Here is a 288,358-nt window from a genome sequence, read left to right on the forward strand (position 1 = left end):
TCAACATAATAAAAGCTATATATGACAAACCCACAGCAAGCATCACCCTCAATGGTGAAAAATTGAAAGCATTTCCCCTGAAATCAGGAACAAGACAAGGGTGCCCACTCTCACCACTACTGTTCAACATAGTGTTGGAAGTTCTGGCCACAGCAATCAGAGCAGAAAAAGAAGTAAAAGGAATCCAGATAGGAAAAGAAGAAGTAAAACTCTCACTGTTTGCAGATGACATGATCCTCTATATAGAAAACCCTAAAGACTCTACCAGAAAATTACTAGAGCTAATCAGTGAATATAGTAAAGTTGCAGGATATAAAATTAACACACAGAAATCCCTTGCATTCCTATATACTAACAATGAAAAAACAGAAAGAGAAATTAAGGAAACAATACCATTCACCATTGCAACAAAAAGAATAAAATACTTAGGAGTATATCTACCTAAAGAAACAAAGGACCTATACATAGAAAACTATAAAACACTGATGAAAGAAATCAAAGAGGACACAAACAGATGGAGAAACATACCGTGTTCCTGGATTGGAAGAATCAATATTGTCAAAATGGCTATTCTACCCAAAGCAGTCTATAGATTCAATGCAATTCCTATCAAGCTACCAACGGTATTTTTCACAGAACTAGAACAAATAATTTCACAATTTGTATGGAAATACAAAAAACCTCGAATAGCCAAAGTAATCTTGAGAAAGAAGAATGGAACTGGAGGAATCAACCTGCCTGACTTCAGACTCTACTACAAAGCCACAGTCATCAAGACAGTATGGTACTGGCACAAAGACAGAAATATAGATCAATGGAACAGAATAGAAAGCCCAGAGATAAATCCACGAACCTATGGACACCTTATCTTTGACAAAGGAGGCAAGGATATACAATGGAAAAAAGACAACCTCTTTAACAAGTGGTGCTGGGAAAACTGGTCAACCACTTGTAAAAGAATGAAACTAGAACACTTTCTAACACCATACACAAAAATAAACTCAAAATGGATTAAAGATCTAAATGTAAGACCAGAAACTATAAAACTCCTAGAGGAGAACATAGGCAAAACACTCTCCGACATAAATCACAGCAAGATCCTCTATGACCCACCCTCCCAGAATATTGGAAATAAAAGCAAAACTAAACAAATGGGACCTAATGAAACTTAAAAGCTTTTGCACTACAAAGGAAACTATAAGCAAGGTGAAAAGACAGCCCTCAGATTGGGAGAAAATAATAGCAAATGAAGAAACAGACAAAGGATTAATCTCAAAAATATACAAGCAACTCCTGCAGCTCAATTCCAGAAAAATAAATGACCCAATCAAAAAATGGGCCAAAGAACTAAACAGACATTTCTCCAAAGAAGACATACAGATGGCTAACAAACACATGAAAAGATGCTCAACATCACTCATTATTAGAGAAATGCAAATCAAAACCACAGTGAGGTACCATTACACGCCAGTCAGGATGGCTGCTATCCAAAAGATTCTTACCTTTAATTGATTCTTCTGTGAAGTAAGGGTTGAATTTTTATCTTTTTTCATAAAGCTAATAATTTTTATCAGTTGTTGAGATTATGAATTTTAGGTTACTGAGTACAGGGTTTTGTTATATTCCTTTAAACATTGTTAGACCAGGTGCACATTTTAGAACTTTGATCCTTCAAGGTTTTTTTTAAAGTCATTTTAGGGTAAGTCTAGAATAAATTTTCTCTACACTGGTTAAAGGGAGCTCAACTCTCTGCTCTGTGTGAGTTTTGGAAATTGTTCATCTTACAACTCCAATATGCTTTTTCTTTTCCCTGGAAGATGTTCCTAATCTGGACTCATGAGGCTTAATATTATTACTGTGTATTTAATACTCAACCAAAGACTCATAGAGATTCCTAGTCAAATTGTTAACAGTTGTTTTTCTGTGCGGTTCCTTTATCTTGGACACTTTGTCCTGTATATTCTAACTGCTGTAGCCTTCTCAAATTGAGATATCAATAATGTGACTCAATGAGATTTCTGGGCTCATTTTGGTTTCCCCATACCTGCACAGTAGCCCAGAAATTAGCTCCAAGCAAGATCAACTCATTTGTTTCTTTTCTCAGGGACCATTAGCTACACTGCCTATGGTCCAGTTTCTGAAAATAAATGTGCTCTATATTTTGCCCAGTTTTCTAGTTGTTAATGGATGAAAGATAATACTTTCACATGAGGGGCACTGTGACTCCCTCACAGCCAGAAGCAGAAATATCTTACTTTTCAATCATGACTTCCTTCCAGGCTTGTGATTTTACTTAATTTGCTTTTTAACACACACGGCTGTCTCTCACCACTGTATTTATATATGTACAAAATAAAATGGTCTCTGCATAAGTGATTATTTTATGCTGTTTCTGTTCTCTCAGGAGAGTCTAAAATATTTTTTGATTTAGATTTTTGACTGAATACGTGATACCTCTTTAGGAATGAGAGACACTTGTATTCTAGGTGAAGAAACAGGTGGAGATGTATGAGAAGATAGAATTGGGTCCTGTTTCCTCTAAGTTCTAATTACCATTGGTGGTACCTGGAGTTGCAAGTTACCATAAGAATAAATTTCAAACATCAGTGAAAAATAAAAATCACATAGATTTTTTACCAAAATTAATCAATTATAAATAACTGAGAGAAGAAATGTTTTCTTCATGGTTGACTTTTGTTTCCTATTCTAGATGTTATTTGCCCCTTTAGGTTTTCAGTGAAACTTAAGATGATGTGACAGAAAGTTCCTGTATGCAAATTTTTTAAACTAGTTTTCAATGCAACTATGAAGTTAGGCAATTAATTTTCATTACAAATCTGGAAAAGGAAGTAGCTGCAGATCAAGTTGGGCAGAAATTGTCATTTTTTTCTAAACTTAGAGGGTGAGAAATATAGAACTATTACCAAATTGTTCTTAATATTATCATCATAATGAAGCATTAGTGAACATATAATTTAATAACTTTGTTCTACTTGAATAAAAAAGTCACAGTTTTTACAGGATACAAATGGTGCAAACATTATATTGTATTAGTGTTTTTGTATTGTTATTCATACCTCTACACTACAATTCACATTATAATACACTGAAAAATATGATTTTTACATGCATAATTAAGATGTACTATGAGCCCTAGAGGGAGAATAATAATCAATTGATTCTTTTTTTGTTATTTACATAAACCTTATTCAAGGACATTCATAGTTTAATAATAATGTTGGGTAGTATAAATCTTTTAAGCATATAGAATCATATTTTTTTAAATATTTATTTATGCATAAAAGTCATCCTAAGTAAAATTACTAATTTATTCAGATAAATAGCAAAGACCATCATTATGCAACATATTTAAGTACAATAGCCCTGTCATTTAAACTTCATAGACCTATCATTAAAAAATTTTTAAAAATTTTTTAAACTTCAAATGTTCAGCAGCATAAACAATAGTATGTTTGCCTTAGACAATTTGGAAAATTGACTATAAAGAGTCAGAGTAATGCAAATTATTTAATTCACATGAAATCTATAAATTGCAGAACTGTGAAGCACTGTACACAGTTATTTCAAGTTATTTTCATCTCCCTTGTAGTTATAGGACTTCTTTGTAACAATATCCTTTTCAAATATAGCTATTGTAATGAATGGTAGTTCACTAGTCACATTTCTGGTCTTTTGTAATACAGTTCAAGACTGTATTGTTTTCTTGACCAAGCTAAAATAAAACAGATGCAAGTAAATCAGACAAAGATGTGAATTTGGCATATGAGTAGACGGAGGATAGAATTAATGTTTCTTGCTTGTTTAGTTAAGCAATGCTAAATATATTTTGTTACAGGGAACAAGGGGAAATAAGATTTGCTAGTTTTGAAATTTGCAATAAATTAAGCATTAAAGAAAAGCAGAAGAAAAATGGGCAGAAATATGATACCAAAATCTGGGAGACATACTAAACAATAGGAAGACCTACCAATCTCAAAGTTTTAAGAGCTAATGCTCACACTAATTTTAAAAACAATGACTCATTACATGGGAACCTTATCACATAGCTGGGAGCACCTTCTTAGTTACCAGGGTAGTCCATTCATTGAATCACTCATTCAACAAACATCTTCTGAACGTGTGTGTTTGTATATACAACTGAAAATTATTGTTCAGTCACTAAGTCATGTCCAGTTCTTTTGAGACCTTATAGACTGTAGTCCGTCAGGCGCCTCCATCCTTGGGACTTCCCAGGCGAAAATGCTGGAGTGGGTTGCCATTTCCCTCTCCAGGGATCTTCCCAACCCAAGAATCGAACCTGAGTCTCTTGCATCGCCTGCATTGCAGGCAGATTCTTTACTGCTGAGTCACTGGGGAAGCACAACTGTAAATAATGCCTATTTATACATTTATGTATTATTTATGTATTAAGTGATGTGGGGGATGCAAATTATATTTGATCAACATGTAGTCATTTTAATACTGACTGGTAGGTGAGAACAAGACACCATCAGTATAAAACAAAGTAGAATTCTTTTATATATGTGTGTGTGTGTGTGGCCAAGCTGCCCAAGCATGTGAGATCTTAGTTCCCCAACAAGGGATTGAACCTGTACCCCCTGCAATGGAAGCACAGAGTCTTAACCACTGGACCACCAAGAAAGTACCCAGAATTAATTTTTAATTTTCAGTAATTTTTTGTGTGTTTTATAAGAAAAAAGAATCACTTAAAAATGTACCAACATGACTAAGGTTTATAAAATTAATTTGCCCATAAGTTTGGATGTCATTAAGGGAGTCAAAGACAAATATAACCATTTGATGTGTAGGTTCATGGTCTGTGATTTTCTTGCCTAAGAAGAAAATCTAAATATTAATATGAAGACAGACTGGAAATGTGCTCCGATGAGTTATCAGGAACCTATAAAGTTCAAATAAGAAGCAAATGCCATCTTTAGAATAAAAATGTTATTTCTTTTTTAAAAAACGTATTCTGAGGCTTCCCTGGTGGCTCAGTGGTAAAGAATCTGCCTGCCAGCTCAGGAGACACGGGTTCAATCCCTGGTCCAAGGAGATCCCACCTGCCACGGGGTAGCTAAGCCTGTGTCCCACAACTATGGGTCGGGCGCCCTAGAGCCGGCAAGCTGCAACTGCTGGGCTCGGATGCCGCAAGTACCGAAGGCCGCGCGCCTGAAGCCTGCGCCCCACAACAAGAGGAGCCACTCCATTGAGAAACCTGGGCACCGCAACGAGAGGCAAGACGCTGCTTTTTCTGTGCGCGAAAACTCACAGCAGTGAAGGCCCAGCACAGCCAAAAATAAATAAATGAATAAAGCAGCACTGCATTTTAAAAAACCGCATATTCCGGACCGATCTTTTAATATTGATAATTCGCTGAAAACCTACCAGGATATGTCCTATCCTCTTACATCATGTCTGCTTTTACTCTTAACTACACAACACGTTATATTAATATGTAGTAAAATAGAGAGTAAAAGCCTGAACTTTGGATAAACTTTTTTCATTTTTTTCCTCTTTGAATGCAATTTTAATCAGAAAATTATGACAGATTTAGGTGTGTAACAATTTTAATAGAATATTCCAATATAAATAAACCATTAAAGGAAAGACAAGATGTCAAAAATTATTCTTAAAGATTGATTAATATTTACAGTATAGGCAGGAAATCACCTGTGGAACATATCTTTATTTGCTTACATTTTTCTTTCTAACTGAAAGAGAAACGTCACCTTTCTTATCTTTCCAAATAATATTTTATATCACCATGAACAAGTAATATGATTCAGCAACAATACAGTACATTTTATATACATTCTCTGTGTAAGATTTTTGGACTTTTTAAGTAAAACAGCTAAAATTCTTATATTTGGAGTAACTTTTACATGTTTCTATCCTTCAATATTGCTACCTAATTGTAAATGCAATGCAACAAGATTAATTTTTAATCAATATTCACCATTTGAGAACTGTTAATTCTTCCAATTTACTACCTTTTAAAGAACCAAGACATTTAGTCTGCTGAATGAAAAATTAAAATTACTTCCTTAAGAACTAATAGTAGACAATAATGTTTAGCATTTGAATAATATATCATACTTAAAAATTTTCTGTAGTTTTAAAAAACTCTCCAAAATATTTGACAGATAATCACTGATGAATTTCTATTTTTCTCAAAAAATATACTCTGAATTTAAAATAAATACAGGCCTTTATATATACATATAAATATATATATATATATATATATATCAACTGTTATTCTCAAAATGGAAATAACTTGGGCTTTTATGACATTTAATATTTTTAAAGAATCAAAGTGTAGCATAATTCCATCAACAAATCAAAAAAACTATAACTAATTACGTGCAAGGCAGTGGAATACATGTTATTTAAAACATTGTTTTAAATTAACTGCACATATCATCTGCATCACATTTCTCATCCTTCTAGTCTGTTTTATTAAACTATTGAATAATTCACCTGTTGCCTTGTCTTTGTTTTAATTTATATATACTCAAGGGATTCCCAGGCGGCCCTAGTGGTAAAGAACTCATCTGCCAATACGGCAGGCATAAGAGACACAGGTTCAATCCCTGGGTCAGGAGGATTCCCTGGAGGAGGGCAGGGCAACCCACTCCTGTGTTCTTGCCTGGAGAATGCCATGGACAGAGGAGTCTGGTGGGCTATGCATGGTCCATGCGATTGCAAAGCGTCAGACACCATTGAAGTAACTTAGCAAGCACGCACACATACACAATCAAAGAATAGTCAAGAACTTAGAGATAATTCATTCTAAAGGCCCTCATTTTACGGAAGTAAAGACTAAAATCGAGAAAGGTTGTGTGATTTTTTTCCCTTTATATTTGAAAGTTTAAACCTACAAAATAGTTGAAGGAATATTACAATAAAACCTATATAATCTTCACCAATTATTAACATTTGACAAATTTGTTTGTTCTGTCCTCATATGCACACACATGTATATGCATGTATGTATATTAAACTTGCTGTTGAAAATCACTAATATTTCATCTCTTAAGTATTTTTGAGCACATCTCCTGTTTAGAATATTTTCCTATAAAAGCACAATACTATTATTACTCTCAAGATTATCAAATAGTAACTAAATTATAACATCTAATATAAACATACTCAAATTTTTTGCTCCAACATGTATTCATAAACTCTTTCTTCAAACCAGGATCCAGTCGAAGCTCATTCATGGCTTTTGGTTAAGTGGTAATGGTGGTTTAGTCATTAAGGAGTCACATATCTCCTGTGTCCATGGGGTTTCCCAAGCAAGAATACTAGAGTGGGTTGCCATTTCCTTCTCCAGGGCATCTTCCCAAACTAGGAATCGAATCCGTGTCTCCTGCATTGGCAGGCAGATTCTTTACCTCTGGGCCCCCAGTGAAGCTACATTTGGTTAAGTATTTTGATCTAAAACAATTCCTATGCTTTTAGTTTCTCCATTTACTGACACTGAATTTTATGAGAGTTCAGGCCAGTAGATTGGGTGATAATGATAATGATTTGGGCCATGCCAGGCAGCTTGTGGAATCTTTGTTCCCTAACCAGGGACCAAACCCAGGCCCTTGGCAAAGAAAGCTCAGAGTCCTAACCACTGGACTGCCAGGGAATTCCCTGGATGATTACTTTCTTATGATTGTATTAAAATTAAACATTTTGGGAAAAATATTGCATAAGCAATAGTATTTAACTCTCATTGCATTAATCAGGAATCACATAAAATTACATTGTCTCACTACTGGTTATCTTAAATTACATAGCTTCGTTAAAGTAGTAATTGCAAGATCTCTCCATTATAGAGATCCATTTTCCCTTGGTAATTAAAAAGAAAAGCTATTTTCAGGATGATATTTCAAAACTGTGAGTATTCTGTTCTCTGATAAACTTTCACCAATTGATTTCATATCTCTGACATCCTTGTCTAAATTTCCTGTTACATCGCAGATTGCATAATAGCAATTTGCTAATTCTATCATTCCTTCTACAGTTGTTGCTAACCTTTGTATGAAAGACAGTTCCTCTTTTTCAGGCCTTTGTTTTTCCTTTATTCCTTCCAACCACTGTTGCCCCTTTGGCTAGAGATCTCTATCTCAGACATACTCCTCACCTTAGCATAGCAAATGCTCTAGTCTTTATCCATGCACTAACATCTACCGCCCTGGCCATCCCAAGTCTGCCTTGGGATGCACTCAGTACCAATTTCTTTCATGGCTTTAAAAGGTTGAAAAATGATTAGACAAGGGATTCAGAAGAAAGGAAGGACGCAGGCTATGAGATTCAACAAGATTACAGTTCAATGACATTGAGGTTTAGGTCTCAGGGTCAAGGTTGAAGGACATATTATTTATTTACTTAAAATTTTAGAGGATATTTTAAAACATAATAGAAGCAGAAAGGGTAGTGAAATAAACCCCTAGATATCTATCATTCCATTTCAGCAATTCTTTACATTTTGTCAATTTTATTGTACCTATTCCTCACTCTATTTTTTAAAATAAAATGTATTTATGTTTTGATTTTTGTGCTGCACTGGGTCTTCATCACTGAGTGGGTCTTCTTCAGTTGCAGTGAGTAGGGACTACTTTTTAGTTGCAGTGCACAGGCTTCTTATTGCAATAGTTTCTCTTGCTGCAGAGCTTGGGCCCCGGGCAGGCGGGCCTCAGTGTTTGAGATTCCTGGGCTCTAGAGCACTGGCTGGGTAGTTGTGCCCCAAAGGCTTAGTTGTCCCACGGCATATGTGCAATCTTCCCAGACCAGGATCAAACTTGCGTCCCATGCATTGGCAGGCAGAGTCTTTACCACTGAGCCACCAGGGAAGCTTTCCCTCTATCTTTTTATTCTTGCTGTATTCTCTCAATTCAAATCCCATGCATCATGTCACTCCTTCCTTCATATGTCATCATGTATTGCAAATCAATAGGGTTTGTGATAGGCAGAATTCCAAGATGGTGCCCCTAAATTCTCAGGCCCTGTCGTGCACGTATTTTCTCCTACTTATTCAATCAAACACCAACCTAGGAACTGTTTTAAAGGATTTTGCAAAAGTAATTAAGATTCTAAATCAGATGACCTTAAAATAGGAAGATTTTTCTAAGTGGGCCTGGCCTTACCACATGAGCACTTTAAAACTCGGCCTAGAGATCAAAGACAGAGAGAGTCAGAGATTCAATGCATGAGAAGGATATGATGTGCCAGATGGCCTCCTCTACTAGCTTGAAGCCAGAGGGGCCCGGGCGGCAGAGAATGAATTCTCTTGGAGCACAGAGCAGCCTCTCATCATCAGCAAGTAAGAAAATGGGCACATCAGTCCTAAAACCACAAGGAACGGAATTCTGCCCATAGCCTGTTTGAGTCTGGACCCTTGGCCTCACGTAAGAATAGCAACCTTGAATAGTGCCTCGGTTTCTGCAGTTTGAGATTCTGATCAAAGAACAGGCCACAGACACCATACGGTATTAGTAAATTTGTATTATTTTAAGCTGCTAAGTTTGTGATAATTTGTTACATAGCCATAAAAAACTATTTTTTGTGTGCTAAATATAACCACTGATCTATTATCAGACCTAGCAATTGCTGCTTCCTATTTATGATGTATTGCTGCTGTTGTTTAGTCGCTAAGTTGTGTCCGACTCTTTGTGACCCTGTGAACTGTACCCCACAGGGCTCCTCTGTCCATGGGATTTCCCAGGCAAGAATACTGGAGTGAGTTGCCATTTCATTCTCCAGGGGATCTTCCCAACCCAGAGATTGAACCAGCATCTCCTGTTTGGCAGGCGGATTCTTTACTACTGAGCCACCAGGGAAGACCATATACAATGGATAAAGGGTCCTAAAGGAGATGGTGAAAGTGAAAGTCACTCAGTCATATCCAGCTTTTTGTGACCCCATGGACTATACAGTCCATGGAATTCTCCAGGCCAGAATACTGGAGTGGGTAGCCATTCCCTTCTCCAGGGGATCTTCCCGACCTAGGGATCGAACCCAGGTGTCCCTCATTACAGGAAGATTCTTTACCAGCTGAGCCACAAGGGAAGCCATAAAGGAGATGGCAATCTTGGCTAACATGTTAAATAGACTTTTAAGAACCAGTCAGGAGAGTTAACAACAGAGTACAATCTTATAACTGGGGGGAGCAAATTCAAACAACTAAAATGCAAGTTAACTTTTGGATCACATCCCAGTTAAACTTGGAGTCTGTCTGTATTTCTGAAATTAATCAGCTAAAGAGTTATAATCAAATGACTGTGGAGACCAAATAACTTAGAACATGTTATATCATGTCATAGTTAACCTTCCTTCTTTGATGAGTCTCTGCAATTTTAAATAATTCCAGTGAGTCATTTTTCTAAAGGTTTTTTGAGTGTGTGTCATGTACATTACATGAGTTATATCTCCCTAAGGTGCTTTTCCCTTTCCATTTTCTTTTATAATATCCCCAACACTTTAACACCCACTCCTTATAATTCAAAGTTTGATTTTTTAAATGAACTATATGAAGAAAAACTACCTAACAAAAACATACCCAGGCATTAATAGTTTTTTTTATTCTGATAGTCATTACATAATTTTTCATCATATTATTTTCTGAACTTACCTTTATTTTGAATTTTGCTTCCAAATTAAAAAGAAAATTTGTCATTTCTAAATACATCTTCTGCTTCTAACATAAATTCTTTTCTGAATTTTGATTTCTTGATCATCCTCTACATACTACTCAGTGGATATTCCTTTTGGATTTTGACTACACATCTCCCTGAAACCTTCGTTTGCTCAAATAACTTGCTCAAATATTACAGCTCCTTGTTTAAAGACCTCTTCCAGATCTTCTCCTGTTTTAGAAGTCTTACCAGGTTTTGTGAAAAGAAATTATTAATACATCTCAATCCCCTTTAACCTAAGAACCACTAATGATTAATTCCTGAAGTCACATAATTACATAATCAGACAGGTTGATTCCCAAGCCTGTCTCTTACAAGTTGAGGCCTATTCTGGTTTGTAGCAAATATTCCATGTGTGTTTCTTAACAACAACAGAAGCTATGGCAGGCGGACTTACTTTGAATGTAGAGCAATCAGCATTGCCATGCAAGGTTGGCTCGTTGTTAAACGATTTCAATGGTTCTATATGTGAAAGACAAATTTTTAATGCAAGATCTCCAAACCACGCATCCACAGGTATTTCAGTAGTGTGGATATATGTGGTCTGTAAGAATATGTGCTGCTGCTAAGCCACTTCAGTCGTGTCCGACTCTGTGCGATCCCATAGATGGCAGCCCACCAGGCTCCCCCGTCCCTGGGATTCTCCAGGCAAGAACACTGGAGTGGGTTGCCATTTCCTTCTCCAACGTGTGAAAGTGAAAAGTGAAAGCGAAGTCGCTCAGTCGTGTCCGACTATTCGGTGACTCCATGGACTGCAGCCTACCAGGCTGCTCCGTCCATGGGATTTTCCAGGCAAGGGTACTGGAGTGGGGTGCCATTGCCTTCTCAGAAGAATATGTGCTACTATTGTTCAAAGATATGTACGTGATGGTATGAATAAGAAGTGTTATTGAAGTTGTAATAGTTTTGTCATTAGGAACTTTCCCAGTCTGTGAATCATAAATATAAAAAGGCAGTTATATAGGAGTCTGCTATATTTTTATGTATATGTATGTGCTATGCTATGCTATACTAAGTCGCTTCCGTTATGTTTGACTCTGTGACCCCATGGACTGTAGCCCACCAGGCTCCTCTGTTCATGGAATTTTCCTGGTAGGAATACTGGAGTGGGTAGCCATTCCCTTCTCCAGGCGATCGTCCTGATCCAGGGATCGAACCTGCATCTCTTACATCTCCTGCATCCTTAGGTGGGTTCTTTACCACTAGCACCACCTGGGAAGTCCCATATATATGGATCTGGAAGGTTACATATAAAAAGTGAATGGTGAGAGTCCCAGTTGATTACTTCTATTACTACCATTCATCAAAAAATCCATTTATATCCATTGTGTATGTGTACATATATTTTACTTACATCCCTATCTATGTATCTATCCATCCAAAATAAAAGTATTTTCAGGACGCAAAAGTGCTTCATGTCCAACACTCTGAAAACACTGAAAACCACTGATTCATTGAGAACAGAGGATAAAGGATTTGAGCTTTGATATTTCTATGAGTTTTCAGTTACTATGAAACATAAGTGACTTCATTTTAAGCCTTCTGAAAGCTGAGTAACTGCTGCTAATTGGCTTTTGGGAAGAACAGAATGCATTAAGGCTCATATAAATGTTTTCTAACAAAAGGCACATTGTAAAGCTTTATAATATGACCACCAAGGGCTCAGTCAATAGTGGCCAAATTTATATTCATACTTGCCATCAAATGTCAGAACTGGTCTCCAAAAGCAAAAAATAGTTAACTTTATTGACAAAGACAGCCACTCCCAAGGAGCAGAGATTAAATCCCACTGAGAAATATTTCTTCTCTTTTAATGCTTACAGTTCTCAAACTGAATCCCCACAACATTCTCAAAGGCATATCTAGCCATTGCTCAAAACAAACAGACAAAACCAAATAAATGACGCCAATGTGTCATTTTTACGAGAGCTTCCAACATTACATAACACCATTGTTCGCTGAAAGTCTTGTTATAAAAGGGGCTACAGCCATCTTACAGGGGCTGTGGTTTGCTGCAGCCACCATCAATGCCGGTTACATTGTTTTCTCCCGTCTTAGGTGTGACCTATTCCCACCAACTTCCCTCTAGGGACATTTTTTCCTGACCTGATCCCTATTTTGAAACATATTCCTCAGCTGTAGCGGTTTGTGCCACTAAAGAAGAACATATCCTCTCTTTGTTTCACCATAGAAATAACAAACATAACTCTCTCCAGTTGGCAGAAACAAAGTATTTCGCTAACCATATAAAATGCCTCTCCTAATCTGAAATGTTCTTACAGAAAAGTGTTTCTCACAAAAAAGTTTTTTGTTCATGTAATTCATCTGCCAGCAAATGAAAACCCTTAGAATTCATATAATCATGTGATTAAAATCATAATGAATGTTCCAGGAATGAAAAGTATTATATCTTTAAATCATTCTATGTTTATGAAAAGATGGAAAGAAAATAGAATGTTGACCAGAAAATTTTAATCAAGAAGTTATTCAAATATGTTAAACAAATTAAAAATGGAAAAATATTTTTAAAGTGTTCTGTTTTATTTTATATTACTTATCCAAGGATATTTGAAATACTATTATTTATATTTTATAATTCCCTAGTTCCAAATATACTTTTTTGAGAAACATTTATGGGCAAGAACCTGGGATGGGATCAAAGAAAAGTAAAGCACCTTTTCCCCACTTTGGAACTGACAATATACAGCATATTTTTTTACTCTAGACTTTTACTGCCTTCCTATTTGAGTAGGTCTCAAGTCAAGATACATTAGGAAAAAAGTTTTAATTATTTGTTCACCATACATTTGATTCCATCAGAGCATTGTACCTGATTATTTGGAAGCAGTAATCAGAAATCGGCACAGCACTTAATGCCATGGGCATGTTCCAAATCTCATTTGGGACAAAGGAACTGCGTGGGCAAGTTCTTGAAAGAGGTCTGTTACACCAGATTATTTCCCTGGTTGCCTTACTTTAAGTGAATAAATGTTTCTGCCCCTAGAGATTCTGACATAGGTCCTTATGACTCCATACAAGAGGATTATAGAAAAAGGCATCATTAATTTGACTGGGAAATCAAGAAAGCTTTAAGAATGCTGTAGGTGCCAGATTATTTTTATTGAAGCGTTGTTTTGCTTAAGCTATTTCCTGTCCAAAAATGTGAACTATGACCCTGATCTGAGACCTTAAACTTTGACTGAAGACTCAATTTCAACTGGACTTCTATTAAATCCTCCTGTACTCTAGGCTCTGGTCTACAGTTGTGCTGTCCAATATTACTGAACACATGAAATGTGCTAATGTAACTGAAAACTGAATTTTTAACTGTTGTTTAATTTTAATTATTTAAAAATTAAATGATACACTGTCTATATTGATTACGTATTGAAATGGTACATATTGTGTTAAATAACATACCTTATTAAAATTCATTTCACCCATTTCTCTTTAAAGTAATAACTACAGGTTGGATGCATGAGACAAGTGCTCCGGCCTGGTGCACTGGGAAGGCCCAGAGGAATCGGGTGGAGAGGGAGGTGGGAGGGGGGATCGGGATGGGGAATACATGTAACTCCATGGCTGATTCATGTCAATGTATGACAAAACCCACTACAATATTGTAAAGTAATTATCCTCCAACTAATAAAAATAAATGAAAAAAAAATAAATAAAAGAAAAAAGAAAAAAAAAGTAATAACTAGAAAATTTTAAGTGATAAACTTGGCTTGTATTGTTTCTGTTGAACAATCCTAGTCTCGGAATAGTGAAAATGCTTTCTTTTATTGATGATATCCTATACTTCAAGAAAAGAAAAGATGCCCCCTCCTCCAGCATTTCCTTCCTGATGTAAAGGACTCTGTAGTTGCAAGTGACAGAAATCTAAGAATGCTTTGGCTCAGTAAATGAAGAGAGCAGAGACAACGGGGAGACATAGCTGGAGTCAGGGACTCTGATGCTGTCATCAGAGCTCAATCTTCTCGCTAGCCAGCCTCAGCAAAAGCATCAATTCTTCGGCACTCAGCTTTCTTTACAGTAGATGTGATTTAATTTGTAAACTTTCTGGGATGTTTTCTGATAAATAATTATACATCCAAAAATTAGAAGAAAAATTGTTGTCCAATTGTGTGTTCTCAAATTAGATGTGGAAATATCAGCATCATACTTATCAGGAAACTGGTGGATTAGAGGGAAAAGCCTTTGCCTGCAATGCAGGAGACCCGGGTTTGATCCTTGGGTCGGGAAGATGCCCTGGAGAAGGAAATGGCAACCCACTCCAGTATTCTTGCCTGGGAAATCCCATGGACCGAGGATCCTGGTAGGCTATAGTCCATGGGGTCACAGTCGGACACGACTGAGCAACTTCACTTCACTTTACCTGAGTATACAAATAATCCTCAGTCACTACTGAAGTTGATGTTCTCATTCCTTTTTTCAGATAAGGAACTGGAAGCTAAAGGTATTTGAGAATAATCAGACAGTGCTTTCCTCTTTGATTCTCTAGCTGCACAAACACGAAACAGAAAACATTATATGAATGCTTAAACATTGAGGCCATTTCAATAAGTTCAAAAAAAATCAGTGAATCAGAAGTACTTCTCTCGCCATTGAAATCTGCAGAAAGCAACTGAAATATTGCTACTTCTGTACTTTTAAAGTGACCATGAAAATATGTCTTAAGAAAAAAAAAATAGTGGCTAAAAGCATGGACACATTTATTTTACTCTAATTGAAATCTGTTTTCAGGGATATATGCACAGATGCTTTCTTACTTTTAAGTGGTAATTGCATACTAGCAAGAAAAAATGAAGGGAACTGAGAGATTGAGAGTCCTGATAATTGTGAATCAAATGGTGGAAAATATGAAAGCTGTGTAAGATTTCTCCAATCTACATGATTGTTGACATTTCTTTGGAAGAATACTTTGAATATTCTAAGTGCAAGCTATGAGAGTTACATTACTACCTTTATCAAAATATCCTTTCATGAGAAAGTTATGTCCAAATTTTACTTTTAAAATATATTTTCTTATACCAGATACATTATTCCTATCTTATTTTTAATGCAAAATGTGATGTAATATTGACTCATAAACTTCTAATACATATTTAAATATATCTTTCAAGTGTGTGCTACTTGGCATGTAGAAAGACCAAACATTTTATTGACCAACTCTAATGCTTGCGATAAGAGTTGCAATGAATTCTTGCAATGCCAGTAGCAATGAACTCCAGTAGCAATGAACTCCAGTAGCAATGAACACCGTTAAGGTCCAAACTGTGGTCTGAAAAACTCTGTCCTGCTAAAAGGAACCAAGTCCTTTAGAGAAATGACTAAGCTCAGACCTGTGGTAGGAAATGTACAAAATAAACCTGGGTCATCTCACTGTTCCAAAAAGCAAGCATATTATCAACGAATATTAGAGTCATCTCAAAAAGCTACAATAGCCAATTACTGGAGCATTAAAAAGGAAGAATGATGACAATACGTTGAAACAAGATAAATTCAACCCTACAAATCAATAAGAAGTTGACAGTTATCCAATAAAATGTCTACAATGAAAGAACACACAATTTACAAAACAGGAATTAAAAAGTGAGATACAAGCATCACAATAAGTTCAATCTACATAGTAATCAGAGAGTACAAATTAAAAATATTAAGACACCATTTTCTTGTCCATCAGATTGGCAAGTCTTTAAAAGTTTAAGTATATCAAATACTGGAAAAAGAGTCAAAAGCCAGGACAATGTTGGAAGTTCAAATGGATAAAGCTTTTCTTGACTGGGCAATTTGGCAGTGATGATTAATATTTCAAATGTATATACATTGCAATAATTCTACTTTCCCATATCTACCTTAAAGAAAGACTTGCACATACTTTGAAAGAGGCATTTATAATGCTGCTGACTGGCTACACTATTTTCAGTTGTGAAGAATTTACACAAATTCTATCAACCGGGGGGTTAGATATTTGTGAACCGGTTCAAAAGAATAACTTAAAGAATTTTCCAGCTGTAACAATAATAACAGCTGATTGCACAGTCGTGTCCGACTTTCTGCAGTCCCATGGACTGTAGCCTGCCCAGCGCCTCGGTCCAGGGGATTCTCCAGGCAAGAGTCCTGGCGTGGCTTGCCATTCCCTTCTCCAGGGCATCTTCCCAACCCATGGGTCAAACCTGAGTCTCCTGCACTGCAGACAGATTCTCTACCAACCGAGCCACTAGGGAAGCCCTATTTTCAAGTTGCATTTTTTATAACTCTGTTTATTTGTGTGTGTATCTTTGGCCGTGCTGTGTCTTCATTGCTGTGTGGGCTTGTCTCTAGTTGTGGTGAGCAGGGGCTACTCTCTAGCTGCGGTGTGGGCTTCTCATCGCAGTGACTTCTCTTGTTGCAGAGCAAGGGCTCTAGGTCGTGTGGACTTCAGTAGTTGCAGCGCGTGGGCTCAGCGGTTGTGGCTCCAGGGCTCCGGAGCACAGGCTCAATAGTTTTGGTGCATGGGCTTAGTTGCTCAGCAGCATATGGCATCTTCTTGGGTCAGGGATCGAACTCGTGTCTCCTACATTGGCAGGTGGATCCTTTACCACTGAGCCACTAGGGAAGCCCCAAGTTATATTTTTAAGTTAAAAAACGTCACAGTGAAAAACATAAGTATTATGCTGCTGCTGCTGCTGAGTCGCTTCAGTCGTGTCCGACTCTGTGCGACCCCATAGACGGCAGCCCACCAGGTTCCCCCGTCCCTGGGATTCTCCAGGCAAGAACACTGGAGTGGGGTGCCATTTCCTTCTCCAACGCATGAAAGTGAAAAGTGAAAGCGAAGTCTCTCAGTCGTGTCCGACTTTTCGCAACCCCATGGACTGCAGGCTACCAGGCTCCTCTGCCCATGGGATTTTCCAGGCAAGAGTACTGGAGTGGGGTGCCATTGCCTTCTCCAAAGTATGATGTTATGGCCATTTAAAAACCCACAAAATTATTTAATTCTGTATGTGATATATATATAATATATACATATATAATGATACAGGAAGTAGATCTGCAAAGATATGTATCATATTGATTACCTCTGGGGAGAAGAATCATGTTAGAGGGAAATAGAATAGTCTTTTGATTTACCTGTATTTTTTATACTATAAACATTGTTAAGAATTTAAGTAATCTTTATTTCATAATTTTTTTAATGTTAAGAAAATCACCTTTCAATAACTTTCTAAGGAGGTCATTTAAGGCCCCACTCTATGGGTGAGGAAAGACAGCTCAGAAATAATGTCTGGCATGCCCCAAGTTAAACAATAGAGGTGAAAATTAATTCAGGCTGATCTGACTGCCTCCAGGCAAAATCGTTTCCTCAAGATCACAAGTAAAAATGATCTTGTATTTTGCGCTGGTCAAAACTTCTTTAGGGAGATACCTAGGTTGGAGACAGGTTTGGGAGCAATACATATTTGCCTACTGAAACCATGTATGTATATTGAGGAAATTGTGGGTAAAAATCTGGGCAGGCCCAGGACAGAATCCTGAGAAATTCCAACCTTTAGTGGATGAACGCAGTTAAAGGAACCCTATAAGAAAATCAAAGAAGCAATTGCTACATAATCAGGAGAAGGTGAAGTAAAGAACTCAAGCAGAAAGAACACTTCTAGGAGGAGGAAGTGGTCAACAGTGGCACATGTTGCAAAGAGGTCAAATACCAGGGCTTTGAGTTGTCATTTGGATTTGGTATCAAAATCATTCTATGACTTTGTCAAGAGTCTTGATACATAGCAGAGACAGAAATCAGAATGCAGAGGCATGACAAATAAGGAAGATAGGAAGATTTAACAGTATGGCAGTTCCTCAAAAATTAAAAAAAAAGAAAAGCACATAATCCAGCAACCTAACTTCTAGGTATATAAGAATCCATCTGCCAAAGCAGGGGACATCAGAGACTCAAGTTCGATCTATGGGTCGGGAAGTTCCCCTAGAGTAGGAAATGAAAACAGTCTCAAGTATTCTTGCCTGGAAAATCCCATGTACAGAGGACCTTGGTGGGCTACTGTACATGGGGTGGCAAAGAGTCAGACACTATTGAGCATGCACACACATACATATACACAAAAGAATTGAAAGTAGAGACAGATATTGGTATGTTCATGTTCATAGCAGCATTATTCACAACAGTCAAGAGGTGAAAGGAACCCAAATATCCATTAGAGAAGGACTGGATAAACAAAATATAGTATAGACAAATAATGGAATATTGGTGGTAGTGGTTTAGTCGGTAAGTCATGTCCAACTCATGACCCCGTGGACTATAGCCTGCCAAGCTCCTCTGTCCATGGGATTTCCCAGGCAAGAATACTGGAGTGTGTTGCCATTTCCTTCTTCAGGGGATTCTTCCCAACCCAGGGATCGAGCCCATGTCTGTCTCCTGCATTGATCAGAGGACTCCTTACCACTAGGGCCAGCTGGGAAGCCTGATGATTGTACAACAATGTGCAAACAATACCTCTGGGATATATGCTTTTAAAAATGCCAAAAATAGGACTTCCCTGGGGACAGTGGATAAGAATCTGTCTGCCAGTGCAGGGGACATGGGTTCCAACCCTGGTCCAGGAAGATTTCACATGCTGTGGAGCAACCAAGCTCATGAACCACAACTTCTTAGCCCACGTGCTGCAACTACTGAAGCCTATGAGCCCTAGAGCCCATGCTCTGCAATAAGAAAAGTCACCGCAATGAGAAGCCCCTAGACTGCAGCTAGAGAGTAGCCCCAACTGTCTATAACTAGGGAACGCCTGCACAAAGCAACAAAGACCCAGTGCAGCCAAAATTAAATAATTTTCTAAAAAATTTTAAACAATTGAAAGAAGTCAATGGTGACAACTTTTTCAAAAAGAAAAATAATAGGGCAGTAAAGTCAGAGGAGATTTTTTGAGATGGAGGAACCTTGAACATATTCACCAGCCTGGAAAGGATTTTTAGAGAAATAGTGATATACATCTACCACCCAGGTAAAAGGGACAAAATATTGAGCTAGCACATTAAAATCATCTGGAGATATTGAGCGCTGTGCTTCCAGGAGTGAACCTGGGTCTTTGAGCAACAGATGGGCTTAATGTTTTATAATAACACTCACATACAGTAATATTTAAATTCTCTCAAAACCCATAGTATCTAAGCAATGTTAACCACATCAATAATAACTTTTCTTCAAAGTTTTTCTATAAGTATCTCGCTTTTTTAATCAAATTTCATATTGGTGACTCTATGGTGGAGTTTTTATTTGGTTTGATTTCAGTATGGCGGGGGTGAGGGAGGGAGCTTTCTTAGTGTTGTTTATTCACTTATTTTCACTTACTGCAAATTGACATTAAGGATGACTTTAGGTGAAATGGAAAATGTTTCCATTTTTAATCATCCCCTAATTACTTTTTATTGCCTCTTTGAAAATAAGGTTAAGTAAAGCAGCGTGTGATACCCTGAGAGCATGGTAGTTTCTAAAGTTCAGAAAGCAGTTCTTGCAATGTGTGGAGGTTTGCATAATTACTTAATTATTCTTGCAATCCACCCCCTATCTCTTCCCCAACCAGCAAAGGAGGGTGGGAAGGACCGCCACATAAAAATTGCAGCTCCCCATTTGCTTCTATGACCCAGGAACCTGGGAGAAGTACACACACGAGTATTTCCTTTTATTTGAAGTTAGCAATAGTACGGGTGTTGCTCAACTGTCTTTATGTCCTCTGTCAAATATTGTTCCTACAGTCCCATAGATCCTTTTAATTAATGCCCCATCTTCTGAGAAAATTAACCAGTGAAATGCTCAGCATTGCAGAATCTGCACCTGTTTTTTATTCTTGTGGCTGAAGTTGAGAGAGACCATAGCTCATGAATAAGGAGCAGTTTCAGTTTTGCAATGCTTTATCTATATGAAACAGGCAACTATTCATGGGAAAGGAAGTTTAAGACTTTTAGGTAAAAAAACCACTATTCAGATTCCAGGAAAATGCCCGTTTACTGAAGTTTTTTCTTTTTACAAAATGTCTGTAGTCAGGTTAGCATTTAGGTCATACTCCAAAGACTTTACATTAATTAGCCTTATGAAAAAGCAAGTTTATTCCTCATCTATCAGCCTGACAGTTTCTTCCACATAGAGCAATATTTTCTGTTTTTCTATGATTATCATTTAACCACAGAGGAGATGTTTCCTCATGTAAATGAACATTACTTAAGTATAGATTTCTATAACTTTTCTAAAATTTGCTTACACGTATAACTATATACATTAATTTTGTATGTGTACACACAAGTTATAGGCTGTTACCATGATTTCAAGTGTAAGCTTTGTGAATAATTTTCTGTTCTCTGTAGAATTTATAAAGCATAATGACTGTGGTGTTTCACACTTCCTCTTTCAGTAGACTATCGCTTTGCAGAGGGGGAGAAAAAAAAAAACGTGTCTAGAGAGGAGAGCAGAGCAGAGAACAGAGTTCTTTGAGGTGCTGTTAGCTTAATTCAATTCTGTAAGCAGCCCAACAAGCAACTGTGAATAAGACATAGAGGTAAGAAGAAAGTATTACTTATTATTTTTCATTTTATTTGGGTTGTTACTTATAGAACAACAATTTAAATACTGGCCAGATTACAAAGTAAGTTGAATTAAACCAGGTATCTCTCTCAAGTAAGTAGTCAATATTTCAAATGAAAATGCTTAGTAAATTTACAATGTCTCCACTTCATACAATCTTTAAAAAGCTGGAAATTTTAAAAGTTCTCATTGACCGTTAAATTATTTTAACTGTAAGTTTGTACACAACTTACGCTAAAAGAATTTTTATATTAATGACAAATTTTGAGAACTTTTTTCTTCCCCAGCTCCGGTAAATTCTTAACATTTTAAAATTCTCCTACATATATTGGTTTGTTAATTTTGTATATTATTAGTTGAACATTTTCTGGGGAAAAGATATCTTGCATTTGTTTACTCACTGTGAAAATGTATTATTTTAAAAGGACATTTCAGGGTTATTTTTCATATCATCACATTACAGTGATATTTAAATACTTTAGAAAAGCAATTTGTAGTGTATATGATATGATCTAAAAAAACTAATTCATGTTTGTCTTAAGATCAGTTTACAGTTTAATGCTTAACAACAGAGCAAGAACTAAAACAAAGACCATTTGGATTTGTAATTGGAGATCAAACTAAGCTGAAACTGATCTCACTAGGAAATTCTAAAGTAATCTAAATACAATGTAATTTTTTTCCAATTGTTTGTCCCAGTTAGAGTAATGTTTACACATATTAACATGAATTAATTGTTTTTAATACAATTGTATTCTTTATACAACAATTTTTAAATCTTCCTTTTAAAAGCAGTTGGTTTCTATGTACTTTGGCCAAAATCATTACAATTTATCTCAATACATCTTTAAAAAGAAAAATGCACTTATACACACACATATATATATATATTCAAATAATAATGCAAACGCTTACTTGACTTGGTTTGCTTTTTCAGTTAAAATAATTGCATGGCTTCCAAAAGAGAAAGTCTACATTGTTCAATCAATTAATGGATTTAATTTTTACTATTTTGGTAAACAGTACTGTCATACTGGTTCTACTACATTACCTGGAAAAAAGCTTTTTTAAAAAAACTATTTTCAACTATTTTCATGTAACAAGAGTGGCTGTCTTTTGATTATTAGGAGGAAAAAAAAAGAAGCAAAAACAGATCGATAGTGTTATAAACTCAGGAAGTAAACTGTTGACTAAAGTTTGCCGTTCTTCACTAATTAACATTTTAAAATTAAGCTGACAGTTGTGAGAAAACCATTAAAATTATGCACCTTCATCTTTATGTGTCACACATCAATTAAATACAGCTACTTCCATAGAACTTCATTATGTTATTTGCAACAATATCATTTTTAATGTCTTTCTCTATTCAAAACAAATGATGGAAATATTTTTAAATGTCCAGAATTGTAAGTATGAGATATTTTGACATCATGAATTATTAAGTTCTGTGTGTATGCTATACATAGTGTGGTGTTACACTGAATAACTGATGACAACAAACAGAAAACATAATCCAAGGAAATTAGACTCTAAATTGATCACTGCTGTAATTCAGAACGCAAATGAAGGCTAAATAAATAGAGAAAATGCTATCTTGCTAGCAAGACAGATGTGTTGATGTTGTTGTTGTTGTTGAGAATTATTAAAGTCTCTGAACAAACAGCCTAGTCCTAGATTATGGAAAATAAGCTTAGAATATTTTCTGCCTTTGAGAAAATTATACCTACAGAAAAAAAAATAGTGCCTCTCTGGCTGTGTTTGCATAAGTCATGCAAGTAGTTGAAGGGGATATTCTTGGCATTGTTAGGAAAACAGCTGAATGCATTACACAGGCTTTTTTTGTCATTAACTTTTAAAAAATATTTATGTATTTGTTTATTTAGATTGCGCTGGGTCTTAGTTTCAGCACATGGGATCTTTTTCTTTAGTTGCGGCATGTGGGATCTAATTCTCTGACCAGGGATTGAACCCAGGGTCGCCTGCATTGGGAACATGGAGTCCCAGCCATTGGAGCACCAGGGAATTTCCACGACATAGACTTTTTAGTTCACACACTATCATTGCATAAAACATTCAGACTTTGCCCCCACATCCAAAGGCACAAAGAATTGGACATGACTTGGCAACCGACCATTGAACAACCACATCCAAAATTTTAAAGTGAAAGTAGATATCATACTGTGAATAATTCATTGCTGGGAAACATAAATTTTGACATTTGAACTATAGACACATATTTTACTATGTTTCATTAGAATTATATTCATGTGACATACTATCTAAGGCATCAGTTTTCACTGAGTCTAATAAAAGTTAAAGCTGAATGTCTGCTGTGTGGCATTGTGAAATTTTATATCTGTCTTAACAAGACACAGTTGACTATGTGACCTGTGGGTGATATTGCTGAGGACCTGTCAGCCGACTGAGACTCAGGGTTGACCCAGCTAATCTCATAACTCCCTGGCTATATCTCTCTTTCACGGTATGAACTTCCCAAAACTGCCCACCTATAGAAGAGAACGACTTGCTAACAGAAGACGCTGTCCCACCCTGACCAATATATCATCTTTCATATAAAAATTTTACTTTGAAACAACATTATCTGTTTCTGATATAGATAACTGGATTTCCAAAAGGACAGAAATATTTCTTTGTTGTTTGTTTTGCTTTCCCTTCTTTGGGCCATTTCCCCATTTGCAAAAAAAAAGAAAAATAGACACAAGAAAGTTTGTTGCCTGAAAGAGATTATGGTTTAAGTGCAAACTAAAAAGATGGCATATTTTAAATTCAGAAACAAAAATTCTCTAAATCTAGGTATTATGAGTCAGCCTTTTAAAAGCAAATTTGTATCCACCTACATCTGTTGTTCTTCTATTTATTTTTAAGATATATGATTTCCAGATAAGCATCACACGTAGTATATTCATATTTATTTTGTTAATAAAACTGTGTGCTAAATAAGTTGGAAAATTCTTGATTTCCCAAAAATATGCACTGTGGTAATCAGTATACGCTGTCTGTGAGATAGAATGTGTATCTCAGTTCCATACAAGAAATCATATATCTGCAAATATAAAGAATAAGGGCAAGTCCTTTCATATTTCTGAATACTCCCACTTAAAACAATATATTAAATGCAGTTGACTGTACACATCTGTACTGCAGTGTAGAAAATAAAGACACCACTAATTTATTGTAAGGCAACTATTATGTCAATAAATTTTTTTAAAACACTGCTAATTTTTAAAATTTTTTAAATGCAAATTATTTGTTGTTTGAGCATTATTGTTGTATTTCCAACACTTACCTGACATCATTGATAATTTTTATTATTTTACATGAACTAAAATCAGGCAGTTATATTTGATGTTTTCCAAATTGCTTCCAGTTTTATTTTTTCATTATTCTATGCATATACATGAAATAATTTTTAATGTTTCAGTATTATTGAGGAAAATGCTAAATTTGTATTTTAAAACCCAAATTTAAAGAAAAATATTTGACTTTACAGATATTTCATTGTAAGCTTTTAGTTTTTTATGTATGTAGTTGTTACCACATTCTCAGACTTCTTTTCGATATAAGTAGTAATATGATCTTCAGAAACATCACCAGTTTGTTCTGATTCTGAAAAAAAAAGTAGAATTTTTCTTTAAGTATACCTTAGTTAAATTTAGTTTCACTTTTCATAAGAAAAAATTTAAGCAGATGCATTTATTCTTTTCCTGTGCTAGTGAACAAATCTGAATTAGAGAAGAGATAAAAACATTCTCAGTGCAATTAGGCGGCTTTCTCAGTAAGATAAAATCACATATCTGATGGCAATGGACTTTTCCAAATGCTCACTAGATACACCTGTTATACTTCATTTACTTAAAATGTATTTATTTAGAAATAATTTCAAGCTCAAAAAATGTTATAAAAATAAAAGCAGTATACTGAACTCTCTTATTCCCTTACCCAGGTTTGCTTAATCTTAATATTTTACCCCATTTGATTATAATCTGTTCTCGTTCTTTCCATCTTTCTATGTCTATTTTTTTCTTTCTGAACCACTTGAGGGCAAGTGACAAACAGCATGGCCCGTTACTGCACTGTGTAATGACTAAAAATAGTTTCTTAGTTAGGAGTTACGTATAATTATCTGCTTCACAAATTTACATGGATACAATATTTTAATCTCATATTTGTCCATATTCCAATTTTACTGCTTATCTAATAATACCTTTTATGATATTTCTCCTTCCAGCAAAGAATTCAGTCTAATGTCACCTATCACATTTAGTTGTAGTATCTCTTTAGCCTTCCTTAATTTGGAGCATTTCAACAACATTTCTTTGTATGGAATTGCAAATTTTAAAGAATACAGTTTATGCGCATACTGTTTTTTCTTTTCAACAGAGAGTTCCTCATTTTATACATTTGACATTTTTTTCGTGACTACCTTGTGGTCATGCATTTTTTGCTAGAATACGGCGCCTACAGGTGCAATCAGCGTCTAGAGGCATGTGGCGCTCCTCTGTGCCACAAAGAGGGTGTTCATTTGGGCTGTCTGATCGAGGTGTTGCCTAATTTCTCCATTTCATAAGGACGGCTCCGCGTGTGGGTTTAGCATTAGCCAGTGCTGTCCGATGCAATCTGTACTAAAATGGTTTCCAAATGGTGATTTTTCAACTCAGCACTTCCTGAACATTTGCATCGGTCTTGCACATTCTACTGTAAGCAAAAGACCTCTCTTTTCTCCCACTTATTTGATTATTAATTTATGTTTATCTCTCACTGGTGTGAACTCATGGATTTCTGTACTTTCAATGGCTATAATTCATTGCTGCCTTAATAATTTTGTGGCTCAAATGGTCCACATTTAGCCAATGGAGCCCTCTCTTTCTGATTTCTGATGCCTTGCGACATGCCCTCATTCGAGTAAGTATTCTCTTACTCTTTTGTATAAGATGTTCTAGGTTGATCTAGTACCCATCCTGTATCACCCCTGAAATCATTCACTTCTCATTTCCTTTAGTGGGGAATAGTGTTAGAAGCTAAGATTTGGACGTTTCGTATACTCACTGCCACTGCAATATCTTTGTTTCTTGACTCTTTCTGGAGAAATATATTATTGCATATACTTACGTAGAGACATAAACACACAAATATGCATCCACAAGCCATAGGCATTCATGAATAAAAACATTTGTATAGACACACCTCTGTTTTAGACATCATGAGTTCATCTGATAGCTCTAACTCTAACCTGTTCCTAGAGGGCTCTTTCTTGCCCTCCACAATTCCATATTTTTGTGCTCCTTCTTCTGCAATGTGAGCCCCAGATCCTAACAATATCAATATGCTTACTCATTTGCTCAATTCTATGATACATCTAAAATAATCTTTAAATTGCTTTACCCAAATCACTACTACAATCAGCAGACCTGCTGAAATAGAGGGCAGAGTTTGTGTGCACGTCTCTCCCCCACACTCATACCCCACCAAATACTGTAGTTGTAAATTATTAGATGAACACATTTTCCTTCCTTCCTCTCTCATTCCATTCCTCACTTTCTCTTCTTTTTTCTTTCTATTCAGGTTATCATAATATTTATTTAAAATACAATTAGATTATTTGTTTCAATTTGTTTCTGGCTTTAGGATTTTTCTCCTTTGCATTATTATTGCTTTAGTGTTTTTTTTCTTAGTTTATTTAATCTTTTTTAAGTCATGAAGAGGAATTGCTATTTGCTTGGGGCCAATTCTATTAAACAAACCTGATACAACCTAACTGAAATTTTATGACACAATTCAGAAATATTTGTTTGAGTTATTAGTTGAACTTTTCATTTATATTTCAATTTTATGCAGTCTACATTTGGTCTAAATTCAGTTACTTTCTTGGGTATTCCAAAAAATGATCATTTCAAATGAGAAAGGAGATAGATATCTGTGGTACTTGGCCAACTTTATGTTTTTATCATTCCAGAGATTTTTTAAAAGTTAATTGTGCAAATATCATCACATTTACAATAAATAATTAGATAAGGAAAGTAAGATAAGAAGTAACCATGAATTTGTATAGTCCATAAGCACTGGAAAAAATTCTCAGCCTTCCATATAAGTTATTCTATAATGTTCCTGCTCCCAGGCCTCCCCCATATTCTACTCCAGTGCTTATAACTATGAATACATCCTAATATTTGTGGTGACAAGAGAAAGTGGATCGATGTCAAAAGATTCACTTTCAATTTCAATTGTCGCTTACTGACTGTGGATCTTATATAAGTTACTTGTCTTCCCTCTCCAGGAACCTAACCCATACAGTTCAATTTTTAAAAATCCATACCTCCTTAACATCTGCCAACTTCTGGATTCATAGCTCAAAGTTATTATTAAAGCTCTTCATTCAGATGTTAACAGACATGTCAAAGTCAACATGTCCAAAAAGAAAAAAAATTCTACTTATCCCCTACTTTTCATTTCTCCATCCCCAATCTTCTTTGCTCAGTAAATGTCACCATCTTATACTTAGTCACATAGGTCAAAGGCATTACTTTTTCTCTTTGCTTCATTTACACCCTAATTATGAGCAGTCTATTAAATATATTTTTCCAAAATAAATCAAAACACTGATCAGGCTCACCCCTTCTGCCATCTTGAGTATCATGTGAGACGCTGTCTCTGTACTTGTTGTATCCTCCTAAGACATTTCTCTTTTTCTACTCATTCATCCCAGTGCCAGCATGTCTCTTTAAAACATAAATCAAATCATATAACTTGCTGCTTGAAATTCTTCCGTGGCTTCCTATTTTAAGTATGATAAAATTGAAATTCTTCATTTCTTGTCCTCTACCTACATCTTCGCCCTCAAATCCGCTCTGTCTTCCCTTCATTCACTATGTTCTGACTCCACACATTATTTTGCTCCTAGGGTATCTTAATTTTGCACATACTTTTCCTTCTCTTTTCTTAGCAAGCTCTTCCCACACATATTATTATGACACAAGCATTCTTTATTCAGATCTCTGCTCAAATGTTCCTCCAAAAAGATGTCTTCCATAACCAACTACATATTTTATTGTAGAGTTCCTACTCCAGTCATTCTCTGTCTTTTAATATCATTTACATTTTGTTCACTTTTTGATAAAAATGTTATTGGAGTAGAGTCGCCCCTCAGGGCTGCAGTCTGTTCCACTGTACAGCAAAGTGAATCAGCCATATGCACACACATACCCCTCATTTCCAGATTTCCTTCCCGTCTGGGTCACCCCAGGGCGCGGAGCAGAGCTCCCTGCGCTACACGGCAGGTTCTCATTAGCTACTTGTTTTACACACACGTGCTCACGCGCGCTCAGCTCCTAAGTCATGTCCAACTCTGTGCGACCCCATGGACTGTAGCCCGCCAGGCTCCTCTGCTCACAGGATTTCCCAGGCGAGAGTAATGGAATGGGTTGCCCTTTCCTTCTCCAGGGGTTCTTCCTGACTCAAGGATCAAACCTGTGTCTCCTGCATTAGCAGGCAGATTCTTTATCACTAAGCCACCAAGGAAGCCCTGTTTTATACGTAGCAGTCTATGTGTGTGTGTGTGTGTGTGTGTGTGTGTGTTTGTGTGTATTATATATGCATACTTATGTGTGTGTATCCCAATATTTAATACCAAATAAAATTTTAGTCTTTTTTTTTTTACTCAATTATTTACTGTCCATCCCCCCATTAGAATATAAGTTCCAAGAGGGCAGGGATTTGGTCTGTTTTGTTCTTGTTATATCCACAGGATCTCAAACACTGCCTGGAATATAGTATGTGCTAAAATAAATTATTAAGCAAAATGTTTCAACATGTCTAAGCCTCATGTACAAATAAAACAGGCCTAATGAAAAGAACAGCTATCTCCCAAGATGGTCTGGAGAAGGCCATGGTTACGGCAGGACTCTGAACTGTCACGCAGTTGTCAGGTGGGGATACTTCTGTTAGCATGGAGGGAAAGGAACTGAAACCAGAAAGTGGTCCCTGGAGACAACAAATGGACCAAGAGGTTCTCTTTTTCGGTGTGTGCCGGCGTTTTTCCACTGAGCTAAAAAGAGATGAGTTCCCCGTGGCCGCCACTAGCCTCTTAGAATATGGAGGGGCAATTTCTGTGCATCGCTGCCCCACTGCGTCTACACTTTTTCTCTCCCTGCCCTCAACACCAAGAAAAACACCTGCCCATTCTTCTTTGGGCTTCCCAGGTGGCGCTAGCAGTAAAGACCCCGCCTACCAATGCAGAAGACATGAGGGATGTGGGTTCGATCCCTGGGTCCGGAAGATCCCTGCAGAAGGAACCCACTCCAGTATTCTTGCTTGGGAAGTCCCATGGAGAGAAGATCCTGGTGGGCTACAGTCCATAGCGTGACAAAGAGTTGCACGTGACTAAAGCAGCTTAGCATGCATGTTCATCTCTGCAGTCAGGGTTCATTGCTTTCTTCAAGCCAGATATAGAGCAGTCTCCTTCCAGAATCCTTTCCTGACAAACCACCTTCATGGCTATACATATAGTTCACACATTGTTTTGCAAATGTTTTCTGGATCTATTTTTGGTGTTGAAGTGGATTATAAAGCTGCTCTAGGAAAATTGTTTTTGGCTTTTGTTTGGTTTGGGTTTTGGTCTGTGCAAAATGTCAAGATTAAAGTTATAAACATACAACTTGGTTCTTGAGACTTTTAGGCCCCAAGAATAGTGGTGGTGATGATGATTATAATAGCTTTATTATACTCTTGGCATCAGTTTTTAGTACCATTGCATGTGACATGGTATGTCACTTTTTAGTACTATTTTTTAGTACGATTTAAAAATATTATTGTATGTCAAAGGCTTCCCACGAGTAATTTAATACCTCACCAATCCTGTGAAATATGTACTATTTTACAGATTTAAGAGAAAAAGGGAGAGAGGTTCAGAGAGAGGCAACTTGATAATGGTAACGTAACTGATCTTGGTGTGTTTTTCTCTAAGATGGATCTTTATCATCGTATTATATTGCTTCCAGTATATATTTATTGAGAAACAAGATAGGCAAAGCTGTGGTTTAGATACTATTAGAAATTTATAGGTTTACATGATACAACCCCTGCCTCAGAAATCTTACCATCTAGTAGAAGAAATATTAAAAGAAACAGATTTTGAGACACAATATGAAAAATATAAGGTATTACCCAAGAAGTCAAAATAATTGAAAGCTATACTTCTGGGTGAAGTGATGGCACAAGGCTTAGTAAAAGAAGCAATTTTAAAATTGAACCATCAACATTTTATTACATGAAAAAGATAAATTTGGAGGAAATTTCAAAGAACTAAAATTTTAAAATTTCAAAGAACTAAAAATATTAATATTTTATGAATTATGATTTATAAAAATGAATTTAATATTGTCCCCTTTTTCCCATTTTATGGGCCTCACCACAGGAGGTATTTGGTGTCCCTGACTTTGTGGTTCTTCTCAGAAAGTGGGTTATGTGAGGAGAAGAGTTTAATTCTTGGGAGAAGACTGTTTTCATTTTGAAGTGTGTTTATTCACGTGTTCATACATCGAGCATCATGCTTTGAGCACTGTTCTAGATGCTGAGGGAACAGTGATGGACAAGACCAAGTTTCCCCCCTCAAGGAGCTGAACTTATAATCTAGTGGGGAAAGACAATGTGTACACCAGTAGCCAAGTAAATTTTTTAAAAGGGAATTTCAGATAATGATAGCAGCATGAAGAAAATTCAGCAAAGCAGGACAAAAAGACAGCTGGCCTCCTGAGGTGGCCTCTCTGAAAGCGTAATACTTAAGCTAAGTCTTGAATGCTGAGAAGACCAAGGCACCAGGGACTCTGGGAAGAGTGACCTGGGAAGATTGAGGGGCAAGTGCAGAGACAGGAATGAGCTCAGCATATCTAAGAAGCAGAAAGGAGGAGTCTGGTCCTTTGAGGGAAATGGGGCATAAAGCTAAGGAGGTGAGGTTGACAAAGGGCCAGGTCACCTATGTTAGAAGTCAAGGAAAAGAGTTGTCCAAAGTGGGCAAATATTTGCAAGGATGTGTGCACGTGTGGATGGGGTGGAGGAATACAATGAATGATTCATTCATTATCTGTGTTTAACACAGGCCAGGGAGTAAACTGTTGTTTGAAGAGAAGCAGGAATTGCTACACAGGTCAAAAGTTTTTTAGGAGATAAATTATTATATTTAGATAAATTTAAGATAAGCTCAGTTTTACCTTCAGAGGTTAACTACATTTTCTTGCCTTTTCATTTCCATAATAGGTGTGAGTCTGATAAAAGTGAAAAGGTCTCAAATATTATTTAAATTTATCAACTTGAGATTTTTCAGTGAAATTGCTGTGGATTAATTAACCCCAATCATGGCCACTGAAAATAAATTCACTGATGTCTGGTAATGGGGTCATAAGGCACTTCATTTCTGCATTGATATGAAGCAGAAAAGACAAGAGAAAAGGCTACATTAGAGTCTCTAGAGACAACAGATGTTCCTTTGTTTATTCTTCCTAAATCTCAATGTCAATGATCATAGGGACCCTTGGGATATCAACCTGTTCCTCTTATAAGTAGCAGTAACTTATACACTGCATTTTCCATGGTAATTATGAATTCCCTCTGATTTATTTTTCTCATCTCAAGAGCTCTAAATGACCCAATTATTACTGACACTTATTATTACTATTATTATTATTATTAAAAACTTTTTGAGGGAGTTTGGAAGTGGGGTATGATTTGGGAAGGGAATATAAGCTAATTTACTGAGAAAGAGATATTCTTTTTTTTAAAAAAATGGAGTAAGCAGACTCAATATCTAAGAGCAAATGTCCTCCCCCTAACACTTAAAAAGTGAATTGCAACTAGTATGGCTGTTTCTATGTCTGATATGGGTTAAGAGCCTAAAAAGAAAAAAAAAAAAAATCTACTGTGACCTTGGTCTGAGTATGTGCTAGAAGACTGGCCTTGGGTGGTGTGGAGAGGAGCACAATGATAATTTCCCCAAGGCAGGCAGACATGATATTGTAGGAGTCAGAAGCTAACTTTTACATGCTCCTGACAGTATCTAAGTAGAAAATCATCATGCTACTGGGATTGGGAATTGTGGAGGGTGCAAATGACTTACGTGCTACTAAGCAATGCATTCCATCCTATCACGTACATTTGTGGGCATGATGACTCACCATGCTGTTGGATTAATGCAAAGTGTGAGATGGTGTGTGATTTCTAAGTACTGGTGCATGAGAAAATAAATATATGCGTATCCACAGTGTGTGAATGTTAAGAGACCAGTCCTGAAACATGAAGCCACTCTCTCACCTATTGCTTACTATAGCTGGGTAACTTAACCAAGAAGCAAATCTACTGTGGGAGTTAACGGGATTTCTGCCACAGAGCAGTACACATTTATTGACATGAACTAGGTTCAGGAGGGAATCACAGAAAAAGCATGTGGGTTTGGGGCGTGACTCTATTTAGTTAACTTGGAGCTGATAATTTCTCCAGCATTGGATACTAAGAATGCCTTCTCCTGGCCAAGCAGACTCTCCTGCCTTATTTGGCTTTGTTCTTCTGATGGTGACCCATCGTGTTGGAAAAGAATCTCTTTCAAAAGTGTAAATGTTCCTCTTTCTGTGGGTGACATCATCATTCCTGTGGCCCAAGTCTTTGTTACTAAATAGTACTTAGCAACATATAATCATTATTTTCTCCTCAGAGTTCTGAGCGTGTTTGTTCTGATGAAGTTGAGAGATATGCTTTTTTTTTCTCCCCCCAGGAGGTAGGAGTAAAGTCTGAAAAAGAGGAAGTTATGTCTGAAAGGATCTCTTGACTTGTGTTACTTAAAAGAAGCAAGTAGACAGCTAAATTTTTGTACTGTGGTAACAGCTTTGACTGGGTTTTTTAAAAAAAATCATAATTTCATGTAGGTCTCCAAAGGAAGTGGTTTCCACGCAACTGTGCACATAAACTGTTCTTTAAAGTGGTAGAGAGATGCCTTTTGCTTGGCTTGGCTTGTCCTTCTTATGATTTCCCTTGTAAAGTGGGTAGGGAAAGCTGGACAAAAGAAAGCTGCTCACTGGCCAATTAAGGAAGATGTTTCTAAAGTGCCTGTTTATCATCCGAGGAAGATCTGGTGTTCCCTTTTAATTACATCCCACCTGTCTGTTTAAAAAAAACTGTAGGGAATCTGTCTTTTCATCTTGTAGAAAATTGCTGTAAATTTCTTAAGATTGTAGTTTGAGTCTAATCCTCATATTTTGAAGACTTGAAGTCTAACATGAGCTTATTCTTTAAATATTCTAGATTTTTAAATCTGTAATTGCCATCCACTTAAAATAATAATAGTGGTTATAAGTTATCAAATGCCTGATCCATGTTAGGTTAATTATCATGAAGTCATTCATGAGCACATTTTTATGAGGTAGGCATTTTAAGTTCACAGGAAACTGAGACTTGCAGAGATTGTCCAGAACCTCGAGTCTAATAACAGACTCCAAAGACTGTCTTTATCTCACAGGAGTCAAGGTCATGGGCAGAACAGCATTTTTGAAAAATTACCCCTGTGCTTTTTGACCTGATTCTTCTAAAGAATGTGGTGCACACACAGGTCATTGCACGAGGTGGGGGAGAAGGGGATGCCTCGCTTCAGAAGTGTTCAACACAAGCTAAAGGGCAAGGTGGCAGCAGCCGGACTCTTGCCAACGGAAACTGGCCCATGTGTCATATTTGGCATGTGCGTACCTGTTGTCAATAACCCCAAAGTGTTTCCCCTTTAGTCACCCAGTTCATTAGTCATAAAAGAGGCAGGCTTACTTCAGTTGTCTTCTTCTTCCATCATGGTAAGGAAAAATATCTAAAACTGTGCGAAGTATCATCCAAGGACTCCATTTTTCCTCATAATCAATTTGTCTGCACCCTATAAATTGGATATTTGGTGCCAGATATGCCCTTTTCCACAAGTTCAAGTCTAATCTGTTAACACTTCCCAGGGCCCATGTAGAATTCTAAGTATTTAGGAACCCTGACAAACTATTTACAGCTTCTTCCAACACAGACCTACCAGTATATTGTAAGAATAAACAGACTTCAGAGTCATCACAAGGAGAAAAACTGTTCTGGCGAAGTCTGTAATTTAGAGTATCTTTAGAGAAGAGACTTTATGAAAAGAGAGACTCAGAGTGGCCAGCCTCTTTTACACAGTTACCTTTTTCTTTATTTAATTGTAAAGACTAAATGACAGGTAGGAAAATGCTTTTGCAGGACGTGGGCGTCTTGAAGCCATAGAAGGAATAAGTGCGCATGGGAATAAGCCTGTAGGTAGGAGTTAGACACTGCTGCTCTATTGCTAGTCTAGAATGATCATGCATAAACATCTTTATGATGGCACCTGAACAGAATTAATAAAACCCTATTAAAGGCACTTGATACATTATTTAAAATAAGCACACATTACTTTTTATATCCAGGAATAGAAAAATTTTTTTACATCAGGAACAAGGATTAAAAACAAAAAGCCTGTAATTTTGACAAAATAAAAGATAGCACAAGTGGATTTTCATATGTTAATTCAAAAGCTGACATACTATACTCTGAAAGTGTGCGAGAAATGCTAGCTTTGTCTGTAGATGTCAGTCTTAAAAGATCAAACCCAGGAAGTGAATGAAAATAAACAGCAAAGAGCAGAGCAAGGGCAGAACAATAATGATAAGTCACAGATTTCTTCAAACCTTGCCCTCAGGGGCTGTGTGGTGGACACCCTGCATCGTAACAGAAGTGAAGTCACTGTTGCATGCAAAAACAGTAACAGAATTCTGTCTTTCAAATGAGGAGGAATTCGGGCAGTGTAGACATGTAGTTTATACACTATGATGACTCTCACAAGGCTATGAGTCCAGATGTTTGAATTCAATGAAATAAAGGGGGGAGGGTCATAAAAATAATAATTGTCTATCTTTGGAATTTAGAGTCCCTTGTTCACATTCTTTTTTCTCTTTCACTACACTTTGCAAATTTGTATTGTTTTCCTGTGTGTGTTAGTCGCTCAGTTGTGTCCGACTCTTTGCGACCCCATGAACCGTAGCCTGCCAGGCTCCTCTGTCCATGGGATTCTCCAGGAAAGAATACTGGTGTGGATTGCCATTCCCTTCTCCAAGGGATCTTCCCGCCCAGGGGTCAAACCCAGGTCTTCTGCATTGCAGGTAGATTCTTTACCATCTGAGCTATCAGAGAGGTTCCATTGTTTACCTACCTGATTATAATTATTCACTATTTCATATCTATTGCTCCAGTGGGACTGTATGTTTCAAGAGGCTTGGGGTCTAGTGTTGCTCACCCTGTAGCCTCAGATTCCAGGAAAGGCAGAATTATGTCAGGTTCTAAGTGACTATTCGTGGACCAGGTAGGGAAGCTGACGGCAAAAAGAGTGAAAGCGCCCCAGTTACTGGTGAGCTGGTGGCCTACAGCTAGAGAAGTTTGAAAAGGGAAAAGCATGTTTAACACTGTCCAAAAATATGTGAATTACTGAGAAGGCTAGAGGGGATCAGGTCCTATTAGCAATTACGCATTGCTAAGCCTCTGGCAGAAATAAGGGCATTTGAGGCCAGCCAGGTGTGACCAGGAGGGTCCTTTGGGCTGACTGCACATTCACAAAAGATGGTACATTATGACTAATAACATTACCTGCAAATGAGATTCAGGTGAGAAATGTCCTGTTATTTATTTGTCTTTATGATTTAACCATGTTAGTTGGTGAGTGAATTCATAAAATATACTAAAATTTGCCAGACCTTCTATTTCTAAAAAAAACCTCACATATATAATCATACATACATATATTTTCTTATATATGCATATACATATCTATATGTATTCTAGAACATATATATGTAGAGATATAATTATATTTTCTGTAATCTGATATAAATAAATCCCAAAGTGGATCAGGATACTCTGAAGCTTTGATACCATTCTCAATTGTGCTCATGATCACAATTTCTTAGAAAGTAACAAGAGTATAGAATTTTAAGCAAACAGCAACCTAAGCATTACAGAACATGTAGGATTATCCTCTGTGTGGGCTTGATTGTTTCTCTAGCTAGTTTTTAAGCCCAAACTTCACTGATGCTTATCTGGTATAAAGTGTAGCCTGTTTTGATTGCCTGAGAAGCACCTCATCCAACCAGGTACACAACAAAAGTGCCCCATCACCTTACTTCTCACAACTAGTCTGACTCCCGCATTTCTACGTGTGTATGGGCACCTGTTTACCCAAAAACCTAACTGGACTTGAGACAGAGTTTCCTGCAGATAACATTGTTTCTCTTGTGCCAGCTAAACTTGCCAACCGGAGGAGCCAGAGCAGGTCCATGCATCGCCGCTGATCCTGAGTAATTTCTTCGTATAAACTCTAGCTCTGAAGTAGGAAAACTTGACTGCACAGAGGAATCATCTGAGGAACTTACGAGAAAATACCAGTGCCATGCCTAGGAATCCTGGTTTCATTGCAGCCCAGAAATAGACGGTTGTACTCTATGGCTCCGAAATGTGGCTGAAGTCAAGAGCCACCACCCTAGTTTCGGTCTCCTTTCTAGGATGGGCTCATAAATACCGTCTCACATGTCTCTCTTGAGGGTTCAAAGAGGTAGCCTAGGTAACAGGAGTTCCCTAACATCTCTGAATGCACCAGTTTCCCTTCTTCCTTTATTTCAGGAGGGTAAATAGACCGGGAAGGATGAGGGGGTGGGGAGTCTGGGAAAGTGAGGAGGAGGGATCTTTTCCATAGAGCCCTCCAGTTCTGCCAATTAGCAGTTCATTAGGGTTAACAAGCTATCCTTTTGTCAAAGCAAACACTTTTGAAGGATTAAGCCTCATTCTCGCCTTAGTGTGAATGACTTTAATCAGATAATCTCCTATCACCTAGTTGGGAATTTGTTGTTAAAGGTCTGGGGGAAGCTTGAAGAGAGTTGCTGGGGCAGCCGGGTGTTCCCTCAGGGCAGGGTGAGGAAGTCTGGCTGTCTGCAGCCCCGGGGTCTGGGAACTAGACTTGACACTGTTGACTTTACATAATGGCAGCATGAAAAATAAGAAAAACAAACTTCTCCCCACTGTTGTTATAGTGTAATGATTTGTTAAAAGTGGTTGTAGCATCAAGCTGTTTGTCTGTCTAATGGCCCTTCAAGACTTTCTGTGTCTTTCTTTCTGCCATCAAACACTTAACACATATGTGCCAGGTAATCTTACCATTTGAAGCTGCTTGGGAGTCTACCAGGATCGAGGCTTTGCCCAGCTCTGCCCTCCTTGCCATCTGCTTAGCACATGGGTTTAATTGAATCATTCACTTGCTACATTCTTTTTCCAAATGTGTAGGTTTCCCCCCCCCCATATGTCTTCCCCCATACTAGACTAGATTGTGAACACCATGAAGCAGTCTTCATAATTTCTGTATTCGCAGTGCAAGTGTAACTCTTGGTGAGTGGTGCTCAATAAATATTTTTAAACGAATCAAGAAGCAGCAGGGAGCACCCTGATGTCTACATGAAGACATTAGAATTAATTTATGACTGTCCTGCTTAGTTCCCACACTAATGGACAAGGCAACGAGGGAAGAAGAGAAAAAAAGATGTGTATACGATACTCCCACCATTTTCATGTGACAAAAGTTCTCATTCAGAGGTCCCTTCGGGACATTGCTTGAGACATGGTTTGAAAGTAATTTCTGGAAACAGAAAAAAAAGAAGGGATAACAGATGCCTAAAAGATTCAGAAAGAGAAAACCCATTCAAAGGAGTGAAAAGAGAGAAGGATGTGGAATATCATAGTAACCAAAAGAAAGGAACTTCAGAAATAAATGAGTAGATAGATATAGTGGGCATCTAGGAAAAGAAAAATCAATCTTGCTATTGATGTTTAATTTTTTTTTTTTTTTTTGCATTTAGTAACAAATAATGCAATGGCCACATTTTCTCCAGATGCTTTTATTCTACATGGAACAGAATTAAAATGTAGAAATATTTGGATTACAGTCCATGAGATAAGTACAGTGTAACATTGGCACTGTTAGATCTGATACTATTTTAAAATGATTGCAAGAGGATTCTCTGCTTACCCACAGTACCTCATTTTATGAGATGGTAGAAAATATTTCATAATATTACACTAATTATATAAGTATATACTTATTTAATAAGTATATATTTTATACTATATTATAACATAGTATAGGTAATGTGTCCACTTTGACATTCTGGCTACCAGTGTCATGCTTATTTTTATAACTTTTTTATTTATTAAAAGACCATTACTATATATTTTCTTTTCCCTAATGACAGTCTGTATTAGGAGACATGTGTATATCCCAAACAGAGTGTATAGAAGTACAATACACCTTAGACACCTGACTTCAGGATCTGGGGTGTAGGCTCAGAAATGCTGCATTATGGGACAGGAGGCTTGACCCCCTGGTAACTATGAGGTTTTGGTCAAGGGTCAGTTCTCCAGCCTTTGTTACCTTATATGATAACTGAGGATTATAATGAATGTGAATGACATGGGAGATATTGTTTTATAAAGTTATATGATGAGGTGAAGTGGGAAAAAAGGAGAGCACAAAATTGCATTTGTAACACAATATCAACTGTTTTAAAAAATGTGTTGAGGAAAACCTGGAAAGAAATAAACTGCAATAGTAACAGTTACAATTTCTGGGAACTGGAATCACTGCTGATTTTATGAAAATGTTCTATCTTCAGTAATTTTGAGTTTTCTATCCTGTGTTTACTTTATGGCAGTAAATCCCTCCCCCGCCCCCACCCTCTCTCTCTCTCACACACACACACACACATTTCACTTCCCTCAAGGCCTGGAGGAGGCCATCTTATGGATCCTCTTCAGCTCTGCAATGGAAGATGCTAATGTTTACTGCATCTCACTGCTACGGACCCTCAAATCACTTTCTCTCAGGTCTTCAGCCATTTGCTGTCATTGCCGTTCTGGCCACAGCCCACTTTTGACTTGCTTTCATTCTCAGCAGCGGAGTATTTCCTGCATTCTGTTTTGAGACTAGACTATCAGCCTCCTGCACATAGCAGTCAAGTGTAATCTAGTCATCTTCATGAAAAGCAAATCCCGATCCTCTGCCAGTTATACCCACAGCCCCACCTCTAACATAACCAAACACGTCACTGGTTCCTGCTGCCCCAAATTATCAGGATTGTAGTTATGCATCATGAGTGTGACTAATCTTCCTAAGATTCATCAGTTCTCTCACTGGACTCTAAGCTGTTTGAAGTTAGGCATCCCATTAGTTAAAAAAAAAAAATTTTTTTTTAATGTGGACCATTTTTAAAGTCTTTATTTAATTTGTTACAATATTACTTTTGTTTTATGCTTTGGCTTTTTGGCCATAAGGCATGTGGGAGCTTAGCTCCCTGACCAGGGACTGAACCTGCTCCCCCGGCATTGGAAGGTGAAGGCTTAACCGCTGGACATCCAGGGAACTCCCTCCCATTAGTTTTTATGGGCCATTGGATTTTCAGCCCTAACATACGCTGAAGATTCAAGTGCTAGGCCTGCAGTTCCCACTGCTTTGAACGATTTTTCCCCAGATAGTTTTCACTGTCTTGAGCACTATGCCTACTTCTCACCATCTCAACCCTTGACCACTTGTCCTGTTTAACACACAACCTCCCCACCTTATCCCCTCAGCCTGCTATCTTTCACTTCATGTACTTACCTCCGTCTGAAATTGCCTCAGAGGTTTATTTGTTCCTTTATTTTTTGTTTACTGCCTGTCTCCTTCTAGCAGATTGTAAACTCCTTGAAGGAAGTGATTGGGCTGTGTTGTTCATTTCTGTAACCACACCACCTAGAACAGGACTTAGCACAGTGGATGCTCCATGAACATTTGAACAGGGGCATTGCGTGAAGAATGGAAAAATGGAAAGGAATAAAAGAAAAGAGAAACAAGGAAGAAATAGAGGAGGAAAGAAGTATACTCCTCAAAATCTAATGTGGCCCCTCTTCACATTCAACTTCGGGAGCAGTTTTGCCTGTATGACAACTCAGTTGAGCTCAGAGCCTCATATATGAGGCGACTATGCATTGCCTCAGTGTCTTTAAGAAGAAATGATGAAAATAAATGGCCTGAGTCAGAAGACATTGATGCTAGTTCTTCTCTGACATTGTTCCAACTTACTTATACAAGGCTGTCTGGTCTAATAAGGGAGAAGGACTAGATAAGTCTCCAATGTTCCATTCTCTACTATAATTCTGTGGTTCTAAACCTTTAATTCTGAAATGCATTTGCTTTCTAATTCTTTTTTTCCATATGCCAAAATAATTATAATGAAGATCTAGATTCAAATTTTAGGTAAAATAGTCTAATTGAAAAATGCACAATTGGTTCATGCCTACCCAGGGATGCCAAAAAAATGCACAATAAAATTAATATTTTAACTCAGTTTTAATATTTATACACATTGTAAGACAAGTACATTGAATTTATATAATGTTTTCACATTTATGTGATTTGTATATTAAGTGGTATATATGTGATATATATAATATGTCCTATTACATAACATACTATATATACACACAATATATAATAGAATATATATATTATTAATGTTTAAATACTAGGTATGATTTTAAAAACTTATATGTGAAATATATAAAAGTTCTAAACTAAAGTTAGGTAAACTAAATTCATATAATTCTATCAAATATTAATATATTTATTCAGATACCTAAACAGGTTAGAATCCAGGCTACAGAAAAATGCTTCAACCCTCTTCCTTGCTGTAAAACTGAATGGAGATACATTTAATGCATATACTTAAAATGGATCCACCATATGGGAGTGTTTCCAATTCTTCATTGCCTTCCAGCAGCTTCTCTTAACCATCTATATTTAAACATGGGTTAAAAATCACGGCGCCTGAATTTGAGTCGTAGTTTCGACACTATCTCCCAATGGATTATTTTTATATGGATTAAAATGGATTATTTTATAATACAAACAGCATTCCTAGATCTGTGATTCAAGACCTTTTCATATTTCAAGTTTAAACAGCGTACCTTCTAAGGGTATTTTCATTTAGATATGAGTTGAGGGGGGCGATGTGGAAAAAGCAAATAATATTTAGATGGTTGTGGGAGCTTACTGAGCTATATAAATGTAGTGTGCATGACAAGAAACATACAATTTGTACACACACATTTACACAGGGCTGTAAAGACTCCCACTTGAATGAAAAAGATAAATGCTTCCATTTCCTTTATCTATTTTATTGGTAAACCAGGTAGTTGATGTTATCTCTAAAAACCATATTCCTTAACTATATTTCTACTGGGATTCATTGGTATAATTAAAACTTCAATGGTCTGAAATATTTCAGAAACCTGCAGTGAATATTCTTTCCTTTATCTTAACATGTAGTTTTATTTCATCTAAAATTGTTCTTTATAATTTCCCTCTCCACCCACAAATGACATTCTTTTTATAATTATAGATGCACTCACTCATGAGCCTATGGACTATAACTACACTTCATAGATGTAAGAGAAACCATAGTGCTATGCTAGCACTGAGGGAATAAGATTGGTATTCTAAACTGGGAACTATTTACTTTTTATTACTATAATGATTTTTTAATAATTTTCTCAATTTGAAATGTGGTTAGCACGCCACTGGTAGTGAAAGCTGGCAATGTGATTTAATATTTTTAACATATGATCTGGTGTTTGCTACAGTGCTTCGAAATGTTAAATGTCATTATTCATGTTATGGTATTATCAACGACAATAAATTAAGCTAAACCAGTGGTAATAAAGTTTTATATCACAATTTATTTGGACTCACTTTGGAGTCCTAGGTTGACCACTGCTTTGTATGAGTTTCCTCAGCCACCCCTTTTTCTTTTACTAGTGTGAATAACATTTTTTTCCTCTTCTTTGTCATTTACTAGGATGTTTATTCTACTGTTCCTAACATTCAAGGGTCTTTCTTGTATTTCTTTGTATTCTGTGCAGTGGAGCAGAAAATTTGTCTCAGTTTCAATTTCTCTTTTGTTCCCAGAACTTCCCCCTCCTCCAGTGTTGAAGTGGAAAAATAGTTTCCCCTCTTGCACCATACAGAGGTTCAAAGTCTTGTTTTTCATCATGTTGCTCCAAACAGCAAATTTTCTAACCCACATGAAAAAAGAACACCAAAGCTCTGACTTGGAAGTCTGCAAGGGTCTGAGAACAATTGAAAAGAAGTTCCTACAACTGGGATTAGCCCTTAGCGGTTCACTGGTCATTCTGAGGAGAGGCGTGTGGAAGCCAACAGGGCCTCCAACCTGCTAGCACATGCATAGGTGGCCCAGCTCTGAAGTCAGTCTCTGTTGTCATGGAGAATGGAGACAAAATTAAAAAGCAAGTAGCAAACAATCCAGTAGGTTAAGCCAGGGACTTGGGAGTCTCCCAAGGCTCCTCCCTTCCTCATTCCCTGCATGAGTCATTTTTCCAGTCTGTCCACACCCATTCACCCTTCTTCCATCAGCCTCCACCCCACACTCCCATTCACTCTCCAAGCTGCTGCCACAGGATCCTTCTGAAATACAAGTCCAAATTCTACCTATCTCTTTGCTGATTAAGCTCATCTAGATTATCACAGCTTTCAGAGTAAAGCTGAGACTGCTTGGGTGAACACAGCCTACTTTTAACTCACTTGCTGCCACTCTCCTACAAGTATCCAACTCACTTCTAACCCCAAGACTAGCAGTTCCATTGTATTTGCCAGGCTCTTTTCCCACAGAACCCGGATTCACCTCTCTATTCATCTTGATAATTTCTATACCCCTTTTAAGGCACCTGTTAAAACAACCCCTCCAAGAAGTCTTCTCGAGTCTACTCGAAAGCACCTTGGTCTTGCCTCCCATCATTTTAGCATTTATCCTTCAGCCAGAATCAATTAGTTTGTCTTTTCCCCAGTCTCTTCCCTAGTAGAGGTATTATTCTTGAGGGGAGGGACTCTATGTTATTATCCATTCTCGAATCTCTGGCATAGCAGGCTATTGATGTAGTTGTTGAAATGGATGCTATATTAGGAGAAAGGAAGTCCTCATTGCTTGGGGTAGCTCCTAATTGGCAGGTAGAGAATGCCCATCCCTGTCCTTTGAGAAAGTGTCAATTTCCTTTTAAATTTGCTTCCACTGGGTGTGCACTTGGGTACTTTTTCATGATTAATACTGAGAAGCGGCACCATCTAATTAATTAATTTCTTTGTTCTGGAAGGGAGCAGCGCACAATGGTAGCTTAGTGTTTTGTGGATGCAGCCAGGGTAGAGAACTCACGTCGTTACCTCCAGAAGTAGTTTTGTACTTCAGCACCGTTCACGATGCTTTTCTTTCTCCTCCTTAAGCCGTCCCCACCATCTTTAAAACAACCTAACAAACCTGTAGAAACATCACAGGATAGGTAGCGTTTGCTCCTAAACTGTATTCAAAACACAGAAAAAAGTTTTTTTCATTGTAATCATCGTTGAATAAATTATTCCCTAAATCCTAAGTAAATTCTGCCCCCCAAATCTCTAAAACTTGATCACAATAGTCCAGGATTCTTTCTGTTCAAAGCGAAGGCAAGTTAAATCTCACAACACCTAGTAAGTTATGATTTGGGGCTGTGTTTTCTTTTGTTCCAGCAATAATATGACTTATTTGCCTTGGATGATTCTAGTATTTCAGAAAATGAATATTGTATAACGAAGGAGGAGTCTCTGCTTTCTACATATCATATAATGCAGAGCTGGGGTGAAAGGGGGTTTTACAGTCCAAACATTATTTACAAAGTAGATGGGAAGCTGGTATGTGAGTATTCGTGCTTGTGTGACAGTTGGTTTTACCGTAGAATTCCAAAACCGTGGACACCCTGTTCCTGGAGAAAGATACACACGGGCAGTCTTGCGGATGTTTTTCGCGTCTGTGGGCCATCCAGGTTCGAAATCTGCCTGGTGCATTTTAGGGCGGCCAGCCCCACCAGCTCCTACTGTTTTGTGCAGTTTTGGAGACTCACCTTCAGTCTAACCTTGCCGACGGCCCTACCGAGCCCCATCCACCCGCCGCTTTCACTCTGCGTCTGCCCAGCCCGTCTCAAGGATCAGAAAGTAGCAGGGGTGCGTCCCGCGGGCACTGGCGCTCGGAGGCGGCCGCGCCGAACGTGTGAGATGGAACATACCACCGGGAGGCGGCGGGGATGCACCGCGCCAGCGCCGGCTCGCCTCTCCTTTGGCTTTCTGCGCCGATGGGCGAGGGGCAGCCGCCACCCGCGGCGGGCGCCTGTTAGCGCGAGGGGCGGCGAGGCGGCGGGGGCTGAGCCGCCGGGCGGCGGCGAGTGGAGGAGCGTTGTTTTTTTGCCTTTTCCTGCGGCCGCGTGCGTTCCGGGGCTCGCCGCGTCCGCCCAGGGCTTCCTGGTGGGGCTGGGCCGGCGGGGGAGGGGCCGCGCAGCAGCGGCGGAAACCGGAGCCCGGCGATAAGAGGCTGCACCGCGACATGCAACAGCCCTTTCACTGCGGCTGAATGAGTTGTGGCGCTCAGCATGCTCCCGTGACCGCGAGCTGACAAGTTCAATTTTAAATCGCGGGCCTCTCGGAATCATGACTCCCACAATGCCTCGGGCCCTCGCTCGGCCGGCTGGCTGCCTCTGAGGGGGAAAAAAAATGTGAGAGGTAAGTTTCCATTTTCCCCGATCGCTCGCGCGGCTCGGCTGCTCTGCATTGTTCGCACTCTTTCGGGACTGTGCGTGGCTGGAGGAGGAAGTGGAAGGAGGCTGGGGCCGGCTGCCCGCGCCGGATGGTTTCCGATCACACACCGTCGCGAGCTAGAGGGACGGCGGGAGGTTGCAGCTGCAGCCCGGCTCCCAGGAGCCCTTCCCCGGGCTCTCCGGGCTCTGTCAGCCCTGCCAGCTCCGCACTTGGCAGCCGAAAACAAAGAAAGAGAGAGAAAGACAAGGGGGGGAGGGCGGTAAGAGAAACAGGTGCGTGCAAGTGTACTTACAACTTAACGGCCTTTGTCGGGGGAGGGAGGGGATGCGAGTCCCATCAGACGCGAGCCTCGGTTTCTCCCTGGAGGTCCCGCATCCCTGTTCCCGAGGCTGCCATCCCGCCCGCTTTTCATCTGGGCCAAATGTGTGCACGCAAAGGTTAATTCTCTGCCTGCTACCCATAAATTACGCATGACATGTTTAGCTGGCCTTCCTTATATGGAGAGTGCTGTATTTCAGTCCAGTTTGCCTTTTGCCAAGTTTTCAGGGCGGAAGACGCCCTGCATGAGAGGGCTCCTGTTTTTTTTTTTTCCATCGTTTTGTAGTGCGTCACTCAAAAACTGTAAGAAAAGTAAGTATAGACGCTCTCCGGGTGCAGCCTCAGTTGGTTGATTGAATTGCTTTCCTGAAAGGTTGAAAAGAATGAAAAGTAGTTAGTTCTTGGGTTCTGGTTTTTTTTTTTTTTTTTTTTAGACAAAAGCAAGACAAATATGTAGCGCGTCCCCTCCCTCCCTTCTCTCTCTCTCTTTTTTAAACGGAGCCGGAATCTGTTATTGGTAGTAATGTGTCATGTGAGAATACTTCGATTCCGGAGCCTGTAAGGCGAGCAGGTATATGGTGGAGTTCATGCTTGCCCGTCTCACAGTTCTTCACAACTGGCGTGGTGGAGCTAGAACCGTAATTGTGTTCTTCAGCCTTCCCGGGCCGGGGGGATGTGCGGCTGCTGGGATTCTGTGCTGGATCTCCGAGGAGTGTGCTTCCCTAGGATTAAGACTGAGTAAGAAGCTGCCAGCGAGGTTATTGCCGCTGCCTTTACTTTCTGTATCTACCTGCCCAGGCACAAGCCCAGAGCAAATGGATGGTAAACTCTACTATACTCGGAGGAGTTTCTTAAGCAAATTAATCCATCGAGAGAGAAGTCATAATTAATGCCTTTGGATTTGCAGGCCCTCCGCAATGTGCTTTGAAATATTACACCCGTGGACGCGGTGTTCCTCCCTCCTGGGTTTGAACACAGTGTTTATACACGGAGGGTATTTAGTACGTAACTATTCTATACCAGGCTAAGTGATCCACTCCCTGTTATCTCTTTGGGTTGCTGAGGGCGTTGGTGTTTCCCCCTGTCTTGCTGTTGAGATAAAATATTATCACTGAGACAAGTTAAAATGAAAGTTCAAGAACTGTAAAACTCACCCGTAGGAATACTTAGCTCAATACTTAGAATGGCTCTGATGCGGTGCTCTAGCCAGAGACACTGAATAAAGTTATTTTGTAGCCAGTGAAAACACAGTGTTGTCACTTGTATTTTGCTTTCTTAAAGTTGGTGACAACTGCAGCTCAAAACTGTTTTTTTAAGGAAGACTCCAGCATTCTGATCTTCATCAGTGTTGCAAAGAGGTGAAAGGTTTTTTTTTTTTTTTTTTTTTTAGTGTGTTGTTAGGCCTTCTCTCAAAAGATGGACGTAGCTTTTAGTTTTATTTAATGGGGGGTTTCCTCACAAAAGTGGCCTTTTGTGTTTTAAGGAACAGGTTGGGTCAGCACCAGAAAACCTGTTCATCCAACCATCTATAATTACAGTGTCACTTAAGACGGAATAATCAGGTTTTATTATGATGAAGAGACTCTGAAAACCTCTCATGTGCCTGGTTTAATTTTTTTTTTTTCCTCATGGAACTAAGATAAAATTTGTGTGCAGACACACATCTAGTGTGATACTCTTATACAGCCATGCCAACAGACTCCAAAGTGTTTTATGCTTTGAGATATTGCTTGTGTTTACATTTCCACATTTGGGGCAAACTTAGGCTCCAAGTTGAATTCATTAAATTTTGATTCCAACATTCTGTTCTTCCTCTGGGCACAGAATTCCTATGACATGAAACACTGGATTCTGTTCCAGAACAAGAACAGAGTATCCCAAAGTTTCCCCTGGGACGGGGGGTGGGGAAGGGAGTGAAATTGTATTTCTGACTGAAGATGAGTGTGTTACTTTGTTATATAAAATTTCTGATCTTTTTTGTAAGCAAAAAAAATTGCCCTTCCATTTATCATTGTTGCCCTACATTAGGCCTGTATTTGATATATCTATTTATGGAAACAGATTAGACTTCCCGCACCTTCTGGCTTTCTGCTTGGTGATGGGAACATGCGGAGGTGAGAGACTATCTCAGATCTTGCTTAGAAGAAGCTGAAAAGAATAGGTGATTGGAGTTTCTTGTACTCTGAGGCGTCAGAGTGGCCAGTAGATATGAAGGTCAGGGAAGCAGATGAAGGAAATGAAATATAGTCATTTAAATATTTGGCTCAATAGAAAATCCCAACAGCAATAACAAAGGATGTTACATAGGGAAATTTTAAAACATGTGAACTTTTAGGCCACAAAGCTTCATGGTTTTGAAATCTAGAACGTGTTTTCCACACAGTAGCCACTGGACACGTGTGACTATTGAGCCTTTGAAATGTGGTTATCTGGATTGAGGTTTGTTCTAAGTGGATGTTGAACACTTTGTACAAAGGAAAGGATGTATAAACCTGATAATATTTTTATAGTGATAGTATGCTGCAGTGATAGTATTTTGGATAGATTAGTTTCAATAGAATATGTTGTTAGATTAACTTTACCTGTTTCTTTTCATTTTCTTTTTTTAAAAATATGACTACTTGGGACTTCCCTGGTGGTCCAGGGGTTAGGACTCTGTAGTTCCACTGCAGGGCATGGGGGTTTGATCCCTTGTCAGGAAACTAGGATCCCACGTGCTTTGCAGCGTGGTCAAAAAAAAAGTAAAAAGAAAATATGGGTACTAGAAACTTACAGTAACAGATGTAGCATGCATTGTATTTCTAGTGGACAGAGCTATTCTAGAATAAAGCAAGAAAGCGGTATTCTGGAGAAAGCCGTATTCTGGAGACAGCCTAATAGAATTTACTGGTCAAAACACAATAAAAGGGATTTTCATTTTCACAGGCTAAAGAAGTTTATTATACATAGGAATACTTCATCTTTCTTATCCATTGTAACTAAAATTTGAGAAAACACACCGCCTAACATCTATTTTTATTTCCTCAAAACTACTGTTTAGTTTAGAGATTTAATGGTGAGGTAGTAATAGCAGAGAAAAGGCTTATAATTAGGGGATGAGTCTTAACACCTCTCAAAGGCCAGAATAGAGTATGATTGCTAGTTAGAAACATTTTAGAGACTCTATAGTTATCATTGTCCCGAAGTTACCAAACACAAACGAGTCACTGAAATTTATTTTAAAATAGGGTTTTCAGTAAATAGCAATTATCTTCAAATGCTTAATATATATTTTTCTTTGCTATGACTCTCCTTCCTTAGAAAATAAAAACACCTAATAAATCCGAACAACTGCTGACCATATGTTAATCAAAGATTAATAAATTCATAAGAAGGAAAGACTTTCACCTGTAGGGAAGTGGGCGTTGTTTTGAATACTAGGGAAGGTAAGAATACAATTCGTTGGTAATGTTTGGGCTTTGAAGAATTCCTATACACGGAGACATTGTCTTTATAACTTGAACACATTCTTTAGAAAGCATCTGACTGGTAAACAAAGCACAATGGCTTTGGTCCTGGAAACGTTCCTCTCAGATATTCTCATAGCTGAAGTACATTTTGTCATGCACAGTGTGTGGTAAACTGAAAAAAATATATCCATATAACATAAGCATACTTTTATTTACTTGAAGGATACTAAATCTATGAGGCAGGCTGGAGCCTATGGATTCTTCTTTGCTAGGGGAGAGGGGGCAAATTTTATGGAGACTCTCAGAAGTGTTAGCTCCCAGCTTGGGGCCATCTTGAATATGTTCCCACCACAAGAAGCATAACTGCCATTAGTGTCAATGCATGTGGAGCCTTCAGGGAACAATGATCCCCATTAACTTCGTAGATCGTTTCTGATGAGTCATGGAGCAGATTCACTAATGCTTGGAGAATTATTGATTGCACAGCAGAGGATTTAAGAAGAGCTATTGACACAGGGCACTAAAAGTCTCTAGGCATATTTTGTATTTTTAGAGTTGAGGTAGGGAACTTGGGATTTATGTTGTGCTTTCATATTATAAAAAATATGCATTTATATAAGCATTACAGCTATATCCTTGAAAAAACCCTTAACAAATAATGAGGTAATAGCTTTCTGCATATTATTATGAGTCTTTTAATGATTTCATTATGTTTCTTTGAGATAACTACTCATGTTTTCTAAAAGGCATCTTACTACCTTCCTATGACATATAAAAATGAAAAACCTTTGAAGGATATACATTACAGTATGAGCATTATGTATTTGTTACTTTTCCCACTATTTTTGAGATCTAATCCTCAGTGTCTGTGATGATCCTTTGTTAAAGAGTTCAGGATATATTAACCTCAAGATGAAATGTAGCCATATTGGATAGAGTGGAAAATTACATTCCCACTGTGATCAATTATTTTTTAAAAAGTGAAGATGTTTCTGAAATAAGTGCCATGCTTCAAATAGTGTATGTGCCCTAAAAGAAAAACTGTCATCTCTTTGGACAATTGTTTTAAGAAATTGAGAGTTGCATCTTTAAATACCCAAAGAGATGAATAATAGCTAATAAGGTAAATAGTCCCATCAAGTGTGGGTACAGTTTGTGTGTGAGTATATATATATGAATATAAAACTTTTCCCAAGGCAATGCCAATTTATTCAGATCATCTAGATATTAAGTAATATAATGTTACGAAAAAGGATTGTAGTAAATACTATGTAATCCCAAAGGCTGATGTCCATTCCAGTCCCTCTCTAGCTGAGTTTGCAAAATGATATTTCTTCTCCAAAGGATTCTTAAAAAAATCTATCTTGACTCTGGACCTTTACTATATTTTCTGCTTTTAAAATAGTTGAACTGTTATTTAATTCATAGTTCATGTAATTACGAGTGGACTTGTTTTAAAGAGCTCACAAGATTCTAGGATTGTGGGAACACATTTAATCACGTGAAATAAACATTACATGCTGATTTGAGATATTTTATTTTGTAAAGTTGATTCATAGGAAAATATATATTGTGGCAAAAATATCAAGCTAGGTTCAGTGAGCTCTACCAAACTTAATCAAGATACACCTTGTCCTCAAAGAGGTGGCAGTGTTGTAGGGGAAGTTAAGAGTTTTGAAAATAACTGTAAAGTGGAAACTGGTATTTCATAAACGGTGGCTAGGTAACATTGTATGGAAGTTGAGATAAGGAAAGGTACATTTTATTGTAGCTCTGACCAATACATGTAATAAATATAACAGTTCTAATGCATAAATAGTGGAAAACAAAACATATTCTTTATTTTTTGATATTATAGAAATATTATCCTGGTAAAGCAGCATTAATTATATCTATTCAGTGATGTTTCCATATTATCATGTGTTTATATTTAATATCTAGGCGTGATTTTTATACATATTCTAGTTCATTTATTTAGTTCATTTTGCTTGTAGAAATATATATTTTTCAGACGTCCAGTAGTAAAATATTGACAGCTTTGGCATTAGCACTACTGTTAAATACCATAAAACACCAGTTTTTGAAGCTACCAAATAATTACCAGAAAACCAAATTGGGTATCAGAAAACCAAAGTGGGTAACTGGGGTAAACAGTGCATAGAAGATTTGTTCAAGGGAAAAGTTAGGTTAAAAGTAAACTGATAATTACAAGGTCATTTGCTAAAAAAAAAAAACAAAACTATATATTAAAGTTAAGCAGTAAAAATATTACTAAAATGTACCAAAAAAAAAAAAGTGATTTCATTTAGGGAAAGAGAATGTTTTATACTGGATGAAGAGCAATGAGAGAAATATATATTAGCAAGGAGATTTTAATCAGAGACAGCCAGAGTATCCAATTTAATGTGACATTGAATAGGAAAGTGAAGAAATAAAAACAAGATATAGATGATGATTTCAGGCACTGGTAGAAGTGCCACAATTGTGAATACACTTTTGTGGGTTTTTAAAAGTAGTTCATAAATATTTTAAGTATGTGGTTGTGGAAGACGTGGTAACATTGTGTATACTTACTGTACTCAAAATTCCTCCTTACTAACATTTTTCTACAATGATTATAACTGAACAGACTCTTCTAGAAAATTGGGAAAAGTGTGGTAACAATAGTATCTGCAGTGGGAGTGTGAGGAAATCGAAATGGTGAAAGACTTTACAGCTTAATAGTCAAAACACGTCAAAAGCAGGATAAATAAGAAGAATGCCAAATGAGGCATTAAGAAGTCCATATTCATATTTAGAACATCATTAAAGATACTTCTTGAACTTAAAACTTAGAAACTACTTACGGCTTATGTATCTAGAAAATTTAAAATTTAATCAAGGCAAATATCCAGCAATCTGTTTATCAGCGTTGTTGATCATAGTAGTAATGATAGGTTAACATTTTGTTTCTGTCTTATCTGATTACAAGAAGAGAATTACCTTTACAGTGACCTTTTAGCCCTCTATGTGGATGGCTCCCCTGATCCTGGTAGAAAGACAGTCTGGGATGGGATGGTGATAATCAAGGTGACCACAGATACAACAGGAGGGCAGATGGCCTGCTGGGGGGGAAAGCTGGTGGAAAAAGCTCTGCACCATTAAGTGACTTTGCCACTCAGCGTTCTCCTAACAGAGACTCCTTCATTGATATTTCTGTTTACTAAATTTTAGTTTAAAAAAGCCATCCTATGAAATGATATGTCAGTTTCTGTGAGCACTGTGTCTGCATTTGTTTTGAAAGTCCAGTGTTTGTTGCAGCGCAGGTAGATCCATAAAAACAGAGCCCATTTGGGGTGGATGTTTTGAAAAGTGAAGCACTTTATAAATATAAGAGGTGATACTGATGTTATTATTATCCTTGACAAGTTATTATATTTTTATATACTTATTACACTTTGTCTATATCTTGAAAGGAGTAATAGACTTAGGAGATGGGGCACAAAAATCTCACAGTGTATGGATTTTATTTTACCAAACCAGATGTGACTAGGTATGTGGACTGGGAAAAAGCATTCACTCTTTCTCTGGTTTAATTTCTACATCTGCAAAATTATGAGCATGGAAATAATTGTTAATAATGTAAGTGCCATTTGCTATACATTTCTTTACAAAATATCTCATTTAATCTTTGTGACAGATGTAAATGCCCCTTTTGACTTTTAAAGGTGACTGGCATGACTGGTAAACACTTTTTGTCATTTTCAGAGTTGTGAGCCTTTTTTTTTTTTAGTTCCAATTCCATATTTTTAACCTTTTTTTTTGTCTTGCTTGCCATCATTACAAAGAATGGTGATGAGGATAATAGCTTTGACAACACTCACTGACATCTTGGACTACTTACTTGGTGCCAGGGTAAGGTGTGTGAATTAATTTACATACTCCTCAGAACAGCCCTCTGAGATGGATACTGTCTCAGTTTCACAGGGAAAACTGAGGCACAGAGTTTAAGCGCATGGTTTCTTAACTAGGGGGTGGCCCCACAGGGAGTTGAACCAGGGTAGTCCAGTTCTAGAATTGTCAAAGAATAAAAACAAAATTTAAAAAGATACTTGGGTACTGATAGGAGATTGAGACCATAGACATGTGGAATGATCCCCAAGAGTAACTCTTGCTACAGCACTTGAGGAGACTCCGGAAGAATGGAGTGAAGATAGGAAGATAGGAGGTTAAGAGGAGAGAGAGAAAGGGCCTGGGGAGGGGCAGTTAATAGGGTAGAAGAAATAAGGAGTCAGTGGAGAAACGGAGTTTCGGCCCCACTCTGGAGGACACGGAGGACCAGGTAGGAAGTTCAGGGCACAGTGGAAACACCAGGAGACATTTACGCTAGCAAGTAATGTCCAGGTGTTGTGTTTTAGTGACATTTTCTAGAGGGAGAGTAGGACATACAAAGGATGAAATGGAAATTGTTGGCTAGAGATGAGGGACTGGGAAAGGACAGTAACAAGGTAATGAAGGGACACGTGTTCTGGGGAGAAAGTCACAGGCTTCAGGTCCACAGGATGTAGCCACTAATTAGCTGTGGATTTCAAAGGTGATGGGAGGTATTAAAAATGATTTAAAGAGTATAGTAAGAATTTTTTAAACTTTTCATCCAAAATCCCTTATTTAAAACTTTGTTAATGTTATCCCTGTTCATCATATTGTTTCTTGTGAGCTCTTTTCATATAAAGAACTGTATTTTAAAACATCAGAGAAAAACACTTAAAATTATATTTTATCCGGGACTGTAACTTGGTTAGGTGGAAGATACCTGTTACATTCTTAAAAACAGTTCATTTCTGTGTCAAGCTTCTTTAAAATACAGGATCCAGTCAATTAAAGAATGGTATTTAAATTCTTTATCCCAAATTGGTCACTCTAAAGTAAGCGTCATTTCATCTTAGGGGTATGTTGTTTGCTGGGAAATGTCTTATTGACGGCTAAGCAGTTCTGGTCCCTTTAAAGTTCATGCAGAACACTGGTGTAAATGATCCCCAGTGATAAACCAGGTGGCAGATAGATACATGATAAAACAAGTTTGCAATGTGCTCAATGTGGTGACATTTATACTTCTCAGACCTTGCTATTTTAGGGAAGGTATCAATGATACTCTTTTTCCTGGAAATAAAGATCCTTAATAATCAGACACCCTTATAAACAGAATGATTTACATATGGAAATAAATAAGCAGTTGCATTGAGTTAGCAGTTACCTGGAGTTGGGAGGATAGTTATTTTTCAAACAGAATAGAAAACTTTACAGGAGTATTCGTAGGCCTTTTTATATAAGTCTCCTACGTGCTTTTTACAAGTAAGTGACTTAAGAGTTTAAGTTGAGCATGTCAGAGCAATAACTGTATTTAGTATACATAGAGAAATTCTCATGAAATCAAGAGTTTTCAAGAAAAAGATTGCATTTATAAATACTTGGCATTTTATTTAGTCTATGTCCACAGAAAATAATTTTTAAATTGCACTGTGTATGTCTTTAAATATAACATGTAGAGCTAGAGAAAATAATGTTAACAGTGTTTCCATTTTGCCTTTTGTTTATATGCCTTTTAGTATTATGTGAAAACCACACTTAGAATGTGTCTTTTTCTATTATTAGACTTTTTTTTTTTTTTTTTTGCCCCATCTGGTTTTGGATGTGTGCTATAAAGATCTGGTAAAAATCTATTTTTGTTGAATTATTAGATAATGCTTAGAAAATGTTCATTTCAAAGTAAATAAGATTAAATAGTACTAAGATTAGAAATTCTTCTTTGCCTTCCCAATTCATGAGCCAATCTTAACTAGTAAATTTACTCCAAATTATTTTGAGCTGTTATTTGAATTTCTTTGTTCAAAAAGTTCAGGAAAAGCTGCATTGTCAACTTAGTGGCGTTCAAATAAGGCAACTAGTCTTAAATAACTGGTCTAACATACCCCATCTAGAAGACTTTGAAAGATTGGATGAGCATAGCAGAAGTGAACAACTGGAAATACAAGCAGATCTTTAACCCAGTTGTAGAACCTCTCTGAGGCATTTCCAAATAGAACCTTTCTGAAAATTAATTAGAAATAGCCAGAACAATAGTGGAGATTATTGAAAAAAAGAAATGAATTCTGCATAATTCTTTCAGAAGGACCACATCTACTGAAAATTGCACATGGGAAATGACTCTCCCAGAGAAATGTATTAATGGTTTGAGGACTGGATTTTAAAAGTAAATATTGTTTTGGAAGCAGTTAATATAGAGACTATTGTGTCTGTTTCTCAGTAATGGATTAAGGTTTACTCTGTGCTGAGGTCTTTTCACTTAAAAAGCTATTTTTCTATGTTAATAATAAGGCAATATAGGGAAATCATTCTTTATGTTCCACTAGATAATCAATTAACAAACATTTGCTGAGCACCTATTCGAAGTAAAGGATTAGAGTAGGTCAGGAGAGAAGGTCCCAAAGGAGAATTACATAGTTTTTATTCTTCTTTCACATATAACTGAGTTGGGGAGAAAGACATGAGAAGGTAACAGTGCAGTCAGCATTGACACCAGACAATTGAATACCAAAGGAGGAAATTAAAAGACGGAAGTCTTTGCGGAACTGAGCGGTTAGGATTTCCTCTGTGGAGGAGGACTCCGGACATAGGCTGAAGATTAAGCAATCTTTTCAGAAAATGGAGGGAAAAGGTGTGAAGAGAATGAGGCTAGCTTCCACATTTGAGCATCTTCTGTGTGTGAGATGGTCTTTCCAGAAAAGAACCAGCTCACAGTGCTGCACAGTTAGGGAAGAGACTTGGGTGGGAGGAGCCACCGTCCTCTTGATAGAGATGAGGAAACTAGGGCTCAGAGAGGTTAACTTAGATGCCAAACTTCACACAGCCTGGTGAGTAGCTGAAATGAAGCCAGGTCTTTCTTCACTTCTGAACTACCATTCCGTCTCCCCTTTATGATTCTGCTGAGAATGAATGTGGTATAGTTATGATACAGTAATTTTAAACTTCGCCCATAGAATTGACATGACTCAGGTAGGTATAAATTTAATTTAGAAGGCTGGCTAATACATTTCGTTCTTTTGCTTTGACGTTGGATTATTAATACAAATGGCATAGAGTTTGCCAACTGTTTGTAGTCATTGCTTTTTAGGTTTATAAAAAACAAAGCAAAGCAAAACACACCAGGCCTCCTGTCTTTAGCAGATATGGTAAAGGCATGCAGTAGTGTGACCCATTATAACATTGCATTTGGGCCATCTGGGATCCTCCCAGAGGAAGCTTTGCAAAGATAATGTACTTTCACACCAGTAACATGATGCCATAAAATTTTCACCAAGAAGTGATAGGCCTAGCTCCAGAGTACATGCTAAATTTGTTTATCAAGCTGAAACTCCAATACTTTGGCCACCTGATGTGAAGAGCCGACTCACTGGAAAAGACCCTGATGCTGGGAAGGATTGAGGGCCGGAGGAGAAGGGGGTGGTAGGATGAGATGGTTGGATGGCATCGCCGACTCAATGGACATGAGTTTGAGCAAACTTCAGGAAATAGTGAAGGACAGGGAAGCCTGGTGTGCTGCAGTCCATGGGGTCCCAAAGAGTCGGACATGACTGAGCGACTGAACAACAAGATGGGCATTTTATGTTTTCATGTTGCATCATCTTCACACACTAATCTGCGCCCTCTGTCCCTCTGTGGCAGAACTTATGACATCAAAACAAGATAAACGATTAATTGAAGACTTGTTCTCTTGGAGCTAGTCACTTGGTAAAAAAATTCCTTTCTTCATGAGCTATTTTGAATATACACCAAATAAAATTATGTATTGTTTAGAGAAAGGAACATGAAAGAACTGTGTGCTATTGCTTTTGGCCTCAAAGGAAAGCACTTATATTAGAAAATATTTTATTGAGTGTAGCTGTACATGTGCCATCTCTCATGCTTGATCCACCTATCAGAGGATAAAGACGTGAGTAAGGTATATCCTCTTCTCGGAGTAGTTTCAGTGTAGTGATGGAAATGTTCACAAGTAATGTACGGGCAAAACAAAGGGGGCACGGAGGAGCCAAGAATAGGCTGCTTGTGGGCAGAGTGTGGAATTTGCCTAAAACCATCCAGTAGACACATTAACTCTTTACATGCTTTGTATATTAAAGAGAAGACAAAAAATCAAATCATAATTTGTTAAAATTACATGATTCAGTATTTTTCTTTCTGTTTAAGTATTTGATAAATAAGCATGACCTAAATGTAGGGTAGACAGATGACCAGACAGAAGAGATTAATTTATTTCAGTTGTCGGCATTTTTATAGAAAGGTGGGGACGTTTAATTCATCTGAAGCTTCTTCATACTAACTCCTGATTAGGAGATGAAGGCACTCAGTATTGACCTTCAGGTTTCAGAGGCTGATGCTTTTATGTTAACAGAAAAAAAAAAAATCCTTAAGAGAGAGATATGCTTTAGGTGTTAACTGATTTAACTTTAGTGACAGAAGGTTTTAGTTAGATTGAGACTTTTTTCCCTTTGGCTTTTCTTCATGTGCAGAAAATAAAGCTGTATTTTGTAGGCTAGCTTCCAAACTCTCAAATGGTGAAAGTGCAACTGTGCTTGGGTTCTAGAAGGCCCCATCCACCTGTGACGTGTTTGTTACTTGTTTTCAGGATTTGTTCTGTGTTCTAGGTTAGAAACCAGGATTTTTATTCTGTGGCTTGCCATTCTTCATTTGCAGTCATACACATTTATTTAAAGCCCCCTGCCGAAAAAGCTCCATGATAAGATTTTTGGCTGAAATTTTCAAGAGAGATTAGAGATACGGGTTCTGCTTTTCTGAAGTTTATGGCCCAAAGGAAAAGCTCCTTCCATTGCAAAATAATGAAAACACAACAAGAACTACAAAAGACCAGACCTTCAAGCAGTTATAATAATTAGGAAAATAGCTTCTTATTCCGTAGGCGCTTACTCATTTACTTCTGTGACTGTACGAAGTTGTTACACAGCACGGTGAGATTTATGCACGGCTGGCCGGCTGTGGTTCACAGGTGAGAAAACGGAGGCTCAGCAAGGCTCAGGTCATAGAATTTGCTCGGGGGCCGTGTAGTGAGGTATGTGTGTGCTGAGGTGTCAACCCAGTTCTGCTGTTGGTTTGTCTGACTGTTTGCATCGAGATGGCACAACCGGCGTCAACAGCACTCACAGCAGCGTGCACTTGAGGCCCAGCCCGGGTTAGTTCTGCAGAGACTTAATGAAGGAGGCAGGATGTGAAAGGCGGGTTTTGTATCCTTGTGGTCATAGAACAGCAGAGACCAGGGAGTGCACTTTGACGTCTCCCTGGCCTGGAAAGGAGGGCAGTATCGAATGGCCTAATCTGCCAGGGTGGCTTGCTCAGTATTCGTTCTACTCACACCTAATACCCTCTGCTCCAGCACTTGCCAAGATCAGCAAAATCTACTTTTAGACTCAAAATCATTACCACCTGTGAGTTTCAGGTGTCACTTCTGAATGACATAGCATTCTGCCAATTGCTCCTGTGGATGGCTTGAAGTGGCGCAGTTTGAGAAGTGTCTTGAGTCCACAGAACAGTGTTGCAAATGCTGTTATAATTTAGCCAGCTACATTATTTTTTTTTTTTTTAGCCAGCTACATTATTGAAGGCATTAGGGTAGTTCAGTTCATTTCTCCCATCACTTAAAAATAGAAATCTGTTACCAACATTAAAATAAACATTTCACTGAGAATGGGTATTCACTTGGAGATTTCGGATGAAGTTTTCTCACTTCCCCCATCTCTAGCAGAGTAATTAGAATATGTCTGTGAGTGTGTGATGTGTACAGACACATATGTTATATCCTATTTACATGTATATTCCATAAAGGACTATGAAGTAAGTAGTCCATAGGTTATAGCTGAAAGTGCAACAGAGTAAATTCATGAAACTAGAGGATGCATTCACCAATAGGGTCACCAAGTTTGTTCTGAAGTATATTTAATTAAAGGCAAAAGAAGAGAGTGGCAGAGGATGAGACAGTTATATAGATCACCAGCTCAATGGACATGAACTTGAGCAAACTCCAGGTGATAGTGGAGGACAGGGAAGCCTGGCGTGCTGCAGTCCATGGGGTCGCAAAGACTCAGGCGTGACTTAGCAACTGAACAATAGCAACCACACAACATTGTTGTGTGGTTCTTTGCATTGATTATAAGTAGGATTTGTGAAAATACAGTATGCCAAAGACAAAACAAAAGATACTCTAATATACATGTGTAAATCTAAATGTATTATTACTAATAGTTATTAAGGCTTGAGATCAAATAATTGATAGATATTGTTCTTAAGAATCTTAGTCCTTCTGTCTTAGTGAATGGACTTCTATTGCTGTTTTCCTCTACTGGTGTTAGACTTTATCCTGTTTGCACAGTAACAATTTTCTGTTGGTAAATGACCTGGCATTAATGGATTTTAAAAATATTTTCCCTTCATGTACCAGGAATTCTCGGGCATATTTTTTAAGATAAATATTCTATGCTAATATACTAATTTTTTGGCAAGAAAATTAGCACCTATATTTCAGTTCAATAGTTCTGTGATAAATGAAGTGTAATTAAACATTCAGATTCTGCAGCATGCACTTAAATATTAATTTGGATTCTTTTATGTTTTAGGCACTGTGCTAGGCATTGAATACATAATGGTTAACATAAACAGATGCAATTATAAAAGTGCAATTACAAAATTTAGACATCTCTCAAATTTCAAATTGGCCATTGCAGAAATAATGACGTATTATTATATTTCTTGTTGCCACAGAATTTAAATAATCTTGTTTATGGAATTTAGATAATTTTTTCTGTAATTAAAGAGGTATTATTTGTAGATGGCAGTAAATATTTGTTTTAAAACCTCTATCAGTGTTAGGCTTACTGTGTATAAGTAAGTGTTCTATTTTCATGAAGGAAGGTGCCATTTTATGCTTAGAATGACTGCTTTTCAAGTAAGCAAGAGAAGTAGCATCACAAAGTAAGCAGAAAAGGAAAACTCAGTTTTGAGTGGCAGCAAGGTATTGTAGAGTTTAAAAGGTCAGGCTAGTACAGGAGGCTCTGGTTTTGCCACTTAATATCATGCAGAATGTTGTGACAGCCAGGGCTGATACAGCTGAAAATATCCGCAGCCTTGGAAGCCTTGTAAGTTTCAGAAGGTCATTTTGGCATCATAGTAGAAACACTGATTCATATGGAAGGTCAAATTGGACAGCCGGGCAGGAAGATAGGTTGCTGAACCCAACAGTTGTAGATTTTAGGATAGTTGTCAGCTGCAAAAACTGGGTATTCTAATTTGCTGTGGCTGTTTTTCATTGAAATATTTACAGAGGAACAAGTTTTACTTGATGGGAGGGTTCTGATTTCTCTTCTGTAAATCTTTTTAAGTGTTGCATCTACAACCTTACCTGATACCAGGGCATTTGTTAAAACAATTTTATTTATGTGTAATGTGTACTCCATCAAAAAAAAAAAAGAAAAGAAAAGGTGTTAGTTGCCTTATGATAAGCACACATCAAATAGGACTATGAAAAAGACAAATCAGAAGGAAAAGAAATGAAACAAGTACTTGAGATGAGATTGAGAACTGAATTTATCTCTCGGCTTTCTGGAGACTAAAGCAAAAGCTTTAGGAAGTAGAGAAATCCCAAGTTTATTTGTTAAGATCTCTTTATATCCCATGTACAGTCTTATTCTTAGCCCTTAGGATATTTAGTTAAATATTCTGACTCTGCCCTTGAGTGAAATCTTGGAATGGATGGATTCCAAATAATTAAGAAATGAAGGCTGAATTCTTCATTCTGGCCTTCAAGGCCCTTGCTGGTTTGGTTCCAGCCCCGGATTCCAACACCATCTCCGGCCGCCCCGTTGCACGTGGTGCTCCACGCCGCCGTTTCCCCCACCTCCCTGTTCTGTGCTTTCCCCGGCCCCTGACTTTGTTCCTTGTATTCCTGCAGCCTGGGGTGCCATTCCTTTGTGTGTCCACCCAAATGAAACCTGTCCTTCCAGGCCCGTTTCAGACGTCTTATCCATCAGGAAACCACCCCTGACTCTCTTTTGGTCACCAAGCCTTACTGTGATCGCTCAGCACTTTTTTTCTTACCTGCAACTGTTTGTGTATTAATTTTATGTCCCAGTAAAGCAATAAACTCTTCAAAGTTGCATCCATGTAGTCCCCCTAGATTAGGCTACATATACGGGATCATCCATTAGCTGTTTAATATAATCTGTGTGTATATACTGTTTTACCTATGTATTGTTTATCCTTAATATATTTATTCATTTAGTAAGATTATTGTGTATGTTGGATATATTTGGATTTCTTTATTTTTTTAATATTTTTTTCATTAATTTTTATTAGTTGAAGGCTAATTACTTTACAATATTGTACTGGTTTTTGCCATACATTGACATGAATCAGCCATGGATTTACATGTGTTCCCCATCCCGATCCCCCCTCCCGCCTCCCTCCCCATGGATTTCTTTAAATAAAACATTTTTTTTCCCCTAGGATAGAAGAGAAGAAAGAAAGAGAACTAAAAAAGAGCACTATTAGAGGAGTAGACACCTGCAATTTTTGTCAAAGGAGATAATTTTGAGGCAGTGGTGCTGAGATTGTAATTTTCAAAGTTATTTTGATTTTGGGCTTTCTTATTAGAAAACAACTTAATATTTACCTTTTTTGTGCGTGTTCCATAAGGTAACTAATTACTAGAGAACAGCTTGGTTACATGTAAAGAGAAGTACCACTTACACCATTTCAGACCTTCAGGGCTTTCTTTCTAGTATGCTTTTCTACCATTTTAACATCTGTCAAAAAATCTCTGCTTCTGCATTGCTTAGAAGTGTTTCGGACAGTTATTCCATGTCCTTCACTGCTTTTCAAACCCTCTTTGGTGGCTGATACAGATCGGTCTTCCTGTAAGCATACTTGCTTTGCATGTATTCAGTTGTGTTGCTTTCAGAGCAGTCTTCCTTTTTCCTTATGCAGAAGGTTTCTGTTAATAGATTTTAAGTCCTCGAAAGCTCTGAAGGAAGGGTGTGCCCTTCTTGCTCAGAAAGCAGACAGATGAAAATAAAATCATGCCCAAAGATCCTTTTCCTTAATAACTCATCTTTCAATCATTTGCTGAGTATTTAGAACCCTGTAATGTATTAATTGGGCTTCCCCGGTGGCTCAGAGGTAAAGAATCCACCTGCAATGCAGGAGACTTCCGTTGAGTTCCTGGGTCAGGAAGCTCCCCTGGAGAACTTGAGTATCCTTAGGCTTCCCAGGGAGCTCAGACAGTTAAGAATCTGCCTGTAATGTGGGAGCCCTGGGTTCGATTCCCGGGTTGGGAAGATGCCGGGAGGAGAGGATGGCAGTCCACTCCAGTATTCTTGCCTGGAGAATTCCCATGGACAGAGGAGTCTGGCAGGCTGTAGTCCACGGGGCTGCAAAAGAGTTGGGCATGACTTAGCAACTAAACAACAATGTGTTAATGACTAGATTAAGACTTACTAGCAGTCCTAAGAAGAAACTGATGAGACGTGGTGTGTAATTCCCACATTTCTAAGTGTACGTGTTAGTGTCCAGTGTATACCCCATGGACACACAAGGAGAAGAGCGTTTTTCTCTCGGCTCTGTGAAGGGGGCCGTCTTACCTCCTTCAGACTCACAGGGCTTGCTCCCTCACTTACCTCTCAGAGCAAGTCACTAAGGACGTAGTCGTGGCCACTGTACGTACCCGACTCTACACCCAATCTCTCTGGGGCTTTTCGGCTTCTGTTGTATTTAAGGTTGTTGACATTTCTGCGAAGTTTGGTATTAAATTGTCAGCATGTGTTGTGATTGAAATTTTAAGTTTTAAATCAGAACCCTGATTTTGGATCTTGATTGTTCCGTTCAGTTAGCTTAGGAGGCTTGGGTGAATCAGTCACCTAACCACGCCAACCTTAATTTATTTGTTCACAAACGAACAAGATAATATAGCCATCCTTTAGAGTCATGAGGAACAAATGGCAAAATTTAGATGAAAGTAAATTGTATACCAGGGAATCAAATATTATCTGCTGTTGTTGAGTAATAATAGAATGTATGAGTTCTGGGGGGAAAGTAAATTTTTCTAAGTGGCTCCTCTAATCAGAACTTTTTATTAAAGAACAAGATGAACATCTTGCAGATATTATATTAAATCAAGAAGCAATGTAGCACAGGCCAACTTCTCAAGAAGCTAATCTCTCCAGGAGTTATTAATGAGGAGACACAGTTTGTAGTTTTGTTGAAAGAAGCTTAAAGTCTTATTTAAGTCATTTTCCCTCTGTTAACTTCAATACAGAGATTTTACTTGAATTTAAATAAAGAGCCAGGTGTTAATTATGTATGAAGAGCATGATTTGACTAATTCCTACATAAAGTTTCTCTTTATTCTTCGGATACACACACACACACACACACATGCATACATACATACATGCATATCTACACTCCCATACATACATTTTATTTTGTATTTATCTATACTATTACTAATTTTATCAGATTGTAGTAATTAAGTGGTTAATTGTTTTTTCTTTTTGCAAAATAATTTTACTGTATGGAGCCTAAATATCACTGTCTCATTTTATATATTTGTGTATATATGTATATATTTGTTTATGTACATACATATTTGACATTTTAATGATAGAAAGATATGGGAAGTTTTAAGATTACCAGGTAATTATTTTTTTGAATTTATTCAATATACTCTTTCAGATTTACTGGGGGACTTTTTATTTTTTTGCAGATTAAGTAGCTTTTATATGGTGTGAACTCTTGAGCAGAAATGAAACATAAGAGGTTTGCGCATAGTAGGATGATATGAGTAGTATCTTAGATGATGTGGAGGGGCATGTATGGTGCCTGATTTAAAACAATATTTTAAAAAATGAATGTAACAGTCCCTTATAAGCAGAATCTAAAAGGAAATGATACAAAATTGGTCCATTTGGTGGTGTGACCTCAAAGGTCATTCTGTTGAGAGAGGGACAGACATCTGTGGCTTGTGTATAAAAGTCTTTTATTTACTCTGATATAAAATCACCTTTGCATACAAGTTTCTAGTTGCCAATGATGTTCTGAAAATAACGAAATATTTTAAAATAAACCTTCAGTTATGACACTGAAAAAAATGAATATAACAGAACTTTGCATAACATTTTGCAGGCATGTCGATTTTCTAAAGAAGTTAATAGAATATAATCAAAGAGCATGTCAGCAAATCTCAAATAAGCCATCATTTCAGGGCAGATACTCTGGGAAATTATTGGGTAGAAATGCAGTAAACAATCTCTGGTGGAAGTAGTCTTTTAACTTTAGTTGATTATGATTGCCAGAATTTAATGAGATTAAGGGTAGCCTGGGGAGTTTGCTTAAAATGTAGATTACTGGTCTTTACCTTTAGTAGGTCTAGCTACTAGTAGGTCCAGACCTACTAGTAGGTCCCAGGAATGTGTGTTTTTAAGTCACCCCTGGGTGACCAATACAGAGAATTCGAGGATCTTCCTGAATCTCTATAATTTCCCAGACAGAACAGAAAGTGTTGCTGTTAATAAACTGTTGGCAGTTACTGGAGTTTATTAGCCAGCTACTGACGCATTGCGATTTGCCATGGAAAGCTGGTCATTGGTTTTTAAGTGCATATGATGCTGGTAGAAGCGCATACAGCTTTAATCACTGTCTCATTAGAGGGATGTAGTCAGCTTTTCAGATCTCCTCATGTGTTACAGCTTTTCTAGAATGCACAGAACCTTATGGATGATTAAAATACTTAAGAAAGGGATTTTCTTTTTTTTTTTTTCTGTTTGGCAGAGGAACCAAACCTCAAGTTGCCATATTAGTTTGTTTAAACTGTGTTCAGTACATATACTCTTTTGGAAAGTACAAAATCCTAGGAATAGAATCTTGCTCTTATCTCCTGAGAAGTTGTGACTGTATTTATACTCCGACAACATGGTAAAAGCGCATTGTTGAAAAGAGAATAGAAGCATTAGAAATGCCCACATTTTGCCAACCAACCATCTTAAGTGTTTTGAAAATACAGTTTCAGGTTCCTCTTTATTCTGTGAACTGTTACTTAATAACCGAGAAAGAGTATGAGGAGGGTAAAATGAGGGGAGAGTGTTTTGTATTTTAATGGGACACATGCCCTTTCGCAAAATCATACAAGAGTCCATACCTACCTTAGTTTTTTAGACTGGAAATAATGCCTTCCACTTCAGAACACTCCAGTCCAGGGCAAGAGGCCCTCTGGCCTCAGGAGAAATTACCACACAGGGAAGTGTGTCTGGGCCTACATGAGTTCACCAGAGTTCTATTGTGCCTTAGCTAGTTTGATAACGCCTTGCATTATTTATAGCACTTGTCAGAAACTATTTCCTTTAGTCAATTAGTATCTAGAAAAGAAGGGGGGGAAGCAGGATATTTTCTGACATTTATAGAAATAACATGCAAAAAAAGCATTCCCTTAATCATATGACATTGTGCTGTCAGAGATTTTCCTAATATAACATGTCCCATAGAGTGTTAACTACATGTTTTGTTTTTATTAAGAAGCAAAGAATGGTAAGCTATATATTCGTTTTGATACTCTGTCAACTCAAACATTTATTCAAACCTCTGGCCCCTGTTCTTTGGCAAATAATTGCAAAATATAAATATAGTAATTGTCTTAGCATTGAGATGGTTTATTTTGAAATAACAGGAGTTGAACAACTGATTTTACAAGGGTTTCCATCGATTAACTGCCATGTAAGTGCTAACAAGTGAAAATATTTTGCAAAACACAAAGACAAGGCTTTAAGTTCTATATAGGAAAAAGATATACATTTTACTCCTTTCTTACAATAGAAATTTACAATATGGTTTGAAGGATAGTATCTTTTTTAGGGCCTTACATAGATTTAATAAATGTAGAAAGGCATGTTATTAATTGCTGGTAGAAGTATGTAATGATAAATGTTTTCTTAGAATAAGTTTGATGTTTAGTTAAAAATTGATATTTGCATATACTTTATGTCCAAAGTATTTATATTATTGACATTGACATTGAAGTCGCTCAGTCGTGTCCAACTCTTTGCGACCCCACGGACTGTAGCCTACCAGGCTCCTCCATCCATGGAATTTTCCAGGCAAGAGTACTGGAGTGGGTTGCCATTTCCTTCTCCAGGAGATCTTCCCGACCCAGGGATTGAACCCAGGTCTCCCGCATTAGGCAGACGCTTTACCGTCTGAGCCACCAGGGACGTACCACTCAAATGTAAGCATAGTTTTGTATGTATAATTGCAGTATTGCTTAAAATAATGAAAAATTGGCATTTATTTAGGTGACCACTAGTATAGAAATGGATATATAGTAAAATAATACATAATTGTTAAAAAATATTTATGTGAATCTATCTCTATTGATAAGGAAAGGTCATTAACATATTTTGTAGAAAGCAAGCCTAAGGATAATATGCTTAGTATGTTTCCACCATTACTGTAAAAAAAATTAAAAAAATATTTAAACTTTGTATGTGTGTTGTATGTGTAGATGTGTGTTTGTGTGTGATAATACATAGAAAAAGGACTGAACACACCATACTAATAATAGCGGTTACGCTTGGGGTTGGAGGGGGTTTGATTTGGCAATAGAAAGATGGGAAATTCTCAATAACCCCTTCTATATGATTTAAATTTACTGACAGTGAAAATCCATTCATTTAGCAATGTCTAAAACCAAAAACAAATAGAAAAATATATGGAGTTAATATATGTGAGAACTTCCCAGGTGCTGCTAGTGGTAAAGAATGCACTTGGCCAGTGCAGGAGACATAAGAGACAAGGGTTTGATCCCTGGGTTGGAAAGATTCCCTGGAGGAGGGCGTGGCAACCTACTCCAGTATTTTTGCCTGAAGAATCCCGTCCGACAGGGGAGCCTGGCGGGCAGTAGTCCATAGGGTCGCAGAGTCAGACATGAGTGAAGGGACTTCGCTTGCAGGCAGTGTATGTGATTCATATAAATTACTTGCCAGAGATTTCTGTCTGTCATTTGAACTTATATGTTACTATCTCTTCTGGGTAATAGCCTATCATTTATACCCATTAGAGGAGGAAATGGCAGCCCACTCCAGTATTCTTGTTGGGATAATCCCATGGATGGAAGAGCCTGGTGGGCTGCAGTCCATGGGATCGCAAAGAGTTGGACACAGCTGAGCAACTTAGTATTTATACCCATGCTTCTAGATCACTAAACAAGGCGGAACCATAGTTAAGAGCATAAATTGTTAATTTTTTGACTTTGAAATGATGTAGATGATAGTCTAGGTATAGAGGGAGAAAAACTCAAAATTTAGATAAACTGTTTATTTAACTTGTAATTTGCTTCTGAGCCTTTACATTTCTAATTTGAGAGTTCTTTATTTTCACTGTCTAATTTTTTGCCTTTTTCTGAACATGAACTTCATGGGACATGCATTTTGGTGTGTGTCTGCAAAGTTCCTCTGAATGAATGACTCATGATTCTAGATCTGCATTGCGCAAGTAATGAGATTTCAGTTCTTAAGTATGTTAGAAATTTAAGGAATTAGAGTTATGGCACAAAAGTGTGGTAAATGATTTATGTACAAATATAAATTTAGTTATCAGGGAGACAAATTTTCTCCTTTTATCCAGGTAGTCTTATATTTCTAAGCCTTGCAGAACCTCTCAGTGTTTTTCTTTTTTGTAAGTGAAGCCTTGTAATTAATAAATGTTGAAGTAGGCACCAACAAAATATACCTCCCTGTTACCACTGTGGAGCTGCCTGTTGAAATGTTAGGCTTCTGCAAAATACATTCTGAAGCTCTGGCTGTCCTGGAGAGCAGTTGCAGTAATATTAGCATCGTTTGTTGTTCAGCATCTGAGACCTAGTTTAGTATCTGTGTTATGTGGAACGTTCCCTAGAAGATACAGCTACACTGAAGTGAAAATTTGAGTTATTAATGCATGTCTTTGTTTTGAAACATATCTTCCTCTTTTTTAAACCAGGGAAAAACAACTGGGTCTTGATTCACTGTTAGTCAGGGAAAGCATAGTTCTTAAATGCATGTGAGCATATGTGAATTTGTGATTTTTTTTTTTTTAGGAAAGCTCAAATTAAACTGAAATTCTAATATTTTATCATTTTTAGGAATAAATTCAGTTGACATTGGTATATTATTAAATGTTTGAGATTATTTGTTCAAAAGGTAATCTTTAAGATCAAATCTATAAATCAGTAGAAATATCCCTAGGATTATAATGTTAAACTGTGTGGTACCTTTGTGGCTTGAGTATTTGTAAAGTTTGCAATAAAAGATGCATTTTTCATGTGATGGGGATTTTTACTGATTAAATGGAAAAAGGGGGATGTGTATGTATTGTGTTTTGTCATCAGAAGTCCATTAATTCATTTAATTAGGATGCATTCAAGTAATAGCATCCTATGTTCATGTTTGATATCATTCATTATCTTATGAAGAATAATTATTTGTAGATCTTTTTGAAGTTGAAGAAATGTGTGCTCAGTTGTGTCTGACTCTTTGCAGCCCCATGGACTGTAGCCTGCCAGGCTCCTCTGTCCATGGGATTTTCCAGGCAAGAGTACTGGAGTGGGTTGCCATTTTCTCCTTTGGGGATCTTCCCCACCCAGGGATTGAACCCACTGTCTCTTGGGTCTCCTACATTGGCAGGCAGCATCTTTACCACTAGTGCCACCCTCTTTATTTAACTGGTAACATAGATTTTGCATATTTTTCTCATAATGATTAATAATTAAGCAACAGATTTGGGGCAGTCTTCAATAGAAATAAGCTAGTAAGTTTTCCCAGGGTGAGCTTACTAGGTGACATTCTAAATCGTCTGCTAAGATCAGGTTAGTGTGCTCAGATAGACTTGATAGTGGGCTTCGCGGGTGGTAGAGTGGGAAAGAATTCACTTGTCAGTGCAGGAGATACAGGAGATGTAGGTTCCATCCCTGGGTTGGGAAGTGTGATAGCTATGATTATTTCATCCTAATAGAGGTATGCTTTATATTTTGGCCAGATTTTTTTTTCAATTGTTTTTGTCATTTCTTCACATATTGATTTTATAATTTAGCTCGATTGGACCTACTCAAATGGAAAATGGGCATAGGTTAACTACGGAAAATCTTTTAATGACTACTGGCTGTGAGAATGATTTCTGGCTTGTAAGGAAAGTTGAACATTGGGGCAAAGAGGTTCACATGCAGGAAATTTTCACTGATGTACAGGGTTCTATGGGAATATTTCCTTAAGTCTCCCATTAATCAACTTCCTCCTTATTTGTGAGTTATATGATACTGTTGTTAGGGAAGCATGGGTGACTTTGCTGCCATTCCTCAAGTGATAAAGATCATATTGAAACATGTTTTAGATGAAGATATCACCAGCCTCAATAAGAAGCTCGGTTATATTGGTCAGAAGGTGATATTTTTCAGATGGAAAGTTAAGATTTTGACCCCTAGTTACTATGGCAAATAAAATATAACTCATAAAAGTAAACTTTAAAATCAAAGTCCGTAATGATGGTTTTGCTAATGTGTCACATTGCATTTAATGTTCAGAGTTTTGTCATGCTTCTTTCACATTTGTAGATTTCAGTTGGGTTAATGAACCATTCTTCCTGAAAACTGCCAGAATAGTTAGATTGTTTTTTCTGTCTCTTAGTGCATTGCACACGTATCAACACTGTTGATTTTACTGTAGTCTTGTGTTCTGACTTCCTAGTTATTATTTTGAAATATTAAATGACATGGGTGGATCAGAAATGACTACCTAAGGCTAACAAGATAACTTCATCTTTTTGGTAATATATAGAGTAAATAAAACACTAAATAGAATTAGTATTTTATCTCAAAGAATGATAAAGTAGCATTCATAGTGTTGTTATACTTCCTTGTAGAATAGAGGGAAATGTTAAAAGACTGCCTGTTTGGAATCTTCAAAAAAAAAAAAAAGCAAATTTTCCTTCCTTAGCCAGAACTGAGGACTGATTCTGTCAGAAATGCACTGATAATTATTTACATGTTAAAAATTTGCAAAACCATGTGTATCTATTTCAAATTATTTTGTGGATTAAAAAGGCTTCCATCAACTTCCCAATTAAGGAAGTATAAAAATGGTTTTATGTTAATTAGCCTCCTTTCCTTATGCTTTCTTTCTAATAAGTAGTCTTTGATCCTGATTTCCTTCAGCTATAAAGGTGACATATCAGTGTTTTAAGCTGTGTATCTATTGTTTAAACAAGGCATTATAACTTGTAGCAAATATTTGTAACCTAGTGTTCAGATGTACTAAGAAAAATACTATCATGCCACAAATGCTGACTGTTGGCTTAGTCTGGCCCTTGTGCTTTGCTGGTGGTGGCTGTTTGGTGAAGAAACTGGCTGGCATCTGCCTGCTGTCACAGAGCTTACATTTTACTGGAAAAACTAGATGATAAGCAGATAGTGAAATAGGTACATAGTATTATGCCAAATACTAACAAGTGTTGTGAGGAAGAATAAAGCAGGATAAGGGGCTGGAAGTCTGCACTGGTGTAATAGCAAGAGAGGTTTGCGTACTTTTGACAGTGGGCCGAAAAAGCTTCTAGGCAGATCAACTCTGCTGTGGGGACTGGATGAGGGCACATTTAGGTACGAAACTTCTGGCTCAGGCTACAAAATGCAGCAAGACGTCTTGATATTTATCTTCTAATACCTTTTTAAGTTTTATAATTTTGCCTTTTATGGGAATCATTTCAAAATTCACTTTTTAATCACTGTCTGCATAGAGGCTTCCTGTTTCATTTTTGTCTGAAATATAAATCCTTAAAGGGACAGTAGTCATTTTCTAACGTGAAAATTGCTTCCCTAATCATCCAGTGGTCTCTTACTGGAAGGATTTTGAAGGAAGTCAGTTAGGTGATACATTATTGCTAAAGATTAGAATTCCAAAAGCAAGCAACTAAACTTTCACGTTTAGTGAAAATTCTAATCTTTAGCAATAATATATCACCTAACTGACTTCCTTCAATATCCTTCCAGTAAGAGACCACTGGATGATTAGGGAAGCAAACCTTATCGGCATCTTAAAGGAATGATTTGATAGTTTTAGATTACTTGTTTGAGTTGGTAAACATAATCTTCCTTTCCTTGTAAGCAACTTGTCACCCAAAACAATGCAGAGCATCAGACCAGTAGGCCACATTGCCAACTGCTGTGCCATTCCAGAGGATTTGTGGTTGAGAATTATGTTTTTTCTCAGCAGTTTTTCTAAAACTTCAGTCATTTGCATATATTCTTTATGATTTTTGCCAGTATGATTACGATTATTCCTTAAGTTCTTTTTGTTATACTTTAGCCTCTTCCTAAGTTACACATCCACATGCTTTGATGAGCTTGTTTGAGCATTCTGATGCATCTGTTAAAATTACGTTGTTTCTGCATCACTGAAAATCAGCATGGGTGCTACCACCAGGGTGCTTCCCCCTCACTGAGAAACACTGATCTTAGCTTTTTGTTATACGAAGTTGAATATTGGTGAAGATTGCATTAACCCATTCAGAACACAGTTTTTCCCATGTAATAAATGACTTTGTTACTCTATTTAGTCCCTTGTGAGTAGAGAAATAGCTATATAGCCTCCAGAAGTGCTTAGTTAGTTATTTGTTTACCAAAATCTCTGTTAATATTTGGGACAAGCCATAGGCAAAATTGTGCTGTGAGCTAACTTAGTTTACTGAAGTGATGCATTGCTAGTTGCGGACTTGTCCACACCAGTGAGCCAGAGGGAGAAGTTACAGTTTTGGACAAGGCTCTTCTTCTCATCAGCTCCAAACACACTCAGCAAAGTCGGCCATCTCTTCCAGTTAGCTTGAAGATTTCTTAGTAAGTTTAAAAAAAAAAAAGAAATCTCAAAAAATTACTAAGTTAACTTCCTCAATATGTAACATTTCAAAATGAAAACTTATGAAAAAATTCCCCCAAATTCCCAGCTAACTACTCTGGCATGTAGAACCAATCTGCCTATATTTGGTCCAGAAGAATTGAAATGGTTAGTGAGCATTTGTGACTAGGAAGTTTCACCTTGCTCATAGAGGCCAACGGGTTCTCCAAAACAGAATTTTAGTCTTATCGCTTGTGTCTGTTTGTCCTGTATTACACAGTGTATGCAGCCCTTAGATAGATGTCTGTATGAATGTATTCACTGTTAGGGCTTCCCAGGCGGCACTGAGGTAAGAATCTGCTTGTCATTGCAGGAGTCTCGGGAGACTCGAGTTTGATTCCTGAATTGGGAAGATCTCCAGTAGTAGGAAACGGCAACCCACTCTAGTTTTCTTGCCTGGAAAATCCCATGAACAGAGGAGCCTGGTGGGCTGCAGTCCATGGGGACACAAAGAGTCAGACACCATTGGGCACACACATGTAATAATCCACTGTTCAGTTCAGTTCAGTTGCTCAGTCGTGTCCGACTCTTTGCCACCCCATGGACTGCAGCACGCCAGGCTTCCCTGTCCATCACCAACTCCCAGAGCTTACTCAAACCCATGTCCATTGAATCAGTGATGCCATCCAACCATCTCATCCCCTGTCGTCCCCTTCTCCTCCCACCTTCAATCTTTCCCAGCATCAGAGTCTTTTCCAGTGAGTCAGTTCTTCGCATCAGATGGCCAAAGTATTGGAGTTTCAGCTTCAGCATCAGTCCTTCCAATGAATATTCAGGACTGGTTTCCTTTAGGATGGACCGGTTGGATCTCCTTGCAGTCCGAGGGACTCTCAGGAATCTTCTTTTTGAACCACAGTTCCAAATTATCAATTCTTTGGCGCTCAGCTTTCTTTATGATCCAACTCTCACATCCATACATGACTACTGGAAAAACCATAGCTTTGACTAGATGAACCTTTGTTGGCAAAGTTATGTCTCTGCCTTTTAATATGCTGTCTAGGTTGGTCATAGCTTTTCTTCCAAGGAGCAAATCCACTGTTAGTTTAGTGCTGCTGCGGCTGCTAAGTCGCTTCAGTCGTGTCCGACTCTGTGCGACCCCATAGACGGCAGCCCACCAGGCTCCCCTGTCCCTGGGATTCTCCAGGCAAGAACACTGGAGTGGGCTGCCATTTCCTTCTCCTAGTTTACTGCTAGTATATATCAATTGCCATAAGAGTAATTATCTGTAATTCCTCAGGTTTTTTCTTTTTATTCTTTAATCTATTTTTGGTTTCTTTTCTTCTGTCTTTATATTTTATTCTTTCCTTTCTATTTAACTTAAAGTAGAAAATACATGTGAGTTCTAATATCACTTAAGGAAATACTGATCTTGGTTCTTGGGAGGAATATGCTTGTTTGTATCAATAGAATGTGTCACATGATGTAAGGAACTCTCCAGTTTTAGTATTTTGAATTTGATCACTAGGTAAAAGAAGGCTCTTACCATAAAAACCTATTAAAATTTGATTCTCACTTAAAACAGTTAAATTCTCCATTTCTTTGTTTTTGTTCAGGGAAGTTTGTAATATATTGAAATATCCGTCAAAAATTTACCTCAGAAGCAGTTTACCTGTTAGCTAATACGTTTACAGTAGCAGTGCTTCTTTCAATAATTATTTGCAAACAATACATATTTTTAGGGTGATACATTTGCAAGATTTCCTACAATCTGCACAATACCCATACACATTTAAATAGTATCTCTATCTATAGAACAAAAAATCCATTACCACTGAAGTATTGATCCAAATCTTATAAAATCTTAATTTGTTAAAGTTATGAAGATTTCTGGTCTTCCTTGAAATTATGTTTGAATAAATAAAAAGATTACAAGATAGCATTCTGATATTAGCAGTTTACTCAAATACCTTTTTTTCAGATAAAATATGAGTTCGTTACCCCCAGCGCCCTGTGTCAAAGGCAGAAACACATATTATCAGGTGTAGATGGAGTATTTCATAAAAGTCAGTGTACCCTCTGATCACTCACTTGTCCATGTCCGGCTAATTGTAAATATTTTGATTATCACCTTGACTAATACATTTTATAATAGTGTTTTCAGCTTAAAAATACAGAGCTGTACTTTTGCAGTAATACTTTTTGACTTAAAAGAACTGCTCTGCTACAGAAAATATAATCGGAACAGCCATTTGTAAGCATTTCAGTAATTAAGGTATATTTTGTTGCTTGAGTATTACTAAGTCTGTAACATGGTAGAAGGGGAAAACAACGCTAGAAATGAATTTTGTCATTGTATTTAGACATAACCTCCAAGCAGTGAGGTTATTCCTCTGTGTCCCACTCCGTTGTTTTTCCTCATTGTTTGGATCTCAGAGATCATGATGCAATTTTCCTGGGGGTTGGACACATGTCCTCATAAACATGTGTATTTCTAATAGGTTGAAGAAAATTATTTTTGTCTTAAACATTTAAGAAACATTATGTTCCAGGGACTGGGTTAAAAAAAAAAAGTGGCGATAAACACCCTATTGTTGTGGAATTTATAACCTTGGGGACAAAAGTTCCAAGAGATACAAAGTACCGAGAATATTGTGAGGGGGTAGAATGTTTAGCAGAGTTAGCATAGCCTTTTTAGAGAAGGATATATTTGAGTAGCAGTTTAGACAAGAAGAAGGGATGAGGAAGTATGTGTCAATCCAAAGGTTTAGCATGTAATAAGTTTCAGAGGCTCCCACCTGTATGGTGTATGCTAAGAACCCACAGTCCCTCTCTCCCTGGGAAGGTAGAGGTGCAGGGCTGGGAGAGGCCAAAAAAGATAAAATGTGTCAGCTTAAAACAAGGGGAAGGGAGAAAGAGGGGGTTGTGCAGCATGCTGTTAAGAGGTCAAGTAACGCCAAGGACTGTGCAGTCTTTAGATTTGGCTTTGATGGGAGCATTGATGAGGCCGCTGAGCAGTAAGGCAATAGTTGTGCAGGTCACACCGATACTTTTTTTTTTTTTTTTTAAAGTGAATGGAAGAGGAGGAAGCAAGAAAAACAGCACATGTAGGTGACTCTTCAGACTTTTGGGAATGATGGATTAGGAACATCAGGGAGGTGACATATAACTCGGCAAGGTCCCCTTCTTCCCGCCATGCCACCCCTTCCATTTTAGAGCTCTTTTAGCACTTTTAAGAGCTAAGAGGAAAAGCAGGAATATATATATCAGGAATTTAGAGAGGAAGCGGATTTAAGAAGGAGCCGGTCAAGGTAGCAGTTTAACCTTGGGCAGTAGAAGAGAAAACTGGGAGACTAAGAAGAAAGATACAAAAAGATAGTTTAAAGATGGGTGGTAGGAAGGTGAGATAGAGTTCATGCCCGAGAGCTACTATTTTTATGATGAAATATCTGTGACATGTAAGATCGTATCCATTGTTGATAGTGAGAAGAACCCAAAGGAGGAGGGACTTGATAGTGAGGAAATTTTAGAAAAGCTGGAGTGTCAGAGGGGGTGGTCCAGGCGGAGGCGAGGATTCCTAGGCAATGGGAAACCTGAGTGGCCCTAGAACACAGTAACTTACGGAGGTAGTAATGGGTGTGTGTGTTTTTTCAAGTTTGTGTTTATGCATGTTCATGTGTGTTTATAGGGGTGTGTTCCTGCGTGTGTTTCTGTATTTTTGTGCTAATGCCAGTTCTGACATAGAAATTGATCATTTAATTTACCAAAGTTATGGGGCTCCATCTGTTTTCCATCCCTAAACCAGACACTTAAGGTTACTAAGATGTGTGAGGCTGTTTCTGGCCTTGGGAACATGTCTTCTCATGGGTCAGTCATATAAATGCCAATCAGACACTGACTGGGGCGCAGAGGTAATTGGGAGGAGGCAGTGTTACTATTTGGGTGGGTGGGGATGAAGGAAGTGACATCCTGATAGCGTCTTGGAGGAAGTGACATGTGGATAGGCTTCCCAGGTGGCTTAGTGGCAAAGAATCCGCCTGCCAATGCAGCAGACGGATTCTATTTCTGGGTTGGGAAGATCCTCTGGAGGAGGAAATGGCAACCCACTCCAGTACTCTTACCAGGATAATTAGGTGGACAGAGGAGCCTGGTGGGCCACAGTCTGTGTGGTCCCAAAGAGTTGGACAGGACTGAGCAGGACCCCAGAGAAATGGAGGCCGTGGTTGCAGAGAGAAGGACAAAAGAGATGTTGACCACAGATGTGGCACATACTCACAGCATGATGGAGTCAAGAAGCTTTGAATGCAGAGCAAGTATTAAGGAAGGTGAAGAAGTCTTAGAGTTGGTGCTAACTTGGCTTTGTTTTTACGGAACCAGGAATAGGACTAGAAAATTTTTTGAAAACAAAAAATACTTCTGGAGCATCAGTATGAGTTTTTTTTTTTTTTTTTAAATCTTTCTCAAAAGTTGTGGCCTTTACAATATTTTATAAACCTAGTATCTGGTAGTTTCTAAAAAAATAATGTTAAAAATGACAGTGTTAATCTTAAATCAAAAAAAAATTCTGCTAAGTATACATGTTTTATCTATATGTATGTGTATATATATTCATATTCTGTGTTCTAATTTCCAAGTTATAAATATGTTACATGCCCGTTGGCCATTTTTGGCCCTGGAAGAAGTAATCAGATACTGTTTATTATACTGTTATTGCCTCTTTGGAGTGTGAAACTTCTAGAGTTTTTGAAGCCTTGTTTCCTTTGGTAGCATTCAAAAGGGAAAAAATAATATGTATGCTGTTCTGTAACTACTAAGCATTTTTGGGAAAGTTTTCCCATTCTGATTGAAAGTAAGTTGTTAAAAGCAGAAATGCCCTGCTGTATATAGGGAGCAGTCTTGTGGTGCCCAGTTACGAGATCTTTAGGCCATAGGGGGTCCCTCACCCCCTCACCCCCACCCCCTGGCTTCATTTGTACCTCTGAAATGCATCGTACTGCCCAAATCAAACTGCTCACTTACTATTTAATGTTTCTGCGATGGAATCACTCTCTCCCTTGAGGTTGACTTCAGATTTGCCAGACACACTGACAACACTGCCCTCCTTATTTCCCCCACATGACCTCAGCTTCTGCTTAAAAAATGCTCAAATAAAGGATGCTTTTGTTCATATCTCGCCTGCCTGTGATATATTGACAAAGTGTCTGCGGGCTGAATGGAATAGTTTTACAGTAGGAGTGCCACTTTCAGTGGAGGGGCAGGACTTAGGCTGGAGAAGGAAGTGAATTGGATAGGTCAGGAGAATGTACCATTTGTAAACACCCCTTTCCTTTTTTATTCACGTGTCGGGACAGCAGGAGCAGGCTGTTCAGTGCCTGTCCCTGCCCAGAGCCGGAGGGAAAGCAGCTTGGAAGTCGGCTGCAGTTTTTAAACCTTGCTTTTTATTTCCTGGTAATGATCTTCAAGTGCTTGGACTTGTTTGGGAAGCTGTTTTGAAACTAACATGGTTTAGTCCACTAACTGCATGTTGGGTAAATTCAAAACCCACATGCTCGTCCTCTTGCAGTGGAATAAGTCACATCTGATGGACATTTTCTGTGCTTATAGCATAGTAATGAACGTCTGACAGGCGCGACCTTTCATAAGACAACCCACACTATTGGCTTTCTGCCCAGAATATTGCTGCAACACTGTCTGTGATTGGTTATCTCTCTATCATGCATTGCTTCACAAGGGGAAACGGCCCCTTTTTTTAATAAATCTACGATGGCTGGCTGCAATATGCCTCACTGTAAGTAGTGTGTGTGTGTGTGTGTGTGTGTGAGAGAGAGAGAGAGAGGGAGAGAGAGGGAGGCTGGCTTGAATATGACTTAGTCTGGTAGCACATGGCAAGGTTGTGATACTGTCTTAGGACATCAGTGAAGAGCTACTTAGTAAATCTTAACCTATCTCTTTTTTCTACAGGTTGGTACTAAGAAGTGCCTTTCCTGACGTCTCTGCTGCTTGGAACCGCTTCTAGAGCAGTCTCTGCTTTTGCCTTGCTTGCTGCCAGCTAGACTGTGACGACAGTGCATCCACCCTCCACCTCTAGCCCAGACGCCCCCATTTCTACTTATAATCAAGAGAAAAGCTCTGAGTATCTGGCACTGCCCTAGGCTGCTTTAGTTTTAAAAGAAAAGTTTGCTGAAAAAGTAAGATATCTTCTGCCAGGAAATCAAGGAGGAAAAACAAAATCATTTTCTCGATTTTGCTCTAAACTGCTGCATCTGTCTATGCCAAACTAATCAATACCGATTGCACCACCAAACTCCATTGCAAATTCAGCTGTGAGGAGATTCCCTTTCAGACAACTTTGCTGAAAGCAGCTTGGAAATTCGGTGTCAGAGGGTCTGCCACGTTTTCATGCTTGCATTTTGGGCTCCAAATTGGCACTGGGAAGGGGTTACTAGAGCACAAGGCTGATTCGAGGCCCTACTTTTAAACGTTCATCTACTTACGATCCTAGTATTTCTCTAAAAACCAAAACCTCTTTGAATTAACAGTTTCATGCTGTGAATTTCTAGTGGGAGATCTTTTCCTTGATATTGAGAACACAATTTTCCATGTACTTTTAAAGCAGGGAGTGGGGGAAAAGTATTTTGAAGGGGACATTTTCATCATTTTACAGTTTTATCAGTTCACTTTTTTTTTTGGTTGTTACTTTTTTTTTTTTTTGAGGGGGGTTGGGTTTGTTGGTTTCACTGAAAATTTTAACTACCTGTAAAATCTAAACATGGCTGTTAGTGTCACACCAATTCGGGACACAAAATGGCTAACACTGGAAGTATGTAGAGAGTTCCAAAGGGGGACTTGCTCACGGCCAGACACGGAATGTAAATTTGCACATCCTTCGAAAAGCTGCCAAGTTGAAAATGGACGAGTAATCGCCTGCTTTGATTCATTGAAAGTGAGTAAATATTATATTATTTTAAGGATACGCAATAATTGAATAAAGGGGATATGGACATGCAGTCCACTGAGTTTGGAATTATGGATTGCTTTGTTAATAGTTTTAGTTATACGGTGTGTTCCTATCTATGATGTTGGGGTGGGGGGCTTTATTGAGAAGCAATAGAGCCAAGTCTGGCCAAACTTTGTTATGATAACTTTTATCTGTCTTTTAATGCTGTGATTTTCTTTTTTTTTCTAGAGCAGAAAGTGTCAGCATACTTTTACTTAGTAATGGCTAAGTCAGTCTAGAGAAATAGTAAATGTATGTGTCAGCATAAGCGTAGACTGTATATGAGGCTACAGCAGTGGCTAGATGGGGATGGTTTGTTTTTGCTTGTTTGAAAACGTGCTGTACAGTTGTAAAAGAAAAGCAGATTTTGTCAGCTAAACTTGGGTAGACTTTTTATATTAATATTTTGACATTATGGATTTCCTTTTTATTATATGAGCATATTATTTTAAGGCCAGAAGCAATGCATTTGTGAAAAATGTAACTAGAAGTAAGGTTCTGAATTGCTCTTATAGTATACTATCAGAGGCATAAACTTCGTTGAATGTGAGTTTTATAAATCAGTGGAAACTCTATAAAAAGTACTATTATTAATTGGACTTTTTGTTTCTAAAATTCGAATGTGAAGTGATTTAGCAGTTTATTTTCTGTTGGCTCCTGATTATTATTATTTTTTATTTGTAACAGCATCAGCCGGGCTGTAAACAGTTAGCTATTGTGGGTACCGTAATACTAGCTTTAGTATATTTTGACATTCAAAAATATCATTGGATTTGTATTTCAGGTTTCAAGTTTGAAAGTGAGTCTTTTAAAAGATAGCATACATGTCTTTATTTTGATGTGTAAGGTCAAGACTGCAAATGTGAAGATTCCTAGGTACTCTGTACATACTTGGTTTAATTAAATCACCTTTGAATATTAATATGCAGGTGTAATTCTGAACCTTTGAGAAGGAGGTTGCTATCATTTTGACAAATATATAGAAGTGAAGGTTTCATAGACATATGTTGTCTGATGCAAAAAAAAAAGTGCTATAAACATTTTTCTTTCATACTATAGGGGAGAATTAACTGAACTATTTAACACATAAGTTAACTCACATCTCACCCCAGTGTTACGAGTTAAGGTGTGAGTTTACTATTTCAGTAAATTGCTTCTTGGTCTAGTTTGTGCTCCTCACTTTGCTAAAGTTTTCACCAAAGACTCAAGGATATTATCTTCAAAGTAGAATATGAAAGAAAGCATTAACAACGGGAAAAATATAATGTTAGGTTGTTCTTAATGACATAGTTCTAAAGATCAGTAAACAAAAGTTATAAATTACCCCTGGGCGTTTTTTTCCCTCTTCTTTTGAAAGGCATCCATGAAGGGCACACAGTAGTTGTACCGTGTCATCCTAAATTCTGCCGACTGAATTTAGGTGTAATTAGAGACTGGGACCCATAAAATGAGGGGCAAAAGGCTAATTATGCTTGTCAATAACCAGCTTTGTCCGTAAGTAACCCTGTTTTGACCCAATTACTAGTAAATCCAATTTTTAATCCCATAGACAGTTGATGGTGCACTGGTAGCTGAAAAACGAAGGACATTAAACTTAGCTGTGACATTGAGTGGTTTCACAGAAGACCTGCCTCCACGGCATTTGGAAACATTGTGAAACATTAAAATTCAGTTGCTATTTTCCCCTCTCAAAATATTTTTTTAGTTGCTGCTCACTTGTGGCCACAGAACAGTCCCCCTTTGAGCAAAGCAGCAGCATTGCTTAATGACATGCTGTGTGGTTAACAAGATTCAACTGCCACATCAAGGACTTTTTTAAAAAACAATTTTAAGATTTTAAATTTACTTTTGAAATGAACTGGTTGTAGCAGCTAATCAGTGCAAACGTTGTCCATACTCTTTGTTCTTTCTAAGAGAATCTGAAATTTAATTTATAGCGTCTAAAATGTAGTAAAATATTTCAATTTGAATACGAAGAAGAAAAATAAACACAAATTTATTTCTAGTGGAGCTTCATCCCCAGAATGACAGCAGCTTCTTAAGTGTTAGTGAAATGACTCTGTTAAAAATTAATTTAAAATTTTTGGAATGTGTTAATTAGGTATTCATGTTTCAAAGACCATGTTTCATCTATATGTGTGTATGTTTGTAGCTAACACATGTGATTCTTGATACAGTATTTAGAATCCTACCTTTTAGGTAGTAGTCTTCCTGTGTTAGACTTTGTGGCTAAAATAGATCAAAAACATATTTTAAAACAGTTAAAGTAATTCTGTGACTCATGCCTGAAGTTCTGAAATTTGGGAGCATTATGAGGTTTCCATGCCAGTAACCGCTAGATCATTTGTATTGTTTCAGAGAGTAAACGGAAGGAATTCAGAAAACTTGTAATATCCTGACTTCTTTAATAAAATGTGTTCTATGTATTGCTCCAATCCATAGTCCAGCCTTTTGTGAGTTCTTGAGCCCTGAGATGGAGGTAGCCTGTGTAATCTCCTATTTTTAGCAAGTTAGGAAAGCAAACCAAACACTCTCTGAGAGGACCCTGGGAAATGGCTGTACCCTTCAGCTGTGCTGTTTCAGACTTTGGCCAGGCTCCCAGGTGACTTAGGTTTATAGCAGACTTCTACAGAGAGGAGGAGAATTCATTTCATTAAAAACAGAAGTCGAACAGTTCAAGAAAGTATTTATGTAGAAGAAATCGAATTGGCATATTCTAAAGGGAATAGGAAGAAAATCAGCTATAGTAGCATTTTAGTTACATACTGGTGATTTTAAAGTTTAAATAATTAACTTAGTTGCATTTACTACGTGAAAAATAGAATTCCGAATCACAGTATATGTGTTGCAAAATAAAATGGGAATATATAATAATGAGGAATATTGTACAGAAACAAGTCACGAAATAGAAAGATAGCAATAAATAGAACAAAAGCTATAATATGAGTGCTCATTTATAAATTAAACCATATGTTCTAAGTGCTTCATTTTTCTCAATTTTGCTTTTGCACTTGCAGTATCAATTTACAACAAAGTATATTCATGTTGAGAATTAAATTCTTTACGAATTAGAGGTTTGAGTGTTTTATTGCTTTCGGTATTCTGAACATTAGAAAAGGTGTTTTATTTAATGATGAAGAGGGTTTTTTTTTTTCCCCTTATGGCTTATAAAAGGGATACTGAAAGAGAAATATGTCGAAAGGAAAATGTCAATTCTATAAGCTGCTTGTAGAATATTATGTTTCAGAAATGATGATTCAAAGAGTAGTTAATGGCAAGTTACCTTTCTTCTTTAGTAATAATTTCTTAACTAAGACAGTTGATATAAAGAAAGCCTACAGGATGTATTCTAATGTGATGCCAAGTTTTTTATATTATCAAAAAAGTAAGCTTTCATTCATCTTCTGGTCAGCAGAAATACACTATAGCTTATGGAATTATTCTTTGTTCAAATATCCATTTATCTTTCAGGTGTTGAGGGAGGGGGAATATAACCTTTAGTATTTATTTTCCAAAATCTGGCAAAACTCTTTTACCTTTGAAAAGTTTAGTACCTTGTTTTCTTATCAAATTAGGCAATTTTGTTTAGGATAATTCATTGTTCATTTTATACATGTTTGTGTGTACAGTTAGTCCAGCTGATCAGATTTATCATAGACACATCAGAGACCAGATTCTACTACGAAGTGCCATGGAATCAAGGGCACAGGTAGATGCATTTAAGTTTCCTCTGAAGACATGGCATAATATGTGAAAAAATAAAATTAGCTATTAGAAGACATACAATAAGTAAACATACAGGTAAACGAACAGCTAGAAAACCCAAAGTTAGTAATACAAATAAGCCAAGTTTCTGGACCAAGTTTCTGGATGGTTATGTGGGGACAGACGTAAATGGACCTAATAAAGTGGTCTCAAGCTGTTTACAGTTAGACTTTAGAAATCTTCCATTGTTAGCACAGTTTTATCTTCAACTTAGCCATTGCCTGTGTTGCTGCTGCTCCAAATCCTGGCATAATCTTTCTGTCATGTCTTTTAAACCAATTTAACTGATAATCCTGACAAAACGGTATCTGCAAGTTTCAGGCTAAACATCTACTTTTGAATTAAAACTTGGATCTAGTAGGCTCTTAATTGGAATAACTTTTACTTAGAATTTGTTGTCGTCGTCTCTTTTGCTAAGGGCGCCTGCCATGTGATATTAGAACTTTGACAGAGTTTTCTATTGTGTACATGTAACTCTAGGTGTATATTCGATGTGTGTTTCAGTGACAGGATGACAGGGCTTCCTCATTACCCTCCAGTGACTTAAGAGATGAGCTAACTCTGAGCATAACTTGTGTACAATGTGTGTGTAGCATGTTAAAGTTAAATTTTCTGAGCAGAAACTCCACAACTTTGTAAAGAACCCCGTCAATGTGCCAAGTGTGACATCATCAACTCTGACACGAACCTTTCTTTAATGAAATTCTCAGTAGCTGCAGCTGCTTTGGTAATGCAACTTTATTCATTTACCTATTTATATTCTATGGTTTGACTTTTTTAGAATAATATTTTTAAAGGAGTAAAGGTTTTTAAACTTCTGGACAAATTTCAAGGCATGTTTTGAATCATGATAGGTAAGGCACTCATTCTGGAGCGAGTTTTTTTTTTTTTTTTCTCCTTCATAAGATTTTGGTACACTTCTGTTTTTTTCTATTTTGTATTTAATCTTGTTTCATTTTTTGTGTGCGGCAAAACTAAAAACAGTTTAAACCTAAAGCAATGTGGCACTTATAATCGAGTTCAAACTTTAATTGTATTTCTGAACATACACAAAAGTCTGATTCCGCAAATGGTCTCAAAATGATTCCATGTACAAGCGAGGCTGTTCCTGACGGCTGTTACTGACTTGAAAGAGGCTGTGCAGCGTGGGGTGAATCTTGTATTCAGGAAGTGTGTGACATGCGCCCAGTTCACGCGAGAGGTGAGAAATTGAATGTTTCTCAGACTCAGCACAGACACCTCGGGACCTAGTTTGGGAAGCTTAAATGCTGTCATTTTCCTTGCCAAGGATAAGGAGAGGATTTCAGCTATCAACATCGCTAATCTGTTACCTTTCATGCTGAGCAATGTCTCTGCCTTCCCACAGACTTAGACAAAGCTTCTTATTTTCTTACAAAGAGATCCTATTGAGCAAATTTTGAAGTGTTTTTTTTTTTCCCCTAACTTTAGCAGAAACACATTTTGTGCTTGTAGATAGGGGAGCAATTTCTATGTTAACAAGGCCAAAAATTATGTCAGTGAAAATGGGTAACTAAGTAGACAGTCTTTAATTTAGTACTGATGCTGGTTATTTTTTAAAATTAATTTGTTTTTTAATTGAAGGATAATTGCTTTACAGAATTTTGTTGTTTTCTGTCAAACCTCAACATGAATCAGCCATCGGTATACATATATTCCTTCCCTCTTGAATCTCCCTCCCATCTCCCTCCCCAGATGCTGGTTAATAATATGCCAAAGCTTCAGTAAAAGCAACTGAAAAGGCTTGTTAGAAATACTTTAGTTGCTTAAAGTATAACAGATTGTTAGAATAGCGATTTCTTGGTGAATTTCACTATAAACAAGAGTAATTTTGGTGAGGACATCTTGTTCCAAAATTTATTTATGATAAACAACTACAGAGTTTAAATACTATTTTTCCTATACAAGTAATATCAAATGCACATCACCTACACCGTTACTTATACTCTTGTGGCACATTTTTGACAGATTTTAACTTTGAGATAGCATTTGGTTTGTTGTTAGAGATAAAACTTTATGTATTATAAGGACTTGTTTTGAAAAATTCTAATAGTTATAACCCCTTACACATTATTATTTGATTGAAAGGCCTTCTCTTGAATATCTTTCAGCCTTGGCCATGTCTGATCAGTATTATTCTTCTTGTGTTATCCCCGAGTTCTTTGCAGCTTCTTATATGCCCAAGATCAGAACTGTTGGTTCAGATCCCTTTTTCATTTCTCTCTGGAGTCATATAGAAATTATTTAGACATTTTGTCCTTAAGGAACTACATTCAACATTGAGTAACAGAGAAGCCTTTCCTCTATCATGTGATGGTGGTTTAGTCATTCAGTCTTGTTAGACTCTTTGCTGCCCCATGGACTATACCCCACCAGGCTCCTCTGTCCACGGGATGTCCCAGGCAAGAGTACTGGAGTGGGTTGCCATTTCCTTCTCCAGGGGATCTGTCAACCCAGGAATTGAACTTAGGTCTCCTGCAATGCTGGCAGATTCTTTACTGACTAAGCCACCAGGGAAGCCCAAGGCATAAACAGACTAAGGATTTATATTTGAGTAGGTTGTCCAGGACTATGTGATGACTCTGCAGTCACTGGAACTTAGATTTCTTCACCCTTAGGTCCCAAGGAGCACATGCCTTCCAACCACAGGTTTATTTAAAAATTGTAAGATGGCCACTGTAGCTCCAGCCATCACATCTGCATTCTAGGAAGCAGGAAGAGCCATGGGCAAAAAAGCCACCGCCTGGTCCACTTAGGCTCTTTTTAGCAAAAGTCTTTTGAGCTCTCTCTGCCCAGTGATTTATCCTAGGTTCTTTACTGGTAGCAGGGAGGGCTGGAAACTGTATTCTTAACTGTTGCCCTGATTGAAACCATGCCTCTGGGTAGTTTAGGTAGGAGGAGGGAAATGGATATTCAGGAGGGCAGTCACTGGGATGGGAGAATTAGAGAGATTTATTTTTCCCCCAGAAAACTTCCAGAATCAACTAACTCCCCCTGAAAAGCACCTGGGTATGGGAGTAGTTGAAGAGAGATCACTTCTGAAGAGAAACTTGTATCTTATCTTGGTAAACCTGTCATCACTTTTCCTATCCTGGCTAGCTAGAGTTTTTTTTTTTCCCCCTTTGAAATCATGATGTAGTCAGTCAATAAAATCTAGCATATCACAAATGGATTGATTTTTACTAATGCAGAATAAAAAGTTGCTTGCTTTATTTTTCCTATTGCCGGTATATATTTATATGCACAGTTGAATATTTGTAACTGGAATATAACAAGAATGTAAGTCATAAAAAACAGGTCTCAAATGATTTTGACAAAAGAAGCTGTAGTTACTCTGATTCCTGTTTCTGCTTCTTCTGCAGATATACGTTACTCTTACTTACTCTGTATGAAGCAAAATGAAATCAGTTATTATTTATTAAAAATCTTTCTATGATGGTTGGTATTTTCAGTGCTTTTAATTTTTTCATAGTATTAGGTCTTCACAAATACTCTTTGAAGAGTTACCAGTATCACTGTCATTCTTCTGATGGTCATGCTGAAGAAGAGAGGAGTTAAGTGATGTGTGTAAAGTCATTCAACCAGTAAAAGATAAACTCCAAGCCTGGTAACCTCATTTCACTGCCTATGCTTTTAACAACTGTCCTGTAAAACATTACTTCTTAATTTATATATCCACATCCCAAAGATTCAGCAAAGAAAACACCTGAACAGCAGTGCTTTAGAATAAAAATTAATGTTTCAGGCAGATTTGCTGCATTGGGCCTAAAGCAGTAGATACTCAAAAGTAATTATATTTTAAGTCAACAAATGAATCAATGAGTGAACACAAAATGACAGCCAGAATGCTGCCACCAACTTTCAGATATATTTCTTTAAAGTAGGAAAACATTTTGAATTAATCATCTTAAATAAGTGGTCACTGTATAAACCAAATAGCTATCCCCTAATGTATATTAAAAAAAAAAACCCATATTCCAAAGTTTTAATCATTTAGAAAGCATTTTCCCACAGAAGCAGTGTGATTAAGTCATTAGTCCAACCCTGGGAAGCCTGAGTAACCTATCAGATGCTTGAGTTATAGTCCAGTACAAATAGTACCCTGGAAATTCTGATTATTAATTAAACCCAGGAGGGTCCCCAGAAGCATTGTGAATACCATCTCATCATACATCTTAAGTAATATTAATGTCATAGACCGCCAACTGCTTTTGTTAAACTCTTTCAATGGGAAAATATATTTCAAGTTTCAGTTTGGGACTGTGCAATTTCACCAGGGCCTAATGCAGGAGAAGTGGCCTTTCCCAAACTCCTGGACATATTCTGCAAGCCAGTGCAATAGGTTTTCTCAGTTCCACATTTGGCCTGCTTTGCCCCAGAGCTGGCTTTCAGTAAGGCAGTGGCTCAGAATCATAGTGACGACAGACAAGAGTATGGAATGAGGGTTATTTAATATTCGGGAAATACTCAACCCTTAATTTCATTGGAAGGTCTGTTTTTGAGGCTGAAACTCCAGTACTTTGTTCACCTGATGCGAAGAGCCAACTCACTGGAAAAGAACGTGATGCTGGGAAAGACTGAGGGCAGAAGAAGGGGGAGGCAGAGGATGAGATGGTTGGATAGCATCACCGACTCAATGGACATGTATTTGAGCAAACTCTGGGAGAAAGTGGAGGACAGAGGAGCCTGGCGTGCTGCAGTCCATGGGGTCGCAAAGAATCGGACACAACTTAGTGACTGAACAGCAACAACATGGGATGAGGGGCTGTCATCTAAAGTTTCCCCAGGGTGGGAAGACTTTTTTGATATATGTCTTCCAGGTAACTTTTCTTTTTCCTAAGGGCTCAACCTGCTTTCTTTTCGAATGTAGAGGTTTTTGGTCCTGAGTCTGCTCCACTGTGGAACTTCATATTAATGAACAAATTTCTCCCATTCTCTTTTCTTTTTTCTCTAAAATTATCAAAAGCACAGCTTTGTTTTTAATACCATTTCTTTCTAATTACTTGTAAAAATAGGGAAAAATAGGCGGATAGTGAAAATATTAGATTAAAAAGTTTTTTTGCCATTGTATCACAGGATATATTCAAGGTATCAGCAATAAAGAAGCAGATATGAGAACAAAGATGTTTAGGAGGTGATAGGGGATGGGAATTTCACAATTCAAGGAGTGTAACTTAAACACTTCTTAGGTCAGAGGAAGATATTAAAAACACAGCCCTCCAGGGACAGATTGCTAAAAGGGAGATCAGTGTGTTAGGTGTGGTGGTGGGGTTCGGAGGGGAACTTCTCAATAGCAGTTGGAGGGTCGGTGGAAGAGAGACTTAAGGAAAAAAGAGAGAAATGTCTCCAGTGGTTTATCTTTCCTTTATTTCCTCTCTTCCTTCTCATAACTACTAATTCCAAGACCACAATTGGGAAGAGAAGAACTAGAGAGAATCCCCAATAAGCGAGTTCCCATAGTCACAGGCCATCAGCCTGGGGCAGCTGTTTCTGCATCACTCTTGGTCTATTGGAAACCACCTATATTTTAACCCCAGATCACAGTTTTAGGCCCAGAAGGATTCTTCTGATGTTTTCTCAGTTTGTTCAACAATGTTTATAAACTTTAACTTGTTCAATTGAGACTCACTATTTATTCAGATCCAAAACTCTTTTCTCAAGACTCCATAGGACCCCAGGCATCTTAAGTTAGAATTTGTCTCCCTGCATTAAATTCAGACATGAGGTGGAGGCTTCTGGTTTTCAGAATCACTTATACTTAAGTCCAGGCTGTTCTCAGATAAGGTAAGAAGCATCTGCTATTAATAGTTGACTGTAAATTTTGCAAAGTAAAACATGAAAAATTAATGTTAGAGAAGCTGGGAAGCTTTTCTATCATTTTCAATTTTGTGCACAAGTATGGACATAATCAGTGTTTAGGATCTGCTTGTGACAGATAAATTACATCTATAATTCATTCTTTTCCATGTTACAGCATTCAGATGATTATTTGCTTTCCAATATCTTTGCTCATCTAATATTCTAAAATCGTTCATAGACTGCAAATAAGTCTAGTAACATCTTCCAATCCCAGGAAGTCTTTATAACTAAACAGTGTTAACTTAACCAAATGGGCCAAGTTAAAAAAAATATTTTGGAGAAAAAGAGAGCCAAATTTATCATGCCCAAAATAAGATTCCTTTTTAGATGACATTGCCCTTCATAAAACAATTCCCCTTTAAGGGAGGCAACTGAGAAATAAACCACGAAGAAAGAAATAACTAAAGAATTCATTTATTTATAAAGAATCCTGTTAAGAAAGATCTGTGTTCTGAATGAACCATCTTTCTTCACATTATCTCATATCTCTTCATGACTAAGTGGAAACTAATGAAATCTAAATCAAGCCATGAGAAAAAGATTATCATCATGATTTTATTTATTAAATTTTTTCACTATTATGAAATTTTATTGTCAGATATTGTCTTCCATGAATCATAGCACAGTAATAAATTGAATATAAATGTACACATAAAACACCAATATATTAAAAAAAGAAAACTCCAAAAACAAGAAAACAAACTCATCTTAAACTCAGATAAACTAAAGAGTCAGGTCCACACTGAAGAAGAGTCATCTACAAGTTCTTGCATGATAGAGTCTTTTTAAGTAGCTTCTCCAAAATCTTTAAACTATGACTGACATATAGTACCTTCACATATAACATACATATAGTAGGTTAACAATACATAATGAGAAATGAAAACATATTATTACTGTTTTTTTAGAATCTTCATTGGCTACTCTTGGCTTCTGTATTCCCCAATAAAGAGGAATAATGCTGGAAGAGAGATTTTCACCCTAAACATAGATCTTTATACTGAAGGTTTAGGCCTTTAAAAAAATTTCAGACCAAAGTATTTGCCAGCTTTGCATCTCAGTTAATGAAAGCAGCCCATTCTTCCTCCCAATTTCATTATTTATTACCTGCTATGTACCAGGCATTGCAGTAGGCAGTCGGTGAATAACACAGAGCCTTTTAGGGTGTTGATAGACTCTGTGAGACTGTGTGTGTGCTAAATCGCTTCAGTTGTGTCCGATTCTCTGTGACCCTGTGGACCGAAGCCCGCCAGGTTCCACTGTCCATGGGATTATTCAGGCAAGAATACTGGAGTGGGTGGCCATGCCCTCCTTCAGGAGAATCTTCTGGACCCAGCGATCAAACCTGAGTCTCTTTTGTCTCCTGCATTGGCAAGTGGGTTCTTTACCACCAACGCCACCTGGGAAACCTATTGATAGACTAGTGGTTACTATAAAGGTTCCAGCTTCTGAGAAGTACGGTGAAGATTAAAATGATCATAGGATAATAAAACATCGTTTTAGCTCTTCTATCTTTCAATATTAAAATTTCCCAGAAGAATCCAACTTTCCCCATGTAAAATGTAAGTTGATATTAAATGTCCTTATGTATGTCTGAAAGGTTTGCTGTGAAAAGCATTGGAAACCATTGCGTAGTCTGTGTGGGAAGAGCGGATGAGTTCCACTTCTGGTTATGTGTACTGCCAGAGAACCCCTGTGCTTGTATTAGTAGAATATGTTTACATTGCAAACGATTTGTACACGATTCATCGTATTCCAAAATTCAGCAAGATAAACCTGAATTAGATTGATTCTTTGGTGAGATAGGCAGGAATGGTTAATTTTACTCACATGCAGAAATGGTTAATTTTACTTGCCTGACTTGATAATCATCTGTTGATTAGATAAGATGCTGGGGCTTAGAATGATTAGGTAACCTGTGCAAATTTGCACTGCCAGGAAGTGGCCAAACTGGGATCCAACACAGGCAATCCATCTTTAGAGCCTATGCTTCAACCTTCACTCTGAGCTTAACTCATTTAAGCTGACGGTGTTATGAAGCACTGCATAGCGACTTTCGCATACAAAAATATAGTGTTAATTATTAGTGAGTCTGTATATTAAAGTGACAGACATGTATACTTAGGCATATTTGCTGAGAAACTGTAGTTACCTGAATTTAAGACAACTATACTTTTTAAAACATGATCACCCACACTTTTACTTAATTCAGAAAAAAAAAAAATCCCTGAAGAATTGCTAATAAGGCTTTTTTTTTTAAAATTTAAAATGGGAAATTTATACTAAATTTTAACTGGGAGTTTGATAACATAGGGAATCTAAAACTTAGATCAGGAAGAGTTTTAATAATTATGCCTGACTGAAAACAATTTAGAAAAGCAAAATTGGCTGCTTTGGGGAAGAAAAACAAAAAAACAAAAATTTCAGTACTCTAAGACAAAGCTTGGAAGTGAAGTACAGGGCACCAGAGAAGGAGGTTTTTGTTATATAATTATCTTTATGATTTTTTTTTACATTAAATATCCTTTCTTATTCAAGAAGTAGTATAATTGATATTTTTCTAATGCATAGAATCATGAGACACTATTTTGTAAACGAGTGAGAGTTCCTTCTTAATATTTCATGAGTTTCACTGGGCATTTTTAATAATACTAGAAACAAAAAGACTAACTTTTCTAAAGTCTTTTAAAATTGTACTATATGAAATTGAAATCTAGATTAAACCATTCACCCACCTCTTTGACAATGATTTGTATTATATATCTTACTATTGTAGGTCACACTTAAGTGTTTGTGATAACTTTTAATATTGTATTTTAAAACTTAGCTTGTAATGTTTTAGTAGCTAATTTAATTCTTTGTATATTTGCATAGTACTTGTGTCCAGTAAGAGGAAAGTTTTTTCACATGAATAGTTAATTTTAAAATTGCTCACAACATTGTTTTTAAGGCTTTTGAGTTATTTGTAGTTGAAGTAAAAATGACTAAATAGAAGAATCACTGTTTGCATTTTGTTCATGATGTAATAAAAAGAGCATGTTTGCACTCAGAAAAAACGTGGATTTAAAAATATCAAATTTCTGGACTGCCTGAGTGTTTAGTAATTGTTAGTTTGCATTGAACTCTTAAGAGAAGTATCTCAAATATTAATTTCATTATATGATTTAAAATACTCTGTGAGAGATAGATAATTATTCTCACACAGTGTTTCATTTGGACGAATGACAGCTTGGACAAAAGGGAAAAGAAAACCTTTAACATCAAGAGCTGGTGTTACAGGGAAGCTTTCCTTAAATGACTAGAAGCTTAATACCTTTTGGCCATTTTCTTGAATATGTCAGTTTTTTCAAACAGCTAGTTAGATACGTTTTTACCAAAGTTGTTTTTGATATATATAGGAAATCAGTCCTGAATATTCATTAGAAGGACTGATGCTGAAGCTGAAACTCCAATACTTTGGCCATCTGATGAGAAGAACTGACTCATTTGAAAAGACCCTGATGCTGGGAAAGATTGAAGGCGGGAGGAGAAGGGGCCGACAGGATGAGATGGTTGGATGGCATCACTGACTCAATGGACTTGAGTTTGAGTAAACTCCGGGAGTTGTTGATGGACAGGGAGGCCTGGTGTGCTGCAGTCCATGGGGTTGCAAAGAGTCAGACACGACTGAGCGGCTGAACTGAATTGATATAAATTCACCCTTGGTATATAAGTCAGACTTACTTTGTGTTTAGAACCAAATTGATCACAGGGAAAGGTGAGCGGTTTTCCTTGTCCTTTGATTTCATTTCTCTGGGCATTTTCTTCATTAGTTTGCTTTAGTGACTTTTTTTTTTTTTGGTGTTTTCTGAGTGTCTAGATTGGCCTCTATACTCTTTTCCTTGGGATGAAATATACAGTAATATTTTATAGCAAATCAATATTGGTGCCAAGAGTAATGTTGCCACAGATAGTTTTTACTTGGTCCCAATGCTACCCTGGAATTTTTAATCAAAGTAGCATCTGCATAATAATTGCAAAAACCATATGCAGAAGTATGTAAGTTAAAAACTTTTCATGACAGAGTAAGACCCGGTTAAGCGCCAAAACCATAAAGGCAGCTGGGTCTGGGCTTGACTCCATCAGTCACTTCCTAGTGACTTCATGCCAATCACTTTAACTCCCTACGTCTCAGTTTCCTCCTCTATAAAACAAGACTAATGATTCCTTCTTTGAAGGTTTGTGAGGATTCAGGGAAATCCCTTACATAATGTACATCGCTCCATGCAGCATCTTGAGCAGTATGAACGCTCCTTACCTAGTACCTGCATGTGATGTTCTTGTCTGAATGCTGGAATGTGGTCACGTTATCGTCCCCTTAAAAGAAGAACTTCCCTATGTCAGAAGAGACGTCTCATTATTTTGCATATTGTGCTATAGGTACTTACTCATTTTCTGATTTAAAAATTTAAAAGCGACTTTTATCTGCATTATCACATACTAGCTTACTCGTTTGCCTGTTATCAAGAGAAAACATCTCTTAACCTCCAGCCCGTGTGCCCCTTGACTTCAAGCTGGTTGTAGTTGTTGTAGCTTAGTTACTAAGTTGTGTCTGACTCTTTTGCAAACCCATGGACTGTAGCCCTCCAGGCTCCTCTGTCCTTTGGATTTCCCAGGCAAGAATACTGGAGTAGGTTGTCATTTCCTTCTCCAGGGGATCTTCCGAATCCAGGGATTAGCTGGTTGTAGTTGTTGTAGCTTAGTTACTAAGTTGTGTCTGACTCTTTTGCAAACCCATGGACTGTAGCCCTCCAGGCTCCTCTGTCCTTTGGATTTCCCAGGCAAGAATACTGGAGCAGGTTGTCATTTCCTTCTCCAGGGGATCTTCCGAATCCAGGGATTGAACTTACATCTCCTGCATTGGTAGATGGGTTCTTTACCATTGAGCCACCAGGGAAGCCCCTTAAGCTCATTGGGGTGATATTAATAAGTTGTTATTTATATCATTGTGCCTGAAAAGCTATTTCCTAAATGCAGGTATCCATGAATGAAAAAGTAATTGTAATCATCATTCCAAATATAATTTCATTCGAAACTAATGCTTCTTTAGCTCTGTGGTGGTCTAAAATGAATAGTTCACATTTGTTATTTCAAATGTATATTAGTTATGTAAATTTCTTCCTAAAAGACTTACCTAGGACTTTTTTCAAAAATAAAATTGATGTTTATTTAGTGAAGTATTGAAGGATTAAAGTCTCTTTTTCATGATTTGCTCTATCCCTACTTTGTTCTTTTAATACTTGTATAAACTTACTTAGTTGGTTAAACATCTACCCCTTAACGTCCTAAAAGGTGTAAAGCAACATTTATATCCAAGATATTCCATTTATCACATCCTCATTTTCTCCCCCTTTCATATTACTCAGAATTTATAAGAATCCCATTCTAGTCCAGTAAAATGTTCTCTTTTGCTTCAAGATATTTAAAACGTGCTGGCCTAATTCACAAGTTTGAGACTTTTCACTTTGGTTAGAAATGAATGGGGACAAGTGCCCCGGCTCCCTGGTATTACTCTTTTCCGGACTGGTGTGGCTTAGTGGTTTCCTGTGACTGGCTCCGGGTTTTCCTTCACAGTTGATGTAAATTTTGTTATATTCTGTTTCAGAATATGAGTTGTGTATTTACTGTTTGATTTATTGAGCCATGCCACTGCCTTCTTGTTAAGGCTATTGATTATTGCCCATTCTTTATGCTGTGTATTGATTTAGTATGTGGCAGTGAGTTAATTGCATTACTTGATGTTAAAAGAAGATCAAATATGTTTGAAAGAGATGCTTGTAGCCTATTTAATTGAGTTGCCTATTTAGGCTTTTCACATGTTGTGAAACAATTAAGAGAAAGTACAGGAGGACCTCTGAGGGTAGAGATCATAAAATTTGTTCTCAGCATTTTAGAAGATGCCAAAAATTGTGTAGTAAGTCATTCCTGGCATTAAATGGTCAATTATATTGAGTTAGCAGATGTGTAAGTGCTGGGATTTCCCCCCTGTATTTTGTTTAAAAATCAAAGGAGCTAACATCCTTGGATGCTCACATTTTATTGAGAAAGAATCACTTCTTTCTAAGAATGGTTTCATATTGAAACCATGTGTTATTCGGTATATGTAGAAATAACAAATGGAATGTGTATGTATGTGTAGGTGCTCAAATTTGGGGTATATTGCAGAGAGAAAATTAAGCTAAATGAGTAAACTGGGAATCAACTGAGGTATTTTTATCTACTCATTTATTTCATGTTTCTTAGCTAAAAATATTTGTCTGTGTAAACAATTACATTTAAAATGAGGTGATGTTTACTTGTTTTCCTTGACATTAATTGTATGAATTTTCTGAACTTCAGACAGTCTACATTAATGTGAAAAAAATTAACCTTCAGAATGAGATCATAGTACCATGGTCCTAATGAATGTTACCTTTTGTTTTAGCAGCACATTTGGCTCTAATCCATGGAAAAGTTTTTATTTCCCATCAGCTCCAAGGTAGGAGCCAAACCAAAGTTAAAGAAACATTTTCCAGCAGACAAGTTTCTACAGATAATATCAACAGTCTAAGAGCAGGTACTTGTGCATTCACGGACTCACTCACACACATACACACACACACACACACACACAGACATTTCTTACAGAAATATTAGATTGGAAAAAAATTTTAAATACTGATAATGATAGTAATTTCAGGTTAATAAAGGCATTCCATATTAATCCTTCCTAGTCACATTATAGCCTCAAATTTTAAGTGTGTTTACTTTTTCAAAATTTTGCTTCAGGATGATTGAAAGAGGACCACTTTCTCCCCATGTTAATACCTTCCAGGGCTTTTTGATCTCTAACCTTCTGTCGCCTCTGGTTTATTTGCCTAGCATATGATTTTTGAAAAATGAAGGAATGCAAACAATGACAACCGGCTTTTTGGAAATGCCTATTAAAACCCTGACCTCAAAGGACCTGCCAGTTTGGAACTTGAACAGTAGAAATGTGAAACCTCAGCACTGAAAGGAGAGAGTGAGTCAGAGACGGTGCCAGTTGGACCATTTTGCTACAGATACCTGCTCGCCGCAAGCCTTCCCCTTGCTTAGTGATCCACGTACTGACAGTAGGAGCCACTTAATTCCATGTGAGTCAGAAGCTTGCGTGGCATGCCTGCTGTATGCAGGTGCTCTCCTAGGCTTTCTGCACAAAGCAAAAAAGACCTGGGAAGCATATTTTTTTCCTACCTCTGCCACTTGCCCCACCAGCTATACCTACTCGGAACCTCTAAACCAAGAGACATGACCAGATATATATTTTCAAAAGCTCTGTGCTCCTGGTTACAGCTAGTCTTTTAATAAAAACTGCTAAGAGGGTCAGAGAGTGTAGTATTTTTGCCGTGACTTCTGAATCCATATAGGAGATATATTTTTCTTCCAACAATAAAATCATCTGAAAGTCTTCATATGCTCCAGACTCTGCATATAGAGCTGACTTTGCTTCCTGATTTAGCACTGTGGATTCATTTGAAAGGACTGCCCCAGTGCCTCAGTGGTAAAGAATCCACCTACCAAGCAGGAGACATTGAGTTCTATCCCTGGTTTGGGAAGATCCCCTGGAGGAGAAAATGGCAACCCACTCTAGTATTCTTGCTTGGCACATTACATGGACAGAGGAGCCTGAAGGCTACAGTCTATGAGATCGCAAAGAGTTGGACACAACTCAGCAACTAAACAACAATAATAAATTTGAAAACATGACTTTAAAAAAGTGAAATAACCTTCTCACCTACTTAATGTCTTATTCATGGTTAGAATGTGGAGTGGAGTCACTTTATTTCATTAATGTCCCTGCTAACTTTTGGATACAAAAAAAAATTTTTTTTCTCCTAAAATAACATTCTTTATCCCTAAAAAAAAAGGATTGTAATTAGCAAGTTTCAGTTTTGATATGTATCTTCCATTTTGTTATATCTCTTCTATTAATTACAAAAAAATAGACAGTTGGTAAAAGAATGCTACTTTTAAGCTTCTTATATATCAACAAATATGGAGTTTCAGTGATAACCTGGTTGACCTTGTAATTATTTTATTTTTGTAAAGAATTTTGTATTTTTGCATATTGTTTCATCTTATTATCTCCAAGTAATTGCAAATATAATAATCTTGAAGTATTTCTAATATCTTGTCTTTGAATTTCTAATTGATCATGGATTTAAATGAACGAAACTTTTCTTTCTTTAGAGGCAGTCCTTAGGCATAGCAAGTGAATAGACTAGCCTGGTAGGTATAGTTTTATAAACTGTCAAGACATGAAAGTGATCCTAAAAGTCCAAATGCCATTTAGAACTTCATGCATAAATTGTATGTGTTGTTCTAGGAAGCAGGGAAAATTGATGGTCAGCCTTAGCCTGTGGTATATTTTGACAGCATGAATGAGTCAAGCAAGCAATTTTCCAGACTGTTTAATAGTACAAAGAAAAGGACTTCTAAGGAAGTCATTCTCATGACTAGCTGAAAAATATTTTTCTTAGTAACTGTTCTCTAGAAAAACAGATCACCAATGGAAGAAAAATGAAATCTGGAGTTGCCAGCATTCTGAAAGCGATTTAATCACTAAAATGTGTTTACCTTATAACAAAACTCCTTAAAAGGATACTGCTTCATACATTTCCAGTTATTTAATGAATGTTGTCTTGAACTTCAGTAGGAAATTATTTAACACCCTTATGCACATTAACTCCATCACCTTGGCAGATTATTGGTCATTGTATTTTTAAACTATTTTTTAAAATAAATTTCCAGTAGCACATTGGAAGGACTGATGTTGAAGCTGAAACTCCAATACTTTGGCCACCTGATGTGAAGAACTGACTCATTTGAAAAGACCCTGATGCTGGGAAAGATTGAGGGCAGGAGGAGAAGGGGACGACAGAGGATGAGATGGTCGGATGGCATCACCGACTCGATGGACATGGGTTTGGGTGGACTCCGGGAGTTGGTGATGGACAAGGAGGCCTGGCGTGCTGCATTTCATGGGGTCGCAAAGAGTCGGACATGACTGAGTGACTGAACTGAACTGAACTCAGCACATATAAAACTGCGTCATCATAAAATTAAAGATGAAATGTTTTAAGTTTACCAAGTTGCCTCAGGTGTCTTCCACTCTGTGGTTCTAAACTGCATTTGAGTGAAAATAGGACTTGATCATAAAGAACCCACCTGCCAATGCAGGAGACATAAGAGATGTGGGTTCGATCCCTGGGTCAGGAAGATCCCCTGGAGGAGGGCATGGCCACCCACTCCAATGTTCTTGCCTGGAGAGTCCCATGGACAAAAGGGATTGGCAGGCGACAGTCCATGGGATTGCAGAGAGTTGGACATGACTGATGAGACTTAGCATGCAGGCACAGGACTTGACTGGTGGAAAATCAGTCATTTGTGGATTTACAGATTCTGTTTTCAGTGGTTTGAAAAGATGCATTGTCCAGCAGCAGCTTTTGTACCCATGACAGTGCTTCATGTGAACTTGATGGATTCTAATCACTGGATTTATCATCACTACATAGATATTTGGAAGGAACAGCCTGCAAATCTCATTTCTAAGCCATGAGTAGCTAGTATGTCAATTTGAAGAACAGAAATAAAATACAGATTTAAAAAAAGACATTGCAGTCATTCACAGATTCTAGCTTCTTAAGTACCCATGATTGTTATGATTTTTCAGTATCAGGTTAATATTTAAAATTTGGAAAATAACCTACTGACCCTTATATTTATTTGTAGTGTTGGAAGAGTTTCTAGCATTTTTCAAGTAGTAACTTGAAAGAAAATTGAGATTCATCTAGGGTTCCACTTGCATTTTTACTACAGTAAGACTTGTGGGGCAAATCACTGAATAGTCAAGCCTCCCCTACAATTAAACTTTGTAAACATTTCAAGAATAAAAACTTCAGGTGCTGGGTTTTTCCTTGAGACTACCTGACATTTTTCTTGCCTAAATTTAAGATTTGTTTTTTTCTTTACATTTTAAAAGATTGTTCATGGAATCTTCAAGGGTTTTGCATGATATTTAGACAGAATTTCTTTTATCACTTTCAGCATTGAACTCCAGTGATCCATAGATTCTTTGGATTGCAGTTGGAAGAGTTTTAGAAATGATGTCTTGCAGTCCACTTGCTTTTCGTATTAGGAAACTGAGGAGCCACTGGCGGGGTTAGAGTTTCATCATATTCGTGAAGATCCTGAGATTGCCAGGATGCTTAAATATGACTGGTCAGTTAGTTATAGCAAAAACTGGAATAAGCTGTCTTCATCTTATGAAAATAGCCTATGACACACTTGGTTGATAACTACTATTAATTAAGGTCGAGTTTGTGCTGTTCGCTGCCATCAAGGTGCATAGCTTTCTTGACTTAACATGATGCCTTGATTACTGGCAGTATTAAAGGTTTATAGTGTTTTGCTGTTTAACAGTAGATTCTCCAAAAAAAAAAAAAAGGGAATCCTAACTTTGTACCAAAATTTACTAACAAAAGGATGTATTGGATTTAACATAATTTAACATCATAAAATACACAATATCCTGTGTTTTACATTCTATATAGCCAATTGATTTTTATAGAATGATATTTTTAGTTAAACTTTTATATCTGAAGTCAACCTGTGGTTGCAGTTGACAGATGAGTTATTAGTTCTCTTTCGTGTCTCTTACTCATAAGAGGCCCTCGTTATACAGTGATTATCAGATGAGACATACTTCATGAATAACTTTTCTTCTCCACATTTTCCTACCATTTTATGTACTACAGAATAAATCACATTATACCTGATTTTACAGTTCAGTTTTTCATGCTTCTTTTTGCCACAAGATGACAAACTCCTTAAGAAGGAGAAGCTTACATTGATCACCTCTCTGTGTACGGTGATTTGAATGTCCTTGGCATTTGGTGTTCAGTGAATTGAAAGCAGTGTTTCTTCCTGACCATGCTGATAACTGTGAGCAGATTTTATGTGCTTTCAAATTCGTTAGAGAAATTTTTTTTTCATGTAATAGGACGTTTGTTGGATATAAAACTCTTTTTAAACTATTTCTCTAAGGAGTCCGGCACCCCTCATTTATGGTAGGACTCATCTAGTTAAATTACTCTGGTGCCCTAATAGACTGTTTGTGTTCTGTTGATGAAAGCCTCTTGAGCAGGCCTTTATTGCACTTCTGCCGTGTTTTGTATGTTATCTTGTGCAGGCAGCACCTGAGGACGTGGTTGGGCTTTCTGATAACGGGTGTTGTCTGGACAGCCCATGTCTCCGAGGGGAATGGTAATTGGTCAGGGCAGTAGCACAATACACAGTTATTCTTGTGACAGTATTAACTCACTGTTAGTCAGCGTGATGTGTGGGGAAAGTATCACACGTAGATAGAACAGGATTAATTTATTCTTCAAAGGTTACATGGGGAGAAGCAGTACCACCAGGCTACCAATACCATCAGTGTTTGCTTTTCCTTTTTCTTTCTCTCTCCTGAGGATACTGAGAAGAGCATTGATTAGTGTCGGGGAAACATTCTGGGGTCCAGACTGCAACTATAATAACTGTCGTTTTTATTGTAGACCTAATAATAATAACAAAGACACATGATATTGTCAGTAGACCACGTGACTCTGATGCTCTTAAAATTCTCCACACTTTAATTTTAGGTAAAACAAAAAGGTTTTGTCTTCCAAGTGTGAAACCTTTATGGTGTTAACAAGTCTTCAACCTAAGCAGAAAAGAGAGTCCAAGCTTCCCCAAAGTATAAATGCCTAGGTCCTACCAATTGTTCACTTGCTCATTATTTCTTCCCTCTAACAATGCTTTTAGGAGCTGCATGACAGGAGCTATCTTAAAAAAAAACTGAGAAGTTCTAGTGGGTCAGAAATGATCCAGACTGTGTGCCGATGCCCGTAGTCCTAGCAATTAAGTATTTGATTGAGGGGAAACCTCCATTTATCCACTTTGAAGAGGATCATCAGGAGGGATTAAAAATTTAGTACTTCAGGCTCATTAAGGGTTAGAGTGGAGTAATTATGTAGCTGGTAACAAATGCTGCCGTCTGCACTTGAATAGTAAGATATGTTATTTCTTGAGACTTATTGGCCCTCTTCAAGGAGTTTCACAACTTGTAAATGTTGTCTTCTTGGAGAATGAGTTCTGCTGACCCATTATTTTAGATTTGGTGTGTGTGTGTTTTTTTTTTCCGCAAAGTATGCTTTCAGAGAAGGTGATACTCTTTAACGGGATATGGGCTCTGCAGGGCGTCTCCCTGCGGCATAAGCGATGCTTACTGTCTCCATCAGTGAGCCTCTTCCTACAGTGCTCAAAAGAGAACACCCTCATACTACATTTCCTGTGTTCATTGATGATTTTGCTGCTAGTCTAATTTCCTAATCTTGCACGTTGAGAAGTAATTAAATGCTCAAGAGACATTCTACGGAGCCTGGTTTGCCCTTCTTCATCACCCAAATTTTAAGAAACTTTCTTCTTAAATCAGCAAATCTATGTCTCTGTTTTTCAAGTCTGTCTTCTTATTTGTATAGCACACAGGAACACGTTAATTTCAAAACAATACACAGTTGGATCTACTTTTAAACTGATTGGAAGAGTTGGTGATAATTTGTTTTACCTTGAGTTCTATTATTTTTTTATAATCTGGACATATTCTCACCTAGGATAGTCTCTTAATCCCTAACTTAAAGTCTATCCATTCTGGCTTTAGATATGATTCTAATAAACCAGGTAATATTACCATAATTCAGAACTATGAAAACATACACATTACTTACACATATACATTACTTACTAGGTGATTTTACTGCATAAGAATACAGTTCAGGAAAGAAACATTAGAACTCCGTGGTGCTCCTAGCATAGACAGACCGTTGTAGTTAAGTTTTTACATCCATTCCTCTATCCGGAAGCTGTTTTGAAAGCAAAGGCCTTGCCTTAGTCATTAGAATCACCATTGCTCACCCATAGGCCCAGTACGTGGTGAGCTTCCAGTAAATACGACTTTACTTGTATTGACTTTGAAATGGAACAAAATGTGGAATACCAGCTACAATAGTGGCTGTTGATCCATGCCATAACCTTTCTTGCTCTTGCCCTTAAGGTTTACAAAAGGCAGTTAAACTAATTATGACCATTATAGTTGTAAGAGACCACACATTTTTAAAAAAATAGTTTGTATTGGAGTATAGTTTCTTTACAATGTTGTGTTAGTTTTTACTATATAGCAGTAGACCACACATATCATTAAAAATTGACATAGACACCTCTTTGACAGGCCTCTCTCATTCAAAGAAATGAAAACTAGCGTTGTATGTAGAACAGCAAAATCACTTGAATTTTCGCTTCTCAACTTGATATCACAAAGTTAAAAATACACACCTGTAGTCTCATCCCAGTCTAGTAACTGGGCTGAAGAAAGGTCCATTTAGTTAAGTAGGCAAATTGGTTGTTGGAGTTATTTTATGTACTAGGTAACAATATTGCTGATTGATTTTTTTCATTTTTAATCATTTATTCTGTGAATTTTTCTCCCTAAGGCAGTGAACTGAAAAAGTGACATTTTTTCTGCTGCTGATAAGCATTATGAGTAGAAATCAATAGTTAAATTGACCCAATAAAAGATGCCTGGGACCTACTATTGAGACGATAACATCAGAAAGCAACGTATATAGACTCTTAACAAGGCTCAGAAGCATCGTTTGCTTTTGTTTTCCATGTGTATTAAGTAGCATGAGGCTTCCCTGATAGCTCAGTTGGTAAAGAATTTGCCTGCAATGCAGGAGATCCCGGTTCGATTCCTGGATTGGGAAGCTCCCCTGGAGAAGAGAAACACTACCCACTCCAGGGTTCTGGCCTGGAGAATTTCATGGACTGTGTAGTCCATGAGGTCGCAAAGAGTTGGACACAACTGAGCAACTTTCAGTTCCTTTCAGGTAGCAGAAGACAGTGCTCATGAATTGCGTTTTTTTTCCTAGGGAGGCTATATAAGCCAGGATTTGAACTGGCTAGGCTGCAGTCCATACGATGTGCCAAAACCAGGTATATACTCGCTTAAAGTTTGCTAGACCTCTATAACACATTAGTGTAGAATTTATCTCTTTTATTCTGCTAGTCACCAGCTGCTTTTCTTTGACATTGTATTCGCATTCTGTGTGAAAAATAGATTTTATATTTCATTTATAATTTACCTAAATATATTTATTTATTGGACACTTGTTAAGCGATAAATGAACTTTATAAGGAGAAAGGATCGATATATTAATATTAATCATTATAACTCCCTTTTATACAAATGCAAAATTCATCTAACTGTGCTTATTCGGTCAGTGCTATTGTTAAATGGATAACCTGAAGGAATATTTTCAAATCAATGGTGTACATAGCACAAATGTTGATAATTTGAACTCCTTTTCTACATATCTCAGTATGCTCTTTAAATATAGACAAGATACATCTAGATCTGTGAGTAATTGGCTTCTTTCCCTCCTTTCTTCTGATCGGTGTCATCCTACCCCTTTTACATGATATAGGTAATTTGTGAAGCACATGGTATGCAAAAGCAATCTCGCTCTTCTCTTCTTGGTTGTAGTGACTGTTGCTGACCAAAATCGAATAATTTCCCTACACCATGCTTTCAGTTTTCCACTTCTCTGGTCAGAAATAAATCCTCTTGTGTGGTCCCTGAGGGAGGAAGAGTTTAGCAGGGAATCACTCACTAAGCACTCTTCATTAATCACATACAAAGAATACTTTTTTAGTGTCAACTCTGTCATTCACATACAATGCATGTTTCCTTGAGGAACCTCTATGAATTACTTGTCCATTCTCATTGCCTTTCATACATTTCACTATACACCTTAGGAGCTCATTAATTTCAGCTATAAATTGAATGTTGCTTATGTACAGAGTCTGTGGATAGCAAGAGATAGCAGTGGCTCCTTTTCTCTGATTTACTTGTTATCTTCTGATCATGTGGATAGCCTGTTGATTCAGCTGTCTCCCCGCATAGCTTGTTGAAGGCTGCAGGGAGTGGTGTGGTGGAGTTGGCTTACTTAAGACCTCTTCCTAACTCCAGGTTAAGTGACGTCATCTCAGCAGCTTAAACTTGGCCATGGTGTGAGGATTTGCACTGTGGAAATTGGCAAATGGTACGGCTCAGAAAGCCACTTATTAAACACTTAGCAGCACCCACTGGTTATAGAATTATCTCTTCTTTTTTGAACAATTGTTTGACCATGTGGAATAGCCATGTAGAGTTTTCTTTCCAGATATCTTCTTCCTCTGCTGTTTCATTTATTTCCCGATACTTTTTTTCTATCCCACTTGCCAGTGGAGTGACTGAGCAAATTACTTATGCTTTCTGTGTCCTGGTGTCCTTATCTGTAAGAGAGGGATAATAATAGTACCTGCCTTGGGATGGATATGACGTTGGATAAGAAATATACTTTTCTCAGTCTAATAGCAAAATGCTTGATGTACAATGAGCACACACAAGTAGTATTACTATTTACCTTTCTGTACTTTAATTAATAGGTATTTATTGATTCCTTACTAAGTACTTAACATTTTGCTTAGTCCAGAGGGCCATTGATTGAGACTCAGTGCCTCTAACCATGAGTATTAGCCTCAACGCTCTATGGTTAAAAGCCTTCCTTTTTCGCTGTCCCAACCTAATGTCCTTTCTTTTTTCCCCTTTTTCTGCGTAGAGCTTTTCTCTCCCTATGAGTTTTGCACACTTTCTTCATGCTTAGATTTAGTTTATACATGACCTCGTCTCAGAAGCTGCCCTCAAGCCCGCCCTGGCCATGCTGTTGTCCCGCCTTCCTGTCTCTGTAATGCCCCCGGCTCATGTCTCCATCACTGCCTTTGGCACCTGAATTCTAATTGCCTGCATCTCCCTCCCTCTCTGGATTTCCGTGCATGACATGTGACGTACCACCTTCGTGATTTTGTCATTTAGTGAAATACTTGTTACGTAGTAGACTCCATCGAAAAGAATGTCTGAATGGTTGTTGGTTGAAGGAATATGAGACTTTGCTCCTAAAGACCTTATTATTTGGTTGAAGAGATGATAGTATACCCGTGTGACATGAAGGTCAACAAGAAAGCATTTTATAACGGTATCTATATTTATGTGAAAGTCGCTCAGTCGTGTCTGACTCTTTGTGACCCCATGGATGCCAATTAAGTTTATAACTTATGTTCATATATACATTGTCCTGAAGTAGGAAAGGTCATTTATTTCCCTGTTACAGATACAGATTTTTGTGTTCCCAAATATAAATGAATTGAGTTAGGTCCGTCAGATCAAGTTTTAAGAAGCAGCGCCTAGCTTGTCAACTAGGTTTTGCTTTTGTTTTATTTCTGAGTCAGAAATACAGAAGAAAGTTTGGTTATTCTTATAGGCAATACTTTGTTTTCATTTTCTTTCCCTTTTTTGGGAAGCTTTAAGAAATTACTATGGTATTATCCTCCAATTAAAAAAATAAAAATTTAAAAAATTAAAAAACACAAAACCAAAAAATTTTTTATGGTGATATTTAAGCATACACAGAATTAGAGAAATATTGCAACACCTTCTGTGTATGTATCAATCAGCATTTTGTATGCATGCATCCATGTGAACATTTTATGAATACTTTGTCTTGTTTCATTTATTACCTTCCACATACCTTTTGTCCCTGGTGTTGTTTTCTTGTTCCCCTGATATCTTTTAAAACAAATCTCAGACATTCTATCAGTTTACTTATATGTATGTAGGAACTTTATGTCTTAATAACTTGTTTTAAATATAACATATTTACGAATCTATCAACATTGATAATAATTTCGTTGTATCACTTAATTCCCAGCTTATGTTCAACTTTTTCTCAATGATCACAGCAAATCTTTTTTATAAATAGATCGCTTAGCATCTAAAAAATACCTATTTGGATTTTATGTCTTTCAAGATTCTTTTAATCTATGATAATTCCTGCTCCTTTTCCCCTTTATGCTTTATTTGTTGAGAAAAATCAGGTCATTGTCCTAGAGAATATTTGAGATTCTGAATTTAGCTAATTGCTTCCCAGTAGTATCATTTAGCTTGTTCCCCCATCACCCTTATTTTCTGTAGACTAGAAATTAAAACTAGAATTGAATTCGATTTTAATGCTACTTCTTATTATTTGGTGAGAATATTTCCCAACTGGTGCTGTGTACTTCCAGTTGCATCCCATCAGGAGGGAATAAATTCATTTCTCTCCACTTTTAATGATGTTGAAATCTATCAGTAAGTTCAGGTGAACTTGGGTCAATTCCTATAAAGTCTCCATCAGATCTGGATTCAGTGGTTTCACTCCATTGTTGAGCATTTTCATAGCACCATGATTTTGTTAGGGATTGTAAAGCAGTGACTTTTAATTATATTATTCTTGCTGCGTTTATTACCTGAAATTTTTCTATGAAGTGCTTTTCCATAGGATCCAATTGGCAATTCCGTGATACAGTTTATAGCAAAAGATGGTGGAGAAGGAAATGGCAACCCACTCCAGTATTCTTGCCTGGAGAATCCCAGGGACGGAGGAGCCTGGTGGGCTGCCATCTATGGGGTCACACAGAGTCAGACACGACTGAAGTGACTTAGCAGCAGCAGCAAAAGATGGAGAAATACATGATTCTTTATTTACCAATATTCAGAATCAGACATTAACTTCTAATAAAAAAGAAAAATACAGTTATAAATATATTCAAAGTATTCTAACACATTTTTACAAAATTCCCCTTAGGGAAATTCTTTGAATTATTTTTCTAAATTTTTTTTCTTTTTTGGATGAAATGCATTTTGATAACATTACTTCTCATGGAAAGTTCCCTTTCCTATCTTTTTTGTGTACTGTAAATATACTGCTATCTGATTGAGTCTGTTCTCTCAGAAGCTATTTGTTGCTCATCTTTTTTCTTTGGTAAGCACCTGGTTAGGCTAGCTACTTGGGATGTAGAAGACACTGGCCCAGCTTTTTCACAGAATATATAGTTTGGGTTTGTTTCCTATTCATAATATTATGTGATTAAAAAAAAACAACAAATGTGTCTATGTATCTGTTTTTGCTTACTCTCATATTTGGTGTCCTATATTATACATTTTTAGCAAACGGTATTTTCAGTTGATTTTAGAGACCCTGGCCCTAGTCTCTGAAATAAAAACCATAAAGAGATTTGAAAGTTGTTCCTGCTGACCCAAAGAAAGATGAAATATCTGCATAGAGGGCACTCTACGTGACAAATGAGGAAGTTTTTATTTTTATTATTTGGAAAGGTAAGAAGAGGGAATAATGAGGACCTCCCTAAGACAAAAGACAAAAGTAAATGCTTAAGATCCTGTGCTGTCTTAACATAAGCAAGTATTTGAACTTAATTTGACTCCTGTTTTCAGGAACTGAGGGTGACATCTTATGGATGTCTTTATCTCCTATAATTAAAATATGTTTGTCAGGATTTTTTTAAGGTGTTTTGGATTTTAGAAAACATATATCTAAATCTTTGTGAACATCTTGTATGAATAGCCATTGTAAATGGTACTAGTAAGACCCTCCTTTCTCTACAGGATTTGTGTTTAGAAGATAGCAAATACGACATAATGTTGAATTCACCAGAAAAATGTATTCTGCAAATCTGAGGTTATAATTTATATTGTTTTGCTAGACATGTGCTGTTAATGTTGTAAATTTTAGATATTATTTAAATAACCATTGTAATTCCAAAAGTCTTCTCAAGATGTTTTCTCTATAATAGAAACTCTTTTATTTATGTTCAGATAGTATGAAATAGCTGTTATAATTACTTGAAATTAGGGTAAAAGGCAGATTCCTGGAATATCGTTAAAAATACTTTTTTTCAATTGAAATTCAGTAAGATAGAGAAATTTTACATTTGGCTTATAAGTCTATGCTAACATGTTTTATGATGTATGATGTTGCAGAGAAGTGCTGAGAGGCAAGAGCTGTTTAAAAGCAGCAGTATTAGGTTTGCTTTGCTAGCACCTTATCAGGAAATTTGAAAGACAAAAAACTAAACCCTTTAATTGTGGTATCTGGTAACTGAGGATTAAGCTGAATTTAACTTTGAAGATAAGAATTGATATTTATATTATGTCAATGGAAACAATAGCTGTGTTTTTGACTTGAGGAAACGGCTTAATCTACATAGCATGAATGTTGATCAAAAAGTGTACTGATCCATAAATATTGACTGTTTTAATCTGTTGAAAAAGGAAGGCTAAAGTCAAGGATACAGCAGCAAACTTCTAAAAAGAGTTGGTGAAAAGTAAATGTTATGCAACACGAAAAGAATACCAGGGGGAAAATTGACAGAGAAGAATAACAGGAAGATTAGTCATTTCTGGAAGGAAAAAAAGGTGGGGAATGGGGGAAGAAGTATTTTAAACAGGAAGGGGGAACTGGAAGTACCAGTGCTAACAGACAGATAGGAGCTCATTACAGGGCAGAACTGGACTTTAAAAAAAGAAATAATACTGGCCACATTTAGTTACAACATATAGTGTTTATGTCAATAACAAACAAAAATAAAATGGGGACATTTTTCTGTTAGGGATTCAGAGAAATAAAAGAAATGATGTTGAAATAAAAGAGAGATATTTACTCCTTGGCCCAACTGACCTGGCTTAGGTCACACAGCAGTGTCCAAGTGCCTAAAGAAAATGGATTTCTTTTAAAACAGGCAAATATTCTACTGTTTTCAAGTGTTGGGTAAAACAAAAACATTCTGGATGTCTTAAAAAAGTGTGCTACTTGGTTTGAAATAATTTTCACTTATTGTTTACTTATCTGACAACTGAAAAGGCAACAATCTCCAAATACTTTTAAGAATTGTTTCTATAAATTCTCAAAAATATAAACTTAACTCTATATATCAGATGAAGCATATGTGTGTCACAGTCCCTGTAACAGAAAACAAGAAAGTTAACATCACAAGTGGTGTGTGTGTTGGTAGAATCCTATTAATCCTTCATTTCTGTTAGGATCATTCATGGAACAGCTTTTGCTGGACACGCTTTCCAATCTCTCTGAATGTTCTCATCTGTCAAAGAGTAATAATAATATATCTTTGTGTAATAAGGATTAGATGAATTGATAGACACAGATCTGGAAGTGGCATTTTGTCTTCCTACTTTTTATCCGATATCCAGATATTGAAACACAGGCTTGTATGGCATATTTCCAACTAACCAACATGGGAAGATGGATCATTGTAGTAGAAGCTCTTACGGATGCCTTGATGCTTCAAATGTCTTATGCTAGGTTACATATGTATCTGTACTTGACATATAAAACTGTTACTTCTGTTGGTCATCCCTCAGTAACTACAGTAAACAGTAAATTACATAAAAAGTAGTTTTCAAGAAAGTAGATATCTCTAAGATTATATAATCACACCAGGACAAAATTTGTATATTCTCCTATTTAGAAAAAATGTAAATGCAGAAAGTATGTATGTATGTTGAAACACATACATACAAATGTATTTGGCTTATGTATATTGAAATAAAGATATCAAATTTTAAAAGGTTATCTAACTAATGTAACTTTAGAGACCCAAGACTACTGTTATTTTAGGTAACCACGTGGGACATATTTTATGTCACTTCATTTATAGAAATACGATATGCAGTCAGGTAAGCATTTCCTGTTGATTTTATGATAAGTTGCGATACTTGCATGACTCATATACACACACTTCCTGAGATAAAGTCTGATTCCAGCACAGAATAACCAGTTTGCACGAACGCCAAATACTACTAAAAAGTTCTCTCTCTTCCTCACTCACTCACTTTCTCTCCCTTTCTGCCCTTACCCACATGCAGACACTCTTTCCATATACACACACACCCAGCCTCCCAGGCATAATTTCGTAGGAAATGTTTATTTTCCCAACTGCAGAAATTTCCCAACTACAGAAAACAAACCTTATCTCAAACACTGAAAGTCCTTCCTTTTCCTGGTTTGGAAATACTAAGTCATTCTTGGAGATTTTCTTTAGCCAGCATTTAGGTATATTTCAAGCATAAAATGTTGTGAGGACAAAATGACTCAGAAATTTGTAATGCAGAATTAAAGCTTTCCACTTTTAGGTCACCAGTACATATCTTGCTGACTTGTGTTAGTTAAGGATTGATTACAGTTGGTACGCTGTTTAATTTCCAGAAGAAGCTGGGAGGCTCACTGCAGCTCTTCCTGTTTTGATCTGTGTACGGGCTAGAGTTGGTGCTTATTAATATATTTCTTTGCAGATAAAGCCAAGTTCATGGAATTAAATAAAAGAGAGCCGACCTGGTAGGAGTTGATGAATAAGAAGCTGTTAATTTAGTCATCCACAAACATAAATTTATTGTCTGACACCTTTCTAAAAGTAAAGTTTGTTAAAATGATCAGAATCATATTTCTAAGTTTTTAATTGCAGTCATTGACAGCAAGATGTAAGAACTGTAACTTCAGTAGATAAGACAAAGAGTCAGAATGACTATATATATATATAATATATTTATTTATATTCGTATGAAATTCAGATGACTGCATCAATGAGTCATCATCTTCCTCGTCTGTCACTCAGCAGTGCCAAGGTCGTAAAGTCATTTGTTATGTTCTGTCTTATGTAAAAGCCCATGGAATTATTTTATTTTTTCTCACCCAAAAAATTCCAGAATCTATTTCTAAAAATCTTGAATAATTTGTTTTAATTCAATGTTAACATTGGACATTGAGATAAATTTAAATTTTGTTGTCAGCAAAGAGAAAAATCAAGCTTATGTGGATACAGTCTATAATTCCAATTCCTAAGGATTTCTGCAGAGAAGGTAGTTGTCTGAAAATAGGGTAAAGAATCGTCATCTTCCTTCTGTGGAAACTTTTGATTGTAAAAATAATTGAGAGTAAATAGGCTCTAATGCATCACCCCAGGCTGTGCCACATGGGTATGTAGATTTCTTCCTGCTAAATGCCACCAAATGGCTGCATTTCTTACAGCTGGTGGCTAAATTCTTGCAGAGGGTAGATACCTTTACCATAACTGTATTTTCTCTCTGAAGTTTTCATGGATTCTTATGGTAATTTATATCAGGTTAAAGCCAAAAAAAAGCTAAAGCTAGCCAAAATTTGTCCAGAGAGTTAGACTTGCTGCCAAATTAATTGCTTGGTCTCAGTATTCTTATTGGTTTCTCAGACTTACACATGGCTCCCTAGATGCTTGATTTGAGCTGTCTGACATTCCCCAGATGGCTTTGTGTCCTTAAGAGCTAATTCAAAGAAGGTCATTTCAGCTGCTGAATATTCAAAGAAGTATCCTGGTCGAAGGTTGATTGCAGCCAGTGTCTCAAGGGATGAACCTAGGATTTCTGAAGCTTCCTCTGAGCTCACAGTTATTGTCTTGGCCCTACACATGATAACATTTATTTGCCAGCTATGGGAATAAAAATAAATATGACTCTCAGCAGTGGTAATCCCCCCAAAAAGAATGACTGACACTGTGAGGATAATAATGTTACTACTCTGTTATTGCCTCTGAAAATATGATATGTGGAATAAAGCATGAAACTGAGTTTGTCCTTTTTAAAATCTGAGAATAAAACATTTGTAAATTCCTTAAATGTAAGCATCATTAAGAAAAATGATAGAATTATGTATTGTATAAGCTTATCTACTTGTTAGCTGCTCAGTTGTGTCCGACTCTTTGTGACCCTATGAGCTGTAGCCTGCCAGGCTCCTCTGTCCGTGGGATTCTCCAGTCAAGAATACTGGATTGGGTAGCCATTCCCTTCTCCAGGGGATCTTCCCGACCCAGGGATTGAACCTGGGTCTCCTGCATTGCAGGCAGATTCTTTACCGTCTGAGTCACCAGGGTATATGACATTATGTACTTCCTACCTACGTTTTTGAAAAGGAGCAGGGGTAGAAGATCCTTCTAACCCACCAGGGTTCTGGCCAGAGCTGACATTTCTTATCTCCTTTATTTAAGAATCTAACATGTTTCAGGAGGCAATAGAGAGTAGGCGTAAACCCAGAACCACTTTAGGAACTACATTCCCTGAATCCAAAGTTCACATTTGCTGTTTACAATTCTTATGACCTTTGGCAACGTCCTTAACATTCCTACGCCCCTAAATAGGAACATATTTACCTTATTGACTTGTTTTGAATCTTGAAGAAGTAAAGGGCTTACGAAATTCTAGGGCACACAATAAGTACTATATACATATGATCTGTTTACCTAAACTTTGTAAACCAGAACTGATACTGCAGTTTTCACAACATGTTTAAGAGCTCCAGGCCTGGAACTGTCTATAACCTGGGTTCAGTGATCATTTTTGAGCCCTGTGACCTTAAACATGTGGCATAACTTGACTGAGCCTCAGTTTTCTCATTTGCAAAATGGGGCAGTAGTAATACCTGATTTTGTTACTGTGAAGATTAAATGGGGTAACACATGTAAAGTAATGAATGCCTGGCACTTCTTGGGCATGTGGTATATGTTAATTACTGTTCTGATTTTTACTTTGATGTTTAAGTGAACATGTGAAGTATTGATATGTGAGCAACATGTGATACTCAGAATCCATGTATGCAGGGTTTCAGTTTTGCTAATGAGAATTATTATTTACTGTGCAGAGAATACATGTGTTGGTGTTTATAGTTATTTTCTAATAAGTAAATAACATTTACTTATTAGGAGAATAATAATAATGTGTTTTTCAGTTACTCTTTGTTAGGCTATTTAGATTTTTTTAAAAAACCTTAATTTTTTTTTTATCTGTGAGATTTGAGTGCTAGATAAATTAGTTAAATAAAGTAAATGCTTTGTTAGTGATTTACCTTCTATGTCCAGACACATTCTAGCCACTCATTAAGTTAAGCACTATGGGCAGGAAAAGCAACTCATCAATAACATAAAAATGGGAATGAAAGAGAGAAGCAGAGAAGACATTGCCTCTTCTGTAAAATAAAGTTCATGAGACCTGATATTTCCCCATCTGTCGGGAGTGTTGTAAAGATTATGAAAACATTAGCGTTTGTAAAATGTAACTCTGTGCCAGAAAGGCAAATAGAGTATAATGAAAGAAGCGACCAAAGTTGCATGATGACATTTATTTCATATGGTAACATCCCTTTTTTTCATTAACAGGAAATGTTAGGGCAAAGTACCTGCTTCTTAGGAGTGGGAAAGGTAAATGAAAATCGAACAAAGATTCATCAAGTCTTCTTTATGATAACGTAAACCTTTAAGACTGTGTTTTCCATAGAATTAGAAACGTGGAATTTCATAGTAAAAGTGTATTTATCACCTTGTTTGGGGAGCAGATTTTAAGCATGATCACAGGAAAACACCTGTTTTGACACTCTGTGGGGAAGGTGCGAACATTCGGGCAAACTCTGTCTAGGTGTGGCGTAAACAAGAGTGCTTTGGCTAGCATCCTGCAAGGAGTCGGGTCTAAACGGTCTGCTCCAGCTTCTGCTGCTGCTGCTGCTGCTAATATTGCTGGGAAGGACAAGTGGCTGACCTGGCGTACCCTTCACTCTGGTGCTGCCCCGGTCACTCAGGAAGTGTTGCTTAAGGGAACCTCCGGGATCCTTTTCATGGCACCATGGCAAGAAGAAGCAGTATCTTATCTATTGAAGATAAAGCGTGGAATTGGCTAATGGATGCTGGTGAGTGAATAAGGCAAGTGGGGAGTCAGTTTACTAAGATACCTTGTGGGCAGACCCGCTCTCTTGAGGACTGAGGTGGCGTCCCTGGGAAAATGGCATCTATAGTCTGAATCTCAGACCTTTGTTTTAGAAAGAAATCATAGTGTTAACGCTGGTGACCTGATCCATGATACCATGTATGTTCCATTAATGAAATTCCTATTTATTCCCAGCTTGACCACTTGAAAGTTCTAATCCTGAAGTTTGTTAGCTGTCTCAGTATATGGAGTAGATGTTATTTCTTAGGCCCTATTTAATTTTCATTCTTGTTTTTCACTTGACCCACTGTGATTTTTTTTTTTTTAAATAACTTTTCAGTATATGAAAGAAATTATTTTTCCTTTCAAATCTAAATGAGCCACTCCTTTTTTCAACACAATAAGAATATAGAATTTTAAATTAAGAGACTATATAGCACACATAATTCTTGCTAGGAATATTCTTTTCAATTCAAGATAATTATGTAAGGAAATTAGTAAGATGCTGTTCATATTAGTCATAGTTGCTCAGGATGAATCTTTGACATTAGCAATAAAGAAATTTCGTTGCTAATGTATTTAATTGCCAATATAAGATAGTTTCCTTAAGCGAGTTTCTTGATGGGTAAAATGAATAATTGAATGAGCTAACCCGTTCCAGACCTCTTACCTGGAAAATTCCATGGATGGAGGCACCTGCTAGGCTATACAGCCCATGGGATCGCAAAGAGTCTCACACAACTAAGAAACTTCACTTCTCATCTCAGTTTTTCTCACTCTAAAATTTTCTCCCCCAAAAATTTCCTTTCCCCAAAGTAGAGGCCCATTTTTGATAATCCTACTATGAGATTTGAAATACATATGTATCTCTTCCATTTTATAATTTATATCAGAGGTGAATATGTGCCAATTAATTAATAGTTTACCTGTATCTTTCATGAAAAGATTGGAAGATACAGAAATATCAGGTTTTTCATAGAGATGTAGACCAAGTTTTTCCAGAATAATTAATGTATGATTAATAAAGTATTTTAAAAAACTTTGACAATCAAATTTAGGAATTTACTCAGAGCATAGTAAAGGCCCTGACAAGCCATGACTTTAATGTCATTTCAATTTTTAAGAACTCTATTTGACCATAACTGCCTCTCCCCCATCATCTGTGCTTCTTTGAGAAGTGCCTTTCACAAGTGGCAGGACTATTCAGCCAGTAAATATATACTGAGCACCTACTGAAGGAACTAGCTGCCCCCTCCAGTATTCCTGCCTGGAGAAGCCCATGGATGGAGGAGCCTGGTGGGCTGCAGACCATGGGGTCACAAAGAGTTGTCAATGACTGAGTGACTAACACACATGACACCTACTCTGTTCCCAGGTTATCCAGGTGCAGGAATACAATTGCAAGCACCTTTGTCAAAAATGTCTTCCTTTGTGATGCTTACCAACGGGGAAGCAAACATGGCTTAGATTATCTAATCATGCTGCTTTTAGGAAGATACTTTAGTAGCAATATCATGTTTATTTTTAAAAAGCCACTACCAACTTTCCTATTTTCACTGACAATCCTGACATGCTGTTCTGTCTGAAGAGCTTATAATTGAATGGACTGTACTATTTTAATTGGTGACGTTAATTCAGTTTCTTGTCCTCTCTTCCACATTTTTTATTTGTATGTTTTAGTTTTTGTTGTTTAGATTATTGAAATTGATTTTCATGAGAGGGATTGAGAAAAGAGGTCAGAAAACAAACTGTAATTGATTTTTAAATATTTTATTTAAAGTCAGACTTACTACATTGGAAAAAAAGTCAGCTTCCATTTGGTTTCCACCGTAGGGACTCACTTCATCTTTTCTTATGCAAACCTATCATATTGACATAATTGTGTCTTTAAAAAATTAAGCTTTAGTTCAAACAAACATCTGTCTCCACTTAGGCACTGTTTATACAATAAAAGTATTTTTAAAGGGAAATTCATATTCCTCATCCTCTTACACAATCTCAGTTCTCTCAAATTTAAAATACTAGCTGCCTGGGCAGTACTTACTATTTTGTAGTATAAGGATTATTTCATTTTATAAAAATATCTGACCCTTAGTGACTTACTGGACATAAGTTTTGCCCAAGCAAGTACTGCTTTTATTGCATGTTATTAACATAATATATATGACATAACCACATGTATATGAGACTGGGGATGGAAGTCAGCCTTTCCCAGCACACAATAATTGAGTTATTTGACACCAAGTAAATAGATTATTATTACTCTTCTAGTTAACTTGGACTTAAAGTTATATATATATACACACACACACATATATAAGCAAATACCCAAAGTCAAGATTACACACACAGAACTTATATTAGGCAGTAGTATTTCTTTTCATTTAATTCTAAAACAATATAAAATATTATGCATGGTTAATTTGCTTCTCGTCTTGAGAAACTGACAGTTCCTAAATGAGTCTGATCGTTTTAATTTTGATTCCTATTAGGGATTATTAAAGTTCTTTCAGAGTTTATATTTAGCCTCTAGCTTGATTTTATCCAGCTCATTAAAGCAAAATTGTTTTAGGGTCTGTCTCTTGTAGCTGTTTAATATTTAACATTCACTGGGCTCCTCAAGATAAGTTTCTGAAGGTTTGTGAGCAGTTGAAGAGCTGTGAATAGTGGTTAACAAGCCATAGGTGTCTCCATGGAAAATAGAATATTGTGAAGCCCAGATTTAGGAGAATCTCAGTGAGTAGTTGTCCGACAAAGCATTAAAAACTGCTGAGTTAAGCTCATTTTTCTTTCTGCCTCCTCTTTTTTCTCTTTTTTCCATCTCTGCCTCATCTCTGAACACTCTTTGTTCACTTCTTTTTCTTTTTATTCTTCTTATCTCATTGAATTCCTTCAGTCTCCCTCATCTGATCATAATAGAAAGTTATGTGTTTGATGAAACATGTTGTATTTAAGAAGGAGTTTTAATGGTTTCTCAATTTAAAAAATCAACTGGGTTTAACCTTGCCGTCTTCTCATTTTCTCCTCTCGTAGTGGATAACTTTGCCTTTTAATCTCTGTAGTCTTGTGGATCAGCGCCCTGTGACTTTTTTGTATTTGTAAATTCCCTTATCTTAATATACATGTTATAATAATGTGATTTAGGAATTTTATGCCACTTACTAGATTTTTAACCTCAACTCCAGTAGACATACTATAATATGTCTTCCTTACTTTTCTTTCTAGAACTAGAGTGCCGTCTGCCCCCTCAGCTGTGTTTTGGCTGTATGTGGGATGCTAGAGTGGCCTGTCCTCGTGTATTTTGTTGCACTTCGCCATTGCTTCTTATGTTCTGTTGGTGAATTTTGGTGGTTCTTTTCAGGCGCTTCTTGAGTCTGTGCTACTTGGCCCCATCCCCTTGCTCCCTGAGGGTCTCATGCTGTGTGGTCGTGTCTCCACCTCCTTGGCCCTGTCCGTTGACAGACCCTTGGGTCCCCCGATGGCTGCCTCCGAACCCCTGTGAGGGCGGGGATATCCCTCCCCTGCTGCTACAACTGAGCGCCCTGCGCCGGGTACCACGTGGCCCTCTACACCTGCTTTCCGTTGTTAAGGCTTCCCAAGCTTTGGCTGTGGCTCAGTGATCCTGCCGTCAGCACCCTCAAGCTTTCCTAGCCTCGACTCTCAGTGGTAGCAGCAGGTGTTGGGATCTCTCCAAGCCCCTAAGACCCTGGGAGCAAGAGAATGGCCGCTTGACATAGACCTCAGGAGTTTTCAAAGCACCAAGAAACCTCTGCAGAAGATATGTAAAGGTAAGATTCTGATTTCTCCAGGAAGCTGCTCTGGATGCTGAACAACCTGCAGCCATTAACTTGATGTAGACTCCATAGGTAGGCTATCCTTGGGCAGCTCTGTATCTGATGATAGAACCAAAGTAAAACACTTTTAGGAATTTGGTGTGATAGTCACATTTCTATTTGATTTTATTTAGATTAAACTTGACGCTGAGTAGATTTTTAAAAAATACTTTTTCCATCCTTTGAAGTGGAATTTGTGAAGGACCTTTTGGCTTTGTGTATCTTGTCAGAGAATCTTGTTGAGAGTGGAAACAGTTAAAAATAAAATAGAAAGTATCTGTTTTTCAAATGCCTGTATTTTATTTACCTCTCCCTTCATGTTGAAAACCAGAAACATGAAATGGTTATTTCTTCACATTCTTCAAACTCAAATTCCGAAGTCCATAATTAATTCAGAAGGAATGAGAAAGGCAGCTCAGTTCATGGTGGTGCCAGGATACATTATTGTCCTTTGTCAAAAATTACTGCTTGTTGTTCTAAATGTAGCAGTCTCTTTTCTTTGAGAATTTAATTTCTTTTTTTTTTTTTAAGAGATTATTTTCCTGCCTGTATTTCTTGGGGGAAGATTTCGTTCCATTTACATGTAAAATTCTGGATTAAGAATCCTTGTGGGGGTGTGTGAGGGATGAGAGAGACCACAGCAGTGTGTTGGAGTGAATGGCACAAATCATCTCTTCAGCATTATCGCTTTTTTGGCAACTGTTACTTATTTATAGACTTTATTCTTTATTTTGCCTCCATTCATGGACATTATTCTGGAAAGTGTTATTAAGACACTTCTAATATGAGGTCGTTGGCAGCCTTACTATCAGTTCATGCCTTCTTTTTTGCTCCCTTTGTTTTCTTCTCAATAAGGACTTAATCTCTTAATTGATTCCCTGTAGTTGGAATCAAGGCTATTATTAGCTTACTGTCACACTGAAACACTTTTATCTCAATAAGCAAAAATGTTACAGACTTTAAAAATGAAAAAGAAGTTTTGACCAATAGCTGTACAAAATGAAATAGAAGACTCATCTTTGATGGTGCTATTTTAGCATGTGTATTTTTAAGACTAAAAGATGTTCAACCAAATATTTTATTTACAATTGAAAATATTCAAGTTTTAGTCCCTCTAGACTTTGAAGCATAAGGAAATGGAATGTTCTGCTGTCTTTCTAATGCATCTAATTGAGTAATTAATTTCACATGTAAAAACAGAAAAGGGAGATTTTAATCCTTTGATTCTTAACATTTATAATGAGTTTACAGTTTTAAAAAATGTATGGCACCGTAGAAGTTAGGAGTTTGCATTATTCTCAAGTTTGCTTGTAGAATGCTTTATTTCTGTTTTATTATATAGAATTCTTATATTCTACTGGAACAAGAAACAGAATATACATATAAAATTATATATATGTATAAAATTTTAAAATGATTTAATTAAGTGAAGACAGAATGATAGATTGTACTTATGGCCATTTGTAAAATGTTCTTACAATTTTAAAATTACTTTAAAAGCATTTTTAGTGGAACATAATCAATTAGTGATGTTCATTGTATTTAATGTTTTATGAAGAAAGTAACTGCATGTAAGCAGGACACAATATCGTAATATTTAGAATTTAGCAGTTGCTTTTTTAAGGCATACAGAAAGGTACAAGATATCACATATTAGTGGTGTCATTAAGATCTTAGCGGTTAGCTGCATAGAATAAATAATAGTAATAAATAAATTGAATAAATTATAGAATGACTATTTTGGAGATAAGGAAATGGAGGACCAATAATTCATAATTTCTTAAGCTCAGAGACAAGACCAGAATCCAAGTCACTGAATTCTAGCCAATGCACTTCTTTGTATGTGATTCTGTTTCTTAAAGTTACAATACATTTGAAGGTCCAGAGCAATGTCGGCAGAGCAATGAATGGATTCTAGGACTAGAAGAGATTTTCTTCAGTATTTAGAGTTTCTGAGCATGGCTCATAAACCTGATTTCACTTCTCCAGTGTAGCATGATTGGGGCCTTTAGAATTTCTTTTTTATTTCTGCTTTGTTTAGTGTGGCTTTCATTGTATTAAGAGTTTGAAAAGCACAGTGGAAGGATCATTGAAATATTTTTGTTTAACGAGAGTGTAGTAGAACTTCTGCCATCCCATTTATTTCAGTTTATGATCCGTAAATTTGACAATCTTCCAAAAATTTAAATTCTTAAAGTTGAAAAGATTAGACCTGTATGCAACTGTAGGCAGTATGTTTTCTGTTTCTAAGCAGAAATTATAATTGACTTCCCTTATTTCCAAAATTAAAAAATTATTCAATTTGCAACTTTCAAGGTATCTATTTATGGTACCATAAGGTGGGGAGAATGTGCAGTCTCTGTAATACAGTAAGTGTATTTGTGTGAAATTACTTGATATATTTATTAATTAAATGAATTCTGGTTGCCTGACTTGAAATTATTACTTCAAAATTCAAATTCTCCCTGATTTTACCACACGGCTGTCAGCACGTGGGGTTTACCAGGTGCCTCAGTGGTAAAGAATCTGCCTGCTGATGCAGGAGACATGGGTTTGATCCCTGAGTCAGGAAGACCCCCTGATGGAGGGCGTGGCAACCCACTCCAGTATTCTTGCCTGGAGAATCCCATGGACAGAGGAGTTTGGCAGTCCATGGGGTTGCAAAGAGTTGGACATGACTGAGCGCGCGTGCGCACACACACACACACAGTATTATCACTTAGTAGGACCTTGCTTAGGCTCTTTTACTATGATTCTTGGGGAAGTATAATTGTAATCCAGTCCTTTTGCTTGATGTCCAAGATGCTCACTATCTAAGACAGACCTAGGGGGAAAATGTGTGCAAAACTAAGACTATAAACTCTGATTTCTCCTTTAAGAAATTTCAATTTAAAAATTACTTAAGTGCTAGAGTATTTTGGAACAGAAACTTACAATGCTTACTTTAGAAAAAAGTATGAAGTACTTATTCACTGAAAGTGTTAAAAGTCTTAGGCTAGTTCAAAAACTAAGGTCTGCTTAATCCCAATCATAATGATCCCTGAGTATTTACACTGTCACTCAGCTCATAAGACTCACGCCTCTCAATTTCCACTGGTTTCTATTTTCCATCTCTTCCTTGTGCCTTCTTGGAGAGTATGAGAGTTGTGCAGAATCGTGGGCTATGAGCAGAACATTTATAATTGACACTGAGAAATGTCAAATGTACATAAACCTTAAATGATCTATTTCCTGTTATAACAAATAAATCAAAGTTGCCAGCCTTGTTAGACATTTCTGTGTAGAAAAGAAAGGAGAAAACAGAGCTGAACTTGATTCAAGCAAATGAAAGAAAGGCCAGATCTAGGGACGGTCTCAGACACTGACATTTTTGATACTTTAGGGGTGTTTTTACATTCCTCTAAAAAGTTCAGTATCCCTTTTCGTTGTGTGGAAATGAAAGCTTATTGAATTATTTAAGGTTAAGATATGTCTTTAATTGTAATTTATTGACTACCTACTACTTCTGGTCATTACAATAATTATCTCATTTATTCTTCGCAGAAACACCCGGAAGTGTGTAGTACTACTTTACCTTTACAAATGAGGAAACAGGCTAAGAGAAGTTGAATAATCTGCTCAGGATACCATAGCTGGACCCAGGGATTCCAACTCAGGACGTATGGCTCCAGTGTCCGTACTCAGAGATCCTATTAATTGTAAATTCCGGCAGTGAGTGCTGGTTCCCAGATTCAGTCCTGCCCATGTTTATGACCTAGTGCCATTAAGGCGCTCCTTTTATACCCCTCCCAACTCAGTCTAGGTTGCCGGTTATCACTGGCTATTTGAGCTTGAAGAGGTGACTTACTATCCTCTTTTAGTCATAGTCCCACTTGCTCTGAAATAGGAGCAATATTATCTCCTTGTCTTTTTATGAAAATTTAGTTTAATTTGATGAGCGTGTATGCCAGGCACTCAGCACAGTGGCTAGCATATAGAAAATAGCTATTGAATTGTTGATGCTATGATGTAATTTTCTCAAGGTCACACAACTAAAAAGTGATTGAGTCGGAATTCAGACCCAAGTTTGTAAGACTGAAAAACTAAACAAGAACATGTACACACATACACACTTTCCACAAAGCAACAACAATAGCGACAGGATAACAACCGAAGAGCAAAAACTCATGCTTTCTTCAAACTCTGATGCCTCTTATGCCTAACCATACCTTTTATGATGATTGAATCATGATGTCCTGAATGCTGTTGGGAAAAGTAGCATGGCTTAGTGGTTCAGGGGCAACTAGAGGGAAGGCTTTCAAAAATTGGAATTCTAGCTCCATTGCTTGCAAATTATTTGGTATTGGGCAAATTACATAACCCCTCTACAGCTCTTTATCTAAATGTGAAGCTAATAATAGTACCTATTATATTGGGTACAATGGCAAAAAGTTATGTAAATTAAATAACTCCTTTAATAAATGACTTTCATTAATAATTAATTGAGATGTACATATTTCTTTTAAAATATGGTATGTTCACAGAATGAGATGCATGGTTATGAAAATCCAAGATGGGTTGGATCCTGGTAATTATATGATCTGCCATTCTTCAAGAATCAATATGTTTTCACTGTCAGTAGCAGGCCCGTAGATAAAGATGGGGGAAAGTCATCAAAGATCAGAACTGACCCAAATATGGAGTGGTTTTGCCATCAGGAAGGTGGATGAACTGCTCTCAATTGGTAATATTAGTGACTGGTATCATGGTCACCAGCTGATGGGAATATGTGGGCACAGTCTGGTTAAGCAGGTGGCAGGTAGTAACAGTGTTCTTTCCCTTTTGAAACAGAATACCAAGCAGCAGCTGGGGTTAAGTCCTGGAGAGAGAGAGTGTTAACTTGGACTGAGCATCAGAGGTTAGCCTTGAACACTCGTCAGAGCAGGGACTTCTGCTCACCTGTCTAACCTCCTTTACTAGATTCTCAACTTCTTGAGGTCAGAGAGGCTTATTATATTTCTTTACAATGCCTTGTACAGGCTCTGGGAAATAGCGTACACTCTGTGCATGTTGATAATTAAAGGAAAGAATAGATGTTCTAGAAATGAGACAGAAGAACTCATTTAAGGATATCACAGCCATCAAAGGGACTGGAACGGAAGACTGTAGTTGCAGAAGCCTAGCCTGCCCTGGGGCTCCTTCAGGGACAGTTGTTATTTGGTTGCCGAGTCATGTAGGACTCTCTTGCGACACATGGACTGCGGCCTGCCAGGCTCCTCTGTCCTTGGGATTTCCCAGGCAAGAATAGTAGGTTGCCATTTCCTCCCCCAGGGGATCTTCCTGACCCAGGGATTGAACCCACATCTCCACTCCTGCATTGCAGGCGAATTCTTTACCATTGAGCCACCAGGGAAGCCTCCCTCAGGGACACAGAGAAGGGTTAAAGGCAGATCCTAGGGGTGGACCAGGGGACTGAATGTATGTAATCTTTGTAATGACAGGTTTAGGTCCTGGCAGAATTGAGACTGTCGTTGTAGCCTGATTAATGAATGCAGGAATAAAATATTCCCAACTGTTTATAAAACGTTTCAAGCTGAGGACATATTTAAAAAATTAAAAGCTATTGGAATCAATTTACATTCATTTTTTCAGACAGTTAAAGATGATATTTCTGGCATCAAAAACCCAATTTTCATGCCAGATTTGAAGAAAAATGCATCTGTAAATGTGTCGTTAATGTATATGCCCATATATAAAGAAGTTATCAAAATACAGTTTTAGATATGTAAAATTGTAATTTGTAGTATATGAGTGAAATGAGCTTATGCTGGTGATATGGAAAGTCAGAGTATAATTATAAAAGTTGAAATATTTGTGGGGAATGGTTGGTAAAATTTTATTTAGTACAAAATTTACTCCTTTTTTGATGTCTATTCTCCAAATAATAAGGTAAAAGCATCTTTCAATCAAAGTTTGTATTAAAAACATAGTGAAGTGAAGCAAAAGTCACTCTGTCGTGTCCGACTCTTTGTGACCACACAGACTGTGGAGCCTGCCAGGCTCCTCTGTCCATGAAATTCTCCAGGTCAAAATACTGGAGTGGGTAGCTGTTCACTTCTCCAGGGGATCTTCCCAACCCAGGGATCAAACCCAGGTCTCCCGCTCTGCAGGCAGATTCTTGACTGTCTCTGCCAGCAGGAAAGCCCAATTAAAAACATGAAACACATTCAGAAGAAAAGTAGCTTTTCTTTAGCATGACAATTTTACGTTGATACTTGAATTGCCATGAAGGTGTTTTTAGGTAAACCAAAGAGACAAGCCCATCATTTGGCATGTGTAGATCAGACACATTAACGTACATTCACACCCAGGATGTTGTGTGCTACCACCTGGAGGATGGCTGTTTAGAAAACTTCAGCTGAGAGTTAAAATCAGGCCAAATGTTTCCTGGAACATTTGTGTCTCTTTAATTTGAAAAAGACCATATGTTTCAGTAGTACTTTCTATAATATTAAGATAGCTGGAACTTTCCAGGGTATCTCAACAACAAACTCTTAAAGCAAGGGTGAAATTATTACACATTTAAAAAATTTTGCTTTGGGCATGGAAGTGGAAAAATCATCACCAGCACAAGCACATTATTTTGTGGAAAGTAGGGTCCATCCCTGCTTTTGTTTTCAAACGTGCCTATAAACTCAGCATCATTTCCCAGTTTCTCTCTGTATGTGCAGAGATGTTTACAGAGATGTATGCATACTCACACCCACACCCAAACACACAGGTACACACACACATGCACAAGAACACGTTTGCTTATCCCGTAAAGGATTTACACCAAAACAGAAATTGCAAGATGTTATCTCTATCATTCTCTTCAATCATTTGCCTTTATGACTGTGCGTCCCTGAATTACATATGGGTCTAGCATACTATTTGTTTGAGGAAATACCCTGGCAGTGCTTTTTTTTTTTCTCCTTTTTCTCATTTCCTGATGGCTGCTTTTAGTTTATTTGGTCAATTCATCAAAGTGAGTTTTAATTAGGTGGTAAGTTTGAGATGTTACTGAAACTGTATGTAGTAACTAACAAAAGTTACACTCGTCATAAAATCTTTTACATACGAAATAACTTAGATACCTGAGTGTCGATTTCACCTCCCAACCTTTGCCCTGCATATGTTCTTGGCAACTTAATCTGTTCTGTTTTATCCTTTTAATAACATAAGAGGGAGTGGTAGAAATAAAATTAGTGGGATCCCTCCCTGAGGAGAATTTAAAAATTGGAAATAAAAGTGTCAGTGTTAAGGGAGAAAATGTAAATAAGTTGAGCAGTGCTCAATAATCATCACCAGTTGTCACTCTTGATTTCCTATCTGGCAGTTGGCCTTTGATATATGAATTTTTTTAAAGATATTTATAATTTAAAAAAAAAAAAGAGGGACTTCCCTGGTTGTCCATTGGCTAGGATGCCACAGTTCCAATGCAGGGGGCTTGGGTTCCATTCCTGAGTAGCTGGATTCCGCATGCTGCAACTAAGGCCTGGTACAGCCAAATAAGTAAATAAATATTTTTTAAAATGTGCTGCATGAAATAAGTCAAACAGATATTTTTAAAAAAGCACTTTTTATTTAGATGGACCGCTGTATAGTTAAACCACGGTGTATGAACATGTGTGTATGTGCGTCATTTATTAGATGTAATTTGCAGAAACTCTTTCCCTGTTTCTACATAGAATTGCAAATATGCTGGTGAAGCTTGGCAGTTAGCGTTGATTCTGGAGCCAGGTAGCAAAGGTTCACACCTCACCTCCACCACTGACTGACTGTGTGTGTTTCCTTGTGTAAGTTATTGGACCTCTCTGAGTTTCAGTTATCTCGTCTTTATAATAGAGATAATAGTGAAACTATAAGATTGTTTTGAGTGTTAAATAAATTAATAAATCACTTAGAGCAGTGCATGGGCATACACTGGATATTCAATAAGCTGTCGTTGTCTTGCTTTTGTTCTGTGATTTGTTTCTAACAGAACTGTTTACTTAGCCTCATTTTATGAGGTAGGGGTGATGGGAGCTGACAGTCCGAGAAAAGAGGTGAAACTGAAAGTTGTGAGACTGTTTCTTAGCCAGGAGGTCACCTGTGTGTTAGTTGCTCAGCCTTATCTGACTCTCTGTGACCCCGTGGACTGTAGCCCGCCAGGCTCCTCTGTCCATGGAATCCTCCAGGCGAGAATACTGCAGTGGGTTGCCATTTCCTTCTCCAGGAGGTCAACTGCCAGAGGCCAAATTCATGTGGTAGTGTGGAGTCCCAAACTTACAAAAGCTTATGAATGACTGCTGGGAGGGAACTGCACTTAAAACAGAGATAATCTGAGGTTACATCATTGGGAGAAGGGGCCTAGCAGTGCCACCCTTTTGGAAGATTTAGAGAATCATTCACAAAGGTATCCACATCAATTCTGCATTTCAGTGTCTTATAGTCAGAAATTTTTACCAATATCTATTTAAACCATTGTTTCCTTATTTTTTAAAAAAATTGCTACCTTTCACATAAATAGGTTAGACATTATTTTAAAGACAATTTTGGTTAATTCTCTTCTTTTCTTCTTGATTTTCTCCTTGTTGTCCTGTCATTTTCCTGAAAAGAGTTTATTTTACCAGGGATAAATGCAAGAGGTTATTTGATGGAATAAACCTGATGACTCTCGGAATGAGGCTGTACTGTGGGGTGACCACACTTGCCTGGGATAGTTCCCATTTCAGTTTTTCGCCTAGACTTTGCTTTACTGTACTGTGGTTAGGAAAATAGAGTCCTGAGTTTTGTTTTCCAAGTTTGCCTAGGCTAATTAAAGCCACCATTGTCCTCTAAAACAGTAAGTTTAGGTTGCCCAAGAGGAAAATACAGAGCACCTTCAATTAAGCATTAAAATAACAAAGGCTTTAGAAGCTGTGTTCATGATTCCTGACCCTGGGTAAGAAAATATGTAGTTTGTATTACATTTTCAAAGATCAGGGTTGAGGGCTTGAACTTGTACTTTCTTTATGTATTTAGAGTTTTGAAACTGTGTTGAATTATTGGCAAACCTTTAATGAACTGTCATATAACAAAGGTTACCTAACTGTACCTTATTAAGATTGTTGCATGGAAATAGACCTCTTTAAAAAGGACATCTCAACTCAGAGGAAAGTTTAATTTTAGTTTCAATTTAGAACCTAGGTTATTTTGAAATGTCTTTACAGGGATTGAAAAACGACATATTGAAAAATAAAGTTATTTTAAAAATGCTAATTCAGTTAATACTTTATTTTTAGTAACAAAACCACAAATTAAGTTAAAATTATCCTTTAATTATTTTTGTTATATTTCTATTCCAAAGATATTTTAAAATTAGATTTCATGTTTAGGTCTTTGAGTAGACCATTTTCTCCCTGTAACTCAAATATACCAGTTCTTATGGAAGCAGGTCAGTTTTTGCTTCATGTTTGTTAAGTTGTCGGCATCTTTTTTCTTTTCACTGAAGTATAGTTGATTTACAGTATTGTTTTAGTTTCAGGTGTATAGCAAAGTGATTTGGTTACATGTATGTTGTTCAGTCACTAAGTTGTGTCCAACTCTGCGACTCTGTGGCCTGCAGCATGCCAGGCTTCCCTGTCCTCCGCTGTCTCCCGGAGTTTACTCAAACTCATGTCCATTGAGTTGGTGATGCCATCTGACCATCTCATCCTCTTTTGACCCCTTCTCCTCCAGACCCCAATCTCTCCCAGCATCAGGGTCTTTTCCAGTGGTAGTACATATATATGTGTTTGTCTATGTTCTTTGAAAAATTTTTTCATTACGGTTTATTGTAATATATATTTACTATAAGATAGACGTGCTATATGTTCCCTGTGCTATAGTTAACCCTTGTTTGCCTGTTTTATATATGGTAGTGTGCATCTGTTATTCCTATACTCCCCCTTCGGTATCATTCCCTCCCCCTTCCCTTTTGGTAAGCTTGTTTGGGTTTTTGCATTTTCCAATGGAAGTCAGGAGCTTTACAACAAAGAAGACTACAAATCATTTATGACTGGGGACAAAGCACTGAACTCTGACTTGGTTATTTAGTTTCTTGTGACAAGTTTCCATTTAATCACCATTTTACCTTGTGCATATCATGTGTCCTTGGAAGCATATCCACCATATTGCCTCCCTGGACCACATGAAATCCGATAAGGATAATGCATAGCACAGCATCTCTTGTAAACTTGAATTTCATCTTATTTGGGAAATAATTCATTTCTCTGACAAGCGAAGTAATTGCAAGTGCAGAAATACTTACTGTAATTAGTAAATATTTGCCTAAATCCTGACCACTAATGGTACACTTGTATTTTGCTCTCATGAAGATGAATACTGAAAACATAATAATTTTTTTAATAATATAATTAGTAGTACAAATTTTAATCTATTTTGAAGAATTGTGAGATGGGGAGAAAAAATGAGTTCAAACTCTTCTTTTCCTTAAAGTTAAGTAATGTGAAAAAGTCAAGATCATATTTAAAATTTCTTTTACAGTTTTGAGACTTTTCCATTGCCTAAAATAATTTTACAAAAGTGAAGGTGAATATGATGGTAAAAAAGTTAAGGTTTAGAAAATAAGCATCTGCCCGTAAGGAAAAAATGGTTTTTTAACAAACATAGATAATACAAAATTTGCTATGTCAACAATATGTATTATTCCCTCAAACAGCTGAATAAGCTAATGTGTATTTATTGAATAAATAAATGTGTTAGTGAAAATGAGTGAGAGGATAAATGAATGGATAAACTTAGTGATAACACTCTTTTCTTCCTGTTTATTATTTTTAGAAAACAATGCTTATTTTAAGGTATCATAAAGAATTCATTGAAAGAAAAAAGTGAAATTCCTCATTTTCTCTTGTGGCAACAACCAGTTGTTAGAGTATGATGAGAATGTCTTAGGTTTTAAGATATTGCTTACGTAGGGTGAATTATCCTACCTGAGTTTATAAGATATTGCTTATGTAGGTTGAATTATCCTACCTGAGTTTATAGGGCTTTTGGGAATCAGCAGAGGAGAAAACACAGATAAGCAAAAAGGCAGTTTGTCCTATTCTAAAAATAAATATTTGTCCACTTAATTATATCCTCAATAAGATAAATAGAAATGGATTAAGAAAATTACAGTGGTTTAGAAGAAGTTAATGCGTTCTCTATCCCTATTTTTATTCGATTCTGACAATAATTGTGTTAAAGGGACACCATGCACTATGTATTTTTAAACATTTAGCCAGCACAGTAACATCCCAAAGTATAGAGTATTAAAAAACAGCAGTGGACTTGATATTGTTGTGGCAGGGTTTTAACTCTTGGAAACCAAGGTAGGGGAAACAAAGTAAATGTCAGTATGAAGTTAAGGCTTTTTGCAAGTCTTGGGGCATTATGGAGAGCATAATAAATCTAATAAATCTTCCTACAACATGGGAACAGAAAGAGTAGTTGCAGAAATACACTGAGGTGGGAATTTGGAAAGAAAGGAAGAGGCTCTGCTGACAGGAGCGAGCTCGCATCAGCGTAAGCTCTGGCCACGGTGCCTCTCCTGGGGCTCATTCTGCAGGAATGCATCCCTTGTGCTAAATCGAGTACTTATGTAAACACACTCTGTAGACGTTTGGAAATACTGGAATAACAGTTCTTCAGGGGTTACTACGTAATTATTTCTAACTGTTGCATTTATTTATCTTAGTACCAATTTATAGAGCTAGTCTTTGACTTATGTTACCTACTGTGTCTTGTTTCATCATTTGAAAAAGTACATAAACAACATTTAAGAAAAATGCAAACACCAGTGACTTTATTCCGTGAATAAAACAGCTGGAAACTTATTTCTTATTATTTTGTAAATGGATAGTTGAATGTAACATTATATCCATGGCATGTTGAAAAATAAAAAAGGAAAAAGAATAGAAACTTGGCCTTTGGAATGAACAGCTTTGCAAAACACTAGCTTTTGATTTTATCTGAGCTTTACTGGAGAAAGTTTTTACTATCTCTGCAACGCCTAGAGGAAATCACTGAACTAGAAAAGCTGAATATCATTTCTGACTAATCTCTTAGTCATCCTAATAATAGGAAATTATTTAGTTCCTATTTTTCATAGTAGTCCATCTTGAACAATAAAAATCACATAGCCCACTCAAAAGATATTTCAGGAAAATGGATGTGATGCTTTGAAAAAATATTTACTTAAAAAGAGGCACTGTGAATGTTTTGCATTATGCTACTGTTTATCACTTATTTCTCAAAATGTATCCAGGGAAGTTAGCTGAAAATGACCTTGTTGTTTATAGTTTGGATGATTAGGGTTGAGGCATTGTCATTAGCCGAGTTAAGAAATAATAGGTGTGTTTGCTTTCTTTTCAGGGAGAATACACAGGTAACTGATTTGGTTGGGGATGGTTTGAATTTACAAAAAAACACCTGAAAGTCGTTCGCATAGAATTGATCGTGCTGTGTTAATGAAGAGTGCTGTGTCATACTCAGAAGATGCATGATAGGCAGAAAGGATAGAGAGAAAATTTTAGTGCATCTCTCTATAATCAGCAGTCAGGGGGGAGAAAAATCAAAGAAAGGGGCAGAGAATAAGCAAATTAATAAATTTTGGGGAAAGGAGAATGATACATTATCAGGAAATGCAAAAGACTCAGGAAGGAAGTAGTTAATGGTGCCAGATGATACAGAGGACAAGAAATGAGAAAAGGACATTAATTCTGGCAGTTAGAAGGGCACCATTAACTATTGAGAAGGCAGTTTGGGTAGAGTTGGGAGGGGAGGAGGTAGAACTCTCATTGCAGACCAGATTCCAAGAAGATGAGTCACTAGTAAGTTGGAAGTTATGTATGAGAACGAGTTTAGACAACTCTATCAAGACAGTCAGCAATAAAACAAAGAGAAGTGGGTGTTAGCTGGAGAGTTCAGAGCAGTGAAGATTCTTGTAGAATAGTGGAGGTTCCAATAGAAGCATGTTTTTCCCACTAAAGGAAGATACGGGAGTCCATGGAGAAGAAAAGATGCTCATTAAAATAAGGATAATGGAGGGTGCAAGAGATCAAAGAAGTTGAAAAAGGATAAAAAAGTGGATAAGAAGGTTGATCTTAGAAAGGATCTTGAACCAAGCAATTCCAGGTTCTGAGGGTTGTGTTGAAGGAGATCCTTAGTGAAGGAGACCTCCTATCACCTCTGTACCTTCAATTCTATCTTGTTTGTTGTCTGGATGACTCACACCCTTGTTTACACTCACAGTTATGTATTGCTTTTAAAATCCTTTAGTTTAACTCTGCTTGCCATATAGTCTCACCATGACTGTAAATTTTGTGGGGACATGGACATGAATATATTGTTTAATAACCACGTATGCATTGCTTAGTAACTGCCTTTTCATGTAGTCCATAATGTATTTCAGTAATCCAAAAAGCCAGTGCTACCAAGGGATGTTTTGCAGCCTGGTCTGTCCATCATAATACAAGGTTGAAGGCTAATTAGCGACCTAGGTGAAACTTAAAAGCTGTTTCTAAAACAAATCCTCATTTTCAAATGAATGGGATAGATTATTAATATGGTACTTTTTTCCTGTCTTCTGGTTAAGAAAGTTACAGCATAGCAAAACATAACTAAGATCTCAGAAATGGATACCTCCAAAGCCAGATAAAAATTTTAACCATAATTCATCGTGGAAAGTGAAAATATCTAAAGAAGATAATTATGAAAAAACAAAAATATGCAAAGTTAATGGTTGCTAAATGCTATGGTTTACACCACTGTTTATATCAACTAAAGATTAGAATGTGTCCTTCTCTTTGGTCTGATTCACACTGTAGTCACAAATCCCTTGATTTGAATAGTTGAATTATGTTTCTGATTGTTTCTTGGAAAATATAATTTGATGCAAAAGTTAAAAAGGAAAAGTTGTCTTTTCCCGTTTAGATAACATATAGTAAATATATACTAAGTATATTACTATTTGTTTTATGGCTGCTGTTTTTTACATAAATTAACAATGATCTTTTTTTTTTTTTAAGTAGAGCTTTATAGACAGATTATGAGCTGAGTACTATTTTCATGATTTTACACTAGCTACTGAAATAAAATACCATATCCATTTACATTTCTAAATTATATAAAGCTGTAAAGTTTATACTGTAAGCCACTTGATTTTATTCCTCCTGAAAATACTTGGTTTTATTTCTCTTCAGAATAAGTAGAGAAGGAAAAATTGAGGAGTGAATCAATATATCTAAATGAATAAACCATTGCCAGTGACAACTTCCATGTATTCATTTTGTCATGTTTTTATTAACATTACCCCAAATCGTATAAACATACTGATTGATTATGACTATTGTGCAGTAGCACAGACATCTTATTTTCTCCTGAAAAACTTGAGAAGGTCCTTTAATTAACATTTGTATTTTGGTTTTTTCTCTTTTATTTTTTAAATTATGAGTGCATAGTAGTAGTAATGTTAGTCGCTCAGTCGTGTCCAACTCTTTGCAGCCCTGTGGACTGTAGTCCGCCAGGCTCCTCTGTCCATGGAATTCTCCAGGAGAGAATACTGGAGTGGGTTGCCATTTCCACCTCCAGGGGATCGTCCCAAAGGTATCGAACCTGGGTCTCCTGCATTGCTGGCAGATTCTTTACTGTCTGAGCTACAGGGATGTCCAGGAAACTTGGAAAATCCAGAACAAGGTTACATATAGTTCCACTGTATATTAGTTATTTTTTCAAGTAGCTTAATTAAGATTTTTAGCTGGAGTTTCAATATCAAACTCTCAAAACTTAACTGGAATGAATATCCAGAAAAGTAGAGGGTTATAGTAGACTTGAAAAGCATCATGAATCAATTCAGTCAGTTCAGTTCATAATTAAGATTTATATGATTTTCACAGAATAGTAGGATACAAATTCTATTCAAGTTCCCATAAACAAGGAGACAATAGAAAATATCCAGGGACATAAAACAAGGTGCAAAAATTTCATGGTCTTAAGTTATTGGAGTCATTTAGAATCTGTTCTCTATTATTGTGGAATTGTGTCAGAAATCAATATCAAAAGAAATTTGAAAATAATCCACATATTTTCAAGTGCATTGTGACATTTACCAAGAGAAATCTTGAACTTAGCCATTGAAAACTTCAATAAAGTTAGACTGAAGAAATGCAGAGGGTGACCGCAGAGAGGAAAGCATTTAAATGAGAAATTAATATCAAAGATACTTTAAAAAAATGCTGTATTTGGAAATTAAATATCCACTATTGAATGATGGGTGTATCTAAGAAGCCATAACAAAGAGAATTAGAAAATACTTGTATCAGAATAAAAATGAAAAGAGAATTTATTGGAATTTGTTGCATGCAGCTGAAGCTCCTCAATGCAACTAAATACATTTGTATTTTAAATTGAAGCAGAGTTTTGCCCTGGCCTGTGTCTCTCAGGCCGCGTCAAATTGCCCTTCTGTCTAGACGCTCCTCTCCAGCCTCCCTGGAGTATTGTTTTTTTTCTTTCCATCGTACATCCAGTTATCTCACATTTGTGCTTTCTCGTCATTCTGTTTTCTCATAAAAACCTCCTCACCCTTGTTTTCTTAATTAATGACTCTTGTTCTAGACTCTGCTCCGGGGACAGTTCCTCTGGGGAGCCTCCCTTGGTTTCTCCATTCCCCGAGGCTTGAGTGCTGATCCCATAGCATCCTATCCTGTTGTTGCTCTTGCAGTGTTTACTGATCTGCATCCTCGGGGAGGCAGCAGGGACTCTGACCCTTAGCTTTGGACCTACAGCGGCCGGCACCGCTGGGTAAATGCTCGTTTTGTGTTGCCTGAATGCATGTACAAATAGCTGTTTGGTTTTGGACCTTAAGCCATGTGTTATCTTTATCTGTTTCAGGGCGAGGGGTGTGTGGGTATAAGCTTTTGGGATTATGCAGCATGTTATAAAATAAACTACTGTAAGTTTGGTTTGTAGTGAGTAGTTTACAGAAATATAGAAATAGCACCTGCAGAAAACTCTGCCCCATTTAAAATTAACACATAGAGAGATTTAAACTTGGTCCGATAAACTTTTTATCTTTAATCCGAGGACGCGTAGATAGGCTGTGATTATCCACAGCGGCAGCAGCTGCAATAAACAGACCATCCCAATTTCAGTAGCTTATCTCCACCAAGAGCTGTTTTTTTTGCCCTGTAAAGTCGATGGTGCAGTCCTGCGTCCAGCAGCTCCGGAATTATGCTCTGGTTTCCTCCCACACGTGACTTCTGAGGTACCTAACGTTTTGGCAGAGAGAGTCTGGGAAAGAGCATTGCCTTCTGGCCATCACTTTTCAGAAGTTATACCACTGTTTATGCTCAGGGTCCCTGGGCTAGAGTTGGTTACATGGCACAACTTAATTGCAAGAGAGGCTAGAAAATGTAGCCTCTTGGAGCACTTTGAGGAGACGGTGCGCAGAAGTTGACCAAATCAATCTGTTTTGCTTTGTCTTTCATGTTCTTGTTCTTGGGGGTGGGCAGGAAGGGACAGATAGATGAGTAGGAAGTAGATGCCATGCCCATGGGTTAGTTCAAGTGTAAGACAGTAATTCCACAGTTGTTTACTGAGCCCCTTGTTAAATCTCATGTGTATTAATTCCCGAAGAAGAGTGTCTCAGTGGAGCCTCTTTGGCGTGTGATCTGTTTGGGAATCTGATAAGAGCTGTAAAAGTGCACAGCAATATAAAAAAAAATAATAATAATAAAATAAAAATTAAAAAAAAGTGTACCGCAGCACTCAACTCTGAAATCTGGGGGCTCACGAGACCCGCACAGCCCACCAGCCATCGTCCCGTCAGTGTTGAGTGTGCCGGGACAGCGCTCCTGGGTGGCTGGAGCGTTAGAGACGATGGGAAAGCAGCACAGACGTCATTTCGTCCTGTCCTAGGTGAACACTAGGAACCTTTTGAAATTAAAACTTGATCCCCTCAAATTGAATGGAAGGGGTAATTTAGTTGCTACTTAGATACAGAGTCATTCAAGGAGAGAAATGTGGTAACAGACACAGTTGTTTATAAAAGCATACTTGAGAGTCAGGCAGCTGATGGGGAACTGCAGATTCCTTTTATTCATGGTCTCTCTTGCCTGTTCAGCTTTAATGAAACATGGATTAAAATTTCCAGTTTTTATGATTATATTACAGAGAAGTCAGTGCTTTGCTATTAAAAGATATACTTGCGTTTAAGGATCATACAGATTAATGAAAAAAACTGGAAGAGATTGCCATAGCTTAATTCTCTACTCATGGTCCCTTCATTCTTTAAAGTTATAAAGCAAATCTCTTGAATTGGAGTTTTATATTCTCAATTCCTTCGCTGTAAGTTTTATGTTTTTTTACCATATGAAAAGTAAATGCCCCCAAATTCTTCATTTATAGAGTGAAGCAGGGCATGTGTGTGCTGAGTAAGTTAGTATCAAGTTGACATGTATGCAATCTGAAGTCCAGGCGGAAGATTTCAGGCAGCAAACGATCAGACTCGGGAGGAGCCGGCTGCTCCGAGTGCGTGCTGAGTCCCTTTACTCGTGTCTGATTCTTCGTGATCCCACGGTCTGTGTCCCGCCAGGCTCCTCGGTCCGTGGGATTTTCCAGGCAGGAATACCGGGGTGGTTGCCATTTCTTCCTCCAGGGGATCTTTCTGACCCAGGAATCGAACCTGCATCTCTTGCGTCTCCTGCATTGCAGGCAGATTCTTTATCGCTGAGCCACTGGGAAGCCCTGTATTTAATCAGGGATTTAGAATGATTTCTTTTCAGAAAGTGATACTTGTTTACGCCCATTTTTTCAGAGGAAGATACTGGAGGTTCAAAATGTTTAAATGGTTCTCTCCAAGTTTGCTTCTATAGAATTTCTTTACCTGTCATTTTAGCATTCTTCTCAGTAGATTTTAGTTATTCCATCAAAAGCTCCCTTTGCTAGACTTAAGACAGACAGAGAGGCATAAATTCTGTATCACTTATCATTGTTCCTCCAGAGCCTTGCACTTATTTGGGTGCTCAGTACATGTTTACAGAGTGAAGGAATGAGCAAATGACTAAATGAAAATATTACAAATAAAAAAGAATGACACCCCATCCCAGCCCGAGGGTCTGAGAGGCAAAATGGCATCGTAGACACTTTCCTTGGTGCAAGTACTAGGTCAGCCTGCTACTGCATCAGGGAACTTGGCAGTAAATAACATTATCTATCTTACAGTGTGGGTGTGAGGATTAAATGAGTTTATATATACAAATACCAGGAGCAGAGCCTATGTCCAGTTTAATTTTGCTTTATAAATTTAAGCCCCGAGGATTTGTGAGTAGATCATAAATATTTAAATTTTTGACTAAAATCAGACAGAGACAGTGAATAAAATTTGACATGGACTGAATAAAAGGAAGCAACATATTTTAAACTTTGACTTATTACTATGCATTTGCAAATTCTGGAAATTGAAACTAATTTCAGATTTTAGTTTTAGCATAAAAGTGCAACTTATTTAAGATAAGTTGAAGTTTAAAAACAAGTTTTGTGAGACTATGTAGTTAAACTTCCCTTGCTGATTTAATTTTCTCTCAATGTGAAGTGAGCATTCAGTTAGAAAGATGTGGTCATTAATTAGTGAGCAGAAGATGAGAAACTGCTAGGCCAACTAAGTTATTAGACATACTCCAGAATTTAGACTAATGTACTGAATATAAATATTCACCTATTGTTCTATGAAAGAGTGTGTATTTCAAAGCCAATTTAAGATGAAAATTATTCACTATCTGTGACTTTATTTCCAAGAGTTATTTTAGTCTGCTTCCAGGCAGTTTCTTTATTCTGATTTGTTGTTCAGTCACTAAGTTGTGTCCAACTCTTTGCGACCCCATGGACTACACCCCGCTCTGTCCTCCACTGTCTCCCGAGATTTGCTCCAATTCATGTCCATTGTATCAGTGATGCTGTCTAACCTATCTCGTCCTCTGCCGCCCCCTTCTCCTTTTGCCTTCAGTTATTCTCATAGATTTAATCAAAAGCACAGTACAGAAGCAGCACCAGATCGCGTGTATTTTTGCCACGTGTTGGCTTGAGTCAGCCCCAAACATCGGGGACTGACCGTGGCTTGTTCCTTTAACATAGTACCTGTGCCCCTGTGGATTAATAAACAATAGTAACAAAAGTGGCCGTTGTGGCCACGCAGCTACCAAAGCCCAAGAAGAGCCTGCTTTTTTTTAAAGAATATATTTAAAATTGCTTCTGGCTCCAATTTCATGACACTTTATGTGTCATAAGAAACAGCAAGAATTCCAGAATGGTGTGAAATGGAAAGACTGTTTTCAGTTGAGTGATATTCCTTGTTATCTAGTATAGCAGAGCTGCCTGGGTTGGTGATAATCACGAGGCAGAGCATCAGTTTTCATGGTTTTATGAAACCATTTTCTGATTCATGAAAATGGGTGCTAATAAAGACAACAGTCTCCATGACTTATGTTTTATTATACTCAGATGCAATTTTAATAGTCTCAAACTAAAACAGATATCCCAGCACACTTTTTATATATAAAGACTGTCCAGAGAATTTATTACTCTGTTCTTTTCTGAGAGTGATTAGACTTAATGTCCTTCTTAGGTTTTGTGTGTCGTCAGCAGCATTTACTTGCTGTGAGGTAAGCCTCTGATCCCTTTAAGATAACTTTTCCAGTACCTGCTCCTTAAAAGAAACAGTGGGCTCCTAGAATATGCATAAAAGATGTGCTAAGGAAGCTACCAGTAACCCAGGTTTAAAAGGACACTCTCAAAAGGTGGCATGGTTTTAGATGTTACGCAGATACCTCTCCCCTTTTCTCTGTATTTCTTAAGGGTTAGAAGTTGAGCTGTTCGTGATCCCTCTTCTAGTGGAAGAGGGGCCATCCGACAGGGCATGTGTCTTGAAGTGTATGCCTCCTAGAAAATTGAAATTAAATATGTGGAATAAAATAGGATACTGTTCCCTTCAGAACATTAACTTTGTTGTAGAAATGATTTTCTTCTCAGTTTCTAAAAATTATAAAAACATAATTATTTTTGTTGTCTAGTCCCTAGAGATGTGTGTGTATATATGCATGTATGTGCCGTGTATGCTTGTGTGTGTGCACGTGTGTCTGCTCTTCCATCCCCCCAGTCTATTTTAATGCAGAGTCACACAGGTTCCTTGTGATGCTGCCCTGCTTATAACCTCAAATGTAGTGAGACCTTTGGCAGGGAGATAGCTGAGGAATGAGAAGACCTGGTTCTGTCTCCACATTCTCCATGTACTTATTGATGTGGCTTTGAGGCTTCTCTTTACACATTTCCTAAACGAGGCTTGTGCAGTCCTGAATTACAAAGTATGCCTTGTGTGTCTCTGCAAGCTGCTAGGAGAATGTGCTCGTAGAAAGCCCAGTACAGTACTTTGCTCATAGAGGCCCTCAGGAATGGTAGCTGTGATTAGCAATATTATCTTCTGTCCTTAAAAGTGATGCCGGGGAGGAGGTGGGTCAGTTTTCAAAGGCCCTGATTGTCATCAGGACCACTGCTGCTCGCTAATTCTGTGATACTCTGCCAGACACGTCACATCTCAGAGTCGGTTTCCTTACCTTTACAATAAGGTAGTAGCGCCTGCCTTGATGATTTCAAATGGCTGTTGTGAGGATTATAGGAAATAATAATTGCTATATAAACATAAACAGTAGTAGCTTATATATATATCTTTGGTACTAAGTTCCCATCTCTGAGAAGGGAGCCTTGTAGGAGCAAGGAAGTCACCCAGAGAGAGAATGTGGGAGGGGTCCTTGGAGACTACTTTTGTCTCAGTAATGTGGTAATTAGGGGTCTCAGGGTGTGACTGGTGTGTTTTCTTGGCTGGGGGGAGGGTGGGGTGGTGTGGAACAGGAGAAAGGAAGGATATGTGGAAAACAGAGTCAGAGAAACTGAATCTCAAATGGTGCCTTTCCTTCCCCACCTTTTTTCTTGCTTCTTTATGGGCAACATTACTGATCAGGAAAGTCTAAGCTACAATGAGATCATATAGAATGAAGACAGTGAGATGCAGAGTTAAAAATAAGGTCGGTCCATGGTCAGTATGTCAAGATATGGGTGATGGCAAAGGAACAAGTAGAATTCATCGTGAAATTATGAGATGAGTGAAATTAGAAATGTGGAGGTCTCCAGGGCCCACGGAGCAGAATACACTTGAGAAGTTAAAAATGAAGATAGAGGTGTGTGTGTGTATGTGTTAAGGAATGAGTATTTATGTAGGCTTTTAAGAAAAACAGGGTTTGTTAACTTTAGAGTGTTAAATTTCATATGCCATACCAATGAGGATAGTTTTTGGCATCCCATGACCAGTCAACGTGTGTATAAAGAATTATTAAACTTAAAAAACCAATTATGATTCAGGGAGCTTTAAAGTCATATATAGGTTTATTCATGATATATGTATAAATATATCACTATCATGTTACTGTGTTACTGATATGTTTTATTAAAGACATTGTTATTTTTTCGAATTTAAACAGAGGTATTGATGAAGATAGTAAGTGCAGTGTTCAATCACAGGCTTCTTAAAAATTATATAAGCCCATTTTATGGAAAAAAAATACATGATTAAAGAGAAAAGTAGAGTTGAAAGTTACCTTTGGGATTTAAGTGACTTGTCAGAATAAAGGATAGAAAAGACAGCAAAAGCTATTTGAAAAACTACATATCTCATTCACTTTTAAATATTCAAGTTCAGTTAGTTTTCTTCTTAAATGGATGTCTTTCCTTTGCTTTCAGGAATGAAGAGAATTAATTGAGTTATCTAAGTGATAGCATTCTCTTTTTTTTTTTTAATTTTTGCTTTTATCCATTGTGATAAAACATATTTTGCTTCTTTTATGTTTATGGATTGCATAAAAAAGCACTAGTTTAGCTGTCTTTTCTGTAAAATGAATTGAGTGGTCCATATTGGTTAATCTCTGAATTATAAAAGGTATCTTCTGCAGACATAATTTATGGAAGGGTATCAGTTGCTTAAGTGTTGTTTGAATCACTAAGTCCTGTCCAACACTTTTACAACCCCATGGGCTATAGTCTGCCAGGCTCCTCTATCCATGGGATTCTCCAGGCAAGAATACTGGAGTGGGTTGCCATTCCCTTCTCCAGGGGATCTTACCGACCCAGGGATCGAACCTACATCTCCTGCATTGGCAGGCAGATTCTTTACCACTGAGCCACCTGGGAAGCATACATTAACAAATGTATTTGTTAATTTTCCTTGAAGGGAAAACATGTTGACTCTCTCAAAAACTACATTTAGTACTTATAAACAAAGACTAATTATTCCCCTGGTGATTAAAACTTTGTCTCACCAGAATAACACAATTTAAATGTATCCACATGTTCTATCATTTGACTTCAGCTACATGCTGGTTCAATTGGTGAAGAATCCACTTATAATGCAGGAGATGCGGGAGACCTGTGTTTGATCCCCAGGTTGGAAAGATCCCCTTGAGGAGGGCATGGCAAACCCACTCTAGGATTCTTGTCTGGAGAATTCCATGGACAGAGGAGCCTGGTGGGCTGCAGTCCATAGGGTTGCTTAGAGTCAGACACGACTTAAGCAACTGAGCATCCTCTCACATGCATAAACAAGAAATGGTTGTTGCTTCCTTCTTAGTTGAGATTAGTGGGAACCATATATATTTTGACCTTATCACTTGGGGAGGACAGATGACATTAAAAGTTTCAAATCATTTGTTTTATGAGATCAATCCAAGCTGATTTGCTTGCTAACAGATTGCTGAACTGAATTATTCTCCATGTCTCATGTGCTTTTTATTTCAGATAGTGTTCAGTCAGTTTTTTTCAGTTGTTACTTATCATAAGATGCTTAATTGGATTCTGATGGTCTAGATGGGATAGATGAATCCAGTGGTATCCTGGTAGATATTTAATAACCTGCTTCCTCAAAGGGAAAGAAAAAAACAAACCACCTTGATTTGTCACGTTTACTGGTTTCTGTGGTTGAAATACTCACGCCGTGATTGATTTCAAACTACCAATGTAAGGTCGCTGAATATAGATTTGAGAAGAGATGTACACAGTCAGCTAAGGCCTGCGAGTGCAAACAGGGGCCAGCTTATCCCTGGAAGGTGTTGCACAAAACTGAAATTTCCATTCTACAACTTGAGGGAGGTATGAAGTGAAAGATAGAGGGTGGCTCTAGACATCCCTGGGGCTTTCCCAAGTGACTCAGTGGTAAAGAATCTGCCTACAGTGCAGGAGACACAGGAGACATGGGTTTGATCCCTGGGTCAGGAATATCTCCTGGAGGAGGGCATGGCAGCCCACTCCAGTATTCTTGCCTCGGGAATCCTATGGACAGAGGAGCCTGGCGAGCTACAGACCATAGGATCACAAAGAGTCGGACAGGACTGAAGTGACTGAGCATGCGTCCTTGCTAGACATCTCTATTGGTGTTAGTGAATGTGATGCTACGTGTGAGCTTCGCTCTGTGCTCCAGCCTCTTTCTTTTATTCAGATAGCAAGTTCCTCAGTAATTCACAGTGAATTGAAAAAGCTAGAAGAGGGTTCGGACATGAAGTATATCATGCCTGTTGCAGTACCCACCTTTGCTTCATTTGTAGTCGGATCAGACTCATGCTATAAAACTCAGAGCAGAAGAAAACTCAGAGCATGTTCCCAAGAGAGAGTTAGAAAATTATCATCTTGTTGCCTCTTGAAAACATTGGCCTTTTCTCTCTTTGTTCAGCTTCTCCCACGATACCTGCTTGTCAAATTTTCTTTTGGCTTTGTCATGGCAACCGAGTACCTTGGCCGGGGCCCTAATGATTTCCAGATGTTTTGTTATCTCTAGTTTCTGATATGCTTATTCTGTCACTTTTTTTTAGTATCTTTGCCCTAATGCTTCTCGAAGAGTTCCTTGGCCTGTGCCGATAATCGGATCAGTATTCCATTACTTGTCTTCCCTTCCCCAGTATATCTTCTGTATTTATTGGAAGTCAGTGCAGCTCCAACATTATACCATAGCATGACAGACCACAACAAAAGTCTTGTATATATATCACAAAGCCTGGTGATTGCAGTTAGGGATAGCTGAAAATCATACACCATCCAGTCACTGTGTGTGGTCATACTGATACAAACTTTAACTTTTGAAAGTTGATAGGATCCAACAGAATCCTTCCCTGCTTATTCACTCATCCTGGCATTTCCTTTCCTTATCCCTCTCTGCCCTTCAAGGTTCATCTCAGGAACCGCCCTTTCTGTGAAGTCTTCTCTAATGAATCGCCTCTGCTCCCAGACAGAACTTGGATGTCCTCTCATATTCATTTCCTTGGGGCTCCCAAAGCACTGTTTTGACCCTTCTGTGACTACTCCTGAGTTTATTATACTTGGTGGTACTTTCCTCCCAAAATTTTTATTCTGAAAAATTGCAAACTGAGCAAAAATTGCTGTCCCAGTGTCACGCTGCTGCTGCTGCTGCTAAGTCGCTTCAGTCGTGTCCGACTCTGTGCGACCCCATAGACGGCAGCCCACCAAGCTCCTCCGTCCCTGGGACTCTCCAGGCAAGAACACTGGAGCAGGTTGCCATTTCCTTCTCCAATGCATGCATGCATGCTAAGTCACTTCAGTCGTGTCCGACTCTGTGCGACCCCGTGGACAGCAGCCCACCAGGCTCCTCTGTCCACAGGATTCTCTAGGCAAGAATACTGGAGTGGTTTGCCATTTCCTTCTCTAACCAGTGTCATAAATAGCCATATACCATTCAAATAGGTTTCCCAAGTTGGTTTATGTATTCATACACATTTTCCCCTGAATCCAGAAGGAAGTAGATTGCACATATCCACTTCTTTTATTAGTCAACCCTTACTGAAATCCTCCTGTCCTTGGATTAATTTTGCTCAATAAATTTTAGAGATTTATTTCTCGATTTGTTCATTCACCTAGTATTTATGAAATATCTACTAGGTGGCAGACGCTGAAGGTGAACTTTGAAGATTTCAATGAGGAGATAGTTTGACTACAGAAAATATCTAATTGAAGATGGCTAGGTTATAAGGAGAGCATAAAATATTACCATTATCAGTGGAGAAAGGAACGTATTACCCAAATCTATGAATTTGCCATCATTTGTCCATTCACTGAACCAGTCACTGATATTTATTGTCTATTCTATACCAGGCACTGCCAAGGATTCTGAGTATTAGCAGAGGAGGCTTCTTACCTTTAAAGAATCCGGTCTCACATAGCAGGCAGAGAAGAGCGTCGGATGCAGTGGATTATGCTCATTGATGGAGGCCCTCGGAGTACTTTGGAAACAGGAGGGAGGGCACGTCAGGCTTCCTGAATGGTTCTAGTGATGCTTGAGTAGTCGTTTGAAGGATAAGGAGTAAATGAGGGCAGGAGGAGAAGGGGACGGCAGAGGATGAGATGGTCAGATGGCATCACTGACTCGATGGACATGGGTTTGGGTGGACTCCGGGAGCTGGTGATGGACAGGGAGGCCCGGCGTGCTGCGGTTCATGGGGTCGCAGAGAGTCGGACACGACTGAGGGACTGAACTGAACTGAGGCAGATAAAAAGCACATTTGCAACTAAAATATCAGTATATTTTGTGTCAAAGAAGCACGAAAACGTACGGGATGTCCCAGAAAATGCTGGCAGTTTGGTGTAATCGCCGTGGCAACCGCCGAAGGGCAGGCGTGGGGCTGGAGGCGGAAACCCCGGTTATGGGAGGCCTTGTGAGTTCAGCCACAGAGCTGGGGCCTGCCTTAAAAGGTTGAGGCAGCTAGTGAATAACTCAGGTGGGACGGTGATGGTTACCGGATTCGTGTTTTAGTAAACTTGTCCTGAAAGCGATTATGAGGAGGACAGATCTTACTATTTTTAATTTGGGGATACTATATATTGCTGTAATAGGAGGCAACTCAAAGAGCCAAAGTGAATGAATGGCTGGATATATAGTTATTGTGTATTTAAGAAATTAACCAAATAATGGTACCTCAACCAGTGTCTCTTAACCCAAGAGCCAATTTTATTTTCTTTCATACATTTTCTCCTAAGATAATGGGCATCTAAAAAAAGGCTTTTAAAATGTATTGCTTACAGCAAAGAGTTATTAGTCTCTGCAGTTAATTTTGCTGCGTAACAGAGAGAGAGGGAGAGAGAAAAGAAAGGCGTCACTATAATTAGACACCTGGGTTTGCGGGGACTGGATGTCATTTAAAGCATTTTATTCCTTGCTGCAAAACTCTTTCGGTTGAGTAAATGAGTAGGAATTAATCAATGAAAACATGACAGTGATTCTGGAGATTTTATAATTGATGTAATGTTTTTGTTTACTGGGCCGGTTCCACCTGATTGACTTGCAGATTGCAGTAGCTCTGATAAAGCGCCCGCCACTCACATTGCAGGTCTCTCTGCACCCTGCGCCGCGGAGCCACAGCCAGATCAGCGGGCCCCGAGACGGTGTCTGAGATTGCATTGATAGGGGTCACTTGTGCAGTTGTTTCAGATCTCTGACGTAGATTCAAGAAGCATAACCTAGCTGTGTTCATTTAAAATAGCACATCGCGTTTGTTTTAAACTCCTGCAGTCAGATAGCAGAGTTCTTTCTTTAAGGGTGATGCCGCAAAAGAGTATATCAACTTGAGCTTTGAAGGGCATGTTACTAAGACTTGAGTTCTGAAGGGAATCTCGTTAAATCGACTTGCCGGCAAACCAGAGTTTCTCTACTCTATGCCATCACCAGTGTGGATGTGATAAGTATTTGTGGTGGGGTCTGCCACTTGTATTGTGGGATGCTTAGCAGCATTCCTGGACTCCACTCTCTAAATGCGAATAGCAGTTTCCCCCCAAAACCAAACAGTTCTGACAACCAAACTTGTCTTCAGATATTGTCAAATATCTCCTGGTGGCAAAATTGCCCCTGCTTCAGAACCACAGGGTAGACACTTAAGGGTTAAAAAAAAAAAAAAAAAAAGGTAGTTCAGTGAACCATCTCATGGTCTAATTGTATTTATTCATTTCTCAAATATAGATTGCTATACTTATATAGATATAGATATGTAAGTATTATATTTTGGTGTTTTGCTGAGTGCTAATTTAGAGAGCATTTCATAGGATGAACAGATCTGAAATATCTATAGAATTGTCTAAATATATGTGTGGTTTCCATATTTTAAAATTAATATAGAGAGAAATCAACCAACCACAGAAATATGTATCAAATTTGTAGATGAAGTTTGATAACAGGTTCTATATTTTTACATAATAATAGCAGGATTAGGATTAAATCTGTAAGAATATAACCAGAAAAGATAGTTCTTTTTAATCATGGTTTATAATATTGGAGTTATACGTTTGTTTTGGGGTTTCTTTTTTATGTACAAATTTAGTAAGTCTTCAATTTGAAATATGTTATTCCTAGTATTTGGAAATAGCATTGAGAGACAAATTTAAGTTGCTATGGAAATGTACACAAACCTAATACACTGAAAGCCTAATCTTCATTAAAATGTTAACAACTCGATGTTAAGTTTAACGATTGAGCCATAGGATAACAAGGTAAAGGCTGTTGAGGGAAGGGTTTGGTAGGGAGGTGCTATTATCAATAAATTGAATAGAGGTATTCGAATTCTCCTAGCTGCATTTATAGAAGACCAATACGTTTCAAAGGAAAGGAGGATGAAGAAGTAGATGTAGGAATAAGCCCAATGAAATTAATTTCTGTCTTAGCCCAGTATTAAAATAATATTAAACAATTTATAGAAGTTTTAAAAGTAATTTTTTACTGAGTGCTGACTATATTTCAGGCTTTGTGGTGCCAAGGTAGGTGCCGGCACTTATATGATTCTGTTCATTCTGTAAAACAGCCCAGTGAGGCAAGTATTGATTGTCCTATTTTAGAGATGAGAAAACTAAGAATTGCATGCTTAAGTATATATCATATAGTTGGTTAATATCAGAACCAAAGATTGAGCCTAAATCCTACAACCCCCCCACTCCCATTTTTTTTTACTGAATGTGTTCAACAAGCAGCTTAAATGTGCCAGATACTTAACACTGAGGAAAACATATGTCAGATCATGTCTTTTTATAGGTAATAGTCTTCATCAACTCGCCCTCATATTTCATTCTTTCTCATGCTTTTTCTGAATGATAATCAAGAATAAGATTCATCCATCAAACAGCTGATGGCCCCAGGGAACATAACCTTTGTTGATCCAGTAACTACATTCCATCAAAACTTTTTCTATGAAGAGAATATCTGTCAGGTGAATATTTTGTTCCCACAATATATTATAAATTAAAAATGCTGTTGTTCTTCATGTACAACTCCTAGAAGAGAGTTCCTTCTTTTTCAGATTTGATCACATAAGTTACATAATTGATAGAGACTATAGCATCTTTGTGTAGCAGTGCCTGCATCTTTTGTATTTAAAATTCCTTCTAACAAGGACATCTGTCTACAAGGTAGCTGTCGTCTGCCTTACAATAACTTTGTGTTTTTGTTATCTCAGGAAGAGATCACGTGCAAGGAAACAATGCACCTTTTGTGATTTTTAGTAAAACACTGCACACTTTTTACATGTCTAGCATATGTTCAGCATGGCAGAGGTCAGGAAGGATAAATTCATTACATGCCTGCTGCTACTCCAGAAACTGGCTTCCACTCAGAACCAATGTGGAAGTTGAAATCTATCTGACATCCCAGATGATATATTAACCAGGTATGTCCCTTAAATTGTAAAACAGAAGCTTTAACTGCATTATATATTTATGGCCCAAATGACTCATTAGTGAACAGACTTCAATGTAAAAATCTTAAGTATCTTTGAAACATTTTATTTGGAACATATTTATAACTTTAGACTATTTTCCAAACCCAGTCCTGGCAAGGTGATTTTGTTTCTTACAAAATATTTTAAATGTGTTACTTCTAGTTTTGATAAAAGCTTTCCAACTTGGTAGAGAGGGGTGGGGGAGGCCAACACGGTGAGAGAGATTGCCAAACAACAGAAAGTAGATCTGTCATTATAGTGATTAAAAGGAACCCAGTTCACTAGTTTGTATTAGGTCCTGCCTTTTTCTTGGCATAACCACTTTTGAAGTTGTAAGTGGAGATCCAGGACAGACCGTGTTTGGACCTTGGCTGCAAGTATGCTATAGCAGTTCCATGGAAGTGGCCTGCTCTGCCTGGGTGCTGAACTCTCTTTCATCACTCTTGAGTTCAGCCTTTTTTAACCAATGTTTCTTCTGGGAAGCTCCTTCCATGATGTCTCTAAATCTGTACTGTCAACCCTAGGATGATTGTGGCTTATTTAGAAAACATTTAACTATGCTAGAGATTTGAAATACATGCATGTCGTGTCTTTAGCTGTTGTTTAGTCACTAAGTCATGTCTGACTGTTTTGCAACCCTGTGGACTATAGCCCGCCAGGCTCCTCTGTCCATGGGATTTCCCAGGCAAGAATACTGGAGCAGGTTGCCTTTTCCTTCTCCAGGGGATCTTCCTGACCCAGGGATCCCACCTGTGTTACGTGCATTGGCAGGGGAATTCTTTACCACTAAGCACCTGGGAAGCCCAAGTCTGTGGTAGCTGTTTAAAAAAGTACTTTCCTACTCCAGTGGATCTTCCCTACCCAGGGATCAAACCCGCATCTCCTGCATTGCAGGCAGATTCTTTACCGCTGAGGCGCCTGGGTGGGAAGATAACCCTTGTAAAATGTGTATTGAGGTATGTTTTCTGAAGTGATCCAAAACCTGTGCTGCTTAGCAGCTTGTAAATTTTGAAAGTAAAATGGGTATGTAGCCCATACATTTTTCTGACAAATCTTACAGTTTTGTGGTTCCTTTCATGACTTGGTTAACTAGTGAAAAATTACTGGATGGCTTAACTTTTCAAGTCCCAGCAAACAAAGATAAAATGGTTGAAGGTTTACTGTTCTCAGCATTGCTTCATGATGAGGCAAAATAATTCATGTATTAATGCTGCCATCTTTCACTCTCCCTTTCATTTTCAATTTTTTTTTTTACTTTAAATTAGATGAATACAGTTGAGCCTTTAAGCTCATTTTACCTTCCCTAACTAATGTAAACATTGCCAAAAGATATTTTGTGTGTGTGTGTTAGTTGCTCAGTCATGTCCAACCTGTGACCCCCATAGACTATAGCCCACCAGGCTCCTCTGTCCATGGAATTCTCCAGGCAAGAACACTGGAATGGGTTGCCATTTCCTTCTCCAAAGATATATTATTAGAGATTAAGTTGATGTTGTTGTTAAGCAGTCAATTTTTCTCAAAAAATAGAAATAGAATTTGAAAATCAAATTGAGAAAACTTCGCTTAATTTTACTTTTTCTTAAGAACATTTTGTGAACAACTAATATAGCCTTGAGGTTGACATAACAGAGACACATCGTTATAATTATACGATTTTGTGAAACATTTTTTAAAAGGCTGAAAATTAATGCAGTTTTTTTTTTTTTCCTGGAAATTTCAAGATAGTTTCAAGGGACTTCTGAGATATTCTGTTAGCTTAAAAAAGGAAGATATCTTTATCACTTATATATGATTTTTGTGTATGTGTATAAATGGGGGAGTCATTGGAGGAGGTGGGAGAGATGTAAAATTTTGGACTCAAAGATATATAAGAATCTTTCAAAAGCATAAACAAAGCATCCTGTATCAGAGCAAACATTTATTCAAAGAATGCTGAATTTGCTACCACTTAGGAGGAAGGCAAGATGAACATTGCATGAGCAGACCTTCGTTTCTTTATCTACGATATTAGGCAGTTGACTTAACGCTATTCCTAAATTTTATTCTAACTGTGATTCCACAGTTATTTATTAACTGCAGAGTTTTAGAAAAAGAAGGAGAAAAAGAAAAGTATTCTAGTTCACCATGGAACATAAAAGCTGTTAACTAGGCTTATAATTCTAGCCAGAGGGGTTGTTGCTATTTGAATACTGAGTTAACAACTTTCCAACCTTGAATTTAATTACCATCAGAAGCATCTTATTCTGGTCTTAAAAGACCAATGTATCTCTGATTTCAAGACATAATTTTTAGCGAAAGTACACATCTTTTATCACATGTACTTTATACCCGTTGGTTTTTATAGCACTTAATTTTATTCTACTTCCATCCATTTTTCTTATTTTACTGTGTGAGTCATCTTGCTGAGCTCTGCCGAGTAAAATGTAATATCCTCAGCACCTAATAAGCTGGCAGATACCTTTCCATTTGAATGTAGATGCTACGGAAAATCTTAACTGAATTTGGCTATAATGCTTCACTTACTTTTAAGTGGCCCATGTTGGAGGATTAATGAAGGGCTCTTTCAGTTTATTATTATATTGTAGAAATGTAGCAATCTGATGCTTTGGGAGGATAGAATGTGACAGGTGGAAGACTGAAATTTAAATACATAGGCATAATGAAGAAATAAATATCATAGCCAATTAAGAAGGTGAGCAAGACTTCAAATGTCAGTCATCCCTTGTTGTTTTAGCATTCCTTATGAAAATAAGGGACATCAAAATAATTGCCTGCTAATGTCAGTTATTTTGGATGATGAATTAAGACATTTTCTTTACAGATAATGTCATTTGCCCTTAATGATCAAGTAATAGTTTGCAGAATATTAGATATTAATAGTTCGAGATAGCAAAGATAGACTTAAGTCATGCTAAAGTGCTTTGGCTATTTAGGAAAAGAAGTGATTTAATGTAAAACTCCATGAGTATCTGTTTCTAACTAAGTTTTTTTAAGTGAAGATTTTCAAATACAGAAGTGGAGAGCATAATATTCTGTAATCTAGTGTCAGCAGTTTTCAATATTTGTTAATCTTGCTGCTTCTGTCCTTCCATGGCATATCATTTCTTGTGTAAATGTCTTAATATGCATCATTTACATATAAAGACTTTTTTAAAGATGAGGATCACTTTTATCTCTTTCTTCGATGGAAACATTTAAGTTTAAAGTTGTTAAAGACAACTGTGAATTAGAATAGTCCAGCTATACAAAGAGTGCTTACAAAATCAGCTTTTATTTTAAATTTACTATGTACAGTGATTTGTTATTTAAAAATTATCCAGTATTTTAAAGTCAATGTAAGACATGTTTAGTTTTAGAGGTTTGGTTTTGTTTTTTTTTTTTTTTTTGGTGAGAAGAGGGAATAGAATAGAAAAGAATATCTTTGGGATAGAAACGGACCACTTTCATTTTTTATGGCCAGTGAGCACATGCAGTGATCTGATAGAAACAAAATACTCTGGAAGACATCTGTACCACTTTCTGTGATCGTGTCAGTCACCAGCGTCTCCCGGCAGCACTGCAAGTGAGTACTTCCCAGATCTATTATAAAGCATTAAGTAGCCACACTACGGCGGCTCTAACCCATGGAGCTGATAGATTTGCCTTGGCATTGCCCTTACGTGCCATGACGGTTCAAACCAGGGTGTCACATTGGAGTCAGAGGAAGCCGGCTGAAAATGGGCAGGGTGTGGCTGCCAGGAAAGTGAAGTGGATGTATCACTGGTGGAATAATCTACATAAAATTCACCAAACAAGAATAAAGTAGTCAGTGTTGATCTGAACATGGAAAAATAATTGGAAAAATAGAGGAGGTCTTCAGGGATGCTGGAACTGTTAGTGAATCAGGTCATCAACACTCCATCATCTCCTGCCCACCTCCCACAGATCCTTTGCATTGTATTAAGTCAGAAGAGGGCTTGTGGAGTGGGAGTAATTATATTTCCCATGGCCAGAGTAGAATTGGCTTCATCATATTACCTCTTGGAACATGTCTATTATTCTTATATCTTGTTATATGACAAAGGATATCTTCTAGATATGTACTTTATAAAGAGTTGAGGTTATTAGCTCCTTTTGAGAATAGTTGTGTTCTGCAGTGAATAAATGTGAGTTTTCCCCCAAAGGAATTGTTTTATTTTTCCTCAAGTAAAGCTTTGATGCTGAAAGGCTCCTCTTGGCAATCTGTTTATAGCTCTTCTCCCAGTGAAGTGTAGAGAATTGAAGATTAATTCCATTGAAATCATAAATGCACTGCAGTCTGTAGATTATCAGTTAGTCAAGATAAACACCACTGATTACCCCTGAATTATGCATATAAATATTTACAACATCCTGGGTAATGAATTCATAAAAATAAATAATAATTATAATAATAGAGACCTAGTACTCAAATTTCCATATATTTCTCAAATCCTGAAAGGAATATTTTCCAGTGAATTAATACTATGGTATAATTTAGCAGGGATGAGAAATATTTGCATTGCAGCGTTAGCCACATTTATTTCTTTTTAGGTTTGAGAACATCTAAATTTAGATATCAACCATTTGTTTTCTAGAGAAATTTCCACATATTTTTGTATCCTTGTTACAGGGCCCTTTAACATATTCATAGAGTAATAGTTTGAAGTATACAGAATTACATTTTACAAATATTTTCTAAATTTCAGAAACAATTTTAAATTAATGACTAAAATAGTTACAATTAAAGATATATGTTTGTTTTTTTTTTTCATCCCCATTAGGGTTGTATCCTGATAAACTGTTCAGATAAATAGAAATATTTGACTCAGGTGCCTAAGAAAATATTCTCACATATTGTCTTGAAGGAATATAAATTGAACTGCACTTTATCTCTCCTGTTGCAATCTCTTATTTAATACAGTTCTAACTTTTCAGCTGGAATGTCTTAGAGATTCTTTGAAAATGCCGTTGTTATTTGTGGTTCACACCTGAAATATGAAGCTGTTTTTGAAGGAGAATGAGATGTTTATGGTAGATAAGACTTGCTGACTAATAGTTGTTGGAAACTTTCCACTTGTCAAATTGTTATGTAGATGATCATATATTAGATCTAGCTGAGAGGAGAGCCAAAACCCGAGGAATCTAAAATAACACTTCGTTGGCAAATGGTGTGTTTTTAGGAATAAGAGCTGTTTGTGAAGAATACAGAAACATCATATAATTTGTGCCAGTTACGTCGATTAGCAGTTGATCCGAGGGGTACAGCCCTATATGTCTTCATGGAGAACTCTGATTCTGCCACTTCACCTTGGGGGTCTCAATGGCAGTTCAGTTCTCCATCTTCTCCTGGACGTGTTTCCCTTTCCTTCACGTCCTTTTCCCCTTATTCTCCCATTCCCTGTCTTTCCCCATACTCAAAATGTGATTTGGGGTAGGGGTTGTGGTGGGTGATTCACGTGCCAATTCCTGCTGCTTTAGCACAAAACCCAAAAGCCGCGGCAGTGAGGAAAATACAGCAATAACTGAGGTTCCAAGATTTGCATTGTGAGTAAGAAGCTGCTCATCATAGTTGTATTTGTTCCTTTCGTCAAAGGTGTCTTCCTTTTTGATAAATGACATTTTGCTATTTTTAACAGGAGTAAGCTTATGAACATCAGATTGCCCAGTGTTTGTTCTTATATGGGCCTTTGAATCTCGATCAATTTAAAAGTACCTGCTCCTCTCCTGTCGATAATGGCAGAAGACTGCAGAGACTTGACCTTGGAGCTGGTGGAGGAGACACACTGCAGTTGGTAGAGTGGTTAGAAAGCCTAGGTTAAGAAGTTCAGACCCTGACACCTCCATTTCTTAGCCACATGACTGTTAGCTAATTACTTAACCTGTTTGTGTTTCAGTTTCTTCATCTTTTATTTGGAGATGTTTAATGGTGCCTCCTGGATAGGATTGTGAGGGCTTAAAAGAGCAAATACATGAGAAGCACTTAGAATAGTGCTTAGCATTGCATTATAGGATAACAGATGTTAATTGGCATTATGTGTCCAAAGTCAAATTATTGATGGAAATAAAATGTATACTCTGATTATATATCAGTATATTTGGAAGTCACATTCATGATTCAGAATTTTGGTAGCTACTTGTTTAGAATTATTTAACATTGAGTAAATTATGTATCTTCTGCACTGCCTTAGATTTCAAATCTGAAAATCACAGTAGTTGATACTGTTTGATAAAATGTATAGCTATCAAATCTTGGGAACCAGGACAGAGTATTTTTAAGAATATTTCTTCTGCTCTTGCTATTTAAATGAGATGTAGAAATGCAAGAGTTCCTGTATTTATCAGTTTTGATTGTTCTGTTTTATGATAGCTAAACTCACATGTTAGTACTAGGAAGTAGGTATAATATAATACTTGTTTTTACTGAGCAGCTGTTACTGCTCTGAATGTATATAAATATTTAATAGTATATTCCTTCCTGAGTGAAAGTCGCTCAGTTGCGACTCCATAGACTATCCAGTCCATGGAATTCTCCAGGCCAGAATACTGGAGTAGGTAGCCTTTCCCTTCTCCAGGGGATCTTTCCAACCCAGGGATCGAACCCAGGTCTCCCGCGTTGCAGGCGGATTCTTTACTAGATGAACTGTCAGGGAAGCCCAATTCCTTCCTGATATTTACATAATTAGATAACTTTTTGCAAAACCATTTAAAATGTGCCTGTATCATTGGTTGTTCCTGTGAAAGATTTCTTCTTTGAAAGATTTGGAAGCTTCTTGTAATTCTAATAATATCAAAAGATCATACCCAATATTTTGTTATATCATTGTTTAACTAGTTTTAAAACTGTGTGTTGGTAGGCTGAATATCAAGTGTATTTTGATTTATAATATGGTTATCCTGCATGTTTAACACATACTGAATAACTTAAAATTAGTCTGGAAACAATGGTAATTAAGTATAAAGACTTGTACAGGAGGGTGGCCACTGACATTTCTAATTAACCTTGAGTTTTTCATTGAAGATGGTATCAAATTGATAGAACACTGATGCAGGAAATCCTGTACATGTAGCTCTCTCCGAACTATGAATATGGTTATTTCTGAAAAATTTTATCAAAATATCTCACTTTTCACCATTAATCATGAATATTGAATAATTACAGCATGTTCCCCTGCGTTGAAATCAGCTGAAGATGCAGAGTGGCTTTTCTTGGATGCTTAAATATTAAAAATCATTTCAACTTTCCTTTCAAACTATTGTTTTGATGGTACTTTCTATTTTTGGCAACATATAGTTATAGTTTCCTTTCCTGGGATCATTCCAGATTGCTCAGAATTGTCTTTGTTACATTTATTGGAACACAGATTTTTCTAAATGACATTTTAATAATTGCTGCAAATAAGCAGAGAAGAACCAGAAGGTTGTAGTAGGGTTTTTGTGGGTTTTTTGTTTTTCTGATTGTTTGTTTTGAGGTTTTAAATTTTTGCTTTGTTTTGGCTTTTTGTTTCTTTTTTTTTTTGATCCAAGATTCAGATGAGAATGGTTTAATGTATCCTCTTCTCCACTTAAATTGGTGAAGGACCCTCATTTCCTTGAGCTACATTGAGACTAATGATATAGGATGCTTAGACTAGAAGATGTATACTTTCTAAAAGGAAAATAACTTGAAACCACAGATGGCTGTTCCCAGCTAGGATAAGCTTGTATTCTAGACCACAGAGGTCTCTTATTTAAGATGTCTGAGAATGAAGATTTTTGTATTATTGTTCAGCCATATATTTCCGATTGTATAACCTTGAGATCCAGAAATTTTCCTTTACCATTCATCACTTACTGTGTTTTCTGTGTTCAAGAAGTCTCCTTTTGTTGCAAATCTGAAGTTTAAAAGATGCGTCAGAAAGGATAAAAATAGGAAGTGCCCACAAAATTCACATTAACAGTTGTAGAACATTTTGGTCCTTGAATGCCTAAAATACAGTGCCTGAAATGGTGAGAGGAAGAAAGAAAGTGTGATAACTTAAGAATCTGACACTCTTCTTACCTTCCACATAGCTCAAATCAGACACTTTTCTTGGATCTAAATCCTTTAGGTCTTAGGGTCTAACTGGCACTGAGCCAGATAGAGAAGAAAGAGAAGATAAGGGGAATGGGCAGGAAAGCAAGAACATGGATGAAAGAACATTCAGATTATTCGTTGTGATTACTAGGTATAAGTGTCTAAGGAGGTTTTGCAAGAGGTTGTATAGCTTTTGCCTTATCACCCTTGCCCCGAAAGGCTTGGCTAAGTATATCCTGAGTATTGTAAGCCTGAAGAAGTAATATTTCTGATACCTTAGTACATTATATTAAGCCCTTCATATGGAACTTAATTCCCTGGTGGCTCAAGTGGTAAAGAATCTACCTGCAGTGCAGGCGACCCGGGTTCGATCCCTGGGTTGGGAATATCCCCTAGAGAAGGGAATGGCCTGGAGAATTCCATGGACAGAGGAGGCTGGTGGGCTACAGTCCATGGGGTCGCAAAGAGTCGGATACTACTGAACAACTAATGCATGGTATTTAATTACATTTTCACATGCTATATTTTATTTTTTTTAGCTTTATTTATTTATTTTTAATCAGTGGAAAATTGCTTTACAATTTTGTGTTGGTTTCTGCTGGACAACAGCATGAATCAGTCATAATTATATCTACATCCCTCCCTGCTAAGCCTCCCTCCCCTTCCCCACCCCTCCCTTCTTAGGTCATCACAGAGCACCAGGCTGGGCTCCTCGTGTTATTTAGCAGCTTCCCACTAACTGTCTGTTCTACAGAGAATAGTGTGTATATGCCAGTGCCGCTTTCTTAACTCGTCTCACCGCACGTTCCCCTGCTATGCCCACGATCTGTTCTCTACTAGGTTCGTCAGTACCATTTTTCTAGATTCTGTGTGTATGCATTAATGTACGATGTTTGTTTTTCTCTGTTTGACTTATTTCACTCTGTATAAGAGGCTCTGGGTTCACCCACCTCACTGCAGCTGACTCAGATTCCTTCCTTTTTTATGGCTGCATAACATTTCACTGTATAAGTGGACCACAGCTTCTTCGTCCGTTAGTCTGTGTCCGTGGGCATGGGGGCTGCCCCTGTCCTGACTATTGTAAATACTGCTGCAGTGAGCACTGGGGTTAACGTGTCTTTTAGAATTGTGATTTTCTCAGGGTATATGCCCAGTAGTGGGATTGTTGGGTCACGTGGTAGCCTTCTTCCTAGTTTTTTAAGGAATCTCCATACTGTTTTTCATAATGGCCGGATCAGTACACATTCCCACCAGCAGTGTAGGAGAGTTCCCTTTTTCCCACATCCTCTCCAGCATTTATTGTTTGTAGAGTTTTTGATGATGGCCATTCTGACTGGTGTGAGGTGGTACCTGATTGAAGTTTCGATTTGCATTTCTCTAGTAATGAGCGATGTTGAGCATCTCTTCATGTGTTTATTGGCCATCTGTATGTCTTCGTTGAAGTTTCTGCCCATTTTTTTGGCTGGGTTGTTTGTCTTTCTGCTACTGAGCTATATGAGCTGCTTATAGATTTTGGAGGTTAGCCCTTGGTCAGTTGCTTCATTTACAATTATTTTCTCCCCTTCTGAGAGTTGTCTTTTCATCTTGTTTATAGTTTCCTTTGCTGTGCAAAAGCTTTTAAGTTTTATGAGGTCCAGTTTGTTTATTTTTGTTTTCATTTCCATTAGAAGGTGAATCAGAGAGAATCTGGCTGCGATTTATGTCAAAGGAGGAGTGTACTACCTGTCGTTTGCTATATTTTAATATGGTTTTTACACATTTTAATATGGTTTTTACACATTTTCCTGGAATGGGTTTAATTTTTAAATAATTTATGAGTGTTTATGCATTTTAAACGTGCGTACAACACTTTAAGTATATTCCACGTCATATTTCTCTAAGCATTGAATCACTATTTTTTTCCTTCTGAATATTGATGTTTTTGTTTGGAGTTACACAGGAAGATTCTGAATAATCAAGGTATTCATAAAACAATTCCAAGTTAAGATTTAAAAAATATAGCAAGTTCTTATACCATACCATTTGAGAAGTACATAGTAAATAAAACAGGGGGTGGGGGTGGGTGGCAAGGTGCAATAAACTGGTTCATGTCAGAAAATAGTTCCTTGTTTTTAGACAGATCCAGATGGCAAAAATCTTAACTTCTTTCCCCAAACTAAGATTTTATACCAAATGTTTTTATTATAACAAGTTTTATTTTTATATTACATTTAAGTAAAAGGCATAAACTCTGCCCGTATTCAAAATTATCTGCGACAAAGCTGGGCTTCAAAGATGAACACATCTGGATTTGGGGAAATGTGTGCAAATATGGCTATACGTGGCAGAAGTTTATAGGTTTTCTCCCTGAGATTATATAGATAGATAGATAGATAGATAGAAATATACCTTAAACTTTAGGCCGGACAGAGAAAAATCCCACAGCATATTGAACTCGTATGTGACCGAACTTGTTATGAAATAAAAATGAAGGCACATTCTACCCATAAGTGCACACTGTTTTCTTAAGAAAAACTCCTGTTTATAGTTTGAATATTTAAAATTTTAATACAACATAAAACGATGAAGACCTTTGATTTGTTCCTTCCTGAAATATTATAGCAGCATGTTTAGTGTTGTTTACTAGAAAATCACTTATCAGAGAATTCACTTTGGAGACAGTGTAGTATATTCTAGCAAAATCTAATTTAATTTAGTTTTGCTGTTGCTGTTGGGTCACTAGTCGTGTCCAGGCTCACCGCCCTTCACTGTCCCCTGGAGCTTGCTCAGACTCGTGTCCATTGAGTCAGTGATGCTGTCTGAGCTCTGGTGCCTCCGTCGTGTTTGACTCTATGCAACACCATGGCTGTAGCCATGCTCCTCTGTCCATGGGATTTTCCTGGCAAGAATTCTGGTGTGGGTTGCCATGCCCTCTTACAGGGCATCTTCCTGACACAGGGATCGAACCCATGTCTCTTGTGTCTCCTGAATTAGAAGCAGATTCTTTGCCACTGAGCCACTGGACAATCCCTATGCTGTCTAACCATTTCATATCCGTATTTCTGTGAAAATTGGCTTTCATTTCATATGCAAATAATTGTTTTTTCAGCTCATATATGTTCATTCTCACATGTAGTTCTATGAAAGGTGTGTTTTTTATTCTCTGATTAAGTACTTAGTAAAGTGAAAAAAGACTAAAATTTGGTTTCCTCTAAAATGTTTAGGTTTGTTTCAAAATAATCAGCCCAGTCAAAGAGTTTGAAGGGGTTAGTTATTTGATGTCAAATAATTGTTTGATTGACTTATTACCTTGTTTTTCAACTGCTCTTTTGACACCCTAATCTGCTTCAGTACAGAGATCATATTTTCTGAGGCCAGGAACATATTTGGTGTTAAGTGTATTTGTGAATTGATTTAGGAACAACCTTAGTGTAACTCAAGCAGTCATAACACACTCCTTAGTTACCCCAAGGAAGGTATATTTAGACTTGTTTAGTAAGCAGAGGTGGTAATGTTTAATCAAGTAAGCAAATATAAGTATGAAATAGTTTGCCTTTAAACCCACTTGGCAGTAGAAAGAGTCAAATGGAAAACTAGCTGACTTCTCTTACCCTGTTTTTCTTACGCACTAGTTAAGCGGAATGCCTCTCAGACAATGATTGATTAAAGGAAAAGAAACATTTGTCTTTCCCAAAGTCGTAATGGAGACTCTGAAGTAGAAGAGTACATTATGAATCAGTGGTAGAATCCTTGTCCCTGGCTGTGATATTTTAGGCCTCATAGCATTTTTAAGAAGGCACAAAACCTGGAGAAATCATACATTGTGTTAGTAAGAGGAGATAGATCATGGAAGTAAAACTTATCCTGCCCTTTCCCTAAAGCTTCAAGTCATTTGAAGTGTGAGACAGAAAATGAAACTTTGAAAATCCAAAGTAAATGGATTTTATTTTCTAGATGTTTTTGTAGAGGCTCTTTTTCATTCTTCTAGTATTTTTCCTGTCCATGAACTTTACTGGGTGTGTATCCTAGGCAAGTTGGCAGAGTGCATTATATAGCTCCATGTTTTACAATTTAAAGATACTTGGGAATTCCCTGGTAATCCAGTGGTTAAGATTCTGCTCTATCACTGCTGTGGCTTTGGGTTCCATCCCTGGTCAGGGAACAGAGATACTGCGAGCTGTGTGGTGCAGCCAAAAAAACTTTTCTTAATTTTATTAAAGAGAAAAAGATACTTGTCCTTAACGACAAAATGTAAGTAGGGGTTGGATAGGTGTCCTTCTGTTCTGTTCTCTCTTACTGCACCATGCCAAGTTGCTTTAGTCGTGTCCGACTCTTTGGGACCCCTTGGACCCCTGCCAGGCTCCTCTCTCCATCAAATTCTCCAGGCAAGAATACTGGAGTGGGTTGCCATGGCAGGGGAGTCTCTTACTTTTCTTATCTTTTAAATTTAGTTTTTGTTATCCTAATACTTTCTGCAACTTTGTTTTTCCTTTTTGGTCATAGCGTTCTTAGTCCTGTAATGTTGCTTTACTTCGTATGTCAGTCCATACTTAATATGGGTGTTTCCATGTATTATTAGTCTCACTGTAACATCTCTTTCAAGGAGTGGTTCTCTCTTGAGAGAGTGTGGGACCATCCTTCCATCTCACAGCCAGGAGAAGGGAAGATTTACTTGCCTGATTCTATCTCTAGCTAGATTCAAGGAGCCCAGAAGACAAGGGCTGTCCTGTAAGGTAGTATCAGCGGGTTTTTTTTTCTTTTTGATAGAGGTTTCTTTCTACCCAAATTTCTCTTAACATCTCCTCTTATTACCCATTTAAAGCCTCACAATTAGACTGCTTGCAGAGAATGATTTTGTGCAAATGGACTTGCTTTTGGATCCTTAGGCGAGTCCTATCTTTTGTCATCTTAACAGCTGCTGCGACTGGAGCTTAGAATTCTACCTTAAACCGAGAAGTCTTACAGAGTTTACGGAACTCCTGAAGGAGTTTGCAGTTTCAATGTGGGTATTCAAAGGCCCTAATAGTTTATGTTAACTCTCCATGTGCAGTTTCCTGGAGAGTGAGTCCATAGCATACAGGGGTATCTCTGACCCTCCACAGCTGAAGAGTTGTTTATATGCCCTGTACAGAGCCAGAAAATATTCTGAAAATAGCAAAAAGATCTGAAAACTTTGGCTATGGAGAAATACTGTTTCATGAATAGAGAATACATTGAATTAGAAGAGAAGAGCTGGTGTAAAGGAGCCATTGTAACAAGATCAACAAAGGTTCCTTATCCCTGTGGAATAGCTGCCCTGGAGCTAATTCCCGAGTGAGCACCCTTGGGTTGTTTTTGAAGGAATCCTCTGGGCTGTTTTGCATTGTACTGACACTGAGGCCAAGCGATGGACACTTCTCAGAATGTAGATGTGTTGTGGGCTGTTTCCAGGTCTGTTTGCCTTGAAAACTATGTTGCTGTCATGTTGGAGAAATAACGCCTTAACAGAAATGATGAATTTGGAGAGGGTACCTTTTAACCTGTGACTGAGACAATTAGTCATATCACCTTCACTGGCCTCAGATTCCTTTTGTGTGTATTGGGCATTCAGCAGGTCTCTAGCCTCTAAGTAAAGTCCAGAGACTTAAGGGAGTCTCAGATTTACTGTTTATATTCAGATTAACCTGTTATTTAAATTATTTAGGTATCAAGGTTACTAACATTTCAGTTATTTCGGTAACAAAGTGATGAATGTTTTCATGTTACTTTTTAAAATGTAAAATTTAAATAATTTGTATTTGAATGATTACAGGCCTCATATGCTTAGTGTACAACAGAAGTTTATAATGTTTAATTCTAAGAAAAGTTACTTTTGGGAGCCGGTGGTGAAGGCTGTGGGCCTTCCAGGCTGTCTGCCTGGAAGAAGTATTTCTTAGAAGAGACTCTACCAATCATTACACTTTTTATCCATTTTTAGGGTGTATTAAAAACTTGTAAAACAGTCTTTTTTGTGTCTAAAATAACCCTTTATTCCCAAGGATGCTGGATTTTTGTCTTGCTGCAGAATTATAGAAAAATAGAAAAAAGGAAAGGTACAGTCCGAAAAGAATCCAAACTAAATTCAAATTGATTTTTAAAGTTACATTAAAAAGAATAACACTTCATTGTCAATTTGGAAAACCTTAAAATGTCATGTCATTACTCTCTAAGCAACATATTTTAGAAATAGAAACCAAACAAAGATTGCAGTCACAGTAATATAGCGTCCTCTCAGGCAAGCCTGATACAGTGCTAGTTGCTAAAGCAAATCAGAGAGGCACCGAAGCAGGTCAGTTGCAATATTCACTGGCAGGTGAGGAGTTTGTTTTGATACTTGCTTTCCAACTTTTTGTTTTCAGACTTGAAATCTAAATCTACAAAGGGCATTCTTGTTTGATCAAACATTCTTTTGCATTGCTTTGGAAATGTCTAATTGTATAAACCAATGCTGTCAGGAGTTTGTAATTCCAAACTTTGAACCATTAGATAGGCTGTTGTCCTCAGTTGACTAGCTGTTTATCTTACAGATTTGACTCTTTACTGGGCATGTCCTCTTTGAACTTATTTAGATAATTATTATTTACTCTTTAGGCCTGAAAAGAAGATCAAATAACAATGGTGTAATTTTCAGGATTATTTATACTTCATGTAAACAAGAGAGGTTGCACATCTCTGGTAGAAATCTCACAAAGAGAACTCTTATTTGGTAACAGTATGGAGTTTTGAGGTGTGATTTGCATCTGTGTCGCAGTTTGGAAGACCAACAGCTTAAGGTTTTTTAAAAATGAATTGTAGGATATTTATATATACATGCTTTTTTTCAAGAATATATTTCCTTCTTGTATTTAGACCTTTCTTAGGTTAAGTTCTTTAAGAGACATTGTTGCCTTAGATAAGTTAAGACATCCTCTAGTTCCCTTTGAGGGCAGAGAGAAGGCCCACAGGGGAGGAAGAAAGGAATCCAGAGGGCTAGTACTCTCTTGTATTTTTCTTTTTCTTTTTTAAATTTTCTTGGCTGAACCTCATGGCATGTGGGATCTAGCTCCCTGACCAGGGTTCGAAACGCCAAGTCTTAAGCATTGGACCTCCAGGAAAGTCCTTCTCATGTACTTTTTAATGTTTTAGTTCAGGTCTTTCATAATTAAAGTACCCTCCTCTTTCTTAACAACTACTTTCTTTCATCTTAAGTATACTCAATTAAAATCTTCATCAACTTCCATGGTATTAAATCATACTAATTCTGGATAATCAGTGGTAAACAGTATTAATGCATTAATTAAATAGTCTATTCAGTGTCTTTTCCACATAAAGATCGTTCTACCCTCAACTAATGAAGGAATATATATTATACTTCAAATTTTTCATCAGTCCTAGGATGATTTCATTTTATATATAATGAATCAATTCACATCATGATAGACTGATCCTTTGGAAAAAAGACAAATTTTAAATGTCACTTGCTTTTTAGAGTGATACTGAAATGCGTACATCTGGGAACTGCATGATAGAATTTCTACAAAACATTAATATTTATCTTGTGGGTCACCACCTGAAGACTAATAGCTCTCTGTCCCGAATTCTTGTCATGGACTATGTTAGTAAAACAGTAATAAAAGTGATAGAGTAGTTCACTATTTTATATCCTGTGGCTGGTTATGGTCATCTGGCTAGAGTCTAACCCATATTAATCCCCTGAGTAAACAGTCAGGAACATTCAATGATGTACTTAAAATACTTTTTAACATGTGGTATTTAGAGTGTTTAGAATGTCAAAGGATTCTTTGTAATGATCTTCCCCTTGAGTAGTTCAAAAGATATTTTTAAAGTTATGTTTCAAAGAGCACAGTGTTTGAAGACTTTCAGAAAATATAAATCTTGTAGAGTACTTTGGGAGGGCGAAAAAAAAAGCTCCATTCTTGAAAAAAAGAAAAATCATCCTGCACACTACAATGATATATTAGTCAAATAATCTATGAAAAATTCAAGAAAACAGAGTATGTGTTCATTTTTGCTTAAGAAATAGAACTTCTGTTTTTTCACGAACAAGAGAATGCATTTGGTGCTCCCTTAGGGAGCTACATTCTTATCTATAATTGTGTTTTTCACATTTTATGTTCAACTGGAAATGACTGAAGAGAAAGCATAACATGTTCATTTTTTTTTCATAGAAAATATTAAATCCTGTTTCTATGGCAACAACTTTTAATTGGCAAATCCCATTCTGTCAGTCCTCTCAAGCTTTTTTCCTTGGGTACATTGAATTGTTAAAAGTGCTTCACGAAGTTAGATTTGGCATTGTTCTTTGGCGTGAAAGATGCTCATGGTTAAGATATATTTCATTAAACAATTTAGCTATAATATACTTGTGTAGTGAGCTTTCCTAGGGGCTCAGTGGTAAAGAGTCTGTCTGCCATGCAGGAAACACGGGTTCAAGCCCTGGGTCGGGAAGATCCCCTGGAGAAGGAAATGACAACCTCTCCAGTATTCTTGCCTGGAACATCCCATGGACAGAGGGGCCTGGCAGGCTACAGTCCATGGGGTCGCAGAGAGTTGGACATGACTTGGTGACTAAACAGCGGCAACCATGCTCGCGTAGTAGATTGCTGTAGACGTGATAACATGTATCTCAACACTCCATTGCCTGTTGAAAAACCTGCCAAGGATTGGTACAGACACCCAGGGCTACAAACTAAGACAGGCAACTTGTGTTATTTCACATGGCTGAAGTAGTCAACTATCTTACCTGATTGAACAAACAACGTTTGAAAAAAACATTTAAACCCTTTTGGGCTAGTTTCAGACTTTTAAACCTGTGTATCTGTGGTTCCTTATGGCCTTGACTTTAATAGTATGGAGTAGATTGATTTATTAGAAACAAACATAGTTTGCAGCTTGCTTCTCATAAATTTTATCTCTTGAATCAATGTGGTACAGAATTTTGAAGCAGGTATTTGCTAAGTTGGATTCGACTACTGCAGTGTTATAAAAATAGATTAAGTAAACAGACACAGCAGGCCAATGCAGCTTGGATTTTGAACTCTTCTGAGACCCAGTATAACTTGAATAGTTTATAGGTCTAGAGAGAAAGAAATATGAATCCCTAAGGTAATTTTAATATTATATAATAAAGGAAGAACTATTTTATAGCAAAGGATCAGGTGCTGTATCTATTATAATTATTTCAGGGAGCTTTATCCAAAAGCTTCAATTTTTAAAGCTATTCTAGTCTGCTGTGTATTTTTTTTTTTTTTTGGCTTTGCTATTTTTATATCACTGCAGTAGCATAACCCTGCACCAAGCTCAAGACACCAGTGCAGTTGGTGTTGACTGTGAAAACTGTTATTAAACGAAAGCTAGCAAAAGCAAATCCTTGGAAAGAAATTGTCTACATTGATGACTCGCAATATTACATTTGTCTTCTAAATATTAAGATTTGTAAAGAGTAAATGATACTATGTGTCTACTCCTTCAAAGCTGTGACTTCATGTAGTTAAGAACTAAAATATGTTTAGTCACTCTTTTTAATTATTCTCCACTATTGCAGATTTTCTGTAAAAGTGTTCCTTTCTCGTATACCATCTTTGTCTCTTAAATTTGTTCTTATTGCATTTTTGGTTAACAAATGAGTTTGTTCGTTTCTTCAGAAGTCTCAGAAAGCATTTATGTCTGAATGGTTCAACCTTATCTTGCTAAAGTGCCAGTCTGCCCTTCTAATCTACACATGTTCCCTGAGCATTGTGATTCTCATAATGTAATATAAATTACATTTATATAGGAAACAAATTAGGAACGTTTGCTGTCTGTCTTTATGTATAGTCAGTTCAGTTCAGTTGCTCAGTCGTGTCCAACTCTTTGCGGCCCCATGAACTGCAGCACGCCAGGCCTCCCTGTCCATCACCAGCTCCCGGAGTTTACCCAAACTCATGTCCATCGAGTCGGTGATGCCATCCAGCCATCTCATCCTCTGTCGTCCCCTTCTCCTCCTGCCCCCAATCCCTCCCAGCATCAGGGTCTTTTCAAATGAGTCAGCTCTTCGCATGAGGTGGCCAAAGTATTGGAGTTTCAGCTTCAGCATCAGCCCCTCCAATGAACACCCAGGACTGATTTCCTTTAGGATGGACTGGTTGGATCTCCTTGCAGTCCAAGGGACTCTCAAGAGTCTTCTCCAACACCACAGTTCAAAAGCATCAGTTCTTCAGTGCTCAGTTTTCTTTATAGTCCAACTCTCACATCGATACATGACCACTGGAAAAACCATAGCCTTGGCTAGATGGACCTTTGTTGGCAAAGTAATGTCTCTGCTTTTTAATATGTTGTCTAGGTTGGTCATAAGTTTCCTTCCAAGGAGTAAGCGTCTTTTAATTTCATGGCTGCAGTCACCATCTGCAGTGATTTTGGAGTCCAGAAAAATAAAGTCAGCCACTGTTTCCCCATCTCTTTCCCATGAAGTGATGGGACCGGATGCCATGATCTTAGTTTTCTGAATGCTGAGCTTTAAGCCAGCTTTTTCACTCTCCTCTTTCACTTTCATCAAGAGGCTCTTTAGTTCCTCTTCACTTTCTGCCATAAGTGTGGTGTCACCTGCATGTCTGAGGTTATTGATATTTCTCCCGGCAATCTTGATTCCAGCTTGTGCTTCCTCCAGCCCAGCCTTTCTCATGATGTACCCTGCATATAAGTTAAATAAGCAGGGTGACAGTATGTGTATAAATATACACATACATGCTTTGTGGATAGATTTGACTGTATCACATTTGTCTCTAGTAACCTAAGAAAAGTGAAAAAAGGGTATTATTAATTTATATAAAGAGTGATAAGTCTGCTACCAAGGCCAGTCCATAAACGGAAAAATAGAAATTAGGTGGCCTACAGCTCCCCGTATGATGCTATGTTCTTTGAACCACAAGCCTTGAACACTGTTTTATGGGCCAACTGGATTTCACTAGACCCGTTGTTACAGTGTTACAGTGCAAGAATGTTATTGTTACAGTGTTTGAGTGTTTGGGAACAGTCTCAAAGATTGAGACCTGTAATTGTTGGTGTTCATGCTTGGGAGCAAATGTAAGTCACTGTGCCCTAAGTGGGCCTGGTGTTTCAGCTGGAGAGGATACCCAATCAGCCAACCACCTCAGTATTTCCCTGTTAACTTCACATACAGAGCGGCTCTGATGAATTGGGGCATTTCTATGTTTGGGGATTTACAGTGGTCTAGAGGACACAGTTGAGCTTTGGAGTATCAAGGGTCTTTTCTTATCAGGGATGTACAAATCGAATTTTTAAAGTGGAAAAAATCTAAGAAAGATTAGTGATCATTTTCAGATCTTCAGCTTTTTTAATTCCAGAAGTCCCAGTCATAAATGAATGAAGGAATATTCTTCTGTCACCTTCGAATTCCTATACTAAGAGCATCTGTCTTGGTCATGAGTGCTTCTGATTTGCAGTTCAGTTCTTATGTCTGCCTACCTGCAGTCAGTCCAGGGTTTACGACTTTGAAGATATATAACTAGATTCACTATGGGAAATGGTATAGGACAGAGGAGGCACAGAATTTTCTGGGAAAATGCCAATGATTCTGGTTCTAGGACCTACCAGTTGAAAGTTGAGCTGGAATTCCTGGTTCTGGAAGATCCCCTGGAAAAGGGAATGGCTACCTACTCCAATGTTTTTTGCCCGGAGAATTCCATGGACAGAGGAGGCTGGCGGGCTACAGTCCCTGGGGTCACAAAGAGTTGGACATGAGTAAACGACTAACACTTTTGTTGTTTAGAGACTAATTTACTTATATTCAATCCTTCCAGGTTCACTTGAAGTATTTCATAGATCTTGAAAGGGATTTTAATCTCCATATATGCCCTTTATGTATATGTAGATATGGATCTCCCTGTATATACACATTCCCATATATATATATCTTCGCCTCAAATACTCTTGCCTGGAAAATCCCATGGACGGAGGAGTCTGGTAGGCTGCAGTCCATGGGGTCGCTAAAAGTCAGACACGACTGAATGACTTCACTTTCCCTTTTCACTTTCATGCCTTGGAGGAGAAAATGGCAACCCACTCCAGTGTTCTTGTCTGGAATCCCAGGGACGGGGGAGCCTGGTGGGCTGCCGTCTATGGGGTCACACAGAGTCGGACACGAGTGAAGTGACTTAGCAGCTCTTATATGTATCTCTCTTTCTAGACACACTCAGAACACACAAATGTTAATCAGTTGGAGATCATGCTTTTGGAAATCAAATGCCATACCTTCTTTCTTGTAGTGGAGAAACACCCGAGGGAGCAGGAACATGAATACTGGGATACTTGATTTGGGAAGGGGATGTCCATAGGACACAGACGGAAGTGCTGGTGTCCTGGGGTCTGGAGAGGCAGAGCAGTTTGCAGAATGGCTCTCCTTACCAAAACGATGACCTGAGGCCCACTCCCACTTTGAAACACTGTCTGTCTCCTTTATCATTTTTAAAGGAACTTCACCACATAATATTATAAAGGTGATCTTTCTTAGAGAAATTTAAACCTTTCCTAGAATGGATAATGACAGCCCCAAGTTTGAAGTGTGAAGTCTTCACAGCTAGGAGCAGATGTGTTATTTAACTGCTTCAGCTACCCTTCACAGAGTTCTGACACTGCCCTTCACATTCCTGACCTTCCCACATTTCCATTTTTCCTTCCAGCTTCTCATACCGTACAGCTTCCTTCTTCTGACCTTGTCATTAGGATTTGCAAACTTGGTTCACACAACTTGCCTAAAAATCACATGGGGGAAGCCAAATGCCTCTTACAGCTCCAGAAGACTTTGGGGGAGGAAAGCTGACCATATTGGGGGGATTACTTTTATATGTTTCCTTATCCTTGGTGAATCTAGCTTCTGCCTGCAATGGTTTTGTTTGCACAGCATTTTGCTAAACATATGCCAGGCATTACTGCAGTGCTCCTTCCTATACCAAACACCTTGGCATAATTCAAGATGAAAAACAGAATGTATGTGAGAGATGAAAAAATCAGATTTGATTACTGGAGTGCTGACATCCGAATTGGTAGCAGTGAGAAGTAACACATTTGCCTCAGGCATGTCTGTCTGTGTGTCTCTCCCCCTCCTACTCCCAGTCACAGGGAAGCCCATTTAAACATTCTTAGGAATACTTTCCAATTTTACTTTGGTGGGAAAGACTGAGTTTTCAAGGAATTTGTAATAAAGTATTGGCATTCTCTTAAGCTTCTGTCGTTTGAATGAACCGCAAACTATTTTTTGAGTTTCTTCTATTGAACATGGGTTATAAGTACAGGAAACATCATTAAGTCTTGTCCTTTGGGGAAAGGAAATTTATATTATGGAGAGGCAGTTGAGATTTATAACTCGCAAGTACTGGCATAAAGACTTCTTTTTTCTTCATATGATGCAACATAAACAGAGATATCAACAAGAGGTTCCTAAAGATAGGCCTTAAATTTTTAAAATACTTGAATGATACTCTGTTCATATGAATATGTAATTCACTTCTTATTGCTCTGTAATGCTTCTGTTAAAAATTTCAGAGCATCTTTCTGAGAGCTAAAATTGATATGAGACTCAGTGCACTGGTGTTAATGGGGACAGAGTTCAACAAATTGAGCCTTTTGTACATATTTACATTTCGTGTGCTATTTCAAAACTCCAAAAATGAATGGAATGCTTTTGAAAATTGGCATACTTCTCCTACTTCTGCCTGTTTGAATAAACAACTGCCCCAGAATTTCTGTTTTTGTTAAGTAGCAACAAGAAATAAAAAACATTTGAAGTGTTAATCTTTAATTTTTGAATAATATATCTTTTTTTTTTTTAGCATTTCTTCTTAACTGATTCCCTTCTATTTTGGGCACAGTTATGTAATAGCCTTAATTGGGTGAGCTGTCATCTCAGGGTGGGAAAAATACACATGAAGAAAGAACATACATTATAAAAGTAGCCTTTCAGAATATTTCATTGCTCTGCCAACACTGTCACGTTCTTCTGAAAGGGAGCTACTCTCACTTTTTTACAGTAAAGTAAGGGAAACTTCTTAAAAGATGCAAAAATATTCCTGAAATTCATCTGAGTAGAAAATCCCAAAGTCCCCCTTTTTTCTGTTTTTAACAGGAAACATGCCTACACAGATGGTCTGTTGAATTTTCTAGCATGTTAATGCGGTATATAATTTATTGCCTTAGCTCCTAAGTTCTAGAGTGGTCCTGTCTTATCTCTTTAATGATACCTCCCTCCTAAAAGGAGTTTGCATCTCTTGCTTAGATGCTGCAAGAAGATAATAGAACTCCTCTATATAAACATTCCTGTCCTTCCCACCTAACACTTCCTCGGCCTTCTCCCCATCTTAGGTCGTCGCTCCCTCAAATCCCTTCTCCACTTGTACCTGCATACCTCTGAGGTCCTAGAAGGGAGCAACATGCATTCCCACTAGAATTCACATAGAAGGCGCTCATAGCCCTTGCATGGCTTTTAAATCTGTTATGCAGCTTAGAATAACAAATTATCTTGTGGCTACAATCTATCCTAGAGGAGTTTTTGATATCCAGAGTGCTCTTCTGGTTCCTGTTTCCTTTTTTTTTTAAATTATAGTTGATTTACATTGCTTCTGGTATATAGCAGAGTGATTCAGTTATATATATATGTATTCTTTTTCAGATTATTTACCATTATAGATTATTGCAAGAGATTGAATATAGTTCCCTGTGTTGTAACAAAGAAGATCTTGTTGTTTATTTCATTTATAGTAGTATGTATCTGTTAATCCCAAGTTTCTAATTTAGTCTTTCACCCTCCCTCATTTGGTAACCATGTTTGTTTTCTACATCTGTGAGTCTGTTTCATAAAGAAGTTCATTTGTATCAATTTTTTTAGACATATGATAAGTGATATCATATGGTATTTTTCTCTGTCTGACTTCACTTCGTATGTTAATCTCTAGGCCCATCCATGTTGCTGCAAACAGCATTATTCCCTTTTTATGGCCAAGTAATATTCCATTGTTTATGCATTATATGTGTATCCACACATCTTTGTGCATTCATCTCTTGTTGGACATTTAGGTTGTATGTCAGTGTTCACAGCAGTGCTGCTTACAGTGGCCAAAACATGAAGGCAATTCACAGCACTTTTAATGGGCACAGTAGTTCCGGCCCTTTCGTTTTCTGAGATTTGAACTGCCCCAAAGTGGTGGCAGTGAGCTAGAAGTCTCTGGAATCCTAGGGAACTAGTAGGTAAGAAAGCCACTGATGACTTACCTTCTCAAGAGAGTGAATGCGAAGGTAGAGCATGAATCCTGTCGGGGTTGAGAGAATGTCCTTCAACCATTTTAGCCCAACTTTATTTATACCTCTTCTTAAGGATGTTTCCCATGAAATTAGCTTCCACTCATTTCTCTTCCATCCAATTCTTTTTACTAATTAGAATTACATTGTCTCCTCTACCCTGTGTCATCCAGTATGATAAGTTAATAGACACCCATTGTATATTTATTAATACTCTAAAAATAGTATGTTAGCAAAATTGTGGATATAGTTTCCTTTCTAATGTATGTGCAATCATTGGCACGGTGAATTTGAATATTAAATATAGCTCTTTTCTTAAAAAGAGTCATTTCTTAGTCCTTATGGATATTATCCCTTATAATAGGAGGTATGAAATTATTTTAAATAATTTTTCTAAGCATTTCAATGGAAAATGGTGTCTAATTTATAGAGCTTTTCTAACAGTTAATTGAGAATAACCAATTTAGTGTGAATCTATTTTTAACACTGACATTCAGTTCATCCTACATGGGTTTAGAAGATGAACCTACAGCTTTTAAAAACCAAGATTGTCAGCTAGATTTTCGTCATAATTTTCTCCAAAGTGAGAACCTGAGACCTTTGTAGTGGTAACACAAACACTTTGGAGCAAAATTGAGTTTTTCCCAAAGGTCAAGAGAGATAGCTTTGTTTATGATTTGCAAAATGTCATATTAATCTGTGTAAAATCCATAGTGTAACTAAATACATACTGTGGTGACTAGAAGTCTGTTTGACTGTGCTTATATCCAGCGAAGAGAGTCCTCTGAAGGTTGTTTTTTTCACTGCTTCATTTTAAATACCACTGACTATTTAAATTTGAACTTGATATTGTCTTAGTTCTAAACATAGCTGGCCAAATATGTTTATACAGTCCATATGAATCAGGCAAATGAGTCTCTGTTGCTTTAATTGCTCTGTGACTTTGTACAAATTATTTCATATCACAGGATCTCTGAATCCTCATCAGCTTGAGTTGGGTGGTGGGGGTGGAGATTCCAGAACTCCAATCAGAGAATTGTGGGGAGGACTACGGGAGATCTGGTCTTTCCTTTATTCAACACTCTGTGACTCACTCCAGGCTCAGGGAAGCAAGGCCCTGCCCTCATGGATCTTACATCCCTCCTGTTCCTCAGTAAGTGAGGAAACACATAAATAAGCAACATAATTGCAGATATGACCAGTGCTGTGACAAGAATAAACAGATGGACCCTGGCTCCAGGAGGGCTTTAGTTGAGTTGGTTATGCCGTCTGCCCTGTTTATAAGAGCATAGACAATAAATGATATTCTTTCTTCTCTTCATCATTCATTTAACTTCCTCACCTTGTATTTAACGCTTATGTTCATAATTTGTAAAAAAAAAAAAATGTGGATAAGTAATAGTTCTTATTTTGTGAGAAATGTTTTATTTTCATACATCTAAGGTTGCAAAGCAGACATCTTCTTTCTTCAGGGTTAATAGAGTGACTTGGTATGGTTTCATTTCTTCATAGGGTAATATAAATTATTTTGAACTCAATTATCAAATAATAGTCTTGATGATCATTTAAGTCTAGTTCCTCTTCTTTGCCACTTTGGTCTGTACTGCCCTCACATATGTGTCCTGACTTGATGTTCCAGCCCACTTGAACATTTCAGTGCAAATGTTTTGTCTTGTATTGTTAGAAACCAGTACTGACAGTCTCTACACTTGGACTTAATGAGTTCATTCTTTCTATATCCTTATGCTGTAGGCCATTTTTCACTATGCAGGGTCTTCCTGAAATTCAGGAGGGTCTCAGCAAAGGCACTTGGTGGATGCGTTATCTTGGCTTTTTTGTAGATTTCTCAACCAGGCTTCCACTTAACTTTAAGTTGCTTCCACTTAACTCTGCCTTAGCTCTCTCACCTTACCTCTCCTGAACAAGGCGCTTACACCAGCCGGGTTAGTTTCTCTAGTGTCTTTGTAACGGCCTGAAGTTCCCACTTGTGTGACATTGCTTGCTGCTATTTTCCTTAGCAGAACCTCGTGACTTTTTGGGTTCCTGAGAAGCCAGGTCTGCTATTGAGGACATAATCCTTAGACTTGGTAGCAGACCTGGATTTACATTTTATTTGCTCTTTCTGTGATCTTGGGCAAGTCATGAAACTTCGGTGGGCTTTAGTTTCCCCATCAGATTAATGGAGTTAATCCCCCCTACTCCCATGGTCATTGTGAGCTGATTGAACTGCTCTAAAAAGTGCTTCACTCCTGATCTTTTTTTCCCTCTGCACTTGGTCCCCTTTGGTATAAGGACACTTCATAGTATTTGTTATTTTCTGACATATACTCTGTGTTACGATCTATGGTCGGTCCCACTCCACCTTTTCTTTTTTGATAGACAATGAGATGAAAGAAAGATGTAGGTTAAAATTCTCAAAAAGAAAGTTTGGGGATTACCTGCTTATTTTAATGAACTATTTGTATATTTGTGTGAGCAGAGTTTTTTATTTATGAAAACTGAGGTATAAGAAATGACGTATGGTGAATTAAGAAATGCTTTTACATAGTGGACCCATAATAATTAAATGTTAAAGAAAAACACAGGAGGTATAACATGGTTTTGACTATTACTAGAAATGACAAAAGGAGAAATAACAGAAAGTAAAGCTGAAATAAATCGTGGTTGGCAGGACTGTTCAAAATGGATGATGTCATCTGAAAGTTTCTTCACTTCAGAAAATCTTGGAGATAAGAACCTTGACATTCTGAGCAGTGCTCAGACTCATGATTGATAACATGTTTTAGGCATAAACAATAAGGCTACTGATAATTTGTAAACTTTTGCTTGAATCTATTTAAAGTATTTCTTGGTCCTTACATGTTCTGGATTTAATCTTCCCTAAAATAAACTCGTTGACTAATACATTGTAAATCTTTTCCTGCTGTGTGTTCCACTTGCTCTGGTAACCTCATTGACTCACTTCTGTGGAGTCTGGGGCACCTGTCCCCCACCCCACGTAAGCCAATATGCTTTAGCAAAACTCTGGCAGTTTATAACATAGAATACTGATTTTAGAAGGAGTTACTTTCTATTTGCATAATCAGTCCATTTGATTATCAGCTGCTTTTTTTGCTATTCTAACAACTGTTAAAAACAGTTGTTAAAAATGTGGGTTTTTCCCACAACTGTTTTTTTTTTCATTTTATTAGTAATCCCTTGCACAATGAATGCCTCAAAATTTTTGCCAAGCTACCCTATTGGGTTTCCCAGATGTTGCAGTGGTATAGAATCCACCTGCCAATGCAGGAGACATGGGTTCGATCCCTGGATTGGGAAGATCCCCTGGAGAAAGAAATGGCATCCCACTCCATATTCTTGCCTGGAGAATCCCATGGACAGAGGAGCCTGGTGGGCTACAGTCCATGGGGTCGCAAAGAGTAGGACACAACTCAGTGACTGAGCATACCTACCTTCTTGACACTTCTAAGTAACATTTTCTAATCTGAGTAATTCAGATTTCTATTATTATTTACTCTTTTCTGATGTGACTGTAGTATGGAGTCTAGTTTTTATCTGGGGATGAAGGAAGCCATGAAATAAAGTCATGGACTAATGATTGAATCAGAAATTTGCTACTAAGCAGCAAGAAATTGGAAAATAATCATGCTTAATGTGGCAGTTAATCAACAAATACATTTTCAAAACATTAATAGATTTTGAAAAAGCACTGTTCTAGGTGTGTTTTAGAAGTTAGACATATGGTTAACATATATGTATGTGTATTATATGTCCAGTATATGTGTGTGTGTGTATATATATATGTATCATACATATATTGGGCTTCCCAGGTGGTTCAGTGGTAAAGAATCCACCTGCCAATGTAGGAGACATGGGTTCAATCCCTAGGTCAGGAAAATCCCCTGGAGAAGGAAATGGCCACCTGTTCCAGTATTCTTGCCTAGAAAATCCCATGAACAGAGAAGGCTGGAGGGCTACAGTCCACGGGATCTCAAGAGAATCAAACATGATGGAGCGATTAAGCACACATGTATTTTATTTAATATATATTCTACTTTATAAGACTCATGTGTTCCTTTGTTCATTCAGTGAGTTAATACCTATTATGAGCCCGTCACTATCCTAGATGTTCTTGTTTTGGGGAGTACAGCTGGAAAGCAGACAGTCGTGGTTGCTACCTTCACTCCTGGTCTAGTGAAAGGCAAGGGCTGCTGCCAGGCGGTTATGAGAAAGGGTAGTGAGTGCTCTGGAGCCAACTAAAAGAACGTTAAACAGAGACTTGAAGTTTAAAGAAAACTTCCTGGAGGTGGTGACATTTAACCAGAGTCTGACTGGAAATTAGCCAGGCCAAACAGAAAAGATGAGGGGAGGGTGACGTGTTTGAATAACTGGATCTACGTGGACAAAGTAACATCTTGTCCAAGGGACTGAAGGTGGTTTAGTTTAATATGGCCAGGAGAGAGAGGAGGAGGGAGAGAGAATGGGTGTGCATTAGGATGGTGTGGGTGGGGGACTGTGGAAAAGATGGGGTGATGATCTGGAGAATGGGTAGGTCTGTGTTAGCTCTTGTCTGGACTATTAAAATAATTAACTTAATTTGGTCTTCCTCCCCCAGGCTCTCAGCCATATCAGGCCCCCTTAGCTCCTGTCTGATGAATTCATGAAACACGATTTTGCCAACGTCATCCTTGGTCTCCTTCAGAGACTCTCTCTAGCCTGTAGGAGGAAGTAGACTTTAACTCAGTTTTTAAAAGGGTCCCCAAGCTGCACTCACTTTGCAGACTTTATTTCCCCCGACTCTTATTACAGATGTATTACTTGTTACTGATGCTTCAAATCGTGCTATGCCCTCTGCCTGAATATCTTTTCTAACTCGTCGTGTATAAAATTCTGTCTCTTGTTCAGAGCTATTATCTGACTTTTCTAAGTGGAATCTTTCTCGTTTTCCTTGAAATGGTAAGAACTCTTCATCTGAATGCCTGTTGTGATGCTTTTTGTCTTCTTTCTGCATATTCACGCTTTTTATGTGCCTGCTTCATTTCCCTGAGTAGACTGTGTGTCTGATTCATTTTCTGTCTCCTCTGCCCTGAAGCACTCAGTATATGAGTGGTTTCACCAAGTAGATAAATGGTGGATCAATAAATAAATTAGTTTTTGTAGAAGATATTGAGACTTGGTATGGAGCATATTTTAGGCAAGACCACTTATTTTACTTTTTTGCCTCATCCATTCATTTCCTATCTTCTAGCTTATTTTTCAGGTTAGATAGGAGACAATGAATCAGTTGTTCCATCGTGCTTTCTCTTTTACCTGCATGTGGGCCCAGGATGATATGCCCCAGGGAACACAAGGCCGTAGCTCTCTTTGTGTCCACCCTTGCCCTGAGCACCCTTGCTCCCACTGTCCAGGAAAGGAGCTGTGAGCAGACAGACAGTGGAGAAGCACAGTGTCCGTTAACAGGCGGATAACATTAGCTGTTACCTTGAAGTCATTGGCAAACACTGGGTTTAAGAGACCTGTGGAAAGGGTTGTGATGGATGTGTAAATGAGACTGTGTATTAGTAGATAGAGGTTCACCAATGGTTCTCAGAGTAGCAGCCATTAGAACTGTCTGAGAGCTTTCCTGGGACCCAGCCAAAATCAATTAAATCAGAATTTCTGGGGATGGAGGCTGGGCATAGGAATTTTTAATTTGTCATATACCACCATGATTAAGGGCTTTCCAGGCGTTGCGAGTGGTAAAGAACCTGCCTGCCAATTCTGGAGACGTAAGAGATGAAGGTTGGATCTCTAGGTTGAGAAGATCCCCTGGAGGAGGGCATGGCAACCCACTCCAGTATTCTTGCCTGGAGAATCCCATGACAGAGGGGCCTGGCGGGCTGTGGTCCACAGTGTCGCAAAGAGTCGAACACGACTGGAGCAACTTAGCACGCACGCACACCGTGATTAAGGACCAAGTGGTGTCTCAGTAGTGTGGTGACCTGGACACCGAAATGTCCTTCTCGTCTCCCAAATTGCTTATTCATTCTGCAGACGTACTGAAGATGCTTAGATTTCAGCCTGTCTTTAACAACTTCTTAATCTCGAGGGATAGACAGACTTGTAAAAATTACCTGTAATACAATTTGACAGGTGCTGAATTCACCACTGTGAGTTTATCCTACCTGGCAAGAGAGTGGCGAGGAGGAAGGAAGGGAGAAGGAAAGAGGAAATGTCCACAGAAAGGGACATTTGAAAAGGGTCGTCTCTCATCATCAGATTTAACCTAAGAAAACGATTCCATGTTTTTATCAATCCCTGTTAAAATAGTTTCCTAATGATCAGAGAAATGAGCATTGGTTGATTTGTCCTTGGGCATGGGGGACGCTTTCTCACAGCCACTCGGGAGTCAAGTTCCTTAGATGTGGTTTCACAAATGAAGGCGCTGAGCAGGCTTGGAGGTGAGCACCTGCCCGAGGCCAGAGCTGGTGGCTGCATGGAAGCCAGGGCTCGCTGGCTCCTAAAGAAGTGGTTTTGTGCCCCCTGGACTGAACATTTGCCATCCTCAGCCACTGGAGGCTTGTGGGAGTTAGTTCATTCAAAGAGATTCTAACTTGACCGTGAGCTGAAGGAGTCTGTCCAAACGGGGGTTGAAGGAAAAGGAGAAGGGATGCTTTCAAGCCTGTGTGAGGAGGGTTGGGGGTTGCAGGATTCCAGGGTTGTGAAGAATGTGCCGGGAGTGGGAAAGGGACTCAGGGCTGTCCGGTCACCGAGTACCAGCGCCTAATCAGAGGCTGTTATACGTGCTCTTATCCATCAAGCACATCATACCTAGGATGGTATTCTTGTTTTATAAAAGAGGAAGTTTAAGTAGAGTGAGGTTGAGTAATTACTCAGTCTTGCTGCTAATAAATACCAAAGTTGGCCTTAGAACCAAAAGGCTTGTGATTCCAGCTCACGTGAGCTGGGGCTCTGCTGCTCTTTTACATCACGTTCTGGGACAGGTCCTGGGATGGTGTCTGTGTGCAGATCACCCAGGCCTGCAGAGGAGGAGCTTTCACAGTAAAGGCACAGAGAAGTCCAACAAAGGGCCATATTGTTTCTTTGGGTCGGAGCAAAGTACAGACTTGTGTTTGGGTGATGGTATTGTATTAATAGTAAGTTACTAGAAAATGGAGCAAATGAGACTGGGGGAAAGGAGAATATAATTGGATTGAGAGAAAACAGGGCCACAGGGTGTGAGTTGACTGGGTGAAGATGCAGAAGTTTGGGTGAAGATGCAGAAGTTTGGGTGAAGATGCAGAAGGAGGGTTTTTGAGAACTACTTTACTGGAAGAAGATTTTTTTATATGATTTATTATTTTTCTTAGCTGAAGTACGGGCTTCCCTGATAGCTCAGGTTGTAAAGGATCTGCCTTTTATGCCGGAGACCCAGGTTCGATCCTGGGTTGGGAAGATCCCCTGGAGAAGGGAATGGCTACCCTCTCCAGTATTCTTGCCTGGAAAATCCCATGGACAGAGGAGCCCGGCAGGCTATATGGTCCATAGGGTGGCAAAGAGTCGGACACAACTGAGTGACTAACATTTTCACTTTTTTCTTCATGGATTGATTTAGAGTGTTAAATTCTTTTTTTTCCTTTTTTGTGTCTGAAGGATTTTTTTTAATGCAAACTTATTTATAGTTGATTAGCAATGTTGTGTTAGTTTCAGGTGTATAGCAAAGTGATTCAGTTCTACACGTATCTGTTGTTTTTCAAATTCTTTTCCCATTTAGGTTGTTACATAATATTGAACAGAGTTGTGCTATATAGTAGGTCCTTGTTGGTTATCTATTTAAAATATAGCAGTGAGTACATATCTATCCCAAACTCCCTAACTATCCCTTCCCCATCCTTCCCCTCTAGTAACTAGACATTCCTTCTCTAAGTCTGTTAGTCTGTTTCTGTTTTGTAAATAAGTTCATATGTATCTTTTTTTTTTTTTTTAAGCTTCCACATGTAAGTGATATCATACTATATTTCTCTACTCTGGCCAGAATACTTTATATTCTGAAATAAAGTCAGGATGGATTCACTTGGCAAACATATCTTTTTCTTTTTTTTTTTGGCAAACATTTCTTGGGCACATGGACCTGGGCTGGGCTGGGGGCACAGCTGAGGCGCAGCCCGCTCCTGGAGGCGGTCAGCATGGGAGGGAGACGTGTAATTAGTGCCCAAGAAAGCCCTGTGAGCCTCTTGGGAGGAAGATATGTGCAAAGTGCCAAGGAACGTGAAACGACCATATCTGCTGACAACCACCTGCTGTAGCCAGAGGTAGGCAGTGTCAGATCCACAGATAACATTGCTTTACTCACTTCATGCGCCCAAGCCCGGTGTTTAGCAGATCCGGGCTTCCAGCCTAAATGTTGATGATGTGATAGCAGGAGAAAAACATCATGTGACGGCCGCCTGTGCTCTTCCCTCTTACGTTCACATTCTGGCTTATTATAAAACAGTGTTGCCATGGCTGGCATTCCCGTGAGGCTCAACATCTCCATACTTTTCATCTTAAATAAGCACTTCAGAATATCTCCCCAGCTTCTGATTGCTGTTTAGAACAAGCACCTTGTAATGATTAAGCTTTTCAAATGCCGAAGTTTAAGTCATGACTTCAATACCCTTCTGCCTTAGAAACTCATCTTACAGATGTCTTGAAAGAGTTCCAAGGTTCGTAGGCATCTTTTTTATTTATGTGTTTATTGTTAACAGTGGATCATTTTCCGGAGAGCTATTCAAGGATAGTAGAAATAGAATGAATGATTTCTCTAAATTCAGAGACTTTCCTGTTTTATTCCCAGCAATAATTTTTAAGTAACTTTTGTTGATGGTTACTCTTTTAGATGTTTGGAAACCTGCCAGAGAAAGCCAATGAAAGTCTCTAGGGGTGGGGGTGCGGCAGAGGAGGGGAGAGGCTCAGATAACCTGTGTTGTAATACTGCTTTTTTACCTCAAGAGCTTTTTTTTCATCCTGCTGCTACTGCAGTCAGCATCCAATAGAGACGTATTCTGGGCCCGGGAGCCAATTGTCTTGCTCCTCGATGCAGCCTGAAGTCTGAGGGAGAGCTGATGGCTGTGCACAATTTTAGCAAATTGTCCTGGGGATGTTGGGCGGGGCGGGGGGTGGGGTGGGTGGGTGGAGTGCTTTCCCCACAGGGGCTGAGGCAGTGGTATTGAGCACATTTTGTTCAAGTACAAAGTTGATCTGTCTGAAGGAGACAGTAGTCAGCAGTAATGAGGACCTTTGTCACCTTACCTTTGCTTCATGCTCTGTCATTGTTTATGTGAAGCAATAGCATTTAATGGCTGGACTTGAGGCGGAATCTGTGAGGTCAGGAAGCTAGTGATGTTTGTTTTCAGTTAGGGAAGCCCAGAGTTTTTTGTAATTTAAGATTTATCATAAGCAAAAATAAATGTTATCATTTTAAAGATATAAAAACAGGGTTTGCTTTCCTCTATTTGTGGGCATATAGAATCTAGAATAAAACAAATAAAACAAATCCTTCGTATAAATACAAAGTAATGGTGTGTTCTCCAACTGACTTCACCAAAATGTTTTACCTCTGATTTCCTTTAGTTTCTTTAAATTGCTGGATGAAAATCTTACCCCTTAAAACCTCTCTGTATTTTTATCTAATTTTATTTTTCACTTTTAATATATGCATATATATATATATAATGGAACTTCTTTTCCTGTATAAAATCACCTTTTCTTTACATGTGATCTGTCTAAATCACAGAGGCCAGGTTAGTGGAATCCATAGAAAGTCTAAGAACCTCTTGCCTCACTAGGACTCCTGTTGAAATGGATGATGGGAAGCAAGAGTTTAATTTTCTGGTGTTCAATTGTTTTCTTTTTAGTTTTCAGAGAAAGTGACATTTATAAGAGAATCTTAATTTTTTTCCATGACACGTTGGAAATACTATTAGAGCAGGCTTCTCAAAATTTAGTTGCTTAGACATAGGTATACCTGTGGCTGATTCACATTGATGTTTGGCAGAAACCAACACAATATTGTATTGTAGAGCAATTATTCTTCAATTTAAAATAAATAAATTTAACTATAAAGATAAAATGAGTTTCTTATATTGTGAAACATCTTTTCCTTTTGCACAACTCAACGGGGTTGAAGCTTTCATCGGTTCTGACCTATTCTGGATAAAGTCATCTATGTTCTCAGTGTGAGCAATGTTTAGAAAAGCAGGCACATGGAACAATGATCAGGTGGTCATGGTACAAATACATACCTCTAACGTAATGGTGAAGAGCACTAACTTTGTAGTCAGACTGTGTGTTTAGTTATGTGTCCTTCAGCAAGAGCCTCTCTCCTTCCCATTTGAAAAGGTATTTAAAGATGGAGAGCTTTTGCTTTATCAGTACACTAGGAACTCTCAAATAGGTCTATAAAGAACTGCTTAAACAAGTCTTCCAAGGGATTGTTAAGGAAAAAATTATGTGTGTTTGACTCAAGAAGTTTACCTCTTTTTTACCCTCAGGAAAGCCCTAGAAATATAATAGAGACAACCATGCTGTAATCCACCTAATCATGGTAGGATGATGAATCGGGTACTATTTGTAAAACATTCTGTATTTCTCAATTGAAAGGCATGCGCTACAAATAGAGCTCTAAATTTTATTATGTAAATGTTCATGCTTTTAATTATTAGCCAAGATTGAAGAGTGTCTGATTTGGATGCCATAAAACTTCAGAATTGGTTCTGCTACAAACAGTTTAGAAGTCTGGCAGTTGCTGTACCGCAAAAATAATGAAGCGATTGAAAAAATAATAGAAACATAGTGATCTGGCATTTCCAACTTTATGATGCCATAAAAAAGCAGCCAACAAATGTTAGACTGTTTAATGACACTGGCACCTAGCAAATGTCACTGGGCTTTCACAAGGTCATGGAGACTCTGGTTGGGCTCAGGGATGCTGGCCAGACCCATCTTTGGAGCCCAGGAAGACTGTGGAATAGTGACAGACAGTAGGTGCCAGCTAACCCTTTATAGCACCTCATAGATGGCTGCACACAGCTGGGGACTCTGCGGCATGGAGGAGGCCAGGAGGGAAAAGTGAGACTGTTTCTTCTTACCGCATCCTATCAGAGGCAACTCTAAATATAAGATCCTTGTGGGCCCTCTCTGAGGAGGATGAGATTTCTTCTGATGACGATCAGCTGAAATTGTGTGCCGATACAACTGCTGCTGCCACGGTTGTGTGTGTATCTGATCTCTCACAGAGATCTGGAGGAAGGAGGATCTGGATCTGGAAGGAGGATCTGGAAGCTGCTGGAGGAAGGAGTGGTGTTTTGGTTACGAGAATGTGTGTGTGATTTGTTGCCTTTTTCCCTTTCTCCACCTCCTCCGAGGCAGCTAACCCGACTCTCATGAATTACATAATAGTTATCTAGACGTGTAGAGTTTCAGTTACGCCATTTTCAAGATGATTAATGGGAGTTGTGCAATTAAAGCTCTTGAGTTCTCTGGGAAAAAAGTCACAGTATCCTGATGTTTCAGTGAAAGTGTGTTGCTGCTGCGTCAGCACTGAGGATATTTTGGGGTCTTGTAAATGTCACTATTGGTTTTCATGTCCAAGAGTTGTCGTCATCAAACTTAGGAATGTTCTACAAAATAGTGCCTAGAACATGTGAATGCTGGAGAGGCCTCTTGAAATAGCTAGGAAAGTCTAACCTAGAATTGCTTCCTAAAGTCAGGTTAGACTTGGGTGAGAAAAAGTGTAATGCCCAAAACTGAGTGTTACATCCTTTTATGTCCTTTCAAACCATGGTAAAATTACAGATTTAAACTCAGTAGATTGTGTATAGGTATGTGTATGTGTGTTTATAATTTTTTTTGGTTTTATTGACAGTCTTAGTAGTTTTTAAGCCACAGTGTATATATGAACATGAACGTTCTATGGGAGCAGGAAAAGGAAGAAAAAAATCTTGCGTTATATTGATTTTTTGTTTGAAAACACTTTTGATCTGTAGTAATAAAGAAATTAGGGATATTTCAGTGAAAATACATTTATAGATTTTTGCTTCTTTTTCCTCTTACTGGTAGGAAAAATTTCTCCCAGCTCTTATGTTGACCTAAGCTCCAAGCACTTATCCTTATGTTGATTGGATGAAGAAGTAGCAATTTACACCTAAAAAGTTAAGCTTTAAGTATTGATTTAATGTTGCTGTATTTTACTTCATGTTAAGTTTAGGAGACTAGAGATTAATTTCCCAGAAAAATAAGAGGAGAAATGATTCCTTTTTTCATGTTCTGTGGGGATGCTAAGCATTTGTTCCTGGTGTTACCTGAAAGTCCAGTGAGGAATTTAAAATAGATATTGTGTTTGTTTTAAAGAATATTTTCTTGCCTTTTTAGATGGCAAAACTGAAATAAGTACAAGGGTGCACCTATAATACGGCTTAGAGGGTCATAATATTTGAGAATAAAAAATGAATAGAAAAATTCCTGTTAATATGTCAGTATTATCTATTTACCATGTAGTGTATCATAGTATTTAAATATTGCAAATTGATGGTTCTGACTTACTAACAATGTATATACTGTAGTTGACCCTTGGAAACATAGGTTTGAATTGTGTAGGTGCACTTATATGTGGAGTTTTTTTCAATAAATACTGCTATAGTACCACAGTATCAGAAGCTGCTTGAATTTACAGATGCCAAACTCCCTATAAAGAAGGCCGACTGTAAGATTATATTCAGATTTTCAACTATGTTGAGGGAGGGGTTGCTGTCCCTGACAACCACCCCCTTACCAGACTCCCTGAGTTGTTCAGATGTCAACTCATTGAGATGTAGTATAGAATCCTATTTGTAAAACAAAAGAAAACAAATAAAGGATAACATCAAATCAGTGAAATCCCCCTGGAGACTAACAAAAAAATGAAGATATCTGCTTTGACTGACTACTTTAGGGATTTCTTCAAGATGATAGTTCCATGCCCCTTTAAGTTTTATTCTGGAACTTCCTAAAAGGTCTCATGTGTTTTTTCAAGTAAAGCATGAAATAAAAATTTTAGTCATATATCTTAAGTTTCTTAAAATTGCCACAAAAGCAGTTTGAGTTAGTAATACATACACTGCTCTTGGAAATAGGTATACAATCGGGGTGAATATATATGTCTGTATATGCATAAGTACATTTGTTCACATGTTTTCATTTTCATATGATTGAAAACAACGCTATGAAAGGCGTCCTCCAGAATTCCAGGTGGCAGTCAGAAATACTTTTCTGGGTTCTTTGGCTATAATTTATCTTTCTCAATAGCTTCTTTTTCAAAGTAGAGAGTATGTGTCTAGCTTTCAGTTTTTCTGAAAAGACTGTAGGGAAATAAAATCAAGAAAATGTGGCTTGTCCTTAAAAAAAATCAGCATCTTCAGTATTCCAGTTAACAAGTGAATGAATTGATATGACTGATATGATTTCAGAATGTATTTAGTCTTTGACAGACTATAGTCTTTGTTTTTATTTTTAATAAAATAATTTCATTTAAAACCCAAGCAAACAAATAGTAAAACTCACATATTCATACTTTGAAAGTTTTTAGAAGCTGCAGCTACTAGAATTTGGCAAAATTAAAAGGAATACCACCCCTTTAGAGTCATGTGTTGTAGTACAAATCAGTTATGTTTGAGGAAATTTCCGGAATAAAGAATTCTACCACTAAGTGTAAGAATGAAAATATTTAAAGCTACTAACACATAAGTTTAGGTTAGCTGTTTTAATTATGCTTGCCCCTTTTACTAACTGAATGCTCATCTCTCTCTAAATTCATATGTTGAAGCCCTGTCTCCAGTGTGGCTATATTTGGAGATGAGACTGGACCTCGAAGCAGGTAGTTGAGGGTAAGGTCCTAAATGTGGGGCCCTGGTCTGGAAGGATTGATGTCTTAATAAGAGACACCAGTGAGAATGCCCTCTGTGCATGCATGCACCAAGGAAAGGCTCGTGAGGAAATAATAAGGTGACCGCAAGCCAGGAGTAGAACTCGCACTGAAAACCAAATTGTCCAGAACCTTGGTCTTGGACTTCTAGCTTCCAGAACTGTGACAAAATATGTGTGTGTTCTTTAAACCACCCAGTCTATGGTATTTTGTTATAGTAACCTGAGCAGATTAATATAGCTTTCATTAAATTCCATTAGGTATAAAGCAGTGCTTAACTCTCAACTGAAGATGGCTTTACCTTCCCCTGGCTCCCAGGGGTGTTTTGGCAATGTTGAGACAATTTTTGGCAATTACCAAGGGGTAATTTCGATGGTCATAACGGAGGGCAGGAGTGCTAGAGGCATCCGGCAGGCCAGGCCTGCTGCTAACAGCCCCACACTGAAGCTTATCTGGTTTCCAGTGTCAGTAACGCTGCGGTAGAGAAACCTTGAACTGCTTTTTAGGATGCATGTATTTTTTCAGCTGACACAGGTCCTTTATGGAAATGGGTGAATCATAAAGAGGTATACATAAGACCTATAATATCCTGTGTTTTAGTTGCAATTTATTGCCAATATTTGCAAAAGCCAGCAAACTAATTCCTAGAGCTAAACTTACATTCATTCACTTAAATGAAAAAAAAAAAAAAAAGGCATTTAGCATATATATGTAAAATAAATTTAAAAATAAATATTATGAAGTAAATTTATTCACCCTTGTCTTAGAATTGATCATCGAAAAGCATGACAGAACCATAAAAACCATCATTTTGGTAAAGTGTGAAGCGGTATTTCTGGACTGCCACTCACTCTCCCACCTTGGCAGAATTTTTCTGAGTATTTGTATTATCATAGCCGGAAAAAAAAAAGGTCGCTCAAAAACCAGTAACAGTTTTCAGTAGGAAGGTACCAAATTCTTTCGCCAGTGTTTCTGGCCAATATCTGAGCGATGAATATCTTTAGAAAGTGCTTCAAAACATTTGCATAACTCAGCTGTTGCAAAGAAAATATTAGTTTTAACAATTGAAATATCAGAAAACCAGTATTTCCAGTGAAAGTTGGAAAAGATTTTTGAGTGTTAGCTGGTATCCTTATAATTTTTTCATTGCTCCTTTCTTTTCAGAGTCTGCCCTAATATGACTCAGTAATTTTTAATCCTAAAACACAGTCACCATTTGGTAACTTAATGAGATGTCTTTTTGTATTCTGACCTCATAAGTCACTGTATTTCTTTTATTTTAGGTGGAAGAAGTGAAACTAAAAACAGGAAATTTGTTTTTCTGGTTTTCAAATATAATTTTGGTTTTTTTTGGTCTTATTAAGTTTGGCCAAGTTCCAAGTAAGATGTTTTATTTTTGATTGTTAGCAGGTTCTTAAATATTGAAAATAGCTGACAAATAGTTTTCTTATATCTCTAAATTGCCGCCTCTGTTTTATTCAGTTTTCTCTTTATTCTATAATTTATACCTCATTGTATACATCATATATCATTTTTAGGTATGTACTATATATGCTCATACTATGCATGTAATTATTTTAAAGTACACTTTATTAGTGGAGAAGGGAATAGCAAGCCACTCCAGTATTCTTCCCTGGAGAATCCCATGGACAGAGCCTGCAGGGCTATAGTCTGTGGGGTTGCAAAGAGTCAGACATGACTGAGCAACTAACACACACACACACACTTTATTAGACTATAATGTTTAAAAATTAACGACATTTATTTTGAGGCTCAAACAATAGTGTACATCTTCTTGTTGGAATCACACTGTTTGTACTGATTTCAAAGGCTAATAAGAAAACCCTTCAATTCACAATTTAATAATTTGTGACTTCAGAAATAGAGGATTTGATGATTTGATCTCTCCATTGGCCTCAAATGATCTCTGATGACCATTATTGCTGTATATAGGCTTTTAAGACTTCAAGGGGAAGTTTTTTACTTTTTTTGAACAGGTTACTTTTATTTAAAGATGTAGAAAAATTATTAGAGTAAAATGGACTCATTCTGGATCAATATTTTATTGAATTTCCTTCATTTCCTTAAAATATACAGCATATGCATTACAAGGATATCTTTGGAGTCTGTGTTGTTAACTTATAAAAAGTCTCCTTGAATGGAGTCTAAGGTATTTACGATATAAGTTGTATAGCATCAACTGGCCAGCTCACTGAGAGAAAGATTTCAGTGCAATCAACAAAAGTAAACCACAGAAACATAGCGTTGTGAGAACTGTATTAGAATGGCATTTTTTCTTAGTGGATATGCCAATATAGAATGATGATTAAGGGCAAGCTTATATTATAGATTTGATGACTGTTGTGCGCTGTCATGGAGTTTTGCTACTTGTATTATTTTTAGTACTTTTAACAGATAGGGTGCTGGATTAGGCAGCTGCTTGTTATTGGGCTTCCCTTGTGACTCAGCTAGTAAAGAATTCGCCTGCAATGCGGGAGATATGGGTTCTATCCCTGGATTGGGAAGATCCCCTGGAGAAGGGAAAGGCAACCCACTCCAGTATTCTGGCCTGGAGAATTCCAGGGACAGAGGAGCCTGGCAGGCTATGGTCTATACAGTTGCAAAGAATCTGACGCCACTGAAGCAACTTACTTCCATTCTGTCTGTAGCAATCAAAACTTTACAAACACTTATTCATGTTTTTGCAGTAATCCTGCAACCCAATTTATTGTATCGGAGTAAAATCTCTAATGATTTAGAGTTACAGCTCCTATACAAACATTTGTGTATGTGAGCTGCTGCTGCGAAGTCGCTTCAGTCATGTCCGGCTCTGTGCGACCCCATAGATGGCAGCCCACCAGGCTCCCCCGTCCCTGGGACTCTCCAGGCAAGAACACTGGAGTGGGCTGCCGTTTCCTTCTCCAATGCATGAAAGTGAAAAGTGAAAGTGAAGTCGCTCAGGTCGTGTCTGACTCCTAGCAACCCCATGGACTGCAGCCCACCAGGCTCCTCCATCCATGGGATTTTCTAGGCAAGAGTACTGGAGTGGGTTGCCATTGCCTTCTTCAGTGTATGTGAGCAGAAGATACCGATTGATTTTCTGTTTTTAGATGGTTTAGAATATATTCTCAACACTATAGAGTTTAGGATGCCAAGTGCATCAAATCTCTACACAGATCTTCTTTCCTCCTTAGTGAAACTTGGAGGCCTCCTGTGACCTTTTCTTCTTTTATTGTGGCAAGCTTTATTTATTGTGTGTTCAAATTACTGGCCTCTGAATAAAAACATCATTAGGTTAGTACAACTCAGAGTCAAAATTTGGTATGAGATCTAGTTTTTATTCTATTATCTTCATCGTCTCCAGAATGGAGTTACAGTAGAATTCATCTTTAAGCATTTAGTTAGAAATGTTCTTCATTCATTCTGCAAATGCTTATTGAGGTACAGGGCTGGGAACTTGAAGATGGATGAACCTGGAAAAGTACCAGTGTCATATTTACCTTAACTCTCCATAGAACGGTTGCCACTCACGGTTTTCCTCAGGACTTAGGCAATTCTCTAGAAGAGGATGTTTATTCTAACTTACTTTTGACCTTTTTATTTGTCAAACCACAATTATTCAGCAGCACAGTCAGCATTAAACAAGTTTTGACCTTCCTAAGGAGCTAAGTTTATCTAATATCCATTGCGGAGGCTACTCTGTTATTTTTTCCACAGATGTCAATGAAAAATTCACGTAGCTTTGCAGAATTGTAGTTTATAGTTTCCGGCTACATCAGAATAACCTGGAATACTGTTAAAATGCAGATCCCTGGACCCCCAGGTCTGTTGCCACAAACTCTGTGTGAAAGAGGCTAGGGAGTCTGCATACCTTTTCTACAAAATGTTCTCAGTTGATTCTTTGGGACATACATAGCTTTTTGAAAGGAAGGCTCCAATGCACTCAAATCAAGCTGAGCTTGGAAAGGGAGCCAGTGTAATAAACGTCGTGGAATGATATTTTTCCTGAGTACATGTAGTAAAGGCAGAAGGAAAACCAAAGGGCCTGAGTTTTTATTAAAAGTTTTGAGATGCAGTGATACAGAACATATGGTGATTTGCACGTGGTTTCTTTCCTTTATTGTTTCAGTGTAGGCTGTGTTTGTAGGTTGGAGGGCCCTAGAGGTTTGTGCTCCAGGGAGGCCTTAGGGTGAAGACAGGGGAAGACCAGTGTCCATGTTTGCAAGACTGCTTTCAGCGCCCAGGGCTGTCTCTGGGTTATTTATGGAATTTACAGAACTATAGAAGGTGATCCCAGTGAACTGACATTAACTGAGTGGATATAACCCAGCTTATCTGCACTTAAATAAGTCCAATCTTAGTAAGAAATATGATGTGGAGATACTGATAACCAGAATTTTTCTTAGAACCAAGTTATTCTTTGTACTGAAAAAGTAGATTTTCTCTAAAATACCCAAACTTGGATATTTCTGATATCAGACCATGTGTCATCCATGGTTGGCCAGTCATTCACCATGGTTTGTCTTGTGACTTGAAGCGTTGTTTTTGCGAAAGTTGTTTTGCATCCAGATGCTTTTAAACTAATAACATACTCATGATCTCAACAGGTATCAGGCATGGTGATTTCCTATGGAATAAATCAGAGATATGTACATGGTACTTTACTTGTGAATGTATCGATAGCTGTGATTAATGGTATAAAAGTTACCTTCATGCCAGTATTTTGTTTTTCTGCTATTGTGTATACAGTTTAAAATGTGCTGGGGGTGGTGATAATAGCAGCTTTTGACCTTCCCCTTTTCCTTGAAGAGCGCTGGGCAGGGCCGAGGATGTGACATATACATTATCTTTTTTAATCTTCAAAATAAACTTTTGGTGTAGGTCATATAGGGTTTCCCTATATAGTGTAGGTTATATAGGGCCAGTGCAGAAGACAAAAGGGACATGGATTCGATCCCTGGGTAGGGAAGATCGCCTGGAGGAGGGCATGGCAACCCTCTCCAGTATTCTTGCCTGGAGAACCCCATGGACAGAGGAGCCTGGCGGGCCACAGTCCATAGGGTCGCAGAAGTTGGGCACTACTGAAGCAACTTAGCATACATGCCACGTGGGTTATATGGCGATTTTGAAATGAATGAAAAGCCCGAGGCTTAAGGAAGCGAGTTTTTTGTGCAGTTCATGTGGCTGATGACAGAGACCTCGGCCTCGGCCCCACATCCTGAGACCCATGATGTCCTTGCTGTTGACCACTTTTCTCTGCGGCCTCCTAACTTGAAATATTATTAGTAAAACTTTATTACATGTGCTTGTTAACAGAGCAGGCAGTATCCTATGATATTCGCCTGTGGATAAACTTATTCCCAAAAACATTAATCAAAATAAGCCAGAAATAGGTCATTAAAGTTAGAATTCTGCCATATTTTTCTCACAACATCAGTTTTCTGAGCCAGTTTACAGAACAAGGTCAAATTATGGTAAACAGATGGGTTTTTCTTAGAAAAATCAAAGAAAGCTCAAGAAGGTGGTTGATGGCTTCAATTAAGTCTTTTTTTTTTACCCTCACAAACAGTTCTAACTAAATTTATTGGTGAAAGAAATTATGAGGTAATAACTAAAGCGATGAGTTGCTATCAATACTGTATTGATATAAATGGGTCTGTCCCTAACAGTATTTCATAATACAGACTTTTATATATATTTTGATGAGAAAAATCATCCCAAAAGAAATGTATATTCATATTTATTATTTTATAGTAACTTATTTTGTTTCTCCATTTTATGCTACAAGTTTTTGAAGGGTGAACATATCTGTTTCTATTGTTTTACAATTCTTAGGTAATGCAGACTAGATTTATTGCTGAAAGATTAAAGGCTGCATTTTTCACCAATATTTCATTATACTTATTTATCTCTGTATTCAGCAGGAAATATGTAGGAATTTCCTCCCTTTCATCTATACATTTCTTAATATATCGGCTCATAAAGCTTAGTAGTAATTTTAACTTCTTATGAGATATATGTAAAGGTGTTTTACTGAAGATACGGTGTGCCTTGAATACTGTAAGTTCATTTCCTTACAACTCAGTACAAGTTAAAATAGATGGTAAAACTTCATGATTCTTTCGGGTTTTTAAAGTTAGCCAGGAGACGTCAAGGAAAGAGCCTAAAATTTTTATTTGATATTCTGTGTTAATATTACCCTAGCAGTTTGTAGATTTTTAAACTTGAATCTAGAAATATTAGTGCTAATATTTTAAATCAGGAGCTTCTCTAAGCTTGAAACTTTTTTGAAATGTCTTAATACCTCGCGTTGATAATACACTTGAGTGAATTCATTACTTATTCAAATGTGTTATCAAGTCATTGGATAATACATTGTGTGAAAGACTCATGGTAGATTCAAGTGATAGGTTTGTATTATTATGAATTTTTTTTAAGGTTTGTGGATTTTATCTTTTTAAGATGATGTTTTCTGCTTTCGTTACTTAGGGTCGTTGCTCCAGGGAGAACTGCAAATATCTTCATCCACCCCCACACTTAAAAACACAGTTGGAGATAAATGGGCGCAATAACTTGATTCAGCAGAAGAACATGGCCATGTTGGCCCAGCAAATGCAACTAGCCAATGCCATGATGCCTGGTGCCCCATTACAGCCCGTGGTAAGCATGCTCCTAGTTCTCACTCCTTAAGTTTGTCTTGTTGAATGCTCAGGTTCAGTGTTAAATTGGTGATCGCACTGGATCAAGTGAACACAGGGAACAATATCAGTTGCCTAGCATTTTCCAGCAAGACTATCAGTCAAACCCTGGAAGCAGTTTCCCTGGGAACAGTTTTTACACGGTGAAGTTAGTCATCATCTGGCTAGATCATGTGAAAATTGACATGATAGGATGTTTATCCCCTCAAGTTCTCTTCAAATCAAGTCCTGTGACTTGCAGATGTACCATGGTCTTTTTAAAAATGACCATTAAACTCATTACTATAGTCTAGATGCATTTTCAGGCTATCTTTTTAACACTAATAGTCATTTTGAAAATTGGTGTAAATCATCTTTGAGTGTTTCCTTTCCCTCTCTCATTAAAGAGAATCTATATAGTTCTCTTTCTTGAAAAGGAGTCTTTGTTATTCTTTTAAACTTATTATGAATTGAAACTATTTGGTAGTTACAGATGCTAGGAAAATTCTGACAGTGGTGAATCCATATCATAGATCTGGAAGTCTCATCAGAGAACTAATCAGGAGAGGCAGAAACTCCATGGACTTTTTAGGGAAAAAAAGCTAAATTTTATAAACTCTAGGTGGTCACACAGATTTAATGTTTACTGAACAGTGTAGGTAGATAACCTATGATTCTGAGCATATTTATTTATTTGTTTGTTTGAATTTGGGGGGAGGGTGTATGTGATATATGACTTTAATAACCTTTACTCACACTTATCCACAAAAATGTAAGAGATTAATATCATAATTAAGTTGCAAAAGATGTTTTTATATTAATTTTGATATAGTAATTTTGTATTTAAATGCATGTTGAAATTTGTAATAATTGAAATATTCCTGTCACTGACTTATATGCAATATTATGGGGTCCTAGAAACGTGAAGACCCACGTTTTTCTGATATGGCAACTGTAGCATGTGTGCTAACTAATTTTTTTTCCTAATACATTTTAACACCTGAACTCAATGTAATTATTATTCTCTCTTAGAACTTAATGAACCAATCATTCCAAAAAAGAGGGGGGGATTGCATTTCGAGGTGGGAGGGATCTCCAAATCCAATCGGCAGTGATACCAATTATCAATACTATACAGTGGAGGTGAGAGAATGTTATAATTCTGTTTTCACTTGATATATTTTTTTCCATTGTTGGGAACTCAGTTAACAATATGATATCTTAAATTTGATTCTGTGACATCTGTTAATTTCACATGTCTGTGTGGATAGCATGAAGATTTCCATTTGGTTAAAAAAAAAAGTCTTCTCTTTCTCTCTAGTGTAAAATGTAGGACAAGAGTTCTCTTACACTTGACTCTCACATGGTTTCAAAGATGTGATAAATCCGTGGGGTGGCTGCTGCCTTAATTGATGTAAGATCTTTCCTTGGTGTGAGGTAGTTTGTTCTGCTTAAACATGTAAAGCGTGCTTACTGGCAGGCTCCTCCCTCTCAGGGCCCGGAGCACCTCTGACATCAGCAAGTGTGGCTCCCAGACGACAAGGACAGGTCCCGGCAGAGAGCTCCTCTCTGTGGAGTCCTGGCTCGTCTCCTGAGGCAGTCCTTGAGTTTTACTCTCAAGGCCGTTCCAGGCTCATCACATGCGTAATCCTGTGACAGACTCTAAACAGCATTTCTGCTCGTGTCTTTGAAATACTATTAACAAAACATGTGTTGTTTATGAGATCACTAAATCGCAGGTTTCTGAAACCAGAAAAATTACCTCATTTTGTGGTGTTTTTGTTGGAAAATTCTCTGCTTAGACAAAGCATTTATTTTTATTAGTTGTGAGCCCATTCAGATTTTATGTTAATTTTCCTTGGTATGACTAGATTTGAATGTGGAATTACCCTTCTGCTAAAGGCATCCTGAGATCATAGTCTAAAAATAGGCTCCATTCAGAGTGACGTTTTTGTAATGAGTATAGAAGTCATTCTGATTATTCAGTTTTGAAACATTGGGGCTTTTAATGACTGTGGAGAAGGCTTTACTCCAGGAAATATGCCTTCAAAACCCGACCTGAGACTCTCTGATCGTTCTTGTAGCAAGCCCTGTTTTGATGATGATAATCATATGGAGATTCAGAAATAAATGAGATGGTCATAACCGGCTGCTTACTGGAATTTTAGTGCTGAGCCTACAAACAGGAATTACAACAGGGCTGGAAGGTTAGGAAATATGGAAAAAGGTTGCCACTCAAAAGAAGATGGCCATTAGAATAGATGGTGGTGTACAGACATAGTTTAAACTTGGATCCAACCCACATAGTGGTGATATCAGAGGAGATAATACTGTGAGCAGGTTTGTAACCTAGGCAGTAACAGGAATGTCTTAAGTAGTGGCAGGGTTTTTAGTCAATTAGGTAAAGCATCGTAGTTCTCTGTGGCCAACCAGTGTGACCCCCAAACCATTACTGGGGGAAACATGAAAAGAGGAGGGAGCTATGAAGGTCTAATCAAATTCATAAGCATTTAGTGTTATTCCTGACATGTAGCAGAGATTTTAAAAAAATTGCTATTAAGTGAAAGAACTAATGAAGGAAGGAGTTTCCCAAACTTGGGAAAAACAGAAATTCACAGTAGTTTACCTACCCCAGACTCCAAAGGAATTGTGACTGGGAACCGGAACACCATCCAGAGATTTGCAGCACAGTATGAGGTAGTCGGGGACTTCATGAGGGTACTGTTGGGACCAGGAAATAGCTAGCATGCCTCTGAGTTTAGTTGCTCATTTTCTCACAAAGTTTGAGAGAACTAGGTCTACAAATTTTAAGATCTCCAGGACACGACACTGGACTGATCTTGGAAATGGTGGGATTTATAGGAGAGTTTCTTGTTTTCATGGACTTGATTATGTTGTAGTGAAATGTTCCAAACCATGAATCAGAAAGAGAACATAACATTGCGGGGTGGGGGGGACAGTAATTACCGAACTCTGAGGGCATTTAAGGCGTTCAGCGCTTTCTGTGTCATAAATCCTCACCACCATGCTATAAGGCAGGGAGTATCATCCAGCTTTAGAGATGAAGACTCAGGGCTTCAGAGATCTACTAGTTTGCCCAAGTTACATAGCTAGGGAGTAGGAGGGCCACGGTTTTTACCCAGGCCGTTCGGGCTCTGGCGTCCAGGTTGTAGAAACACGAAGTGCAGACGTGTCACCAACCCACTCTGGGTCTTTGGTTGATTCATTAAAAATCCCTGACCTTCTTCAACATATAGTGAAAAGTTTAACAAGACATATTACTTGCAAGATCCTACCAACTATATAATTATTCCCATTTCGTAAGAAAACAAGTAGTTGAAAATAAGTAATTGAATCTGTGTGTCTACGTCCTTAAATTTATCATAGTAAATCATCAAATAATTGGTATTAATTGTGTTGTCATTTCTCAATCACTAATAAAAATGCAAATAGTTTGCTGTATGATTTTTGAAGATAAATAGAGGACCTAGAGTATTTAATTATCCAAATTAAAAAATAGTGATTTTGGATTTTTTTTTACCTAGGTAATACTTTTAAAGTAGATTTAAGAAATGGACAGAGAAGCCCGGCAGGCTAATAGAGTTATAAAGAGCTGGACATGACTGAGCAACTAACACACACACAATACTTTAAAAAATGCTATTACTTTGTCATGCACTCTCTGATACAAGGTAATCTAACAAGAAATTGCTAAGTAGCCAAAAACAGATTGCACCTAAGGTTTCACAACTTGGAGGCATCTCTTATATTTCTTTGGTCCATCCCAGAGAGATGCTTTTCAGAAATTCTGTCGATTCCAGGTTCTTGGCATTGCCCTTGAAGAGGTCTGCACCAGCAGCGTTTTGAGGGCTGTACCTGAGCTCCAGACGCCCCCAGCCACGCCCACTCCCATGACTTACCCTGTGCTCCCAAAGCTCGGCCTGGACTGTCCATAATTTCCCACGGTAGCTGCCCTGAAGGTACACACACTAGCCACTTAGAAGTGCAGAACTCATGTCGAATTCCCTATGCATTTCATGAATTCAAAGTAGCCTCAGTTCAGTTCAGTTCAGATGCTCAGTCATGTCCAACTCATTGTGACCCCATGGACTGCAGCACGCCAGGCTTCCCTGACCATCACCAACTCCCAGAGCCTACTCAAACTCATATCCATCGAGTCGGTGATGCCATCCAACCATTTTATCCTCTGTCATCCCGTTCTCCTCCTGCCTTCAATCTTTCCCATCATCAGGGTCTTTTCCAGTGAGTCAGTTCTTTGCATCAGGTGGCCAAAGTATTGGAGTTTAGCTTCAACATCAGGCCTTCCAATGAATATTCAGAGCTGATTTCTTTTAGGATTGGCTGGTTGGATCTCCTTGCAGTCCAAGGAACTCTCAAAGCATCAGTTCTTCGGTGCTCAGCTTTCTTAATAGTCCAACTCTCACATCTATACGTGACTACTGGAAAAACCATAGCCTTGACTAGATGGACCTTAGTTGGCAAAGTAATAACTCTGATTTTTAATATGCTGTCTAGGTTGGTCATAGCTTTTCTTCCAAGGAGTAAGCGTCTTTTAATTTCATGGCTTCAGTCACCATCTGCAGTGATTTTGGAGCCCAAGAAAGTAAAGTCTGTCACTGTTTCCATTGTTTCTCCATCTGTTTGCCATGAAGTGATGGGACCAGATGCCATGATCTTAGTTTTCTGAATGTTGAGTTTTAAGTCAGCCTTTTCACTCTCCTCTTTCACTTTCATCAAGAGGCTCTTTGGTTCTTCTTCCCTTTCTGCCATAAGGGTGGTGTCATCTATATTTCTGAGGTTATTGATATTTCTCCCAGCAATCTTGATTCCAGCTTTTGCTTCATCCAGCCCGGCATTTCATATGATGTACTCTGCGTATAAGTTGAATAAGCAGGGTGACAATATACAGCCTTTTCGTATTCCTTTTCCAATTTGGAACCAGTCTGTTGTTCCATGTCCAGTTCTAACTATTGCTTCTTAGGGACAGAGAGGTTCAGAGTTACTGGATTTAGCTAAAGTCTTAGAAGCTCCTTTGCTGTTCCTGTCACCTTGCCTTTGCTGTCACTTCATGTCCAAGCATTTTTTGTCAGCTGGTTGCTGAAAGCTTTGAAGTTGTCATTTGTCACACTTCCAGGAACACCTAGAAATTCTTAAATTGTTTTTTAGTGCTTTACTTTCTAGTTTATCCAACTAGCGGTTGAGATAAGGCTGCTTTATCCCCAAGTACTTCTGGTAAAATGTTTCCGGGTCAGTCACCCTGAGCCTTATTGCATCCAACCTGCCCGTCTTACTGCCTGATTATGTCAAGGAGCCTCTGCTTCTTCAAGCAGCTGGAGAAGGGGCCCTGAATCTTAGGCACCAGCCCGTGTTTGTTAATATCTTTCTGTGTGGAGGACTAGAAGTGGGTCTGCTTTTTTAAGTATTTATTACTTCAGGAGAACGTGCTTGAAGGATAATGTGAAATTCAGAATAAAGGAAGTGGTCATATGATTTGTCCAGTCAGCAAGTCAGTCTAGAAGCGGAGTTTAAAACAGTATTTCTCACTTTACTCCAGTCATGTGCTACCTTCTTACAAAAAAATACACTGTGATGTGAATTTGTTGATAATTCCCATTAGCTTTTGGCTCTGTGTTTACATGCAAAATAATTGTTTAGAGACTGCTTATAGCTTTTGTACAGGGTTGTACCTACCCAGAAACATGGCTCTGTACACCTTGATTGTGAGCTGTTAATTTTTTAAAAAGGTTTGTTCTTCCCTGCTTAAAAGTTTGATCTTCACAAACACACACACGCATACATACCCATAAAATCTAGAAAACTCTTGACTTAAAATTTGTGTTCTTTATCCCAGAACATACTGATTATGTATTATCTATTTTGTATACTCCCTCCATTTTATTAAAAATAGCAAACATTGTATGCAAACACTGTTTCACAGAGTGTTTAAAATAAAATAAATTAGGAACCCCATGATATTTGCAAGATTACAGCATGGTAACAGTATGTTAATGAAGCTTAGTTCAATATAAAAAAAAAGTGACACTTGAAAATAAATGTTAAACAAGCATAGTAAAGAAATTAATGATTAAAATTTGAGATTGGGAGAAAATAACACTAAATCTTAAGTGTTCCGATATGTGTACTAGAAAATATTTAATGTATTTGCTAGTTAGTTTTTGTGGCAGAGAAAAACAGCAAATCCATAAATATATTGGTTAAGCAAATATTTGTAGAGACGTGTATAGATGCCACATGCTGGATATATTAGTAGACAGGCACAGCGTGTGAGACTCTGAGAGCCCAGGCAGAAGAGATGGTTAAGTGAACACACTTTAGTGATCAGCACTGGATTCTGGTGATGAGGAGTTATGTAGGGACTGAAGGCAGGAACATTCCTTTCATCGTTGGAGCTGTGGATGAACCAGGACAAACACCAAGAGAAAGAGTCCTGATTCTTGGAGCCTCGTTAGTTAGTAAGCATTTGGGCTTGGCAGGATCAGCCTCTGTTGTGGAGGGAAACCCATGTTCAGAAGCAGAGAGCCGTAAGGAAACATGTGTCCTTAGAGACCTCATACGGACTCTGAAGACTGGACCCCTTTCTGGTTTTAAATGGTAGAAGACCTCATGGTACATGGAATCGGACTTCCCCAGGAGCTTAAAAAAATACTGTTGCCTAGAAAATTCTGATGAATGGAGCGTTTATTTAATCAGGGCATCCTGGGCTTCAGGTTGTCCGGGTGATTCTGGGGGGCAGCCAACATTGAGAATCTGGTTTCAGAACCGCCTGGAATCAGACACACCGATGTGCAAGTCACAGGTGTCCATGCTGTCCTTTGTGACCGTACACACATAGTCTCTGTGGACCCTTTCCCTTATTTGCTAAATGGAACTAATAATATCCACCTGATAAGGCTGTAGTTTATTCACCCTTTCATTCATTCATTCTTTCACTCAAACACTTATTCAATGTGTATTTATTGAATGCCTGTTGGATACGAGACATCATTTTCAGTTCTGGGGACTTAATAGTGAACTAAATGTGTCTCCCCTCCTCCTTGACACAGAAGCAGTGGAGGTTTTGCTTTTGTTTGCTCCAAGGAATTTATTTTCTACTATTATGAGGATTAAATATAATAACACAGGTAAAGCACTTAGCACAATACCTGGCACAAAATAAATAGAATTATTGTAATAATCATGTTTGCACACATTTAACTAGGGTCCTAATGTGAAATTGAATAATGTTTTCATTCATAATAAAGCCTGATTACCTTTAATGGAATCAAATGTCTCATTTAAAACAAACAAATGATTAGTCCATAAATGCACCAACATTAGTAAGATTGCCGTTTGTTTTTCTCTGCTGAGGGTATTCACTAGCAAAAAAGGCAATCATAAAGCAACCTTCCTTACACCTTCTGGGAACAAAGATATCTGTAAATCATTATAACAAGGATGTAGTCAGGATCAAATGCACCAGTTACATAATTACACATTTTTCTGTGGATGCTTAGGAGAAAATAGGATGCTACTTGATAATACCGTTGCGTTAGGATCAGTCCTTGCAGTTCTGCTGAACTCAGCAGGATGGCTTTTGGAGTAGAGAACTGGCCGTACCACAGTCCAGGCGCTTCGCTAGTCTGATGAGGGCCCTCTGGTGGGGCCAGCAATGGCCTACCTCCTGCACGGTGCCCCTTGAAAAAGAGATACAACGAATTTACAAAAGCTCAGAAGAAGTGAAGGGATGTTGAGCTTTGCTGGGGATGTGTTTTGGGCAGCTTATGGAATCAAATTTCGAAGTATAGAGCTATTATTATTTATGGTCTGCCTGTTTAGCAAATAATGCTACTTATCTGGAGAGGGAGCAACTTGAGATAATGCTTGCTGCACGGTTGATGTTTTAGAATTTTGAAAGCTGCTACTGATTTTACTTGGGGACAGTACCCTAAAGTTCTTAACATTTGCTAAATTATCAGAAAGTCAATTCATGTGACAACTCTATAGAGACAATCCAGTGGAAAAATTGTTGCCAGTTAGTAAAATCAGTATTTTTATCTAATGAAAGTATTCTTTTATCTGTAATGAAAGTGAAGTTGCTCAGTCGTGTCCAACTCTTTGCGACCCCATGGACTGTAGCCTATCAGGTTCCACCATCCTTGGGATTTTCCAGGCAAGAATACTGGAGTAGGTTGACATTTCCTTCTCCAGGAGATCTTCCAGACCCAGAGATTGAACCCGGATCTCCCGCATTGTAGGCAGACGCTTTACCGTCTGAGCCACCAGGGAAGTCTTATGGAACTGCTATTTTATATGTATTGCAGATTATAAATTTGTTTTATTCAATGATATTTAACAAAGCTGAATTTTATTGGCCACTGATCTTACTTTCTAAAATTTTTAAGAATGCTCTCTTGCCTCCAGATAAGTTTGCCAATTTGACCTCTGCTTCTAAATAATTTCAGTAGATTGTGCAAAGTGACATAAACATCTCAATTACTTTCTGAAGTTTACATTTAAAATACCCTCTCTGGAAATACATATTAATTCATGGCAAGAATTAATATTGACTGGCTTCTGTTCTCCATATTCTAAACTAGTTTTTTAGTCTACTATGCTAAATTATTTATCATTCTTAAATGTCTAAGAGAAAAATTAGAGTGCTAGCCTGCATGTGGCTGAACATGTCACATATTGCATTTGATAATCTATAACGGTGTAAGTTTAATCTGAATAATTCTGAGTAGAGACCCGAGCTCAGCATGTGTTTACGGTGCAGGTGAGCTCTTGTCCTGGCGCTGCCTTGGCAGCCGGTAGGCAGTGGAGCAGCATCAAATCAACTGCTATCTGACTAAGTCGCGCTGATGGGCTTGAGAGATTGTTCTGGGCCCCCATTTCTGACAGGCTATTGATTGTTAATATCTGAGATCCCGGCAGAGATGGATCTGGGAACTAGGAGTGTGACTTTAGGCTGTTTCATCAAGAGCCTCAGCCTGACAGGGCAGCTAACCAGGGCATGCAGACCAACACACTGGGAGGCGTAATTATTTTAATTTGAAGATGTCTGTGGACTCGGTGATAGACCTTTTCTTCTCCCAAGTGAATCAGAAGTTGTATTAACTTTTCTCTATTACACGGTCTTGTGATTAAGACTGTATGTGCTAGCTACAAATATGTTGTCCTAAAACAATTTGTGACATCAAGAGAAGGCTGTCAGAACAGAGATTTTCAGCCCCAGCTCTATTGACATTTAGGCCGGATAAGTCTGTGTTATGAGGGGCTTTTCTATGTGACGAAGGATACTTGCCAGCATTATTTGCCTCTCCTCATTAATGCAATAGTGCCCCCCAGCTGTGACAACCGAAAATATCCCCTGGTGTTGCAAAATATTCCCTGTGAGATAGAATCACCCGTAATTGAGAACCACTGCCTTAAGAAAAAAGGAATACTTGAATTCTATGTTATTCTTCTCAATACAGGATGAGTCAGAGCCAAATTAGATAAAGAGTTTATTTTTAAGATATTTCTGAGTTATAAAAATTATTTCTGTAACATATACATCTTGATTGCATAAAACCTTATTCTGTAAAACTTTCTTGAGTACTAAATAAACTCTTGGATCATCTAACTTCTTATTCCTATCAGAGGGAAGAATTATCTACATTCTCATGTCCCTTTCTTTCTAAAAAAAACTTTCTATGATTATGTTCCTTACTGCAGGGTAAAGATAACAAACTGTTTAAAATTACCTTAAAGAACAGGATCCATTTTGTCCATTTGTTTTTGTGTTTTTGAAACAAACATTATTACTACACATAGATTAAACATCAAGAATGAAAACTCCATTGACTTAGGAGGTTGAAAATATACCACCAGTAAGGTGGAAAATTGTGCTAGGTTATGCTTTGAAAAATGAAAAAGCACATTGTTAAAGTAAATTTCAAGTAAATTATTTAATTTTACTCAAGAACAGATATATTTCCTGACATATAAATTTTCATATCAACAAATGGAAACCATCCTTATATATTCATGAAAGCATTTTCTGGCAGAAAAATCTATCTTATAGCATTTATTCAGTGTTCCTGTATGTATTTCCTTGAACAATCATAATGCACATCTTTGGGAGTATTCTTTTCAGACTTCATTTCTCCTTAGTAAGCTGAGTCTGTTGTAGAGTATCTCACAAAGGAATAAGAAGCTGGTGGAACATCTATAATTTCCCCAGGAAAACTTACAACAAATACATATGCCAAACACTTTATCTTATGTGCTCAAAAGAAATGGTGTCATCATCACCTTTCATATATCCTAAGATTTATTCACAGTTTACATTGACTGTGAAACTCTGTTATCCACTGGGAGTTCTGCTTTATATATTCTAGATAATAAGACACTTGCAACCTATTAACAGTTGTAAACAAATCTTTCAAGTACATCTGACATAGCAATTACGAACTGTATTTTCTTAGACAAGTTTCTAGGATTATATCAGGACAAAGGTGGAGCTTAGGTAACTATAAGAAGTTTCTGTATTGAATGGTTGAGCTATTTTTCAAAAAGTAATTGCAAGTATTGTAGACCCCAAGCTTCAAAATCCCAGTGGAAAGTTTCCTAGATAAATTACCCATTATATTTTAGAGAAACATTGATTTGATGAATGCTTATTTAAGAAACATTCTTAATCTAAACGAGAGTTAATAAATGTACAGTTAAGTGGAGAGAGGGAGGGTGGAGGGTGGGAAGGAGCAAAGGAAGCATGGATTATGGATGGATGCATGGAAGGATGGATGGATGCGTGGAGGGAGGATAGACATATAATGTAGGATATCAACTTTGAACCAAGACCTGCCTATTAAATTTTACCTTATATTTTATTTTTCAGCCAATGTTTTCAGTTGCACCAAGCTTAGCTACCAATGCATCAGCAGCCTTTAATCCCTACCTGGGACCTGTTTCCCCAAGCCTGGTTCCAGCAGAGATCTTACCGACTGCACCGATGTTGGTTACGGGGAACCCTGGGGTCCCTGTCCCTGCAGCCGCTGCAGCCGCCGCCCAGAAATTAATGCGGACAGACAGACTCGAGGTAGGAGTCCTGGGTGTTCTTATGTGTTCCGTTCTAAAATTCCTAGTGTGCTCTTTGTTTTTTATCTCTTCAATGGCTATAAAGGTTAAAAGCTAATGCAGAGATTTTGGTTCAGTGTTTGGGGCATTTTACTGGAATATAGATATGCTATATTTCATGAATGTAACATTTATAGAAGCCACAACATCCATGTGTAGAAAAATGGAGAAGAACTTGGACTCTGGGATCAGACTGCTTTTTACTTGGCTGTGCCTCAGTTTTCTTCTCTTCAAAATGAAGAAACGATTTTATCTCAAAGAATTAGACTTAGCTTCCTAAATGTTTCTTGTTAACTGTTGCTATTAACAAATTCTGTCAATCCCCTGATACGTGTTCTCATGAAGTTGTTATTAAGTTACTGCATACAAAGTGCTTTCAAATTTTTTATTGCAAGTTTCCTCATATAACCCTCACAGTGTTTCAGCAGGAATGACAAGGCACCTTTGTTTGTGAAATACGCTGATAACTTTTTAATTGCAAATTGGGTGATACTCTGTCTTAGAGTCAAGGATGATCTGATGTGTGTGCTTTGCTATTGTTGCGTGAAAAAGAAATTAAAGATATGATCTTATATTGAAGTAGTTGAGAATTTCAACTTGACTGTAAATTAATGGACTTAGTAAACTCTAAATGGGAAAAATGGCAGCATTACTATACACTGAAGCTCTCAAATGTGGCTTTGGTATCCAAATAAAGAAGAAATGACCTTTTCCTCTTTTCCCTGGTTATGATGAAGCAATATTTAGTACTAGAAGTTTTGCATGCCTTAATTACGAGAAAATGGCAAAACGAGGCCATTGTGTGAACATAATTGACACTAATAATTTATCAGTTTAGCAGGAATTTATTTAATAAGTGCCTGCCACATTCTTATTTATTAAGTTCCATTGCATGCATTACAAAGGATCTCAGATTCCAGAGTAGTTATAACTGCCACCACCTTTTTGATGGTAGTAGCTATAGCTGATAATTATTGGATATTTACTCTCTACCAGCCATAGCATTACCCCTCCATGTGCAACACACATTTAGTCCTCAAAGCAATCTTATGAGAGAGATACTAGCGTTAACTCCATTTAACAAGGCAGTAAACTTGAGAGAGATGTAACGTGACTTATTCAAGATCACATGGGTAGGATCTTCTGGTGGGGCATGATATCAGAATTTTAAACACTGTTATTACTCCCCTTCCCATACAAGTGATGGTACAAACAGGAGGCAGGAAATGTGGGCTTGTATGTTCCCTTTAGAGTTTTTGTTTGTTTGTTTGTTTTAGGCTTATTTTTAGCCTTTCATTGAACATGTTGGGAAAAGCTCCTAATTACAGGAGTTCCGTAAGGAGGACTCAGGAAGGATGTTGGGACCTGATTGCACGCCCTCCGTGGACCGAGGACCCTGCCGTGTGCTAGAGATAAAACCTTGAGTTGCGGGTGGCTTGTCATTGCGTAGTTGTTCTTGCTCATTAATAACTAATGCTGTTTGCAGAGAAATTTAGGAGCAAATGTAGGAAGTTTTAAATGCTTAAAAATTATTAGATGCTCAATATATGAAGCCCTCCCCCCAACCTTTCAGAAGCATATCTTAAGGTTCTTGATTGTTTAATGGGAACCAAATAGGCAGTCTGAGATGAACTTGATTGAATTAATTTTTAATAGGAGATTAAAACTGAGATTGTCTCTATTTAAATCTCTTTCAAAGAATCCCTTTAAAAGACTGATTGTGTATTCAGAACTCTTGTAAACTAATTCTTCCACAATTTTAGGTAGACTGTAATTGGTTATATTCTGTATGATGTTTAGTTAAAATGAAGACTTCTGTCTTTCATTTGGTTTTGTTTTTCTTTTGCAAGGAGCTATTGCAAGTATTTTTTTCTGTCTTCCTTTCTAGTAGTCACAAGAAACGGCTACTGTTGTAATGACTGTCATTTCCTTTTAACCTGAATTCCACTTATCTCAATGCCTGATAGTAGGGCAGCTTCCTATCTTATTCTCATTCACAGGATCTGATTCGGTGTCACGGTTACAACCTGTTAGGTTATTGCAGTGTGATGCTAGGGGGCACGTCTTTCTCCTCGGCACTGTGATTTTAGACACTCCTGTCTTCAGGCTCTTTCCTCTCATGCTCATTACACCACATCTTGGGGTCTAAGAGACACGGCAGTAAGTGCCCACGCTTATTTACACATTTAGTTGTTTGGGTTTTAAATCTGTGCTTGATTTTTAACTCATGGAACTCCCAAGTACATTTTAGAATTGTTGAGTTCCTTTTGAGGTGAACAAATTTTGAATCAGTTAAAATATTGGCCAGTTCTTCTTGCCACTTCCTTTTCTATTTCTACTACAAAATAGGCAATGAAGAAGTTAAAAACACCATAGATGATCATCCTTCTGGTTCTTTTGTTGTAAAGAACTAACACATAGCCCCCAATGTGATGCTGCAAAAAATGTTGATACTACAAAAAATTGAAAAAGAGGAACCCAAGGATTAGTGCTGGTGATGTTGCTAATTAAGTGAGTAAGCATAGGTCAAGGTTTTTATTTTTTCCCTAAGCGTCATATTTCACACGTATTAAACTAGGGGATTATACCAGATAATCTCTACGATCACCTCCAGTAAGGTGAAATTTAGGTCATTTTCTTGCATTTAATGCCAACCACAAACTACTGAAAAGGTTGTTTATGTGTGTGTGTGTCTGTGTGTGTATATATATCCACACATGCATAAGTTTTCTATCACTATCCATATTATCCATTCTTTGTTGGGTATCTTTTAAAAGGCTTTGCAGGTGCATACTCTCTATGCTGTAAAATCAGTTTTCTCTAAAGAGGAGCAAACCTCTTAAATATTGGTCACTGAAATGAGGCTTTTAAAAAATTCCATTTTGTGACCTTGGGGTGCCTTTGTGTAATTTCTGAGTGGCAGTTATTTTCAATGATTATTTTAACAAATTGTTAAAATCTGTACATACTAGAAAGGACTGAGGTTTTTAGTCATATCTGCTTTACTACAAAGAGTTGGTAATTAAAGAAATTGTTTATTTTCAAGATACACAATAATTTTTTTTTATGGTGCAAAAAGGATCCATGAATGCACTTATTCTCTCCTTTATTCAGCAATATCCAATGGAGAACTGGTGACCATATTTCAAGTAAAAACTGTTGTGAGGAATATCTTGAGGCATCAAAAGGTTGCCTAGTGTTTTATAACAAGAAAAGGTCCCCCAGAATAGTGCCAGGCTCATAAATGATGCCTAGTAACTTGTTCAATGAGGGAATAAATGAGTCAGTCAACTAGTTGATCAATTAATTAATCCATGCCCTGATTCAGAGTTTAGGGTAATCTAGAGGAGACAAAACATGACACATTTTTAACATTGTTAGCATTATCCTTGGGAACATGTTTACGTTTTGAACATTCCAACGACAAAATATGGCATCTTGTTCATGCCCCTAGTCCTGGAGCAATAGTTTTCAAGCTTTAATGTGATTAGAATCACTTGGGATGATTGTTAAACATGGAAAGCCTGGGAATTCCCTGGAGGTCCCGTGGTTAGGACTTGGGCTTCCACTTGCAGATTCAATTCCTGGTCAGGGAACTAAGATCCTGCAAGCTGCGAGGCACAACCGAAAATTAAAACATAAAAAATTGTTTTTAAATGTGGGGCCCCATCCCCACAGATTGATTTGGTGGGTCTCCAATGGGGCTCTTGAATCCTTTTCACAGATCTGCTGGGTGATTCTAAATGCAAATGGTTTATAAAATACCATCCAGGGGATGTGAGCACCTCTTATTTAAGTATTAACTTTTTATCATTTACCTCATGTAGTTACTTGTGACTCTGGATTAAAAATCTGTCTCCTCAAAGGCATTTAGCACTCTGCATTTTGTGAAGTTGCTGAGAACACTGTGCTACAGCATAAAGAAATATTTTAAGTAAACAACGATGATCTTTGGGGTGATTAATACCACATAACAGCATTAATAAAACAGAGAACAAACCAGTGGCCACATACTTCATATGCTGATGGAGACATTAGATTGCCATTAGGTTAACTATATTATTTTTATATTAGTAGCCTGTATGACATATTCCAGCAAAGGTGGGCAAACTACTCGGCTTCTGATATTTCCAGTTGGAGTTCTTTCAAAATAATGTATTCATATGCTGAAAGTTTTATTCTACTGAGGCGATCATGACATGATTCAGGCCACTGGATACTGAATGCTTCCACTACTTACTGATACAGAAGAGTCTAGTGACTTTTTTCCTATAGGTATAAAACCATATGATACCTACTGACTACACACACACACACACACACAAGAAAAGCATTTAAAGCTAAATGTGGATTTAAGTGATGGTGAAAGGATGCCTCCATGACAGCATTATAGGCAGTTAATGGATTTGTCATGATCTATTGCATATAAATGACACTCATTTCAAAATGAGATTAGAAAAGCAAGTGCTTTTAATAATATAAGAAAGGCTTATTGATAGAATTACTTTACTTTTGTGTTTTTGTCTCGAGTATTTAGCTACTGCTTCTGTGATATTTTAATTTCTTTAGAAAATCACCAAGAAATATTAAGAGTTTAATGCACATGGGTCTATGAAGTTTAAATTAAAAAAAATTGTAATAAGACTTTAGAATGGCTTAATAATGTAGTGTAATAAGACTCTAAAATGGTGAACTCGTGTCCCCATTTAAAACATCTAGTCTCTGTCTGTAATTAGCTTGAGTTTTGTTTTGGAGACGATAGAGTTGCAAGTTGTTTCTTTAGTTGGTCATTCTGATACATTCAGATTTGCTTTTTAAGTTACGTGAAATCAAATGACAAATTCTTAGCTATATTATCTATAGAAATATGCTTGTCTTCACTGGCTAATGGCAGTAATGTAGGATTTCACTTTTTAGATTTCAAAGAAAAGTCCCAGATGATCTTAACAGAAATCCTCTAGAGTAGCATTATATATGTCTTTTTCTTCATTTTTAAAAAAATGAGATTCAGATAGGCCAAGTTTGTACAATTATCTGGTAACAAACTGAAACTAGATATCACATCATTAGATATTTATCTAGGGAATGTAATTATATAGACAATTCAGGTCAGTTCAGTTCAGTTGCTCAGTCGTGTCCGACTCTTTGCGACCCCATGAATCGCAGCACGCCAGGCCTCCCTGTCCATCACCAACTCCCGGAGTTTACTCAAACTCATGCCCATTGAGTTGGTGATGCCATCCAGCCATCTCATCCTCTGTCGTCCCCTTCTCCTCCTGCCCTCAATCCCTCCCAGCATCAGGGTCTTTTCCAATACAGACAGAAACTAAGATCATTTCCCCTAATCATCAGAATTTTAAGATATGGATATTTGAATTCTTTTTGAAAACATAGGTAATTTCTTCATATTTGTATATTCGTGACCTATAATGCTATGGATTCTTTGATAAAATAGTTGATTATTCAGTATTTATATGTTAAAGTGTGTGTTAGCTCAAATTTAATAGAAAATAAAGCATCCATAATACTTACTGTTGAACAGCAGGTATATATGTATCTTTGACTAAGCTCCTTAATATTAGTCATTAGACTTAAATTGGGCTTTCCTGGTGGCTCAGTGGTAGTAAAAAAAAAATCTGCCTGCCAATGCAGGAGACGTGGGTTTGATCCCTGGGTCAGGAAAATCCCCTGGAGGGGAAATGGCACCCCACCCCAGTATTCTTGCCTGGGAAATCCCATGGACAGAGGAGCCTAGCAGGCTACAGTCCATGGGGTTGCAAAAGAGTTGGACACAACTAAGTGACTAACACTTTCACTTTCTTACCCCACCTATTATTATTTTGACCGATTTGAAATATGTTTGTCATGTTTATAAAAAATTGAGATCACATAACAGAACTGTTTATTTTAACCAGATTTGTATAGTATGTTTTAAGCTATCTATATATTATATTTTTCAGTATTCATGATTCCATAACTAGTAAATATAAATACTAGATACAACCCAAAATTCCTGTTTTCAAACCCTGTTCTCTTTGCACCCTACCACTGCTATTTAATTAACAAAGAAGGTTTATGTAGAATTAACATAGATTTCCTTAGGAAGTTTTTCTAATTGCTTTTCCTTTTGATTATTTAAAGTTTATTAGCCAAAGATGTTTTTCTGGAAATGAAATTTACTACTTTAATGTTTTCAGTAAATATTTTTATTGAAGTGATGATTTTTACTATGAAAGTAACTTCTTAACCTTTTTGTATGAAAGTTGACAAAACTTACGTGATTTCCAAAGCAAATCTTGCGTTAACGCTTATACTTACAAACATTCTTTTTGATTGAAGAACGTTAGCTAGTAGATGGAATTATTTTCATCTAGGTTTGAAACCACTTACCCAACTGTAAAAGTAGTTATATTTGTTGACCCACTAATACCATTTCTACATGTTCATCCTTATAGAATGATTTTTTTTTGGTGTGGTCATGAAGATAGTCTTTGCAACATTATTTGTAGTATGGGAATGTTGGAAATAATCTAGATGTTCTCTGAAAGAGTTACTTATATTGTGTATATCTATTTGATGGAATTTGATTCAGTCAGCAAAAATGATCACTATGGACACTATTTAGTAAAATGGCAAAAAGAATGTTTACATCCATCAGCAAGCAAAAACAGATCACCAAGTAATAATCATACTCTAGTTACAACTATTTGAAATACATATACATTAGTTCAGAAGATTAGATGGGGATCGCAAAAAGGGCCATAACATTGTTAGGATTTTCAAATTTAATCTTCTTTGTTACAAATTCTCTGTATGGTAAATTGTGCAACTTCTTATCCTGATTTGAGTTGGATGGATAAATCTGTTGAAATTTTGTCTGTCAACTAGAATTTGCTAATGCAGTACCACAGCTAAGATATTTCTTTGAGGGAGCGGCGCAGCCTACAGTTTCTCTAGCTTATCCGAGAAACCAGGCCAAGCCCATATTCATCAGTCAAGAAACAGATCTCATTTTATTGAGAAATGAGATGTGTTGATTATTAGAGAAAAATCTGTGTGAAAAGCTCTGGGAGGTTGTTCTATTCAGGTAAGTCTCCAACAAGCCAGATGTGCGTCTAAAGCTTGGCAACATTCTCTCGCCCCTCTGGCCTTGGGGCTCGCACCAGTACAAGTTTACATGAGAGATTTTCTGTTTCTTCTTTATATTTTTTCAAAGGCAAGAATAATTGGAGAAAAGCTATTTCAGTGTATTTCTTGTGTTCTGTTTCTCTTGTCAGGAGAAACATTAAGCTGGATAAAAAAAAAAAAATAAGTGAAACAGTCACTTTAGGACAAGATTCTAAGCTAGTTATCAACTCTGCTTAAGTGTTTTTTAGAATTCTCCCTAAATGAATCCTGCAAGACCGTAAAGAGTACAAAATTATACTAAGCCAGTTATTAACTTATACAAAACAAACATACTAACTTATTCAAAGCACACTATACATATGTATAAAGCAAATGGACAGGGACCAGAAGAGGTCTTAGAATGACCATCTTTATGCAACCTGATTGTAAGTTCATATCCCTGAAAATAAAAAGAACATTGAGACAGACAGAGAAATAAAAAGTAAAAAATCAGCCGAGCATTCAGGTTTTATTTTGGGGGACTGATGCTCAAATTTCTGGCACAAACACTGGCGTAATTGCTTTTGGAAAATAGCAAAACTTTGATCTTAGTAGTTGTTCCGGCTCCTGCAGATAGACTACCTGTAGATGTTATTTCTTGTCATTGTGGCAGAGAGTAAGAGAAATTGGAACAGAGTGTTGGTTCAGCTGCCGCCAGGTTCTTTGTGAGCATATTCGAGAAAGCAAAAATTACTGAAAAGCTAACAGCAATAGTGTCCGAACAGCAAGTTTCCTGTTGGATGACGCTGAATTGACGTGGGTTTTTTAAACAGAAAAGTAGCCTTTTTGCTTATGCATAAGCTTTGCATCTCTACATGAAAAGTTTTTATCCGTATTTAAGTGTGCCTCTCCGCGTATTTTGAGGAGTCTAATTTAGTAAGTGGGGGTTTGTGGCTTAGAAAGGAGCAGAGCTTGATTGCTCAGTGAGAGTGGAGGACAAGACGTCTGGATAACAGCTTGACCACGTTTGCTTTTCAAATTACAAACTCCTCGATATCCTTGTTTTCTTCTATTCAAGAAGATAAATGTAATGATAAAAAAGTAGCATCTTTTGTAACTTTCTAAGTCATCTTTTACTCCTAATATTTCTCGGAGTATCTGGCACAGAGTAACTATTTAATAATTTTTTAAGATTATCTAAATTGAAGTGATGAGTAGAGTTGACTCGGCTATGTAGGTGGGATGCATTGCTTTAGCTTGAGGTTTCTAAATGGTACAAGATGTCATTTAAAATGCTCTTTTTTAACATGTAGCACGATACGAATTATCAAGGCCTTTTTAAAAGGAATCATTTTCCTCAATAATGGGTTATGTATATAAAAGGGGGAAACACCTAGAATTGAATGTAATCATTTTATGTACTTTAAATCTAAGAAAAGCTTTGTTTTTTAAATCATAGCAGAGTTCGCCTTTTTTTTTTTTTTCTTCATGAATTCCAAAATAGAATGTTCAGGGACTGTATCTGCTCAGATTGTAAAAAGATTTGTGAAAAACAAAAAGGAAACATCCTTAAAGCATGAAGTAATAAGAGCATAAAAATATCAGAAGGACTTTTTGTGTTTAGGTGGCCCTCTTGTGGTAAAAAGGTCAAACTCTCCTGAATGAAAATGCTAGCAACTTTTTGATGAGAGCAGGCACCTTGACAAGCTATAAAGTGTTGCTCAGTCGCTTCCAAGTCTTTGTGACCCCATGAACTGTAGCCCACCAGGCTCCTCTGTCCATGGAATTTTCCAGGCAAGAATACTGGAGTGGGTTGCCACTTCCTACTCCAGGGGATCTCCCCGACCCACGGATTAAACCCACATCTCCTGAATTGGCAGGCAGATTCTCTACCACCGTGCCACTTGGGAAATCCCCAACAACCTTTAATAGTAAGAGGTCCAAATCCAGCAAATGGGTGAAAAATAATCCATTTTCACCTTTTCTTCAGGGACCCCATCCAAAATTAATAGACATAAAACAAACAGATAATAAAAAAAATAATCCTTTTCCATCTGCTTTACATTACCACCCAGTGAATCTCTAATGATCAAAAATATAGCTCTTAGAAACATTTTTCAAAAAAGCTATCATTTTACTTTTTACACTTTCACATTTAAATTATTTCTGATTAGCATAAAATTTGCAAAAATAGAACTGAGTTCCTGCATCTCCTTCACCCAGCTTACCTAAATATTGACAGCTTACATAACCATGTCACCGCTTACAAAACCAGAAAATTAGCATTGATATGCTGCTATTAAGCAATCTACAGACGTTAATCAAATTTCACCCATGGTCCTACCAATATCCTTCGTCTGACTCCAGGATCGTTCAGTCTATAACAGTATCTCAGTCTTTCTTTGTCTTTCACGACCTTGACATCTTGGGAGAGTACTGGTGAGTCATTTTGTCAAACATCCTCCCATTTTAGTTTGTTTAATGGATCGTCATGATGAAGTTCAGGTTTTGCGTTCTCAGCAATAATACAACAAATGTGACGATGTACCCTTTTTTCAGTGTCGTATCAGTAGATATGTGATATCATTATGCCTTTATTACTGGTGATATTAACTTTGTTTGGTTAAGTGGGTGTCTGTAGAGTTCTTCACGATAAAGTTAATATTTCCTCCTTAGTAATGAGTAAGTATGGCCTTCCGTGATGGCTTGGCAGTAAAGAATCCATCTGCAATGTAGGAGTTGCGGGTTCAGTTCCTGGGTTGGGAAGATCCCCTGGAGAAGGAAATGGCAACCCACTCTAATACTCTTGTCTGGAGAAGGCCGTGGGCAGAGGAGCCTGGTGAGCTACAGTCCCTGGGGTCGCCAAAGAGTCGGACACGACTCAGCTTTTGAACAACAACAATGAATAAGTATATCAACATTATTTAAATTAGATGTTTTACCGTAGTTAGTATCTTAAGTGCATTTTCTTCCTCATGGACATTTTATTGAAATGGGGCTGTAATTTGTATACTAGGAATGTTTTCGAGTTATTTTGTGGTTCCTTTGCAAATTACCTTTCCCCCTTTCACCCGTAGCCTTCCGTCACCACTCTCGCACTTGAAATCTTGGGCGAGTTTCTGCTCGTCCACGCTGACTGACCCTCCTTTATGACCCACAGGTATGTCGAGAGTACCAGCGAGGCAACTGCAACAGAGGAGAGAATGACTGTCGGTTCGCCCATCCTGCTGACAGCACAATGATTGACACCAACGACAACACAGTCACCGTGTGTATGGATTACATCAAAGGGAGATGCTCTCGGGAAAAGTGCAAGTACTTCCATCCTCCCGCGCATCTGCAAGCCAAGATCAAGGCTGCCCAATACCAGGTCAACCAGGCTGCCGCCGCGCAGGCTGCAGCCACAGCAGCCGCCATGGTGAGTCGGGACCTTGGCTCAGCCCTTGTTAGCGGCCACAGAAACAGTGAGCAGCTCTATCTGACCGCAGGCTATTCATTTATTAACCTTTAAAACAATTTTTTTTTTTGCTGAAGATATGTTTGTTCAGGTATCCCAGACAATAAGTAATGAAGTGACCGTTCAGAGAAGTGAGGGTAACTCCTCAAATGGTTCAGATTGCTCCTACCCTTGGCCTAACTTTTAATACTCTGTATTACTCTGGATATAGGGTTTCTGAGATTTCTGCTTTGTACAGAACACCTGTCTCCTTTTCGGTTTAACGATCCTGCCGGTTCTGGTCCTCTTATTTCTGTGTGCTATCTAATCAGCCATTGTTCTCCTTCGGTGCGTTCTTCTGCACATCAAGGCTCTTCTCTACATTTATCTTGCTTTAATCATAACAAAATCTGAAACTATTTAGGAGAATTGCTTCAACAAAACTGTTTTAAGAATTCACTACAAGATTTTGAGCGGTTTGCTTATCTAGATTATCTTGAACTATATTGTGGCATAAACAGAAGTGTAAAACTAGAGAAGCTTGCCTATGCCATTACATAGAAAGGGGAAAGCAGTACTCAAGGAAGTTAGAAATGGATCATTTAGAACAGATACTAAACTATATAATGAAGGTAAATTTTAATGTGATCTAATAGCTGATTTTAATGAGTCCATTTTTGTTCTTTGCTTAGCTGTTTTAATGTTGTCCTTTTTTTTTTTACATAAATATATGACTTAATTGTTAAATTATTCATGAAAAAGAACCCCGTGTGATATTTCGTAGTGCAGTCAAATAGTCACGGAGAGGTCTTTTCTGTGTTTGTTTATGGATACTTGAGCAAAAATACAGAAGGCAGACTCTCTCCTCTTCTCTTCCTTCCACTCTTTTCTTTTTTTTTTTTTTTCTGTTAGAGTATCTTGTTTGTAATTAACTACAAAGAGGAGTTATCCTCCCAATAACAACTCAGTAGTGCCTTTATTGTGCATGCTTAGTCTTGTTATTCGTTGTATATGGCATTCCGATGATTTGTTTTTTTATTTGTTTTTTCTCACCTACCCAAAATGCACTGCTGCCCCCATGATGCACCTCTGCTTGCTGTTTATGTTAATGCGCTTGAACCCCACTGGCCCATTGCCATCATGTGCTCGCTGCCTGCTAATTAAGACTCAGTCGGCTGTCAAATCACTGAAGCGACCCCTCGAGGCAACCTTTGACCTGGTACTATGACCTTTCACCTTTTAGCTTGGCATGTAGCTTTATTGTAGATACAAGTTTTTTTTTTTTTTTAAATCAGTTAAAAAATATGTATTCTTTTTTCTGTTATAAAGTTGTAAAGTGCAATGAAAACTGAGTGTGGTTTCCTGACAAAATTAGTGGAAAGACTGTAAACAAGTCCCTGGACAGATGTGGTGCCATGAAAGATTCCAAAAAACCCAGCAGCCCACATTCAGTTTAACTACATTGTAGAATGTTCTAATGAAGTATCTGAAGGACATTAAAAATGTATTTTTGGACTGTATATTTATGTACCTGTTTGGTTAGCATGGCTTTAGTGATAGAATTATTGACTTTTTAATATTTATAGTTCAGTGTTTCAAGAAAAAAAAAAACTTGCATGCTCTGGGACATGTGCATGTTTAGGTAGATGTGGGGAGGCGGGCAGAGTGGGACTGGGTTTTATTTTACCAGTTTCGGTCACTTCGTACAATTAACTATTAACATTGCTTATACTTGTCAATCCTCATGGAGCTCGCACTGCAGCTTTTCTTCTTTTCCCAAATCGATGGCTTCTCCCAGAAAGCCTGAAGCATTATGGGACTTAAAACACTTTAACACATTATAACATGTGCTCTCATACTAGTGGGTTTTTTTTTTTTTTTTCCTCCAAGACAAAAATAATGCTTCCTTTAAAGCTTTTATCTTGCTTTTTTTTCCCTTTAAATTTTTGTTTATTGGATGTTTTTTTCCCCGGGTAGTTAAGTGCTCTGCTGCTTACTTGCTCATACTGCCTAACAATTTTAGCCTTCAACTGATTTTTCTTTTCTCTTTTTCTCTTTTTACTGGTATTTGTTTTTTATACTCACTCACTAAACAGGGAATTCCTCAAGCTGTACTTCCCCCATTACCAAAGAGGCCTGCTCTTGAAAAAACCAACGGTGCCACGGCAGTCTTTAACACTGGTATTTTCCAATACCAACAGGCTTTAGCCAACATGCAGTTACAGCAGCATACAGCATTTCTCCCACCAGGTAAGGCGTTTGCGTTTGTTAATAAATAAATCTGATAATGCATGTAGATGTCTACTGGTAGAGCAGAGAAGCCACGCCCCTAGTCGTTTTTAGCCATAGAGCAGGTGGAAGGTAAGATGAAAAGTTGTCTCAGGTCTCTCCTATGATTTTCCTTAAAAACTAAGAGTTTTAGCTTGATGAAAGATGGATGAGAAGTCAGTGATATTTTGTATATTTATTTGTATTTGTGTAATTTGAAATGAAATAGAGTTCTCTCTTTTTTTTTCCTCTTTCCTCAACACCGTTACATGTCTGTCAAGCTATTTTATGACCCTTTCTTGCTGTAAGACCCCTTTGCCTTCATGATTCCAGAGCTCATTTGAATTATATGAAATGACACTTCAGTTTTGGTTTTAATTTTTCAGCCTTTTTGTTTTCAAGGTGGAGAATAAAAAACTGACTCTGTTCCAATCTTATTGGTACCAATCAGTATACATCACTTAAAGTTGTTGCTCCTGAGATAATATTGAAGTAGCCCTAAGCACCCAGTGAAGTTTACATTTATAAGTGAGTTACACATTTGTGGTTTCAGTTGATCTCAACTTAGTAACATAAACATACTCTAGAACTATACACAAAGATTTACAATTTAAAAACATAAACTAATCAGTCACTTAATTACCTGGAAGTTTATTATTTTTTACTTACTCTTCATTTGCTTCAGAAAATACATATTACATTCCTTATAATCTAGACTTCAAGTAACCAGAGACTCTAATCTTATTTTCCTCTTCATCTCTTAATCTTTCTTAAAAATTACCGTGTGTTAAGATATTCAGTTAATAAAATAATTTTTAATTAAATTGATAAATTTATGATTAGATGTGTATGTCAAAGATCCAGACCCATTAGTATGTTATACTATGCTAACAGTATTTACAATGCATTAGGTTCAAAATACCATGAGGAAATGTGATAATTTGTTTTTCAATAGTGAGAATAAATTATATCCTCATTAGTTTTTCCTGCCAAGTACAACTTTTTATACAGTGCCTCTTTGAAAACTAGCCATCCATGTGTAGAATATATAGTAACGTTCAGTGAACTAGAATAGAATATTCCACTAATTGAAATAGCCTGCCCTAGCACTACAGATTAAGTTATATTTGTACTCATGAAATAGTATCTTATCAAGTTGCAGTTTGTCCATTTTGGAATAGAAATTAAATCATTTGATCTTTGGGTATTTGTTGTACTCTGAAGGAAAAGTCACATTTCTTTTAAGTTTTATAAAATTAAAATTTTTTCTCAACATATGTATGTTTTCAGAGATTTCCAGAAATAAATTTTTTTTGCTTTAGTGTAAATTTCCATCCCCCTGGATTTATGCTGTCTCCAACAAATAATCTATCAATTTTTCTGTAGTCAGATCACTAGACAAAGTTTCAAGGAATTGTAGGTGACTACTGTGATCTTTTTGAAGAAATTAAAAGCTATTTTTGTCAGTTTATTTCACTGAATGAAACATTACTACTAAAAATGACAGTTTCCTTATTTAAAAACCTAAAAGTGAAAATAAATTTAACTTCTTCCATATATTACTTAAAGAGACCTAAAATAATCTCTTTCATCAAGTGGATTTTGCATCAATTTCTCCAACACCATTCACATGACTGAAGACTTTTCTAAATAAGTATAATCATTAATTGCATGACATGTATGACTCTGATTTATGACCATAGTCTCTCTATGGAATGGGTTTTAGTCTGTGGATAGGATAGAGCAAAAGATGCTAGGTAAAATTCAAGTCAGGGAAAACCAATAAATACCTTCATAAATCAGAGTCATACTTACCTTTCTGTCTAGAAACTAAGCATTGTTAATTTAAGTAAAGTGTGCCACAATATATTGAAATATGCTGAAATTTTAAAGATTTGTTTGCATTTTTATGATAAATTTGCATCAAAATTTTTTTTTATATTTGTAGTCAATATGTAATTATTGCAATAGTAATATCAAATAAGGTTTATTTGTAACCCGGCTTTAAAGAGCTTGTAGGTTAACTTTTAGTGATCACATAGAAGTTAGGTAGTGCCTCCTTCATTCCTTCAGAGTATTTTTAATCTCATATGTACCTATGTGCCACAATGACATTAAAAAGTTATAATGGATAGCCCATCTATACTCCTGCCAAACCACTTTATCATACAGCTGGGAAGGAAAGAAATCTCCCATCCAAGTATTAACCAGGCCCGACCCTGCTTAGCTTCCGAGATCAGACGAGATCGGGTGCGTTCAGGGTGGTATGGCCGTAGACTGAAGGCAAGAAATCTAATGTAGAAAATATAAAAACCCAAATGCCTTAAAAGCCAGGCAGGAAATAGGAACAAGTGAAGCAAGAGGTCAAGTTGAAGCTCTGGGATCCGGGAGCTGCAGGAGAGCTTGGGCCCAGTCTAAGGCGACAGTCAGTGCTCAGACTAGCCTTTTGTTGCCTTTAGGAGACCATCTGCCTGGCAGGTTGGACCTGCTGTGTGCTGGGCACCCTCGGAGGCTCCATATACGTCGCGGTCTGTGACTGTGGGGTGGTTGCGTCTCTGCCTCTCAGGGTTGGTTGTACACAGCTCAGTGTGATGGCTCTGGTGTCCCGTATTGCTAGATCTTATGATATATTTCCCAGATATTCTGGACTTTTGAACAGTTATATGTGACATCTGTCCATTTTTAAATATTGTCAACTAATTTCTGAGAACTACAGAAAATCTATCCTACCATAAATTCGTGTGTCATCTCACGTGATATGGGGGGAAAGGAAATTCATTTTCCAAAGTCTAGGGTATTCTGCAGACCTATAGACGAATTCTGTGATCACAGCACCCTATCTAACCACAGTATTATAATTTGGAAGTTATATCTGAAGACTTTATTGGAACTGATTAGAGAAAGGAAGCCATTTATTTTTTGCAGTTTAGAGTTTTAGAATTCTGTAGTCTGTTGCTTCAATAATAACATCAGGGATATATAGGTCTATTTCATTGACATTACAATGAAGCATGGTTGACTAAATCTTTGGAGCAGGTAACTCTGTATACAGAACAGGTTGCTAGCAAAAGATCAGGATTCCATGGCAAGCCATGTAACTATACCATAACTTTTTTTTTTTTTTCCATTTATTTTTATTAGTTGGAGGCTAATTACTTCACAACATTGCAGTGGGTTTTGTCATACATTGACATGAATCAGCCATGGAGTTACATGTATTCCCCATCCCGATCCCCCCTCCCACCTCCCTCTCCACCCGATTCCTCTGGGTCTTCTTTTAAGAACAGACTTGGACTTACGTGGCCTTTACCCATCTATCCATCAATCCATCCATGCATCCATCCATGTTTGCATTCATCCGTCCATTTATCCATCCATCCTTCTAACCATCTATCTATTCTTTCTGTTCCTACCTTCTTCTCTTCCTCTTTTTCTTCTTTCCTTCCCTGTTTTCCACCACCTATCCTTCTTCCTGGGCTTCCCAGGTGCTTGCCAATGCAGGAGACAAAAGAGATGTGGGTTCGATCCCTGGGTCGGGAAGCTTCCCCTGGAGGAGGCCATGGCGACTCACTCCAGGATTCTTGCCTGGAGAATCTCATGGACAGAGGAGCCTGGCGGGCTACAGTCCATGGGGTCACAACGAGTCTGACATGACTGAAACAGCTTAGCACAGCACCCAGCGTGTCCTTCTAACTCACTCGTTCATCCCACTGCATCCCACTGCATCTCCCATCCGACTTCCACCCCTCCCAAGAAAGTTTTCTAGCCTTTTGCTTTTATACCCTCCATCCTATTTAAAGATAGATATAAGTAATTTGGATCATGTTCACACTGAAGAAATTTTTATTTTTTTAAATATATAGTTCGTTGTTTTGTTTTACCTTCACCCGTCAAGACTAAATTTACTATTCATACAGAGTGTACGTAATCTAATGTCTACTTATGTTGTAGCTGTAAATTTCATGAAATAACACTTTTATTTACATCAGTTTTGTTTTTCTGAATTTATATTAAGCCCAGTTCTAAACTTCAGTTTCAGTATTGGATAGCTATATCAGGCACCACTGAAATTCCAGGATTCCCATTCTCACATCTCCTCTTCTTTCCCACACCTACTCGAATGGTGGTCCTGTGCCGTCCAGTGGTCTCAGGCAGGTTACCCAGTCTCTATTCTTCAGTCAGCGCTGGTCATCGCTGATGTAATCATTGTCCATGCTTAGAAGACCCCTTGAAGGCAGGTGTTCCAGGGCTTCTGTGCCTGCCTTGGGTACCAGCATCCTTGCCTAAGCCCCTTCGCCTCCCATGCAGCCCATTCCCTGGAAAGCCTGCATCTGGCAGGGCTGCTATGAAGGAACACACCACAAGCCCAATTACCAAGGGGCCCTGCATGCGTCTCGCCTTCTCTTCAGAGTCTGGAAGAGTGTTTTTCTCTCTGCTTTCCTTCACCATTTTTGCCTACTTGCCATGCTCAAAAGCATGCTTCTTTTCCTAGCATATTGCCCTCAGTCATTGTAGGCTTATGATTTTTAAAAAACTGAAAATAAGTTTGCTTTCAACAGCTTCAGCTTCACCTTGAGTGAACACTCCTAGAAAGAAGGAAACAGAAGTCCAGAAAACTTTCCTGAGGGGTTGGAATAAGAGGAGAGATGCAGGGGGATGGGGTTGCTTTTACAGAGAGAAAAGAAAGCAAAGATTTCAATTATCACTTTTAGTATGATTAATGAAGTTAATAAAGATGGTTTATTTAAACCTTAGCATAGTGATTATAAACCTGGCTTGGAAGTTTAAATACAGCCTACCATAAGCTATACTTTAATTTTTTCATATATAGAAAGGAGATAATACTGGTAATTATTTCATACAGTTAAGTTTAAGTTAGTTTTAAGCATAGTTTGATAAAACATCTTAAAGCGCTTTTATAGACAGGTCTAAGAGTTTAGAATAAAGCCAGGAATGTAGTAAGCACTTTTTTTTTGTTGTTATTTCCTGAACTCATTAGAGATACAAAATATAATTCAATAGATTACAAAAATAAATTATATGAAGCTGTTGCTTCTTTAGACATCAGTTTTAAGAATAATTCTATTGATTGTGAACTTTTAGTTCTAATGATATAGAGTATTTTTAGAAGACTTTAGATCAGCTTTGTACTCCTATCATAATACACCTAAATAGGCTTGAATTACCACATCTCAATGCAAACCTCCAACAAAATCTCTATAGTTTTTTTCCTCTCTACGTTTTTCCCTTCTCCTTGAACTGATTTGAACTACACATACATCTCACTGGTAAACTACTTTCCTAGTTGTATTTTCTGCATCTTCATACAGGTTAACAACATTTCAATTTAAAAATCATGTAATTAACATCTTGCACTCCTCAGAAGCACACCCTTCTGCTCTGCAAATACCTTCGTAGGGGAAATTTGAAATTGACAAATACATTCACTTAAATTTTGCCTTATGCTGAAAATTGAAGAAAAAATTTTTAATTGGCTATTTATGCAATCATTATTAATAAATCAACCAATTTGATGTAAAGATGGACATTACAGTCATTTCAAAAGTGATTTTTGATTTTGGTAAGTGGGTCCTACAGCATTATGTCTCCATATTTGTGAGTTACTGCACCCTGGCTAGTATTTTCATTGCTGCCTTATGTTTATTTGCTGCAAATCCCTCTCAAAACTGTGTGCATTGGTTTTAATGGTAATGAGGAGGATAGCTCAAACTGAAATTCAAATCCTAAAAGCGTTAGGGTTTTAGAAAGATAGGGTAAGGTTAACTCATTTTCAGCATGTGCAGCCTTCCTTATGCATGGGATGAAACATAATAGACAAATTGCAGCATAATAATAAATAATAATTTTAAAACGTACAACCTGGACAGTATTTAAAATGAATTTTTCTCAAATTCCACATTATTCTTTTTCATTCATCTTTCTTCCATTCTTTCCCAGTCTTCTGACCCAACTATTGAAGGATGATGATCTCACAGGCTCTAGGATATTAAAGTTTGCTTGCTCTACTGTCTCAAATTACTGTCTCGGCTATCACTGGTTTGTTTTTGTTGTCTTCATAAGGCTTTGACTCAGTAGTGGTAGCAAATGACAGAGATCTTCAAGTGTCTTAATAAATAATGCCTATCGGTGTAATAATACTCCACCTGAGAGAATGGCTCCCTAGCTCTCTTTCTGAGTTTCATCATTGATCATTGCGCCCACAGTCTTAATTGTGATAACAGTCTAATTGCAGCTGTTACAAGGATGCCAGTGAAGTAATCTGTGCTTCTCAATGGCAGCTTTGTTTTGTAGGGCCATCTCTGACAAGACGCAATTGGCAGATTTTTTTCTAACAAATGTTCATCCCAGATGCTGCTAGTATTTAAATAGGATGTGCCAAGATTTAGATGGAAATATAAAATCATTTGATATTTTAAAAGCTAGGAGTCTAAAATAATCTCATAGAAAGAACAGTAATTCAGTATATGGGAAAGTGCCCTGTGCTTGGTAAAATAAGGTAGATTTTCCAATGTTTACATGGCAAAGAGAACAGGTACTATCTATGTAATACTGATTTAGCGTTGTGGTGGAGCCTTTGTGAACATCAGTGCCAACACCCCCTACACAATGTATATATCTTCATTATCCCCCATTCAGGGTTTTTACTGGAATCTAATTAACCGTTTTTGAATGTGAAATTTCATGGAACACTTGCCATTCTGAGAAGTCCTGAAGGTTTAAAACAGCAAGGAAAACCAGTCTGCTTTGTCAGATACCTTCTAAGTAAACCAGTTCGAGACTTTAAGAAAGTGTGTCCCGTCTAAATGTTTTCTGTACATTTAAATTCCAAACTAAGGCAGTGCAGAAGTTCAGTTTCTCCTTATGCCTTATTTATATTGCTTGGTATCCCTCCAAATAAAATTCCTGTATGGTTGATCACAATCCCTTCCATTTCTGTGTGGTTGCTGCTACACTGAACAGGGAAATAAATAAAACTGAGGGAATGAAATGAGTGCTTTGGTTTCATTACATTGTTAAGTCAGTTCTGTGCATTGAACTATTTAGCATCTTCGTAAATGTCTCTTAATTACTTAACATGTGATCAATTCATATGTTAAAAAGTCAGAAATAGCAAAGCCACCAGATGGCCAGCAACCAGATTAAAACAAAACAAATTGCACTATTGTTTTTAAAAGAATTAAGCAGGTTGCCATCTTTTTAAAAAATTAGCTTTTATTTATAGGCAGCAATCAGGAGAAGCAAAGTGTACCAGCACACAGTTCAACTGGCTTTTTATTCTTCACTTGAGACTAGTTCTAATTGATCACTGTGCTATGGTATGATTCGATTGTGCTGACAGTTACATGCCACTGTTCCCATAATAACAATTTTTCTTCTTTGTTCAAATGAATGTCCTAATTACACGTGTGATGGGATGTTTTAATTCTCTTCCCTTTTCAAATCCACCTTCCTGTTGCAATGCATGATGGGCAGGCTCAATATTGTGCATGACGCCCGCTGCAAGTGTTGGTAGGTGCCAGCTTTGTTTCTTGATTATCTTAGACCTGGTGCGCTCACAGCCCCTCAAAATCCACTGCCGAGTTTACCTGTTACCTATTGGGCAAGTCCACCTCCTTTTTACTAACACCTGTCAATTAAATGCCATTTTCTATTTAATTGACATGGACTCACATAAATGTTTTCTTTACACACAAGTTTCCTTTAGTCACCTTTGGTGGATTTTGATTGGACTATGAGCTCTGGTGTGTAAAAAAAAAAAAACTATCTCATAAAAGTAATATATTGTGTATTTTTATAATAGTAAATAAGAAAGCATACTTTTATTCAAAAACAGATAATTGTATATATGAAGTAAATATCTGTATTTTGACTTAGATTTTGAATGTCTGACTGTGAACTCTATATAAAATTCTTGGTTTTGAATTAGCGAATTAAGCCTGTTTGTGTCAATTTTCTTGATTTGATGGTAACAAGCTTTTTTCCCCTTTTTTTTCTCTTTCATCCCCCTCCCCCTCTCTCCTTGGAATGTTGTCCGCTTTGCGCTGTGGTTGCATGTCACTCGCTGGTCCGTCACATGGCTTACTGCTGTGATAAATACCATGCCCAATTACCTCCTCCATGTTGCCATGGTTTCCATATTGCTACACTCTTCTGTATGTTTGCTTATATGATTTTCCCTCCGAAAGTTCCCATGGTGCACGGTGCTACGCCAGCCACTGTGTCCGCAGCAACAACATCTGCCACAAGTGTTCCCTTCGCTGCAACCGCCACAGCCAACCAGGTTTGCTCATTTACAGCTTTATTTCTTAAGAACCGACTCTGACAGGGCTCAGTCCAGCAGCCCTGACGCACGCGGACTTCCCACTGAGGCCAGCGGGGAATCGCGTGTCCGTGAGGGCTGCAAGGGGGTGCTTTAATAGCATGGGGTTTCAAAGATACCTCTTGTTGGCCTACACATTCTTTCTATGATGAGCAGCAGAATGCTTTTATGCCATTTATAAATGCTCCAAAGTTGTCGCAGCTCCATTTCTAAAGCTACTAAAATGATATTTACACAAGCAATTCTCAGTTGGTCTCAAATCAAAATCATGCAGGTATTTTGACCAATCGAAATTGTATCAGGTAGTGTATACAGATGTTGAACTACAGTGCTATACACCTGAAACTTATATAATAAAAAATAATTTTAAAAATATAGGTGATTTTAAGGGTTTTGTTATAAGCATTGGAGATATATATATATAGTTTCTTGCCTAAATTCTTAATAAAAAGCAAAATATTTCAATGTGCTATATATGCCACAAACAACCACTCTTGTAAATAGAGTTTGTTATAAATTCATTAGTTTTATTTGATAAGTGGATTGCATACTCAAAATAAGTTAAAATAAGTCTTAAGTTTTCAAGTTTTGATTCTCAGCGATTTAAGTGAAAAAATAAAATTCCTAAGTGCTCTTATATCTGTAACTACTCAGCATAAATGTTAGAGGGTTATGAAGGGAAAAAAAGGCCCCAAGTATGGCAATTAGAGTCATTCTGTGTTCCATACAAGTTTATGGAGTGACAAATACACAGGGTTTTCTTTTTTAAGTAAAAGGAATATGTTTCAGAAATTTAAATTTCATAATATAATTATTCAAAAGAAAATAATTATTAAAATATTAAAAAATTAAAATCTGCATGGCTTCAGCCAGCATTTTTAGCTCCTATTTAAAATTATAGTCTAGAAAATACTGGGTGGATCAAAATTAAATTTATGTAAAGTAGTTTTTGGCTTGAAAGTATAGATAGGTTTGTTATGAAAGCAAGTTCAATAGGGTTAACAGCATATGAAATATCTAGAGTCCAATCAAATTTCAGATAATTCACAGACCAAGTTAGATGTAACCAAATGAATCTAGGAAAAAAAAAAAAAACAGTATCAGATGGGAATCAACGTGTTGCCCGTTTGGGAAAAGAAGACCAATTAAATGCCATTTGAATTTGCAGTTATCACTATAAGGAGGAGCCAGCCTTGTTTCTACAGAATGCCATATACCATTGAAGAAGAACTACAAACTATAAGTATAGTCATTAAAAACTTTGAAAAGCAGCATGCCAAAATGGATGTATTTTAAAGTTTCAGACAAGCTTTAAACATTTCTTGGCAAAGGATCATTAGTTTTTCTGAAGTTTGTCAAAATAGTCTTGGATTTTTGCTAACACATCAGACTCATTTACAAGAATGCTAGATTGTGCATATGTGGCATGTTAGTAGTCTATGGCAGAAATTCCTTAATGGATTCAATGCAGTCCATTTATGGTGCAGATCAGTGATGCTGGACTCTCTTGTGTATACCATGTATGACTATAGAATTGCTGGTGTAAGCAGAACTACAGCAAAGCAAATTTCAACATGCCCTTGGCCACCTTGGTTGTAGGGGACACTTTACTTTTTGCATTGTGCTGTGACCATTTCATGCATAATCTTGGGTCTTCATACTGTTTGACAACCAGAAGAAAGAAAAGGGAATGGATATATATATACACACATATATTATATCTACATATACATACATATGTATATGCCTACAGTACATTAGCGATGCTGGAAATAGCTGATGCCACAAAAAGCAGCCTGCATGCATGCAGAAGTTTATAGCTGGCCCTTCATCTGCATCGATTGGTGTTGAAGGTCCTTGGTATGTTTCGACAGCCCCATCCTTGACGCTTCTACACTGTTGGGTGCAACATCCTGTCCTGCAGCAGCAGGAAAAATGGTATGAGAAGCTTCATTATGCTTGGAGCACATTTTCGTGCCATTTGCCAGTGCTGTAAAATTGTGTAAAGATGTCAGCTGAGAAATGCAAATAAAATAGAGACATATTAATTTACACTCCAGACTGTGGACTGTGATGCGTTGAGTTAGTCTAGGACATCTAGATGGAAACAGCAACAAAATGCCTTCATGTATGTGATTTCACTCTTCTCCCATCAACCTTGCTGAAATGGGATTAGTGCCAGTTTAGAGATAAACCTAAGTATAATGAGGTGCTTTGCTCATGTTTACACACCCAGAAATGGGTCCCTAGGCGTTGAACCTGCGCTGTGTTGCCTCTCCCAGTGTAGCAGTCATCATTCTGGGTAGAGGAGAATCGGGCTACAGATTGGAAGATGTTGGCTGTTGGGATGATTGAAACAAGTCACCTCTATATTGGTTCCTTATTGTGTTTTCTGTCAAGCTTTGTAATTTTCTTACCCATTTAAAATGCAATAAAATGTGCAATCAGGATTCAGGAATATGTTTTGAAGTAGACTTCCATGCTTTTATCCGGTTCTTTTGAAATACTCCTTTATAATTATTACCTGGTATTTTTAACTTGGAAAAAAAAAATGTTAGATACCATAAGTTGAATGAAAATGTAGAAATTGGTTGCACAAAAGTAGGCAAGACATTGCCTACTTTGCTTTCTAGAATACTGAATAACTGAAACCGCAGGTGTGTGTGTGTAGGCCAACAAAAAGGGCTTCTTTCAATTACTGCTCTGCATGAATTTTTGATAGTTTTACTTCTCTTACTTCCTAAAAACTGATAACATTTATAGAATAGTATTTAACACAAAGATTTTAAACAATGAGTTGCTACTTTGGCATTAAGTTTACATTAACTTACTGTTATGTTGATCAGATAAGGACTGTCACCTCACAGCTGAATTTCACTTTCTTAAAAAATTTAATATTCAGATGTTTTCATCTCTTGGTTGTTGGCTTGCTTGCATGGATCATTCATTAAATAATTTTTTATTTGCTAGATACCCATAATATCTGCCGAACATCTGACTAGCCACAAGTATGTTACCCAGATGTAGAATTTTCATCACTAAACAGTAAGTTCATTATGTAATATTGAGTGTATATTCGTGGTGGTTTTTTCTTTTTTAAGATAACAATTGTGTAATGCACTTAAGAAAATTTTGCAGAATTTCAAAAAAAAATGTATTTATATAGAACTCACAATTTTATCTGAGATGGGTTATGAGGAATTTTAATATATGAATTTATAAGAGATATGCTAATGTTATTTAAATATGCATAATACTGAGGATATATACATTTAAAAAAATTTTGTCCTAGAAATAAGCACAGGCGTGAAGGAAAAATACAGCTTAAAACTAAATAGAAGGCGTAGATTAGGGATTGGCAAGCTTTTTCTTCAAAGATGAGATAGTAAATGCTTTTGGTTGTGTGGGCCATGGGGCTGCTCTGCCGATGTAGCATAAAAGCAGCCATGTGTAAATCAAAGGGTTGCTGTGTCCCAGTTAAACTTCATTGGTAGTGCTCGTGGCAAAGAATCCCTCTGCCAGTGCAGGAGACACAAGAGACACAGGTTAGGTCTCTGGGCTGGGAAGATCCCCTGGAGGAGGGCATGGAAACCCACTCCAGTATTCTTGCCTGGAAAATCCCGTGGACCAAGGAGCGTGGTGGGTTATGGATCATAAGGTCACAAAAAGTTGGACACACACAAAAATAGGTAGGCAGGATTTAGCTTACAGGCAATAGTTTGCTGCTCCCTGGTATAGGTCAGCATTTATTTTATTCAAAAATTGTCTTGCTAAATCCTAAATGAGAACGTGTACCCAGTTTACCCCATGCGTCACCACATCAGGGTCATTAGAATATAAAGAGCCTGATTTAAATATATTCATGCATTCATATATGCACACACATACACACCCACTCACACATCTACCTGGATATTTGCTGAAATAGTTTGAAAGTCTCGTGGTTTCCTTTCAGACACATTGACTTGCAAAGATGACCATGTTTCATCCTTTTAGAGCATGTTTTATTCTTACACATTGATTCAAGTTATCTACCTGCTCAGAATTATATTAGGTATTTCTTTTTATATTTAAGAAGAGCTATGACACTTAAAACTGAATCTGGTAAGTAAGATGGGTGATCATTCTTTCTTTGTTGCTTCCTTTCACTCATTCATCTGTGCATTAACACATTTATAAATGACTTTTTGTGTTAGCTACTGTGTGTTAGTTACCAGGTCGATGAAATAAAGATCGACAGTCAATGAGATGATGATGTAAATTTTAGCACTCTTCATTAAAATGAGAGGGCTTTGAACAAATTCCTCTAGGAACAAAGATGAAGGAGCAGCTCTTCCTAACTGAGTCAGAAATTAAGTGAATTTGGACAGTGAAGGTTGATGTAGAGAGAAAGGAGATATCAGAGCCTTGTAGAAGAAGGGACAGGGTGTTGAATCAGGAAGGTGGTGTCAGGGAACCAGTTCAGAGGCCCTTGTAATAATCATCCATAGGAAGAGCTTGTCAGAGGATTAACTCATACAGGAGAAGATGACAGACACAACTTGAAATAAAGGAATGATAAACTCAATCCGAGATGTACTACCAAAGACATGCTGCAATCATGAATTAAATTACTGAAACTGATTTCTGTTTCATAAGCTCTCTCAGTGCATTCTGATAATAAGGTTTATTATTCTATACAATATAATAGTACATTGCTTTGTAGTACGTAGGTTTGGAAGTAGAGTTCTTTTGACATGTTAAAAAAAACATTTCAAGCTCTTATGATCAGTTGGGTATGTATATATGTAAACAAGTACTGTTTCTTAGCAATAATCCAGGTTCAGAAAAAAAAGATGCAAAATGGAGTGGGGTTCCATCAGTTAGCAAAACAGTAGATTTGTCAGTATGGAAACTTAAGCTCTTTAAGGTTCTATTTATTTAACAAATACTTAGACATTTTCATGAGAAGCTGCAATATTTAAACTGGGTTTTGAGTGGAAAATATTTAAACTGGTTTTGAGCAAAATGGTGATTTTTTGAATTCTCAAGTTGTATACTAAAGCATAGTTGAATATGTAAAGATTCTATGGGAACAAATTTCATTTAGCAGCTGGAATTTTTAAGTCACAAGTACATTGTAATATCAGTTCAACCTGAATTTGTCAGGAGCATAAGGAATGATTTTTCTTTTTCTTGGCCTTTAGGAGAAAAAATCCAAACTGTAAATTATCCAAAGCAGTCACTTAGAGTATCATCGTTTTTTGTTTTTTTGTTTTTTTTGCAAACACATACTGTGTTAATCATGCATCCACATAGAGCAAATTGTGTTTAATAGGACAGTTGCATGGATTTTAATTTTGTGGGCCAAATCATTACTTCTGAAACCTATTCAACTTTAGAAAGAAGTAAAGTGAGTTGTAAATTCTGTCCCACAATGATAGTGCTAAAAAGAGCTCTCCTGTATTATGCCCCTTGATTCTGCAAATGTATTTTATATTTTAAGCTGTGTATTGGCTGATGTTTGTTCAGAGACTAGAATTTTGTGCAGCTGTGAGTGTCATTTTATTTTCAAAGAGACAATAAACACATTTTGGTCCTTTGTACCTGCGATGTGTTTTTTTGTTATTACATGAAGGTGCTGCCATTGCTGTGTTCACTCTTTAAACCAAGAAATACAATTTTCATGTTGAATGTGTATGGGAAACTGCTGTTAGACATTGTCTGTGTTAACAGAAGGTTATCTTTTTCCCTTGCAGATCGTACTAAAGAGGAAAGGACAGTGTGCCTGGTTATAGAGTAAAGGACGAGGTCATTAGCCATATTGTATATACCGTCAAGCAACCTCATACAAAAACCCCTCAGCCACAAGACATCCGCACACTGCATGTTAACCAGAAGAAAAGACAACATGGAAACCCACTGCACACTGTTGCCTATACACTTTGTACATTTAATTGATATTTGTGCTGAGGTGATACTCCTGTCTAAAAGAACAACATTGTCTTTCTTTTCTAGCACAGAGTGATGCATTCAAATATGCAGACCTAATTAGTTTCCTATATATTCATGCCATCTTGAAAAGACAGACTATGGTGTAACCATGATTCTATTATGTATTGGTACGTCTGTAGACCAAGATATAATTTTTTAAAAATAAGTTTATTTCTTTCAAGGTTTACAAATAACAAAGGTGCACCTTGTATTTAAAATTGCCATTATAGATGAGAGCGTGCATGCACAGTCATTTTTGTTTGAGTAATATTTTTAATGTAATAGATTTTAAGATGTGGTGAGGGAGGGATCTGACAGAGATGAATGTGCCAAGCAAAACCACAACTGTGTATCTTTTAAAGCACATCATGGCTTTAAGTACCATGTTGTTAAGGATTCTCATGAAGTGCCATAGACTGTACATCAAAGTAGAGTATTATTTCTTCAGTGTTATTGTTTTCAGAGCCACATTTTGTCGCTTATTTGCTAGTACTAATCAGTCAAAGGGCACCATTCTTTTTTTTTTTTTTTTTTGGAAACCAAAGCTGTCTCAGAAATGGCCGATTTAACTTTATAGTAACAGACAGCACAACACAGACTCTCTCAATACAGATAAACTCACACGTACTGGAGATGATATATCATAGATATATATAAAAATTATTTTAATGCATTGTAGTGTAATATTTATGCCTACTATACTGTATAACATGTTATTCAAAAGGGATATGCCATTTCTGAGACACGATAACAAAAAAAAAAAGTTTGAGGAAATTATTTTGCTTCTATTTATAGCTCTGTCAAAAGTCAAAAGACTCTAAATGCTTTGCAAAAATGGTTTCACATTTGCTTAAATGCTTCGTCACAGTCACATTTAAAACAGTGACTCTAAACAAAGAGGAAAGCACTGTCATCAGATGCATGATAAACCAAAACATGAAAATGGGAAATGTTTAACTAATCTAGTCATTGGGTGGGTTAAGTACATGGGTGAATTTTATATGTGATTTGTTTTGTTTCGTTTTGTTCAGATTTACTGCTTATAGCCTTAGAAAGCCTTTTACAAATTAAAAAAAAAAATAGATGTGCATTCAGTTTTTAAGAATGGATTCATCCAAAGGAATTCCTTTTTTGTGGTTTGGATGTTGCAGCTAGTAAAGGATATTTTTGCTCTGTTCAGCAGTTCTAAAAATTGCTGAAGTAGGGGCCAGGTCACTGGTAGTTCTAGTATGGAATGGGAGAAGTGAAAGTTCAGTTCTAGAACTTTCCATACTTCCAAGTTTACTGCAAGTTTTTATGCTTGAGAGAGATGCTTTCTAATATAAGACTGATGTGTTGATTTTACTGATTGTACTGTACATCTATTAAAGCCTTAGATTATTACATTACGGGTTGGAACCCATACCAATGTAATTTCAATCGTGTTAAGAGAGTAATGGTGACTCCACATGTTATTGTAGTTAGTTACATTATAGAATATTACTTATTTTTCTTGTTAAAGTGTAGTTTTTCATTTCCTACATTTATTAGATTTCATTTTCTATTAACAATTGAATACCATTTCAGTTTATAGACTCTTGTTTTAGTAGATTTTACCGATGAACTTTTCAAAATACAAAAAAAAAATTAAAGTAGTTTTTTCCTTCATAACATACTCAGTTTTGAATTACATGTAGTGTCATATGAATATTCGTATTGTTAACTAAATGATTTATATTTTACTGATTTAATATTAAAAGTGTAAGAATGTCAGTCATTGTTAGTTCTTGTCTAGTTTTCATTAAAAGAACAAAGATCTTTTATATGGATATCTTATAAATATATAATCATTGCTAAGTAAGAAGTTAAGTTGTTGCTATCGCAACAATCCTGGCAGACAATTGAGTAATATTTTGATGATTTATTTTGTTTGTAATTAGTTATTATAAGAAGATCTAGATCCTAGATATTAGAATAAAATTTATTTTCTACTGTATCCATTTCAAATGTTAAAGTATTGTTTAATATTTTTGAAATCCCTGAATATCAGGCCTTGTTATAAATAAGCTGCATAATCAATAAATAGAACAAGGGACTTTTTGTTGATAATCCAAATACTCAAAGTTTACGTAATGAGAATTATAGCGTGTGTGCAAACTCTTGAGGGTTGATTATGCTGCAATTTAGCATGTTGGAACGTCTAGAGAGAAGGTTGACTTTTTGCACTTCTGTATATAGTCAAAAGAGAGAAACCTGTATAATAGTAAGATCTTATTTTGAATAAAAACGTCTATAATTACAAGGAGTTTTGTTAAGGCTAATAAAATGACAGACTGAGCAAAATTGCTTGCAAAAGTGGCACAGAGTTAGCACTCCATACCCCTTCAAACATGTTGCTTTGCTTTTTTGTGGACAGCTTGTAGTTTGCCAGGATTTTTTCAGCTGGAAAGATATGCCATCCTTCCAAGATCTCATGACTGACAAAAACTCCATTGGGCCAAATCTGCCTGAAGATCATTACCAAAAATAGCAGGTCCTTCAACCATTAAGGTGAAATCATGGATCAGATATTCCTTACATTTTTCAAAAAACTACTGCATGTTTAAAACTTCAACAAAACAACAAAAAAAAGAGAGAGAAAGAACTATACTAAGGACATATACTATTCAAATCAGTTTCTGCCAATTTCAGTGGTTTACTGTTCACAAAAAAAAAAATAAAAAAGAAAGAAAAAAAATCTTCAAAACAAGTATTGACTTTCACAAAATTTCACCCATAAACAGGCAAACCAAACAGCACACAGTAGCTATAGTTGTTATGTGATTGTTTTTTAATTGCGGTAGGAGCCTGTTCTTTCAGCAGGTGAAAAAGGTAAAACACAGTTCAATTTTCACGGTTTTAATTTTCAACTCAGAAGCACTCAAAAAAGCAAATGTGATAATGGGCACTTGTTTACTGAATTAGTGTATCCAACCTTCACTCCAGCTGGTTATAATGTTGCACTTATCAGCAACCCTACACTTTCACCTGCTGAAAGGACAGGTGTGCTTGGTTTTACTATTATGTAATCACAACTTACTTTCTGCTTGTAGTTGCTTAAAATTATGTATTTTGTCTTGGGCTGCAATTTGTTTTATGCTTATTTTATTATTACTGCAGTAGTTGACTTTGCTGTATGGAAAAATAAAGTGAAATTGCCCTAATAAAACTTCTCTTTCTTAAGTATATTTGTGTACCTGAGATTGAAGTGTTATTATTTTTGCGCGTTTCATGCATTCATGCATGTCTGTCTTGTCAAACATGATGATATGGAAATTCATCGTCCGGTGTTAACTGACACCAAGCGGGGCCTTGACTCTCCACTAACCTCTCATGCCCGGAGGGAAACTCTGAATCATGTGTTGCCACCCACTGCCCAGTGCTTTGGAAAAATCTGCTTCTTTCCTCTGACGCCCTAAGTGCTGTTTGATGTATTTTAGGTGCAGGAGGGGAGAACTCTTAAGGGGAAAAAAAATTCTCTTTATCAGTTCTGAATCACAGTCTTTCTGTAAATGAAATTTTATTTGCCTAACTACCCCAGGAGACTGGCACTGGAAATCAGGCAATCGGAGAGAATATTTCAATACTGGAATAATGATGACTTGATTCAGAGGGATAAACGTTTATGCACACACACAGCGGACACACAAGCCGTGAGATGACTCACTCTTGAGTGTTTGTGTGTGTGTGTGTGAGGGAGAGAGAGCTTTTTAAATGGTGAATTAAAAATTCAATTGAAGTGAGACCTGGTCTCCCAAATGGCTTTGCATTTTTCAGTTTTCACAGGTAGTGAAAGCCGAAGTTCCAATGTGAAGAAATTTGCTCATTCATTGAGTGCTACTTTGTGTGACTGTGGTACTTGGTATTTGGTCAGGGATGGCAAATTCTCCTTTGTAGTAAACGCTTGTTTTGTAAAATTTACTGCGGTAGAAATAAGTGCATTACTTTATAATTAATACAGTTCTGTTACGGGTTGAGTTTTGCATAGCATTTCTGTTCTTTTCATTGGACTCAACTATTCAAGCTACTCAAGGGCGTAGCTGCCCTGGGGTGACTGTCTAGAGCAGGGGTTCACAAACTTTTTGAGTAACATCAAAACATCTAGCTCCTCTCCAATTAGTGAGAATACTTCTGGGTATCTTTTAATTGAAAAAATACAGTGACAAAAGGCCATTGTACTATTTTTACTAATCACAACAGCGTATACATGCATCTGAGAAACGATAATTTGAGCTACTCATTCTCCAGGCAATGCTTCTTGTTCAGAAGGAATTATTACTGCAGCAACCACTAGGGGTCCTCAGCTCACGGGATGGGACCCTGTCTTAGCCGTCTAGTTTCTTATTACAGACCCTAGACATTCATGGAGTTTACACTTTGGAATGACCCTGAAGTTCAGTGACAATCTAAATTTTACTGAGGCACAGCTTCATATAGGAAATAGCCACTTAACATGTCAGCGAACCTGTGAACCTGTGGGACAGTCAGCAATGAGATTTTGCTATTTATTTCACTCCATTCACTGATGAGTCTGAGGCAGTCACCTTACTATGTGAAATAGTCTATGTTCTGGAGAAAAATGTTATTATTCAAGATTTGGAAACTTTTGACAGAACATATCCACTTTAAGTATTCAAAGTCTGTTGCATAATATCATGAAAAGATACAAGAATGAGAAAACGTAGAGATTTAAATGTTAAAGGATTTGTTTTGACTTTTCTCTTGACCTTTCAAAACAACACCAGGCCTTGTTGAAGAGACTCTAAAGTGGCCTTGGGCCATGACTGGCCGTGGCTCCGCGTCCAGCATGTGGTCCTCCCGTGGCTGCTCCCCGCGATGCAGCACTTGGGGTGGGCAGCGAATCGGAAGCTACTCTGAGATTGTGGCTGTGTGAGGCCACACAGGGCCACAGCGTCCCCCTCCGAACTTCTTGGGAGTTGGACTCGGTTGTTAAAGGGCCTCAGGTACTCTGACCCCTACAAAAGCAAAATACAGGTGTGTGCTGGAGCCGACCTGGGCCAGGATGTGGGGAACGCGCCTTCGAAGCCCTGCGGCCAAACACGCTCAGAGTTGCCTGCACTTGCTCTGGACACATCATCCTCAGCTCTTCATCCTACCCTCAACCTCCACCTCACCTCCTCTGGCAGCCAGAGCTACCAAAGTAGCAAAAGTTACTCTTTTGTGTCTTCTGAGAAAGCAGCCCCTTGGTTCTCTTTTATTGTTGTGTGAGCTGGTTTTTTTTTTTTTGTTAAATTCATGTGATATTTTTCTTTTGCTAATTAAATGTTAGGGAAAACATATAGCCTGCCCTTGAGTGTACTGTTTTAGGGAAAACAGCAGTGGCAGATTAGAACACAGATAAAATCTGCTACTATTAGTGACCTGTTTATGTCTTTCAGGAACAATTTACTGAAGCAAGTGTGATCAGTTTTTTTTCTCCCTAGTTGGGTCTTATAGTGACAAAACAGAGAATTTCTTCTTTAACAGATAAATAATAAACCTAAAGCTTCATTCATAGTGGTGGGGAGCCACTAGGCTGTTACGGAAACTGTAACCGCCGCTCTCAGTCACGTTGGCCCCTTGGTGGAGCCCGGCTGTTAAATCTCTGCCCTTGGAATTCAGCAGAGCCTGATGGCTGGGTTAAACCGTGGCTTCAGGTGGGCCTGTGTGATTCCACTTGGAGTGAGCACGGTTCACTGGAGGGAAATTTTAACTACTGCAATCACGCTTGTGCCATGGCCATAAATACATCGCCTAGGAAATAAAAAAGCGTCCGTTGCAGGGCAGGAATAGAGATGCAGACTCGTGGACGCAGCAAGGAAGGAGACGGTGGGATGCACTGGAAGAGGAGCACTGACGTATGTACATCACCACGTGGAAAACGGAGCTAGTGGGAAGCTGCTGAATAACAGGGAGCCGCACTCCACGCTCTGCGATGACCTAGAGGGGTGAGATGGTGGGGGTGGGAGGGAGGCTTAAGAGGGGGGGATATATATGTGCTTATAACTGATCTGTGGTGTTGTATGGCAGAAACCAACATGACATTGTAAAGCAATTCTCTTCCAATTAAAAATAAATGAAAGAAAAGAAAAGGCAGGCACATTCTCCATAGGAGGGTTTCACATCCGTGTGAGTCCTTAGGCCCAAGTAAGGGCCCAGCTCATTAAATCTTTTCTGGCACTAGATACACAGTTGCTATACAGGAATTAAATACTGAAATACCCCCCCCCCACCCCAAATTATACGTGAAAGGCAATTTCTTGGATTGGGACAGTTGTAACTGAGATGCCCCATACAGACAGGATCCATTCACAGGAGAACACCATGTTCATAAGGGGCTGTAGAAGCTAGTGGTCATGTGGCTTTGAAGGTCTAGAAATAGGGCAGCAGTCGGCAGAAGTCCATGCGTGAACTTAAATGTAGAGCGACGCTGTGCCAAAGAACCAGAAATGTAGCCAAGCGAATCTCCAAATTCCATTTAGAAGAGCACGCAGTACAGTAGTCTAGAGGAGAGTATAAACCTCTCGACTAAAGGCATGTGGTGAGAATGGCCAAGCTAGGCAGAAAACTAGACCCATAAGACAACATGACTTTAGGTTTAGGTTGAAGGTAGAAAGACATCTGAGGAGCTAGAAGTCTGCAGCAGAGCATGAACAAAAGCAGCCTTCGTAACGGACAACCGGAAAATGAACAATCAAAACCTGGGTGGGGGGAATGGGGCTTCAGTGACAACCTCAGTGCTGCTCTGCTCTGCTTTGCCACTGGGCCTCTGCCTTTCACAAATGCAACCAGTTTCCTGACATGGGCTTAGGTGACCTCTGAAGGTGAATAGAAATAGTAATATTTGGAGGGTTAAGGAACGAGGCAGAGAGAAGGGCGTGTTGACAAGTTATGCACGGAAGAGGTGGGTACTGCTCGGGGACACCATCATCACTAATGCCGGTTAAGCCACAGAAATAGATTAAAACCTCCTAAAAAGATAATTTTTATCTTATATATTTTCAAGGTGCTCATTTGTTTATTTATTTGGCTATGTCGGGTCTTAGTTGCGGCATGAGGGATCTAATTTCCTGACCAGGGATCAAACCTGGGGCCCCTGCCTTGGGAGCATGGAGTCTTAGTCCCTGGACCACCACCAGGGAGGTCCCTGAAATGGTTATTTTTAAGAGATGCATTGGAAACTTCCTTAAATTCATAAAAATCAAAGCTACTCATCAGAAATGGCCCTGAAGCACTGGGGAGGCACTGCAAGTGATTAAGATCAAGGGTTCTGTCATCAGACCATCTGGATTCATGTCAACTTTTAGGCTCTTTGACCTTGGCCAAGCTACATTGCCTCTCTGGGACTCAGTTTCTCCCTTCATAAAAGAGAAAAGAGAAATAGCAAGAGAATATTTACCTTGCAGGGTTGCTGAATGGTTCCGATTGAATTATCTGGGGGAATCTTTAAAAAAGTATTGATGCTTCCCTCTTCCGCCATTCTGACTTAATTGTTATGGAGATGGCTACTGGGTTAACATAAAATTTTAGCATAGTGCCTGGCATGCAGCAAGAAATTGATACATGGTAACTATGATTGCTATTTTATTATTATCCATTTTTCATATTACTTCACCTAATCTTTCATTTTCCTCCTAGCTCTTAAGTTACACATACCTTTCAAAGCAGTCATGGAACATACTGTCTTTATTTGTGTTGTCTCTAATTCTATCTTTCCTGTTCAGTAGTGAAACTTTATCTTCCTGTTCTTTGCAGCTACAACAGGCCCTGCTCGTTGTTGCAAATATAACGAACACTTCAGAAATAGAATCAAGTGCTTTTTGACTCACTCTGAGCATTTTAAACTCATGATCCAGCATGATATGATCACATACCATACCTAATCCATGTCAATTTGAAAGTGACCGTTTAGACATAACTAAACTTAACTATTTGAATTCTCCCTTTATTTAAACAGTGTTCAAGATCAAGTTAGAGAATGGTAGCCTTAATCATCATGAAATTTGTGCCGTTAAACAATGTATCTAAAATATTTTATTATGTTAATAAAAATATTTCCAATTATATTTGAGTGGCACTACTACATTTACTTATCATATTTCATCACAGGTATATTTTAAATGCTTAAATTAACACTGACTCAGCTTTGTAAACACACATTATAAGAATCTAGCCAGGAACTATGCTGGGCTTGAGATGCAAGGTTGAATGGCAAGAACCTCGCAGTGTAATGACTGAAACAAGATGTATAGGATCCTGAACACAGGCTGATCTAGTATTTCCTGCCTCCCATATCTGCCTCTGGTCCTTTAACTGAACCACAACATAATTTGGAATAAGATTAAATGAAAACCACCCTATCTTCTTGAATATGATACTATGACCATTCTCCTCATTACACAACTCATTTTATCCTTATAAAGTAACCTGAGTATTGAAAACATATTTATGAATAAGGTGTGTTCATTGCAGCATTTTTTCATAATATTAAAAAACAAGAGCAGTCTTTCAATATTGCAGTAATTATTTCAATAGTTAGGAATTAATTATTACAGGCTACTACAATTGTTTTTTAGTCGCTCAGTGGTGTCCCACTCTTTGTGACCCCATGGACTGCAGCATGCCAGGCTTTCCTGTTCTTCACCATCTCCCAGAGCTTGCTCAAACTCATGTCCACTGAGTCAGTGATGCCATCCAACTGTTTCACCCTCTGTTGTCCCCTTCTCCTCCTGCCTTCAATCTTTCCCAGCATCAGGGTCTTTTCTAATGAGTTGACTCTTCACATCAGGTGGCCAAAGTGTTGGAGTTTCATCTTCAGCTTCAGTTCTTCCAATGAATATTCAGAGTTGCTTTCCTTTAGGATTGACTAGTTTGATCTCTCTGCTGTCCAAGGGACTTTCAAGAATCTTCTCCAACACCACTTCAGAAGCATCAATTCTTCGGTGCTCAGTCTTCTTTATGTTATGTATTTAAAAAGGATTTTTTAAAAAAAAGCATTAAGTCACATCAGTGCAGTTCAGTTCAGTCACTCAGTCGTGTCTGACTCTTTGCGACCCCATGAATCGCAGCACGCCAGGGCTCCCTGTCCATCACCAATTCCTGAAGTTTACTCAAACTCATGTCCATTCAGTCGGTGATGCCATCCAACCACCTCATCCTCTGTCATCCCCTTCTCCTCCCGCCTTCAATCTTTCCCAGCATCAGGGTCTTTTCAAATGAGTCAGTTCTTCACATCAGGTGGCCAAAGTATTGGAGTTTCAGCTTCAACATCAGTCCTTCCAATGAATATTCAGGACTGATTTCCTCTAGGATGGACTGGTTGGATCTCCTTGCAGTCCAAGGGACTCTCAAGAGTCTTCTCCAACACCACAGTTCAAAAGCATCAATTCTTTGGCGCTCAGATTTCTTTATAGTTCAACTCTCACATCCATACATGACTACTGGAAAAACCATAGCTTTGACTAGACGGACCTTTGTTGGCAAAGTAATGTCTCTGCTTTTTAATATGCTATCTAGGTTGGTAAGCATCTTTTAATTTCATGGCTGCAGTCACCATCTGCAGTGATTTTGGAGCCCCAAAATATAAAGTCTGTCATTGTTTCCCCATCTATTTGCTATGAAGTGATGGATCAGATGCCATACAGGAAAGTAATTTTAGTGGTAGGATTGTATGATTATTATTTTTAAATTTTCTGGGTTTTCACATTTTCTAAGTGTCTAGTAAATGATTTTTGCTTTTCATTTAAATTGCTTCATATTTTTTCCTTTCTTTTTTTTTACAATAAATTCATTTATATTGTTTCTTAGATTATGTACCCATTTGAGCACACTGGGTTTGCCCAATTCAAAATATTAAAATGTCAAATAAAACATGCATTTATCTATCACTGTTAGTTGAAAATTATATAAAATATCTTGCTGGATCAGTGAAATATGTATGTTGTTTTAGGGAAAAGTAGTGAAAGGATATTAATAAAACCCATATGAGTATAATCTTTGGTCTTAATTCTCTAAAGTTGTCATTAGTTTTTGTGTGACTTGGTCATCCCCTATTTACAGTTTATTCATAGCACAAAATTCTATTTTCAATTAATCAATCAATCAATTTATTTAGGTGGTCTCCTCACCTTCCTTCCCTCAGGATACTCTAAATCATCAAAATTGGTTCTTACATGTTTACTATAGTTTAGTGGGAAAGACAACAAAGTGTGTAGGACATACCTTAGGAAGATTCGCTAGCGAGGTAGGTTTATTAAACAGGGAGGTGAAGTGCTTCCCCAGGAGATGACATAGAGGCAGAGGCCTGAATGGGGTAAGGCAACATCCCCGTCTCAGGAAGCATCCCCTTTCCAGCCAGCCATCCTGCTGGAAACTGACTCATCCCCTCAGCTTGATTAAATGCCACTTCTTTATTGTTGTGGTTCAGTCGCTAAGTTCTGGCCAACTCTTTCGTAACCCTATAGGCTGCAGCTTGCCAAGCTCCTCTGTCCATGGGATTTTCCAGGCAAGAATACGGGAGTGGGTCACCATTTCCTACTCCGGCGAATCTTCCCAGGGATTGAACCTCTGTCTCCTGTATTGCAGGAGAGTTCTTCACCACTGAGCCATCAGGGAAGCCTGCCATTTCCTTTCAGTTCAGTTCAGTCGCTCAGTCGAGTCCAACTCTTTGCAAACCCATCGACTGCAGCACCCCAGGCCTCCCTGCCCAACTCCTGGAGTTTACTCAAACTCATGTCCATCGAGTCGGTGATGCCATCCAACCATCTTACCCTCTGTCATCCCCTTCTCCTCCTGCCTTCAATCTTTCCCAGCATCAGGGTCTTTTCAAATGAGTCAGCTCTTCGCATCAGGTGGCCAAAGTATTGGAGTTTCAGCTTCAACATCAGTCCTTCCAATGAACACCCACGACTGAACTCCTTTAGGATGAACTGGTTGGATCTCCTTGCAGTCCAAGGGACTCTCAAGAGTCTTCACCAACACCACAGTTCAACAGCATCAATTCTTTGGTGCTCGGCTTTCTTCATAGTCAAACTCTCACATCTATACATGACTACAGGAAAAACCATAGCCTTGACTAGATGGACCTTTGTTGGCAAAGCCATTTCCTTTATAAGCATTGTTGTCTTCCTTTCTAACACCATGAAAGCCACATTAATTATTTCTTGCTTTACTTGGTCAGGGCTGATTGCTTTTACATCCACTTCAGTACTTATCTTCCTGCCATTATAGGAAGAATATCACACATGGAATCTGTCCTAAGAAAGGTATTCTCTCATGAGGAGTAGCAGGTCTTATTCATCTGTCTGTGGCACTCTGTGCCTAGCAGTGGTATTGTATTTAGGAGGTGCTGGGTGAGTGTTTGTTTACTTGAATTTTAATTAAATGTATCTCCTATCCTCACTGAAAATGCAGATCAGAAACCTTTTATGGAACTCTGCTTTTCAAGCTATAAAAACAATGGAACCACTCAGTATCTAGAAAGATTGATGGCTCTTCAATGTCTTCCACTGTTTGAAAAATTGAAGAAATGAGCTGGTATTTCCCAGCCCACAACTCACTCTAAACTCCTTGAAATGTACCACGAAAGAGATTAATTTAGAAAGTGTTTAATTAAAACTTTCCTCCCTCCTGGAATACAAAAATGTGATTGCTTAACTCATTATCTATGAAGAAGAGACTGTAGGAAGGAATATTCTGGTAGGGTTGGTATAACTTGTGAATATACTCTCCTAAGGGATTTTTTAAAAGTATAGTTGATTTACAATGTTGTGCCCATCTCTGCCGTACAGTAAACTGACTCAGTTATACCCATAGAAACAAACATTCTTATCTTCTTTTCCATTGTGGTTTATCACGAGATACTGAATATAGTTCTCTGGGCTATACAGTAGGGCCTTTTTTCCTTTTTTATCCATTCTAAATGTAATAGTTTGTCTCTACCAACCCTAAACTCCCGGTCCACCCCTTATAAGGGATCTTGGTGAAAGAGAGAACATACCTTTACAGTCTTTGTACATTCTTCAAAGTATTTCTAAGTCTAAAACTGAGAATCTGTTGCCTTGCGTGGAAATGCCTTTATCATCTGCAGAACTGTTTTTACTTATGTGTTTGTTTCTTTTCCCAGGCATCACAAGCCGGTGTTAATTAGCATCAACAGTGGTGCCTAGGAGGAACATAAACCATTTACTTGTGAACAGATTATAAGAACTGCAGTGGAAATTGATTTGTACAGAATCTACAGCTACAGCCTGAATGTTCTTTAGTATATTTATCTTGCTCTAATTAGTGTTTCTTCTTCTTCCCTGTTCCCTCTACGTTATTCCACAAGGTGCTGGGCGCTGATCACTACTTTTGGCACTTTTGGTTCCCAGCAGAACCTTCCTTATGAGAAGGTACAGTGAACAATTCTTTCATCTGATGTGACTTAAAAGGGTCTGGGAAACTATTTCATTCCCCTACAATTTCCCCACCTTTTCACTTGTAATTATTAACCTCTGAATAACAGATAAAATCTTTCATTCCGTAGTTAACAAGATTTAAATACTTTAAGAGCCTTTTTGGGGGAAATGACTTATATTCATGTTACTTTATTTCTTTCCTCTCTCTCATACACTCTCTTTTTCTTTTTTTCTCCCTTGTTCTCTCTCTGTTGGGAATTTGGAGAATGCTAAATTGTGGTGGCTCAGAGGGTGAAGCATCTGCCTGCAATGCAGGAGACCCCGGGTTCGATCCCTGGGTTGGGACGATGCCCTGCAGAAGGAAATGGCAACCCACTCTCAAAATCTTGCCTGGAAAATCCCATGGACGGAGAAGCCTGGTAGGCTACAGTCCACGGAGTCGCAGAGTCAGACTCTGTGCTCCAGGTGGCGCTAGTGGTAAAGACCCTGCCTGCCAATGCAGGAGACAGGAAGTGAAGTGAAGTGAAGTTACTCAGTCGTGTCCGCCTCTTTGCGACCCCGTGCACTGCAGCCTACCAGGCTCCTCAGTCCATGGGATTTTCCAGGCAAGAATACCGGAGTGGTTTGCCATTTCCTTCTCCAGGGGATCTTCCATAAGAGATGCACATTTGACCCCTGGGTCAGGAAGATCCCTTGGAAGAGGGCATGGCAACTCACCCCAGCATTCTTGCCTGGAGAAGCCCGTGGACAGAGGAGCCTGGAGGTCTGTGGTCCATGGGGTCACAGGAGTCTGACGCGACTGAAGTGCCTCAGCAAACAGCAATCTGCCATGCGCTGTGCTTGCCATTGAGAATAATACAATCAACCCGAATCAGTCTCCATGCTCAAAGACCCCAAAGAAGAGCTACGTGCCCACAGAAAGCTGCAATTCAAACTGATCGAGCTAAGTCCCTTCAGTCGTGTCCGACTCTGAGACCCTTTGGGCTCTAGCCCCCCAGGTCTCTCTGTCTACGGGTTTCTCCAGGCAAGAACACTGAAGTGGGTTGCCATGCCCTCCTCCAGGGGATCTTCTTGACTCAAGGACTGAACTCATGTGTCTTATGTCTGCGGCACCGGCAGGCAGGCTCTTTACTGCCAGCGCCGCCTGGGAAGCCCTCAAACTGAACCGGCAGACTGCAGGCCCGCATGGACTGCTGTGGGAAAGGAGAGGGGAAGATGCCTGATCTCTAAGGAGCGATGGTGGAGAAAGAGCCCAGAAGATGAGTCTGTGGAATGCAAACTTCCCCAAGTTTACATTCTTCTTTCTAAAAAGTACCCCCCTCGACAGGCTTTATCATGCTCACAAGACAAAGAATACTACTATTTTTTTTTCTTTTACTACTATTGGGTAATTGCATAATACCCAAACCTTAAATTTGTAAATCCAAAATGTGATAATCACCTGCATTTTAGCCACACAAAACCTGATGATACTGTTCCTTTAACTTGACTTGATCGACTTGTTGGCATAAATGTGGCTTTTAATTCCCTGATTTGATTCTTGAATTCTCTGATTTGCCAGTATCATGTGCATACCCACCACATAGGTGGGTAAACGGTTATGATATTTTAAAATAGATATAAGAGAAATTATTAAAACCCTTACTTCTTTGCATTTTTCCAGAACTCTGAAAGACAGGACTTGGTTGTATATTAGTCTTATATCAAATATGAATGTGTAACTAGGTCTCCATAAAACTCAACCCCCTATTTAACTCATTAATCTTAACATTTTCTTTATTTTCCTCTAAAGTTCTTATCAGTAGAAAAAAGATTGATTAAGGTTTGATTTTATTTTCCTTCTCTGGCTCACTCTTTGGCGGGAACCTTTCCTGTAATCCTAATGACAAAAAGCTCTGGACAGCCACTGCTTTACTGTGTCAATCCTTAAATTACAAATAACATGTCCTCAGGACTTCCCTGATGGCCCAGTGGCTGAGACTCTATGCTTCCAATGCAGGGGGAGTGGGTTCAATCCCTGGTCAGGGCACTAAGATCCCATAAGCTGTGTGATGGAGCCAAACACAAAACAAGGCAGCACAAAGTGTCCTCTAATAAACGCAACAGACTTTGCACCAACAAACCAACTATTCTGCACTTTAGGAGTTTCTAAAGATGGTTAAGTAATGAATTACTAGGGTTTAACATTTTTAATTAAAAAAAAAACCAAATATTTACAGAGTAATTAGTCTGAACTAAGCATGTGCTGAAGCTGAAACTCCAATACTTTGGCCACCTCATGCGAAGAGCTGACTCATTGGAAAAGTCCCTGATGCTGGGAGGGATTGGGGGCAGGAGGAGAAGGGGACAACAGAGGATGAGATGGCTGGATGGCATCACCGACTCGATGGGCATGAGTTCAGGTAAACTCCGGGAGTTGATGATGGACAGGGAGGCCTGGCATGCTGCGATTCATGGGGTCACAGAGAGTCGGACACGACTGAGCGACTGAACTGAAGTGAAGCATGTGCTAGCACTGGCCATATGGAGACAAGCTGGCGGAGGACAGTTCGGTTGGCGAGAGAGGTGCAAAGGCAGTCACATGAGATGCAGGGGCATTTAGTGGACTAGGCAGCTGGTAGCAGCAGGTACAAAATACAGCTCAGGGTGCTCTGGGAGGTTCCTCCAGGGAAGTGCCAACAGAGGAGCTGATGTATCTAGGCAAAGAGGTCGGAAGATCAACCCAGGCAGAAAAGGCCACCTTAGCTAAAGCACGCAGGAGATGAGAAGAAAGCATGAATTGGAAGACTTTAACAAACCGGAAGTTAACATCACAGGAAATGTGAGCAGAGAAGGGTCAGTGGGAAAGCTGGGAGGAGGGGCTGGAATGGGTTGGAGACACTTCAGTGAGGTGTTGCTGCTTTCAGAGTGTAGTTATGGACAGATGGGGCCTTCCTATTGCCACTGGCACAAGATTAGGGAAGACAAAGCCAGAAGCAATAGAACCAGCTATTGGTTATGAGACACCACGATGGTTAGAGTTAAGATAATGAACTCCTAGGGCCTTCTAGGAAACACTGAGATGGATTAAACATGCAAGAGACATATCGGGAGGGGGCCAGCAAAAGTGTCAAGAAGAGCGACTGTCCTATGGACTTGATGCCTGTGAAGGAAAGAGAGAAGGAAGGAGGGAAGGGGAGGAGGAGGAGGAGTTAACAGATCGTAACACGATTCCATGGCAATTCCAGCCAGGACAACAAGGAGAAACCAAACCAAAGTGGACTATTAAAGAAGCCCTGCGTGTTGCTGTAATTTATCTACGTTTATCTTTTGATTGTAATTTTTACTTTTGTGTGCGGTGGCAGGCTGTATTTCACTATGTGTGGGAGGGGTTGGGGTGCTGGACAGAGGGTAGCCCGCAGGGCAGGAAAGGGCTGCCCCCACGCCTGTTGGGAAGGAGAAACTGAGGCTGTTCCTGCAGAGACCTAACCCAAGAGGGTGGGGGGGGAGTGTGGCCTGGAGGAGTGAGCGCCCCTCCTTCTGGGCTGGACCTGAGGCCCTGCACCTGGAAACGCCAGGTGACTCCAACCGGCTGACCTCCGGGTATCCCACAAGGGTGCCTGGTCCATCCCGTGAAATAGGGTCTGGGGGGACTGCTGTTGCCTTTGGGGGCATGGCTCTCTCTGTGGTCACTGCTGCCAGGAACTGACTGCCTCGCCTTCCTCCTATAGGGTCTTGGTCCCTTCTCCGCTCTGGACCAGGAGATCCCCAAACTTTACTCCCTCCAAAATGGAGGAGAGGGCCAGGTCAGAGAGAAGAGTGCACAGGCAGCCTGAGAGGCTCAGGGGGCACAGCGTGGGGCGGGGTGGGGGGGTCCGCTGTGCAAGGAGGCGGCGGCAGGAGGCAGCCCGCCGGGCAGTCAGCTCCCGGCAGCACTGACCACAGAGACAGCCACGCCCCCAGAGGCAGCAGCAGGCTCCCCCAAAAGGCTCGTCCATGGGATGGGCCAGGCACCCTTGCCAGGACGCTTGGTGGTCAGCAGGCTGGGGTCGCCCGGCATTTCTGGGTACAGGGCAGACTCTGCTCAGCTGAGCGGCACTCTCCTTCACTGGTTTTGAGAGCTGGTTGTATATCATCCTGTTAGAAGGTTCCAGCATCAGGATGAAGATGGCCCCACGCTCTATTCATTTCAGGGGCTTCAGAAGAATACCCTGATGTCATCCTTGCTGTCACCCAGGTGCTGGAGCAGGAGACCACAAGTGTGCGGGGCTGCCTGTGCTCTAGGCTGTGAGGCTGCCAAGCTGTGCAGACACTTCTAGAGATTTCTAAGAAAAAGACTGACAGCCCCTTAGGAAAGGAAGAAATTGATTTCTGTAGGTGATTTATAAACATGCATACACACACATATATATGTACACACACACAGACACACACACACAAAAGGCTTTACAGTGTCTCATATGGTAAAGAACCCACCTGCAAAGTGGGAGACCCAGGTTTGAGCCTGGGTTGGGAAGATCCCATGGAGGAGGGCACGGCAACCCACTCCAGTATTCTTGCCTGGAGAATCCCAAGGACAGAGAAGCCTGGCGGGCTACAGTCCATGGGGTTGCAAAGAGTCAGACATGACTGAGTGACTAAGCAGAGAACATTCACACATATAAAGGATAATCAATGCAAGGAAAAGCAAAATGAGAGACTGCTACAAGCCCTCCCAAATGTCTAAAGATGAGAAAGTCTGACCATATCAGGTGTTGGCAAGGACATGAAGTAGATGGAACACTCATAGGCTGCTGGGTAGAACATGAATCAGCGTACCACTTCAATAAAAGATTTGGTGTTACAAAAGTTGAAGACCCACATACCCTATGACTCAGCAAATTCACTCCTAGATTTATATCTTGTGATGCCTATAAAGGCATCACAAGACATGCATAGAAATGTTGATGGAAGCACTGGAGTTAGAAATAGTCCCAAACCAGAAGTGACCCAAACATCTGTCAGCACCGGGTTGGACGTGCAGTTGGTGATATTTTACGAAAAGGAAAGAACAGTTAAGAGACACAAATCACAGCTACCACACCAGAACACGGATAAAATGCACAGAGTGTTGGCTGAATGAAGCCAAACATGAAAGAAAGCATACACTGGGACCCCGTGTATACAAATCACAACCCCAGCGACACTGTAGTGCTCAGAGATGTATCCTCAGGAGTTAAAACATAAAGGAAAGCAGGAGTGTAGACTGACTGAGAAGGCATAGCTGGGGTTTTTATGAAGATGTCAGCCGTGGTTTCTTTCTTGAGCTGATGGTCACACGCGGACTCGCTTTCTTATAATGCACCAAGCTGTACATTTGTGCTTTTCTTCTTTTTCTCTATATCCATCACAGTCATAGTAGTAGTGAAAGTTGCTCAGTCGTATCTGACCCTTTGCGACCTCACGGCCTGTAGCCTGCCACACTCGTCTGTCCATGGGTTTCTCCAGGCCGGAATACTAGAGTGGGTAGCCGTTCCCTTCTCCAGGGGATCTTGCCGACCCAGAAATCGAACCCAGGTCTCCTGCATTGCTGGCAGATTCTTTCCTAACTGAGCCACATTTCACAATAGAGAGATAAACAGCCAGGGAGCAAAAAGGAACAAAATAAATACCTTACTCCCCCCAAAAGGAACTTATGAGGTAAATTGAGAAGAAAACAGAAATATCTCTTAACGTGGAAGGTTCGTGCTGGGAAGCCAGAGTTAATTTTAATGGGTATCAACTTTAAACACACAAGTTTTTGGATTTTTTTCCTGAAAAATAAAACAATTTTTTGAGTTGCAGAATATTTTTCTTACCAAGAAGTTTTAATAAACGGGAAAAATAAGTGTGGAAAGAAATGCTTCACATCTGATTAATGATTAACTTCACATCTGATTAATTTACAAATAAATAAACAGAGGAAAGTATATTCTTCTTCAGTCTGACTATTCCCCTAACACCTAATTAGTATCACAAGTGAGACAGCAGAAAGCAGACTTAGGAGAATGGGTAGAATAATACAAACCACAGCAACAAACCACTCGCCAAAACTATGTCCTCCATATCCAGGAAAACTGAGGACACAAAATGATAGTATTTCCTATGATCCAGGAAGCATGAACCATGTTATTCACGAAGCCTGAAATAGAAATTAAATGCAGAGATATGTATCTTATTTTTCTTTTTAAAAATACTATTCAATACATTTTGGAGGCCATGCTACATGATGCGTATATAAGAATTAATAATCCAGAGTCATAAATCTATGGTCATGTTTATCTCCAAAAATTGGTTGGTCAAGATTACATTCTCAAAAAGGAAAAAAAAAAAAAAAGAAATACCCCAGATTGTTCATGTCCACATTTTCTTGATAAACGAGTTTCTTGTTTGGATTCTGAGGTATATTTTAGGTTGTTTCTTATCATTTTGTTTCTATACACCTTTTTTTTTTTTTTTTAACCAGCTGCAGGAAACGTGGACAGAGTGCCTTCCAGCAGATGTCACTGTTGGCGTTTGACGTGATCTAGGAAGTCCTCTGAACCAGACTTGACCTTGAAGGTAAGAGTACTGCTGATCCTCAGTCCTTATGAAGTGTAGAAAGGTATTCTGAAGAATTCTGTTCTTCCGTGGGGGGAAAGTATGTGGTTGTAGGTTGGGAAATAGATGTGGCTTCGACCGTATTCTTCTGCCCTTTTAGATTTAATTTGTTTTTAGTTATACATAAATTATGGGCTTCCTTCATGGTTCAGACGGTAGAGAATCTACCTGCAGTGTGGGAGACCTGGATTCCAACCCTGGGTCGGGAAGATCCCCTGGAGAAGGGAATGACAAGCTTACTTCTCCTAGAACTCCAGTCCTCTTTCCTGGAGAATTTTATGGACAGAGGCGCCTGCCAACAGCCACAGTCCATAGTATCACAAAGAGTCAGACACGGCTGAGTAACTGACACTATTTCACATACATTTATTCTTGTTCTTGTGGCTCAGCTGGTAAAGAATCCACCTGCAGTGTGGGAGACCTAGGTTTGATCCCTGGTTTGGGAAGATTCCCTGGAGAAGGGAAAGACTACCCACTCCAGTATTCTGGCCTGGAGAATTCCATGGACTGTATAGTCCATGGGGTGGCAAAGAGCGACTTTTACTTCACAACCAAACGACTTTTACTTCACTTCATTCTTCTTCTTGCTCCAAAAGTATATTCATTGTCTATTCTTCTCTCAGAATTCCTTCCCAGAAGGGTATTTTTTCTTTTTGGCTTGAACAGTTTCAATGTGTTTATCTCAGAAAAATATATCTAGCACTTACCAGGAATCAAAGACAGGGAACAGTCTCGCTGCCGTAAAGAAAGTCTTGTAATCATGGGGTTGGGTTTGAATGACTCAGTAAGAAGGCTCAGAAGACAGGGGAACAAGGCTAATAGTGTCGACAAGACAGAGGACAAGGACAGGAAGACTTCACCGAGGAAGCGATTGGGAGTCTTGAAGGATAAACATGAGATTTGCAGGGAAGGGTTTTCAGAGAAGAGATGACAGGCAAACTTTGAATGAATGTTGGTCATGCGTATAATTTCAATACTAGTGACTTTGGAGCATAGCCCCAATTCTCTAAGGACGATGTGTGCTATATTCAAGTAGTTAAGAATAAGAACTCTTACAACTCAACAATGACCAAACAAACAACCTAATTACAAAATGGTCCACAGACTTGGACACCACACTAAAGATGTACAGATGGCAAATAAATATATGAAAAAAAATGCTACACAATACATGTCATTCAGTTCGTTCAGTTGCTCAGTCGTGTCCGACTCTTTGCGACCCCAGGAACTGCAGCACGCCAGGCCTCCCTGTCCATCACCAACTCCCAGAGTTTACTCAGACTCACGTTCAATAAGTCGGTGATGCCATCCAACCATCTCATCCTCTGTCATCCCCTTCTTCTGCCTTCAATCTTTCCCAGCATCTGGGTCTTTTCAAATGAGTCAGCTCTTCACATCTGGTGGCCAAAGTATTGGAGTTTCAGCTTCAGCATCAGTCCTTCCAATGAATATTCAGGACTGATCTCCTTTGATGGTAGGTTTTATCAAAAAGCTAAGGAGTTTCTATTTTTGATCTTTCCTCTGTTTCAAATGCCCCTTTACTGAGCAAGATAGATCATATCTCTTGGACCAAAAGAACATCTCAAAATTGGCTTTATACCACAACTAAGAGCCTACACATAGCAATGAAGCTCCCTCGTGCTGCTACTAAGACCAGGTACAGAAAAAAAAAAAATGGCCTAGAAACTGGTGAAGTTGAATTTGTAAGGATAATCTTACATTAGCAAATTAAACATTTGCGGGGGCTTTTGTAAGAAGAAAATTTCCTTAAACTCAGTTATATTTGGCATATATCTGGCAATAAATTTTGTAACATATATAACATAAATTCTCCATAAAATGTTTTATTTCCTGCAGTGAAGCATCCTTAGAACAGGAAGAAGAAACATTCTTTTCTTTGTGTGTGTGCTTATTTGTATCATGTGTATCTGAGCATTAAAAAGAGGGATAGAGAATACTGTAAGTATTAAGTATAAAGGATGCACTTGAGACATACAAACCAAACAGTCTTAAAACTTGTTTTGCGATCAGATTGATGTATTAGTTCAGAAAATATGTATTTTTAGAAGTGGAGAAAAAATACCTTGCAGTTTTCGTATCAGCTGGAAAGTACAATTGTACCATCATGGTAGTAGGTATACATATCAAGTGCGACGGTGAATTAGGCACTGTTTTTTTCTTTTTTTTTTTTCGTTTTTTTCTTAAAATCATTTCACTAAAATTAATTCTCACAACTAAACTATTGAAGTAGGTGCTTTTATGTCCATCTGGAAGATGAGGGGATCTGAGGCACAGAGGGGACATTAGGTTGTCAAATATTATATTAATAATTAACCAAAATTTAAAAAGAAGTCTGACCCCAGTGATCTTGAGAAAACCTTAGGATTCTTAAGACAAACATCTCTTGTCTTAATTTCAAACTCTAGCTAGCCAGGTTTATAACTCTTTTATTGTTTTTTTCTAACATAAACTTGTTCACAATTATTTAAATTTACAAAAATATTTATAGAAATCCTGCATCTGATTTACTCTGTCAGCAGTAGTTTGGGTTAAAGGATATATATCAGGAAGTAAAAATCTGTTTTAATATCAAATTCACTTTTTTCAGTCAAGGAAAGAACAAGTAAAATGCTTAATTATAAAGATTCATTGATTCATTGGGATTCTTTAGCACATTTTGCAAGGAGCTACTTCTCATTATTTTGCAAGGAGCTACTTCTCATATTATTTTGCAAGGAGCTACTTCTCATTATTTATTTTAATTCAAAATATTTTCATTGGAATATAGTTGCTTTACAATGTTCTGTGAGTTTCTGCTGTATAGCAAAGTGAATCAGTCATACTTTTGGATTTCCTTCCCTTTTAGGTCAACACAGAGCATTGAGTAGAGTCATTTAAATTGTAGCAGTTAAAAAATTATTTAAAAGACTAATTAATAAAAAATAAAATGGAATCATCATTGATCACTGACATAAGATTTTAAGTTCAAGATGATATTTTTGATTTTATATGTGAAACAGATGTTTATAACTTTTTTCATATACAATCATCTCCTAATATCTTGGCAAATTTGTATGAGGCTGGCTCATCTTAATCTTGGAATATTTTCTAGTATTGGGTGGTCCTATGAAACTCCTTCATGATGCAAAATATTTATTTTCTTCCATGAAAAGCTGGACAAGCTGTTTCTAAAACCATGTATCCTAGAATTGGGGAAAAATAAACCTTGAAATTTATATTTGAATCATCAAAATTACTTATATCCTAACTAGGACATGACTAAGCAACTAACACACAACACAATTAAGACAAAGTTCAAGCAATTACATGGATCAGCGAGTCCTCTTCAGTAGGAATCTTGTTGGAAGTTAGATTAAGGGAATGGTCCGAAGCCTCCAGACGTGTTGCTTGTGGTAAATGCTCAAAAATGATGGCCTTACAAGTGAGGATCAGAAGCTTAATGTTTACAAATTAATTCAACTCATGATGCAAATTTGACACTATCGTTAAAGTCATTTACCTCTCAGTTCCGAATTTCATTAGGGCAAGTGAGATGTGAATATATATCATAGGAATAAACAGAAATGATTCTGGTTTGTTTCTAAGAAAAGAAGTTTAGAGAAAAGAGGATTTGAATACTTTCTGTTAGAACTCCACTTCATGAATTTTATACAAATGATAAAATTTAATTTTATCATTTGTATAAAATTCAATTTAGAGAGGTTTTTTTTTTTCTTTCAATTTTCAGCTTCATTTTCCAAAAGGGTATCAGAATTTCTGAGTCTTCCAAGTCTAAGACAAGTTTATGCAAAATTTCCTTATTTAGCATCAAGGAAACAAGATCAGCACACCACATGTCATTACTTGTCTGTGTGCGTTGGGATGTTTGTGTGTGTGTTTATTAGATTATTGAGATGTATAATTTCATATAATCAAATGGGGACAGCTTTCTTTTGTTATAGAGAAAAAGATTACAAAGGCACTTCTGCTTGTTCAGAGGTGTGGCAAATTCCAGTCAATGATAGTCATCCACGCTTGCTCTCGTTTCCTTAGTTTTCAAACTTTTAGAATAGATGTTTTAAAATGACACAAAGGCAAATGTCTTGCGGAGGCGGGACGTTTTTGTTTTAGCTGTTGTTTCAGTAAGGTAGAAGGACTGAATTTTTTATCTTGATGAAATTCAAGGGAAAAGACACAAATAGCCTTGGGAGGTGAGATGCAAGCTAGAATCACAGAGGAGCAGGAATTATGAGCCAGGTGTGGTCACAGGAACTAAGTCCTTGCTATGCACAGAAATCTCAAGGGAAGGAAGCTGCAGGGAGGTAAATGCACTCAAATCTGTGCTTTGTGTTTAAACACACGTAATTTGGAGTGAAAGCCTGAACCCCACCCCCACCGCCGCCTTTTTTTAGTTTTAGGGGAAAAAAGCCCCAGTTTGTTATTATTTTTTAAATTAATGGATTTTAATTTGAGGATGATTACTTTAAAGTAGTGTGATGGTTGTTGCCATACATCAACGTGAATCAGCCACAGGTACACGTGTCCCCCCGCCGCCCGGTTCTGAACACCCCTGCCACACCCCTCCCCACCCTATCCCTCTGCGTTGTCCCAGAGCACCGGCTTTGGGTGCCCTTCCTCAGGCATCCAACTAGCACGGGTCACCTATTTTACGTATGGTAACGCACATGTCTCAATGTTATTGATGTTTGCCCAGTGACGGCTTTTAAGCCTCTCCCCGCCTTTTCCCCCGTTGGCCTCACATTTGGGTCGATTGACAAGGCGGCCTGCTGCTCCCTCTTGTGGCCGCTGCGGGAAGTTCAAGCCACACACGGGACTTCCTAGAGCAGCTCCTGGTCACCCACCTCCTGGTCACCCCTTCTCTCTCAAGTCACTTCTGGACCTGCTTGGGAGGCGTCTTGCTCTCTCCCTAGAGCCTCACTGTTTAACAAGTCCCTTCAGCTTTTTTGGTGCTTGTATGGCATCATCAGTCTTAATATACAAACCACATTTTAGGTGTAGTCCCTCTCCCTATATGAAGTGACCAAAACCAAATATGGATGTACATTTAGAGTATACATAGATTTGGATTGAATTTATAAAGAGGAAATTTTCTTGCAAATCTACTATCAGAAAGAGATCTAGATCCGAATAATCTAGATATCTGTCCCATGTCCATGCTTAAGATACACATTGAATGAATAGTCAATAGTTAAGGAGCTACACATCATTTTGGAAATTAAAACATTTCTGAGAAGAGAGATAATTACTGTTAAAGTAGCACCTAGGACATGCGTTTTTCTTCTTGTTTTTACATTTCAGTGGGATTTTAAAGCCATAAAGTAGAGTCTTAGAGGGCTGCGTCAGGACTAACATAAGTTCTTGCACTTGTGGGTCTCCAGTCACAACTGATCAAGAACAGAAAAAAGACAGATGAGATCAAATCAAGAGTTGATGAAGTCTATATACAAAGACTGAGTTCAGAAGTATTACAGATGGAAATCCTAAGGGTTAGCTCTGTTAACTCTGGGGCAAGGTAGATAGAGCTTATGGGCCAAGTATTCTAATCAGCTGGACTATGACATGTGGGTATAGAGACACGTGGGTTTTAGGAGGTGGTGAGGAAATGTAAGGGGAGTCACCTGTTATACCCAGGATAGGTGAGAAGGATGCATTCACATCACTTTTATGTCATCAGTATCAAGGTAATTTCTCTAGAAATTACCTACACGTCTACACAAAGTGGTTTTTCTGGATCATTCTACTTCTAAAGACGTCTTGGAGGTTGAGATCCTTGGATAGACTATCCAATTTAAATCTTGGGCTCTCAGAGGAAAAAAAAAAGATTCTTCTAACATACAATGAAATCTAGCCATCTCTCTCAGGAGTTATTAATATTTCATAGCTGTATAAAGGTTCAGCATAAGCAGAAGGAAGAACTGTATTCAGGGAGTAATTCTGAGAGATTACAGTTTGAGGTTTTGTTAAAGGTTATTAAGTGTTATGTCCTCTAAACGATTTATCCATCACGGTAGAAACAGAAATACCAAGCATCCTGAATGAAAATTAGCACTGCCACGTTAATCAGGTGAGCACTGGATTTTTTTTAAGGCCCAAACAGACAATACTTATACAATAGGAGGCCACACAAATCATTTTAAAATGATAAAATCATTGTGTCATTCAAAACTCTCAGCCTTCATTATATCTAGTTAACCCACTTAATCTCTACATACCATCAATATTCTTTCTGCCATCTCTTAGTGAATAAAGGAAATTAAAGTTCATTCTAGTTTCTAATTGCCTTTCGAAAATTATATTGTTCTTGAAGGTAACAAATGCAATAACTTCAGTTATACTGAGAAAGAGTGTGATTATGTGAGAAAGACCTAATCGCTTATAATTCACCTGCAGCAAGCTACAGACTATGAACAAACAGGACAGTAGACTAGAAATGTGCTTCAGTGGGCATCTCCGTAAACAAATAATGAAATCAGGTATAGTTATCAAGGACTTTAGAAAACAAATTGCTTCTGAAGACGAAGTGTTGATATCATATAATTGTGCCTATATTAGTGTTGGATGAAATAATGCATCACCCACACCTATTTTGAAGGTATAACATTCAGGTAATGAGAAGAAACAAAAAGCAAGGCTGTAGCTAATTATGTGAAGAGGATGGAGCCAAAAAATACAGAGTACTTTTCAGGGAGGTAATTAGGCTTGTGAGAGTCTAAATCCAATCTTGCTAACGGTATGAGGTTCTTTTTTCTTTTCTTCCATCAATTATTTAAGACTGTTTCAGGAATTTACACAATGAATATAATCAAGGTACAGAGATTTTGGAGGACATAGGATTGTCCTGAGATGGACTAAGAGTAATTTAGTCTACACTGGAAAGTTTCCAATGTATAGGTACTTATTAGAAGTTCTAAAATGGATTATTTTCTTCCAATTAAAGTCTTGGCAGTAATTAAGTAGTTTAGTAACTCCCAGGAGTGACAGAGCCTGAGCAAATCATCTGGAGGCATTTGATGTACTACTGCACATCCAAATCAAGTCTTGGAAACCAAACACAACAGCATCTATTGAGCATCTATTAATGTACCGAGCACTCTGTCTGGTCCATTATGTATACGATCCCACTGAATCCAAGGAAAGCTTTATGAACAGAGTTTCTAAAGATGAGGAGCTTAAATAACTTCCTATGGTCACTCGGGGGATTAACGGGCACCTGAAGATTAGTGGAAGGCCCAGCTCTCACGTCATCATGGGCCCCTTTGCTATTTCACGTGGATAAAGATGTGTGTGCGTTCAATCATGTCTGCCTCTTGCAACCCTATGGGCTGTAGCCTGCCAGGTTCCTCTGTCCATAGGATTTTCCAGGCAAGAATACTGGAGGGGCTTGCTATTTTCTCCTCCAGGGGATCTTCCTAATCCAAAGATTGAATCTGTGTCTCCTGTGTTTCCCGTATTATAGGCAGATTCTTCCCTGCTGAGTGCGTGGAGAGGCTGGACAAAGGTGACAGAAGCTCTATAATTCCAGCTCTTCGATCATGTTGAGAGCTAAACTTCATACCATTCTGGGGGTGTTTTTGGTCACAAGGCTAAAGCTAAAGGTCAGAAATGTGACATTATGGATCAGGTCATTCTCTGACAGCTTCTGTGTGACAAGTTGCTTTTATAGACACTTCTTTTAACTGGTAGCCTGGAGTGGTTAAAGTGTGCGGGGTGTGAGGTCTAGTTTGGGCTTGGACATTAACCAGTTGTCTAATCTTTATCATTTACCCTCTCAGAACGTCTCTTTCATCAACTGTGAACTGGTCATGATGATGATGCCTGTTTCACAGGACTGACAATAAGAATTAAATGAGATGGTGACTCCTTGGCAGTCCAGTGGTTAAGACTCAGCAGTCTCAATGTCGCAAGCATGGATTTGATTCCCGACTGAGGAACTAAGAACCCACATGAAGACAGACAACAAAAACATCAACAGTGAGATAATGAGTGTAAGGTGCCTAGTTTCTACTATGTGCTCGACTTACATTCAGCACCTAGACATAAGCTGGTATCTGTGAGCAAAAAGCAGGATTGCTGAACAGAAGATTACAAGGGCTTTAAAAAGTAGACAAATAGATCCTTAAAAATGATTACAAATATTTCTTTGTTGCTTGGCATCAGAGAAATCTATAAAGACCTCATTCCTAAAGACAAAGAACATAAAAATAAAATTTCAAAAGATAATGAAAAGAATAAAAAAGAATTAAAAGCATTTAAACCTAGTTAATAATAAATGCACAATGCAATGACCCTGGATCCATTTATTATGTACTAAATCAACTGCCCTCAGAAAAATACTCAGTGATTTTAAAAGTAAAAATAAAGAAAGTAACTCTATGTACTTCTTATAAGAGAAATATTTTGGAATAATAATATTTTTCAAAAAATAGAAAAATAATGTTAATTTTAAATTATTAATTCTACTTCTGGGAATTCCCACTAAGGAGAGTATGAAAAAAATAGAAGATCAACATAGATATAAATTTTTATTATAGTATTATTTAATTACCCAACAAAGAAAGCCTGGGAATAAATCACCCAACGAAGCATTGTTTGTAACAGCCATGGTACTCTTGCTTCTTGGCATATTAAGTTCCAATTAAAATTGAGGTTATGGAGACAATAGGACATTGTGATAAGGTTTAGAAAAAAAAGAAAGTGTTATGTAAGTTTTGTGTGTTGACTAATTAAAGCCAAATGAGAAACAGATGCCTAGGAAAATAATGGTTTTAAGAAAATTCAAAATGTTCATAGTTGGGTTAGGGTGATGGAATTTGGGATTACTATTCTTTGCTTAAAACTTGTAATTTCAGTAATGACCGTAAAATAGTGAAGAAACTGATTTCATTAAAACAATATGAGTGATAGCGGTAAGATGGTAACTCTACTGTCCTACTTTGCATTGGCAACTCTTATGACTAATTCAATTTTCTTTTCTTTTTTAAAAAAAATATTTATTTATTTTATTTGTCTATGTCAAGTCTTAGCTGTGGCTTGAGGGATCTTCGATCTTCACTGTAGCATGCAGGATCTTTTTTTTCAGTTTCTGCATGTGGGATCTAGTTCCCCGACCAGGGCTTGTAGCTGGGTCCCCTGCATTGGGTGTGCTGAGTCTTAGCCCCTGGACCACCAGTGAAGTCCCACTAATTCAATTTTCTGAGTTCAGAACACTATTTATTCATTACTGGTTTTTAATATGAATAAAGCCAAGATAAAACAAGAACCAAATAATAAATTTAATCTTTTTGGACATTTTTGCTTATTATTTTATAATTGTGTGTGTGTGTGTCTGTGTGTGTGTGTGCTAAGTTGTTTCAGTCATGTCTGACTCTGAGACCCTATGGATTGTAGCCTGCCACGCTCCTCAGTCTATGGGATTCTCCAGGCAAGAACAATGGAGTGGGTTGCCATATCCTCAGTGTTTATTTTTAATCAAATAAATGCTTTCTCAAAATGAGTCAAATATTTGACATAGGGTGAATTACACATAGGTATCATTGTATCACCCATTTGATATGCCAAAATTTACCCCAAATGATGGATATCTTTAATTTCATACATCTGTGGACACTGGCAGTTTGCTGCTTTCTGAAAGTCTAGACATAATCACTTGTTTTGGGGAAGATTCTTCAGAAGAGACAGTAGCAATATGAGTACTGCTATATTCTTGCCCCCCAAAATGTTTCTTTAAAGTACATTTGACATCTCATTGGCAGAATCATTTTTTTTTTTCTTTTTAAAGCTACCGGGAAGCCCTTTTAAAGCTACAGTTATTACTAAATATTTGGAGCCTTTTGCTTTCAATGTTGCTCCTCTCTAACTCACTACAGGACTTTGAGTTAAATTGATATACATATTACTGTATTTAAAATGGATAACTCTGCTCCATGTTATGTGGCAGCCTGGATGGGAGGGGAATCTGGGGGAGAAGGAATACATGTATAGATATGGCTGAATGCCTTTTCTGCCCACCTGAAACTATCACAACACTGTTAATCAGCTACAATCCAGTATAAATAAAAAGCTTTAAAAATAGTAAAAGTGCAAATGAAAGAATGTAACAAAAGTATCTAGGCAAAAAATTTAACCAGAAAGGGCTTTGTTTCACTAGAGTCCCTTTCTAGTAAGAGGGGATGCTCTGAGTTTATGACAACAACATCTAAAAGAATCAGAGGTTTGAACATTGTACAGGAGGCAGTGATCAAGTCCATCCCCAAGAAAAAGAAATGTAAAAAGGCAAAATGGTTGTCTGAGGAGCCCTTACAAAGAGCTGAGGAAAGAAGAGAAGCTAAAGGCAAAGGAGAAAAGGAAAGTTATATCCATCTGAATAGAGTTCCAAAGAATAGCTAGGAGAGATAAGAAAGCCTTCCTCAGTGATCTATGCAAAGAAATAGGGGAAAACAACAGAATGGGAAAGACTAGAGATCTCTTCAAGAAAATTAGAGATACCAAGGGAACATTTCATGCAAAGGTGGGCTCGATAAAGGACATGGAAGCGGTAAGGACCTGACAGAAGCAGAAGAGATTTAGAAAAGGTGGCAAGAATACACAGAAGAACTGTACAATAAGGATCTTCAGGACTCAGATTACCATGATGGTGTGATCACTCACCTGGAGACTGACATCCTGGAATGTGAAGTCAAGTGGGCCTTAGGAAGAATCACTATGAACAAAGTTAGTTGGTGTGATGGAATTCAAGCTGAGCTATTTCAAATCCTAAAAGATGATACTGTGAAAGTGCTGTACTCAACATGCCAGAAAATTTGGAAAACTCAGCAGTGGCCACGGGACTGGAAAAGGTCAGTTTTCATTCCAACCCCAAAGAAAGGCAATGCCAAAGAATGCTCAAACTACCGTACAGTCACACTCATCTCAGACACTAGTAAAGTAATGCTCAAAATTCTCCAAGCCAGGCTTCAAAAGTATGTGAACCGTGAACTTCCAGATGTTCAAGTTAGATTTAGAAAAGGCAGAGGAACCAGAGATCAGATTCCCAACACCAAAGAAAAAACAAGAGCATTCCAGAAAAACATGTACTTCTGCTTCATTGACTACACGAAAGACTTTGTGTATATCACAACAAACTGTGGGAAATTCTTAAATGGTTGGGAATACCAGACCACCTTACCTGCCTCCTGAGAAACCTGTATGCAGATCAAGAAGCAACAGTTAGAACCAGACATGGAAAAACAGCCTGGTTCCAAATTGGGAAAGGAGTATGTCAAGCTGTATATTGTCACCCTGCTTATTTAACTTACATTCCAAATATGTCACACGAAATGCCGGGTTTGATGAAACTCAAGCTGGAATCAAGATTGCAGGGTGAAATATGAATGGCCTCAGATATGCAGATGACACCACCCTCATGGCAGAAAGTGAAGAGGAACTAAAAAGCCTCTTGATGAAAGTGAAAGAGGAGAGTGGAAAAGTTGGCTTAAAATGCAACATTCAAAAAATGAAGATCATGGTATCCAGTCCCATCACTTCATGGCAGATAGATGGAGAAATAATGGAAACAGTGACATACTTTATTTTCTTGGGCTCCAAAATCACTGTAGCTGGTGACTGCAGCCATTAAATTAAAAGATGCTTGCTCCTTGGAAGAAAAGCTATGACCAACCTAGACAGCATATTAAAAAACAGAGACATTATTTTGCTGACAAAGGTCAAAGCTATGGTTTTTCCACTAGTCATATATGGATGTGAGAATTAGACCATAAAGAAAGCTGAGCACTGAAGAATTGATTGTTTTGAACTGTGGTGTTGGAGAAGACTCTTGAGAGTCCCTTGGACTCCAAGGAGATCCAACCAGTCAATGCTAAAGGAAATCAATCCTAAATATGTATTGGAAGGACTGATGCTGAAGCTGAAGCTCCAATACTTTGGCCACCTGATGCAAAGAACTGACTCATTTGAAAAGACCCTGATGCTGGGAAAGATTGAAGGCAGGAGGAGAAGGGGATGACAAAGGATGACAAAACTGAACTAAACTGAAAAGAATAAAATCCAGTGCAATTTAGCATTTACTGTGGGTTATATGCAGTGCTAATCATGGTGGACAGAAGCAAAGATGGGTAAGAAACAGTTTCTGGCAACAAGTATATATTCTAATAAAGAGCAAAATACATATAAACAACAAAAACATAAATGTGACTGGATTCCACTGCTTTTGGTTATTGGTTCAGTTCAGTACAGTCACTCAGTCATGTCCAACTCTTTGTGACCCCATGGACTGCCACACGCCAGTCTTCCCTGTCCACCACCAACTCCTGGAGCTTGCTCAAATTCATGTCTGTTGAGTCAGTGATGCCATCCAGCCATTTCGTCCTCTGTCGTCCCCTTCTTCTCCTGCCTTTCTTTCCCAGCATCAGGGTCTTTTCTAAGGAGTCAGTTCTTCGCATCAGGTGGTCAAATTATTTGGAGCTTCAGCTTCAGCGTCAGCCCTTCCAATGAATATTCAGGACTGATTTCCTTTGGGATTGACTGGTTGGATCTCCTTGGAGTCCAGTGGATCCTCAAGAGTCTTCTCCAACACCACAGTTCAAAGCATCAATTCTTCAGCACTCAGCTTTCTTTATGGTCTAATTCTCACATCCATTCATGACTAGTGGAAAAACCATAGCTTTGACTAGACGGACCTTTTTGGTAAATGTCTTTATTGGTAATGTCTTTGTTTTTTAATATGCTGTCTAGGTTGGTCATAGCTTTTCTTCCAAGGAGCAAGCGTCTTTTAATTTCATGGCTGCAGTCACCATCTGCAGTGATTTTGAAGCTCAAGATAATGAAGTCAGCCACTGTTTTCATTGTTCCCCATCTATTTGCCATGAAGTGACGGGACCGGATGCCGTGATGTTAGTTTTTTTTTGAATGTTGTGTTTTAAGCCAACTTTTTCACTCTCCTCTTTCACTTTCATCAAGAGGCTCTTTAGTTCCTCTTTGCTTTCTGCCATGCGGGTGGTGTCCTGAATATCTGAGGTTATTGATATTTCTCCCTGCAATCTTGATTTGAGTTTGTGTTTAATCCAGTCTGGCATTTTGCATGATGTACTTTGCATATAAGTTAAATGGGCAAGGTGACAATATACAGTCTTGGCATACTCCTTTTCTGATTTTGAACCAGTCCATTTACCTTGTCTGGTTCTAACTGTTGCTTCTTGACCTGCATACAAGTTTCTCAGGAGGCAGGTCAAGTGGTCTGGTATTCCCATCTGTTTAAGAATTTCCCACAGTTTGTTGTGATATACACAGTCAAAGTCTTTCATGTAGTCAATGAAGCAGAAGTAGATGTTTTTATGGAATGTTCTTGCTTTTTCTATGATTCAACAGATGTTGGGAATTTGATTTCTTGTTCCTCTGCTTTTTCCAAATCCAGCTTGAACATCTGAAATTTCTCAGTTCACATACTATTGAAGCCTGGCTTGGAGAATTTTGAGCATTACTTTACTAGTGTCTGAGATGAATGCAATTGTGCGGTCGTTTGAGCATTCTTTGGCATTGCCTTTCTTTGGGGTTGGAATGAAAACTGACCTTTTCCAGTCCCGTGGCCACTGCTGAGTTTCCAAATTTTCTGGCATGTTGAGTGCAGCACTTTCACAGCATCATCTTTCAGGATTTGAAATAGCTCAGCTTGAATTCCATCACACCGACTAACTTTGTTCATAGTGATTCTTCCTAAGGCCCACTTGACTTCACATTCCAGGATCAGTCTCCAGGTGAGTGATCACACCATCATGGTAATCTGAGTCCTGAAGATCCTTATTGTACAGTTCTTCTGTGTATTCTTGCCACCTTTTCTAAATCTCTTCTGCTTCTGTCAGGTCCTTACCGCTTCCATGTCCTTTATCGAGCCCACCTTTGCATGAAATGTTCCCTTGGTATCTCTAATTTTCTTGAAGAGATCTCTAGTCTTTCCCATTCTGTTGTTTTCCCCTATTTCTTTGCACAGATCACTGAAGAAGGCTTTCTTATCTTTTCTTGCTATTCTTTGGAATTCTGCATTCAGATGGATATATCTTCCTTATTTTCCTTTGCTTTTGCTTCTCCTCTTTTCTCAGCTATTTCTCATTAGACCATTTTGCCTTTTTACATTTCTTCTTCTTGGGGATGGTTTTAACCACTGCCTCTTGTACAATGTTACAAACCTCCATCCAAATTTCTGCTAGGCTGAAATTCTATAAAACCATTTTTTTCCTAAGCAGTTTGAGAAAATTTAAAACATAGGCTATTTTTCTTGTTTAAAATCATTCCTAAATATATAAGTAATGTTGTAATTATTATAGAAAATTTGGGAAAAGGGACAGATAATGAACAAAATCACCCAAAGACTTCTGGTGGTCATCAGAATATAGTAGGCATACTATAGTTTACATTTCTTGTGGATTACGGGCAAACAGTCTGGACAAAATTTCTAACAACAACAAAAAAATGTCAACAACTACTTGAAAACTCTGAAAATTAATACAAACAAATTGTAGAAGGAAGATCAAACTTCAAAAATTTGACCTTAGCAGCATCAATTTCTTGGTTATTTATCTTACCTCTCTTTTATCTTTATGCCTTGATCAAGGGCAGCTTCAGTGTGGCACTCTCCACTTGGTATAGGCAGTGAATTTTATAGAGAAAGCCTGTCTTGCTAGCCAGAGGAACAGGACAAGGGACTCCTGTCTGCTCTAGGGGCAGCCCCTGTTGTGCAAAACTGCATCAATGCATGTAACTAAAGCTCTTAAAAAGTAAAACAAATCAATTTCCAAGCCAGAGAAATAGGAAAAGTGAGCCCTGAGAATCAGAGACTATGCGGAAAACTGCTGCGTGGAGAAACCTGAAGATGAGTGCCTCCCAGTTGTATGTATGAACTGATCCTAGTTCTCTGCTTGGCCCTGAGCTGTCCAGATGTAGGACAGACCAGAAGCAACATGGCAGAGGCTTTAACTCAGCTGACATTGGAACTCTACCTATGGAAGATAAGACAGAACTTCAAGTTTCAGCATAATAGGAAAATTGCCTTGTGAATCAACCACCACCACAACAAATCAATATTCTCCAGTGGACTGTTACAGGACTGTCTTATAACATGATATTAAAAATGTCCGGGATACAATCCAGAAATATTCAGCATGCAAAGAACCAGGACATCATGAGAAATCCTCAAGGGAAAAATAATCAACAGATCAACACATGGAATCTCCTACACGAACCAGATGTGAGGCCTAAAGCAGCTATTTCAACCTTCCTTCCTTCCTTCTTCCCATTTAATTTTGGTTTAATTTGCTCTCCGTTTCCTTTCTAAGGTGAACACAGATACTTGGTTTTAGCCCCTCCTTGTTTTGTAATAGAAATACATGAAGCTGTTGTTTTCTCTGTTTCAGCTAGCTTCCACAGATTTTGTTTTGCTGTGTTTCCAGTATTACTCAGTTCAAACAGGCACTGAAGCTGGGAGCCTGAATAATCCTTTCCAAAGGACTCTACGCCCAATAATACTTGGAAAGGCCATCTCACTAGAAGTCAGCAGACATGGGTTCTGGTTCCACTTCACTCGGGCAAGCAGCTTGACTACTGCAGATCATTCTTTCTCTTCTAAAAGTTAAAAAACTGAATGAGATACACAATAACTTCAGTCAATAAAGTTCTTTTTTATCTCTATGGTTAAATAAGTAAACACGACCTCTACTAATTTATGAGTTTAGTGATTGTTTAAGCTAAGAGCTCCTCCTGTTTCCATTTTCCCATTAGAGAAGCCACTTGTCTTCCCAGATATTCTCAGGAGTTGAATGAAACAATTTATCAATTGTCTCTGGGCTTTCTATGTACTGTTTTCAATTTCAATGCCAAAATGGTCAATAGGCACATTGCTCTCAAGGTGAGTTTTGCAATGTTCTCTAATTTTCCAACCAGAGTGTCATTTATTTCCTTAGTATGCTATCATTTGTTCCCCCTTTCTTAGTATCTCTATTACTCAATTATAATTTCCAACTCCTCAAGAGTTTTATATCAGGTTGCATTGTTCCTAAACAAAAGAAAAAACTACCATTGTCTGTTTTGGGTCAGAGTATTTTTACTTTGTGCACAATTCAAAAGATGGATGCTGTGCTGTATTTGCTCTGCTGAATGGCAAAGTCAACAAAATAAGAGACATGACAAGTAAAATGTCAAGTGTTAGCAAGAAATGGAAAATTAAAAGGTGAATAAAATGTAGGAAAAATTCTATCACAAATGGACTCCTTACAAGCTATCAATAATAGTTTTGGTATTTTTATTTTATGTCATCTATGTGGAAAAGTAATATTATCTTACTAAGAAATCTAGTGTGCTTACTGCATCCACTATCTTTTCATTCAATTACTTACTAAATATTGTTTTGGATTAGGACCATAAGCCACAGAGCAGTGAATAAAACAGTCTCCTCTCCTCATTACTGCCATCAAAAGTCATGGGATGATGAAGCGCTGTATTTAGAGTTGGCATTGACCGCCGGATTCAGACTAGGTAAGCCTAGAACACAGGAGAGCAGAAGGAAGTGATTCAAGGATGAACATCTTTTCAAGGTCATCATAGGAGAGATTACATAGAAAAGCAAAGATCAGAGAATATAAAATAATTCACTTTTCTATTTTTCCTACTGAATTAACCAGATTCTTTGTAATTAAATTTGTTAAAGCATTATTACATTACAAAAGAAATACCTATGACAAGGACTTCCCGGCGGTCCGGTGGCTAAGACACCATGCTCCCAGTGCAGGGGGCCTGGGTTTGAGCCCTGGTCAGGTCACGAGAGCCCACATGCTGGAACTAAAGACCCCAAGTGCCACAGCTAAGACCTGGCACTGCCAAATAAATGAGTGAATAATTAAAAAAAGAAATACCTGTGACAGGACAATTGAGAGGCGTACATTTAAATCACATTTTACATTTAGTTGAGAAACCAATTGCTTGATGTCCTGGTATCAGAAGGTCGATACCACCTTTTATTTAGGAAATACACAGCCCTTTTATAGCAATCTAATTAATATGAATTCGATGAACCAAATCTTTTAACATTTGCTCCCCCTCGGACACAACTGAGTGACTGAACTGAACTGAACTGAACCCCCTGAATTTATGTGTAACAGTCATTGAGATTTAACATGTAGGAATTTTATACTTATATAATCACATTGTGTGATTATTATATAATCAATTATATAATCAATTTATTAATGAGTTTAGAATACTTATTTTGAAGTACTAGTCTTTCATAAAGTAAATGATACCTTTCAAATTAACTTATTGGAAAGGAAATTTCAAGTTTATTTTCTATTCGCTGTTATTCTATAACACTTCAATTTGGGGGGTACCATATATTATACGTTGGGGCTTCCCTGGTGGCTCAGTTGGGAAAGAATCCGCCTGCAGTGTGGGAGACCTAAGTTCAATCCCTGGGTTGGGGAGATCCCCTGGAGGAGGGCATGGTAACCCACTCCAGTATTCTTGCCTGGCAAATCCCGTGGACAGGGGAGCCTGGGGGGATGCAGTCCCTGGGGTCGCAAAGAGTCAGGAACAACTTAGTACTAAGCCGCCAACCACCACCACATGTGTTATACGGGGATACCATAGTTCTGAAGCTAGACTGAAAAACAAAGTAGATTGTCTCTCATATAGACATAAGAGATTTTATAGATATGACAAATCATCCAACATCATAAATGAGTATTGTACTTTGATGTATTATGAAATGTGAGAATGCTAGAATTTTTTTTAAAGGGTGGACTGCCTATTGGATAGTTTATGAATATTAGGCTGAAGATAAGCAGAATCCAAGCCCACCTTTCAAAATTCATTATCACCCAATTCTTTTTATCTGGTGGTGGGGATGAAAGGGAAGGATAAGGTTTTCTAGATAGCAAAGTGCAATATTAGAAAAAGAGATGTACTTTTGAGTAAGATGTATTTTTGAGTTGGTATAGCCATTTTTTAAAACAGAACACTGATATCAAAGTAGATTACATTTACATGAATATGCATATTTTAGTCAAGTGGCCTTTTATATTTTTAATCTTTACTATCATCAATAATATGTCATGTAGTAGGCTGAAATATTGATACTAGTTATATTGACGTTGAATAGATGACTGTGTTGTCACAGTTTAAAGCTATTGCACTGCTAGATTTATACATAATTGTAAGTATTACTAATCTCACTAAAATGCTTAAAATAAAGCATTCATTTTAAAAGAAAGCTGGTAACGACAACCCTATACGAGAGACAGCAAAGGAGACACAGATATAAGGAACAGACTTTTGGACTCTGTGGGAGAAGGCGAGGGTGGGATGATTTGAGAGAATAGCATTGAAACATGTATATTACCATATGTGAAACAGATGATCAGTCCAAGTTCGATGCATGAAACAGGGCACTCAAAGCCAGTTCGGGGCGGGGGGGTGGTTCCAGATGGGAGGACACATGTACACCCTTGGCTGATGCATGTCAATGTATGGCAAAACCCACCACAATATTGCAAAGTAATTAGACTCCAAAATAAATAAATAATTTTTAAAAAATGTATACGTGATACTCATGTTTCAATACCCACATCCTAACATCTGAAAAAAGATAAAATTTTTCTTGTTAAATGTAGGAGACCAGGCACATGCATTTGCCCCCTGTTAAAATTTGTTTTTGGCTTCCCAGGTGGCTCAGTGAGTGAGGAATCTGCCTGTAATGCAGGAAATGGTTCCAATCCCTGGGTCAGGTAGATCCCCTGGAGAAGGAGTGGCAACCCAGTCCAGTGTTCTTGCCTGGAGAATCCCTGGGACAGAGCAGCCTGGTGGGTTACCGTCCAAGGGGCTGAAAAGAGTCGGACACAACTGAGGCAGCTGAGCATGCACACATGCAAAATTTGCTTAAAAAAAAAGTAAGATGTATGAATAAGAATAAACTCATAACGGAAACGGATTGTGGAGATTAGGGTAGGAGATGTCATCATGAACGACAAACTTAACCCTATTTCTGCAAAACAGGAGGAGGATGAGACATCACAAACTGGACAGATGAACTCCTGAGGTGCACAGTGAGCATTACCCCCACAAAATAACCTGAAGACGTATTTCTAAAACACTGGAGCGCAACTCTGAAGGAAAGTGGTCTCTATGCAGGTTTTATTTCATTGCTTGGAAGAGTTTGAGTCAAGAAGACCAGTGCCAGATGTCTTGAGACTTTTGGTGCTCACACCTACCCTGCCCTGCCCCATGAAGAGAAGAGAAATCACTCAGAATCAGAAGGTCCTTGTAAGAAAATGACTTTACTTACAAAAACCCACACCACTTACCAAATTTTTTTAAGGAGGTGGTTCTTTGACAATTGTCATCTCTAGTTATTGGATTAAAAAAAAATTCCTACTATAAAGGTCAGTCTTCCTAACACATATCTTCCTAGAAAATTAGTCATTTCATTCATATTTTAATACATATTTTCATAGAGTTTGATAAAGTAGTAAACTTTAATAATTTTGATTTTCTTTGTACCTGTGATTCTTTCCTCATCTTCATTCATTTTTATATATTAATATTTATTCTTTTTATCCTTTTCTTTGGTTTAAGCTAAAGTTGTAACTTTTCCAGTTAAATAGTTATTCAATTTAGTTACCACTTCAAGTCTCTTTCATTTTTATAGTCAATTTCTGTCTGTATTTTTAAGATTTCCTTACATTTTTCTTTTGTTGAATTTGGCATTTTTTAAAGTTTCTTGAATTTCTTCTAGGTTAGTTTGTATATATTTTTCCCTCTTGATCTCCACACATATTTAAAACTACAAAATTTCCTCTGAGTGCAGTTTTAGACAGTGTCCCATAGTAATGAATGATATTTTTTAGATATTCTAAAATTAAGTAAGGGCTTGATATTCCAAGAACTTAAAAGAAGTGAAAAAAAAGATTGATTTATTTTTCATCCACTTGATATTTTACAGTTAAAAGAGGTAAATCCAAAGCTTTCTACCATGTTTGGTTTTTTAGTTTGTTTTTCTTTACAAATTCTGATGCTAACTCACATATCAGTTTCTGGAAAATAAACAGAAAGGGTGATCTATAGTAATATTTTCTTCTTATTAAAATAATTGTGTTGACCTTAATAATTATATCCAACATTTGTACCATTATATCAGTTCCATGTACCAGATACTATTCTGAGCTCAATGTGTACATTAATTCATTCAATCATTCCCATTTTGCACAGGAGAAGTGAGAAAACGGAGTCTTAGAGGTTATATAATTATACTGAGTCATACAGATGGTAAATTAGAAAATGCAGACTCTAGCCTAGGTCTCCAACTCCAAAGCTAAAGCTCATACTGTGCATCAATCATGTGGAAGGAAAACAGCATAGGAAGTCGAGTCAGACAACTTCTATTCCAGCCCAATCTCGGCAACAGTATCCTGGTACTGGTCAGTCAAACAGTGTGGCACCAACTTGGGACTGTACTAAATATGTTCAAAAGTCTACTAAATTAGATATGTGATGTGATTTTTGATTTGCTATTCTAGGAGCGGGTTTCCCTGGTGGCTCAGTGGTAAATAATCCTCCTGCCATTGCAGGAGACATGGGTTCAATCCCTGGGTCAGGAAGATCTCCCGGAGAAGGAAATGGCGACCCACTCTGGTATTCTTGCCTGGGAACTCTATGGACAGAGGGGCCTGGTGGGCGACAGTCCATGGGGGTTGAAAAAGTTTCAGATGTGACTTAGTGACGAAAGAACAACAATATTCTAGGAGTGGGGATGCATTTATGTGCTCTAAATAATGCTGTTATGCAGTGGCATCGTCTGTGGTATGGTTAGCTGTGACTAAGGGGACATTCCAGAGTTAGAAAGCAGAGAAAGTCTACCTGGCCTCATTAAATTGACACAGTTAAATCTATACTGTAATCAGTTTCTCTGAACAATCATTACCTAAGATCTATGCAGACCTAGAACCAATGCTAGACTCTCAGAAGTCCTAGTAGTCAGCTGGCATCAGAACGGTCTAAATCCAGGTGACAACTGCAGTGGACATGAGCTTCAGGTTTCATCAGTACCAGTTACGTTATGTTCGAATGACCCACCATTGGACCAGTTTTGGTCATGTGTTAGGTGCAACTTGGAATATAAAAACCACTTCTGTTTACTCAATCAAAAACAAAAGAAAATACAGCATTCTTCCCCCATCCCTTCCTCAACAACCCTCCAAAGGAAAGTAAATATGAAATATATGTGTGTGTATATATATATATATATACTGAAAGGAAAATATATAGCACTGAAGGAAAAGATAAGTAAACAAGGCCTAAGGAAGGATAGTAACTAGAGGTTCTCAATATCTGCTTGGCCTCTACTTCAGGATGATGGTAGATGAATCAGCTTCAAAGACTTCATCTTTTTGTCACTCAAGGTTCCCTATTAGAACACATGGAATCCCATCACTCAAGGCTAGTTAATGGGTACTTCTTGCTCAGAGTAGATATTTTATAGTCTCACCAAAAGAAACTTCAGAGGTGAGGGATAGATCTACAAAAGCTTAGATTAGGTTACAGAAAAGGAATGAATGCTGGGCAAGAAATTACAACACATGACTACTATATTCAATGCATTTTTTTGCTTTGTTGAGCTCCAGAGAGCAAGTTTACTGAACTTAATATAACATCATGAAGCAGAGTATTTTCGAATCTGATTTGGCTACATGTATCTGAAAACTCAAAGCAGAGGCTTAAGTAAAATCGAAGTTATGTTTCCTTCTCACGTAAAAGAGATAGCTGTTCAGGACTGTTTTGCAGTTAGCTTGCCTCCTTCTTCAAAGCTACCTTTGAGATGGCTTCTGGAACTTCATCCATCAAGTCTGATTTTTGAGGCAATGAGAAAGGGGAGTGGAGGGGCAAAAGAACATACCTCCCAGCTGAGTCAACTCAGGAGGAAACAACCTCTCCAGAATTTCCCCCGGACACTTTAAACTACATCCCATTACCCAGAATTCTGTCACCTAACTATAAAGAGGGTTGACTGGAAATGTACTCTATTAAGTGAATGCACTGTCACCCGGATATAATTGGGGTTCTAAACTAAAGAAGGATCATTTAAAAACTGTCTCTACTATATTTAGTAATTGCTTCTCTAAACTGCCTAGTGCAGGATTAATTCAGGGCAGCTATGACAATCTGAGAGCTTTAAACAACTCAATTTTTAGCAATCAATGGAGTCATTATGTCTAGGATTTTAAAGTTCTCTTTTTCCTTCTTGCCAATCATTTGTATTTTTTCCTTAATTGGCTGCTATTTTCAATCAAGTACAATTGCCCTAAAGTAAAGTTAGAGTCACACTCCACTGATTAGAGTTGTCTTCTAATGATTAACGAGCCAGTCTGAAATTTACACTGTGCTTATTTAGAACATGATAGCATCACTCAGTAATGAACTTTCAAGAGATTATTTATTTCCCGTTGCCATATTTCTAATCAGGTGCTCATATGCATAATGAATGCTTCAAGAGAAATGTGTTTTTCTGCCTTGTTTACAAGAAGAGTCATCTTTATGGCAAACCATGAGCACCTTGAGCTGGATCATCTACTCAAATCTGAATATGGATGAAAATATCTCAAGGATCCATAAAACAGGAAAGCACAGTGGTCTTTAAAATTTTAATAAAATCCTTCCAACTCATATATGTAAGAGATCTTAAGGGTCATTTAACCAGCCTCTAATAAATTCTGTGAATATAACCACCAGCAGGTGATTCTCTAGCATCTTGAGGATACATTTCAGAAACTGGAAACTAATCAGCTCTTGTATCAGTCCCCTATAGATATCAGTAAGAACACTCTTTTATTGAGCAAAACCACAAAATTTACTTTCCCGGTAAATTGTCTTTAACTTGTTCTCTCCATCTGCCATCTTTCAGTTCAGTTCAGTCCCTCAGTCGTGTCCGACTCTTTGTGACCCCATGAACAGCAGCACGCCAGGCCTTGCTGTCCATCACCAACTCCCGGAGTCCACCCAAACCCATGTCCATTGAGTCGGTGATGCCATCCAGCCATCTCATCCTCTCTCATCCCCTTCTCCTCCTGCCCTCGATCTTTCCCAGCATCAGGGTCTTTTCAAATGAGTCAGCTCTTCGCATCAGGTGACCAAAGTATTGCAGTTTCAGCTTCAACATCAGTACTTCCAACGAACACCCAGGACTGATCTCCTCTAGGATAGACTGGTTGGATCTCCTTGCAGTCCAAGGGACTCTCAAGAGTCTTCTCCAACACCACAGTTCAAAAGCATCAATTCTTCGGCTCTCAGCTTTCTTTATAGTCCATGTTTATGTGGTAGTTATTTACCTTTATACAAAATAAACTGCTGTCAATACCTATGACCATATTAGAACAAAGTTTAATTTCAGAACAGTATGGCAAAAGAACTAAAGAACTACCTACATCATGGATCAGGGAGGGGCAGGAAGACACTTTTGATGGGCAAAATTTAAGCAGAGATCTGAGGTAAGTAAGGGAACCATGCAGATACTAACTCTGCCTGGAGTCCGAGGCAGAGAAAACAGATGAGAAAGGGCCACTGGGGGACAATATGATTTTGGTGGGTGCGTCCAGGGAATAGAAAGACTAGCAGAGCCAGAACAGAGTGAGGGAAGGGAAACTGGTGGGGGGGTTAAGATGGTGAGGTAGTGAGTAGGACTGTGAGGGTGATGTGGTCTTTGAAAGGTTTTAAGCAAAGGAGTGGTATGATCTCAGTTTTAAAAGCATCACTGTCTGATGTGTGGAGGATCACTGTAAGGTAAGGGGGGATCAGAGAGACCCCTCAGGAGGCTGCTGCCATCGTCAAGTGGAGATACTGGATTATGTCAGTCACTAACAGTGTGTGAGAGGTCTGATGCCAGTTATGTTTGACAGAAGGCCCTTCATGATGTCATAATGGATTCGATGTGCCAAAATGAACAAAATATAATGAATCAGATTATTATATCTTGAACACTTGGAGAAATGACTGTACCACTTACTCAAGCGAGGAGTCTTGGGGGAGAAGCACACTTATGCAGGGGAAATCAAATGCTTGATGAATTATTTTAATGTGCCATTTAGGCATTCAAAGGAGAATACTGAGTAGGCAAGTGGATATATCAGTTGGAATTCAGCTGAATGGCATTAACCTGAAGGCATAGAGGTGGTCTGACATGTAGCAGATCATCTATTAATATCTTGTTTCTACCTGAAGGCTTTCAGAGTGTTGAGCCTGATGATGACAAATATTCTATTCAAGTCTAAATTTTAATACTAATGATATCATGGTGACGATGCCAGTGGTATTTACGCTGGAAGAGGTTTTCGGTTTAGTTCAAAATTTGTGGCAGATACTATAGTGTACCCACTGCCTTTAGGAGGAAGGGGCACTCGCTTCACCAGCTGCTGGCAGTCTTGGGTGATTAGAGTTCACAGTTGCATCATATTTGGGGAATTGTCCTTCCTTTGAAGGACATCTCCTGCATATCCCTTCTCTGTGTGTGTTACACTCAATGGTTGGTCCATGTAGGAAGCATAGTAAGGCCTAGACCCTTTGCCTCAGTTGGAGAACACTCTTGCACAAATCTATCACAGTTCAGCTTCTCCGTCCTCTCAACCCACCTCCCTTACTCTTCCAAAGATTTCCTGGGAGCATTCCTGAACCTCCAATGCCCAAATCCCCATCTCAGAATCTGTTTTTCAGGGAGAACAACTTAAGGCACAAATGTCTCAAAAAAGTGAATATTCATAAATAACATGTTTTAAGTTAAAAAAGGTAATAGACTATGATGCAATTGAATTCTATATTTTAAACATTATTTATTAAAACTAACCTAAATTACTGATGAAAGAAGAGCATTCAGTTAAACTATGTCATATTTAGAAATATTTCAATTAATATATATTCATCCAGGTAGAATCAGAGACCTAATGGCAAACATGAATTTCATTTGTATTGTATTCATTTTTAAGGCCAATTTTAAACTACAGACCAGCACACATAAAGGATATTTTAATGCCAATTATATTTAACAAAAACAGAAGGAAATTTTGAACCAAATAGCACTTCAATTGTAAAATACCTCAGAACAACATGGTTTGTTCATTGTTTTTATAATTCAAACACTTCACAAAAGACACCAGGATCAAACTCTCAAAGCTTTTGTGCAGATTCTCATCTGTCAATCAAATGTTCCTTTTCTGAACATGTTGCTTTTTGTCATTTCAAAAAGTTGACATTCCTATGACTAAGATCATCCCCCATTTGAAAATCCCTCCCCCAACTTCCTGTGTTTTTCAGTAATTTTTTTGAAACACTAATAAATGGTCTTTTGATGGATTCATTTTGTTTACTTGACTGCTTATAAACCCCAGTAAGCTTTAAGAACTAGACAGAATATTTAAAAAATAATTTAAGCAGCAAAGCAAATTTAACATTTAAACTTGAGTGAATTTTTAAAACTTTTATTATGTATTTACTAAAATTGATTTAAAATCCTTTTTGAAATACAGCAAGTAAAGCATGACCAAAAAAAAAAGAAATACACTAAAAAACACATTACTTGATTTGTTTTTCATAAACAATTCCTGTGAATACAAAAACATCTGTTTAACAGCTGCCTGGAAATTACCGACCATATCTATTCTGTTTCTTGAAACTTTTCAACCGTCAAATACTCTCTTTTTGTTGATAGTGTAAAACCATCTTAAAAGAGAACATGGGTAATACTATTTAGATGATTTTAAAGTGAAATAGTAATTTTGAATGACATTTCATAAAGAAATGAAAGATTGCTTTTCTAGACTTAGTATTAATGACCGAGGTGATTTTTAATGTTTTGGAAATACATTTCAAGTTTAAATTGACTGAACATCCATCGTAGAATTTTTTCCCCTTGTAACAAACTTGAATAAGGAGATTAAACAATACAGTGGATCTGTATGATACATCTTTTAACTGCTTCTCCAAGTGATTCCTTGTAAAGCTAGATTATTGTTGTTTGTTGTTTTCTTGACCTAAATTGCAAACAGAAAAAAATACAGTTTCTTTAACTAATCCATACAGTTGGCTTCCCAGGTGGTGTGGTGGTAAAAAATTCACCTGCCAATATAGGAGACACAAGGATGATCCCTGGGTTGGGAAGATCCCCTGGAGTAGGAAATGGCAACCCACTCTGGTATTCTTGATGGGAAAATTCTATGGACAGAGGAGCTTGGTGGGCTACAGTCCATGGGGTTGCAAAGAGCTGGCCACTACTGAGCACACACACACACACAGGCCTGGAATGGCCCTCTCTGCCCCATCAGAAACCAGTTAGCAAGTAGGAGCTGAATTAGACTTTTTCTTCTATGGTTCCAAAAGGGAGAACAGAGAGCCATATGTGAACATGACAGATGGGTTTATTTCAGCATTGTGGTGGGAAGAACGTTTAAAACAATTACAGTTGTGCAAAATTCAAATGAGCAGTGAGTTACCATCTTGCTACGCTTAGATATCGTTCGCTGGTCAGAAACGTGGTGAAGGACTATAGCATTGGACAGTAAGGGTGATTTCTCATTCCAATCTAGGATTCTCTGATTTAAATAGAGGACTTTTTAAAGTATATCCCACTCCCCTCTAAATCAGGAATATCCTAAATTTATATTAAAATTTTTTCATGTTAAAGCAGCCAAGTCAGTTTGTCCAATTTTATTCCTCCCAGCACTACAAAATTTGCTCACAGCTGGAGTCTCCTGGCTGGTGTTAGTTGTTGAATTTGTTGTCACTGAGGTTGCCATGAGAGAACTAACCGTGAATCACTCTGAGAGTGAGACCCTGCTGGGCTCTCTCCACAGTGACCTTCCTGGTTGCCCCAGTGGAGGGTGACCATTGCTGTGCTAGTCAAAATGTTTCCAGTTAGGCCATCTGTGGTAGGCAGAAAAAGGACCCCAAAAGATCCCCAGGTTCTCGTCTGTGGAACCTATGGATGTTACCTTGCATGGCAAGAAGCCTTTTGCAGATGTGATGTTAACAGCTCTGAGGTGGGGAGATTAATCACACATGCCTTTAAGAGCTGAGGACATTTCTCCACTGTCAGAGATGAGAGAGCAAAAGAAAGATTGGAGAGATGCAATGTTACAATCTTTGAAGTTGGTGGAAGAGGGTCTTGAGCCAAGGAATATGGGCACCTCTAGAAACTGGAGAAGAAACAGAAATGAATTCTCCTCTAGAGAAAGCAAAGAAAGCAGCCCAGCCACCATCTTGATTTTAGCTCAGTGAGACCCGTGTCAGACTTCTGACCTCTAAAATTGTAGGATGTATGTAAATTTCTTTGGTTTTAAACTACTGCATTTGTGGCAATTTGCTATGAAGGCAGCAGAAAACTAATGTAGCATCCATGAAGCCATGTGACTCTACAGCTGCCAAGAGGCTACTAGGAAAGCTCTCAGTGTTCACAGACTTCAGTGTCTCAGGGAGCCTCTCCTGCAGAAAATGTGCAGATAGAGTATGTCATTGTCCCATTGTGTGGGTCTAAGTATCTGCAAACAACCCAAAGCCATACATAATGAGAATATTTGCTATAGATTTCAGAATATTCACTTGGAGACATAGCAAGGTCCAAAAGGGTGCTTTGAATTATGAACTTAAAAATATGATCTTCAGCATTGTTTTAGTTTAGAATATGTAATATTTTTATTCCATTATATTCCACTATAATTATTTTAAAGCTTTCAATCCATCAAGGCCCAGAACAAATATTAGTAAACTGTTGCTGAGAAACCAAGTGTGACAGTCAGTGGCATGTGGATCTGTCTCAGCCAAAAGGGCTTTAGGCATATTTACAAAGTAAAATAAATTTGCTTCTGTTGCCTTCTCACTCTCTCCTCATTGCCTCTGAGCGACCTCACAACTCATCACAGGGTTTGCCGTTGCATAAAATCGACGTTACTCTACAATGATTCCATTCTTCACTTAACTTTCTTCCTTTCCCTAAGGTCAAAGACAGCTAGTACCAAGAAGCACTTATCCTTAGCAGGCAGGAGACCATGGGATTAAAGTAAATCACTTTGAGGGTATAAGTCTTAACCTGTGCCGTGTGAGGTTCTATGAACAAAGTACAACTGTAATCATTGGATTAATAGAAATATTTTCAAGACAGAGTACTTTAAAAGGGATGCATTTTTGCAAGCTCTTTAGCTCCATTATGCAGTCTTCAAGCATGCATACGGCTACGGTTCTCCATATGGCACTGGGATTTAAGTTCAAACACCCTGGAGGCAGACAAAACTGATTGAGTTCCGGCTGTGCCTCTTTGCATCTGTGACTGATCCTCTATTTCCTCATCTATGAAATAAAGATAATAGCATTGCCTAACTCTTAGGTTTACCATGAGACCTAAGTGAAATCTCACATGTCAACTGCTCAGCATAGCACCTAGTGTCGAGAAAGGACTCGGGATACCTTATCTGTCAGTTATTGTCTAGGAGAGGCTTTGGGTAAAGCCCTTTGTGAAGACAGGAAAAAGAAAAAGGCCTGTATGGTGGAGCTCTGCCTCACCTTTCAAACTTTTCTTCTCTGTGAACAGACACCAGGAAAGCCACAGGTCACTTTAAAATGTAGTTAACTCCTAAATTACATTTATACCCTACTATATGTAAAATAGATAAAAACAAGGACCTACTGTATAGCACAGGGAACTATGCTCAATACCTTGTAGTAACCTACAATGCAAAAGAATCTGAAAAGGATATATGCATATTCTTTACATACATATATATATGCATACATATAACTGAATCACTTTGCTGTATGCTTGAAAATAGCACAACACTGTAAAATAACTATGCTTCAATAATTTTTTTTTAAAGTAGTTAACTCACACATGCTTGGAATATCCAAACAAGTTTTTGGCTCACAGCAGCAATAAAACCCATTATCTAAATCCTTGTGTATATAAGGGTATTTACTTGTTTCCTTAAAATTCTCACAGTTTAGTGAGTGAGAAATAACACAAAGGAGAAAACAGGTAACTGAGTCATGGAAATTTTTCCCCTTTAAATATAACATAAATACAAATAAATGGAGGCATTTTAGGAAAGATTATCTTTAAAAAACATTTCATGGCAGTTCAAAAAAGGAGCGTAAATCTTGGAATTAGCCTCCACATCTTCCCCAGGAATTCTGAATTTGCTGAAGATACTCTGCCTCTGCTACAAAATAGAGAGATGGGGCTAAATAAAGGTGAAGGCATCAAGAATGATTTGGCTAAAGTTGCTAGGTGCCAGCAATTATTAATGGCTCCATTCTGAGCCATTATAACAAACACATCCAAAATAAAAACCTCTCAATTTTAATTTTAGAATTAAAAAAAAAGACTATCATCTGAACTGTAAAATGTAAAATAAGCCCCAAATGGCCCTTAGTATTTCAGAAAAGAAGAATCAAGATAGATGCCTTTCAAAAGTTAAATTTCAGGAAAAGCCTTATTTTAATAAAAGCAGGCTTTCTCTTAAGAGATGCCATTCAGAATTGATTACCTTCCTTCACAGGATGCAACAATAGACATGATTGACAAGCATGCCAAAGGCGTCCTTCTTCTAGTTGATTATCAACTGTTCCTTCTGGGAGCCGGTTTCAATGAGTTGTTGTATTTTGAGGTGCTGTCACAGACTCATTGGAAGGAACTAGAAATGTTATCTCCTTGTGTCTGCAATTCCAGCAGGGATTCTATGTCTGAATATTATGTCTAATTTAATAATATATTTTCTAGAAATTTTTGGAACCATATGGAGAACTGGAGTAGAGTTACCACAATTAAATCTTTATCAGAAAGCTATAGAACAGGGCTTTCTATGTTCAGTCTTACTTCTTGTGATTCAAAATAGATATTTACTATTGCAAACAGTGAACTGAGTATTTGCACATACAATTCAAATATCATACAATTAATACATTTTTTGAGAAGAAATTGAATACCCCTGGTAACATGAAAAGATAAATTTGACTCTTAGAACACCTATATTCTGCTGAAGGGAAGCTGTGAACATTTATAAGTATAATCAATCCTTCCTAGGACAAACAAGTCTAAAAAAATCATAAACTAGTGTGATGAATCTGCACAGAAAAGTGTTATTTTTCTAGAGCAACACATAGATTACTTAACATGGTGTCTGGCACACAACAAACACACAATAAATCTTAACTATAATCATCATTTAGAGGTAGTATTTGATTGTGCAGGCTTCCGTGGTGTCTAAGATGGTAAAGAATCTGCCTGTAAAGCAGGAGACCCAGTTTTGATGCCTAGGTCAGGAAATTCCCCTGAAGGAATTGGCAGCCCACTCCAGTATTCTTGCTTGGAGAATTCCATGGACAGAGGAGCCTGGTGATCTGTTACAGTCCGTAGGGTCACAAAGACTCAGACATGACTGAGTAGCTAACACTTTGATTGTGCATTACAAAGATCTAAAAGTAAGTGGCTTAAAACTACATTAAATTTTCTCTCATATACAATGGAGTCCAGAGATAGGCTGTTCAAGACTGGTATATTGGCCACTTCATATTATCAATATCTTGGAACAGTGGTCCCCAACCTTTCTGGCACCAGGGACTGGCTTCTTGAAAGACAATTTCCCCACAGACCCGGTCAGGGGGAAGGTTTCAACATGATTAAAGGGCAGTAGAGCTCTTGCTCCTGTGAGAATCTGCTGCTGCTGCTGGTCTGACAGGAGGCGGAACTCAGGTGGTAAAGTGAGCGATGGGGGGCAACAGCAAATGTAGATAAAGTTTCGCTCACTCCCAGCTGTGTGGCCTGGCTCCCAGGGGGCCGCAGACTCACACCAGCCCACAGCCCAGGGGCTGGGTTCCCTTGTCTTAGAATACCTCTATTTCTGCTGGTACCCTTAGCAAAAGCTCACATCCTCGGAACTACCTCATGCTCACAGTGTTGCTGCCATGGTCCCCTCTACCCCACACAGGGAGAAAGTGGAAAAAAGCTGATTGTGCTAAATGGTGAAGGTCAGCTGAGTCCATGACAGCTCTTCCGGAGGCTCTATCAATAACTTGCTCAAAGATCACTATCCTGAATGCAGTCACACACTTTCCCGTTTCTTTAAGGAGAGATGGGAAGTGTATTTTAACTGGATTCATTGCCAAACCTCACAAATAAAAATTCTGTTGTTAAGAAAAAGGAGAAAATTCAGTTCAGATATGCAACTAGCAGGCTTTTTCACCACTATTATTATGATTATAATTATTGTGATGCCCAATAATAAGGTCCAATAATAAGACTGCAATAAATGAGTCTTTTTTCAGTACTTTGCTTCTGGTGACCATAATATCTCCCTTTTAGTAATGCATTGGAATCAGCATGCAGGAGCCAATGATAAATTTTCAAGAATTTTGCAGGCTGATAGTTAAACAGCCATTATTAAAAATTAAATAACACAAATACAAATAAAACAAATAAACACTTAGATAAATTTCTAGTTATTTTACTGTAATATATTATCATTCATACCCTTGAGGTTATGATCTATGATGGTAATTGTTTTGACACCCATTTGCTAATGTAGGGGAGTAAGGTTTCCTGCACAACCATCAATTAATTCTCCAACACTAGCTAGCAGGGGATCTTACAACTGAACACAATTCTGAACTATACCTTGAGATGGCATCAGATTACACAAGCTAGGGTCTCAGTCTCATAAGACCAGATGCCAGCCACAACCCAGGCTACTACCTGTGCTTCAGGAAGCTGGCTATAAACCAGAGGTTTCCACAACCCCTCCTTGGGTTCAGATAATTTTCCAGAGAGGCTCACAAATTCAACTAAACATCTGACTTACAGATTGCTAGTTTATGGTAGAGGGATATAGTTTAGAACAACAAAAATGGGACAGATGCACATGGCAAGGCCTGGGGGAGACTTGGAGCTTCCATGCCCTCCTCAGGGCCACCACTCTCCTTGAATCTCCACATGTTCGCCAAGCCAGAATCTCTCCGAACCCAGTCCTTTTGGGGTTCTGTGGAGGCTTCATTATATAGTCCTACCTGATTAAATCATTGGCCATTGGCACAAGGTTGATTCTTCTGGTAATAGCTTCCATTCGAATTGGAGGTCTAGAAGTCACTGCATTAACATTACAAAAGACACATTTATGGCTCTCAGCCCTTATGAAATTGGAAGGGTTTTAGGAGCTCTGTGCCAAAAACTGAAGAAGACCAAATGTGTATTTCTTATTGTAAATCACAGTATTGCAGGGAAAAACAATACATAATGGAAATCTATACAATGGTGAGCTACTATGTCTCTCTTCCCAATTCTGCATTTTGTGACATCACATTGGTAGCTTAAAGCTGGTCATGGGGGAAATATTTACACCATGGAAATGGACAGATATTAAAATGTGAGTCCTATTTCCTGGAGAGTATGTGGTAAACATTTACCAGCACACTTCTGTCTTATATTCACACAATCTTTTTAATAGATAGCATCACTGACTCAATGGACATGGATTTGAGCCAATTCTCAGAGATAGTGAAGGACAGGGAAGCCTGACGTGCTGCAGTCCATGGGGTTGCAGAGAGTCAGACACGACTTAGTGACTGAACAACAACAACAAATATTAATGCTGGCCAGTCTAGAAACTGTGGTAGGCACAATTTCAGCATGCTTTGCTAACATTATAACCACATCCAGGAAGTTAAACGGTGAACTTACTGGAAGAGGGAAGGAATTGTTCTTCCTCCAGTCATGCTGTGTAACAGCTCTCACGGGACCACCAGCAACAGGAGCCAGATACCTCAGCTCTGAGCTAGAAAAATAATTTTTTTTTGTGACTAATATCTTGGAGAGATAGGCAAGGAAAGAGACTGCTACATGTTTTCTCCAAGGACTCCTAAGTTTGTTATGTCCCTTTGAGCTTATCATATTCATCAAAAATGAAAAAAAGATTCTTAAAAAAAAATTCTGCCTCCTTGGTTGTCACTTTTTGAATGGGAAGAAAATCAGATTTTTGGAGGTTGGGGGTCTAAAGACCCAATTTTAAGCAGAAAATCAAGACAATGTGGTGGGAATTGATTAAAAGGGTGATTTATAACTCCTTTCCTATATCTAAATATTTGAGTGAGCTTATGAAATTAAAGCTAACTATGTTTTTTCACCTTGAGTTCTTTTTTGTTTGCTATCTACAATTGTGTATAAACCTCCTGCACCACTGTCTGGAGTTTGATATGATGCTGAAAAGACCTGTAGGAGAAGGGAGTTTAACAACATTCTCCTTTGGCAAATCTTTAGGGAAGCAGTCACTCTTCATTGCTGAAAGGAATTTGAATTAGTGTAACCCATACAAAGGACAATTTGACAACATTTATCAAAACTGCAAATGCATATAGCCTTTGACCCAGGAATTTAACTTTCGTAATATATTCTATGGATTTCCTTGTATAGCTCAGGGCTATAGGTTCAAATCTATTCTAAATAATATTTTTGCATAATAACAAATGGCTAGAATCAACTAAAAAATCCATCAATAGGGAATGACTAAATTATAGCTTATTTTTATAGCGGAGAGCTACATATCTATTTAAAAATTATAGGAACTATATAGTGGGAAAAATGTGTTAGAACAGTATGTATAATATACCTTTGTATAAAATAAGAAAAAATAAAAAAATCTATATTTATATCTTATTGAATATGCATCACTCTGGAAAGATATATAGAATCTAAGAATAGAGATTTCTATGTGGAAGGGAAGGAGGTTCTGGCTAGATAACGGGCTGGATTGGAAGGAAAGAAGTATTTTTTTTGCTTGTTTTCTTTGATAGTCTTTAAAAAATTTTTTTGAGCTATATGAACATAACTAGTTAAACATTTTTAAAAAAAATCTTAAATCCATATACATGACTTGCAATGTCTAAACAGAAAGAAACTTGCACTTCATCAGCGGAGATATTATTTGGTCTGATTTGATAACTGGAGCTCTAGTTGTGAGATGAAAGGACCGCAGGTAGAGACGTGCTGAGTTAATGGATTCTACAGCAAAGAGTGAGGCACTAAGGGACTCGAACCCCTGACGCGGGTCTGGTTGGACGGTAAAGGGGGTTGAGCTACCACAGACAGAGTCAGGCATGCACGCTTAGTCACTCAGCCGTATCTGACTATTCGTGACCCTGTGGACAGCAGCCTGCCAGGCTCCTCTGTCCACGGAATTCTCCAGGCAAGAATACTGGAGCCATTCCATTCTCCAGGGGATCTTCCCCACCCAGGGATCAAACCCGTGTCTCCTGCATTGCAGGCGGATTCTTTACTGTCTGAGCCAGCAGGCAGCCCAGGCAGTGCAGGTAATACATCAGGTAATACAGCTGCAACTGTAGACAGCCGCCCGCGCCAGAAACCACGGGGCAAGAAGGCACAGGAAGATTCCCATATCCCGTCCTTTCTGCCCTCCCACCCTTAATCTGCTGCTGATGCCAAATAGAAACCAGACAACAAGGAAGCCTGGGCCACATACTCTAGAGCGGTCGTCTTCCTGTGGACAAAGCAACTGCTGAAAACGGTGGAAAATAAATCCAGACAAAAAACGAAAAATAACCAGTACAGGATGTTAGGAGAACAATGTATGTCTTAGATGTGTAAGTCCATCCACATGTGTTCTATAAAAGAGTTAAGACGGGTCCTGGTTATCAGTTCCTATGTTATATGCTTCTTTACAGCAGGCTGGGATCATTAGCTCAAATCTTGCCAGCACCAGACTCAAGTTTTAACCTATACAATTGCTTTAAATATAGCTCAAGTAAGGATATTTCTAGCCATATAGAGCTTGGCTGCCTTGTATCCCCTGTGGAACTGTGTTGATTTATCTTCTGGATAGAGGTAAGACAAACCCTGGGGCCACAGAACAGAAACCCTGTTGACTCTTGGAAGTCTCTGACGGAGAGGCACCACTCTGGGGCTAAGTGACATCGCTAAGACATGTAAGCTCCTTTCTGATTCCTTTTTTCCCCAGGAACTCCCTTGCCCTCTTCCATTTTAAATGGTAGCACCATCCTTTTGTCTTTGGGAGATATTCTGTGAAGGACTTCCCCTCTTGTGTAACCTGTCAAAGCACCACCACTCAGCAAAGCTCACTATGCATCACTCCTACGATCAGCCTCAAAGGCTCTAATTCATCACAGTGTTGCACACCTGGATAACTACACTATTTCATTAATACAAGTGAGTAGCAGGTATTCAGAGAATTATTCATAATTTTCCCTTTTAGTTCTTAAAATATCTCTGCAGATTAAGTTCTGTTATCCCTACTCAAAAGTTAAATGTCTTGTCCAAGGTCTGAAAGTCATGATGAACCCAGGATACAAACTTCTGACTTTAAGTCCTAATTTTTCCTCTGTACCACGCTTGAGGGCTTCCTTGGTGGTTCAGACAGTAAAGAATATGCCTGTAATTCAGGAGACCCGGGTTTGACTCCCGGGTTGGGAAGATTCCCTGGAGAAGGGAATGGCTACGGGAAAGTCTACCCACTCCAGTATTCTTGCCTGGAGAGTTCCATGGACTATGTATGTAGTCCATGGGGTTGCAAAGAGTCGGACAGCACTGAGTGACTTTCACTTTCACTTTCCAGTATTCTTGCCTGGAGAATTCCATGAACAGAGGAGCCTGGTGGGCTATAGTCCACAGGGCTGCAAAGAGTCAGAAAGGACCGAGCTACTAACACTTTCACTTTTCACCACACATAGGCTCTTCTTTAATCATATGAACTCCCTCCTTTCCCTCCATTTTCCCCTAGCACACAATATTTATTATTTATCATTCTTTCTCTCTTTTAAGGAAGACAATAAGATTATATGCTCAGAGGTTCATCCAAAGCTCAGAACTCAGCAGATTTATTTTAAAAAGCAGTTTGAATTCTTTCTGAATCTTCTGTTTCTATCCATGTTATATAATGATATTACTTAAAAAATTTTCCACTCTGAAACCCTTTACATATGTTGTATATAAAGTATAATAAACTTGTTTTTCAATGCAAAGCTTGGCTCATAAGAGAAAGAAGAACAAGACTAGGGGATAAAAAAGAAAGTAGGAGATCCTAACACATGAAACCATCTCTGCTGAGTGTATCTTCCAATCTCTACATTTTAAAACTTGACATTTTGCAGCTATACATGGGACAGGAAATTAGGTCTTTGGATGCCCCAAACGGGGATTTGGAACTAAGATCCCATGTAAACTTGAGAACCATGAGAGACTACATTCTCAGAGAATGATAGGTTTATGAAAAGCTGTTTAGCAGCAAAGAGACTTATCTAGATAGAAATAATTTGGGAGATGGGGATTCATTCTTCACTTCCCTGCATGGTCCAGGGAACTCTGAACTAGGCAAATAACTGTATATGATTCCAGATTGGTAGCAACCAAACATGTCAGAGAAGTAAAAGCAAATACTCTCAGGAGAGAGATGCCTAGTTATTAGAAATCTCATTGAATTCCCACTTTATAAAGCCCAGTCATTTGACTGTGGATTTTTGAGTCCACAACCAAAAATTACTAAACATATGCAGAATAACGTCACAATGAGCAAGAGCTAGTGAAACAAACAAACAAAAAATCAAATTTGATCCCCAAGGGCCTTGCTTATTCAAATTATTGGATGTAGAATCACACACACACAATCGATAGAAAATAATGTAATGTGTTTAAGATCTCCAGAAGACGAGCATAGAATCCAACTTCTGACCTGTAGCCAAAAGGATACAGAGAAGATTTGGCCATTTAGTTTTCTGGTGGCTAACTGAAATGTCATTTCTTTTTAATGTCACGTGCTGTGCTCAGTGACTCAGTCGTGTCTGACTCTCTGCGGCCCTGTGGACTGTAGCCCGCCAGGCTCCTCTGTCCACGTCATTTCCCAGGCAAGAGTACTGGAGTGGGTTGCCATTTCCTTCTCTGGGGATCTCTCCGACCCAGGGGCGGAACTCGCATGTCCTGCGCTGGTGGATTCTCTCGGGAGAGATGCACAGCTCTTACGGATCTCACTGATTCCCACCAGTGGATTCCTTACCACTAGCACCACCTGGGAAGCCCTGCTAATGTTATAGTGAGGAGAAAAACGGAAAATGTTCATGAAATAAAGTGAAGTCTTTGAAAACTATAATATTAACTTTAACATACAAAATAGCAAACTTAGAAATAAACATAACATACAAAATAACAAACTTCTACCTAGTCTCAGGACTTGCCTGGCTTCATTTTTTTTCTATCTGTAAAACAAAAATTTCAGATCATACTGTGGGAGAGGGAGAATATGCTTTTTCCCCTTTCTTGCTTTCTTTGGCAAGCTTGAAAAAGAAACTACTGCTACTTCTGAGAATTCTGCTGGTTTTCATGGTGGTAAGTCAACAAGTTTCCAAGTGAAAACATACAAATCCAGCTCTGCTATGCTAATATGAAATGATCTGCAAGATGGATAGTTAGGTACAAAATTTCAAGATGTGGTACAGTGTGTAAATGCCCCATTTGTGTTAAAAAAATATATATATATATAATATAAATATATAATATGTTTGCACAGAATATTCATGCAGGGATATATAAAAAATTATAATTGTCTGAAGGAGGATGCAAGTGAATTTGGGGGATCTGGAGATGGAGAGCAAAATGTGTTAATGTTTTATTTCAATTTTATAAAACTGCTTAATTAAAAAATAAATTCCTTCATTAGCCAAGATACTATCTTTCTACATTACTTATTTGTGCTTAGTTGCTCAGTCATGTCTGACTCTTTGCAACCCCATGGACTGTAGCCCACCAGGTTCCTCTTTCCATGGGATTCTCCAGGCAAGAATACTGGAGTGGGTTGCCACTTCCTCCTCCATCTTGTATATTTAGGGAATATCATATTTAGCGTATCTAGTGCAATATGTGGATGGACGATGCTTGTTTAGCTTAACTCCTGGTTCCATGATTCTTTAGCTTTATGAGTTTGGGCAAGTTCTTTTATCTCTCCATGCCTCAGTTTCCTCTTCTATTTAATGGTAAAGTTGTTTTGAGGATTAAATATGATAACCTATGTACAATTATTTACACAGTACCTGAATCATGGAAAAGACTTAGGAAATATTAATGTTGAGATTTCAACCTTGCTGATTATTTTTCAATTCCTACATTTCAAACACCTTTATATACTTGAAACCTTAAAGCTAATCACTAATTAAAGAGGACAAAGTTTTAATAGTAAGACAAGGTGGCTCACTGCTAAAGAATCTGCCTGCCAATGCAAGAGATGTGGGTTCGATCTCTGGGTCAGGAAGATCCCCTGAGAAGGAAGTGGCAACCCACTCCACTATTTTTGCTGGGAAATCCCATGGACAGAGGAGCCTGGCAGGCATCAATCCATAGGGCTGCAAAAGAGTTTGACACAACTTAGCAACTAAACAACAATTGACAATTATTTATACATTCACCTTCAGAACATTTGTTTATCATACATAATTTGAAGGTAACTCCAAAACCATACCAAAATATCAGCAAATCTATGTTTTGCCTTATGGAAACATTTACCCTCAAGGTTTTTTGCCAGCTGATAGCCTTCCCTTGTGGCTCAAATGGTAGAGTCCACCTGCAATGCAGGAGACGGGTTCAACCCCTGAGTTGGGAAGATCCCTTGGAGGGAGGGCATGGCAATCCACTCCAGTATTCTTGCCTGGAGAATCCCATGGACAGAGAAACCTGGTGGGCTATAGTTGATGGGGTCGCATAGAGTCAGACACGACTGAGGGACTAACACAAGAATACCTGCACAGGAAAATTTCATTTCACAGTTTGCCAAATATTTTATGTGAGTATTGGGAAGTGTGTCCTCTGGACAAGAAACTAAAACATGCCCTTTGTTTATGAAATATTGTTACTTCATTTGAAATTATAAGTGAATGAAATCTTTCAGTAATACCAGCTGAGGGAGAAGACTTGGCTTCCAAGAATTCTCATTTAGTAATTTACAATGAGAAATATGACAAATTACCAAATAGACCAAAATACCAGACTTCACTGATCACCACAATTTCTTCCCGGAAGACTGATTTATATTTGAAGCCAAATCCTAACAGAATGTGCAGCTTGCAAAATACATCTTCTGAACCCAGGGAGTGGGGTAACTTTTAACCACATGACTACCTCTCTTCAGTGGAGAATATCCTCTGACTTTCCTTAACTTGTCATCAGACCTGGAGATCAACAGATCAGGTTTAATTGTAGGGTATTTGTTATTGTTATTTCACCATTTGGCCTTATTTAAAAATTGTTTCTTTGTTTTAACTAAAGAATTATAAATTACTTGTTAATGATATTTACCTTGCCCTATGTTGGGCATAGGAGATCCAACCAGTCCATCCTGAAGGAGAGTAGTCCTGGGTGTTCATTGGAAGGACTGATGCTGAAGCTGAAACGCCAATACTTTGGCCACCTCACGGGAAGAGTTGACTCATTGGAAAAGACCCTGATGCTGGGAGGGATTGAGGGCAGGGGGAGAAGGGGACGACAGAGGATGAGATGGCTGGATGGCATCACCGACTCTATGGGCATGAGTTTGAGTAAACTCCAGGAGTTTGTGATGGACAGGGAGGCCTGGCGTGCTGCGATTCATGGGGTCGCAAAGAGTCAGACATGACTGAGCGACTGAACTGAACTGAATTTTGGGCATGCTAATACCTTCAGATATTTCTTATCATTACTCTGAAAAAAATTTTTTTTATTTCTTCTTGGGACTTCTCTATTGGTACAGTAGTTAAGAATCCACCTTCCAGTGCAGATTTGATTCCCTGATTGGGGAACTAAGATCCTACACATTGCAGGATGACTAAGCTAGAGCAGCGCAACAAACACCCAGTGCTGCCAAAATAAAATGAAACAGAATAAAATTTTTAAAAAAGTCTTCCCAATAAAACCTTAAAATTTTTTCTTCCCATTACTACCCTGAATATCTAGAGAGATTTTTCAACTCTCAACATTTCTTCGATATCGGCAGTCATAACTACTGTTGTGTAACCAATTCCCATTATTAGCTGACTGACAACAATGTAAACTCATTATCTCGCAGTTTCTGTGCTACAGGAAGTCAGGTGCGGGTGAGCAGGGGCTTCTGCTCACCTGTGCACTTTCACTAGGTTGAAATCAGAGTGTCTGCTGGAGCGGCCATCTCTTCTGAGGCTCGGACAGACCCTCTTCCAGGCTCGCTGGTTGCCGGCAGAGGGCGGCTCCTCAGGCAGTGTGACTGCGGCCCCCAGTTCCCGAGTCTGCCCACCATCCCCAGCCGTGTGGCTCCCCCCACCGCGTGGCAGTTTGTTTCCGTAAGGCCAGCAGGAGAGCATCTGCTGCTGCTTGGAATAGCTCTCCCCCAGCTGGCACAATGGAGGCTTATATAACTTAATCTAAACAAAGGTGTGGGGAGACAGCCAATTAGCCAAGATGGCGTGTCCGGGCTCTCTCACCCCACACTTTGTAAATAATGACGTAAGAGCTGAGCGCGTTCGTGGCACCGCGCATGCGCACCACGAGGCACTCGCTTGGGCACGGGTGGCTGTGTGGGGTCCGCCCGTGTGAAAGTGAAAGTTGCTCAGTCTTGTCCCACTCTTTGCGAAGCCCACGGACGGTAGCCTGCTAGGCTCCTCTGTCCATGGAATTCTCCAGGCCAGAATACTGGAGTGAGTAGGCATTCCCTTCTGCAGGGGATCTTCTCTGACCCCGGGGCAGAACCCACATTGCAGGCGGAGTCTTTGCCATCTCAGCCACCGGGGAAGCCCATGTCTGGATGGGCTCCACCCAAAAAAGCGATGGGAATTACTGCTGCATCACGGCTGTGTCCCTTGGGCCAGCCATGAGAGGAGAGGAGATAGCGAGAAAACTGCTGCGTCAGCCAGGAGAGAGGCTGTATGCGGTTAAGTTGCGTTATGTTATGTCTGCTGCTGCGGCTGCCGTGCCAGCTAGAAGAGAATAAATGTGTCTGAAGTTCCTACGGCCCCTCCCAGAGTCTCCGTCCAGCCTCTTAGCTTGAGCCTTGCCTACCTTGGGTTCAGCGAACCGTGCTTACCGTGTGAACAGCGAAAACGATTGGCGTCAGGAACAGGAAAAAGAGCAATGCAAAAGGACTGGCTACCTCTCATATTCATAGGTCCTGCCCAAACTTAAAGGGTGGGTATTATACTCAACTGCACACCACGGGTAGGAGTCTTGGGAACCATCTTAGAAGGCTGCCTGCCACACTATTTACTGGCTATCCAGAGGGGCAGAGAGGATTGTAATTTGATTTGCGTTGCAGATGCGCCAAAGCCTAATCTCAGCGT

General features: G+C 38.0%; 1 protein-coding gene across 35 annotated transcripts; it reads left to right on the plus strand.

Moving 5' to 3' along the window:
* Positions 1-21,155: 21,155 nt before the first annotated feature.
* MBNL1 (muscleblind like splicing regulator 1) lies at positions 21,156-231,182 on the plus strand. Of its 35 annotated transcripts, XR_006335221.1 has the most exons (12): positions 77,191-77,508; positions 77,682-78,663; positions 189,524-189,694; positions 200,615-200,815; positions 211,121-211,378; positions 212,562-212,615; positions 213,493-213,646; positions 221,159-221,194; positions 221,872-221,966; positions 223,880-223,943; positions 224,976-225,050; positions 227,744-231,182. XR_006335221.1 is itself a non-coding variant. In XM_043873707.1 (11 exons), the coding sequence occupies exons 2-10, from the start codon at positions 78,490-78,492 to the stop codon at positions 225,030-225,032; spliced, it is 1,200 nt and encodes a 399-aa protein (XP_043729642.1). In that variant the 5' UTR covers positions 21,156-21,247; positions 77,682-78,489; the 3' UTR covers positions 225,033-225,050; positions 227,744-231,182. The 35 variants fall into 35 exon arrangements, 33 of the variants coding, with proteins under 33 accessions (XP_043729642.1, XP_043729669.1, XP_043729638.1 ...); XM_043873707.1 differs by lacking the exons at positions 77,191-77,508; positions 223,880-223,943 and adding an exon at positions 21,156-21,247; XM_043873703.1 differs by lacking the exons at positions 77,191-77,508; positions 223,880-223,943 and adding an exon at positions 44,845-44,977.
* The last annotated feature ends 57,176 nt before the right edge of the window (positions 231,183-288,358 follow it).

The sequence above is a fragment of the Cervus elaphus genome, chromosome 19, assembly GCF_910594005.1.
Source record: "Cervus elaphus chromosome 19, mCerEla1.1, whole genome shotgun sequence".
Classification (NCBI taxonomy): domain Eukaryota; kingdom Metazoa; phylum Chordata; class Mammalia; order Artiodactyla; family Cervidae; genus Cervus; species Cervus elaphus.

Bases quoted from the DNA above. Each gene is read 5' to 3' on its own strand.
- MBNL1 (XM_043873707.1), top strand. From the start codon at position 78,490: ATGGCTGTTAGTGTCACACCAATTCGGGACACAAAATGGCTAACACTG. The intron at 189,695-200,614 runs GTAAGCATGCTC...TTTATTTTTCAG, and splicing joins GTGCCCCATTACAGCCCGTG to CCAATGTTTTCAGTTGCACC. The intron at 212,616-213,492 runs GTACTATGACCT...CTCACTAAACAG, and splicing joins TCGAGGCAACCTTTGACCTG to GGAATTCCTCAAGCTGTACT.